Raw genomic sequence first — 288,358 nt, forward strand, 5'->3', positions numbered from 1 at the left:
TAAAAACGCACACCTCTAGATTCAGGGAGTTTCTTCCCAGCTGTTATCAGGCAACTGAACCGTCCTATCACCAACTGGAGTGTGGTCCTGACGTCCCATCGAACTATCTTTAATCAGACTTTACTGGACTGTACCTTGCACTAAACGTTATTCCCTTTATCCTGTATCTGTACACTGTGGAATGCTTGATTGTAATCCTGTATTGTCTTTCCACTGACTGGGTAGCACGCAACAAGAAAGTTTTACCCTGTACCTCGGTACACGTGACAATAAACTAAACTTAAAACTAACTTGTTTTTCCTTTCACTTCCACGACAAAGGTTTTCTGACCTGAAATGAAAACTATCGATCACCCGTTCACACTAGTTCCACGTTATCCCACTTTCTCATCCACTCCCCGCACACTAGGGGGCAACTTACAGAGGGACAATTGACCTGCAGACCCGCACGTCTTTGGGATGTGGGAGGAAGCCGGAGCACCCAGAGGACATCCACGCAATCACAGGGAGAACATGCAAACTCCACACAGACAGCACCCGACGTCAGGATCGAACCCGGGTCACTGGCGCTGTGAGGCAGCAGCTCTACCCGCTGCGCCACAGTGCCGGCCTTTCCTTCTCGTCTATCCCCTGCGATGGGACAAACATCATGAACAGAGTGATGCTGCATATGTTCATATTTTATTCAGTAACAGAAAGATACAAATTTATTATAATACAAAGCAAATGTTTCTTTCAAACCGTATTGGCCCATGACGTACAGTCTTCCCCAGGCATTGTGTAGATACCACACTCCAAGACAGATGCAAAAGGAAAATCATTTGAAACAAAGCTGCATTTTAAACGTTTTTTAAACTACAATATACCGGGTTCATACTCAACGTTGCACCAGACTAAACAACTTCTCATTGGTTTTATTTCAGCCACATTAACCTCATGCTAACTGGGGGAAGAGTATTAAATACAACATCTACTTGGATTTCCAAAAACCCATAAAAAGTAATGAATACAATACATACTTTAAAAATAAACTGGAGAAAGAAAAGTATTTTATATATTTTTAAGGCTTTTAAACATGTATAAAAAATAACTGACATTTTATCCCAAAAGTTTCAAAATGAAATTAGTATGTGATAGATGTAACTGACATAGGAAATTTAAAAACATTCATATGTACACAGGGGTCAAAAGTAACATTAAAATTATCTGTTGCCAAAGGTGCTGGACTTTGCTTAACGTGATCAATTTTAGAGGTGATATTCCAATTGCATATCTTGCATCCAGGAGGGTTAGAAAATGTCATCAGGCAACTGAAGCCATCCTACTGCACGCAACCAGAGAACAGTCCCAAACTACTAACGGACCATCTTTGATCAGACTTTCCTGGCTTTACCTAGCACTAAACGTTATTCCCTTATCGTGTATTTGTACACTGTGAAAGGCTCGATTGTAATCATGTATTGTCTTTCTGCTGACTGGTTAGCACGCAACAAAAGCTTTTCACTGTACCTCGGTACACGGGACAATAAACTGGCCTGAACTGATGTGGTGGAGGTGGGACTTGGAGCTCATGGGGGAAGGATCTACCTGCAGGGTTTATAACGACACGCTTGAACACCTGGGCAGGTACATGTGCAGTCAGAACATTGACCTGTGAAGCCCGAAAGGAGGAGCTTGAGTGTAACGGTGTACAGGTGACATGTTTTACAACCTATAGCAGTGTTTCCACAAAGACAGCCAATACCAGCTTGGATCGTGTTGTCAGCGTTTGTAAATCTTCAAAAGTCGAGAGTGTTTATTCATCGTACGCTCCGAAACGCAACAAAGAAATCCTTCAGCGTGTAAACCAGAAAATAGCAGTGTCATTGTGTCTTTTAAAAAGGTAATCTAGAAATACACATAGTTTGTAGTTGTGCCTTGTACGGAGCAGAAATCATCAGGTCTAGAGCCCTGGGAACCCAGTACTGACCTACATGAGCAGGCAGTGGTGAAGCTTCAAGTAGCCGCCAAGTGCAGAGGAGATCGCCCCTCTCTCTCTGCCACGCTTCTGCCAGTTACACCAGCTTCTGCCAGTTACACCAGCTTCTAAAGTAACACATCCATAGATAGACACAAAACGCTGGAGTAACTCAGTGGAACAGGCGGCAACTCTGGATGCAGGGAGACCCATTCCTTCTCTCCAGAGATGCTGCCTGTCCCACTGAGTTACTCCAGCGCTTTGTGTCTATCTTCGGTTTAAACCAGCATCTGCAGTTCCTTGCGACCCAACTGTAAACACATCCACCCTGGAGTCAAGGCAGCTCCATGACCCATGTTGAACCAAACAAAACGCGTGACATTAAACGCTTAAAGTTTCTAATGATGTAAAGTAATTTTGACAAACTGTAGTGTATCCAGAATAAGGCAAGATTGCACCAGTGGACTTGCAATGACCAGGAGTGGATTTAAACTTCATTTTCAATCTTTTCTTGTGTTGACCACGGGAATATTAGCTGGAATTAAAGTAATGAATGCACCAGTACTTGTATCCAAACAAGCAGAATGATCTAGCTCGAACTATACATGTTGTGGAGCTAAGATTCTAGCATGGACCTGCCGATCTATAGTCACCAGAGAACCAGCTAGCCGCTGTAGGCAGTGTCCCTGTCACAGAGTTGTTCCATCATATTAAACACACTCTGCTTCCCCCAATCCACCCACGACCATCAACACACAATGGCCGCAGTCGCCAGTAATTCTTTGGTTAAGCAGCACCTTCCACCTGTACTTTGGTTACACTTGCTTGCAGTAGTTGGCCAGATGTGGTTGGGTGGGGTGGGGTGGGGGGTCTCATCCTTGTCTTACGGGGGGGCTGGGGTCCTGGGTTAAAGGGTGGGTTTACTGAGCACTTTCACCCAGTCGTCTTCTACAGACAATAGCTGTGGCGCCTCCTTCCCTCCCGACCCGACCCCATCCTGCCTTCGACCAACAAGACCCTGCCCTCACACAGCAGGCATGGGTGGTCTGGCACTGAGTCCCTGCTGTGGGGACAAACACTGTGTGTGTGTGTGGGGGGGGGCGGGGGCTGTGTGGGGGTGTACATTGTGGGGGGGTGTACACTGTTGGCGGGGGTTTACTGTGGGGGGGGTCACAGGGGGTCTACACTGTGGGGGGTGGGGGTGACGTGCCAATGAATTCCCTCCCCAGGGGTCAGGCCAGGTGTGACAACCCTTCTGAAGAAGGGTTTCGGCCCGAAACGTTGCCTATTCCCTTCGCTCCATAGATGCTGCTGCACCCGCTGAGTTTCTCCAGCTTTTTTGTCTACCTGTGACAACACTAACACCACTTACACCACTAATCTATGTAATAAAAATAAGAATTCAGTAATACAGTAGCTATCAGACTGGTGTTTCATTGTCTAACATTAAATACCCTTCCTGGCTCAGTCCCACTGTTACTCCATGTTTAGTGCAGAGATACAGCAGGGAAACAACCCTTCGGCCCATCGAGTCCGTGCCGACCAGCGATCGCCCGTTCACACTAGTTCTGTGTTATCCAACTTTCTCATCTGCTCTCTGCACGCTAGGGGCAATTTACAGAAGCCAATTAAACCTACAAACCCGCACGTCTTTGGGATATAGGGGAACCTGGAGCACCCAGAGGAAACCCACGCTGTCCCAGGTCGAACGTGCAAACTCCATACAGACACACGAGGTCAGGATCGAACACAACTCTCTGGCGCTGTGAGGTTCCACCTCTAACATGTGACATCCAATCCAAGGCTCCACACAGCAACACCATAGAGATACACCATACATGGGACAGTACAAATGCTGCATATTGTACAAGGTAGACACTAAATGCTGGAGTAACTCAGCGGGACAGGCAGCATCTCTGGAGAGAAGGAATAGGTGACATTTCAGTCTGAAGAAGGGTCCCCACCCAAAATGTCACCTATTCCTTTTTCTCCAGAGATGCTGCCTGTCCCGCTGAGTTACTCCAGCACTTGGTGTCTAACTTCAGGGTAAACCAGCGTCTGCAGTTCCTTCAGAGTTGAGTGTTTGCATCGAGGCTGAGCAGACACAAACCCAGAGGCAGATTCACGCCACAACTGTGATGTCACCAATGTCGTCTGTCACCAACATTGCGATGTAGGGATAAAACTATGGTGACACCAGGACTCCCTTTGATCACCAGTCGCCCACACCAGCGCATATCCGATGCAGAGATTCTCACAGATCATTGTTTCTAGAACCTTCTCCGGCTATTCCTATTCAAACCTGCTTCTCTGGACAGGAAGTGATAATATCTAGCTGCTTCCTTTACCGAGATGCAACTGGCCAACAGCATTGGCCGTGGGTCAATCCCTCTCCCCCCCATGACCACGACACCAATGACCAGCTGGCGTTGGGGGTTGATGGAACTCCATTACTGGACGCCAGGCACCTCCACACTGGTCTAGCAGAGACCCCTGACCCCAAGGCATGAGGTCAACATCCAATCTCACCCATATCGCCACCTTGACCAGAACCCTCAACAGCTCCTTGACAAACATTCCTTCACGCGCGCACTGTTCCACACGAACATCCGCTTAGTGACTGTGCGGGCCAAGTCGACGATAAATCTACAATTACAGAGGTCTGCAAGGCCAAACTCAACTACATATTTATATATATATATATAATATATAAAAAATTAAAGGGAAGATGACTATCATTGACTGTGGTATAAATCTCTCTGAAGCATGTAGACAACACGTGAATCGTGATGAAGATAAACAAGACGGAACGTACTGGGACTAACAGTGTTGGGCTCTGGATGGCTGCGGGGGTCAGTGGGAAGTCCTACCATGTGGTGTTGCTGAGGCTCGCTCTGCCACAACCAAGTGCAGGCCATTCCGTTTCCGTGCTGCCCCTTGTCATTATCAAGCACGGACAGACCAGGGCGGAGGGTTGAATAACCGATCTACATCTCGGTCCCAACAACAGAGACAGTGCGGAACTTGTTCCAACATCGCCTCGCCTCGCCTCGCCCCCACACACACATACATCGACATTGGTGGCACGCTGACATCTTCACACCGGTCCAGCAGAGACGGGTTTCAAACCGCGATCACAATGGGACAGGTGCGAGTCAGAGGGCGGTGAATCTGTGGGATTCATGGCCACAGGTGGCGGTGGAGGCCAAGTCAGTGAGTATTTTTAAGGTGGAGATTAACAGATTCTTTGATTAGTACGGGTGTCAGGGGTTATGTGGAGAAGGCAGGAGAATGGGGTTGAGAGGGAGAGATAGATCAGCCATGATTGAATGGTGCAGTAGACTTGATGGGCCGAATGGCCTAATTCTGCTCCTATCACATAAACCCCAGCTGAGAAAACCCGCAAATTGAACACATGAATGGTACTGCCATGACATAGCATGTACATCACAGATAAGTAAGTGCTGGAGCAACTCTGCGGGACAGGCAGCATCTCTGGTGGAGAGAAGGAATGGGTGACGTTTCGGGTCGGGACCCTTCTTCAGACATCTGCCCAACACTGCCGCAGAAAACCAATGTCCTCCCCCCTCTGCTTTAACTCCAGCATTTCAGATGCGAGACCCTGGAGTGAGGTAGCAAGACTGGGTGGAGTGCGCCTGCGATCTGTGCACGCCTGCCATGCATGGGAACTCTAAAGTTGAGACAGATGTCATGTCAGAGGTTTATTCCTGCTCTTTCACAGCCACCTGTCTGTCCCCAGCAGCAGAGGCTGCTGTTGATGTTGTCCATGTTATCCCCATTCATCAGTGAGGCTGGACATTGGGGTGTATACTAAACAAGGCCTGTATATAGTGCCAGATATAAGTAGGGCTAAGACTTAACTAAACACATGAATATTTACCATACATTTAGTATAATAATTCATATTAGCTAATAACTGATAATTGAAAACTAGAATTGTCACACTATCACGGAACAACAGAATGAGATACTGTTTAGTAATTCTATATCTATTCAATTCTCTTAATTGTCTTGTCCTCCTTGGTCTTGCCATGTATCAGTAATGGATGGTAAAGATGGTGCTCATAGACACAGCGTATTGAGTTGCCGATCGTGCCGTTACCGTGGGGTTACCGGACTCTTGGGTACCTCAGCGCCTCAGCTGCCGTTGTCCAGCTCCATGGCCACCGCGCTGGCTGGCGGGCGCGCGCACGCACGTAGTCTTTGGCGGTCTCCGCTCCCGGTGCCAACGCCCGCTGCTCAGAAACCGAATAAACATCACTAGAGCACAAACTTGGGAAGGAAAAGCTGCTTGGCTGGTCTTGTTGTACAATGCACCTGGCCGCCATTGTCCACTTGTTCAAGTCCCAACACAGGCAGGGCTCGGGTTAGATTAGTGAGATGCGCACGGGACAACTGGGCGACTGCGTCCTGGCCGGTGAGTGGGAATCGATGGCGTGCTCCACTGCCGTGTGCTTGGACATGTGTTTGATGAGGTATGTCTCCTGCAACAGGTACAAACACTAGTGAGTACACCAGCAAACACAGCCCTTACACCCTGTTACAGCCCACCACCCTGACCTGTCCCCCCCCTCCCCACACCCCACCCCCACTGCTCCCCAACACCATCCATGGTCATGAGTGACAGGAGCAGACTGAGGCCATTCGGCCCATCAAGCCTACTATGCCATTCAATCGTGGCTGATCTCTCTCCGTCCTAATCCCATAACCCCGACGTCCATACTATCTATTTATCTCTGCGGTAAAAATATCCAGCAACAGGTCTATGCACAGCCTCAGAATTAAAGGACGTTCCTTAAGGAAGGAGTCGAGGAGGAATTTCTTTAGTCAGAGGGTGGTGAATTTGTAGAATTCATTGCCACAGACGGCTGTGGAGGCCAAGTCCATGGATATTTTTAAGGCAGAGAAAGATTCTTGATTAGTACGGGTGTCAGGGGTTATGGGGATTGGGCAGGAGAATGGGGTTAGGAGGGAGAGATAGATCAGCCATGATATACTGGCGAGTAGACTTGATGGGCCGAATGGCCTAATTCTGCTGCTACCACTAGTGAACATGAAGAGGGCAGCCCGGGCTGAGGGTCACATGGTCTAACGGTACGATCATGTTATCACATTACACGTGAAGCGTGGCTGAGGTCAGGCACGTACTGAGGTGTAGGCGCGTCCACACATGCTGCAGCAGTAGGCTTTAGTGTGTTTGACCGTGTGTGTGGACAGGTGGATCTGCAGCGAGGCCGAGTCAGAGTACGCACGGTAGCAGTTCGGACACTTGTACGGCTTGTCTTTGTTGTGCTGTCGCTGATGAGACTGGAAGAGACAAAGACATCATTGAAAGGCCCAGATACCTCAAAACACTTGTGCAGGAAGGAACTGAAGATGCTGGTTTCAACCAAAGGTAGACACAAAAAGCTGGAGTAACTCAGCGGGACAGGCAGCATCTCTGGAAAGAAGGAATGGGTGACGTTTCAGTCTCAAGAAGGGTCTTGACCCGAAACACCACCCATTCCTTCTCTCCAGAGATGCTGCCTGTCCCGCTGAGTTACTCCAACGTTTGGGAGTAACTCCTATCTTCAACTCAAAACCTTTCACAGTCTGTGAGATCTTATCAAAGCTCTTATAAAGGGCCGGCATGGTGGCGCAGCGGGTAGAACTGCTGCCTCACAACGCCAGACACTGGTTCAATCCTGACTACGGGTGCTGTCTGTACGGAGTTTGCACGTTCTCCCAGTGACCGTTCTCCGGGTGCTCCGGTTTCCTCCCACATTCCAAAGACGTGCGGGTTTGTAGGTTAATTGGCTTGTGTAAAATTGTAAATTGCCCCTAGCGTGTGTAGGATAGTGTTAGTGTGCGGGGATCACTGGTCGGCACGGACTCGGTGGGCCGAAGGGCCTGTTTCCGTGCTGTATCTCTAAACTAAACCAAACTGAAGGGTTTTTTCTTATCGTTTATTAAGTGGCCATTAATTTCAACACTGGAATAGTATCGAGCGATCTGTGCATCATATTTTCTCACCTGTGGACCTAATTGTATTTTGTGCATCTGTGAGAAGTGAAGCTGCTGCTACGTGAGGACGGCAGGTGAATCATCAACGCTGTACCTGTGAACACCTGGCCACAGCTGCATATACACACACCTGGCCACAGCTGCATATACACACACCTGGCCACAGCTGCATATACACACACCTGGCCACAACAGCATACACACACCTGGCCACAGTGGCTTACACACACCTGGCCAGTGGCATACACACACCTGGCCACAGCTGCATACACACACCTGGCCAGTGGCATACACACAGCGGCTTACACACACCTGGCCACAGCTGCATACACACACCTGGCCACAGTGGCTTACACACACCTGGCCACAGCAGCATACACACACCTGGCCACAGCAGCATACACACACCTGGCCACAACAGCATACACACACCTGGCCACAGCAGCATACACACACCTGGCCACAACAGCATACACACACCTGGCCACAGCTGCATACACACACCTGGCCACAGCAGCATACACACACCTGGTCACAACAGCATACACACACCTGGTCACAACAGCATACACACACCTGGCCACAGCTGCATACACACACCTGGCCACAGCAGCATACACACACCTGGCCACAGCAGCATACACACACCTGGTCACAACAGCATACACACACCTGGCCACAGCTGCATACACACACCTGGCCACAACAGCATACACACACCTGGCCACAGTGGCACACACACACTCACCTGCAGGTTGGATAACTGAGTGAAAGCCTTCTCACAGCCCGGGTGTGCGCACTTGTACGGTCTGTCACCAGTGTGGATCCTGTAGTGGAGACACAGTCACATCACATGGTCACGGTGAAGCACGCGTGTAACCAGAGACCACGGCAAGCACAACACGGGAACATGTCTCCCTGTCACACACCCCCTCGTCTACCAGGAGCCCAGACCATCACACAAACCAACCTCCCTTCCATTGACTCCATCTACACCTCACGCTGCCTCAGCAAGGCCAGCAGCAGCATCATCAAGGACCACTCACCCCCGGTCACTCCCTCTTCTCCCCTCTCCCAACAGGCGAGACGTTCACTTCAAGCCCTCCAGTTCGAGTTGTGTGCGGCTTGTTCAGTCAATTGGTCATAAGGAATAAGAGCAGAATTAGGCCATTCGGCCCATCAAGTCTACTCCGCCATTGAATCATGGCTGATCTATCTCTCCCTCCCAACCCCATTCTCCTGCCTTCTCCCCATAACCCCCACACCTGTACTAATCAAGAATCTATCCATCTCTTAAAAATATCCATTGCCTTGGTCTCTACAACCATCTGTGACAAAGAATTCCACAGATTCACCACCCTCTGACTAAATAAATTTCTCCTCATCTCCTTCCTAAAAGTACGTGCTTTAATTCTGAGGCTATGACCTCTAATCCTAGACTCTCCCACTAGTGGAAACATCCTCTCCACATCCACTCTATCCAAGCCTTTCACTATTCGGTAAGTTTCAATGAGGGACCCCCTCATCCTTCTAAACTCCAGCGAGTACAGGCCCAGTGCCGACAAACGCTCATCATAGATTAACCCACTCATTCCTGGGATCATTCTTGTAAACCTCCTCTGGACCCTCTCCAGAGCCAGCACATCCTTCCTCAGATACGGTGCCCAAAATCCCCTCTATCCAGAGATGCTGCCTGTCCTGATGAATCCCTCCAGCAATTTGTGTCTGTCTTTACTGGATGTGTTAATGAGGCTGAGATTCCCAGCACAATAGCCCAGCGGCCCAGGGACACACCTGGTGTGCTGCTGCAGGTGAGAGAGCTGGCGGAAGGACTTCTCGCAGTAGGAGCAGTGGTAGGGCTTGACGCCCAGGTGTATGCGCAGGTGTTGCGCCAGGTAGGAGGCGTTGGCAAACGACTTGGAGCAGTGCGGGCACTTGTGTGGCTTGGCCTCCGTGTGTGACTTGGAATGGATCTGCATCTCCGACTTGGAGAAAAACGTCAGGGGACAGATCTTACACCTGGAGAGAGGGGGGGGGGGGGGGGGAGAGGGAGAGGGAGTGAGAGAGAGAGAGAGATTACTTCACACAAAGCTCTTACAAACCCCATTGTCCCATATACTTTCCCAGCCTCCATTTACTCAACAGCTGCTCTCCAGACTCTGGTGCCAACTGTGATTAGTTCTGGTCTTCCCCTCCCAGGCAGGTTGCAGAGTCCACGCCCAGCTACACAGAGGGTGGTGGGTGTACGGAACGAGCTGCCGGAGGAGGTAGTCGAGGCAGAGACTATCGCAACGTTTAAAAAACATTTGGACCGGTGCATGGATAGGACAAGGTTAGAGGGATATAGGTCAAACACAGGCAGGTCATAAGGTCATAAGGGATAGGAGCAGAATTAGGCCATTTGGCCCATCAAGTCTCCACCGCCATTCAATCATGTCTGATCCATCTTTCCCTCCTAACCCCATTCTCCTGCCTTCACCCCATAACCCCGACGCCTGTACTAATGAGGTGGGACTAGTGTGGACGGGACATGTTGGTCGGCATGGGCAAGTTGGGCCGAAGGGCCTGTTTCCATGATGTATGACTCTTCAGAGACTTGAGTGAACTCCAATCCACTGACACCTCTTCGATGAGCTGGCTCGAAGGGCCGAATAGCCGACGTCTGCACCTATTGTCTATTGTCGCGAGCGATCTCAGGCGGATGACAAAGAACCCGTGGCTATTTCATGAAGGAGGCGGGAAGGATTATTTCTGGACAATATTTATCCCTGAACGACTTTTCCACAGAAACCCTGACTATCTGCTAGAGTTTGCTGCGGTGAGATCAGCTCGTGTGTGTCCGACATTAGACGCCCTTCACCCGTGCCCAGGTAGTGTGTTTGTGTATGTGTGTGTGTCCATGTCCGTGTGTGTGTGTGTGTGTGTGTGTACGTGTGTGTGTGTACGTGTGTTTGTGTGTGTGTGTGTACCTGTGTGTGTACGTGTGTGTGAGTGTGTGTGTGTACGTGTGTATGTGTGTGTGTGTGTGTGTGTACGTGTGTGTGTGTGTGTGGGTGCAGCGCTGCCTGCTTTGGCAACTCGAACACCCAGGAATGAAGGAGGTGACAGGGAGTGGTGACCACTGCCCACTCCATCACTGCTACTGTCCTCCCCACCATCTAAGGGATCTACAGGAGTCGCTGCCTCAGAAAGGCAGCCAGCATGGTCAGAGACCCACACACCACCCTGGCCACACTCTCATCACACCCCTGCCATCGGGAAGAAGGTACAGGAGCCTAAAACTGTAAAGTCCAGGCTCACGAACAGCTTCTTCCCAACAACCATCAGGCTATTAAACACAACAACCTCCAACTAAACTGTAAACTGTTGCTGCACGACGGATATTTGTTTTGTTTTCCACAAATATGTTTATTTTAATTAAACCCATGTTTATTTATTGTGATTTACAGGCCAGTTATGAAGCTGCAAGAATGTAATTGTTCCAGTTGGGGGGCATGAGACAATTAAACACGAAGGTAGACGCCAGAAGTTGCAGTAACTCAGTGGGACAGGCAGCAGCATCTCTGGGGAGAAGGAATGGGCGACGTTTGGGGTCAAGACCCGAATTCTCCGCTGATAGAATTCCTCATCGTGAAATGTCGGCCTTTCTATCTCCCGAGGGAATTCTCCGTTGTTTTTGTTGTGGCTGTATATGTTGGTCCAAGTGCAAATGTAAATTCTAAGGCCAACGAAGCACTGGGAGCTCTGCATGACGCCATCAGTGAGTTCCAGACCAAATATCCTGATAGCTTCATTGTGGTGGCTGGGGATTTTAACCACACCAGCCTTAAGACTGTGCTCCCAAAATTCAAGCAATATGTGGATTTTGAGACCAGGGGAGAGAACATCTTGGACTTGGTTTACACCAACACCCCAGAGGCTTACAAGGCAGCCCCACGCCCTCACCTGGGCCACTCGGACCACATTTCAGTGTTTTTAACACCAGCCTACAGACCTCTGCAAAAACAAGTCAGAGTAGAGAGAAAACACACCAGGGTCTGGCCAGAGGGAGCAGCCTCAGCACTGCAGGATTGCTTCCTGCACACTGACTGGGATGTGTTCAGGACAGCAGCATCCTATGATGACCTCATCAACATCGAGGAGTACGTAGAGACTGTAACCAGCTACATTGCCAAGTGCACCGAGGATGTCACTATCATGAAAACCTTCACTGCACGTGGAAACGAAAAGCCATGGATGACAGCAGAGGTGCGCTCGCTGCTGAGGGTCCGTGATGCAGCCTACAGAGCCGGTAACACAGCCGCTCTTCGATCTACCAGGACTGCACTGGAAAAAGGAATCAGGGCAGCGAAACGTGCCTACGCGGGGAAAATCCAGGGACACCTCCGTGACACAGGAGACACCAGGAGGATATGGAAGGGAATCCAAACACTGACGGGGTACAAGGCAAGGCAGCAGGTAACTGACACGGACACTTCTCTTCCAGATAAACTGAACAACTTCTTTGCACGTTTTGATGCAGCAAACACCACACCCAAGGGGAGAGCCAACCCCTGCTTACAAACCGACCAGCCAGTCCTGACCATAGACTCAATGGACACACGGAGAATCCTGTCTAAGGTCAACCCGTGGAAAGCAGTCGGACCCGACAACATCCCAGGACGTGTGCTCAAGGAATGTGCTGAGGAGTTAGCATATGTGCTAACAGACATCTTTAACATCTCCCTTAGTCAAGCCATTGTCCCCACATGCCTCAAAACTTCCACGATAATCCCCATAGCGAAGAAACCAGTGGTTGCCTGCCTAAATGACTACCGCCCTGTCGCCCTGACCCCAATAATAATGAAGTGTTTTGAACGCCTGGTGAAACCCCACATTACTGCCAGCCTCCCCTCATCGTTAGACCCCCTCCAGTTTGCCTATCGCCCCAACCGTTCTACAGAGGATGGCATCTCTACTACGCTGCACACAGTACTCACTCATCTAAAAACAAAAACACCTACGCCAGAATCCTGTACATTGACTTCAGCTCAGCTTTTAACACCATCATCCCACAGAGACTTGTGGAGAAACTAACCCTGCTGGGCCTCAACACCACCCTGTGTCACTGGATCTTGGACTTTCTGACAGAGACCGCAGTCAGTCCGTGTTGGCAAGAACACTTCAGGCTCGATCACGCTGAGCACCGGCTCCCCTCAAGGCTGTGTGCTCAGCCCACTGTTGTTCACACTGCTCACACATGACTGTGCTGCCAGATTCAGGGACAATAAGATCATAATATTCGCGGATGACACAACAGTGGTGGGACTCATCAGCGGAGATGACGAATCAATGTACAGGGAGGAAGTAAAACAACTAGTGGACTGGTGCAGCAAAAATAATCTAGAATTAAATGTCGACAAAACAAAGGAGATGGTTGTCGACTTCAGGAGGGCGTAGCCAAAACACACACCCCTCAACATCAGTGGCACCACAGTGGAGAGAGTGGAGAGCATAAAGTTCCTCGGAGTGCAAATTACAGACAGTCTCACCTGTTCCAGGAACAACACTGGGATTGTCAAACGGGCCCATCAGCGACTGCACTACCTGAGGAAACTCAAACAGGCCTCACTCCCCACCAACATCCTCAGGACTTTCTACAGGGGCACGGTGGAGTCTGTACTCACGTACTGCATAAATACGTGGTACTCCACCTGCAACTGCTCGGACAGGAAGGCTCTGCAGAGGGTAGTGAGGGGAGCAGAGAGGATCATTGGCGTCTCCCTACCCTCGGTACAAGAACTGTTCCAGAGCCGCTGTCTGAAAAAGGCTCAGAGAATTGCTAAGGACAAACTGCACCCCCTCCACATACACCTGGATCTCCTGCCATCAGGCAAGAGATATCGAAGCATCAAAGCCCGAACTACAAGACTGCTAAACAGCTTCCTGCCACAGGCTGTGAGGCTGCTAAACAGTCACTCTGTACTCACAGTCACCTGATTCTGCGGCTTTGCACTGACATTTTAATAACTCTGGCACTGGCCACTCAAATCAGCTGCCCCTGGACATTTTAATGACTGTTTTTACTGTATTTTAATGTTTTACCTGCTTTTAACTATTTATAGTTTCATCAGGGACTGGATTGTTTTTATTGTTATTATGTGTGAAATGTTTTAAGTTTCATGTGCGATGCTCCGGTATTCCCTGGGAAACGTCTTCTCATTTTGCACTGTACAACTGTTGCTTGCAAGATGACAATAAAGGTTGATTTGATTTGATTTGATTTGATTCTTCAGACAATTAAACATTCTTGCAAGTGGGCCAGGCTCAACACTGCCATCTCCTGTCAGCAAAGGGCAGTGCAGGGCAATCTGGAGCCCAGACCCGATCCCAGGGTCAAGTGGAAGTTATTGTCCAGAGAGAGAGGAGAGACTGTGTGAGGGGTTGTGGTCTCTGCCTGGTTCACTGGGATGGGAGTGGGGGGGTGGGGGGGGGAGTGGGGTGGGGGAGGCCGGAGAGTGGGGGGTGTGGGAGGAGAGTGGGGGGGGGAGTGGGGGAGAGAGACTGTGTAAGTGTTGTGCATGGCCACCACCTTCCCCCTGCTCTCCACGGCAGTCGCTCTAACCTGTAGGTTTTGCCATCTTTGACGGGCTCGTTGCCGGAGGCGAGGATGGGATAGGGCACCACCAGGACGGGCGGCCCGATGCAGTTCTCGCCTTTGATCTTCTTCCTGCCGCGCTCGATCTTCAGGGCGCTGGGCAGGCCGTTCTTGCTGGAGTGCGCGGGCTCCATGGCGTGGTGGCTGGCCAGGCCGGTGATCAGGCTGGGCGACGAGACCTCGCTGCGGCCCTGGCTGCCCAGGGAGGGGGTGGTCACACTGATGGTGTCACACGCGGACGTGGGCGAAGACAAACTGAGCCCTGGACAGGGGGAGAAACCAACACCATGGAAACATCCGGAATACCCGACCCATCCCGTTTATCCACCTGCCTCCACCTCCACCAGCCTCTGTGTAAAACACTTCACCCACACATCCATCTCCTTTAATATTTCCCCCTCTCCCCATATAGCTGTGCCCTGTGGTGTTGGACATGTCCACTCTGGGATAAAGGCTCAGGCTGTCTACCCTATCTGTCCCTCTCATCCTTTAATAAACTTCCATCAACCTCCAGAGACAACAGTCCAAGTCCAGCCAACCTTGTCCATTGGCCAACAGTGCCACCTGGTGAAGAGACCGCGGCACTGCAGGAACATCAGCCATGGCTTCCCATTGCTGGAGAAGATTCACTGAAATCCTAACCAGGGCCACAAGTGTTCTCTCCTCACGGGTCCTAGTGGGCTGAGACCTCTGAGGGACTCCCACTGGTTTCTGAAATTGGAAGGTGAGTGGAGGGGGGGGGGGGGGAGGGGCGCCGAGAACTAAGGGGGGCCACAAATGGAATGTGTTAAAAACGGCTTGTGTTACTGGTAACGTTGTCGGCGCCCTTTACGTAGCCCCCCTTTACGTAGCCCCCCCTTTAGGTGGCCCCCCCCTTACGTGGTTCCCCCTTTACGTGGCCCCCCTATACGTAGCCCCTCTTTACGTGGCCCCCCTATACGTAGCCCCTCTTTACGTAGCCCCCCTTTACGTGGCCCCCCCTTTACGTGGCCCCCCCTTTACGTGGCCCCCCTTTACGTAGCCCCCCTTTACGTAGGCCCCCCTTTAGGTGGCCCCCCCTTTACGTGGCCCCCCCTTTACGTGGCCCTCCTTACGTGGTTCCCCCTTTAGGTGGCCCCCCCTTTACGTGGTCCCTCTTTACGTAGGCCCCCCTTTAGGTGGCCCCCCCTTTACGTAGCCCCCCCTTTAGGTGGCCCCCCATTACGTAGCCCCCCCTTTAGGTGGCCCCCCCTATACGTGGCCCCCCTTTACGTGGCCCCCCTTTGCATACCTTGTGTACACAAAACAAAGAACCTCGCTATGACTTGTAACATGTAGCAACTTAGATTCATTCATTCATTCAGCGATGGAGGCTGAGCTATCCCAGCATCCAGAGCATGAGTGAAAGTCCTCTATCAAGACTATTGTTGTAACAAGGGCTTCCAGAGCTGTCTGCTGGACAGGCCGAACTCCACAAGGGGCCAGCGAGCCCAAACATAGGGACCTGGACCAGAAGGCTTTAGGATTCTCTCTCTAAAGACGATGCAGAGTTCCCCGTCACCAATCTACCACCCAGAGAGTTGTGGATCTGTGGAATTCTCTGCCAGAGGAGGCAGTGGAGGCCAATTCACTGGATGTCTTCAAGGGAGAGTTACATTTAGCTCTTAAGGCTAATGGAATCAAGGGATATGGGGAGAAAGCAGGAATGATCATATTGAGTGGCTGTGCTGGCAGGAAGGGCCGAATGGCCTACTCCTGCACCTATGTTTCTATGACTACTGCCTGTAACTACGTCACAATCCTTCCTCCTCTTTGGAGAGTTTAATAAACTAAACTAAAACACCTGCCCCAGTAACTCTCCAATTCCTGATCATCAGGGGCGGCATGGTGGCGCAGCGGTAGAGTTGCTGCCTCTCAGCGCCAGAGACCCGGGTTCGATCCTGACTACGGGTGCTGTCTGTACGGAGTTTGTACGTTCTCCCCGTGACCACGTGGGTTTTCTCCGGGTGCTCCGGTTTCCTCCCACACTCCAAAGACGTGCTGTACAGGTTTGTAGGTTAACTGGTTTGGTAACATTGTAAATCGATCCTAGTGTGTGTAGGATAGTGTTAGTGTGAGGGGATCACTGGTCAGCACGGATTCGGTGGGCCGAAGGGCCTGTTTCCACTCTGTATGACAATGGCTCCAGTATTAAGGTCATAAGGTCATGAGGTCATAAGGAATAGGAGCAGAATTAGGCCATTCTGCCCATCAAGTCTACTCCGCCATTCAATCATGGCTGATCTATCTCTCCCTCCTAACCCCATTCTCCTGCCTTCTCCCCATAACCTCTGACACCCGTACTAATCAAGAATCGATCTATCTCTGCCTTAAATATATCCACTGACTTGGCCTCCACAGCCTTCTGTGGCAAAGACTTCCACAGATTCACCACCCTCTGATTAAAGAAATTTCTCATCTCCTTCCTAAAAGAACATCCTTTAATTCTGAGGCTGTGCCCTCTAGTCCTAGACTCTCCACATCCACTCTATCCAAGCCTTTCACTATTCAGTACGTTTCAATGAGGTCCTCCTCTCATTCTTCCAAACTCCAGCGAGCACAGGCCCAGTGCCGACAAACGCTCATCATATGTTAACCCACTCATTCCTGGGATCATTCTTGTAAACCTCCTCTGGACCCTCTCCAGAGCCAGCTCATCCTTCCTTAAAGATATGTTGCCCAAAATTGCTCACAATATTCCAAATGCCTGACCAGTGCCTTATAGAGCATCAGCATTACATCCCTGCTCCTGTATACAAGCCCTCTGGAAATAAATGCTAGCATTGAGTTTACTACCGATGACTCCAGGCCTCTATAACCAGGACTAACAAACAACCGCTCCGCGAGGCACGACTCCCTAGGGAAGCAGCTCAGATAAAAATAACTTAACATTCAAAGATTGTGAATGAGCATGCGAGAAAAAATGATTCCTTACAGTTCAAGATACCTGTGACAGAGCTGGTGGCTGGGCGGGCGTGAAGGGCGATGTCCGGCTGACCGCTCTGGCCGTGGCCATCGGACACTTGCGGTTTCAGCATGGACAGTGGCGTTGGGCCACCCTGGGACGTGGACGGCAGCAACAACTGTTGCTGGGACTGGACACTGGAGCCGGCCATGTGTGGAGGACGGATCTTCTCTGCCATTAACTGCTCCTTGATCTTGTTGATGAGCATCAGGTTGTCCAACTACACGGGTGAATGGAGGGAGAGAGAGAGGGGGGGAGAGAGGGGGAGAGGGAGGAGGAAGGAGAGAGATGGAGGGAGAGGGAGCGGGGTTGGAGAGGGGGAGGGTGCAGAGACATCAAAGCAATGAGACACAGCGTAGAGCAAGGTTAGGCAGTGAGTGTGGAGTCCCAGTACATTCATGGGCCTGCTGCCCTGTGTCAGATGGGACAGACACCACACACCTCCTCCCACAGCAACTCCCCACTTGGTCCCGACTCCACACTCTTCACCTCTCCTTTCCGGAAGGTTCCTGGAGAAGCTCCGCCCCTCCCCCAGCCCCGGCCAATTAACGGAATCATGTTGGGCTCAGACACTGTGGGCCGAAGGGCCTGTTCCCGTGGCGTTCTACATTCCACCTTCTGGGCTGTCTTTGGGTCGGGGCCCTTGTTCAGACTGAGGGGGGAGCAAGCCTGGTGAGTGATAGGTGGATACAGGTGGAGGGGGATGGGATAGGATAGGCAGTTGGGTAGAGTGGCTGACAAATGGGAGCAAGAGGTGGCAGAGCAGGAGGGGTAGATGCACAGAGTCTCTTGCCCAGAGTAGGGGAATCGAGGACCAGAGGGCATGGGTTTAAGATGAAGGGGAAAAGATTTAATAGGAATCTGAGGGGTAACTTTTTCACACAAAGGGTGGTGGGTGTATAGAACGAGCTGCCAGAGCAGGTAGTTGAGGCTGGGACTATCCCATCATTTAAGAAACAGTTAGACAGGTACATGGATTGGACAGGTTTGGAGCGATATGGACCAAACGCAGGCAGGTGGGACTAGTATGGATGCGACATGTTGGCCGGTGTGGGCAAGTTGGGCCGAAGGGCCTGTCTGACCATGACCTGCTAGCCCATGTTACCCAGGGCAAGGTGTGAGGGGGGTGCTGTCACAAGCGACAGGAGTAGAATCAGGCCATTCGGCCCGTCAAATCAATTCCGTTATTCAATCATGGCTGATCTCTGCCTCCTAACCCCATTTTCTTGCCTTCTCCCCATAACCCTTGACACCCGTTTTAATCAAGAATCTGTCTTTCTCTGCCTTAAAAATATCCACTGACTTGGCCTCCAGAGTTCAGTGTAGTTCACAGTCAGCGTTATACAGTGTTCAATAGACAATAGGTGCAGGAGGAGGCAATCCGGCCCTTCGAGCCAGCACCGCCATTCAATGTGATCATGGCTGATCATCCCCAATCAGTACCACGTTCCTGCCTTATCCCCGTATCCCTTAACTCCGCTATCCCTAAGAGCTCTGTCTAAAGAGCCTGATGGTTGTTGGGTTGGGGTTTGGGTCAAGAATCTGTCTCCATCTCTGCCTTACAAATCTGCGCTGACACGCTGGGCGGAGGGGTGTGAGACGGGACATGTTCACTGGCACACGGCCTCGCGGTACACACACACGCACACGTATGATGGGGTGGCTGAGGGTCTGACCTACCTGGCTGGTCATGGTGGGAGGCGGGGGCCAGAAGTAGGGGTTGTTGAATCGAGGTTCAGCCATGGCAGCTGCACGGGAGAAACAGACACGACAAGTTGCAATGGTTGCACTGCAAGTAGATGGTGAATCACAGAGTCACACGTAGCGAACCCCGACCCCGACCCCACAGGTACAATCCCCCCCCACCACACGTAGCGGACCCCACCCCCACAGGTACAATCCCACCCCCCACCCCCCAGCGCCCACCCTCCACTCCCCCACCCCCCCAGCACCCACCCCCCCCACCCCCCCAGCACCCACCCCCCCCACCCCCCCAGCACCCACCCCCCCACCCCCCACCCCCCCACCCCCCCACCCCCCAGCGCCACACGTAAGTAAGTACATTTTATTTATATAGCACGTTTAAATCAACTCGCGTTGAAACCAAAGAAATTATTAAGTTTCCGTACATCCATAGAAAAATTAATAGAAATAAAAATGACACGACACATTATAGAATCCAACATGAATCAAAAATTTCCACTGTGGGGAATGGCATCAGAAAGTTAACTCCTCTTCCTCTGTGAATCACCCGAGGTCGGGGCCTAGTTGTGGTCTCCGCAGCCAGTCCAATATTTTCAGGGCCCTCTTGCCGGGAAACTGGAACTCCGGCGGCTTGGAAATGTCTGGAGCGGCCTCCACCCCCACAGGTACAACCCCCCCCCCACACGTAGCGGACCCCACCCCCACAGGTACAACCCCCCCCCCCACCACACGTAGCGGTCCCCACCCCCACAGGTACATTCCCCCCCCCACCACACGTAGCGGACCCCACCCCCACAGGTACAACCCCCCCCATCACATGTAGCGGACCCCACCCCCACAGGTACAACCCCCCCCATCACATGTAGCAGACCCCACCCCCACAGGTACAACCCCCCCCCCCCCGTCACACGTAGCGGACCCCACCCCCACAGATACAATCCCCTCACACAGCTGCCCAACACCAACTCCCCCTCCCATTCCCACACTGACCTCCACAGTCAGTGAGGCCCAGCACACATTATTGACCCGACCTGATATTTTGCTTGGGCAGCTTACAGCGAGCGGTATGAATGTTGACGTTGCTAACCTCTAATAAACCCTGCATCCTCTCTCCCCATCCCTCCCCCACCCTGGTCATGTTCTAGTTCCACTGTCCTGATTCATGGTACTGTTTGCCCACCTCGTTGTCCACCTCCCCTCAGCCAACACTGACCCTATTCTACATTTCCTTGAGCATCGTCAGCTTTGATCTGTAGTTCTCACACCCTACCCTTCTATAATTCTCGCTTTCCTCTCCCCGGGATCTCAGTCTGAAGAAGGGTCTTGACTCAAAACGTCACCCATTCCTTCTCCCCAGAGATGCTGCCTGTCCCGCTGAGTTACTCCAGCTTTTTGTGTCAATTATCTGTACCCTTTCCAGTTTGACAACATCTCTCCAATAACACGGTGCCCAGAACTGAACACAATACTCTGAATGCGGCCTCACCATAAAAACATAGAAAATTAGGTGCAGGAGTAGGCCATTCGGCCCTTCGAGCCAGCACCCCCATTCGATATGATCATGGCTGATCATCTAAAATCAGTACCTCGTTCCTGCTTTCTCCCCATATCCCTTGATTCCGTTATCCCTAAGAGCTAAATCTAACCAACGTCTTATACAACTGCAACATGACTTCCCAACCTCTATACTTAATACTCTTGACTGATGAAGGCCAAAGTGCCAAAAGCCTTTTTGATACCTTATCTACCTGCGACACGACCTTCAAGGAACCATGCACCTGTACTCCTAGATCCCTCTGCTCTACAACACTACCCCGAGGCCGACCATTTACTGTGTAGATCCTGCCCTTTTTCAACTTCCCAAAATGCAACAACTCACACTTCTCTGTATTAAATTCCATCAACCATTCCACTGCCCACCTGGCCAATCGATCCAGACCCTGCTGCAATCTTTCACAACCATCTTCACTATCTGCAAAACCACTCACTTTTGTATCATCAGCAAACTTGCTCATCTTGCCGTATATGTTCTCATCCAAATCATTGATGTAGATGACAAACAGTAATGGGCCCAGCACTGAACCCTGAGGCACACCACTAGTCACAGGCCTCCAGTCTGAGAAGCAACCTTCCACCATCACCCTCTGCTTTCTTCCAAGCAGCCAATTTTCTATCCATTCAGCTATCTCTCCAATCTCCATATCCCAAAGACATGCGGGTTTGTAGGTTAATTGGCCCTCTGTAAATTGCCCCAAATGTGTAGGGAGTGGATGAGAAAGTGTGAGCGGGTGATCGATGGTCAGCGCTGACTCGGTGGGCTCTCTAGTTGTGGTAGGATGGTTCAGTTGCCTGTTAACAGCTGGGAAGAAACTGTCCCTGAATCTGGAGGTTTGCGTTTTCACACTTCTGTACCTTTTGCACGATGGGAGAGGGGAGAAGAGGGAATGGCCGGGGGTGCGACTCGTCCTTGATTATGTTGCTGGCCTTGCTGAGGCAGCGTGAGGTGTAGATGGAGTCAATGGAAGGGAAGGTAGATAAAAATGCTGGAGAAACTCAGCGGGTGAGGCAGCATCTATGGAGAGAAGGAATAGGCAACCTTTTGGGGCGAGACTCTTCTTCAGACTGAATGGAAGGGAGGTTGGTTTGTCTGATGGTTTGGGCTGCGTCCACAATTGTCTGCAATTTCAGGTGGGGACCCTTCTTCTCCAGAGATGCTGCCTGACCCGCTGAGTTACTCCAGCACTCTGTGAAACGTCACTTATCCATGTTCTCCACAGATGCTGCCTGACCCGCTGAGTTACTCCAGCACTCTGTGAAACGTCACCTATCCATGTTCTCCACAGATGCTGCCTGACCCGCTGAGTTACTCCAGTACTTCAGCACTCTGTGTCTATCTGCAGGTCTTTGTTTCTACATGTTTTCCAGTTGCTCCAACTGTTCTAGAGATCGTGGCCCGAGACACTAAAGAAATCCGTGCTCCATTTCCAAACAGAAACCACAGCTTTACACTCAGCGAGAGGCTGTGGATTTGAAATGCAAGATATGGAATCTCATGACTTACTTTGCCACAAAACAGGCAGATGAACCTCACCCACCTGGGCCCAAGCAGGCCAGGTCTGGTTGGCCGGGCAAGCCCTCAGTCTTGATCCCACGAACCCTCGTGACCCCTCCCAACACCCACACATTGTCCAGGCGTGGACAGATACACACACGTTAGAACATTACCGCCCTTCAAACACAATGTCCACGCCCAACACAAGTTCACAAGTGATAGGAGCAGAATGAGGCCATTCCACACAGAGTCCACTCCGCCATTCAATCACGGCTGATCTATCTCTCCCTCCAAACCCCATTCTCCTGCCTTCTCCCCATAACCCCTGACACCCGTACTAATCACGAATCTGTCAATCTCTGCCTTAAAAATATCCATTGATGGTTTCCACAGATTCACCACCCTCTGACCAAAGAAATTCCTTCTCATCTCCTTTCTAAAGGTACATCCTTTTATTCTGAGGATGTGCCCTCTGGTCCTAGACTCTCCCACTAGTGGAAACAATGATGATAACTGTACATGCTCCATATCCCTCCATCCCCTGCGTATCCATGTACCTGTCTAAAAGCCTCTGAACCACCAGTAGGTTGTCGCCAGATGTCGTAAGTGAATTCCATTAAAACTGGTCCCTGGCAGTCGCCTAAAGAGTTGCCTTGAAGAGGCGTTTAGATAGACAGATGGGCGTGCAGGATTAGGAGGGATAAGGAGTATATGCAGGTGGATGAGGTTAGTTTAACTAGGAAGGTAGACAAAAAAGCTGGAGTAACTCAGCGGGACAGGCAGCTTCTCTGGAGAGAAGGAATGGGTGACGTTTCGGGTCGAGACCCTTCTTCAGGCTGGTTAGGGATAAAGGCAACGAGAGATATAGACGATGATGTGGACAGATAGGAAGCATCACAGAGCGGGCGAGGATGCTGCAGAACTCTCGTCGAAGAGAGAACATCTTCAACGTAGACAGACTGTACTTTGAGGAAGTATTGTCAATGGAGCAGATAAATGTGTAGGAAGGAACTGCAGATGCTGGTTTATACCAGAGATAGGCACACAACAACTTAATTGAGAAGTTTTTGTGCCTTAATCCTTGGTGGTTCTGACCATCGGGAGCAGTGATGATGAGCCTTGAACCTGCAGCACAGAGTAACTCGGGTCCAAACTGCTTTAGGAGCCATCTCCACAACGACTGCAGTCCTGGTCCCACCGTGAGCCGTACACCAGCCCTAGTGTGTGATGGTTCACTACCTGGAGAGTACAGGTAGCTCTGGAGAGACACACAAAATGCTGGAGTAACTCAGCGGGTCAGGCAGCATCTCTGGAGAGAAGGAATGGGTGACGTTTCGGGTCGAGACCCTTCTTCAGACAGGTAGCTCAGGTACAGCACAACTATAGGTTGTCTCCTGAAGGAATCTTCGTCTATAGAAAATGGTGTTGTAGAAACAATAGTCAACAGGGGAGGGGAATTTCTGACTCACAATAAGAAGATTCTTTTTCCAGTGGGATTTTCCAAAATTATCTTCTTTTTCTTAACAGCTTAAGTTTATTTTCATTACTGCAAGCTAAAAATACAGGAACACCACCGATTTTCTGGCACCGATGATTCTAGAGCCATGCCGTGTTATCCCTGTTGCCGGACCAACAGAGGTCACGGCCTCCGAGAGGAGACCAACGGTAACGGAACGTTCCGCCGTGACACCTGCCCGCAAAGTCCGGCCTCAGGAGTCGGCTATGGGACAGATCTGCCGGTTCTGGCCGGGACAGAGTTCCAGAGCCCTGGCCTTAGGGGACAGATTCGACCCGTGGAAGTCCCGATGAGGTCAAGATCGGCCGCATCACGCGGCCTAAGCGACACATTTACGGGGGAACTTGTCACAATTGTGTCTGGATTACAGGAGGGTGCCGAACCACTGTTACGGTTTTTGTACGCGTCAGGCAACCTGTTCTCAAGAGACAATGATGTCTGATTACTGCACGGAGGTTCCATGGGCACTTTTTCTTGGCCTAGGCTGTTTTTTCCCCCAAAGCAGCTTTTTTCCTACATGTTAATTTCCGTAATAACTTTAATGCGATTCTCTAGTTCCAGAACTAAACAGCTTTTTTTACCAATTTGACCCACAAAATACAAACTGTATTAGTTCATTCACCAGTCTTTATGGAAACACACAGTGGAAACATAGAAATTAGGTGCAGGAGTAGGCCATTCAGCCCTTCTAGGGAGCACTGCAGTTCAATATGATCATGGCTGATCATCCACAATCAGTACCCCGTTCCTGCTTTCTCCCCATATCCCTTGATTCCGTTTGCCCTGAGAGCTAAATCTAACTATGGTTACAGAGTAACTACCTGAATTGAAAACTCCATGAAGTTATCTTGAAGCCCAGTCAGAGTTAAATTCTGAGCTAACTCAGAAATGAGGAGTTACAATGGAGAAATAGCCAGTGCAATTCCCCCTTGGTGTTTTTAAACAAACTTTGAAGATGTGAACAGCTACAACTAGCAATTCTCGTGCCCAGAGGAGGGGAATCGAGAACCAGAGGACATAGGTTTAAGGTGAAGGGTTAAGATTTAATAAGAATTTGAGGGGTAACTTTTTCCACACAGAGGGTGGTGGGTGTATGGAACGAGCTGCCGGAGGAGGTAGTTGAGGCAGGTACTATCGCAACGTTTAAGAGACATTTAGACAGGTACATGGAGAAGACAGGTTCAGCTAAACGCAGGTAGGTGGGACTAGTGTAGATGGGACACATTGGTTTGTGTGTGTAAGTTGGTTCAAAGGGTCTTGTTTCCACACTGTATCACTCTAATTAATCATATTAACCAGCATATGTGTGGCCAGGAGGGTCAGAATTGGCGGGTAATTGTGCATCCACATGTGATCTGCGGAGAAACGAGGAACGGCAGGTGCTGGAGTACAAAAGAAAACACAAAGTGCTGGAGTAACTCAGCGGGTCAGGAAGTATCTCTGGAGGACGTGGAAACGTGATGTTTCGGGTCGAGACCCTTCTTCAGACAGAATGTAAGAGTGAGCAGAAAGTGGGAGAGAGGTGGGGTCAGGTCAAAGCCATGCAAGTGGTGGATGAGTCACATGGTCCACATCCCATCCTCTGGCTTCACATTTCACCACTCTTCTCTCTAATCTTCCACCCTCCCGTCTCCTTCTCTCCACCCATCTGCCTATCAAAACCCTCGCACCAGTATCCACATATCACTTAAAAAGATGATGGACACAAAATGGACACCTATCACCTTAGTTTAGTTTAGAGATACAGCACGGAAACAGGCCCTTCGGCCCTACGAGTCCACGCAGACCAGTGATCCTCGCACATTAACACTATCCTACACAATTTTTACATTTACCAAGCTAATTAACCTACAAACCTGAACGACTTTGGAGTGTGGGAGGAAACCAAAGATAATCGGAGAAAACCCACGCAGGTCACGGGGAGAACGTGCAAACTCCGTACAGACAGCACCCGTAATCGGGATGGAACCCGGGTCTCTGGGAGGTAACAACTCTACCGCTGCACCACCGAGGTACAGTGAAATGCTTTTGTTGCTAAGGTAGCGGAAAGACACAAAAGATTACAATCGATCCGTCCTCATTTTACAGATAGTGGATAAAGGGAACATTACAACATTTAGTCCAAGATAAAGTCTTATGAAGTCCGATAAAAGATAGTTCAAAGATCTACAAAGAGGTGGATGGGAGGTCAGGACCTCACTCCAGTTGGTGATAGGATGGTTCAGTTGCCTGATAACAGCTGGGAAGAAACTGTCCCTGAATCTGGAGGTGTGCGTTGGTTTTCACACTTCTGTACCTCTTGCCTGATGGGAGAGGGGAGAAGAGGGAGTGGCCGGGGTGAGTCTGGTCCTTGATGATGCTGCTGGCCTTGCCAAGGCAGCGTGAGGTGTAGATGGAGTCCACCCTAACGCAAGAAGGAGGTGTACCCGATTAGAGGGGCCCAGTAGCACAGTGGTAGAGTTGCTGCCTCACAGCACTAGAGACCAGCGTTTTATACTGATTATGGGTGCTGTCTGTACGGAGTTTGTACGCTCTCCACATGACCTGCGTGTGTTTTCTCCAGGTGCTCCGGTTTCCTACCACACTCCGAAGACGTGCAGGCTCGTAGGTTAATCAGCTTCAGTTTAAAAATGGTAAATTGTCCCTAGTGTGTAGGATAGTGCGCGTGTGATCGCTGGTCGGCACAGTCTCGGTGGGCCGAAGGGCCTGTTTCCGTGCTGTATCGCTTTTCCTTGCAGCCCTACGTAAGATATTTGCCACGCTACAACCTTCTGGCACCTCACTCGTATCTAATGAAGATTTGTGTATTTCAGTCAGCATGTTTCAGTGCAATCATTACTCATCTAAAACATTCACTGTGCTTTTCTTCACAGATGCTGCACGACCAGCTGGGTGTTTGCAGCATAGTCTGCATTTCCCTTGCACATGGATGGTTCCCTGGCTACTACAGGCTCTGTCATGAACCACAGGCTTGTTTCACAGTTCCCACGTGTGTGCTGCACCACCCTCTCTCACTTCTATTTACCGACTATATCTCCCGTTTCCCTTCCCCCGACTCACAGTCTGAAGACGGGTCTAGAGTTTGAGTTTAGTTTTAGTTTAGAGATACAGCACGGAAACAGGCCCTTCGGCCCACCCAGTCCGTGCCGACCAGCGATCCCCGCACACTAACACTATCCTACACACACTAGGGACAATTTACAATTTACAGAAGCCAATTAATCTACAAGCCCGCACGTCTTTGGAGTGTGGGAGGAAACCGGAGCTCCCGGAGAAAACCCTCGAGGTCACGGGGAGAACATACAAACTCTGTACAGACAGCACCTGTAGTTGGGATCGACCCCTGGTCTCTGGCGCTGTGAGGCAGCAGCTCTACCCGCTGCTCCACTCGAGCAGAAACGTCACCTTTTCCTTCTCTCCATAGATGCTGCCTGACCCACTGAGTTACTCCAGCATTTAGCGTTTATCTTCGGTTTAAACCAGCATCTACAGTTCCTTCCTACACATTTTGTGTATTATTTTGTTCTCGGATTTCTAAATTTGAATAATTTTAAATAGAGCCTTTGGTTTGCAGGAGTGACTTCAATAGGGGCACTCTTTAGAGTCTTATATCTTAAACACTATAAACATCTTATATCTTAATGTTATATTACATTTTTATAGCAAAGTATAAAATATAAACAGAAAATGGCAAAATATTCAGATCTGGGATGAAGGGGAATTGGAAAAACAGCGTTTGAACTCAATGACTTTTCATTTAAATGTGAAATATTAATATAATATGGATCATGTGCAGACAGATGAGATTAGCTTAAGATAGGCACAAAGAAGGGTCTCGACCCGAAACGTCACCTATAATTTTTCTCCAGAGATGCTGCCTGACCCGCTGGAGTAACTCTGCACGTCAGGCAGCCTCCCGGAGAGAAGGAATGGGTGACGTTTCGGGTCGAGACCCTTTTTCAGATTAGCGTATGTTGGCATCGTGTCTGGCACGGACATTGTGGGCCAAAGGCAATATAGTAATATTCTGGGCAGACAAATGATTCAACCATGCTGAAGAAATACAGTGTCTGGATGGAGAGGTTGTATCCTGTGTTACAACAGTGTTCTCTCCCATGTTCAGTCCACAGGAAGCCACCACACAAATAGTATCACAGTGAACATAAGTATTCGTAGACAGGGAAGATAGACACTAAATGCTGGAGTAACTCAGCGGGTCAGGCAGCATCTGTGGAGAAAAAGAATAGGTGACGTTTCGGGTCGAGACCCTTCTTTAGTCTGAAGATGGGTCTCAACCCGAAAAGTCATCTATCCCTTCTGTCCAGAGATGTTGCCTGTCCCGCTGAGTTACTCCAGCATTTTGTGTCTATCTTCGGTGTAAACCAGCATCTACAGTTCTTTGCTACACGTTTCGTAGACAGTGGCCCAGCCCGGCCAGACGCCCACCAACCGTTCAAACCAAAGACTGACCATTATCAATGGTCCACAAATGTCCGTCACACACGGAACCCAACGTCTGTGCAGCTACAACATCCCGACTAACTGCTGCCCAGAGTGGTCACCTCCGGCCATGGTGACCACCTAACCACCTGCCCTCCACCCAGACATCATGGAGCTGGGGACCTCCGTGTTCCCCGATGGTGGGCTCCATGGTCTTCTCCCCAAGGTTCAAGACCACCCAAGAGGGCCCATCACAGACATCATACCAACCATGTCATTCAACCCAAGGATAGACACCAAACGCTGGAGTAACTCAGCGGGACAGGCAACATCTCTGGAGAGAAGGAATGGGTGACAAATCAACCGAGACCCTTCTTCCGAAAAAGATGCTGCCTGTCCCGCTGAGTTACTCCAGGATTTTGTGTCTATCTTCGGTGTAAACCAGCATCTGCAGTTCCTTCCTACACATGGGATTCAACTGTAACACAAACTTTGCATATACAAACTAGAAAAGTGCATCTTTCCTTTTTTAAATAAAGTTCTGACACACATTATTTCCCCGACCACATACACAGCCTATTCTCGGTTTCCAAGTGCATTTTGCATAATTCTATTTTAATCCTAGCTGTTTCATTAATGCAAACCATTTCTTGTGTGTGGTTTTTCACAAAATATATGGGCACGATGCTGTTTAAAAGACACATCTTCTCTCTCCTCTTAACAATGTAAACATACAAGATGTATAAACCAGTGAAAAGCAATGCAAAACTTTCCAAAATGTAGATTGTTTTTAAAGGAAAACTTTAAAGAAAATCTTCCAGATCAAAAGCTTGAATTTCAATTTCAAAAACTTTAAAAAAAATAAATAAAACTTTAGGTGAAACTTAAAACCCCCCCATTCCAAAAGATGGATTTTTTTGTTGTTGTTATTTAAAAAAAAGATTGGTGCAAAGGCAACGATTTTGGTTTTTATTTCTGCAAAAATGGACATGCAATTTGCTAAAAGATTGGCCTCCCCCCCCCCCCCCCCAGTGTATTAAATGTGGTTTTTTTTAAGGGGGGTGGGTAGATTTTGCAGCAAACTTTTTTTGCAGAAACATTTAAAAATAAGGGGGGGGGGGGGACACAGTAGCTTGCAGCAATGTCGCCCCTGGACTGGCCATAATGTACTGCCCTCTGCAACGCCTCTCTCACTCTCTCTCCTACATTCTCAGACTGTCTGGAGTTTTTTTTAGAAAAAAAATAAATAAAAAAAAGCGACAAAAGAAAAAAAAACAAAAATGGCAGCCAGCGTTTAAAAAGGACATCGAGTCGCCATATTTTGCAGCTCTACTAGAGTAATGGAACAAAAAGCAGCCGGCGCTGTCTGCGCTGCTCTGCTCTGCTCTGCGCTGCGCTGCGCCCCGATATTTGCAGCCTGGTCATTTCCATTGTTTACTTGCCATTTAAGAATTGCCAGGGTTTTGAATCGCCCGGCACACACACACACACACTCACACTCACACACACACTCTCTCACACTCACACACACTCTCACACTCACACACACACTCTCTCACACTCACACACACACACACACACACAAACCCCCCCTCAATACTCCCTACAACACCCATGCCTTGCATAGCTGCATCTCAATGCAAAAAGGCAAAGATGTGGAAATACTGTCAGACTTTGCAGAAAACCCCCCCAGCCCAGCGCCGCGTCCACTGCAAGCTGGTCCCTGCAACGTGTGCCGCAAGCTCTCACCTTCCCACCCGCGCTCCTTGCATACAGACCTTGCTTGCAAAGGGTCTTTTATAAAAATATATATATATATATAAAGGGCTGCGATGATCTTCGGGCTTGTTTCAGGCAGATCTCATCTTCCGGGTCGTCTGCAATTCACTTCTGGTTACTACAGGCGATGAGGGGGTCTAGTGCGAGCGGCTCAGTCCATGAAAAGTCGTTCACTATCAGGATATTTCACTCACACGCTCAGGGCAACATTCCCCGCTCCCTAACTCCTCATAGTCTGCATATCGCCCAGATCCTTTAGTAATACAAGTTAAATATGTGCAATTGCATGGAAACACCATCACATCATATCATCTGCAGTATCATCTTCCAATATCTCTCTACAAAATAGATTTTCACCAGGCACAATATTTTGCATCCAGGATCGTTTCTGGAGATTTGACACCGATATTTCCCCAGTCCCCAAAAACAAATATTTGCGTTTGAAATGTTTATTATGTAACATTTAAGATCAGAGTATTCTGCTTCTTGTGAAGATTGCATCAACTTGGATTTAAATCGTGCTTCTGAAGTGTGGAAACACCAAGACAGTTTGTGGGCTTGGCATCAGTCAGATACTGGTCCCAAGCCAAAGAAGGAAATGTTAGCCAAAACACAAAGTGCTGGAAGAACTCGGTGGGTCGGGCAGCATCTGTGGAGAGAAGGGACCGGGGTCGGGAGACTTCCTCCATCAGAAGGAAGGGTTAAGATGGAAGGTGTGTAGGAAGGAACTGCAGTTTCTGGTTTACACCGAAGGTCGACACTAAAAGCTGGAGTAACTCAGGCTGCAGCATCTCTGGAGAGAAGGAATGGGTGACGTTTCGGGTCGAGACCCTTCTTCTGACCGAGTCAGGGGAGAGGGAAACGAGAGATATAGACGGTGATGGACAGAGATAGAGAGCAAATGAATGAAAAATAAGCAAAAATGTAACCATGATAAAGGAAACGGGCCATTGTTAGCTGTGGGCGAGGTGAAAATGAGTTATAGACAATGAGACTCAACAAAATGACTTTGAAACTAATACAACAACTTGGTTGGGGTGGGGGGGGGGGGGGGGGGGGGGGCGGAGATGGGCCTGGCTTTCAGGAGGTTTGCAACATTGGAGAGAAGGGGGTCGGAGGACCAAAAGTCAACGATGGCCTGAACTTATGAACAAAGAAACAGAAGCCGTCAGAGATCCATAGCTCCCTAGAGCCAACTTGGCCATGGGCTTCTAGAGCTGACTTGGCCATGGGCCTCTAGAAACATAGAAACATAGAAAATAGGTGCAGGAGTAGGCCATTCGGCCCTTCGAGCCTGCACCGCCATTCAATTTGATCATGGCTGATCATCCAACTCAGTATCCTGTACCTGCCTTCTCTCCATACCCCCTGATCCCTTTAGCCACAAGGGCCACATCTAACTCCCTCTTAAATATAGCCAATGAACCGGCCTCAACTACCTTCTGTGGCAGAGAATTCCAGAGATTCACCACTCTCTGTGTGAAAAATGTTTTCCTCATCTCGGTCCTAAAAGATTTCCCCCTTATCCTTAAACTGTGACCCCTTGTTCTGGACTTCCCCAACATCGGGAACAATCTTCCTGCATCTAGAGCTGACTTGGCCATAACCGAAGGACAGATATAGAAACATGGACAATAGGTGCAGGAGGAGGCCATTCGGCCCTTTGAGCCAGCGCCGCCATTCAATATAATCATGGCTGATCATCCAAAATCAGTACCCCGTTCCTGCTTTCTCCCCATATCCCTTAATTCCGTTATCCCTAATAGCTATATGTGTCAGAGGGTGGTACGATGGTGCAGTGTGTAGAGTTGCTGCCTCACAGCGCCAGAGATCTGGGTTCGATCCTAACTACGGGTGCTGTCTGTTCGGAGTTTGTATGTTCTCCCCGTGACTGTGTGGGTTTTCTCCGGGTGCTCCGGTTTCCTCCCACACTCCAAAGGCGTGCAGGTTTGTAGGGTAGCTGGCTTCTGCCAATTGTGCATTGTCCCTAGTGTGTGTGGGATAGAACTAGTGTGAACGGGTGATCGATGGTTGGTGTGGACTCAGTGAGTGGAACGGCCTGGTTCCGCGCTGTAAACTAACGCTAAACCTGGGGGAGAGTTGGACGAGGTGACGGAGAAAGGGAACGAGAGCCCACGGAGAGATGTGTGCATGCGGACTACAGACTTAAAGGAGGCGTCTGGGGACTGAACACCATGGCTGGTGGCTGATCAGGGCTGGGAGTGTTGGTACTTATGTACACACATGAAGCCAAACTCACACAGGAGGGACACACAAGAGCAGGATAAGGTTGGCATTGTTGCATCTGGTGAAAACCAAAACCAGAAGGAGCATGTTAAGAGGGAATGTGGAGTGGGAGGGTCAGAGATAGACATGGACCAAGTAAATGATGTTTATCTGGTGGTCACAGATTGCCAGCAGCTTGGTTATGCTTCAGAGTCCCTCATGGAGAGGGATGGTGTTGGCTTTGGTGGGGTGGGCTACAGTAGGGTGGGGTGGGCTAGGTTGGTGTGGGCTACAGTAGGGTGGGCTAGGGTGGGGTGGGCTGAGAGAGAAGATGGCAGGGTCACACCATTAACTTCCTCCAAGGACCTGATGTGTGAATATTGAAGTTGGGATGTGAAACTGCAGTTGGTGAGGCAACATTTGGAGTATCACGTTCAGTTATGGTCAGCAAAGATGTAATCAAGCTGGAAAGAATGCAAAGAAGATTGACGAGGATGTTGCCAGTGCTCGAGGGCCTGAGCTACAGGGAGAGGTTGAGCAAGTTAGGACTTAATTCCTTGGAGCGTAGGAGACCAAGAGGACATCTTGCAGAGGTGTTGAAATCATGAGAGGAATAGATCTTGTGAATGTACAGATAAGGACTACTGGAGGGCAAAGGTTAAAGGTGAGAGGGCACAGTGTAATAGGAACCTGAGGGGCAACGTTTCCACAGAGAGGGTGATGGGTATATAGAACCAGTCTGGAAGGCAAAATAACAATATTTAAAAGACAGTTGGACAGTACATGGATGAGAAAGATGCAAAGGGATTGTGAATGCAGGCAAATGGGCTGAGGTTAGATGGGGCCTCGACTAGACGGGGCCTGGAGTAGACGGGGCCTGGAGTAGACGGGGCCTGGAGTAGACGGGGCCTGGAGTAGACGGGGCCTGGAGTAGACGGGGCCTGGAGTAGACGGGGCCTGGAGTAGACGGGGCCTGGAGTAGACGGGGCCTGGAGTAGACGGGGCCTGGAGTAGACGGGGCCTGGAGTAGACGGGGCCTGGAGTAGACGGGGCCTGGAGTAGACGGGGCCTGGAGTAGATGGGGCCTGGAGTAGATGGGGCCTGGAGTAGATGGGGCCTGGAGTAGATGGGGCCTGGAGTAGATGGGGCCTGGGGTAGATGGGGCCTGGGGTAGATGGGGCCTGGGGTAGACGGGGCCTGGACTAGACGGGGCCTTGACTAGACGGGGCCTGGAGTAGACGGGGCCTGGAGAGACGGGGCCTGGAGTAGACGGGGCCTGGAGTAGACGGGGCCTGGAGTAGACGGGGCCTGGAGTAGACGGGGCCTGGAGTAGACGGGGCCTGGAGTAGATGGGGCCTCGGTTGATGGGGCCTCGGTTGATGGGCCCTCGACTAGATGGGGCCTGGACTAGATGGGGCCTCGACTAGATGGGGCCTGGAGTAGATGGGGCCTGGAGTAGATGGGGCCTGGACTAGATGGGGCCTGGAGTTGGGTTGAAGGGGCAGTTTCTGTGCACCATGCCCACTCTCCAGTAGGTTCAGTTGCCTGATAACGGAAGAAAATGTCCCTGAATCTGGAGGTGTGATGATAATGTGTAGGGAGGAACAGCAGATGCGGCTTTAAATCAAAGACAGACACAAAAGGCTGGAGTGACCCACATTTCCTTGTTTATCGTTGCTCTTTGCCTTTCTTAAATTCATTTTCCCTGAGTGCCGTGTATAATTCTCGTTCCCCTTTATCCTGACACTCAGTCTGAACCAGGGTCTCGATTCCTTCTCTCCAGAGATGCTGCCTGTCCCGCTGAGTTACTCCAGCGCTTGGTGCCTGTCTGCGGTGTGATGTGTGGTTGGGTTTCCTGCCCTCTATCAAGGCATCAGCTCTTGCTAAGTATTTCTACGGCTGGTAAGTGCTTTGAGACGTCGTGAGGCCATGAAAGCCATTTCCGTTCGTTCTTTATTTCTGGACTTGGTCTCAAGTAAGACATTAGCTGCCTGTGTGGCCCGAGGCACAGAGTTGTGAAGGAGCTAATAAGACAAAATACATCACTAAAACACATAATGCATCCACCAAATATTACTTATGTGATCGCAGCAAGGAAATGTAAAACTTAGATTAAGGTAGCAATTGTGGAAGGTTTGACGGCACTGGGCCTGTACTCGCTGGAGTTTAGAAGGTTGAGCGGGGACCTCATTGAAACTTACAGAATAATGAAAGGCCTGGATAGAGTGGATGTGGAGAGGGGCCTCGACTAGATGGGGCCTGGAGTAGATGGGGACTTGACTAGGCGGGCCCTGGAGTAGATGAGGCCTGAGGTGGGAGAGTCTAGGACCAGAGGTCACAGCCTCAGAATTAAAGGGCGCTCTTTTAGAAAGGAGGTGAGGAGGAACTTCTTTAGTCAGAGGGTGGTGAATCTGTGGAACTCATTGCCAGAGAGGGCTGTGGAGGCCAAGACAGTGGATATTTTTAGGCAGAGATAGACACATTCTTGATTAGAACGGGTGTCATGGGTTATTGAAACATAGAAAATAGGTGGAGTAGGCCATTCGGCCCTTCGAGCCATTAAATATGTTCATGGCTGATCAAACAAAATCCATACCCCGTTCCTGCTTTCTTCCCATATCCCTTGATTCAGTTAGCCTTCAGAGCTATGTCTAACTCTCTCTTGAATACATCCAGTGAATTGGCCTCCACTGCCTTCTGTGACAGAGAATTCCACAGATTCACAACTCTGGGTGAAAATGTTTTTCTTCATCTCAGTCCTAAATGGCCAACCCCTTATTCTTAAACAGTGACCCCTGGTTCTGGACTCCCCCAACATCAGGAACATTTTTCCTGCATCTACCCTGTCCAATCCTCTAAGAATTTCAGTGAATATATATTGTAAATAATTGGGGTCCCAGCAACGAGCCTTGCCGCACCCCCTCACATCACATCCACTGGCTCTCCCTTATCCATTCTACTTGTTACATCCTCAAAAAATTCCAGAAGATTAGTCAAGCATGATTTCCCCTTCATAAATCCATGCTAACTTTGACCGATCCTGTCACTGCTTTCCAAATGTGCTGATACAACATCTCTAACAATCGACTCCAGCATCTTCCCCACTACCGATGTAAGGCTAACTGATCTATAATTCCACGTTTTCTCTCTCCCTCCTTTCTTAAAAAGTGGAGCTACATTGGCTACCCTCCAGTCCACAGGAACTGATCCAGAGTCGAGAGAACATTGGAAATTATCACCAATGCATCCACAAATTCTAGGGCCACCTCCTTGAGTACTCTGGGATGCAGACCATCAGACACTGGGGATTTATCTGCCTTCAGTCCCAACAGTTTACCTAACACCATTTTCTGACGAATGTGGATTCCCTTCAGTTCCTCCCTCCCACTAGATCCTCGGTCCCCTAGTATTTCCGGGAGATAGTTTGTGTCTTCCTTAGTGAAGACAGAACCAAAGTACTCGTTTAACTGTTCTGCCATTCGTTATAAATTCACCCGTCTCTGACTGTACGGGACCTACATTTGTCTTCACTAATCTTTTCCTTTTTACATACCTAAACATAGAAACGTAGAAACATAGAAAATAGGTGCAGGAGTAGGCCATTCGGCCCTTCGAGCCTGCACCGCCATTCAATATGATCATGGCTGATCCAACTCAGTATCCTGTACCTGCCTTCTCTCCATACCCCCCGATCCTTTTAGCCACATGGGCCACATCTAACTCCCTCTTAAATATAGCCAATGAACTGGCCTCAACTACCTTCTGTGGCAGGGAGTTCCAGAGATTCACCACACTCTCTCTGTGTGAAAAATGTTTTACAATCAGTTTTATATTCCCTGCAAGCTTTCTTTCATGCTCTTTCCCCCCTCTCAATTAACCCCTTTGTCCTCCTCTGTTGAGTTCAACATTTCTCCCAGTCCTCTGATTTGCCGCTTCTGGCCACTTCCTTGGATTTAACACCATCCTTGACTTCCCTCGTCAGACATGGTTGAGCCGCCTTCCCAGTTTCATTTTTTCGCCAGACTTATTGGCTAGAAACTCTCTGGCTGACATGATGGGATGTATGGGATAAATGCCAGTAATTATTTTGACTTTGATGATGAAAACTAGTTGTATTCAAACAATTCCTCAGTGTGATAGGCACAAATGCTGGCGTAACTCAGCGGGACAAGCAGCAACTCTGGAGAGAAGGAATGGGTGATATTCCGGGTCGACCCGAAACGTCACCCCTTCTTTCTCTTCAGAGATGCTGCCTGTCCCGTTGTTACTCTGGCATTTTGTGCCTATCTTCGACTTAAACCAATACAATACGGTTTTATTTGTCACATTGCACATAAAGTGCAAGTGAAATGAATTTGCCAGCAGCGGTACAATGAGAAAGAACACACAATACACAATAAACATTGAACACAAACATCCACCACAGCATCCATCACTGTGGTGGATGGTACAACCAGCATCTGCAGTTGGTTCCTGCACATTTTGTGTAGGAAAGTGTGATGGTTGAATTTTAGCTTAGTTTAGAGATACAGTGCGGAAACAGGCCCTTCGACCCATCGAGTCCACGCTGACCAATGATCCCGCCACAATTCACAATTATACCAAAGCCAATTAGCCTACAAACCTGCAAGTCTGCGGAGTGTGGGAGGAAACCGGAGCACCCGGAGAAAACCCACGCAGGTCACAGGGAAAACGTACAAACTCCGTACAGACAGCGCCCGTAGTAGGGTTTGAACCCGGGTCTCTGGCGCTGAGAGGCAACGACTCTACCGTTGTTATTGATTTCAATAATTCAATTACACCACATGGGAAACTTAAATATAACAGCACATCCCAACTCAAATTGCTACAATACTTTATTTGTCAGGATACTTGGAAGAGAAACAGGTTACAGAATTTAAGGAATACCGTGCATGTTTGCTGACTTCAGTTGACGGGGCGTGTGGGCTGGCAGCTTCTTTACATTTAGATCATGGAGAAATTGTACACAGCTCCAATAATGGCTGAAGTTAGTGATTAATCCTGGGCCAGTCCACCAATCTATTTGTTCGATCTGAAGTCCACGAGAGGTTGATAGTATCTCTGGCACGAACAGCTAACCATGCACATGTATCATCATTGACAATATAATGGAAACCTGCAGATAAAATATAAATGTAAATGCCAATTAAGACAAAATTACCCCAGACAAAGAGCTGGCACAATGCACTTAAATATTATAGATGCCAGCTCCCTGTCATTTACATATTTGTTCAGTTACAATCAGTACGTCTGAATGGTAATTAAAGTCTAGGACAGAAGGCGGGCACTTGTTACTTTTTACATTAGTTTAGTTTAGTTTAGAGATCAGATCCGGAACAGGACCCCCCCGGCCCACCGAGTCCGCACCGACCAGCGATCCCGCACACTAACACTATCCCACACACTCTAGAGACAATTTATAATTTAACCAAAGCCAATTAACCTACAAACCTGTACGTCTTTGGAGTGTGGGAGGAAAGCGGAGCAGCTGGAGTAAAAGATTGGACAGGTACATGGATAGGACATGTTTAGAGGGTTATGGGCCAAGCATGGGCAGGTGGGACTAGTGTAGATGGGACATGTTGGTCAGCATGGGCAAGTTGGGCCGAAGGGTTTGTTTCCGTGGTGTTTGACTCCATGGCTCTAAAATGCTTCATCAGTTAGCACCACTTCCCAAGAGGCAATTTGGGATAAGGGGGGGGAGGGGGGGGGGGGGGGGGTAAACATTGACGTGCAGGTGAGCCCACATCCTGAAACGTTAATTGAAAACAACAATGCTCACCTGGTGAAATCCTGCACCTTAATTGTGGGGTTGGCAGTAGCCTGGAACACCATCTCATTTATTGCATTACACAGACACAAAGTGCTGGAGTAACTCAGCGGGTCAGCCTGAAGATGTGTCAACCCGAAACGTCGCACATCCTTATCTCCCACAGATGCTGCCTGACCCGCTGAGTTACTCCAGCACTCTGTGAAACGTCACCTATCCATGTTCTCCACAGATGCTGCCTGATCCGCTGAGTTACTCCAGCACTCTGTGAAACGTCACCTATCCATGTTCTCCACAGATGCTGCCTGACCCGCTGAGTTACTCCAGCACTCTGTGAAACGTCATCTATCCATGTTCGCCACAGATGCTGCCTGACCCGCTGAGTTACTCCAGCACTCTGTGTCTATCTTTAGTGTAAACCAGCATCTGCAGTTCCTTCCTACACATTGTTTGATTGCTAATCAGCTTCCATTAGCGAACCGTTCTCCAGTGAAGTTATGAGAAACAGCAGGACTCCCACTCTGTTTCAGTTTTAATGTGAGCTCGAATCTTACACTGCCTGTAATATCCCTTAGGCAGATGTTCAATGTCCCATTTTATGTGAGGCTAGCTACTCAATCATGGGAATTAATCAATTGTCCTGCTGAGTATTAATCCTCCTGCAGGCATGACATTAGTTAAACCACTCCTCCAGAAGGTCTTTCTGCAGCACTAAAATATTCACAGTTTATTTTTGGGGTCTCTTTATGTTCCTAGTGCCAGACTCGCATCCTTTCCTGAAGGTGGTGGTATTTGCTGGGAGAATATTTTATTAACAGTGGCAGCTTTAATAATAATAATAATAACTTTATTAGTTTCGCACTTTTCATACAATAAATAATAGACAATAGACAATAGGTGCAGGAGTAGGTCATTCAGCCCTTCGAGCCAGCACCGCCATTCAATGTGATCATGGCTGATCATCCACAATCAGTACCCCGTTCCTGCCTTCTCCCCATATCCCTTGACTCCGCTATCTTTAAGAGAATGCAACCCAAAGTGCTTTCCATAAAAACACGTCTAAACAAAAATACAATTTAAATCCTTACGACATAGGCGTTAACGGCATAAAGAGCACAGATTTATATAAATATTGAAAATATAACATTGAGAATGTGAAAGAACAAAAAGCAAAGACACTGATGCCAAATACAGAGTCCCGTGTACTATATTGAGTACACAAGCTGCTGCTGAAGGCTACGCTGAGATAAACACAAGAGAATAAAGGTCATTTTTACAATGTCATCAGAAGAAGTAGTCAGTTAAAAGCTTGATTGAAAATATAGGTTTTTAGCTGCCGTTTAAAAAAGAGTGTCCCGCAGTTTGGGGGCCTCATTGTAAGATGCTGCTTCACCAATGTTCTTATAGCTGCGGTATTGAGAGGCTAACAGGCCGGCGTCAGAAGACCTGAGCTCTCGAGTAGGGGCATCGGGAAGGAGGGACTCTGTAAAATATGCCACTCCTAAGCCATTTATGGCTTTATAGACAAGAAGGAGGACTTTATAGTCTATCCTGGATCTCACAGGGAGCCAATGAAGGGAGTATATTTAATACTGGGGTGATATGTCCCCTTTTCTTGGTATTTGTTAAAAGCCGGGCTGCGGCATTTTGAATGAGAATGTTCCGTACACCAGCTATGCAACAAGCTGCCAGAGGAGGTACAGTCCTTGAGGCAGGGACTATTGCAATGTTTAAGCAACAGTTAGACGGGTACAAGGATAGGACAGGTTTGGAGAGATATGGACCAAATGAACGCAGGTGGGACTAGTGTAGATGGGGCAGGTTGGGATGAAGGGCCTGTTTCTAAGTTGTGTGATAGAAAGAAATAGGCAAGATACTGCCCCACAAAGTTGGCCCCGGAAGTCGGCTATGCGATACGATAGTTTTATTTATCCCAGGAGGGAAATTGGTCTGCCAACAAGTCATAAAACACAGCAAGGTAAATGAAACATGAAAGTCCGGGATTGGGATGTGCAAAGATTTGGGGCTGGGGAGGGTGAAGAGGAGTCAGTCTCAGTCCACCCCACGACAGAAGGGGGAGGAGTTGTACAGTTTGATAGCCACAGGGAAGAAAGATCTCCTGTGGCGTTCTGTGCTGCATCTTGGTGGAACCAGTCTGTTGCTGAAGGTGCTCCTCAGGTTGACCAGTGGGTCACAGAGTTCCAGAGCCCCGGCCGCAGGGGGCAAATTCAACCCGCTGATCGGCCGCAGAAGTCCCGATGAGGTCGACGTTGTCCACCTCACCCAGCCTAGGCACCACATTTTCGGGGGGACTTCCGGGGGGAACTTTCAAGAGCGCTCTCGTGATTTTGTCCGGATTAAAGGACGTGCCAGACCACCACTTGCCGGAAAATCTGTGGTGGATCTGAACCATTCTTCACCCTTCCTGGAGTAGATCTGTGGGATGTTTCAAATCTCCTCGAGAGAGAGCGCATACGTGGCTCCAGTCTAATGTTTCATCCATAAGTCAGGAGAACATTCACTAAAGCAGCTAACAATTCCTCAGGCACAAGTCTACACCATGGGAATCTTCTGCCTCACTAGGAAAAGTGTAATCCACTCAGCAATGAATGTAATAAATATCGAAACAGCAGATTCACAGCATTTTCCGTTCCTACTTCAGATGTTGACCATTTGCAGATTGGTCTTTAATTTCCGTTTACTGTTGAGCCGCGACTATGGTGAGGGTGATAGATATTCTCCATGGTCGCTCTGTTTTGGGCTTGCCAGTGAAGAAGGCCCAAGCCTGTGCGAGTGAAGGTGATGCCCTCATGGTACAAGGCATACTTACCCCATCTACACCACACCAACATAATCAAAGACCCATCCCACCCCGCTCATTCCCTCTCCTCCCCACTCCCATTGGGTGGAAGGTACTGAAACATGAGAGTGCCTATCCCAAGCAGAAGAATGTAAGCTACTGGTTTAGTCTTACCAAAGTACAGGTGGGTGGCATTTTCCAAAGGATCTTGAAGAACTTTCCCAAGGTAAAATAATGACACTGAAGATAAACACAAAAAGCTGGAGTTACTCAGCGGGACAGGCAGCATCTCTGGAGAGAAGGAATGGGTGATGTTTTGGGACGAGAGACAAAGATCCTGATGAGTTACTCCAGCATGTTGTGTGTATTTTCGGTGTAAACCAGCATCTGCAGTTCCTTCCTACACAACACTAGCATGAGATTGTACAATTACACATAGGCCTTGGACCTATCTTAGAGTTGGCTATCCTAGTCATAGATTCATCGTGTCATACACCAACCAATGTCCATCTACACTCGTTCCACCTGCCCGCGTTTGCCCCATAAACCTATCCTATCCACGTAACTGTCAAAATGTTTCTTTAACATGGCAATAGTCGACTGGGAACAAGAACTAGCTATAAAAATTTCAAAAGAGAGCTGGGATAAACACTTACTATATGTGCATAAATGCTCGATCAACGTACGACATACTCTAATTCAATATAAAACATTACATAGACTATATTATTCAAAAACTAAAATAAATAAACTTTTCCCCAATGTCTCACCCATTTGTGATAAATGTCAGTCACAAGAAGCTACCATAGCGCACTCTTTTGTTTTTTGTATAAAAATCCAAAAATTTTGGAACGAAATATTTGAAATCTTCACAAAATCATTTAAAATAAAACTTGTACCAAAAGCAGAATGGATCATTTTTGGAATATCAGAAGGTAACCCCGAATTAAACGTGTTTCAAAAGAACTTACTTAATTACGGGCTAATAATGGGGAAAAAGCTTATACTCAAATTTTGGAAAAATGCTCCAATACCAACAATAAAAATGTGGATTTCAAACATGTTCGAAACACTACACTTGGAAGAGATGAGACTCCTCCTAGCAGGCAAAGCAGACCACGTCCAAAAGACGTGGTCTGCATTTATGGAACTATTACAAGCATAAGGTGCAATAGTAATTTAAAATATAAATGGTACCAGGATCTGGTAACGGGGGGTATAGAATAATTTTTTTTTTAAAACACGGTTGGTATATCCTTTTTTGCGGGTTTTGTGTTACAATAGAGCGATTGTTTTTCCTTTTTTTTCTTTTCTTTCTAGGGTCTTATTTCCTTTCTTTATTTCCTTCTCTAACTTCCTCCCTAAGGGGCTTTCTTCTCCCAACACTTTCCTGCACCTTCACGATTCTTGCTCACTTTCCTTACTTCTTTTATTTCTATCTTTTTTAAAGCTCGAAAAACGAAGTGGTACAACAAATGTAATAAGATAACTGATGTGTATTATTGTAATTTACTGTACTTCCAATAAAAAAAAATAACATGGCGATAGTCCCTGCCTCTACTACCTCCTCTGGCAGCTCGTTCCATACACCCACTATCCTTTGTGTGAAAAACCTTACCCCTCAAGTTCCTATGAACATTACCCCCCTCATCTTAAACCTTTGAGCATGTTATTATGCACAAGATGGACAAATATGTTACTGTATGTATTCTGAGGTCAGGCCTCATCTATCAGCTCAGTGCAAGAAATGTGATTTATTCATAAGACTTTAATCCTTGACGGTATTCGACTGCATTTGATCCCGTAACGAGCTTTCTTCAGAATATTTGCCGATTTATCCCAGAATCTCAGAATTTAATCTAAACTCTCAATAGATTTCATCCCCGAGTGACAGGTTGGAATGTAATTGAAGAGCTTCTAGAGATGCAATAATGGGCACCTGGGAGACAGAAACAGGCCACAAATTAAATAAAATATTTATATGTGGAATAATAAGTATCTGGAATTGTAGGTATCTGGAATTGGATGATGTGAGTGTTGGGGGTGGGTGAGGAGAGTTGATAATGGCCTCCTCAGTGGACCAGGGAGTAAATGATGTCTGGGGTTTAATCCAGAAGTCCTGATGCATGATGTACAAGACACAGATTCATTGCCACAGACGGCTGTGGAGGCCAAGTCAATGGATATTTTTAAGGCAGAGATAGATAGATTCTTGATTAGTACAGGTGTCAGGGGTTATGGGGAGAAGGCAGGAGAATGTGGTTAGGAGGGAGAGATAGATCAGCCATGATTGAATGGCGGAGTAGGCTTGATGGGTCGAATTGCCTAATTCTGCTCCTGTCCCTTATGAACATACTAAGAACCAATGAATAACCAGAATCGGTCTGAGGAAGGGTTCTGACACAAAAAGTCACCTATTCATGTTCTCCTGAGATACTGCCTGACCTGTTGAGTTACTCCAGCACTTTGTCTTTTTTTGTCAACTAGCATCTGCAGTTCTTTGCATCAACAATGAGCAACTCTAATTTAAATCTCGGCCACAATAGCTACTGTACATGTTTCTAACCTGCATCGTACCTGTTCTGCATGTTTTTTAAATTAATTTTCAGGATCAGTGGGTCAGACAGCATCTCTGGAGAAAAGGAATGGGTGACGCTTTGGGTGGAGACCCTTCTCTAGGGGGGTTGCACGTAAGGCCATCGGGTCAAAGGGCGTGACACACAGAGCAGCTCAATCCATGCGGAGGACAAGGCGGCTTCAGCATACACTGTTAACACACGAAATGCGGACTTTCTTACCTGTAATAAAACCGCCGAAAGGATAATTTTTTGTGCTGTAAATAATTGTGGGTGCTGTCATTGAATGCGGGAAGGTTTAAACTGGTGTTATCTCATGGTGTGGCGTCTTTTACAATCCGCGACTAATAGCCGCATTCATTGTCGTGCCCAGAGACACAGCACCATCTTGATAAGCCTTCGCTAAATAAAGCACACTCAAAGTCAGAGCAGTTTGATTGCAATATCGTGGGGTTATTATTTTGGGTACTGAGCGCTCAGAACCAAATTCTCTAATATCTTTGCTCTGAACCCGAGCACCAAGGTGTAAGCGAGCGCATCCCTCGGGACAGCCCCCACTCTCCTCCACCCTCCCCCCGGGGTCAGCGCTGTCCGGCCACAGCCGCCCATCTCCACCTATGGGCTGCACTGTCACGGGGCTGGGTGGAGCGGGGCGGCAGCTCTGGGCAACGTCAGCTGCAGCAGAGTTGGGGACGGTCTGCTCCCTCCGCCCACCCAGAGTCATTGACCGCACTGCACCGACACCCCGAACTCTTCCTCTCCCCCCCCCCCACCCCCACCACTGACCTCCCCCCAGACCCCTCTTCCCCCCCGGGATAGACAGCCCGGGGTCCACAAGTGTGCAACCAATCCGGATGCTGGGCCAGAAGAAGGGCCCGCTGTGCCGGCAGCCATAGTAAATGCTGACCTGCAGTTCACCGCGTGTACTCCAGTTGGCGTTGCGTGTACTCCAGTTGGCATTGCGTGGCAACAGTACGGGTCACGGGTCGTGACCTCGACTGCGTGCAACCTCCCTACATTGTCATAGGTTCAGCACAGTCTGAAGAAGGGTCTCGACCCCAAATGTCACCCAGTCCTTCTCTCCAGAGATGCTGCCCGTCCCGCTGAATTACTCCAGCATTTTGTGTCCATCTTCAGTGTTAATATTTCACCTACATTGATAATACATTTGACTAAAACAGATTACATTTTCCCTGCTTGGGGCAGGCAATGCCTAATATTTTAGGTTTCGATTTTATTACTGTGATGTGTACGGAGGTACAGTGAAAAGCTTCTACTGCGTGGCCAGGGACAGAACAATGGCATTGCTACTTGCAGCGGCACAGCACAACACAAGATGTAAACCTCGTACTCAATATAAAACGCGAGGAACAATACTGACCTCTGATGACACGAACAAGGGCAAGACACAGATTAAAGACATGATGAGTTGTTGGAATTACAAGCAGGATATTGTCGGGACGGGAGGGGGTCGCCCTTGGCCAGTGGATGGGGTAGCCGGTGGGCCGAGTGGCCGCTGGTGCTAGCCCTTGCTGTAACCACTTTGTAGCAACGTGAGTGTGACAGATCGCGGCGCTACCACTGCGGGAGGGGGGGGGGGGGGGTTGTGGTCGGAGTGAGTGGCGGCCGGCGGTCGTGTCCCGGCCTGTGGGGCGGGGGGGGGGGTTCACTGCCCGATGCCGGGCTCCAGTGTGGGAGGGGTGAGGGGTAGAGGGGAGGGGGGCGATCCTGGGGGCGGGGAACGGCGCGGCGCTCCCTCCTCCCCCCCTCCTCCCCTCCTGCACGGCATGGTGCGGTCCGCGGGGACACTTCCTGGAACCGAATAGAGGAGAGGAGACAAGGGGAGAGGAGGGGAAGGAGAGAGAGGGAGAAGAGAGAGGAGAGGGAGAAGAGGAGAGGAAGGGAGAGGGAGAGGGAGAAGGAGAAGGAGGTGGAGGAAACGAAACGAGAGGGAGAGGAGGAGGAGAAGGGGAGGAAGAGAAGGAGGGGAGAGGGAGAGGAAGAGAAGGGGAGGCGGAGAGGGAGAGGAGGAGAGGGAGAGAAGGAGAGAAGGAGGAGGAGAGGAGAGGGAGAGAAGGAGGAGGAGAGGAGAGGGAGAGGAGAGGGAGAGGACGCCATGGCGGGCAGCCTGAAGGACGAGCTGCTCTGCTCCATCTGCCTGAGCATCTACCAGGAGCCGGTGAGTTTCGGCTGTGAGCATCACTTCTGCCGGCGATGCATCACTGAGCACTGGAGCCGCCAACAGCGCGGCTGCCGCGACTGCCCCGAGTGCCGGCGATCGTTCAGCGAGCCGCTGCTGTCTCCCAGCCTGAAGCTGGCCAACATTGTGGAGAGGTACAGCGCCTTCCCACTACACGCTCTGCTCCACCCGCAGCGCGGCCCACACGCCTGCAAGGACCACGATAGAGCCAAACTCTTCTGCCTCAGCGACAAGTGTCTGCTCTGCTTCTTCTGCGACCAGCCGGCCCTCCACCAACACCATCACGTCACTAACATCGACGAGTCCTACGAGGAAATCCAGGTAAAGTCACCTGAACCCTCACCTGACCTCCCCACAACACCCACACCTGTGGCCTGTAACGGAGACCAGGTCGCACTTTGTACCTTCCGCAGGTATCATGTTCCCCAAAGATCCTCAACCACACGGCGTAGAAGGAACTGCGTGCGTGCGTGTGTGTACGATATGATATGTGTATATGTCTATGTATACGTGTGTCTGTATATATATACACATATATTATCTGTGTCTGTGGAAATGTATGACTGTGTATCTGTGTGTGTGTGAATATACATATATAATGTATGTGTGCATATATATAGTTTACAGTGTACTATGTCCACATATCGTGTTGTGCTGCTGCCGGTAACAATGTCATTGTTGTATGTGGGCCACATGACAACAAGCACCCTTCACTGGGGTGACCGTGTGTGGGGGGGACAGTAGCTCCTCACAAGCCATGTTTAGCCTGACATGTTTATTCGGTGTAAAGCCGGTGATTCCAGCTAACTAACCCCGTGTAGGGGGAGTGGAGGGGAGAGGAGGGAGAGGGGAGGGGAGGGGTGTGTGGACGGGGCCAGCTAAACACGACATGTGAGCTGACGTTACATGGCCGGGTTTTAGAAGCGTGGGCCCACGTTCCAACACAAAGACCGACATGTTTGGTCACCGCGCAACCTGACCCAAATGTTCACAATTAAACGCTGCCGGGAGAGTGGTGGCACCTTCCTGCTGAGACCACGGGGAAGAGCTGTGTGTATATCTGTGTGTGTGGGGGGGGCTGTGTGTATCTGTGTGTGTGTGTGTGTGTGTGTGTGTGTGGGGTGGGGTGGGGGGCGGGGGGGCTGTATGGGTGTGTATATATATGTGTGTGTGGGGGGGTTGTGTGTCTAGCTGTGTGTGTGTGTGGGGGGGGGGTTGTGTGTATGGGTGTGTGGGGGGGGGGGTTGTGTGTATGGCTGTGTGTGTGTGTGGGGGGGGGTTGTGTGTGTGTGTGTGTGGGGGGGGGGGTTGTGTGTGTGTGTGTGTGTGGGGGGGGGGGGGGTTGTGTGTATGGGTATGTGTGGGGGGGGGTTGTGTGTCTGGCTGTGTGTGTGTGGGGGGGGGGGGTTGTGTGTATGGGTGTGTGTGTGTGGGGGGGGGGGGGTTGTGTGTATGGGTGTGTGTGGGGGGGGGTTGTGTGTCTGGCTGTGTATGTGTGGGGGGGGGGGGGTTGTGTGTATGGCTCTGTGTGTGGGGGGGGGCCTCTGTGTGTGTGTGTGTGTGGGGCTGTGTGTGTGTGTGGGGAGGGGTTGTGTGTATGGCTGTGTGTGCGTGCGGGGGGGGGCTGTGTGTGTGTGTGGGGGGGCTGTGTGTGTGTGTGTGGGGGGGGGCTGTGTGTGTGTGGGGGGGGCTGTGTGTGTGTGTGTGGGGGTGTGTGTGTGTGGGGGGGGTGGGGGGCTGTGTGTGTGTGGCTGTGGTGGGTTGAACACACAAACCCGTGGACTCAGCGATCAGGCCGCGTCTGAAACGGGATCCGTACATGTCCAGACACAGGATGCTGGATTAACTCAGCGGGACGGGCAGCATCTCTGGAGAGAAGGACTGGGTGACGTTTTGGGACGAGAGTGTTTTATTGTCACATGTTCCAGGTAGACCAATGAAACAATAAAGGGTCCAGACTTCTCTTCAGACGGCCTTAGACCGACATCTATAGTGGATGTATACATGAGGCTGTGTCGGACCTTGCGCTAAATGTTATTCCCTTATCATGTATCTGTACAACTGTAAATGGCTCGATTGTAATCATGTATTGTCTCTCCACTGACTGGTTACCACACAACAAAAGCTTTTCACTGTAGCTCGGTTTATGTGGTACTAAACTGAACTAGGGAGCTGGGCATTGTAGATGAACCTTGATCTTGGACTTGGGCTTGATTCCAATCCAAACACGAGACACCCCACGCTGAAGTGGTGAGTCCTTGAACCTTTCCCTAAACTAGTTTTGGCAGCATTCTACAGTTTTATTTTGACTGCGTCAGCACATTGCAACCAGCAAAAGGCTGGAGTAACTCAGTGGGTCATGCAGCATCAATGGAGAACATGGATCTGGACACTTCTTCAGTCTGAAGCCTATCCACGTTCTCCACAGATGCTGCCTGACCCGCTGAGTTACTCCAGCACTCTGTGAAACGTCACCTATCCGTGTTCCCCACAGATGCTGCCTGACCCGCTGAGTTACTCCAGCACTCTGTGAAACGTCACCTATCCGTGTTCCCCACAGATGCTGCCTGACCCGCTGAGTTACTCCAGCACTCTGTGAAACGTCACCTATCCATGTTCTCCACAGATGCTGCCTGACCCGCTGAGTTACTCCAGCACTCTGTGAAACGTCACCTATCCATGTTCTTCACAGATGCTGCCTGACCCGCTGAGTTATGGTGCAGCAGCATCTGTGGAGCTAAGGAAATAGGCAACGTTTCGGGCCGAAACCCTTCTGGAAATAGGCAACGTTTCGGGCCGAAACCCAGAAGGGTTTCAGCCTGAAACGTTGCCTATTTCCTTAGCTCCATAGATGCTGCTGCACCCGCTGAGTTACTCCAGCACTCTGTGAAACGTCACCTATCCATGTTCTCCACAGATGCTGCCTGACCCGCTGAGTTACTCCAGCACTCTGTGTTCTAAGCAACCCAGGGAGCTGGGTTACAGGAAAGAACTGCAGATGCTGACTTAAACCGAAGACAGACACAAAAAGCTGGAGTAACTTGGTGGATCAGGCAGCATCTCTGGACAAAAGGGATGTTAGCCCCTTCACCTTAAAGCTATGTCCCTGTTCCTCGATTCCCCTACTCTGGGCAAGAGACTTTGTGGGTCTCAGAGGAGATTCTGTGCGTCTGTGTCAGTGCGGTGGAATGTGCTGCCTGTTACTACCTGCATCAGAAGGAAGGCTGATCTAACGTAAGCATTGTCTGTATTTCACCCGGAACATGATTGAAGGTATAGAGATTACCAGCTCATCTCCTGAAGAGGTTCACTCATGCAGTGGAGATGTCACCCCTCTCTGTCTGTTCTTGGAAAGAACCACCCAGTTGTTGAGTGGGTTAACATATGATGAGCGTTTGTCGACACTGGGCTTGTCCTCACTGGAGTTTAGAAGAATGAGGGGGGAACCTCATAGAAACGTACAGAATAGTGAGAGGCTTGGATAGAGTGGGTGTGGAGAGGATGTTTCCACTTGTGGGAGAGTCTAGGACCAGAGGTCACAGACTCAGAATAAAAGGACGTACTTTTAGCAAAGGAGATGAGGAATTAATTTATTCATGGGGTGGTGAATCTGTGGAATTCTTTGCCACTGAAGGCTGTGGAGGCCAAGTCATGGATATATTCAAGGCAGACATTGATCGATTTTTGATTAGTATTGGTGTCAGATTATGGGGAGAAGGCAGGAGAATGGGGTTAGGAGGGAGAGATAGATCAGCCATGATTGAATGGGGGTGTAGACTTGATGGACCAAATGGCTTAATTCTGCTGCTACCACTGATTAACGTGAACTTATGATAACGGAACAATGAAATTCCTACTTGCTGCAGCTTCACCGCCTGTAATTCATAAATTTGTAAGTGATTCATAAACATGTCAAAGCATGGAAGATGCTTGGTGCAGCCAAGGGAGTTTCCAGCCGTAACATCTACTGTGCCGTTACAGCCCACCTCCTGTGGCCCAGAGGAGGGGGGCTTGCTTGTGTGGAACAGCCTCTCCACCTTCATTCACCTTATAGAAACATATATGTGAAACTCTTAAAGGATTGGACACGCTAGATGCAGGAAAAATGTTCCCCATGTTGGTGGAGTCCAGAAGCAGGGATCACAATTTAACAATAAGGGGTCGGCCATTTAGGACTGAGATGAGGAAAAACTACTTCACCCAGAGAGTTGTGAATCTGTGGAATTCTCTGCCACAGAAGGCAATGGAGGCCGATTCACTGGATGTTTTCAAGAGAGAGTTGGATTTAGCTCTTCGGGCTAACGGAATCAAGGGATATGGGGAGAAAGCAGGAACGGGGTACTGATTTTGGATGATCAGCCATGATCATATTGAATGGTGGTGCTGGCTCGAAGGGCCGAATGGCCTACTCCTGCACCAATTCTCTATGTTTCATCTCTCCCACGCGCTGAATTTTGGATGCTATCCTCGTCTACGATGGTGCTGTGACTATTGTTTTCTGGAATGACACGGTGCTGGAGTAACTCAGCGGGTCAGGCAGCATCTGTGGAGAACATGGACAGGTGACGTTTCACAGAGTGCTGGAGTAACTCAGCGGGTCAGGCAGCATCTGTGGAGAACATGGATAGGTGACGTTTCACAGAGTGCTGGAATAACTCAGCGGGTCAGGCAGCATCTGTGGAGAACATGGATAGGTGACGTTTCACAGAGTGCTGGAGTAACTCAGCAGGTCAGGCAGCATCTCTGGAGAACATGGATAGGTGACGTTTCACAGAGTGCTGGAGTAACTCAGCAGGTCAGGCAGCATCTCTGGAGAACATGGATAGGTGACATTCCACCACCAGCCCTGGCAGCACGTTCCAGTCACCCACCAGTCCGTGTTAGAAACCTGACATCTCCTGTGGAAAGGCGGACTTGTCTTTGTCAAGCCAAGTCTGCAGGAACAGATTGAAGCAGTCATTGCCAAATCCAACATCTGTTTCTCTCTGGCTGAAATATTCAACTATTGAGAATCTTTGGCAGCCAACTATCCCCATATCTATTTTGATTTCCTGTGACCTTAATATAACTATTATTTGCTGCTAAACCCGTTCTTTGTCCAACTACAATGCATACTTGAGGCTGATACTTCAAAGAATTCAAGGCGGCATGGTGGTGCAGCGGGTAGAGCTGCTGCATCACAGCCCCAGAAACCGGGCTTTGATCCTGACCATAGGTGCTGTCTGTACGGCGTTTGTGTTTTTTCTCCGTGACTTGCGTGGGTTTTCTCCGGGTGCTCCAGTTTCCTCCCACAGTCCAAATATGTACAGGTTGCTGGGTGAATTGGCTTGGTATAAATGTAATTTGTCCCTAATGTGTGTAGGATAGTGTAAGTGTGCGGGGATCGCTGGTCAGCATGGATTCGGTGGGCCAAAGGGCCTGTTTCCACGCTGTATCTCTAAACTAAACTAAGCCTGGTACCTGTTTGTTAGTGTCTGACTGTGGCAACTGACTATTTTTGCTGTCCATTAATATGTTGGGACCTGTCTATATTGAGCAGCTGCTTACCAATGCTCACCGCAGGGAAATGTCTATTTTTGATTGGAGTCAGGAACTTTGTGGGGTGCATATATCATTAGTGGTCACATTAACTTGCCTGTGCTAATGTTTTAATTATTCGTGCTGACGACATGGGAAGTGCAATCAAGTGAATGCAACAAAAATTCCAGCTGCCAAATTTGTTGTGGGATCTTGACCCGAAACGTCACCTATCCATGTTCTCCACAGATGCTGCCTGACTCACCCGCTGAGTTACTCCAGCACTCTGTGAAACGTCACCTAAATGTTCTGACTGTCGACCCAAATCTTTGCCCCTCATGATTTTATAATTTTATCGGGTCTCCCCTCAGCCTCTGCTCGAGAGACAACAAGCCAAGTGTGTCCAGCCCCTCGGTCCAACTAATACCCTGTAGCCCAGGCAGCATTCTGGCAACCCTCCTCTGCAGCCTCTGCCGAGCTTCCACATCCTGTAATGGGGCGAGCACACCTGCACACAATGCTCCAAATGTGGCTTGGTGTGTTTCTCCAGGTACAGGTGAGTGTGTACCTTTAGGGTGTGATGTTAGATTGCTGGTTTGTATTGCTTCGGCTGGACTAAGCATGAGGGGAGCGTGAATGTGTTGAGTTTATGGTTACGTGTATCGAGGTACAGTGTAAACGCTCCCGTGGCCAAGGTGAGCTCACCAACCTCCTTGTCCAACGGTGCCAGCCGTAGAACCCTCGGGCACAGCTGTAGTTCAAGAAGGCGGCTCCCCTACAGCTTCTCGTGGCTAATGGGGATCAGTGTGTGGCACCCCAACTCCCCCTGTAACTGTGAGTTGAGGCAGGGACTATCCCAACGTTTAAGAAACAGTTGGACAGGCACATGGATAGGACAGGTGTGGAGGGATATGGACCAAGCGCAGGTAGGTGGGACTAGTGTAGCTGGCACATGTTGGCCGGTGTGGGCAAGTTGGGCCGAAGGGCCTGTTCTGTGCCTGCGATTCACTGACCCTCACTAGTATTCACTGCCGGGATTGGGTGGACAGTATGATTTGAGCAACGTGCCAGTGGGGGGGTCAAGGAAACCCCGCTGGAGATGGTGTTATTGGGAGCGGTGAAGGGAGAGAACCAAAAGGCAAAAAGCCTCTGAATCTCTGCCTGGGTCTGGGAACACTGACCTCTTTATTGATCAGACAAGTGTTTTGTAAATTTTGTTCAAGTAAGGTAACCGTTTTAGCATTTACAGATTTATTTAGTGTGTTTTGCAAGCTGTGTCTTGTCTACATTCTGATGAATCTATGCAGCAGGAGTGATCACACAGAGAGGTTCTCCAAGGATGGCCTTGCCTTTCATAGCTCGTTGTTTGTTGTGCTTCACAGCTGCCTTTATTCAGGGACATGAAGACAGTTCAGAATTTTCTTGAGAGAGTTAAACTGCCAGTTCTATTGTTGTTTAATTTGTGCGGCCACAATATAAACGGCCACACTATAAAATGCCTCATGAGCCGCCGTAGATTTAAATAAAGAAAAGACTCTCATATTTCAGATAGCTCGCACTGCTCTGTACACACCGGGCTTTGCAGAGCGGGTTTGTAGGTTAATTAGCCTCTGTAAATTAGCCCCTAGAACAGAAACAGGCCCACATTGTCTGTGGCGATCTTAGTACTGAGTTAAACTGATATCCCTCCATTCCCTGTTCACCCACATGTCTATCTAAAAGCCTCTTAAACACCACTATCGTATCTGCCTCCACCACCACCCCTGGCAGCGCGTTCCAGGCACCCATCACCCTCTCTTGCCCCCCCCCCCCCCCACCCGCACATTTCCATTAAACATTAACCCTCTCACCTTAAAGCTACACCCTCGAATCTATTGACATTTCCACCGTGGACAAAAGATTCCAGAAACATAGAAACATAGAACATAGGTGCAGGAGTAGGCCATTCGGCCCTTCGAGCCTGCACCGCCATTCAATATGATCATGGCTGATCATCCAACTCAGTATCCTGTACCTGCCTTCACTCCATACTCCCTGATCCCTTTAGCCACAAGGGCCACATCTAACTCCCTCTTAAATGTAGCCAAGGAACTTCACAGAACCTTCCCCATTTATGGTTCTGATGATTTTATTATGTGGGGGGGGTAGGAAAGCAGCTTGCATTTATTGTAGACTCTCAGCTGGCATTTAATGAAGAGATTCCTTTCCCATGAGAGTTATTTCTGTTATGTAAGGAAGCGTGGCATCAAAAGTGCTTGCGGCCATGTACAGGAATGTGAAGACTGACTGACCTGGAGTGATGACAACTGAGGGCAATAGCTCACAGCCCAGTGGTTTGAATATTGATTTCTCGAACTTCAGATTTTCTCTAAAGGGCCTGTCCCACGTGGCGATTTGTTTTTGGCGATTGCTGGCATCATTGACTGACGTATCTGGCACTGAGAAATTCGTGACGTGTTGACGCGCGGTGTTTTGTTTTTCCAAGTGTCGCAACATTTTTTTTGTCGCAGCTGGATTTTGAAATGTTGAAAATGTTTTGGTGACCCCGATATGATGCCGGCAGCCACCGAAAAAATCACCAAGTGAGACAGGCCCTTTACTTCCTTTATCATCGGTACTTTTTTGCATATCTTTCATTCACATCACCCACACCAAATCCTGGCATCACATCACTCCAGTCCTCAAAAATCTTCACTGGCTTCCCATCTCCCACCGGATCACCTACAAAATCCTGGTCCTCACCTACAAAGCCCTCCACCATCTGGACCCCCCATATCTCGCTGATCTCCTCTCCCCCTACCAACCCTCACGGTCCCTCAGATCCACATCTACGGGCAAAAAAGATAATCTCGGACAACTCCCATCCAGCAAATCACCTTTTTCAGTCTCTCCCTTCGGGGAGGCGCCTCAGGTCACTTGCTACTAAAACCACCCGCTTTAAAAACAGTTTCTTCCCCTCAGCAATAAGAACTCTCAATTCCGTCCAATAATCAGACAATAATATGACTTTTGATGTATACAGTGTCTTGTCTATGGTCTTTGTTTGTTCTTTTGCACTATGTATTGTTGGTGAGATTTGTGATTTGTGATGTGGTATGGATGCACTTTATTACAGTGATCTGTGTTATTAGTGGTATGTAACAAAAGCAGTGTACCATCATGTACCGAACCCAAATACCACCAACCCTGGTTGCGTGGCAATTAAAGATTCTATTCTATTCTATTCTATCAGCCGGTCTCCTCTCCATCCACAAGTCCAACCTCCGCAGTTTTGGGGACAGAGCCTTCTCCAGGGCAGCTCCCAGGCTCTGGAACTCCCTCCCCCAACTGATCCGCAATTCCGTGTCCCTCACAATCTTCCAGTCCCGCCTCAAGACCCATCTCTTCAACTCTGCCTATCCTTAGCCCCACGTCCCCGTCCCTTTTCATCTGTGCATTAATTGCCTCATACTGTGTTTTGTATTGAATTCTGTCTTTACTTTGTGTACTAGTCATGTCTCTACTATTTATTTCATTCCCCTTACATGTTTTTCCTCTACATGCTCAATTTTTGTAAGGTGTCCTTGAGACTCTTGAAAGGCGCCCATAAATAAAATTTATTATTATTATTATTGTTCTTTATCTCACCACATCACCGTCTATATCTCGTTTCCCTTATCCATGTCTGAAGAAGGTTCTGGACCCGAAACGTCACCAATTCCTTCTCTCCAGAGATGCTGCCTGTCCCGCTGAGTTACTCCAGCATTTTGCGTCTATCTTCGGGAGTTGTTCTATGAAGGAAGACACCGGCTGATGTTTAAAGGTGGTCGTTTATTGACCAGAGGTTGATGGGAAATCCGACAGACATACATCTATTTATGGGAGGCATAGATGAGGTAGACAGTCTGAACCTTTTTCCCAGCATGGAAATATCAAAGACTAAAGGACATGGCTTCAAGGTGAGAGGGGCAAAGTTTAATGGAGACTAGACTAAGTAGGACCCGTGAAATTCCATTTCAAGCAGAGTGCAGGCCACCAAATTCAATTTCATAACATTTCAAGCAGAGTGCAGGCCACCAAATTGCCAAACAACTCATTGCATTGTCAGTAAAGGCTAACAAATCATTTATTGCAAGTACATTGCAGACTCAGTTCAGTTGAGTCACAGCTTAGAATCACAGTTGTGACCTCTCCCTCGCGATCTTCCAGAGTGACTGACTCGCGTCCAGGCATCCGGGGTTTTATAGTCCTGCCCCACCCCTCCGGGAAGGGGCTTTACCTTCATCGTGGTGATTGACAGGTGAGAGGACAAATCAGCTGATCTCAAGATTTTTAAACAGTCATAACTTTTTTATTTTTCATCGATCGGAAAAATCCTCAGGGTTGCCTCAGCGGAGGAGGACTGTGAGTAAGATGGCCAAAAAATCATAGCGATATATGGTAGCGTTTTTTCTAAAATCAATATACAGCGCAGACAGGAAGTGGTCAAGATGGGACATTTAGTTATATAGATAGATAGATGTGTGGGGCAAGATGTGGGTGCCTGGAACGCGCTGCCACGGGTGCTGGTGGAGGCAGATACGATAGTGGTGTATAAGAGGCTTTTAGATAGGCACGTGGATTTGCAGGGAATAGAAGGATATGGATCACGTGCAGAGATGATGGCAAAATAAACGATGGTATAGGTAGGAACTGCAGATGCTGGTTTACACTGAAGATAGACACACAGAGTAACTTAGCGGGTCAGGCAACTTCTCTGGAGAGAAGGAATAGGTGAGGTTTCGGGTCGAGACCCCTGTTTGATTTGGCACAGACCCTGTGTTGTTCCATGATACCTCCAGCACTCTCATTATAATCCTTCTGCTCCAGTTATTCGGGGTGTTCTGGCTTCAATCCATCTTGCTTTACGGGAAAATTGTTTTTTCTGGTGTATGAGGCTTTTCTTTAATGAATTCCTTTGTTGGAGTAATTTAAAATGTTGGTTGCTAAGCCCAGCTGCAAAGCTGAGAACGTGTCACTGTGTCAGTATAATATTTACATAAGGATGAGGGGGAGAGAGAGGGAGAGAAATTAAAAATGAGCGAGTCATGGATAAACCATGATCATGCTGCAGCTTGAATAGAATAATGGCTGCCTTGCACCTCTGGGGTTTATATTAGGACCTAGTCTCTACTCGGGCGGGCATTTGCTTGTGTGCTGTGTTAATGCTCAGTGGATCACGTTACTGAACAGCACACATTCCTGGTGTGGGGAGGAATGAAGAAATAAATTGCTGTTGAAATATTATTCTGTGGAGGGAGTGTTGGGATTTGCATTCTTTCTTTCTTTCTCTCCATCGCGGCAGACCATGCAGAAACGAGGAGCTGCAGATGCTGGTTCAACAACAGACGGCCACAGAGTGCTGGAGTAACTCAGCGGGTCAGGCAACATCTGTGGAGAACATGGATAGGTGATGTTTCACAGAGTGCTGGAGTAACTCAGCAGCTCAGGCAGCATCTCTGGAGAGAAGGAATGGGAGACGTTTCGGGTCGAGACCCTTCTTCAGACAGAGCAATACAACTGATCTTATCCTAGAAACATAGAAACATAGAAATTAGGTGCAGGAGTAGGCCATTCGGCCCTTCGAGCCTGCACCGCCATTCAATATGACCATGGCTGATCATCCAACTCAGTATCCGGTACCTGCCTTCTCTCCATACCCTCTGATCCCCTTAGCCACAAGGGCCACATCTAACTCCCTCTTAAATATAGCCAATGAACTGGCCTCGACTACCCTCTGTGGCAGAGAGTTCCAGAGATTCACCACTCTCTGTGTGAAAAAAGTTCTTCTCATCTCGGTTTTAAAGGATTTCCCCCTTATCTTTAAGCTGTGACCCCTTGTCCTGGACTTCCCCAACATCGGGAGCAATCTTCCTGCATCTAGCCTGTCCAACCCCTTAAGAATTTTGTAAGTTTCTATAAGATCCCCTCTCAATCTCCTAAATTCTAGTGAGTATAAACCAAGTCTATCCAGTCTTTCTTCATAAGACAGTCCTGACATCCCAGGAATCAGTCTGGTGAACCTTCTCTGCACTCCCTCTATGGCAATAATGTCCTTCCTCAGATTTGGAGACCAAAATTGTACGCAATACTCCAGGTGTGGTCTCACCAAGACCCTGTACAACTGCAGTAGAACCTCCCTGCTCCTATACTCAAATCCTTTTGCTATGAAAGCTAACATACCATTCGCTTTCTTCACTGCCTGCTGCACCTGCATGCCCACTTTCAATGACTGGTGTACCATGACACCCAGGTCTCGCTGCATCTCCCCTTTTCCTAGTCGGCCACCATTTAGATAATAGTCTGCTTTCCTGTTTTTGCCACCAAAATGGATAACCTCACATTTATCCACATTATACTGCATCTGCCAAACATTTGCCCACTCACCCAGCCTATCCAAGTCACCTTGCAGTCTCCTAGCATCCTCCTCACAGCTAACACTGCCCCCCAGCTTAGTGTCATCCGCAAACTTGGAGATATTGCCTTCAATTCCCTCATCCAGATCATTAATATATATTGTAAATAGCTGGGGTCCCAGCACTGAGCCTTGCGGTACCCCACTAGTCACTGCCTGCCATTGTGAAAAGGACCCGTTTACTCCTACTCTTTGCTTCCTGTTTGCCAGCCAGTTCTCTATCCACATCAATACTGAACCCCCAATGCCGTGTGCTTTAAGTTTGTATACTAATCTCTTATGTGGGACCTTGTCGAAAGCCTTCTGGAAGTCCAGATACACCACATCCACTGGTTCTCCCCTATGTTGTGTTGGTGGAACTATTAATCCCTGTGTTAGGACCACTCTCTGTAACAAGTGCTTTGGAGAGGTTGTGGATTCCAATGTGCTCTAATGGCAGGGCTCCACCAAGCTGTCAGTGATGGCTGCACTCTGCCACCAAGCACTAGGGAATCATTGAGAGATACAGCATGGATAACAGCCCCTTCGGCCCATCGAGTCCGTGCCGACCATCGATCACCCGTTCACACTAGTTCTATGTTATTCTGCTTTCTCATCCACTCCCTACATACTAGGAACAATTTACAGAGACCAATTAATCTACAAACCTGCACGTCTTTGGGATGTGGGAGGAAACCGGACCACCCGGTAGAAACCCGTACACTCACAGGGAGAACGTGCAAACTCCACACATTCAGCATCTGAGGTTGGGATCAAACCTGGGTCTCTGGTGCTGTGAGGCAGTGACTAGCAGCTGCATCACTGTGCTGCCCTCTAGTTTGAAGTTTCCTATTCTCTCTAGCCCCCTTCCTACTCTACGCTGCTCCTCCTCCTAACATGACACTCTTCAGTTGCTCTGCAGCGGGTAGAGCTGCTGCCTCACAGCGCTAGAGACCCGGGTTCAATCCTGACCACAGGTGCCGTCTGTACGGAGTTTGCACGTTCTCCCTGTGTCTGTGCGTTTGCTCCAGTTTCCTCCCACACTCCAAAGACATGCAGGTTTAAAGGTTTATTGGCTTCGGTAAAAGATTGTAAATTGTCCCTAGTGTGCAGGATAGTGCCAGTGTGGAGGATAGTGCCAGTGTGCAGGATAGTGCCAGTGTGCAGGATAGTGCCAGTGTGCAGGATAGTGCCAGTGTGCAGGATAGTGCCAGTGTGCAGGATAGTGCCAGTGTGCAGGATAGTGCCAGTGTGCAGGATAGTGCCAGTGTGCAGGATAGTGCCAGTGTGCAGGATAGTGCCAGTGTGCAGGATAGTGCCAGTGTGCAGGATAGTGCCAGTGTGCGGGATAGTGCCAGTGTGCGGGACAGTGCCAGTGTGCGGGACAGTGCCAGTGTGCGGGACAGTGCCAGTGTGCGGGACAGTGCCAGTGTGCGGGACAGTGCCAGTGTGCGGGACAGTGCCAGTGTGCGGGACAGTGCCAGTGTGCGGGACAGTGCCAGTGTGCGGGACAGTGCCAGTGTGCGGGATAGTGCCAGTGTGCGGGGATCGCTGGATGGCGCAGACTCGGTGGGCTGAAGGGCCTGATTCTGTGCTGTATCTCTAAAGACCCCTAGCCCCACACCCTTAGTGTACAGAGATGGAAGGTGTTTGCCAATGCTAGCCGCCTGGGGTCAGATACACAGACCCAGCCGGGGCTTGTAGGGCAGGGCAGCACAGTCTATATTAGTAAACACCAACACCTCCCAGACTGGAGGGTCGAGAGTGGCTTTGGCAGCCTTGCTGGGCGGAAGTGTTGCACCTGTCTAGATGTCTGGAACTGTGCAGTGAAATAGGAAACCAGAGTCAAACAGGATTATTTCTGCATATTTTAATTTAGAAAGGCAGGACAAGTTGTGAAGGAATGTAAATGGAATGAGAGAATTCCCATTGAAACTGGACATTTTCCAAATGTGCAGGAAGGAACTGCAGATGCCGATTTAGACGCAAACTGCTGGAGTAACTCAGCAGGACAGGCAGCATCTCTGGAGAGAAGGAATGGGTGACGTTTCGGGTTGAGACCGTTCTGCAGACAAAGGGTCTCGACCCGAAACGTCAGCCATTCCTTCACTCCAGAGATGCTGCCTGTCCCGCTGAGTTACTCCAGCTTTTTGTGTCTATCTTTGGCCATTTTCCAAGCTTTGTTATATATATATTTTATGCAAAGAACACGGTAAAGGGTGTGTTGTGTGTGATTTGACTTTGCGGTTTTGCAAGTTTTTCTCGATTAGGTAAAAAATGCCAGATATGTTGGTATTTTATACTGAAGACGTAATGCATTAAAAGTCATTCCCGAGTCGGGGAGGGTGGTGTGGTGAATGTATAATTACTGCAGGAACGGTGAGTGTATGGGGTAGATGCAGAGATGCGAGATGATTCTCTCGGTTACCTGTCTGACAGGTGACTCACCACAGCACCTGGCCTTCCAGTTTTTGTTTCCACTCCTGCACTGTGTTTGGCAGAAGGAGAGCCCAATCATGTCTTGGCTGGGAGCTTCATTTATCCCAGTCCTAATCCTCATCTCATTTAGTTCTCTTTCCCCATACGCTGCCCCTTGAGTTCGCCGGGTCTCTGAAGCTAATTGCAGTATCTGCGCAACCAAGTTATACTTTAGTTTAAGGATACAGCACAAACAGTCCCTTCGGCCCATCGAGTGATCGATGCCAAGTGATAATTTGCATGCACACCAGGGGCAATATACAGAAGCCAATTAACCTACAAACCTGCACGTCTTTGGGGTGGGTGGAGCTGCTGCACTGGAGGCCCAGGTTCAATCCTGACTATGGGTGCTGTCTGTGCGGAGTTTGCATGTTCTCCCTGTGACCCTGTGGGTTTTTTCCGGGTCATCTGCATTGGGGTATTTGCTTTGTCCATTTCACCTCCTTGTTTATACACGTATTTGCTGCTGATTCTTCTGTACATCACACAGAGTGTTGGAGTAACTCAGCGGGTCAGGCAGCATCTGTGGAGAACATGGATAGGTGACGTTTCACAGAGTGTTGGAGTAACTCAGCGGGTCAGGCAGCATCTGTGGAGAACATGGATAGGTGACGTTTCACAGAGTGCTGGAGTAACTCAGCGGGTCAGGCAGCATCTGTGGAGAACATGGATAGGTGACGTTTTGGGTCGGGTTGAGTCTGAAGAAGGGCCCCAACCTGAAACGTTACCTATCCATGATCTCCACAGATGCTGCTTGACCCGCTGAGTTACTCCAGCACTCTGTGAAACGTCACCAATCCATGTTCTCCACAGATGCTGCCTGACCCGCTGAGTTACTCCAGCACTCTGTGAAACGTCACCAATCCATGTTCTCCACAGATGCTGCCTGACCCGCTGAGTTACTCCAGCACTCTGTGAAACGTCAGCTATCCATGTTCTCCACAGATGCTGCCTGACCCGCTGAGTTACTCTGGGCTTTTGTTTCTGTCTTTCCTTGAAGAACCTGATGGTTTTTTAGGGAAGTATCTGTTTGTGGGACTTCAGGCTCCTCCACCTCCCGCAGTGGTGTTTGCGAATCCTGGGCTGGCAGCTTCTCCGCCTCCTGTGGTGGTCCCATCATCCCTTTACGCACGGTGTCAGATCCTCCACTGCGCTTTTTAGAGAAGGATTAATTTTCAAAAGAAAGCGTGCAGTCTCTTTCCTGATGACAAAGTTACTGTGATAAATAGTTGCTAATGAGCCTGCAGAACATTTGCATCACTCCCAATCCAATGATTTGTACGGGTAGATAGGTAGGTGGTTATAGAAACATTGAATGTGCAGGAGTAGGCTGTGGAGGCCAAGTCAATGGATATTTTTAAGGCCGAGATTGGTCGGTTCTTGATTAGTACAGGTGTCCAGGGTAATGATGAGAATGGGGTTAAGAGGGAAAGATAGATCAGCCATGATAGAATGGCAGTGTAGACTTGATGGGCAAATGGCCTCATTCTGCCCCTATCACATGAACTAATGAATTGAAATGTGAGTGAATGTTGTGCTATTTAGCTAATGGTGTGCCTGGCATTTTCTGTTCTATTTTGGTTCAGCCACCAGTCTGTTGCGGTGGCAGTGCCTGGCACATGATCGCTGATGCTGCCAATAAAGGTATTTCTTTCATTTGTTTCTCGTTAAAGCAAGGTGAAGTTGTCAGTCAATGGATATGGTTGGTCAGGTTTGGTTAGTTCCTGGAACTCTGTGGCCGAGTGTAAAACAGGTGTGGATTTGTGACGGAGATGGAGGACTCAGTATCGCATTCCTGCCTCTCCAACTTCAATCCCAAATCAGTTCCGTTTAGTGTGACGTGTACCAAGGTACAGTGAAAAGCTTTTGTTGCGTGCTAACCAGTCAGTGGAAAGACAATACATGATTACAGTCGTGCCGTTCACGATGTCATAGAGTGACAGTGTGGAAACGGCCCTTCCGCCCAACTTGCCCACACCGGCCAACATGTCCCAGCTACACTAGTCCCACACGGCCAACATGTCCCTGCTACACTAGTCCCACACGGCCAACATGTCCCAGCTACACTAGTCCCACACTGGCCAACATGTCCCAGCTACACTAGTCCCACACCGGCCAACATGTCCCAGCTACCCTAGTCCCACACCGGCCAACATGTCCCAGCTACATGTCCCACACCGGCCAACATGTCCCAGCTACACTAGTCCCACACCGGCCAACATGTCTCAGCTACACTAGTCCCACACCGGCCAACATGTCCCAGCTACACTAGTCCCACCTGCCTGCGTTTGGCCCATATCCCTACAAACCTGTCCTATCCATGTACCTGTCTATGTGTGCTTAAACATTGGGATAGTCCCAGCCTCAACTACCCCCTCTGGAAGCTCGTTCCATAAACCCACCACCCTTTGTGTGAAAACGTTGCCCCTCAGATTCCTATTAAAAAAATGTCCCCTTCACCTTGAACCTATGTCCTCTGACCTGGTGTACATTTCACAAAGTGCTGGAGTAACTCAGCGGGTCAGGCAGCATCTGTGGAGAACATGGATAGGTGACGTTTTGGGTTGGGTTGAGTCTGAAGAAGGGCCCCAACCTGAAACGTTACCTATCCATGATCTCCACAGATGCTGCCTGACCCGCTGAGTTACTCCAGCACTCTGTGAAACGTCAGCTATCCATGTTCTCCACAGATGCTGCCTGACCCGCTGAGTTACTCTGGGCTTTTGTTTCTGTCTTTCCTTGAAGAACCTGATGGTTTTTTAGGGAAGTATCTGTTTGTGGGACTTCAGGCTCCTCCACCTCCCGCAGTGGTGTTTGCGAATCCTGGGCTGGCAGCTTCTCCGCCTCCTGTGGTGGTCCCATCATCCCTTTACGCACGGTGTCAGATCCTCCACTGCGCTTTTTAGAGAAGGATTAATTTTCAAAAGAAAGCGTGCAGTCTCTTTCCTGATGACAAAGTTACTGTGATAAATAGTTGCTAATGAGCCTGCAGAACATTTGCATCACTCCCAATCCAATGATTTGTACGGGTAGATAGGTAGGTGGTTATAGAAACATTGAATGTGCAGGAGTAGGCTGTGGAGGCCAAGTCAATGGATATTTTTAAGGCCGAGATTGGTCGGTTCTTGATTAGTACAGGTGTCCAGGGTAATGATGAGAATGGGGTTAAGAGGGAAAGATAGATCAGCCATGATAGAATGGCAGTGTAGACTTGATGGGCAAATGGCCTCATTCTGCCTCTATCACATGAACTAATGAATTGAAATGTGAGTGAATGTTGTGCTATTTAGCTAATGGTGTGCCTGGCATTTTCTGTTCTATTTTGGTTCAGCCTGGCATATGATCGCTGATGCTGCCAATAAAGGTATTTCTTTAATTTGTTCTCGTTAAAGCAAGGTGAAGTTCTCAGTCAATGGATATGGTTGGTCCGGTTTGGTTAGTTCCTGGAACTCTGTGGCCGAGTGTAAAACAGGTGTGGATTTGTGACGGAGATGGAGGACTCAGTATCGCATTCCTGCCTCTCCAACTTCAATCCCAAATCAGTTCCGTTTAGTGCCACGTGTACCAAGGTACAGTGAAAAGCTTTTGTTGCGTGCTAACCAGTCAGTGGAAAGACAATACATGATTACAGTCGAGCCGTTCACGATGTCATAGAGTGACAGTGTGGAAACAGCCCTTCCGCCCAACTTGCCCACACCGGCCAACATGTCCCAGCTACACTAGTCCCACACCGGCCAACATGTCCCAGCTACACTAGTCCCACACCGGCCAACATGTCCCAGCTACACTAGTCCCACACCGGCCAACATGTCCCAGCTACACTAGTCCCACACCGGCCAACATGTCCCAGCTACACTAGTCCCACACCGGCCAACATGTCCCAGCTACACTAGTCCCACACTGGCCAACATGTCCCAGCTACACTAGTCCCACACTGGCCAACATGTCCCAGCTACACTAGTCCCACACCGGCCAACATGTCCCAGCTACACTAGTCCCACACGGCCAACATGTCCCAGCTACATGTCCCACACCGGCCAACATGTCCCAGCTACATGTCCCACACTGGCCAACATGTCCCAGCTACATGTCCCACACTGGCCAACATGTCCCAGCTACACTAGTCCCACACCGGCCAACATGTCCCATCTACATGTCCCACACCGGCCAACATGTCCCAGCTACACTAGTCCCACACCGGCCAACATGTCCCAGCTACACTAGTCCCACACCGGCCAACATGTCCCAGCTACATGTCCCACACGGCCAACATGTCCCAGCTACACTAGTCCCACACCGGCCAACATGTCCCAGCTACACTAGTCCCACACGGCCAACATGTCCCAGCTACACTAGTCCCACACCGGCCAACATGTCCCAGCTACACTAGTCCCACACCGGCCAACATGTCCCAGCTACACTAGTCCCACACCGGCCAACATGTCCCAGCTACACTAGTCCCACACCGGCCAACATGTCCCAGCTACACTAGTCCCACACGGCCAACATGTCCCAGCTACACTAGTCCCACACCGGCCAACATGTCCCAGCTACACTAGTCCCACACAACCAACATGTCCCAGCTACACTAGTCCCACACCGGCCAACATGTCCCAGCTACATGTCCCACACTGGCCAACATGTCCCAGCTACACTAGTCCCACACAACCAACATGTCCCAGCTACACTAGTCCCACACCGGCCAACATGTCCCAGCTACACTAGTCCCACACAACCAACATGTCCCAGCTACTCTAGTCCCACACTGGCCAACATGTTCCAGCTACACTAGTCCCACACCGGCCAACATGTCCCAGCTACACTAGTCCCACACCGGCCAACATGTCCCAGCTACATGTCCCACACCGGCCAACATGTCCCAGCTACACTAGTCCCACACCGGCCAACATGTCCCAGCTACACTAGTCCCACACAACCAACATGTCCCAGCTACACTAGTCCCACACTGGCCAACATGTTCCAGCTACACTAGTCCCACACCGGCCAACATGCCCCAGCTACACGTCCCACACTGGCCAACATGTCCCAGCTACACTAGTCCCACACGGGCCAACACGTCCCAACTACACTAGTCCCACACCGGCCAACATGTCCCAGCTACACTAGTCCCACCTGCCTGCGTTTGGCCCATATCCCTACAAACCTGTCCTATCCATGTACCTGTCTATGTGTGCTTAAACATTGGGATAGCCCCAGCCTCAACTACCCCCTCTGGAAGCTCGTTCCATAAACCCACCACCCTTTGTGTGAAAACGTTGCCCCTCAGATTCCTATTAAAAAAATGTCCCCTTCACCTTGAACCTATGTCCTCTGACCTGGTGTACAGGACAAAGGGAATGACATGATTAATGTTTAGTGCAAGCCAGCAAAGTCCAATCGAAGATAGTCTGAGGCTGTCCAATGAGAGATGATAGTTCAGGACTGCTCTCTAGTTGTGGAATCATTGGTAAGGTTCTAGTTCACAAGTTATAGGAGTAGAATTAGGCCATTCGGCCCATCGAGTCTACTCCACCATTCAATCATGGCTGATCTCTGCCTCCTAATCCCATTTTCCTGCCGTCTCTCCATAACCCTTGACACCCGTTCTAATCAAGAATTTGTTTATCTCTGCCTCAAACTGACTTGGCCTCCACAGCCCTCTGTGGCAATGAGTTCCACAGATTCACTACCCTCTGACTAAAGAAGTTCCTCCTCACCTCCTTTCTAAAAGAGCGCCCTTTAATTCTGAGACTGTGACCTCTGGTCCTAGACTCTCCCACCAGTGGAAACATCCTCTCCACATCCACTCTATCCAGGCCTATCATTATTCTGTAAGTTTCAACGAGGTACCCGCTCAACCTTCTAAACTCCAGCGAGTACAGGCCCAGTGCCGACAAACGCTCACCATACGTGGCTCATTATATATTTTTCACCAGATCTTGATACACGTGACAATGAACTGAACTGATGACGCACCAGCAGTGAATGTGGTTTCTATGTCAGGTGACCTATTACAAATATGTTTGCTCTCATCTGTAAACGTGTCTTTGTTAGTGTTCCGGGTCCCCGCCTCGACTCTCATCACTGGTCTTCACTCCCATAGCCATACCTACTGCAGTTCTTCTGCTTTGCCACCATCCTATGCAATGCTGCCTGTTCTGTGGTTCGATACCCAGGGCTTTTCTATTCCAAGTACCAAGTGCTCCCTCCTGTTCCGTGGCCAAAACTCATTTGTTGTTTCTGATATCTGGTATGTCTCCTTCAACTATTTCGCCACCCATATGAAGGCAGAATCTTGGCTGGGTGAACATTGCCCTTGGCTCTAGCTGGGCAAGGGTCCAGATATTGCCATTGTTTCCACTGCCTTCCTGTACTTCATCAAAGACCAGGCAAATATATATGGAGCGTTTGTGTCATGAACTGGACTGAATTTGCATCATGTCAGCATGTGAGCTGGAAGAGGAATAAACTTAATAAACACCAAACTAAATGTAAATGGCTTCATTGAAGATTATTCTCTCTTATTGAATGAATGGCCTGAACTTTCATCTGTTCTGGGAGCATCTTTAAGACTGGAAATAAAGGCAAATGGTTGTACGTTTGTGTGATGCGTGTAAAATAAACGCATGGCTTGTGTGGAGATTTGGTTCACGAAAGGAAAGCAGTAGAGTGTACAAGTTCACCGTTACTATCTCGGTGTATCATTGACATCACCAGAGGGTGGTGAATCTGGGATTCGTTGCCTTTTGCTTCTCTTCTTCTGCCATGATTATTCTCCAGAACCTTTCAGAAAAGGGCGGCACAGTGGCGCAGCGGGTAGAGCTGCTGCCGCACCGCGCCCGAGACCCGGGTTCGATCCTGACTAACGGTGCTGTCCGTACGGAGTTTGCACGTTCTCCCTGTGACCTGCGTAGGTTTTCTCTGGGTTCCTCCCACACTCCAAAGACGTGCAGGTTTGTAGGTTCTGCTGTAAATTGTCTAGGTTAGAACAAGTGTATGGGGATCGCTGGTCAGCAGGGACTTGATGGGCCAAACGGCCTGTTTCCACGCTGTGTCTGAACTAAACTACAAGGATCTCCTCCGTTGTCTCTCTGCGAGTGGGTATCATCCATCTGTGGGTGGGGGTTGAAGCTGGGGCGAGTGGGTATCATCCATCTGTGGGTGGGGGTTGAAGCTGGGTCTATTTAAACCTGCTCCTGCCTTGTCAGTGCATACTTGATCGATATCAATGTCAAAGGCCTTTGTTGCTAGAATCTGAGCAGCAGCATGCCGGAATATTCTGCAGGTCAATGTTGCAACTGTTGGGAAAATCCCTGTTAGCAGGAAACGCTCAAGTCATTTGTTAATGTCAAATATAGACACAAAACGTTGGAGTAACTCAGCGGGTCAGGTGGCATCTCTGGAGAGAAAGAATGGGTGACGTTCTTCAGAAGCATAAGGTCGGCACCTTGGTCATCTGGGCTGCAGTGATGATCCACTCTCACAGGGTGAGGTCGTGGCAGAAACGTCTCATGGCTGCTTATCTTTAGATTCCTTGAGATAACTCTAGAAATGCAGTGTGGAAACAGGCCCTTCGGCCCACCGAGTCTGTGCTGTACCGGCAATCACCCATCCATACTAGTTCTATCCTCATTTACAGAAGCCAATTAACCTACAAACCCGCACGGCCTTGAGTTGTGGGCCGGTACAAGACCCAGACCAGATGCCGGTGTTAAGCCCCATAGCCCACATCACCGGTCCAGTTTGTAGTTCCACCAGGTGTGAGGAGTTCAGCCTGTGACGGACATTCTCCCGTTGGGTATGTGTAGTGTTGGCTGCCTGCATTGGAGCTGGCCACATCACTGTTGTTGCCGACCTGTATCTGCACTCCATGTGGCATCAATCGGCAGCAAGAGAGACTCGCACTTTTCCAGAACCATTGGATCCGCTGAGACCTGCTGCAACACAGAATACCTGGCCAGCCTTGAATTAGTAGTCGTTGTAGCTCTTGGCTCCAAACTCAAGCAGCTACTAAAGCCAGAATTAACCAAGTGTTGCAGGTTCAATTCTATTTGAATAAGTTGTGGGGCAAGTGAGCTGACAATGGCAGAAGATTCACTTCAGGCCATCTTCCCCTTTCACTCTTTGTGTAGGAAGGAACTGCTGAAGGTTCTATATCTATCTACATCACCATCTATATCTCTCGTTTCCCATTCCCCGACTCTCGGTCTGAAGAAGGGACTCGACCCAAAACGTCATCTTTTCTCCAGAGATGCTGCCTGATCCGCCGAGTTGCTCCAGATTTTCTTTTGTCTAAAAATCAGTAGTTTTGAGGAGTGGTAATTCATGGCAAACGTGTGGCCCTGTTGGTTGGGGCACCTGTGGGTCTAATGGTCTGGAGTGTTAGCCCAGAGAGGCAGCTATGTACCGAGCCCAGTAACACCTGCTGGAGCCTCAGCTTCTCACCTTGTTCATCATCCTTGCTGCCAGACCGTTGCCTCATAAACATGCTCTGATTGGCAACGTTGTCGTCTCTGCCTTTCACTTCAGACTTCAGTTGGATTCTCTCAGTTCGGAGAAGGGTGGGCTAAATCATCGCTGTTAGTTTAGAGATACAGAACCCTCAGCCCACCGAGTCCGCGCCGACCAGCGATCCCCACACACTAACACTATCCTAGGGACAATTTACATTTATACCAAAGCCAATTAGCCTACAAACCCGCACGTCTTTGTAGTTTGGGAGGAAACCGGAGCACCCGGAGAAAACCCACGCGGGCCACAGAGGGAACGTACAAACTCCGTACAGACAGGGCTTGTCATGTGCCCAGAGACCACTTGAATTAGAAGAAATATTAATCAAGAATTCGGCGGGCTTTCCAAACCGGTGTTTGTTGTTTTACTGGATGTGGGAATGAGTCAGAGTTTGCACGCAAAAAAAGATGTTAATATTGGCCATGGAAATGTACAGGTGTGAACTAGCAGGAGGTTAATGAGTCAAGATGCCAATGGGGTGTGTTAGTCACACTGAGTACCAGATATATCAGCTCAGTCTTCTGGTGCTGGGGGTGGGGGGTGGGGGGGGTGGGGGGGGGGGGGGGGGGATTCCTGAACCTCACCCTCAACGAGGTACCGTGAAAAGCTTTTGTTGCGAGCTAACCAGTCAGCGGAAAGACAATATATGATTACAATCGAGCCATTTACAGTGTACAGTGTCCCCCCTCGACTCCATTCAAGGGCCCAAGCAGTCGTTCCAGGTGCGACAAAGGTTCACCTATATCTCCTCCAACCTCATCTACTGCATCCGCTGCTCTAGATGTCAGCTGATTTACATCGGTGAGACTAAGCGAAGGTTGGGCGATCGTTTTGCCGAACACCTCCGCTCAGTCCGCAATAACCTACCTGAACTCCCGGTGGCTCAGCACTTCAACTCCCCCTCCCATTCCCAATCCGACCTCTCTGTCCTGGGTCTCCTCCATTGCCAGAGTGAGCAACAGCGGAAATTGGAGGAACAGCACCTCATATTCCGTCTGGGGACCTTGCGTCCGGATGGCATTAACATTGAATTCTCCCAATTTTGCTAGCCCTTGCTGTCTCCTCCCCTTCCTTAACCCTCTAGCTGTCTCCTCCCACCCTCCCATCCGCCCGCCCTCGGGCTCCTCCTCCTCCTCCCCTTTTCCTTCCTTCTCCCCCCCCCCACCCCCCATCAGTCTGAAGAAGGGTTTCGGCCCGAAACGTCGCCTATTTCCTTCGCTCCATAGATGCTGCTGCACCCGCTGAGTTTCCCCAGCAATTTTGTGTACCTACAGTGTACAGATACATGATAAGGGAATAACGTTTGGTGCAAGGTAAAGTCCGATCAAAGATAGTCCGATACTAGTTCAGGACCGCTGTGTGGTTGCGGCACGATGTGAAGGCAGTGATGTTGGTCTCGAGGAGTCAATGCAAGGACTGGAGTCGGAGAGAGACGGCGTTAGCCATCTCTGCCAATTGTGGACCTGCCGTGGTCTTTGACCTGCGGGCACCATCTCAAGCAGTGGTTTGTACGAGGAAGGAACTGCAGATGCTGCTTTACAATGAAGATGGACACAGAGTGCTGGAGTAACTCAGCGGGTCAGGCAGCATCTGTGGAGAACATGGATAGGTGACGTTTCACAGAGTGCTGGAGTAACTCAGCGGGTCAGGCAGCATCTGTGGAGAACATGGATAGGTGACGTTTCACAGAGTGCTGGAGTAACTCAGCGGGTCAGGCAGCATCTGTGGAGAACATGGATAGGTGACGTTTCACAGAGTGCTGGAGTAACTCAGCGGGTCAGGCAGCATCTGTGGAGAACATGGATAGGTGACGTTTCACAGAGTGCTGGAGTAACTCAGCGGGTCAGGCAGCATCTTTGTAGGAAAAGGATGGGTGACGTTTCAGGTCGGGAACCGGTCTTTAATAATAATGGATGGGATTTATATAGCGCCTTTCTAATACTCAAGGCGCTTAGGAGGGTCAAGATCCAAAACATCAGCTATACTTTTCTTCCAGAGACGCTCCCTGACCCACTGAGTTACTCCAGCACTCTGTCAGTCTCTGTCTCTGGTGTAAACCAGCATCTGCAGTTCCTTGTATCTACATGCTACTTTCCCCTCCTTCGGACATCTAATCTTCGTGTTTGTGTAAGTTGACCCCTGCAGCCAGGGAGTGAGAAGCTTTGTTTCAGTCAAGGTGCTGGAGGAGATGGAGAGGGAGGCTGGTGAGATGTACTTGGACCTTGGAAGGAAGGAAGGATGAAACGTGGCTGATCCCCACAGATCAGCGGTGGAGACTCCAAACTCAATTAGCCGGTGTAATTGTTCCCAGCTGCCGGCCAGTTGGCGTGTCTTACTTGGCTGGAAGTACTGGTGATGCAGAGTCTTGTGGGAGGTCAGGACCATTAGACATGTCAGCTGGAGGCATCAAACTGGTGAACAAGCTGCCTTGCAATGTTTGTCTTGGCTGAAGGCAGCCTGAGGTGAAGCAACTTCACAAAACACTGGCCGCATCGAGTGTGGACAGGGGCGTAACTCAGTGGGACGGGCAGCACCTGTGGACAGGTGGAAGGTGGAGGAAGGAACTGCAGATGCTGGTTTACAACAAAGGTAGACACAAAGTGCTGGAGTAACTCAGTGTGACAGTTCTAGCTGTGACACGATCGGAAGCATCCATGGACCTTCTATAGTTAGGAAGGATGTGAGTGCACAGGAGATGATGTTGAGATTCACCAGGATTCACAAGGATCGGAGGATAGATTGGCTAGGCCCTGGAACAAAGGAAGCTGAAGGATTTCCTGACAGTAATGTACTGTTGTGTCGAGGCATAGGTTGGGTAGATAGCCAGAATCTTTTAATCATTTACTTCAGAGATACAGCATGGGAACAGGCCCTTTGGCCCACTGAATCCATGCTGACCACCAGTCACCCGTTCACACTAGATCTACATAAATAATATTCTCATCTTTCTACACATATTGCAGGTAATTTTTTAAGCGACCAATGAACCCACAAACCTGCACGTTTTTGGGATGTGGGAGGAAACTGGAGCAGCTGGGGAAAACCCACGCAGGTCACGGGGAGAACGTGCAAACTCCAAACAGACAGTACCTTGGGTCAGGATCGAACCCACTGTGAGGCAGCAGCTCTACCCGCTGCACCACTGGGGTATCAAAAACAAGGGCACAGGGTTGTGAATCTGTGGAATTCTCTGCCACAGGAGGCAGTGGAGGCCAATTCACTGGATGTTCAAGAGAGAAGAGAGTTAGATTTAACTCTTGGGGCGAATGGAATCAAGGGATATGAGGAGAAAGCAGGAATGGGGTACTGATTTTGGATGATCAGCCATGATCATATTGAATGACGGGGCTGGCTCGAGGGGCCGAATGGCCTACTCGTGCTCCTATGTTTCTATGTTTAAGGTGTGAAGAAGGAGTGTTTTAGAGGAAGACTTGGATAGAGAATGACTGACAGCCAGATCTGTGGTGGGATCACATGGTCCCAGTACATTTAAAAGGCACTTAGACAGGGATTAGAGTGGACAGGAAGACACAGAAGATGCAGACCTAATGGCATTAGTGTAGGTGGGCATAGAGTGGGTGCAGTAAGTTGAAGGGCCCTTCTCCACGCTGCATGCCCTGATGGGATGATTTACACAATTCTATCCCAGCATAATACAATTCACTGGAGGATTCTTGGATGAAAGATTTTTAAATCCCAAAATAAAGTGGGCAGAATTCCAACCTTCCCTCAGTGGGAACGTGCGGAGAGTGAGTAAATGAGGGGCCTGCCTTGTGGGAGGCAGCTCGTGTGCAGGTGTGTGCCTCTGGAATAGCTCTCTCATTGTTCCTGCATGGAGGGGTCGGCTTGGAGCAACTAGCAAGGAGCAGTCAGCTGTGACCACAGTTACAATGCTGGGCTTGTTGCTAATGCCAAGAACTAGTCGGTAGCTTTATTTTTCTAGCTGCTTCTCTCCTGCTCACTTATTATGCTCTCATCTGTGCTCTCTCTCTCTTTCACGCTTTCTTTTCCACTATTTTTCTTTTTCTCTCTCTCTTTCTCTCTTTCACTCTCTCTCTCTTTCACTCTTTTTCATTTTCTCTCTTTCCCTCTCTGTTCACCTCGCTCTCTTGCTTTTTATTTTTGTTTGAGCAACCCCTCCCTCCCTCCCTCCCTCCCTCCCTCTCTCTCTCACACAAACGCACACGGGCACGCGCACACACACACACGCACACGCACACACACACGCACACGCACACGCACACACAAAGTATAACGTTGACCTTCAAAAGTACTTTGTTGACTTTGGATCCTGCACCCAAGGTGCCACAGAATGAGCTGCAGAGTTGCTCCAGCAGGAGAGGAGGCCATTCGGCCCAGGCTTCTCCTACTGGAACTATTCCCACTCTAATTCCCTCCATCCATCTGCACAGGTCTCCTTGGGTATCTGTTCAATTCCCCTTAAGAGCAACATTTGAATCTAATTCTATCAGGCAGAAAATTTAGGATCATAAATTATTTTCTTCTCAGCTGTCTTTTTAAAATTTGCTTCTTTTTCCATTCCTAACAAAGCCAACTGGAAGAAAGTGTAAATTCTGTTTAAACCAATGTTCAATGAGAATTGCCTTTTTTAGTTTAGTTTGGAGATATGGCGCGGAAACGGGGCCTTTGTAATTATACCGAGCCACTTAACCTACAAACCTGCACGTCTTTGGGATGTGGGAGGAAACCGGAGCACCCGGAGAAAACCCACGTGGTCACGGGGAGAACGTACAAACTCTGTACAGACAGCGCCCGTAGTCAGGATCGAACCCGGGTCTCTGGCGCTGTGAGGCAGCAGCTCTACCCGTTTTCTCTGTGACGTGGAAAACAAATGGTATCATGTTGAGTAGAATCAATTCCTCAGCATTCAGTGTTTAGGATGGAGCTGGTATAGAAACATAGACATAGAAATTAGGTGCAGGAGTAGGCCATTCGGCCCTTCGAGCCTGCACCGCCATTCAATATGATCATGGCTGATCATCCAACTCAGTATCCCGTACCTGCCTTCTCTCCATACCCTCTGATCCCCTTAGCCACAAGGGCCACATCTAACTCCCTCTTAAATATAGCCAATGAACTGGCTTCGACTACCATCTGTGGCAGAGAGTTCCAGAGATTCACCACTCTCTGTGTGAAAAAAGTTCTTCTCATCTCGGTTTTAAAGGATTTCCCCCTTATCCTTAAGCTGTGACCCCTTGTCCTGGACTTCCCCAACATCGGGAGCAATCTTCCTGCATCTAGCCTGTCCAACCCCTTAAGAATGTTGTAAGTGTCTATAAGATCCCCTCTCAATCTCCTAAATTCTAGAGCGTATAAACCAAGTCTTTCCAGTCTTTCTTCATAAGACAGTCCTGACATCCCAGGAATCAGTCTGGTGAACCTTCTCTGCACTCCCTCTATGGCAATAATGTCCTTCCTCAGATTTGGAGACCAAAACTGTACGCAATACTCCAGGTGTGGTCTCACCAAGACCCTGTACAACTGCAGTAGAACCTCCCTGCTCCTAGACTCAACTCCTTTTGCTATGAAATTGTGGGTGGGGGGGGAGAATGGAGTCTGGACACTTCAGTAATTAGTATTAATGTGCATCTCACTGACAGACTCAGAACCACCCTGTTACCCCCCTCCCCCCACATCCGCACCGCCAACCTAATTCCCCAGTGATCGACTGACCAACTGCTACATGTCTGGTCTGTTTGTGTTACAGAGAGAGTTGAAGGAGCAGTATGAAGCCTTGCAGGACAGCGAGCTCGGCCATAATCAAGCCCTGAAGCTTCTCGAGCGCCAACTCTCCGAGACCCAGGTAAGCATCGACTCATGAATGAGCTTTCTCCCATGAACTGGAGGTTCCAGCTTCCTGCCCACACCACCATTCCTAAATACAATGAAGGGTCCCGACCCAAAACCACATTTGTCCATTCCTTCCACAGATGCTGCCGGACCCACTGAGTTCCTCCAGCACTTTGTGTTTTGATGTCATTGTTGGGATGATAGTTGAAATTCCACAATGGATCTTGGGCATTACAGGGCTTTAGCACCTAGCATGATCAAAGGGCGTGCGTGCGTGTGTGCCTGCCTGCGTGCGAGCGTGTGTGCCTGCCTGCCTGCCTAGTGGATAAAGAGAGACACGGGCTCCTCGTATAGTATAACCTTCCCCTCCCGGAGCTCTCCTACCAGGAGTCTCGTTCGCTGTTGTTCCAGATGCCTCGGCATCTCTGGACACAGGAATTGGCCACAAGTCGGGAATCAAACGACCAGCAAGATATTTAAGTGTTGAGAAGGTTCTTCGATCAGTTTTGCTCCAGTGAAAACATACTTATTAGAAACATAGAACAATAGGTGCAGGAGTAGAGGCCATTCAGCCCTTCGAGCCAGCACCTCCATTCAATATGATTATGGCTGATCATCCACAATCAGTACCCCGTTCCTGCTTTCTCGCCATACCCCTTGATTCCGTTAGCCCTAAGAGCTAAATCTAACTCTCTCTTGAAACCATCCAGTGAATCGGCCTCCACTGCCTTCTGTGGCAGAGAATTCCACAGATCCGCAACGCTCAGGGTGTAATTTGAGCCTGGATGTGAATGATTGTGAACTCTGTGCTTGTGATGGGGGTCGTGATTGATTCCCACACCAGGCGTGCAAGATTCTGCGTGCAGGCCTCAACAAAACATTCCATGCACCTTCTCACCCTGCCACCACATGTAGTGCCAGCTGCGGTCTAGTGATACAGCACCAGGCCATCTGTTGTGAGAGGTCACCGGCCTTACACGTTAGCGCTGGTTAGTTCCCGGCAAAGTCTGTCTGATCTTCTCGCCATTCTCTGTTTTTATCACACATACTCTGTAGAAAGGTTTCACTGTACCTTCGTTGACATCGCGTGCGTGTGTGTGTGCGTGTGTGTGCGTGTGTGCGTGTGCGTGCGTGCGTGTGTGTGCGTGCGTGTTGCGTGCGTGCGTGTGTGTGCGTGCGTGTGTTGCGTGCTTGCGTGTGTGCGTGCGTTGTGCGTGCGTGTGTGCGTGCATGCGTGTGTGCGCGTGTGCGTGCGTGCGTGTGTGTGTGCGTGCGTGATGGCCATACTTTGTGGCTTAACCCAGAAAATAAACATTGGTAGAAACAAAGAACTGCAGATGCTGGTTTAAAGATAGACACAAAGTGCTGGAGTAACTCAGCGGGACAGGCAGCATCTGTGGAGAGAAGGAATGGGTGACGGTTCGGGTCGAGACCCTTCTTCAGTCTGAAGAAATGTTGATCTGAAATGATAAACCAGCAAAATGCTGGTGAAACCAGTAACATTAGTCAGGATTGAACCCGGGTCTCTGCCGCTGCAAGGCAGCAGTTCAGTTTAGTTTATTGTCCCGTGTACCGAGGTACAGTGAAAAGCTTTTGTTGCGTGCTAAGCAGTCAGCGGAAAGACAATACATGATTACAATCGATCCATTTACAGTGTACAGATACATGATAAGGGAATAATGTTTGGTGCAAAGTCTGATCAAGGATAGTCCGAGGGTCACCAAAGAGGTAGATGCTAGTTCAGCACCGCTCTCTGGTTGTGGCAGGATGGTTCAGTTGCCTGATAACAGCTGTGAAGAAACTGTCCCCGAATCTGGAGGTTTGCATTTTCACACTTCTGTACCTCTTTGCCCAATGGGAGAGGGGAGAAGAGGGAGTGGCTGGGGTGCGACTGGCCCTTGATGATGCTGCTGGCCTTGCCGAGGCAATGCGAGGTATGGATGGTCAATGGAAGGGAGTTTGGTTTGTGTGATGGTCTGGGCTGCGACCACAATTCTGCCCACTGCTCCACCGTGCCGCCCTAGCTGGTGGGTCATGGGGTTGAGGATGGACCTTCTCACACACGCACTGACCAGGGACAAACGTAGGCGCAGCCCAGTCTGCTCGTGTGCACAACCCCGCCTGTAAGAAACTGGAACTCTATGGCCTGGCGAGGAACAGATGTGGCACATGAAACGCCTCAACATCTGCCAACAGCTGTCGTTGGTGGAGGTGTTCCAGAGGTGAGCCATGTGTAAACAAACCAGGCTAGTTCAACCTATTCCTTCGCTCCATAGATGCTGCCTCACCCGCTGAGTTCTCCAGCATTCGATTTTTCCAGCATCTGCAGTTCCTTCTTAAACATTCCATTCCCACTGGTCGTTGGAAAGGTTTTTAAAGGCTTTTTGTTTAATTTAAATTTAAAAAAGGCTTCTATTCTTAGCTTGTTCTGGCTGTGTTTTCCTGGCCTCTGGCAGCTGGTTAAAGGAGAAGTTGCTGCCTCACAGCGCCAGAAACCCAGGTTTGATCCTGACTACGGGTGCTGTCTGTGTGGAGTTTGCACATTCTCTCCGTGACCTGCGTGGGTTTTCTCCGGGTGCTCCGGTTTCCTCCCACACTCCAAAGACGTGCTGGTTGGGAGGTTAATTGGCTTGGATAAAAATTGTGAATTGTTCCTCGTGTGTGTATTGGTTAATGTGCGGGGATCGCTGGTCGGCGCAGACTCGATGGGCCGAAGGGCCTGTTTCCGCGCTGTATCTCTAAACTAAACTGAATGACTAATTGAGAGTTTTGTGTTTCTGCATCTTTGTCAGTCCTCGGCCAAGAGCCTGCGGGCCACCATCGCCGAGGCCTTTGACTGTCTCCACCGCTTCCTGAAGGAGAAGCAGAAGTCGATGTTGGAGGAACTGGAGATGGACACAGAGCGGACACTGACTGACATCGAACAGAAGATCCAACGCTACAGCCTGCAGCTGCGGGAGGTGCAGGAAGGCATGCAGATCCTGCAGGAGAAACTGGTGGAGACAGACAAGCTGCTCTTCCTGCAGGGTATCAACACCACCCTGGACAGGTAGGCAACTCCTCATCACTGGACACACAGGCCATTCAGCCCTTCGAATCCATGCCAGCTCTCTGCAAGCCGTGAAGCCCTTTCCCCGAGCTACTTCTTTCAGTCTTTGAGTTGAGTTTAGTTTCAAACTGAACCATCCTACCACAGCTAGTCAGCAGTCCTGAACTACTGTCATTGGTGACCCTCAGTCTATCTTTAATCAGACTTTACCTTGCACTAAATGTTATTCCCTTATCATGTATCTGTACACTGTGGACGGCTCGATTGTAATCATGTATAGTCTTTCCGCTGACTGGTTAGCACGCAACAAAAAGCTTTTCACTGTACCTCGGTACACGTGACAATAAACTAAACTCAACCGAGTTTGGAGATACAGTGCGGAAACAGGCCCCTTGACCGACCGAGTCCGCACTGACCAGGAATCCCCGTCCACACTGATTAACCTACAAACCTGTACATCTTTGGGGTGTGGTGAAACCGGAGCACCCGGAGAAAACCCACGCGGTCAATGGGGAAAATGTACAAACTCCATACAGACAGCACCCGTGGTCACGATCTGAGGCAGCAGCTCTACCCGCTGCTCCACCGTGCCACCCTTATAGAGCAAGCAGTTATACAGAGCAGACACCCAGCCTGTACCACTGTACCCCTCCTCCAAGTACCAACCTCCAACATGGACAAGCAAACACTGCAACCTCCAACGTGGCTCCAAACTCTATAGCCTTGCGAACATGTGTTTGCACTGTTATTGTCTATTTGTGTATGTGTGTGTGTGTGTGTATATATATATATATGTATGTGTGTGTGTGTGTATATGTGTGTGTATATGTACGTGTGTGTATATATATATGTGTGTGTATATTGTGTGTATATGTACGTGTGTGTGTATATATGTATGTGTGTGTATATGTACGTGTGTGTATATATGTATGTGTGTGCATATGTACGCACACACACACACCCACCCACCCATCCGTCCGTCCATCCAAATTTCATTTGTCCAAACATGCCACGTCTGATCTAGCAGGTAGGCGGGACCTTCATCCCAACGTGGACACGTCAGCCAATGTGTCCCGTCTCCACGAGTCCCACACATCTACATTTGGCCCATTCCCTTCTAAGCCTTTGTTATCCATGTGCCTGCCAATGTGGATTCAGAAACTATTATCCAAGTGTGTGTCTGGATTTAAGAGAACTGGTGAGATTGGAAGAAACATGAATGTGATTGGATTGTTGATCAGATGATGCCTGTTACTGGAGACTGAGGAGTGAAGTTTTGAACTCTGGGGTCCAGGATGGGTTCCAGTGTTCATTTCCCATGGGTTAAATTCTGATTTCTCTCCATCTCATTCCTGCAGGTTAAAGGGGAAGATCCATGAAACCAACCTGACGTATGAAGACTTTCCCACCTCCAAGTACATGGGTCCACTGCAGTACACCATCTGGAAGTCCTTGCTACAAGACATCCAACCAGGTGAGCCCTGGGCAATGGTCTTAGTGTGTGACAGGGACTGGAGCCATGGGTGGCTGTGCTTTACATTACAGATACAGCACGGAAACAGGCCCTTCAGCCCACTGACCACATACTAGCATCATACACACAGTAGGGACATGGCCTACGTCTCTCTGATCTTTATAATTGGATGTCCTTCACAGATCCTCCTTCTGCTCTCTCCCTCTCCCTCCCCCTCTCCCTCCCCCTCTCCCTCTCCCTCCCCCTCCCCCTCCCCCTCTCCCTCTCCCTCCCCCTCTCCCTCTCCCTCTCCCTCTCCCTCTCCCTCTCCCTCTCCCTCTCCCTCTCCCTCTCCCTCTCCCTCTCCCTCTCCCTCTCCCTCTCCCTCTGGAGAGCTCTAGAGTTGCTTGGCCTCATGTTCCCTCGAGTGGGAATGTGTTTGGATTGTTCCCAAACCATCCTCCGTTAGGCTGCCCTTTGTTCAAGAACACTTCTGACTGCCAAGCTTAGATTCGACTTTAGACTGGCCAGATCTATTTTCTACCCAACTGAAATTGGCACTCTTCCAATTATGTATTTTTACTTCATATTTTTTTGTAGTTAATCCAAGCCAGATGTTACTAAGTTCGCTCTTCCCTGTAGACTCTGACTCTGCCTGATCCACTTTGTTCTCCAGCATCAGATTCACCACATATCTATATTCCGTTACAATTAACATTTCATCCAAGTTCTATTTCCACTTGTGGAGTTTCCAAGTTTCTATCAGCTGCAGTGTGAAGATATGATTGCTAACTTTATTGGACGGGGATAGTTTGGATCAGTTAAATCAGCCAGACCTGGAATGATCTGAAGAATTGTAAGTTGAATTGGACAGTTCTGTGGAGTTGCTGGCAGTTGCTGTCCACACTCCTAGACTGGCAGAGTTGTAGAGCATAGACCACAATGTCCATGCTGACTGCTTGCAATCGACACTACTGCCACTTTCCCCAGACACCAGTCATCCCTCACCTGCAACCACACAACTTTGATGGAGCAGCAGCAGGTGTTGCATAGTCCTACGCACAAGGGGTGAAAAATAACTGGCTGTAAACAGCTCGATTGTAATCATGTACTGTCTTTCTGCTGACTGGATAGCACGCAACAAAAGCTTTTCACTGTACCTCGGTACACGTGACAATAAACTGAACCATACATGTCACGTGGGGCTCTTGCCTAATGCAGCCACAAATCTGATGAAGGGTCTCAATCCGAAACGTCACCCATTCCTTCTCTCCAGAGATGCTGCCTGTCTCGCTGAGTTACTCCAGCTTTTTGTGTCTATCTTCAGTTTAAACCAGCATCTGCAGTTCCAGTCTACACAGCCCACGTTGATGTTCTCTGCTTGGATACAACTCCGCCCAACATCTTTGATAATGACAAAACATTTCAGATATCAACCATTGTCTGTGCAAACAATCTCAGTTTCCTTTAAACCTTTTGCTATTCACGTCACTACAGTAAAAAGATATTGAATATTTTTCATGGCTTAGCTGTCTATCACAGCTACCAAGCTAATGGCCTGTCCCTGCTGGTCAAACATTATTACAATTCACCTTATTTAGAAAAAGACTTAATTTCCAAAATATTTTCTTTCCAAATTGTCCTATTCGTGTACCTGTCTGACTGTTTCTTAAACGTTGTGATAGTCCCAGCCTCAACTACCTCCTCTGGCAGCTCGTTCCATACACTCACCACCCTTTGTGTGGAAAAGTTACCCCTCAGATTCCTATTAAACCGTTTCCCCTTCACCTTAAATCAATGTCCTCTGGTCCTCGATTCCCCATACTCTGGGCAAGAGCCTCTGTGCATCTTCCCAGTCTATTCCTCTCATGACTTTATACATCTTCTGAAGAAGCCAATCTTTGCCAGTTGCCAAGTCTGGACCCCATGGATCTCATCAATACCATGGTGAAGTGTCACCTAGTGGCAACGTTCTAATACAGTTCCTTCCCATCTGTGGGGCCAAAAGAATGGTAGAGACCCTGCCTTCACACATGCTGTTTGACCCTCTGGGTTCCTTTAGTTTCTACGATGCAGGGTCCTGACCCAAAACATTGAGCACCCCGCAGATGATACTGGACCTGCTGAGTTCCTCCAGCTGTGTTCAAGAAGGAACTGCAGATGCTGGAAGATCGAAGGTACACAAAAATGCTGGAGAAACTCAGCGGGTGCAGCAGCATCTATGGAGCGAAGGAAATAGGCGACGTTTCGGGCCGAAACCCTTCTTCAGACTGATGGGGGGGGGGGGGGGGGAAAGAAAGAAGGAAAGGGGGAGGAGGAGGAGGAGCCCGAGGGCGGGCGGATGGGAGGGTGGGAGGAGACAGCTAGAGGGTTAAGGAAGGGGAGGAGACAGCAAGGGCTAGCCAAATTGGGAGAATTCAATGTTAATGCCATAAGGACGCAAGGTCCCCAGACGGAATATGAGGTGCTGTTCCTCCAATTTCCGCTGTTGCTCACTCTGGCAATGGAGGAGACCCAGGACAGAGAGGTCGGATTGGGAATGGGAGGGGGAGTTGAAGTGCTGAGCCACCGGGAGGTCAGGTAGGTTATTGCGGACTGAGCGGAGGTGTTCGGCGAAACGATCGCCCAACCTACGCTTGGTCTCACCGATGTAGATCAGCTGACATCTAGAGCAGCGGATGCAGTAGATGAGGTTGGAGGAGATACAGGTGAACCTTTGTCGCACCTGGAACGACTGCTTGGGACCTTGAATGGAGTCGAGGGGGGAGGTGAAGGGACAGGTGTTGCATTTCTTGCGGTATGATGATGATTGTACGGTTGTACATTGATGATGATGCTTGTACTGCTGTACCAGTGTGAGGCTTGACTATATTCATGTATAGTATTATCTGATTTAATTGTGTAGCACATAAAGGGTTTTCACTGCGTTTGTACACGTGATAATAATCTGCCGCTATGTTTGCAACATGTTGGTTGGTATACACAGTGATGTCTCTGTCTCTTTGCCTGCAGTGCCAGCCGCGCTGACCCTGGACCCCATCACGGCACACCAGCGCCTGATCCTCTCTGATGACTGCACCATTGTGGCATATGGCAACCTCCATCCTCAGCCCATGCAGGACTCCCCAAAGCGCTTTGATGTGGAGGTCTCCGTCCTGGGCTCGGGCGGCTTTGACAGCGGCGTCCACTACTGGGAGGTGATGGTGTCGGAGAAGACTCAGTGGATGATCGGCGTGGCGCTGGAATCGGTCAGCAGGAAGGGAAATATCCAGATCCAGCCATCGCGAGGCTTCCATTGTATTGTGATGCACGACGGCAATCAGTACAGTGCGTGCACCGAGCCCTGGACCCATCTCAACGTCAAGTCCAAACTGGAGAAGGTTGGCGTGTACTTTGACTGTGACAAAGGCCTCCTCATCTTCTACAATGCAGATGACATGTCCTGGCTCTACACCTTCCGTGAGAAGTTCAATGGGAAATACGTCCCCTACTTCAGCCCGGGACAGAGCCACGCCAACGGCAAGAATGTCCAACCTCTGCGCATCAACACTGTCCGCATCTAAACAAAACCAGAACCCCTCCCGGTCCATTACACTTAGTTAAGGTGAAGCCCACTTTAACTGGTGTAGGAGCTGCAGCAGTGACCAGCATTACTAACCCATCACAACCCTCTGGTAAACTGCCTGGTGGCACCTCTTCCACAGTTGTCCCCCCCCCACATTCCTGCCTCAGCCCCCCCCTACTCTCTCACCCTGTGGGGTTGATGAGGCCATCTCCATCCACTGGATTTTGCAGCCTCCTTGGTTTTATATTTGGGGTTGGTATAGTTATTTTTCTCTGTCTTTTTTTGCTGCTGTGGTGGCCCATCGATGACCTCAATCAAACGACCCATGACCCAGCAGGAGGTGAGGGTTTGGGGTTTGTAGAAAGTGCCCCGGGCCTGCGTTTGCCTTCCTTTCTCTGCAGCGCAGTGTATTCTCTCAGTCTGTGACTCCCTCTGTTGGAAAGGGCAAGTGGGTTTTACAAATGGGTGGTGGGATATGGACATCTACTCTCAGATATTCCAACCCAACCCAATAACAGACTGCAAAATCCCTACAGACCTGACTGTGACAACCTGCGCCCCTTGTTGTTGGGACCGGACCTGCGTCTATCATCTGTGATTTGGGAACCTCTCTATTAGATTTAGATTTTCTAGTTTGGATTTTGTTTGCATGCAATCGTGGATGATCACGGGCTTCAGAGTCGCCGATGATATCACTTCTAATTTGTTTTGGTTTATGGATTGGGTGGTGAACACAAACCTTATTTCTAATCGGATGAGATGCACTCATGATACAGTTAAACGTTTATCTCAGGACGGGGCGAAGGGCCCGACACTGGATCTACACTGTGTGTAGGAAGGAACTGCAGATGCACCGAAGATCGACACAAAACGCTGGAGTCACTCAGTGGGTCAGGCTGCAATTCTGGAGAGAAGGACAGGGTGACGTTTTGGGTCGAGACCCTTCTTCAGACACTACACTGTGTGTCGGTGTGAACTGTCAGCTGCACATCTATGCTAAAGTCACAGCGTACAAGTGAACGGACTCGGTTCAACCTGGACTTTTGCAGAATGAAGCTTTTCTCTCTGATCACTGGCCACTATCTGGGATCCCAACCTAGCTGGACATGGACAATTCACCAATGTGGCGTACGTGTGTGTGTGTGTGAGAGTGAGTGTGCACTGAGTGTGTGTGTGAGAGTGAGTGTGCAGTGGGTGTGTGAGTGCTGTGTGAGTGAGTGTGCAGTGGGTGTGTGAGTGTGCAGTGTGTGTGAGTGAGTGTGCACTGAGTGTGTGTGAGTGTGTGCACTGAGTGTGTGTGTGTGAGAGTGAGTGTGCACTGAGTGTGTGTGCTGTGAGAGTGAGTGTGTGTGAGAGTGAGTGTGCACTGAATGTGTGTGTGTGTGAGAGTGAGTGTGCACTGAGTGTGTGTGCTGTGTAAGTGTGTGTGCTGTGTGAGTGAGTGTGCAGTGTGTGTGTGTGTGAGAGGGAGTGTGCACTGTTCAGAAAGGCCAAGCCACATTCACTAACACCCAGGTGACAATTATTGGCTCCTGTTCATCTCACCCAATGCTTGTTCTTGTAAAGGTTCAGCCGTGGACATGTTTTGTAACGTGGGCACCCTATTCCTTAACTCTTCCAATGCTACATGGCTCCGTGGGCCCTGGGTTCCGTGACCTTTGCTGTAACAGGTTTGGCTGCAGAACCTTTCCCAACCGACCTGTCCCAATCCTGACAGAACATTGCCACATTCAGCAAGGGTGACGAGTCGAGTCTGATAAACATTTTATTCCGTTTCTGTGGCACTGAGTTCTGTTGTGGTCAACCACTCCACAAATGGAGAGATCGGACATGAGAGCCCTCTGGCCTGTATAGCTAAGCTACTCATTGGACATATTGACAGCAACTGGCGGGGAATTTGTGGCTACGGTTCACTATTTAGTATTTAGACAAGGCCTAGTAGCCTGGGGCTGCTGAGAATCATTATCCCCCCCCCCCTCCCCCCCCCCCCCCCTCTTTCTTGAGTATTTATTTTAGTTCTAATAATTAGTTTTACTACTTTGACGTTATTTGTTGGTGCAAGATAAGTCAACAGCGGCTGCTATTTGATGTAAAAGTGATTTATTTTTTGTTTATTTGTTTCTGGAGTTAGGGTGAAATACTATTTACGAAAATGACTGTAATCCCCATTCTTTCCCTTTCCCCCATCAAAATATAATGAAGGCCACACTGAGAGGAGAGAGGCACAAGTAACGATTTGGACATGGTGGTTCTGGCCTGGTACACAAGCCCTGAGGTTGTTGTGTGGTATGTAGAGCCTGCCTTTGTTCACCAACCTGTCAGAGACGACCACACTGTGAACAGTGGAAGAGATACACCTTGTGTAGGAAGGAACACTCAGCGGGACAGGCAGCATCTGTGGAGAGAAGGAATGGGCGACGTTTCAGGTCGAGACCATTCTCCAGACGGAATGAAGTTGTGATTCTTGAAGCAAGGCAGAAGAGAGAGGGTGAGAACTCCAGTGACCGTCATTGTGTTTGTCCTCTCTCCCTCTGCCGGCTGGGCAATGCTTTACTCTGCCGATGAGCCAGTGTGCTCACTGTCAGATGCTGCTCCTGTTAGGATGTTTCGACCCGAAACATCACCCGTTCCTTCTCTCCAGAGATGCTGCCTGTCCCGCTGAGTTACTCCAGCATTTTGTGACTGGAGATACAGCTTGCCGTCGCCTTGCATCGCTGGGTGGTGAGGACAGCTTGGTACTGGTTACCTGCAATATCTTCATTGTTCCCCACAAAGCTGCATCAACAACTCAACATGTAGCTGTCTACCTGCTGAAGCTTTGTTCATGTTAAGCACCATTTCCTGCTCGTGTTCACACGAGCCTCTTTATTTTGACTGCAGTTCAGGAACACAAATACCGTGGAACGTGAACATTTTTCCAGCAGTGACTGTAATTTCCTTTAAGTCCACTGAATAATCAATCAATCTGGTAACCCTAACCCTAATGTGTGCACCTCAGTATCTCACAGGTTCCTCACATCCTGTTGTATCTGGCGACTTGTTATAATTCACTGTTTCATCCAATGACTCTTCTACCCTTTCAGTGCTTCATACCGTCTAGGAGCAGAATTAGTCCATTCGGCCCATCAAGTCTACTCCGCCATTCAATCACGGCTGATCTATCTTTCCCTCTCAACCACATTCTCCTGCCTTCTCCCCGTAACCCCCGACACCTGTACTAATCAAAGTATAGATTTTATTGCAAGTTACTTGGCTGTTGGGGGTATGATATTTGATACATTGGTCCCATTCTCACTGTAGACCCGTTTGCACACTTTGCAGATGCTGCAGTGTCTTAGTTATTGCAAGGAAGGTCTCCTCTTTGTTCCTGACTGGGTTACACTGGGCAGTGCCACTTATTAAATGGTCACTGACAAGGAGATGCTGCTGGAGTCTGTCGCCGATCAGAACAACTCCACAATTAATTCAAGAAGCCACGATCTGATACGCTGCTGTCAAAGACTGAGTACACACCAGCTTCATTACCCATGAACCTAAATGGAAGCCATATATTTATCAATGACCACAGCACAACATTTAATATGTCATCTCTTTAATTAGGATGCAAGAATTTCTTAAATTAATATTTATTTTGACAACTGCATCACATTTGTATTCTAATTTACTATCCTGCCCCGACTGGTTTGTGAAAGTTCTACTTGAATTAATGTTCTAGTTGTGCTGGGGTTGTTGGTCTGGGCGATCGCTGGTAACTGTGACCTAGGCAAGTGTTCAGGGCTACAGTGCTGGCTTCACCGTGTGGGGATAGGGATGAGTTTGCACTGTCCTTCCACAGCCGAGATCCCGATGGGAGGACTCGTCTCTCTCTCTGTCTCTCTGCTGGCATTCTCAGAACCAGCATTTTACAAGCTGCAAGAAAGACCAGAAGATGAAGAGTGCGTGCACCTGTGTTGAGGGTGCGTGCGACAGGTAACTGCAGGTTGCATTCATGTCAAGCTGAGTACAACCTGGCCATAGAACCAGCTGTTCCACGATGTAGACTTTGTCACACACCAGGTCAGAAGTCACAAACACCGAATGTGAAGGTACCACCCAGACCACTGCGTATGGTGAGATTGTGTTTGTGTGAGACATGCATGATGACATTCCTGCCCATGTCGGTTTTAGACCTCCACAATGTACAATGATAGTTTTGTTTTTTCCTTGATTATGCCCTAAATAAAATTACGGGATGCTGCTTACAAGTCTGGCTGACTGTTTTATTTTACTTCAGATTCTTGAAGCTGCTACTTGGTCTGGTTCAGTTTCAGAGGTGGGCTAGTGTGTCTGGATAAACCATTTGTAGTAAATTTTAGCAGGCTGGGTCATCTGTCACTCAAGGGATAGGAGCAGAATTATGCCATTTGGCCCATCAAGTCTATTCTGCCATTCAATCCTGGCTGATCTATCTCTCCCTCTCAACTCCATTTTCCTGCCTTCTCCCCATAACCCCGTACTAATCATGAATCTCTCTTTCTCTGCCTCAACTACCTGCCTCTGCTCTCTGGTTGGAACATTGTAACTGACCTGTTGCTCAGAGCAAGGGGACATCTGTCCCCAACTCCTCACCCCAGCACTCATTAACCAGGTTAAAAACTCTCACCTTTGTGTGTAGCGAGCAGCATTTGTGGATATGAGGTGCTCTTTCAAAATTCAAAAGTGGTCATTTAGATTGCTGCATGCATGGCGTGCATGTCTCCCTGCCTGGGTGACATATGCAGGTAGATGCATGCATGGCATGCATGTCTCCCTGCCTGGGTGACGTAAGCAGGTAGATGGAGACAGAGAGAGAGATACATTGAAAAGCATTCGTGCAGAAGGAGTGATGCGCATTGGCTAATATGCATAGTTGCAAAGTTGCAGACACTTGCAGAGACATGGTGAGCACAGGGTCCAGAACTCAGCTCATGGTCAGAGAACAAACTGAAGGTTAAGTCCCTTTCCAGCCAATGACCATGGAACTGAGCTTGTAGCAGAGTGGGAGGAAAGCAACACTAAAGTAGCTCTGCAGCCCGCATTACACATCTTTGTCCCCCAGCTGGTGCTACCATCCCCCCCCCCCCCCCCACACAAACATTGTGGCCCCTACTCCCCTCTAACCTGGTTCAGTTTCACCCCCCCCTTCATCACCTTCCTTATCAGATTCCAGCAATGGAAGACACAAGGGTCTTTTTGTCCAGAGATACTACCTGTCCTGCTGAGTTACTCCAGCACTTTGTGTCTGCCTCTGGTATTAACCAGCATCTGCAGTTCCTTGTTTTTACAAGTAACATCACACTGCCTTTTACCAAAAAAGACACAATGCTGGAGTAACTCAACGGGTCAGGCAGGCAGCGTCTGGGGAGAAAATGGACAGATGATGTTTTGGGTCTGGTCCCTCCTTCAACTGATCTGATGAGGCCCAACCTGAAGTCTCCAATCCATGTGTTCCAGAGATGCTGCCTGACCTGAGTTACTCCAGCACTGTGTATGCAGTACAGGTAGCCCATGTTCCTGGTTACCACCTTGCCCAGCCCCCACCTGACTACATCTATCTACCTTTTTATTGTTTTGTCTGCTTCCACCCAACACCCACTTGCTTCTGCCCTCCCACTGCATCCCACCCTCTCCCCCACCCCATTCCATCTGCCTATCACCATCTGGCCCATTCACCCCCTCCTCTTTACACTGGCTATTTACCCTCTTCAGACGAGATGCAGGGACTAGACCGGAAATATCAACACTTCCTCTCCACCCTCAACAGATGCTGTTTGACCGGCTAAACTCCGCCAGCAGTTTGTGTTTTGCTCCAGATGACAGCATCTTGTGCCTCCATCACATTGTAACTGTTCAACAGAAATTGCTTTGCATACTTCACACATTTGCTGAACCCTTAATGCTGGAGTAACTCAGCGGGACAGGCAGCATCTCTGGAGAGAAGGAAGGAGTGACGCTTTGAGTCGAGACCCTTCTTCAGTCTGACCCATTCCTTCTCAACAGAGATGCTGCCTGTCCTGCTGAGTTGCTCCAACATTTTGTGTCAACCTTCGATTTAAACCGGAATCTGCAGATCTATCCTACACAATATTGGACCCATTTGTGGGTATGTTAGTGTCTTTGACACAGAGCTCTGCAGCAATGGAACTTTGGCCCAACTTGACCACACTGACCTAACTGACTCATCCCATTGCCTGGACCTGGCACATATCAAAATGTGCTTTAAATGTCATTGTACCTCCCTCCGGCAGCTCAATCCAGAGACGCACCACCCTCTTGTAGCTCCCTCTTCCCTCCCCAATAACGTAAACTACATGGAAACACTTCCATACAATTTTTATTTAGTATTGTTTACATCAATGAGGGGTTATTGATTGACATCAGCTTCAGACTGGGTATCTAGCAACAATACAGGTAAACAGTCACTCATCTTGCTCGCGTTAACATTCACAAATACAATACATGCTACCTTGCTGAATGTGGCTGAAGTCTCAGCAATTGGCTACAATACCTGCTGAAGGATTCTACACACTATCTTGATTGGATGCATGATTTTGCACAAAACTCAATGAAAGTAAAATGGGACAGGAACAGCAAGATTTAAAAAACAATGACATTCACATTTCACAGGGAAAAAAGCCTTACAGTGGACCATGTATGGGTGTCCCCCTTGACTCAAGGGTTATGTCTTCATCTCCAAGTCAGGTTCATGGGTTCTCACTGACATCACGGGTGGGAGATTGCAACCTTCACATGGTCCGCCCTGTTTCGACGAAAGCAATCAACCCGGCGTGCACAATCAAATAAGATCAAATAGAACAAGTTGTCCTACAACTTTAGGCTGTGCACGCCATACGCAAGAAGAAGAAGACTGACATTAGACACTTCATATGGACACAAAATGCTGGACTAAGTCAGCGGGTCAGACAACTTCTCTGGAGAAAAGGAATAGGTGACGTTTCGGGTCGAGACCCTTCTTCAGACCTGGGCTGACATCCCACTGGGGGAGATGCTGACTTTCAAATGGGAAGCTGAATGAAGGCTCTGTCTTATTACAACACTGTAAGTAGAAACACAACAAGGATCATCTTCCCTTCTGTCGTATCCAACATCACAAAATATGATTCAATATCTGTGGAAATCAAGGTCAACTCTGAGGTGAGAACATTTCAGTAAGTGTGTGAAACGCTACCTGCAGTGGAAGCTTTGACTAATTGCCAACAAGTAAGCATCCGGCATTTAGCGCTGAAATAGTTGCTCCACGAGTGAGCTGTAGATGTTTGATGACAGAGAACTGAAGAAACACAATTTGTGGGAACAGGGTGTAATGGAGGGGACATAATTCAGCCATGATCTTATTGAATAATGAATCAGCCTTGAGGAGCTGTGGGATAATCTTGATTCCATTTTCCTTATAATTCCCAAATAATTCATTCCTAAAAAGAATAATTCCTGAATAATTCACCTTCAGGAAGAATCAAGCTAATTTGACCCAGGTTGAGAAGAGGACGTGATAACCATGGTGAATCAGGGAGAGAGTCTGGCCTCAGCTTGGAGCAAACAGCCATGATCATGTTCAACATTAGTGTGCTTCTGAGGACCATTCAACCCCAGACCAAATTCCTCTTGTGCAAAGGTGATCCACTTTGATATTTGTAACGGAATGGCAAACGAGTCAATGGGAACGAACCAAATCAGTTTTTGATTTGATAGCACACCATCAACATGATAGCACCTTTAAAATGTCTTTACAATTCCTGAATATGTTTGACCATAACCAAAGTCACCAAAATGCTGTCTGACCTGCTGAGTATTTCTAGCATTTTCTAATTTATCTAGTGGTATCTTGTCTACAACATTTGCCATTAATATATACTATACAAACTCCTTATACATAATGTTAGGAACCATGATAACATTTAAACAATCAATCTTCATGATTAAGGGTAATGACTGAAGGAGACGAGCTTTGTTTTTGCTCTTTGTGTTAAAAAGCAACATTACAATTCATCTCTCCAGTGCCGACATCAAGGGAAGGGGCTTGCGTTTATAATACACTGATCACGTTCGTGCTTTCTGTCAATTCACCTAATGAAGGAATTTAGAACTGTCGAGTTTAAAACTTCCAATTTGAGAGCAGAGGCTAGTTCTTCCTTCAGATTAATATTTTTTGAAATGTTTAAAATAAACAGGATGAAATTTGCAACATTCTTAAAAAGTGAGACTCAGGGTAGAAGACATCACTGAATATTCAGTGTCTACCTCCACCAGCGATTCTGATGATACTCACAGTTGAAGCATTGAGTGCCGTGGAGTCACCTTGGCTGACAACTGGTTTCACTGTTGACTTCGACCCCAGTGCTTTTCTGCAGGAGTAGGTATCTGCTGTGCCAGTACAATGCTCTGAGATGCAGACTGTTTGTTCCTACTTCTAACTTCAATGCACGACTCCAGAACACAGCACAAGGCTGGTTTCCTTTGGAGCAAGACGTCTTTACATCAAGTTCTTCCAAGATGGCGGCAAACACAGGCGACTATTTGTGTGCTAGCCACAGAATCATATCTACAAACTCACATTAGAATCGCTCTACACTCTTAAATCTCTATTCCTAGCGCAACATTTTTTACTTTGTATCTGTACACTGTCAATGGATCGATTGTAATCATAATTGTCTTTCCACTGACTGGTTAGCACACAACAAAAGCTTTCCACTGTAATCGGTACACGTGACAATAAACTGAACTAAACCAACCTTTTTATGGTATACTACAACCTCACAGCCATTCATAGCCACAGTCACCTTGCTTCACCTGGGTGGCACTTGTGGGGATTCTGGACCAATACAAGGCACAAACTAAAGGTATAACAGTAAATAATTAAACATATAACGGCAGGTTTCTAAACACACAAAAAGCTTAGTGGGAGAATACTTCATTTTGGAAAATGAGGACCTGTCAAAGTACGTGACCCAACTTGCACCAGTTTACATTTCAGTTTTGAACACTCCCTTTGCAAAGGATTCAAGCTTTAAAGAGTTTACATGCTCCCAGATGTAGCCAAGAAAATGTCAGGTTATTTATCCTGACCTTAACTCTCGTGATGATGGAACTCAATATTGTGCCTTGGGTGGATTGATGGTATTTTATCTTCCACAACTGGAGATGAAGTGATGCATCGTCATTCCCAGAGACCTGCGTGGTATAGATGGAGCTTGTGAATTGTAAATACAGAACACAAAAGTAAACAGTCATATTAGTGAGTTTAGTTTAGTTTAGATACAGCGCAGAAACAGGCCCATCGAGTCTGCACCGGCCAGCGATCCCTGCACTATCCTACACACACATGGAACAATTTTACAATTATACCAAGCCAATTAACCCACAAATCTGTACGTCTTTGGAGTGTGGGAGGAAACCAAAGAACTCGTAGCAAACCCACGCAGGTCACGGGGAGAACGTGCAAACTCCGTACAGACAGCACCCGTAGTCGGCATTGAACCCGGGTCTCTGGCGCTGTGAGGCAGCAACTCTACCGCTGCGCCACCGTGCCACATTTTGGGAAAGCAAGATTGTTTTAAAGATTCTTTGAAAGTTGTGTTAATGAACCCAACGTTTACAAGCAACTGCATGAGGCCTGCAAGGCTAGAGACAGGAATCTCACTCTCACTCTCTGGTGTCAGCCATCAGCTCCAGGTGTTTCCAGCTTCTTTGCACTGGGTGAAAAGTGAAGCTTTCTAATAGTTCTGGGTTCATGAAAACAAAAAGGTAGAATGACGGCACGGCTTGCAGAATAAAAGTAATGCAATTCCAGACTTCGCACGGTGAGAAGTCTGGAAATACAACTTTTCTCCGAAAGATATGAGCACATTTGGAACAAATTCCTGGAGAATTCACAAATCAACTTCAAAAGGGAGAAGTGCGGGCTGCAGATGTAACATTAGGGTTGCTTGCTATTTTTCAGGGAATGTTGAAAAAATGTGTTACTCATTGGATGGATGACTGGAGATGATGAAATGTGGTCCTTTTGCAGGACTCCAGGACTCCAGCTTTGATGGTTTGTTCCAGACTTCCTTATATAAGATGAAATGTAAATATACTGTAAATTCACGAGAGAATTGGTCTTCTTAGCTCACTTCATTATATGGCAGAGGTCCAGCATCCTTGGCATAAGGTAAGAGAAAGTGAGTCAACATGATTCTGGGTTTCAACATCTAGTTCCAAGCAATAGGCCCTTCACTCAATTCTTCACTGAGCTTGGACAATAAGCAGTGGCTGGCTGTTCCATGGCAAAGCAATTGAAGCCCCTTCTGGTCTTCAGCCTTTTGGCACATGTATTGAAATCTAAAGGGGAAAGAGATGGCAATGCAGAATGGCAATTAGACTAGATTTCTGGCCTGGCTTTACAGTAACTCAAACTAAAGCACATCACTAAAAGTGGTTCTATTCTGCCGGAGAGAAGTGGGAGTCGATCCGAGGTCAGGGCCATTTTGCAAGATGAGACGGACTATTGGACGAGAGCAGGGTGACGTTATTTGTAATGCATCTTGTCTCAGGTACATCTGGAGTTAAAACAACAAAGCTGCCTGTTCCGGGGCTGCAGGGCTCCTGCTCGCCCCTGCTGTCCTCATTCACTCTGTGACTGCATCTGCTTGCAGAAAGCCTCAAACTGTTGCTGCTCCAGTTCTGTCATCACTTTGTTCAAAGCGTAGATCTGTTGGGGGTGGATGCAAAGACAGTAAAGTTCAGCGTTGCACCAGTGAAAATGTGTAAACAATAAAATTACAGATGCAAAAAAATGAAAATGGTCAAATATGAAGATATTCTGCAATTATGGTGGAGATGAGAGATGAAGCGGATTCTCCAAAGCATGCTTGCAACACCAGGATTCACATTGGGAGCTAAAGATTGTTTCGTTTAATTTAACGAGACAGCGTGGATACAGGCCCTTCGGCCCACTGAATCCACGCCAATGATTGATCATCTGTTCCCACTAGTTCGATGTAACCCCACTTTCTCATCCACTCCCTACAGGCCAGGGGCAATTTAGAGGACCAATTAACCTGCAAACCCATATGTCTTTGGGATCTAGAAGCACCCAGAGGAAACCACCACGGTCCCAGAGAGAACGTGCAAACTCCACACAGACAGCATCCGAGGTTAGGATTGAATCTGGTTGTTTGGTGCTGTGAGGAGGCAGCTCTATCAAATGTGCCACTGTGCTGCCCTCAATGAACAAACAAATTATTTGTGGATTTAGGTATGCAAGTTTTTCCAACTTAAAAAAAAAAGGAATTAGGATCGATCTGGATGGAGTTTCCAAACTGATTTTGCAACCACATTCTGGATGTCAGGAGACGAGAGACTCCCTTCTTTGGAGCGATGATAATGGCAATCGATATTCTGAAAAAATGCTGATTTCAAGGAGATAAAAAGAAATGTGAATTTTAAGGTAGTTAAATATATGGCACACTTTAGTATATTCAATATTGCATTCACATTAATACTTTCGCAGTTTTAATCAGCTTCCAAAGCAACTCAAAGTGACAGTGAAGTCATGATCAGACTCAGAAAGTTGCAGTTCACAATGCACTGTTTCAAAGTGACTGAGAACAGTGAAACTTTTTATTCTAAATTTTAATCTCCTTTTTCATATTCTGTCAAAATAGAGCACCTGTCCATACAGGAAAATCCTTCAATAGTTATTAACTGGGAAGGTAGCTCTCACCATCTATGCTACAATTCTGAGATTCTGCATTCTGCATCTTCCCCTTTGCGCTACCAATTGTACTGAGTTTGACATGATTGTATTTAAGTATGGTATATCTGATCTGTTTGGACAGCATGCAAAATAAGTTTTTCACTGTAGTTTAGTTGATACAGCGTAGAAGCAGGCCTTTTGGCCCACCGAGTCCGCGCTGACCAGCGATCCCCACACATTTACACTATCCTACACTAGGAACAATTTACATTTATATCAAGCCAATTAACCGACAAACTTGTACGTCTTTGGAATGTGGGAGGTAACTGGAGCTCCCAGAGAAAACCCATGTGGTCACAGGGAGAACGTACAAACTCAGTACAGACAGCACCCGTAGTCAGGATCAAACCCAGGTCTCTGGCGCTGTAAGGCAGCAACTCTACCGCTGCGCCACCGTGCCGTCCTGTACTTCGGTATATCTGACAATAATAAACATATACTTAATCTATTAGGGCAGCATAAACCAGGTAGTCTGTAGCTATCAACTGCAGACCAATGGTACAGGATAACACTGCTGCAGTTACATTTCAATCTTCGAACTATGAACATAAAGTGCTTGAAATCTATTCTTATGGGGTCATCACCAGATCTGTTGACCACCTGCTTTGTAATTTTATGGAACAATGCATCAGTCTTGCGTATACCTCGGCTCGCTGTCTCTGTTTGAGTTCTTGCAAGGCAGATTTCTGTTTGGTTTTGTCAGCTCGGTAGGCTGCCTCTTTTGGCCTAGGTTTCTCCTTACGACAAGATGATTCCATCTCCTGCAAAATATATCATTTGACATTGAAGGTAGATGTTTATTAAAGCAGTTTTTCAATGGGCAAACTTTATCAACAATTCGTTAAATATCCAATAAAACATGGGGGTGAAGTCCAAATAAAACCATCCAATCGTGCAATGGCGACATAGCTCCTTGTCACCATTATTGGTCTCCTACAAGTGCCGTTATGGGCAGCTGTGAAGTTGTGAGATTAACACAAAGCTTTAGTTGCTGTGAGGGAAGGAACTGCAGATGCTGGTTCAAACCGAAGATAAACACAAGATGTGAAGTAACTCACCGCTGACAGGCAGCATCTCTGGAGAGAAGGAATGGGTGACGTTTTGGGTCTGAGTCTGAAGAAGGATTGTGACCCGAAAGGTCACCTGTTCCTTTTCTCCAGCGATGCTGCCTGAGCCGCTGAGTTACTCCAGCACTTTGTGTCCATCATATATGGTCTACGATGCAATACTATCTTTCTCAACAGTATAAAGTATACATTCATAGAAACATAGAAAATAGGAGCCAGCACTGCCATTCAATATGATCATGGCTGATCATCCAAAATCAGTACCCCGTTCCTGCTTTTTCCCCATATCCCTTGATTCCGTTACCCCTAAGAGCTAAATCTAACTCCCTCTTGAAAACATCCAGTGAATCGGCCTCCACTGCCTTCTGTGGCAGAGAATTCCACAGATTCACAACTCTCTGGGTGAAAAAGTTTTTCCTCATCTCAGTCCTAAATAATCTACCCCATATTCTTAAACTGTGTGACCACTGGTTCTGGACTCCCCCAACATGGGCAACATTTTCCCTGTATCTATGCTGTCCAATCCTCTAAGAATTGTATATGTTTCTATAAGATAACCTCTCATCCCTCTAAATACGAGCAAATACAAGCCCAGTCGATCCATTCTATCAGATCTTAACCTCTTGAAATACAGAATATACAGACTATTACACTGGAAACACAGGTGGCTGAAGCAAGGCTTGAACTCCCCACTGACAAGGCCAGGTGAAGGGCTAGTAGTTACATGGCATCATCCTCAGACCTGTCAACATTTCAGCAACAAAATAGACATTGTTCACAACCAATACTGAGATAAAAGAGACAATAGAGGAGGAGAATGTGGTGAGTTGCTGCCCCATTGCTCACACACGCACACACTCACACACATATACACACACACACTCACACACAGGGACACACACACTCACACACATATACACTCACACACACACACACACACACACACACACACACACACACACACACACAGGGACACACTCACACACACACACACACACACACAGGGACACACACACACACACTCACACACATATACACACACACTCACACACACAGGGACACACACTCACACACACACAGGGACACACACACACACACAGGGACACACACTCACACACACACAGGGACACACACACACACAGGGACACACACTCACACACACACAGGGACACACACTCACACACACACACAGGGACACACACTCACACACACACAGGGACACACACTCACACACACACAGGGACACACACACACACACAGGGACACACACTCACACACACACAGGGACACACACACACACACACAGGGACACACACTCACACACACACAGGGACACACACACATTCACACACACACAGGGACACACACACACACAGGGACACACACTCACTCACACACACACAGGGACACACACACACACAGGGACACACACACACAGGGACACACACACACTCACACACACAGGGACACACCCACACACACACACACACAGGGACACACACACACACAGGGACACACCCACACACACACACACACAGGGACACACACACACACAGGGACACACACTCACACACACACACACACACAGGGACACACACTCACACACACACAGGGACACACACTCACACACACACAGGGACACACACACACACACACAGGGACACACACTCACACACACACAGGGACACACACACACACACACAGGGACACACACTCACACACACACAGGGACACACACTCACACACACACAGGGACACACACACACACACACAGGGACACACACTCACACACACACAGGGACACACATTCACACACACACAGGGACACACACACACAGGGACACACACTCACTCACACACACACACACACAGGGACACACACTCACTCACACACACACAGGGACACACACACACACAGGGACACACACTCACTCACACACACACAGGGACACACACACACACAGGGACACACACACATTCACACACACACAGGGACACACTCACACACAGGGACACACACTCACAGGGACACACACACACAGTGGACGATGCTGCAACCTCTGCCCGTCCCTGACCGCTTGACCACTGCAGTGTCCGGCCAGCAGGAGGGGAATGTCCCCGGCTGCGACCTCGCTGACCACAGCACCAGGCCGCACTGCTCGCTGCGCTGACCACCCGGGGTCCGGCTCTGGGCCGGGCTGTCCACACGGTGCCCCCTCCCCTCCCCCTCCCGCCCCCCGGCCCCCCGGCCCAGACCCTCACCACAGGCCCGGGCACCGCCCCGCCCGCCTCGCCGCCCGGAACCTTCGTCGCCGCCGCCGCTGGAGCGCGGACCCGACCCGGCGCACGGTCCGTCCCTACAGCGCTCCGGGTGTTGCCGTGGAGACGGCGCCGCGGCCTGGCCTGGGGAGAGAAGCCTGAACCCCGGGGACAGGTGGAGACAGAGTGGGGTAAAGGGGGACACACTGGGGTAAAGGGGGACACACTGGGGTAAAGGGGGACACACTGGGGTAAAGGGGGAGACACACTGGGGTAAAGGGGGAGACACTGGGGTAAAGGGGGAGACACACTGGGGTAAAGGGGGACACACTGGGGTAAAGGGGGACACACTGGGGTAAAGGGGGAGACACACTGGGGTAAAGGGGGAGACAGTGGGGTAAAGGGGGAGACACTGGGGTAAAGGGGGACACACTGGGGTAAAGGGGGAGACAGTGGGGTAAAGGGGGAGACACACTGGGGTAAAGGGGGAGACAGTGGGGTAAAGGGGGAGACACTGGGGTAAAGGGGGAGACAGTGGGGTAAAGGGGGAGACACACTGGGGTAAAGGGGGAGACAGTGGGGTAAAGGGGGAGACAGTGGGGTAAAGGGGGAGACACACTGGGGTAAAGGGGGAGACACACTGGGGTAAAGGGGGAGACAGTGGGGTAAAGGGGGAGACACACTGGGGTAAAGGGGGAGACAGTGGGGTAAAGGGGGAGACACTGGGGTAAAGGGGGAGACAGTGGGGTAAAGGGGGAAACACTGGGGTAAAGGGGGAGACAGTGGGGTAAAGGGGGAGACAGTGGGGTAAAGGGGGAAACACTGGGGTAAAGGGGGAGACACTGGGGTAAAGGGGGAGACACTGGGGTAAAGGGAGAGACACTGGGGTAAAGGGGGAGACACACTGGGGTAAAGGGGGAGACACACTGGGGTAAAGGGGGAGACAGTGGGGTAAAGGGGGAGACAGTGGGGTAAAGGGGGACACACTGGGGTAAAGGGGGAGACACACTGGGGTAAAGGGGGAGACACACTGGGGTAAAGGGGGAGACACTGGGGTAAAGGGGGAGACACTGGGGTAAAGGGGGAGACAGTGGGGTAAAGGGGGAGACACTGGGGTAAAGGGGGAGACAGTGGGGTAAAGGGAGAGACACTGGGGTAAAGGGGGAGACACTGGGGTAAAGGGGGACACACTGGGGTAAAGGGGGAGACACTGGGGTAAAGGGGGAGACACTGGGGTAAAGGGGGAGACACACTGGGGTAAAGGGGGAGACAGTGGGGTAAAGGGGGAGACAGTGGGGTAAAGGGGGAGACAGAGTGGGGTAAAGGGGGAGACAGTGGGGTAAAGGGGGAGACACGGGTAAAGGGGGAGACTCACTGGGGTAAAGGGGGAGACACGGGTAAAGGGGGAGACTCACTGGGGTAAAGGGGGAGACACACTGGGATAAAGGGGGAGACACAGTGGGGTAAAGGGGGAGACACGGGTAAAGGGGGAAACACACTGGGGTAAAGGGGGAGACAGTGGGGTAAAGGGGGAGACACTGGGGTAAAGGGGGAGACACACTGGGGTAAAGGGGAGACACACTGGGGTAAAGGGGGAGACACTGGGGTAAAGGGGGAGACACACTGGGGTAAAGGGGGAGACACACTGGGGTAAAGGGGTAGACAGAGTGGGGTAAAGGGGGAGGCACACCCTTACAACTGCGGGCAATGGAAGAGAGGTGATGGCAAGGCCGGAAGGGACAAAGAGGGCAGGTATGTGTAGGGTGATGGGGTATCTCGCAGTTGTTGCTCCTTCCCCATCACGGAGCGTGTGAAGCAGAAACAATGGGTCTGCCAGGACAGTTCTGTTTGTGGATTTTGGGGAGAAGATAAAATCGGGCCATGCGGGGCTGGGGAACGATAAGATTGGAGGCTATAAGGGGCAGAGAGCCAGAAGTGATGAAGTCAGTAATGGTGCTTGAGATTAAGCTCTGGTGCTCGTCTGTAGGGTCATGGTACAAGGATAAGTAGGAGGAGGTGTCTGAGAGTTGCAGCCTGGCCTCAGAGGTCAGCGCGCCAGACTACCACAGCACCTCCCTTGTCGGTGGATTCGATTACCAAGTCGAGGTTGCTGCAGAGTGAGCGGAGGGCTATACGTTCAGGGGGAGAGAGGTCAGAGTAGGTAAGGGGAGTGGAAAATTTGAGGCGGTTGATGTACACTGTACACAATAGAATAAGCCAGAAAAAAGTGTTTGTGTGTATGTATATATACGGTATAGATAAAAGATGAACCCAAAATGCTGGAGTAACTCAGCGGGACAGGCAGCATCTCTGGAGAGAAGGAATGGGTGATGTTTCGGGTCGAGAAATGTCACCCATTCCTTCTCTCCAGAGATGCTACCTGTCCCGCTGAGTTACTCCAGCATTTTGGGTCTATCTTTAGTTTAAACCAGCATCTGCAGTTCCAATATATATATATATATATATATATATATATGTGTGTGTGTATATATATATATATACACACGCACACACATATACACATAAAAGATTTTCATGACAACACTCCTTAATGAGATTTGGTTTATGTGGAGATTTCATATGACCTACATGCAGTAATGGAAGAAATTGAAGATGGAAATTAATTTCTGTGGTCAATTTGCACGAGGGGTTCAAAGGCTTTAATTAGGCTAAATGTGGTCAGGTACAATGGCTGGTGCAGCTCCTACCATTTGTCTTGGAGTTGTCTGATGGACATCATGTTCACTGCTGCCCTTGGCCACTGGGAGGGGCAATTGAGGACAAATCTAGGAATGACTTTTCCTGTGGCAAAGAACAGTGTTCTCTTTGTGGTTACTACAGTTACATTGGTCTCCTTTCCTGAAGATGTTTGTATGGTGTACTTTGTAGCGTGTGCTTGGGATGAATTTTGCCAATGTCAATTGGACCATTCTGGCAATTGGCACGAATGGATTCTGAGCAAGGCTAGTTGTAAAAGCGGCAAGCATTGAAATATGGTAAGGTAGTAAACGTTGCAACAACATCTTTCTTTATTATTGAGTACTTCACTTTCTAAAGTTTCTAAAGTGATCCAGGGCAAGGTGCCCTTCAATAACACATTGGATAAAGAACTACTCTTATATGTATCCAAATCAAATTGCTTCAGATCACGAGACATTGAGTTTACCAATACCAGGTAATTCACACACCTGTATTCTTCTCCCACATACACTCACTTGTCCATCTAATGTTCTTCTTTTTTCACATACCCCATCCTCTTCCCCACACCTAGTTCCATCTGCTTATTCTCTCTTCCCCTAGCCCTGGGTGCAATTGCTGTGCATCTTCCTTCTCAGTCGTGATGCAGGGTCTCAACCTGAAACATTGACTAACCCCTTGTGCCTTCAATGTTGCTGCCTGACCTGCCAAGCTCATCTAATATTCTATTTTTTGTTTTCGATCAATCTTCTTGTACTCCAGAATTTACAGAGCGTGCATTTATATTTAATGGTCTGCTGACTACTGCACCTGGCAATGTACTTCATTATTACAGTTTATCATCATCAATCACCTCTCTATTTTACCATTCCGACTGTCCACCTTTCTGTGTCCTGTATTTCTCAAGATCTTGCATGATTAAAACCCATCCTCTAACATCCGCCAACTTGTGATGAAAGCTCTTGAACCTGGAACTAACTTTGTTCCTTTTGGCATTGATACTGTGTGTACTTGCAGTACGTACCATTTTTATATCAGGCTTGCCATATCTGTATATCAGTAAAACTCTGATAATCTGGCACCTTTGGGAATTTGCTGTTGCCAGACAAGTAGATTTGCCAAAATATTGTATGTTAGTCCATTCAACATGCTTTTTTTCACTTAGAGGTTATTGTAGAGGTGTATAAAATCATGAGAGGAATAGATCGGGTAGATGCGCAGAGTCTCTTGCCCAGAGTTGGGGAATTGAAGACCAGAGGATATAGATTTAAGTTAAAGGGGAAAAGATTTAAGAGGAATCCGATGGGTAACTTTTTCACACAAAGAGTGGGTGGGTGTATGGAACAAGCTGCCAGTGGAGGTAGTTGAGGCTGGTACTATCCCACGTTTAAGAAACAGTTAGGCAGGTACATGGATAGGACAAGTTTGGAGGGATATGGGCCAAGCGCAGGCAGGTGGGACTAGTGTAGCTGGGACATGTTGGCCTGTGTGGTTAAGTTGGGCCGAACGGCCTGTTTTCACACTGTATCACCCTCTGACACATTGTTTTACATGTACCACAGTGGTATATTATATTTTTCAGTGAATCCAGTGAGGTTAATGAAAGGGGGAAATGTCTGCAGGCACATCCCTGCCCATGCTGACCTGGGGTTCCAGACCCTGACCCTGGCTCCAGCTGTACACCCAGTCCACACTGCAGATCACGATTCTGCCTGCACACCTGCTCACACTCCAGACCCTGCCTCATATTCTCAACTCATGAGTGAGTCAAATGCCACACAAAAAAATGGGTGCTAGATTATTGGATGTTGACTGTATTTGGCGTTGTTAAATGTATATTTACTTGGATGGATGTAGAGTTGGCTGAATTATCTACTTACTGTAATGTACTGGAAGTAAGTGTTTTTTCTCCTAATGGAACGATTTAATATTTGACTAACGTTTTGCACAGTGAAGTTCTTTTTTGGCTGATGCTACAGTTTTTGCTGCAATATTATCTGCCACCAGCATATGGCAGTGTTGTACCACAGACTAGTAAATCTTGTTTGCTTAGTATAATTAGGGTTATAATGTCTTAAGAAACCGCAGCAGTGTAACCCAGAGTGGCAGACTGGTATGGATCAATTGGGCACAAATGCAGTTATCTGCCTGCACCCAATGAAGTCAAAATATTTAAGAAGGAACTGCAGATGCTGGAAAATCGAAGGTAGACAAAAATGCTGGAGAAACTCAGCGGGTGCAGCAGCATCTATGGAGCAAAGGAAATAGGCAACGTTTTGGAAACATTGCCCATCTCCTTTGCTCCTTAGATGCTGCTGCACCCGCTAAGTCAAAATATCTGTTGTCAGCCTGTTAACTCCAGCAATACTTTTCAGTGTTTCATTTCTGCGTCTCCTTAGCTGGATCAGATAAATAGGGTCACTGTCATCTGTCCACAGACCAGTCCATCTCAATCTAGTCTATCATCTGTCCACAGACTAGTCCATCTGTTGTCACCCCTGTTTACTTCTGGCCTTCTCTATCTTTCAGTCTGAAGGGTTCTGACCCGATACGTCACCCATTTCTTTTCTCCAGAGATGCTGCCTGACCCGCTGAGTTACTCCAGCATTTTGTGTCTTCTCATTTTCCCCTTCCCAAACCAAACATGGACTACACACTAGTAAGATATGTCCCCGTCTGTAGAATGCACCTGCAGCTGGAGGAGATCCACAATATCTTAGCTCCACTGTATCCAAACATAACTAAGATGGCTAGAGTAAAATGAGGAATGTTAATAACCCAATAAATTGATGTTTACTGCACAAACCTCAGGCACGAGACACAACACAAACCTTATCTCCACATACTTTGGGCTTATGGCAGCCTATGTGCCGTGCCATTTAAATATACACAATGGTTTTAATACCTCAACTGAACATCAACAGCAGGCTTATGAGAATCAGAGAAGACAGGTTAACAATTTGGGTGATAACTTTTTGTCAAAACTGCACGTTGAAAATGAACAAAGCTGTTGAGGACTATTTCAAGCTAAAAGTATTTTCAGTTTTACCTCCCTTAATGCTGTGTGATTTGTACAATACCGTGTCTCAACAAGTTACCTGATTTTATGAAGAAAGAGTTTTAGATTCTTGTAGGGTTTTTTTAAACCAAATGGAAACTGGTTATATCTGCTTTTGATTCCACAGTGAATTTATTAGTTTTGTAAGTAGGATGAAATTGCACCACAAATGCCACAGGTTTCTACATTCACCACTAGCTGTCCAAACATTGCAATGAAAATGCCAGTTTTGAATGAGTCTTAAAGATCCCCAATAGGTCCAATAAAGTAGAATTAAATCAAAGAACTCTCTCACAGTTTTTATGACTATCAAAGCCCTTTAGTTTGATTCCTGGCCAATATCTTTTTGCCAACATTCACATTCTGTACCAAAATTATTCATTGTATTCCACAACCTAAACTTCCTGTTAATTCATTCACACCTTGTTTTTCAGCTTTTTTAGAATTTTGAAAACAAAATCATAACATTGACACAGTAATTCACAAGCATAATGAGTTAGAATTTGGTACTGGTGGGATACTTGGTTATTCTGGCTGTTGAAGTTTGGAAAATGTCCCAAACAAACACAGTTTCCCCAATGGTCCGGTGGGCGTATGTGCTGTGTGGTGCGCTACTAGGTTGTACCATAGATCAGGAATAGTTTATAGTTGGGACCGATGTATTTGCTGGTCTAAGCCAAGGAACTAAATTTGCCCTCCGGTCCTTTTGGCTGTGGAGCAGATATCTCAGGAATTATTCCGGCTTCTGATTGCAAAGCAATTGACAAAACCAAAAGGCAAACTGGAATGGGAGGGTCTTCTGCAGATCTTCTGGAATTGAACATTGGAATTAACATGCGTGAAGTAACAGAGGGCAGTGGTGGCAGAGTGTACAGCAGTAACAGCAACTTAAGCTTACAGCACAATTCTTGATTATTATGGGTGTCAGGGTTTATGGGGAGAAGGCAGGAAAAAGGGATTGAGAGGAAAAGATAGATCAGCCATGATTGAACGGCAGGGTAGACTTGATGGGCTGATTGGCCTAATTCTGTTCCCATGACTTATTAACATTAACAAGAAATAATGCTTTGCATTAGTTCATAAGACATCTGTAAATCATGTCTTTGAGAGAGAATATTGATGAGAGAACCACTCTCATTTTTTACACAGAGGGTGGTGAATCTCTGGAATTCTCTGCCACAGAAGGTAGTTGAGGCTAGTTCATTGGCTATATTTAAGAGGGAGTTAGATGTGGCCCTTGTGGCTAAGGGGATCAGGGGGTATGGAGAGAAGGCAGGTACGGGATACTGAGTTGGATGATCAACCATGATCATATTGAATGGCGGTGCAGGCTCGAAGGGCCGAATGGCCTACTCCTGCACCTAATTTCTATGTTTCTATGTAACATCTATGGGAATATTAAGATGGTATTTCAAGGAGACTGAGAAGTGCCATGTCTCTGTTATTGATGATAATATCCAGTATGCTGCCTACTTGTCCCATAAACTAATAATAATAATAATGGATGGGATTTATATAGCGCCTTTCTAATACTCAAGGCGCTTGAAACTGCTTCTGCATCAGAACAACAATAGTGAGACTCCTCAGAAAGCAAGTGGTCATCCTCCTCATGCTGTATGAGCTAGGTGACCACTCCTCTGTTGACCACAGGGATGGCCAAAGGGTCTTCCTTGTAGACCTGGTGTGCTTATTCCAATGGATGGCTTCTATCCCGCCAGTGAAATCTGTGAAGCCAGGGGGCAACATCATGAATAGTCTATGTTTCTGAATTCTATGACTGCTTTAGACACTGCTTTAGCCATGAGGCCACGTAAGCTTGATTTACAGTTTGTTTATGAGACACTATTCAATTCTGAATCACCTTGTCAGTTTTGTGTCTCGCTGAGTGGAGACTGCAGTAGAATACCTAACCCCCATGCAAATCCTGACATGCTGCATTACCCACGAGTATCACTTGTCAACAAGTACTTGTAGTAAATAGCTGCTGAAAGCTGTTAATTCTACAAATTGTAAAATTGTTGAAATTCTTTCACCCACCTGGAAACCCAGAGTGTGCAGTACATACTGTCACAACAGTGTCAAATAATACTAACATTTTCATACTTAATAACCCTGAAGAATGCAAGCAACAGCAAGCAAGGGGAATTAAAAACATTCCAACTTTTCTCACTGTCTTCATTAGATCAATTTCCTTGTCAGACCCCTAGATAGTTTTATGGGCTGAGAGTTTAAATCTCAGTCACCCTGGCTAAACAAATCCTAGAGTAACTTGCATATCAATCCATTGTATTTTTTACATCTCTGAGTGATGTGGCTGCTAGATTGATAAGCTAACTTGTGTGTTACATGATGGCAAGTTCCACGATTTCCCTGAAGTAACCTTGGTCTTGTCTGGTTCAGGGGGAATATTGACAGAGGCCTTCATACAGGTTCAAATTCAGTGTGAAGTTCATCTTCCAGTTTAATGTGTTGTCTCTTGCAGTGCATAAGGAAATAGCAGCCACATAACCCTTAATCAAGTGGCTGTCCTTCAAGTATGTGCGTCCATAGCAAGTGTCGTCAGGCTGTCCACCCCTGTGAAGAATCATTGCTGAACTGGAATCTGATCTAGTACATGCACACATTCCTGCTTGGATAACCAGTCAATAATTAGAATTGAGAAAGGTTCCCTTGATTCGGGGACTGGAACAGCTGCAGCTCTAGGTGAGGTCAGCTAACTGTACACAAATCAGGTTTTAAGAGAGAAGGCTACGCCAGGCAGTGCTGTTACCCCCTTGGTGGAATTAGAAGGGAAGAAATGGCCATTGAAACTTTGCTAATTGTTAACTTCATTCTTGGAGATGTCTCAAAATTAAAATCCTGGATAGAGTGGGTGTGGAGAGGATGTTTCCACTAGTGGGAGAGTCTCGGAGCAGAGGCCATAGCCTCAGAATTAAAGGAAGTTCCTTTCGGAAGGAGATGAGGAGAAATGTATTTTGTCAAAGAGTGGTGAATCTGTGGAATTCATTGCCACAATAGGCTGTGGAGTCCGTTAATGGATATTTTTAAGGCAGTGATAGATAGATTCTTGATTGGAGGACTGGCCAAAATTTGTGCCTTCCACCACAGTGATGAATGCTGTGGTGGATGTTTGTGTTACATTTTTATTGTGGTTGTGTGTTCTTTATTATTGTATCGCTGCTGACAACCCAAATTCCACCGACCCTGGTTGTGTGGTAATAAATTCTATCTAAAACTCTAAATTAGTGCGGGTGTCAGGGGTTATGGGGAGGAGGCAGGAGAATGGGGTGAGGAGGGAGAGATAGATCAGCCATGATTGAATGACGGAGTAGACTTGATGGGCCGAATGGCCTAATTCAGCTCCTACCACATACGACCATATGAGAATGCTTCCTGTCTGGTAGGAGGAGGTGCCGTGCTGGAATGAGGCTAGCATTGATGACCAACAGGGTGATTGAAGAGATGGACTTTGAAGAGTTTTTCTGAGGATAATTCTGAGCTGGTGAGGCAGAGGGGTTTAGGGAAGGAATTCCAGGGCATAAGACCTGGGGTACTGAAAGTTTGCCCACCATCGGAGAGGAAGGTTCCTAAAATATTGGGAGCATTTTTTGTTTAGGAACAACTGTCCTCCACTGGCCTCTTTAAAACTGAGCGCAATGGTAAGTAAATATTTCCTCATATACGCATCATCTTCATGTACTACTGTATATCTGACAAGGCGTTGCCTCACATCCTCTAAACAGATTACCAGGCACTGCCAGACTGTCCACCTGCTGCCATGAAAATGATTGCCTTCCTATTTAGGACACTGTCATAACAAGGTTGTGATGGATTGCTATGGTGCCTGTCCCTCGTGCTGGTGACAAGGTAACATACATTCCTCTTGTCAAGCTTCCCCTATGCTGTCAGCAGGGCCTGTGTTCACAGTGTGGTCACAATCACTTTACATCTGCGCTTCAGACTTGCTGCTAGAGCCATCTTGTCTTCACTGGCAACAAAACTTCATGTCTGATTTGCAAATTTATTGAATACATGTGCAGTTACAGTAAAAACAGCAGAAATCTCCGAGGATATGGTAGCAATCATTGATTTGTACTTTATTACAAAGCTCGCATTATTTATCTTTATGAGACCATTAGATTTTGGCTTGCAAACATTAGAGTTTTACATTTTTGATAAACTCAGCTAAATAGCAGTCTGTCCGGCACACTCTATGAAATTTGGAATATGGTTCGCTCAGGGGCCATTTACATAAAATCAGTCACTTTCATTTCCTTGTTATAACCAGACAGCAAAAGTTGTTATTTTAGCAAATGTTTGCGTGTGTGCGCGTGCGTGTGCGTGTATGTGTGCGCGTGTGCATGTGTGCGTGTATGTGTGTGTGTGTGTGCGTGTGCGTGTGTGTGTGCGTGTGTCTGTGTGTGTTTCTGTGTGTGTGTGTCTCTGTGTGTGTGTGTGTGTGTGTGTGTGTGTGTGTGTGTGTGTGTGTGTGTGTGTGTGTGTGTGTGTGTGTTTCTGTGTGTGTGTGTCTGTGTGTGCGTGTGTGTGTGGGTGTGTGTGTGTTTCTGTGTTTCTGTGTGTGTGTGTGCGTGTGCGTGTGCGTGTGCGTGTGCGTGTGTGTGCGTGTGTGTCTGTGTGTGGGTGTGTGCGTGCGTTTCTGTGTGTGTTTCTGTGTGTGTGTGCGTGTGTCTGCGTGTGTGTGTGTGTGTGTGTGTGTGTGTGTCTGTGTGTGTGTGTTTCTGTGTGTGTGTGTGTGTGTGTGTGTGTGTGTGTGTGTGTGTGTGTGTGTGTGTGTGTGTGTGTGTGAGAGAGAGAGAGAGAGAGGGTGAGCGTGAGAGAGAGCGTGTGTGTATATTGGCACATATTTCGCTGCCGGTGGTTGCGAATGGAATTGCTGGCACTTGTCCTTTTAAACACATGCATAGTCAAACCTGGAAGTCATAAACCTACTCTTCAGTAGTTGGCATTTTCTGCGTCAACACAATCTGCTCCCAGTGCAGGAGGAGGGTTGAATTTTACTGATTATGTCCCAACACTTGGAATGAAAAGCTGCCTGTCAGATCCTGCATCGGCTGTAACCCAGGGCCTCATAACCTCCAGGAAAGAAAATTCAGGAGATAAGTTGCTTCTTTGCTATTTGTTTCATTTGTTTTTCCAGGTCTGTTTTTAATTTTAATTTTCATTTTTTTAAATAGTTTTTTAAAGATATCTAAATGTCAGAGACCCTCAGTAACACTGAATGTTTCTGACAGTCATGTCTCCAGCTTTGCCAACAGCCAAGGCCTTCATGTTCTGGGGCCAGTGCTTCAAAGCACCATTGTTAGCCCTGCTACTGTTCTGATCTGTTGTTGGAGTCTGGCATTCTTGAGACCCTCTGCATTCAAATACAGTATGTTTGGGTATGGGCGAATTGTGTGCAATGGGCCCAGGCCAGTAAAATCTGGGACATCATAGATCTTTTTGCAAAGACAAAATCATTTCCAACCATCTCCTCGAACCACCTGTGGGGATATTTTGCAGAGTCAAGATTGCCATTGTAACCTTGCAGGTTAGGTAGACTTGTCCTTTCACATTTAACTAATCTGCATCAGGCATTGGTCACCGGCTGCTTGACATATCAGTCTTCATCGCCAGGCTATCCCTGGCTATTCACCGTGGAGAAAGAGCGTTTGGAACGGCACTGAAAATCTCAAAGATAGACACAAAACACTGGAGTAACTCAGCGGGACGGGCAGCATCTCTGGAGAGAAGGAATGGGTGACATTTTGGGTTGAGGCCCTTCTTCAGATTGAGAGTCAGGGGAGAGGGAAACTGGAGGTATGAAAGGGTAAAAAGAGCATGTAAGGTGTCAAAAGGACGTCTGAAATTGGGTTATTTGGGAGCGGTGTAAAGGACATGAGGAGAAGATCCGTTCCCAAATTGTCCACCCACCTTCCCCAGTGGCACCTCCTGCCCTGCCTATGCCTCCACAACACTCACCTCACATCCCTAGAAATGGAGTGGAAGTAAGTCATTCTTGACCCTAAGCAACTACCTAAGTGAGAAGATATGTCCACACTGATTCTGTCTCAGTTATAAGTAGAATGGAACAAATGCCCCCCTCATTCTGCTCTGCTGTGATACTGTGCATGTTTGGTTTGCTGTGGTACTCTCTGAAGGTCTGTGGTATACACACAGTAGCCTCCCCATTCACACATACACATATTTTGGTCCATACAGCATGCCATCCCTCCTTGCAGTTGTCATTTTCTTTTAACAAATATTGTTAAACCCCTTACCCCTTTCACCCCCCATTCTACTTTGTCTACAACTCTGTAGCCAGGAGTTTAGAATGGCCATGCCTGCCATTTCATAAGCACTAATGTTATACATCCATGTGTCTGGTACCATCAATTCATCTGCCTTACTTAACTGCAAGGACTCGAGGGAATATGGACCATTAAGTGCTGCCAAACTCCTTTGTTTTCTTTTTTCTAACCTTTGGTTCCTTTGCCTTCCAAACTCGCTGACTAATCCCCCCGCCATCCATTTCCAACTTAACCTCTCTTATTACAGAATGTGTGCTTCAGTTCCCATCCCCCTTCCAAGCTAGTTCAACTCCTCCCAGAGGTCATTTGTAGCAATCTCACTGCTTCAACAAGTTATAATTCTCTTCTACGCATGATGTATTGGATAATAAGTAGTTAAGTATACTACAAGTTACTAATGGATATGCATTATAATAAATAATAGCGAGCTGGGAATTTCTTACAAGGTAGTAAAACAAAAAGGAACGTATGGGGTTACTTTAAACTGAGAAATATTGGGATTCAGGTGGTTTATATTCTGTGCAAGGGTATAAATAGTTGAACAAATCAGTAACAAACCAAGAATGCAAAAGTTTATATATTTAAGATAATTAAAGCAATGAGTTCTGCCCAGTGTTCATTGGTATGTTCACATGTATTTCTTCATTTCAGTCTAATTTAAATCTACCTCTTAACCCTTTTACAATTTTTCTTCCATTACTTTCCAGCATCAAAGGTTTCTCTTTGAGCTCCAGATGTTGCTTCCCACTTGACCCGAATTCACTTTCTGTTCTTGCCCTGACCTGTGATTCTTGCTGAGACTCAGCTACACACACTGTGACTAGCATGAGAAACAAGTGGCAGAACCACAGTCAGCTTCGAGTTGTGGCAGGCTGATTGATGCTGGAACCGTCTCTCTGACATTCTTCTCATTATTCAAAATAAATACTCAGCACCAACCTGATCTCCCGGTGGCTCAGCACTTCAACTCCCCCTCCCATTCCCAATCCGACCTTTCTGTCCTGGGCCTCCTCCATGGCCAGAGTGAGGACCACCCTAAATTGGAGGAGCAGCACCTCATATTTCGCTTGGGCAGTTTGCACCCCAGCGGTATGAACATTGACCTCTAATTTCAGGTAGTCCTTACTTTCTCCTCCCCTTCTCAGCTCTCCCTCAGCCCTCTGGCTCCACCTCTTCCTTTCTTCCTCCTGCCCCCCCCCCCCCCACCCTCACCCTCACATCAGTCTGAAGAAGGGTTTCGACCCGAAACGTTGCCTATTTCCTACGCTCCATAGATGCTGCCTCACCCGCTGAGTTTCTCCACCATTTTTGTCTACACTCAGTTTCTTAAAATTATTTTCAGAGATAAGCTCTAGAAAAAAATAGTGGTAAAAAGTGACTATCATTGGGACTTTACAGAGCAAAATTCATTTATTTTAAATGAGGCCTAATATATAATGCTAGTTGCCTATATCTATATATTACACTCATTAGATTGGGCATGTAGAATATCCTGTCCAGGAATTACCAGAATATGTTTTGCTTAATCAAGTACGTGACCAGCATTAACATCGATCACTGTCTTAACCAAGTTGTGTGTCTAGAATACCTGGTGTTATTCTGATATTATAGAGGTATACCTTCCTTGCTTGCAAACAACATACAAAACCACAATTTGGTAGAAACATAGAAACATAGAAAATAGGTGCAGGAGTAGGCCATTCGGCCCTTCGAGCCTGCACCGCCATTCGATATGATCATGGCTGATCATCCAACTCAGTATCCCATCCCTGCCTTCTCTCCATACCCCCTGATCCCTTTAGCCACAAGGGCTACATCTAACTCCCTCGTAACTATAGCCAATGAACTGGCATCAACTACCTTCTGTGGCAGAGAATTCCACAGATTCACCACTCTCTGTGTAAAAAATGATTTTCTCATCTCGGTCCTAAAAGACTTCCCCCTTATCCTTAAACTGTGACCCCTTGTTCTGGACTTCCCCAACATCGGGAATAATCTTCCTGCATCTAGCCTGTCCAACCCCTTAAGAATTTTGTAGGTTTCTATAAGATCCCCCCTCAATCTTCTACATTCTAGCGTGTACAAGCTAAGTCTATCCAGTCTTTCTTCATATGAAAGTCCTGCCATCCCAGTAGAAGCAAGGTATTGGGAATGCTAAATGAGGGCAGGGGCTTTAATCAATAAAACGTTACCGCCTGGATTGCAACAAACTGGCAGAATATTTGTGGGTTTCTTCAGTAATGAAGGATAATCCCTGCTTCAATGACTGACTGACCTACCTGTTTGCTTTCATGACTGTGGAATAATGCGGATAGTCCACGTGAAGAGGTGTATCACTGAGCCCGAGGTGGAGGTTCAGATTTCTAGAAGGGTCTCGACCTGAAACTTCACCTATTCTTTTTCTCCAGAGATGACCCGCTGAGTTACTCCAGCTTTTTTGTGTCTATCTTCAGCATACAGGGTACCTCAGAACTACTTCAAACCTGATGAGCATTTACTTCCCTCTGCACAAAGAGCAGTCATTGATCATGAAAAGTGTTAACTGCAACTTGCATTCTTTTTGACTGTATTTTATAGTTCTGATGAAGTAGCAGCTGTGTGTGAGGTTGTGGAATATTTGTGTGTAAGATGGCACTTTAAGTTTACAGTGTAAATTAGAATGAATTGGAATCGTACTTGAACTTCATATTGCAGCAACTTTATGCCAAGTGGCGCTGATCCACTTGACTATCACCATCCTTACTGGAAAGCACCATGGCTCAGTGATATAGCTGCTGCTTCAGCGCCAGAGACCCAGGTTCGATCCTGACTACAGGCGCTGTCTGTGCGGAGTTTGTACGTTCTCCATGTGACCACGTGGGTTTCCTCCAGCTGTTCCCGTTTCCTCCCACACTCCAAAGATGTGCAGGTTTGTAGATTAATTGTCTTCTGTAAATTGCCCCTAGTGTGTAGGATGAAAAAGTGGGATTACATAGAATTAGTGTACGGGTGATCGATGGGCTGAAGGGGCTGTATCCACGCTGTATCTCTAAATTAAAAGAAAGATTGATGGTGCTTGGGCATTCCCAACACCCCCAGAAGGCCCTTGATTGAACATTTTAATAGAGCACCAACCGGTTTGGCAGTGAGCTATCAATCAAGCTGTAGTTACAGGTACAGAGAAAGGTACACTGATGATGCCTTCATATGTCTCACTTTCCATCCATAGTAACATTGCACCACATGACTCCAACTGCACTTATACTAATTTTATTTGAATGATACAAGGAAGTAACATACCTGATAATTTGCTTGTCAAACATAAATGCAATTAATGCTTTATTTTTTTTGTTCGGCAGTGGGACCTCAAAATACCAGGAGCTGGTAATACTTTATATTCATTGTGTATAACATAGATGCATCTGAATAAGGCTGATTTCATAAGGGAGTGCAAATATCACATTTATTCATTCTGTATTAAGAATGTGGTAGACTGAAAATCACATAGAATCTGTCTAAACAAATATATTAGGATTTGTACATTTAGATTACACTGGCATTCCTATACAAATCTATTTTCAACTTTTTTTCCAGTGTTTCATTGGTCTATTCATAGCAGAACAGAACTATTACTAATACATGTTCTGTTCAGTTTTCTCTCTCGCCTCCCAGTAGAGGTTCCAGGCTCCCAATTGTAGGCAGAAAAACAGTCCTTTGATGTTCTGTCGCATTGCTGCAGGGTTACAACAATCACCACTTGCCAACTGCCTCCTCCCTCGTCCCCACCATGCCCATACATCTCTGCTCTTTGCAGTCTTTGCACAAGCCAACACGATGTCTAACATTTGTGCTGGGGTGTCCAGCATCCTTCAGAATTAGAATCTGTTCTGTTTATCTCCTTTCCATCTCTCCGAGAAATACTGACTGATTTTGGAGTAAAGTATCATAGCTGCTCCTTGTCTTTGGTACCTGCCCTAATGTCTTGGTTTATTAAAGACACTTCATATGCACGATGACATTTGTTGATTTGGGAGATGGAGGGCGTAACATTGGGGCCTGACCCTGTCCTACCTGGCCATCTTTCATGCATTCAATTGGAAAGCAAGTAGGTGGGAGAACCAAGCCTAATTTTAACCTTCACCTTATTGCCAATAAGGCCAAGTTTAGTGTCCATTTGATAACAACTATTCTTATATAAATATAGAGGTTTTTTCCCTTCTGAGTATTGTGGCGTATTTCATTTAGTACTCCATTATTTATGATTAGGTTAAAGATGGCTTACAGAGCTATGTTGGCAAAAATATTCTATGTAACCAGTTGGTACCATGTAAGATATCTTTGCCATGAGGTCTCATCATGACTCCTAGCAACCTGCTAAACTAACAGCACAGGCGCTGTTTTGCAAAAGAATATGTGGATCCGACTAATGAACACTTGGGCAGGAAGAAGAGGTGCCTTGTGTAGTGGTGGGAATTATTTATTACCCTTAATGGACAAGGGAGGGCAGGCAGGCAGAAGCGAAAATGATGGGGTGGGGCATATAGGAGAAAAACATTCTTAGGAACAGGAAAGAGGCCATTTATTTCAGTAATCCATAACTTCATCTAATTGCCTTTTGAAACTTTTATATACTGCCGGGCTGGATTCAGCAGCCTTTCATGGTAAATTATTCCACAACTTTATTAGTCTTTTAATAAAGTGATTCCACTTGATATTCCTAACTTTCTGATTTTTAATTTGTATTCCCTGTATTTGTGTTGCTGTAAAGTTATGTACCAAAGTTAATAATTTTGCAGCATCAGCGTTTTGATCGCAGGGCGAATTGTCAGTGCTCTTCACAAGTGTGAAAATGTCAAAGAAGGCCCCTCAAAGGTTTCTCTTCTCCAAGTGAAACTAGCTCAGCTTCCTCGAAAGAGACAGAGGTTATTCAACTTCCATGCTGTATGAGTCTATAATAACACTTGCCACAACTGATCCTGTGTTCTCTAGATTCTGCAACGAAATCTGAATCCAATTGCGCAGGTGTTAGACCACGTGATGAATGGAATTTTTCTTTACAATAGTCAGGGTTTTGTATTTGCCTGCATTGATTGGTTCTTCCTCCTTGCTGCTGCTGAAGGATGGCTGTTCATTTAATGACCACGTGCAAAATTGCATCTCCCACTCTTACCGTGAAATAACATTTGAAATGTGAGGTGAGCCAATATATGATTAACATAATAGCGTAGTCTATACACGACAAAATAATGTTCCAGAATCTTGGGCAAAAAAATATATAGTTCAAGGCAGCAGCATCAAAATCCGAACTTTGATGATTTTATCAGCTTGTCCCCCACAACATCATCTACAACAAGTATATTAATGAGGAATGGAGCACATTTTCTACTTTAATTATTGAGCATCAGCATCAAGCACTAGGGGTTTTCATCTCGAATTAGCCACCTGTGGTTTTCATGAAATGAAATATCCAATTTTGTTATGTGTCAGATGAGGGCAGTTTTGGGCCAAGTGCTATGCCCACCAACAACTCGGTTAGCAGTTACCCAACGCATTTAAAGAAGGGTCTCAACTTGAACCGTCACCCATTCCTTCTCTCCAGAGATGCTGCCTGTCCTGCTGAGTTACTCCAGCTTTTTGTGTCAGTCTTCGCATTTTACAAATTCCTGTCAGAACTTAACCTGGACTAAATTTAAACTAATTCCTGGCATCATTGAGTCCCTTTAGATGTTAGTCTCTTGCTGGTCTGTCGTGATGTGCATGTATATACAACACAAGAACAACTGCAAACATTCAAATTAGGATTCTAGATCTTTAACATCTGTAGCACAAGTTTCTGTCCAGATAACATGATCATCATTACATGAACACTAGGATCATTGTACAGGCTAAACTGGACTGTGCGTTACATTATACTAGAAGCAGTATTTCAGATAGAATCTTCTAGGATTCATTTCTTCTTGATGTAGTCTCTTTTGTAACTGCAGTATTCAGAACACTGTTATAATACATTCTGTTAGTCTGCCCAGCGTGCATATTCAGCACATAAAGGGTATTTTCTCTGTATTTGGTCTTTTACTGTTTCAACATCCCTATACATTATGTTACAATTGGTACCATCTATAATGTATAGTGCTGTCTTCTCTGTTACAAGAAAAAAATCACACACACACGCACTCATATTGTGGGGGAAGTCATGATATGCCAGTCACTGCAAGCTTTAAGGACCATATAAAAGCTTACATGGACATAGAGTTTGGAATGTATACGATTTGGAGGTAATGATATTCTGAGTAATCTGGAGACCGCTGCAGCTCAGAGAGATGTCTTTCTTTAATGGTTGACAATCGATAGGATGGTTAATAAATGGAAGGGTTTCAGTTTGAATCAGGTTATGCTGGGCGATCAATGAGAGGCACTGCTGGCAGCTGTAGATAAGGGTAACGTGTATGATCAGAGAACGGAAGGCTGCAATGGAGATTTGGAGAGGTATTGACGAGTTCTATGCCAGATATGCCCTAACTAAAGAGAGCACTATAGAACTGTAGAGGTATCCATACCAGAACCAGTCTGTGCAATATACCAATGTCAAACCAGACCATCTTCTGCCCCCTTGTTCCACTTAAGCAGCATCAGTAACAGAGAGGCATGTTCAACCGGAGGACAAACAGTCGATGGGGAAGTACCTCCAGATCTTTGTTAGTCAGCAATAAATAAAAATAATAAAACAAGGATCCGTTGGGACTGTTTAAATAATGTTTTCTCTCTATCTGTCTTCTTGGAATCGCTGTAGTGTTCTAGTCCCCGTGTTAGCGGGCACCGAGCTGGGTTTGCCTGGGCTGATCTGGGACAGGCCTCATCACCGGCATGTATGCATCTCCACCACTTTGCGGCACTGCTTACACTTGACAAAACAGCACCAGTGGAATTTACAACTGCATCTTTCCACAATCTCCACCTCCTCTGTGTTGAAGCTACGGCCACAACACATGAGCTCACAACCGTCAATTGCCTTGGACGTCTTATTGCACTGACGTCCAGAGGTCCCGAGAACCCCGTTCTTAAGGTCATGGTCACAGAAATCTGGGCTTGAGTCGAGATACACAAGGTCCTCATCTGTGTGCGGCTTAAACTGTGAATTCTTGGGGACTAAGACTTTTGTGGAACCGATTTTCCTCTGCTCGACCTCTGTGGCTCCATCAAACTTCTCCTTAAGCACATTGCCCACTTTCCTGAACGGAGGCATGGCTTTCCAGCAAGTCTTCACTTCACACGATCCAGAAACTCCGTGACATTTACATTCCACCCTCATGTTGTTCAAAATGGCCTGAAAAGAGGAATGTGTAGTTAGACATTGTAGAAAAATAACTGAGGCTAAACATTTTCAGTGCTTGATGTGGTACAGCATACAATATTGTTAATGTGTCACAGTTGATTTTGAACAGATCAGGCTTTAGTTGTTTGTTTGAACAGCAGAACCATGACCGAGTCTGGAAACAGCTGCATCCTTGAAGGGATGGTGTCTCTTTGATGGGGAGTTTTTAATGCTACTTAATTCTTTGCACATTCTGCTGTCGGGGAACGTTTACACGATACCAACTCGAAATGTGTTTTCAATCATGGACTTTTCCAAACTTGACATAAGGTGGGAAATAAGTTCTGTGGCTGTTCTTACAAATGTTAGAATGTTCTGAACGACATAAGTGAAATGAAATAATCATTGCGGGGGAAGGACTTGGATAGTGGGTGCAGCTTTGGGAAGGACTTACCAAGTAAGGAGGCAGGTTCAGAAGAAACTTTGCAATCGAGTTGAGAGGGGATTCTTTGGAATCAATGTAGTTACCATGGGGGAAATCAGAGAGTATGGAGAGAGTAAGGGAACAAAGTGGGTAGCATTCAGAAGGAAAGGGAATGACTGAATGAGACTTGGAGGAAGCAGTAATTGTGAATAAAAATAGTAGTAGACCATGGGGAACCTACTGGGAATGATGAAGAGAAATGGCATTTCAATCTTGGTTCATAATACTTTAGTACATGTACTACAGTTTAATTTTATCAGGAAATTGATGGCCAAATCCAATTGGATACCAGTGCCTTGTGCTTAAAAACAAAAAGCAGTGAAATTGCTTCACCTTCCTTGTATCTGATGTGCTTATCCACAGAAGCACCTAGATGTGACAGTGGTGTCCAGTGTCTGAATGCCATTGCATACGTTCAGAACACTGCTTCCAGCAAATTCCGTAGTGGACACTCAAGCATAAGGTAGCTTTAATTATGATTATGAAGCTTGTTTTGGTAATACTTAATGGGGCCTGTGTGATCAGGTCTGAACCATGGTACGTCATTTGGAATCTCCTGTGGGTAAGTGCCTTTAATTTAAGAATTCCCCTCACTGTAGTTCTGTATTAGGGTGCTCATCTTACTTTGGCCCAGCTGCCATCTCAGCATTACTCCATCAATGTCACCTCAACGAGAACTGAATGTCCTCACCATCAACCCTCAGCAGGTGATCACCAGTTCAATTCAGTTTAGTTTATGGTCACGTGTACCGAGGTACAGTGAAAAGCTTTTGTTGCGTGCTAACCTGTCAGCGGGAAGACAATACATGATTACAATCCAGCCATTTACATTGTACAGATACATGATAAGTGAACAACGTTTAGTGCAAGGTAAAGAAATGTAGGAGTAGAGATTTAAGAGTGTGGAGCGATTGTAATGTGTGATTGCGGATCTGCTTCTGTGGCGAGCATGATAGGCGCCTGGGTTGGACGCCATCTTGGAAAGGGGGTGATCAGGTTGGAAAGATCAGGATCCTGCCACCAATTACTCATATTGACCCTCAAGATACCAATCCTCCCTGTACTTACACTTGTCCCATGCCCTAGCTTTCCCCACTCCCATGGAGATATAGTCACATCTCCACCATAAACCCACTCTCTCTTCCGGAAATCACTATCTGTGGCCAGGATCTCCTTATTTCCTCTGTTTGGAACAGCAATATGAAGATAGCTGGAAATTAATCCACTGAACATGACATCTGAGTTGATCTTACCCTTTATCCTGTATCCATACACTGGACTGTAATCATGTATATTTTTTCCGCTGACTGGATGGCACGCAACAAAAAGCTTCTCACTGTACCTTGGTACACGGGACAATAATAAAACTGAACTGGACTAAACTAAAAAATGTGTCCTACAGTTCTGTCATGCAGGCCCTTGTGAATCGTTGATTCAGTAGAAGGGAATCTTTGTACCAGACTCATGTTCTGCAGGTTAAATCAAATTGGGAAAAGACTACAGTTGAACTGACTGTCATATTTCATTTGGGGGGTGGGGGGGGGGGGGGGGTTCAGTCACAATGAATGTCTGGCAATACCACAGTAACTTCTTATTCAAGATGATCATTAATCTTGCAATTGACCACTGAAAGTTGCCCCTAGTACGTAGATGAACTGTAGAATCTGAGTGAAGGTGGGTGGGGGACGGTGAGGTGCAAGGGAGGTTGAAAGAAATTTGGGGTGAATGAAATGAGATTAGTGTGGATAGGGTAGTGTGGACGGGGATTTAGTCTAGGGCAGTGTGGTCTCAGAGTTTGTCTCCATGTTGTCTGAAGCTATTACTCTATTACTCCAGAGTTTGTCTTCATGTTGTCTGAAACTATTACTCTATAACGCTTATCTAAAACAAAGATTGCTTGAAAACAAAACTCAGACATTTTCAAGTTGAAAATGTGGAGTACCTTGTTGAAACAAAGGAGTTGAGGCAGAATCATATTTTGTCAAAAATATCTTATTTTAACATAATAAACATCACACGAATAATATCAGCAAATATTAAACCAGCGATGAACATTTTGAAGAGGGATAATGTAACTAAATATTAGGCAATCAACACATTGTTTACAGAATTTCTTGGATAATAAAAATTAAATGATATCCGATTACTCCACTGATTTAGAATGTTATCTACATTTAATAATTCAGCCGTTGTTTGTACTGGAAATATTGAATGATTCAACAGTTCCAACAGAACTATGTAAACAACACAGCAAAGTGAGAATTTGGTGTCGTAATGGTTAGATAATTTGAGCTATGTGACATTGAAGTAATGGAAGCAGACTACATAAAACTAGATATTATGACTTTGTCTGTAGATTATATGTCAAAATTCCACAATAACGTTATAATCATAATTTAGATGCACCTCCTCTCCAATATGTGGCCATGGGCCATTACGTGCAATCATGTCGTTGTGATTCCAACATTAGTCTTGCTTGAGGAGATGGGAGAAGGTAATGTGGGGGAGGTTACCTCAGTATTCATGCCTTGAGTGAAAGCCTTTCTATTAAAACAGAGCCCAATACCTCAGCAAGCTTATCCAGCAATAAATGTCCTGGGCTTGCATTAGCACCTTGCATTCCATCACTAGTCTCCATGCATTTAGAAACATAGAAACATAGAAATTAGGTGCAGGAGTAGGCCATTCGGCCCTTCGAGCCTGCACCGCCATTCAATATGATCATGGCTGATCATCCAACTCAGTATCCCGTACCTGCCTTCTCTCCATACCCTCTGATCCCCTTAGCCACAAGGGCCACATCTAACTCCCTCTTAAATATAGCCAATGAACTGGCCTCGACTACCCTCTGTGGCAGAGAGTTCCAGAGATTCACCACTCTCTGTGTGAAAAAAGTTCTTCTCATCTCGGTTTTAAAGGATTTCCCCCTTATCCTTAAGCTGTGACCTCTTGTCCTGGACTTCCCCAACATCGGGAGCAATCTTCCTGCATCTAGCCTGTCCAACCCCTTAAGAATTTTGTAAGTTTCTATAAGATCCCCTCTCAATCTCCTAAATTCTAGAGAGTATAAACCAAGTCTATCCAGTCTTTCTTCATAAGACAGTCCTGACATCCCAGGAATCAGTCTGGTGAACCTTCTCTGCACTCCCTCTATGGCATTTAGATGAGGAGAGAGAAAAAACACAGGCATGCTTCTCCTGATTTTTAAAACAGAAATATCTCATCAATATCTGAGAACAGCTCCATCCAAGACCGCAAGAAATTGCAGAGTTGTTGACGTAGCCCACACAACCAACCTCCCTTCCATTTACTCCATCTACACTTCACTCTGCCTCAGCGAGGCCAGCAACATAATCATGGACCAGTCTCACCCCGGTCACTTCCTCTTCTCCCTCTGGCATCAGGCAAGAAGTACAGAAGTTTGAATACGCACACCTCCAGATTCAGGGTCAGTTTCTTCCCAGCTGCTGCCAGGCAACTGAACCATCCTATCACCAACTAGAAAGTGGTCGTGAGCTACCACCTACCTCAATGGAGACCCTCGAATTATATTTAATCAGGCCTTACTGGGCTTTATCTTGCACTAAATGTCATTCTCTTTATCCTGTATCTATACACTGTGGACTACTCAATTGTAATCTTATATAGTCTTTTCTTTGACTGGATAGCATGCAACAAAAAAGCTTTTCACTGAACCTCGGTAAACGTGACAATGATAAACTAAATAATAAACCAAACAATAAACAATATTTTGCACGACCAAGAGCCAGGCAAGTTGAAGCAGGGGGGGTGGGGGTGGGGGACGAAGAGCCAGGCAAGTTGAAGCAGGGGGGGTGGGGGTGGGGGACGAAGAGCCGGGCAAGTTGAAGCAGGTGGGGGGGGGGGGGGCAAGAGCCAGGCATGTTGAAGCGGGGGGGGGGGGGGGGGGGGGGGGGGCAAGAGCCAGGCATGTTGAAGCGGGGGGGGGGGGGGGGGGGGAAGGGGAAGGGGAATAGAAGAAACAATTTACTCAAATTAAATTGAGGATGAATCTCCAACGCCACAATATTCCTCTAACACGTTTAGCTCATGGCTGCTCCACATCTCAAGCATATGGTTGAAAATCATGTAATTTATGCAAGGTTAAGCAATTATGCCTTGATCTACGAAAATGTCTTAGTCTTAAGGATTACAAGTTGGAGCTTCGTTATTACTCTAACTAATAACTATTGTCAGAAATTGGCAACTTAATACCACAGTATTAATTAGCCAGCTATATCACCCTTATTTTCCTGGAAATTATCTATATTTTCCCAAAGTCAAATTGTTATACAATACGATACAATATAACTTTATTTATCCCAGGAGGGACATTGGTCCGCCAACAGTCATAAAACACAAGTTGCATGAAACATGAAACTAGAGTGGGAAGTACGAAAAGAGTGGAAGAGTACGAAAATAATAGAAAAAGAATAATTAATTCAATAAAGTGACAGATGTCTAATCTGAAGAAGGGTCTTGACCTGAAACGTCACCTATTGCTTTTCTCCAGAGATGCTGTCTGACCCGCTAAAGTGGCAAAGTTGAAGCTTGTTGGTATTTGCGTTGGAGTTGGGGGTTTGGGATCGTAGATCACGTACCTTCCTTCCTGCCTCGTTGTTGTGCAGGTTCATCAGTGGCCTGCTGGAAGAAGCTCCTTTGCTTCGTTCCCGTACATCCACAAAAGACTGGGAAAAGGCCACGCCATAAGCGATGTTATCAGAACAGCCCGACCATTGAAAACCTACGTACAACAGTAATAAAAAAAATAATTGGAATGAAAGTTCATCTAATTCATAGAGAGTAATCCAGATATTTTCAAGGCTGAGTTATGCAAGGAAAAAAAAATCAAAATCTAAGAGTCACAATATATTCTTTCTCAGATTGGCTAATTAATAGTTTCACATTAATTTTTATGATCAATGTTTTCCAGATTTTCAGTTCATGAGAACATTGATATGTTGTGCAGTATACATGACATACCAGAATTCCTCCAAGTTTATCAAGTTCTCCCCATCCAAAATACTTTTTAACCTCGTGCCATTCTCTGAAGTCCTGGTTATGTTGCCATGTGGGGTGCAAAAGGAATATAAACTAAAACTAGCCACCTTGAGAAAAACAGTTGGAAATTCCTCACTGAGTTCTCAAGGAACAAGCTTTGGAACAAAATGTAAATTGTAGCTATGTATCCTCCACAAAAATCCTTCGCTCCACCCCTCTCATCATTACTCCTGTCCTTACTGCAGTGGAAAATGGTTCAAATCGTACATTGTGCTATTCTCATCGTGGCCTTGAAGCCAAATAAAATCAATTCCCTAACAGTGACGGTAAACGGCAGACTCCCATATATAGCCGCCTGTTTCAAAATGCTGCAGTGACGTTTGTTTAATTTCCTGGGCTCTTTTTACAGCATGCACAACAAAATGAACAAACATGTTTACACTTCCTGGTTCCTGATGTACCGAGGAGTCAAATTACTGATCAATTGCCTTTTCACACAACTTCAGCAAAGCAAAAAACAATGATACATTTTATTTGGTTCCTTTAACTTTTTTTTAATAGCTCTCCATTTGCAAGAGGGAATGTTTTTATTTGATTAATCAACTAAGTAGATTTATAGCATGCCTGGAGTTTACTTCAGCTGCTGGTTTTAATCACACGGTCCACGAGCTGCCCCTCATCCTGACTTTGACTTGGGTTTTAAGTGATAAACATTTACTTCTTTCTCCTCACCATCCTTAGCCGTCTAGCCTAACTATCTCTCTGAACAGACTCCAAGCAGCTGACCTGAATTAAACCCGATAGATTAATACCACTCTCTGGAAAAAAAAACACGATCAAAACTGCACATTTTTGGATAATTGTAATATACAAAAGAGACGCCAATCAAATACACATTTTCACAAATACCGCAAGATGTTTGTACTTGCATTAAATGGCTTGTTCATTCCCTAAAACAGGCAGAAAGTACTGATTTTAGTCTAAAGCAGTTGTTTCAAGTTACAGTTGCTCATGATTTCTAGGAGTAAGCTGGTCTTATAAAACGTAGCTGGTGAGTTGTCCCGTACATTCATAGGGCATGGAGGAATGAAGAGGAAGAGGATATGTTTGAACCTCCCTCTTCAAGCATTTAATAATGTCCCCAAATGCATGGTAAACACTCAGACTCCTAAGTGGAGAGTAACAATGGAAGAAAGTTGCATCTCAGAGACTTTGGGTTGGAAAGAGGGGGAATATACCTTGGTGTTTACTGTAAGTCATGCATTATTCCTTCCTCTACCTGTTTCAAACACAAAATACTTATATGATGATAAAACACAAGGAAGGGAATTTTCCTGGGTGTTCATTCACAATGAATATTAGCATTGGAAAATGGACTGTTTTCTCTCTCATGCTCTGAGTATCGTCATCAAATACTTGGCCAGACCAAAAGTTAGAAAATGAGTTGTTCCAAACCCTTGCTTCTAACAACTGGTCTCGCTCCAACCTGAGGAAAGGGTGTACTACGCGTGATTTTGTTCATACCAGCCATTCCACTGCCTCAATCAATACCAGATTATGATCACAAAACAAAATACGACAGATGCTGGAAATCTTAAATTCAACACAGAAAATCCACAACTGCTGTTAGACCTGTGAAATTTTTCCTGATTATAGTTAATTTGAAATGCGCACCTGGATTGAAACTGGTGAAACTTATTTTGTAGCCGACTTTTGAAAGCAAATGCGACCCTCCCCTTCTCCAGTCATAGTCGTAGAGTCATACAATGTGGAAACAAGCCCTTTGCCCCAACTGCCCCACACCAACCAACATGTCCCATCTACACTAGTCCCACTTGCCTGCTTTTGGCCCATATCCTCCTAAACCTATCCTATCCACGTACCTATCTAATTACTTTTAAATATTGCGATAGTCCTTGCCGTAATTACCTCCTCTGGCTGCTCGTTCCATACACCCACCACCTTTTGTGTGAAAACGTTACTCTTCAGATTCCTTTTAAATCATTCCCCCTTTACCTTAAACTAATGCCCTTTGATTCTTGATTCCCTTACTCTAGGCAAGAGACTCTGTGCGTCTACCTGATCTATTCCTCTCATGATTTTTGCACCTCTATAAGATCACCCCTCACCCCCCTGCGCTCCAAGGAATAAAGTCAATTTCCCCAGTTCAGAACACAGGTCTTTACAGGTGAATGGTGTGTAGTGTCTCTACCCAGCCAGGTCCCCACGTGAAGCAACATGTTTGGAATTACCATCAGGGCTCACTCCATGGACTGTCCGATCACAGCCACACTTCTCCAGCTCTCCGCTGCTACAGGCACGAGTAACTGCAAAGGCCACTCCAGCGGAGGAGATTGCATACACAAAGGCTGCTTCTCTTGTTCCTGCGTTCAAAGATATGACACTGGTTATTTAACTGCATTGTAGACACACACAGGATGTAGCAGTGCCTGCACAGAGCGGAGAAACATAGGCAGAACTAAGTAACACGACTGGCTTCTGTTTCATAGTCACCCCAGAAGTGTTGTAGATTTATGCTGGTGCACGATGTCCAGTTAGATTTCCGTTTAGGAGCAAGCTAAGTGTATGGGTCCTGCCATTTAATGGGAAATTCACCCAATTTCCCCATCTCTATTATATTTGAATAGTGAAACGCCTGGATGGAGTAGGTGTGGAGAGGATGTTTCCATTAGTGGGAGAGTCTAGGACTAAACTTTCCCTCAGAATAAAAGACGTACCTTTAGAAAGGAGAAGAGGAGGAATTTCTTTAGTCAGTGGGTGATGAATCTGTGAAATTAATCGCCACAGACGGCTATGGAGGCCAAGCCAATACATATTTTTAAGGCAGAGTTAGATAGATTCTTGTTTAGTACAGGTGTCAGGAGTTGTGGGGAGAAGGCAGGGGAATGGGGTTGAGAGAGGGAGAGATAGATCAGCCATGATTGAATGGCAGAGTAGACTTGATGGGCCGAATGGCCTAATTCTGCTCCTGGAACCTATGACTATGTGTTCCGACGATATTCCTTCCCACACCAGTGTTTCTGAGATGTCTCTTTTACCCTTTAATCTTGATTTCCCTCTTTCTTGTTGGACAGATCTCTCGACGACATCCCCCTCTTTCCTCCACTTCAACCCTTACCCCCCCTCTTCCCAGTCAAAACAAGCACAAGGTTCCCAATGTCCCCACCTTCTACTTCCAAAAGCCTCCACAATGAATAGACTATTCATCCTCACCCCCTCTGCAATTTAAAACACACCTGCTTGCTACCTTTTCCAGTCGATGGATCATCCTTACTTTTATTTCTCTCTCCACAGTCACTGCTTGAACTGTTGTATCTACAGAAATTGTTGTCCTTGTTTCTGACGTTTACACACACTGTTTGAGAGCTATCTTGTTGTTAAATAATATTTTTTTCTCAGTTCTAGTGGTCTATTTATTTGTATTAAGGCAAGGTGGTTTTGGATGCATAATTGACACAATAGAATACATGTGATGGGAGCTTTAAAACTCCACTCAAAATCTGAGACTCATCATACAAGACTGCTGCAGGAAATAATTGTCTAGTGTTTGCTTGCAACTATTTATATCAACCCTGTTTAGAAAGCAGAATTATTCAGAGTTCTCCTGATGCTGTGATGGCTTCAATGACCCCAGCCTCACTCCCCCCCCCCCACCCCCCAACATCCCCACTAACCCCCTGCCACCCGATTCCCTCCAAACTGGTCGAAGACCATAACCGACTGCAAAATGAACCCCATAAATAAAGCCATCTACTCTTTTACTGCTCGGTAACTGAGGGGCCAACAAAGATCACCACTGTTTCAGATCATGTTACTTAATGGCTGGTGGGTAAGAACGTGAAGCTGATTAAGCCACGAGATGATAGCTAAGAACGAACCAGTTCCATGCTAATAACAGAACTGTAATCTTATTAAACCAGAACTGAGGTTTCTTATTATCAAATTTCAGACTGTTTATCTGCTTTGAACATTGCAAATAGATTTATTTTAATCCTTATATTTCCTTTCCTTCCCTCTGATAAGGGCTGGGTTTGCTGGGTTCAAAGAGCTTCCTTTGCCTTGTAATCACTGTAGGCCTGAGAGGAGTGGGCATGTAGGCACCACACGGCTGGTTGTCACCAACCCTGCCCTCATGTGAAATCCATACACACACAAATTTCCCACCAAGGCTCAGTGGAAATCCTGGCTCATTTTCCCTTCTCACACCCAGAGCTGCTGAAGCCAACTAGAGCAGTTGGATGACCATCAGAGCTGAGGTCAACGCCTTCATTTCAGAGCCAGATCCGTGGGTGATAGTTTTTAACCTCTATCTTTTTCAAGAGCTTCATATCAGGAACAAAGATCTTACAATGATGAGCCTTTTAAATATTTCAGCATGTAAACTATATTCTACAAACTCTCCAACATGATGTATGGCCAATTGGATGCACCAGTTGGATTGCTCCATTTTAATTAAAGCTTTTTCCAACAAAAAGTATTATTTATTCCCAGAGGGAATTTATCTCTTTTTAACATTGGTCTGGCCTCACTCAGTTAATACTAGTGATTTTTAACCAGAGCAATAAACTGTTACAGATATAACCATTTCTCTTAATAAGTATTGTTCCAGAAGAAAATAAAACACACCAATGTTATGAATAATAATGTATAACAGGAATATGAGGCAACTTTTCAATGTGGAATTCAACCCCTGCCACCAATGTTTTCTCTCGTGTTTTCCTCTCTCTCTCTTGAAATCTGTTTCATGGATACTGGCCGTCATTTATTTCCATTGCTAAACTGGCCATTCTCAATCAAGAGTTGAAGGTATTTGTATCAGTTTAGTTTATTGTCACATGTACCGAGGTACAGTGAAAAGCTTTTGTTGCGCGCTAACCAGTCAGCGGAAAGACAATACATGATTACAATCGAGCCGTCTGCAATGTACAGATACATGATACTAATGTTTAGTGCTAGATAAAGTCCAGTAAGGTCTGATTGGAGGTAGACTGAGGGTCTCGGATGAGGTAGATAGTAGCTCAGGACTGCTCCCTAGTTGTTGATAGAATATTTCAGTTGCCTGATCTACACAGTGAGTGAATGGTAGGGCTCTGGGGAGTATTATAGAGCAGAGGGATCTAGGAATGCAGGTACATGGTTCCTTGAAGGTGGAGCTGCACGTAGATAAGGTGGTCAAAAAGCCTTTTGGCACATTGGCCTTCATCAGTCAGGGTATTGAGTATAAAAGTTATGAGGTCATGTTGCAGTTATATAAGATGTTTGCGAAGCTGCATTTAGAGTATTGTGTTCAGTTCTGGACACCATGTTAAAGGAAAGATGCTGCCAAGCTGGAAAGGGTACAGAGAAGATTGATGAGGATGCTGCCAGGACTAGAGGGTGTGAGCTACAGGTCGAGTAGGCTGGGACTCTATTCCTTGGAGCGCCGGAGGATGAGGGGCGATTTTATAGAGGTGTATAAAACTATGAGAGGAATAGATCGGGTAGATGCACAGACTCTCTTGCCCAGAGTAGGGATATTGTGGACCAGAGGACATAGGTTTAGGTTGAAAAGATTCAATAGGAATCTGAGGGGAAACCTTTCCATACAGATGGTGGTGGGTGTATGGAACAAGATAGTTCAGGCAGGGACTATCCCAATGGTTAAGAAACAGTTAGACAGCTGCATGGTTAGGACAGGTTTGGAGCGATATGGACCAAACGCAGGCAGGTGGGATTAGTGTAGCTGGGATATGTTGGCTGGTATGGGCAAGTTGGGCTGAAGGGCCTGTTTCCACACTGTATGACTGTATGACTCTAAACCTCAGCAAAATGAGCAGGAATGTGAAGGAGATGTCTCTGTTACTTCTGACTGTTCAGAGCTCCACCAAAACACGCCTTACTGATGGGCAGCGCTGGGATGGACAGCAGCTATTCAGAGGCACAGACCTCACTACTGGATGTCAACAAACATGGACAGCAGCTATTCAGAGGCACAGACCTCACTACTGGATGTCAACAAACATGGACAGCAGCTAGTCAGAGGCACAGACCTCACTACTGGATGTCAACAAACATGTTGTCAGATTAATTAACTGAATGAAAACCCTACAAAGACCAGCAAAGTGGTATGCCTTCTCTGCCCCGAGTAGACCTTCCGTGGTCCCTGGAGAACACACAGCAGCCAGAAATCCACTCCATGATAGACCAGTACATACTTCAGCAATAATGGGACTTTGAGTATTATTAGAGAAAGTTCTCGGGGGTCTCTGCTAAAGCAAAGATATATTTCTTCAGGATTTGCCTTATTTTTTCAACTCAAGTGAAACGTTAATTGAAGCAATTTCTTACATGACAGCCACAGTAACTGAGCTGTTACATTTTCCATCACACCTTTTTTTATTGGGAACTTTTGTTCCTATTTCATTTCAAGCACCCACAGAAATATCGAGACTCTCGGGTCAATTATATACTGAACAAAACTGCCTCCACCCTGACCCCGAAATGTACCTGGCTCCCATTTGCAATAAATGTGCCATTCTTCCATGTACAACACTCACCCTAACACCTCTGGATATGATTAGCCCATGGACTGAATTAGTGTTGAATATGAACATCTTCATACTTTCTAGGATCTGAAAATCAAACCTCATTTTACACAGCACCCTAAATGCTAGCCGACAAAAGCAATGCTCATTCATCTATCTGCTTACGCCAGATTCAAAGCAAGTGTACACCCACTGCATCATTCTGTGGTACTTAGAAATATTCTTTCAGTGATGGGCATAAATTTAAAGCGTAAATGGAGTGCGGTGCACAAAATAGTGTTAAAATATTATTTTTTTGCCAGCAATATGAGTTTGCAGAGTGGATTTAGAGTGGCTAGTCTAGATGATGATTAATGAAGTGAAAAAGTGTCGCATATACAACTAATTAACAAATTAGCATTTGGAAATATGAGACAGGAAATAAGAACTCTACTGTTAAGTGGGTACTGTGAATATAAATTACAGCACAATTTGCCACTATGACTGTTATTATTCAGTTAGATATGAATAAGAACCCTCAATGGTTTGGCTGGTAAATTCCCAGCCAGGTGTTGTACATATCAGGGTATATCAATCTGCACTTAGTTAGCTTAATTGTGAGGGATGACAATAATAGTGTTACATATGTGCTCAGCGCCCCAAACTGTAGAGGGAAATAGAACAGTCACAGTTTTATTCATCACTCCAATACAGCTAGTCTGGTGAAGAAAAGCACTTTGTAGAGATTGGGGAACCTCAGCAGTGATCCCTCTCCTGACACCATTGTCCAATAGATTGGTGACGCACGTGGGCACCAGAACGTGTAATATGTCTGAGTCAGCCATCTAAGATGCTGGAAAGAATGAAAGTTGTGGATCTACAAAGATTGAACAGAGACAAATCAAAAATGATGCACAATAGTAGCAATGACCAGGCGTTTGGATAAGTTGCTCATTTGGGTGGGATGATGTAAGGATCATCCGTACAACTGGAGAGGAATGAATATCCAGAGGGAATCAGCCAAGGTTATGATGACGCCACCTTAAAGCCATGTGGTTAAAAAATCCCATCTCGCTCTCAACCTCTTTCAACATTTGTGCATGTGACTGATGCATTCTTTATCTTTTATTTAGTGGGTTAGGCCTAACCCTAATCCACGCCTCCCTGAACTCAAGGAAAGTTGCACATAAATGATTCTGTTGACTCGAAGAGGGATGCTTAAAGTTGAACCCCCCTGTCCTCTCACAGCAGGTGAGACTAGTGTAGATGGGACATGTTGGCTGGTGTGGGCAAGTTGGGCCGAAGGGCCTGTTTCCATGCTGTATGACTCTGTAACATGGCTATTTGCTGCTGTTGTATTTGTTCACTTGAAGAAGGTACTTCCTGAAGCCAGGAATGAGGCCATCTCCTTACGTGCTGGAACACGATTTATTTGCATGTCATTGTGTGGTATCTAGATTGAACAATCTTCAGCTCATCACCAAAAGAATGAAGGAAGGATAGAATGCAGTGCTGGAGTAACTCAGTGGGTCAGGCAGCATCTGTGGAGAACATGGATAGGTGACGTTTCACAGAGTGCTGGAGTAACTCAGCGGGTCAGGCAGCATCTGTGGAGAACATGGATAGGTGATGTTTCACAGAGTGCTGGAGTAACTCAGCGGGTCAGGCAGCATCTGTGGAGAACATGGATAGGTGACGTTTCACAGAGTGCTGGAGTAACTCAGCGGGTCAGGCAGCATCTGTGGAGAACATGGATAGGTGATGTTTCACAGAGTGCTGGAGTAACTCAGCGGGTGCAGCAGCATCTGTGGAGAACATGGATAGATGACATTTCGGGTCTGGACCCTTCTTCAGAATGACAGAAGTGGAGGGGTACAGTGTATTATTGACAGAGAATATACAATAATAATGGTGAAAATCCATGACAGCTTTTTAAAACGAATATGCATGAAATATGGCAAGGAACGTTTGGATATGGAGAGACGGCACGAGACTAAAAGTTCGTTGAAATCTCTTTCAGAAAGCCAACACAAGTATTGAGGGCCAATAATGTGAAGTTCAAACAAATGAATGAATACTGTAATGAAAATGACTCACTAAAAGCTTGCTAACGTGGGTACTTATGTCAGGAGATTGTGACATTGGGATAACATGAAATGCCAGCAGGTGGTTTTATAACTCATTCTGTAAAAGGAGAGTGAATGATTAGTGTCCCATAATAACTTCTATAGCCTGAGATCGTGGTTAAAGCCGGGTCATCAGCAGCGTCTATGAAGTGTCCAGATGAATACTTGAATCACTTTGACATAAGTTCATAAGTGATGGGAGCAGAATTAGGCCATTCAGCCCATCAAGTCTACTCCGCCATTCAATCATGGCTGATGTATCTCTCCTCCTTAACTCCATTCTCCTGCCTTATCCTTATAACCCTTGACACCCTTAAAAATTGAGAATCTGTCTATCTCTGCCTTAAAAATATCCATTGATGGCCTCCACAGCCTTCTGTGACAATGAATTCCACCCTCTGACTAAAAACATTCATCCTCATCTCATAGATACATAGACAATAGGTGCAGGAGTAGGCCATTCGGCCCTTCAAGTCAGCACCGTCATTCAATGTGATCATAGCTGATCATCCACAATCAGGACCCTGTTCCTGCCTTCTCCCAAACCTCTTGATTCTGCTAGTCCTAAGAGCTTTATCTAACTCTCTTTGAATGCATCCAGTGAATCGGCCTCCACTGCCTTCTGAGGCAGAGAATTGCACAAATTCATAACTCTATGTGTGAAAAAGTTTTTCTCATCTCAGTTCTAAATGACCTACCCCTTATTCTTAAACTGTGGCCGCTGGTTCTGGATTCCCCCAACATCGGGAACATGTTTCCTGCATCTAGCGTGTCCAATCCCTTAATACTTTTATATGTTTCTATAATATCCCCTCTCATCCATCTAAATTCCAGAGTATACAAACCCAGTTGCTCCATTCTTTCATCATTTGACAGTCCCGCCAACCCGGGAATTAACCTCGTGCACCTCTGCTGCACTCCCTCAATAGCAAGAATATCCTTCCTCAAATTAGGAGACCAAAACTGCACACGATACTCCAGGTGTGGTCTCACCAGGGCTCTGTACAACTGCAGCAGGACCTCTTTGCTCCTATACTCAAATCCTCTCGTTATGAAGGCCAACATGCCATTAGCTTTCTTCACTGCCTGCTGTACCTGCATGCTTACTTTCAGTGACTGATGTACTAGGACACCCAGGTCTCGGTGTACTTCCCCTTTGCCTAACCTGACACCATTCAGATAATATCTGCCTTCCTGTTCTTGCCTCCAAAGGGGATTACCTCACATTTATCTACGTTAAACCTCATCTGCCATGCATCTGCCCACTCCCCCAACCTGTCCAAGTCACCCTGCATCGTCATAGCATCCTCCTCACAGTTCACACTGCCACCCAGCTTTGTGTCATCTGCAAATTTGCTAATGTTACTTTTAATTCCTTCATCTAAATCATTAATGTATATTGTAAATAGCTGCGGTCCCAGCACCGAGCCTTGCGGCACCCCACTAGTCACTGCCTGTCATTCTGAAAGGGACCCGTTAATCCCGACTCTTTGTTTCCTGTCTGCCAACCACTTCTCTATCCATGTCAGCACTCTACCCCCAATACCATGTGCTCTAATTTTGCTCAATAATCTCCTATGTGGAACCTTATCAAAGGCTTTCTGAAAGTCCAGGTACACTATGTCTACTGGCTCTCCCTTGTCCATTTTTCTTGTTACATCCTCAAAAAATGTGTCAAGCATGATTTCCCCTTCGTAAATCTATGCTGACTTGGACCAATCCTGTTACTGCTATCCAAATGTGCCGCTATTACATCTTTGATAATCAACTCCAGCGTTTTCCCCACCCCTGATGTCAGGCTAACTGGTCTATAATTCCCTGTATTCTCTCTCCCTCCTTTCTTGAAAAGTGGGATAACATTAGCTACCCTCCAATCCACAGGAACTGATCCAGAATCTATAGAACATTGGAAAATGATCACCAATGCATCCACGATTTCTAGAGCCACCTCCTTGAGTACCCTGGGATGCAGATCACCATGCTCTGGGGATTTAATGACCTTTAATTCTGAGGCTATGACCTCCGGTCCTAGACTCTCCCACTAGTGGAAACACCCTCTCCACATCCACTCTATCCAAGCCTTTCACTATTCGGTAAGTTTCAATGAGGTACCCACTCATCCTTTTAAACTCCAGCGAGTACAGGCCCAGTGCCGTCAAACACTCATCATATGTTAACCCACTCATTCCTGGGATCATTCTTGTAAACCTCCTCTGGACCCTGTCCAGAGCCAGCACATCCTTCCTCAGATATGGTGCCCAAAATTGCTCACAACACTCCAAATGCTGCCTGACCAGCGCCTTATAGAGCATCAGCATTACATCCCTGTTTATTTATTCTATCTCTCTTGAAATAAATGCTAGCATTGCGTTTGCCATCCTTACTACCTATTCGACTTGGAAATAACTTTTTGGGAATCCTGCTCCAGCACTCCACCTCTGATTTCTGGATTTTCACCCCATTGAGAAAATAGTCTAAGCCTTTTATTCCTATGACCAAAATGCATGACTCCACAGTTTGCTGCACTATATTCCATTTGCTTCTTCTCTGCCCACTCTCCCATATTGCAATGTCACCACAGAAGGCAGTGTAGACCAATTCACTGGATGTTTTCAAGAGGGAGTTAGATATAGCTCTTAGGGCTAATGGAATCAAAGGATATGGGGAGAAAGCAGGAACGGGATACTGATTTGGATGATCAGCCATGATCATATTGAATGTTGGTGTTGGCTCGAAGGGCTGAATGGCCTACTCCTGCACCTATTTTGAGTAAAAGAGAAACAGTAGGAAGAGGAAACACCAAAGATAGACACAAAATGCTGGAGTAACTCAGCAGGTCAGGCAGTATCTCTGGAGAAAAGGAATAGGTGACGTTTCGAGTCGAGACACCATCAGACACAAGAGGAAACACATTTAGTCGGCAGGTTGTTAGCAAAAGTACCAGCAGTAACATGAGAAATGAAAGACTCTAGTTGCAATGATACGGAATAGTCTTGATGGGCTGAATGGCCTACTTCTGCTCCTATGACCTATGAACTTATGATATGGATATGAAATGCACTGTCTTAAAGTGTGGTGAAAGTGGATTTAATAGAATTTCTATGTTTCTATGTTTCATAAAAGGTTGTGGATCAAGTGGTGGATGATAGAATGAACTAGAAGGGAGGACAGTGGTGGTGTGGTTGAATGGGCCGACAGGCCATGCTGAAGATTCTAGTACCCTGTGACTAATTGTCCAAAGGAATGGGAATGAATATTTTTATAAATGCTATCATATTTATGTTTAATGGAGGATTATGGTTGAAAATCTAGTGGGAGCTACTCAACATCTCATTCACATCATGGCAATAAGAGATTTTCTACAACAACAAATGTATTTAGCAACCTTTAGAGAAGCTTTCAAGTCATTGCAAAACTCTTTTCAACTGATGAAGTACTTTTGAAGTATAGTCACTGGTGTAATATAGGAATATTTTGATATAAATATTTTAGTTAAAAAATGCAATCCAATTGAATGCCATTTATGAAGTCAAACAGTGCCCAGTTACCTGGGTTTGGCATGCGAGGGGTCTGGCTGGTGCCAAAATAGTCCAAGCTGTTCTAAAAACAAAGAGCAAGTGTTCTCTTCACCTTCATTTTTGTTCTAATGTTGCACAGCAATGTTAGGATTCTAGGGACGTCTTAATAGAGGTTGTGTGACTTTTGTTTTGCAGTTAAGTGCCCTTAAGTTGTAAATAAACTAATTTCGTCTGTCCGATCTTAGTGGGTGGATGATGTAGTGGAAGTAACAGTGGTAATCTGAAATATTAATTAAAAGTATCACACATCTGTTGGCAGAAGTATAAGTGCAGAAAGAACAACAACATTATGTTAAAACCATGTAGAATATTGGTTTGCCTGCCAGTGGAAGATTATGGTCATTTCTGGGCATTGCACATATCAAGGTCTAAAGAAAGAATGCAGGCTAGGTTTACTGGAACAGTGTCTGTGATGAAAGACTATTTACACGGTGAAATTAGACACATGAGAATTACTCTGCTGGGAGCAGAGGGAAAGATAGGATAAATAGGTGATTAAAACGGTGAAATCTGTAGGAAGAGGAAACACTGAAGATAGACACAAAATGCTGGAGTAACTCAGCGGGACAGGCAGCATCTCTGGAGAGAAGGAATGGGTGACTGGGATAGAAGTCTCCTCAGTCTGAAGAAGAGTCTCGATCCAAAACATCACCCATTCCTCCTATCTAGAGATGCTGCCTGTCCCACTGAGTTACTCCAGCATTTTGTGTCTATCTTCAAGATTCTGTTGGCTCTTTATTAGTTTGAGTTTAGTTTCAGAAGACCTGCTGCCAACCCAGCGACTACTTGCACGCTAGCCACAGATGTGCTAGCCACTACAAGCACAATTACATCGCTTAAATCTCTACTCTGACAACAATATTTCTTACTTCAACAATGATTCACTGTAAATGGATCGATTGTAATCATGTATTGCCTTTCTGCTGACTAGATAGCACGCAACAAAAGCTTTTCACTGTACCTCGGTACGTGACTATAAACTACACTGAAACTGAAACTGATTGTCACGTGTACTGAGGTACAGTGAAAAGCTTTTGTTGCGTGCTAACCTGTTGACGGTCATGATTACAATCGAGCCGTCCACAGTGTACAGATACAGGATAAAGGGGATAATGTGAATGACGTTTAATGCAAGATAAAGCCAGTGAAACCAATCAAAGACAAAGAACAAAGGACATTTATTGTCACACACACCAATTAGTGCCGTGAAATTTGAAGCACACAAATAAGATAAACACAACACTATAGAATTTAACATAAAACATAAAAAACATCCCCCCACAGCGGAATCAATGTTTCCCACTGTGAGGGAAGGCACCAAAGTTCAGTCCTCTTCCTCTGTTCACCCGTGGTCGGGGCCTATTGAGGCCTCCGCAGTCGCCGCCTCGAGCCCGATGTTTCAGGCCCACGAACGGAAGAACACTCTCAGCGGCCTGGAGCCTCCGAATCAGCCGCTTCCTACCTGAGACCGCGGCTTCCGAAGTCCACAGGCCGAGCTGGGCGGAGATTCAACATCGGCGACCTTGTCGAGAGATCCCAGGGCTCCGCGATGTTAAAGTCAGCGCCGCCCACAGCTGGAAGTCAGCGGCGCCCGTGGCTGGAAGCTCCGCTGACCACAGCTCCACGATGTTCAAAGTCGGCAGTCCCAGCACTCCGGAGCTCCAACACAGCGACCCCAGTAAGGCATCGCTCGCTCCGCCATGGAATCCAGTGCCGCGCTGCTGCTGAAGCTGAGGCTCTACCGGTCTCCGGCAGGAAAGGCCCGCCAATCCAGGCGTTAGGCCGCGAGGAGGGGGGGGGGCGAAGATATGGCTCGGAGAATAGTCGCATCCTCGACCAGGAAGTGACTGAGAAAACAGTTTCCCCCTACCCCCACATAAAAAAGGCTAAAAGGCCTCCAAAAACAAACTTTAAAACAGACTAAAAATAACAAAAAGAATGAAAGGACAGACAGCTGCAGGCGAGGCAGCCACACCTGATGGCGCCACCACTCAGAAACCGAGGGTCCGAGGGTCACCAATGAGGTAGATGGAAAGTCAGGACCGCTCTCTAGTTGTGGTAGGATGGTTCAGTTGCCTGATAACAGCTGGGAAGAAACTATCCCTGAATCTGGAGGTGTGCGTTTTCACACTTCTGTACCTTTTGTCCCGATGGGAGAGGGGAGAACATGGAGTGGCCAGGGTGCGACTCGTCCTTGATGATGCTGCTGGCCTTGCCGAGGCAGCGTGAGGTATAAATGGAGTCAATGGAAGGGAAGCTGGTTTGTGTGATGGTCTGGGCTGAGCCCATTATTCTCTGCAGTTTCTTGCGGTCTTGGATGGAGCTGTTCCCAAACCATGCTGCGATGCCTCGTGAGAAACTGCTTTCTACAGCACATTTGTAGCAGTTGGTGGGAGTTGTTGGGGGCATGCCAAACTTCCTAAGCCTTCTAAGGAAATAGGCTTTCATTCAAGGAGTCTCAACGTGGAGTTAATGTGGAAGTACTGGGAGTGGTACTACAGATGACCATTGATCTGTGGATGTCAGAGAAGTACAAGCCCTTACCGCCAGTAACCACCCTCTTATCAGCCTGAAGAAGTGTCCCGACCCAAAACACTGCTTGTCCGTTCCCTCCACAGATGCTGCCTGACCCGCCGAGTTCCTCCAGCACTTTGTGTTTTGCTCAAGGGCCCAGCATCTGCAGTTCTTGTGTCTCACATTTCTCCAGTTGCACAGAAACATAGAAACATAGAAAATAGGTGCAGGAGTAGGCCATTCGGCCCTTCGAGCCAGCACCACCATTCAATATGATCATGGCTGATCATATTGAACTTCAGACTTCACACATTTAACACAAATTAAATTCAACCCGTGAGGATATGTGACATATTTTGGTTTATTGGCTTCTGTAAATTGCCCCTAATGTGCAGGGAGTGAGTGGATGAACTTTGAACTATTGTGAACGGGTGATCGCTGGTCAGCGTGGACTCAGTGGGCCGAAGGGCCTGTTTCCGTGCTGTACCTCTAAACTAAACATGCCACCGAGCCTAAGGCGGACACAAAGTCCTGGCGGGACAGGCAACATCTCTGGAGAGAAGGAATAGGTGACGTTTTGGGTGGAGACAGTCAATGTCATCGAGCCTTGCTCGTAAGTCAATGCGGTGGGACCCAATATGATAGGGTGCAGGCGCTGGGCGATTGGCTCCCGCCGCCTGGTGTCTAGATACTGGAGTAACTCAGCGGGTCAGTCAGTATCTGTGGAGAACATGGATAGGTGACCTTTCACAGAGTGCTGGAGTAACTCAGCGGGTCAGGCAGCATCTGTGGAGAACATGGATAGGTGACGTTTCACAGAGTGCTGGAGTAACTCAGCGGGTACAGCAGCATCTATGGAGCTAAGGAAATAGGCAACGTTTCGGCCCGAAACGTTGCCTATTTCCAGAAGGGTTTCGGCCCGAAACGTTGCCTATTTCCTTAGCTCCATAGATGCTGCTGCACCATAACTCAGCGGGTCAGGCAGCATCTGTGGAGAACATGGATAGGTGACGCTTCGGGTCGAGACTGAAGAAGGGTCTCGACCCGGAACATCACCCATTCCTTCTCTCCACAGAGGCTGCCTGACCCGCTGAGTTACTCCAGCACTTTCTGTCTATCCTCGGTGTAAACCAGTGTCTGCAGTTCCGCGCTGCACATGCTGTCTGGGAGTGTTGTGTTTAAGAGTCAGTATTTGGCGGAGCTCCATTGACGGAAGCGGTGGAGGATGGCAGGGTGGTTGTCCACGCCATTGCCGGGCGGGCGGGGAGGGAGGGAGGGAGGGAGCAGGGATCCAGGGATCCAGGGAGCAGTCGTCACCTTGCAGCGCTGAGCGGTGACACCGGAGGTCGCTCTAATCCACCCATCCCCACACTGATCGCCAGCCACTCACTCACTCACTCACTGACTGATACAGCCCCCGAGTCAGGCAGCGCTGTTCACCTTCTCGCCGCGGCCCCATCTACAGCTGCCCGCCCCCCACACAGGCTCCAAGCCCTCTGTGCTTCAAGTAGGGTGGGTCACCGTAAAGTGTCTCTAGTGTGCAGGGAGGGTAGACACAAAAAGCTGGAGTAACTCAGCGGGTCAGGCAGCATCTGTGGGGAGAAGGAATGGGTGGGGGGGGGGGCTTGGAGGGGAAGCCCCAATTTGTATTTAGTGGACATTTAGTTTAGTTTATTGTCACGCGTACTGAGGCACAATAAAATGCTTTAGTTGCGTGCTATCCACTACATGATTAAGTATTCAGTATTCCCGTACACTTAATGCGACAGTGCTTCTGGATGATAAAGACTCTCCCAAATCTTCCCAATAAAATGTGTATGAGGTTGTGTTAGGGATATACTGGGTGTAGACGGCACACGTTGCAACTGGGGTGCGTCACTGATGGGGCGAGTGAATGATTCGGGTGACAATTCATTGGTTCATTACTTCAGGGTTTCTTAGTCAGACTCATACAGCAGCTAATCAGGCCCTTCAGGCCCTTCAGGTCCCCTATCCCACACCGATCAACATACCCCATCTACTAGTCCCACCTGCCTGCGTTTGGCCCATATCTCTAGTAGTTGAGGTTATTGTTGCCGCTTACCCAAACAAGTGGACAATATTCCATCACAATCCTGACCTTATAAGTTCATAAGTGATAGGAGCAGAATTAGGCCATTTGGCCCAAAAGGCTGCTCCGCCATTCAATCATGGCTGATCTATCTCTCCCTCCTAACCCCATTCTCCTGCCTTCTCTCCATAACCCCTGACACCCGTACTAATCAAGAATCTTTCTCTGTATTTACTGACTTGGCCATTTGATGGTTTGGATGTCGGGATGCACAGCCTTTGACCTGTCCTGTGGTCATTGTATTTATGAGGCTGCCCCAGTTGAGTTTCAGGTCAGTGGGAACTATTTCAATGGGACCAACAGAGTAACATTTCCTTTGCTATTGCCATTTATGTTCAGGCCAAGTGAAAAAGTTAAAGATTTGGTTTCAAGGGACTCCTAGGAGGCACAGTTTTACGGTGAAAGGGGCGGTTTAACAGAGATGTGCGGGTGAATTATTTTTACACAGATGGTGGTGGGTGCCTGGAATGCGCTGCCAGGAGTGTTAGTGGAGATTGATATGACAGTGGCATTCAGAGGCTTTTAGACAGGCACGTGGATATATAGGGAATGGAGGGATATGGATCGTGCCGGCAGATGAGATCAGTTTTGGCACAGGCATTGTGGGCTGAAGGGCCTGTCCCTGTACTGTACTTTCCATTGTTCTATGTTCCTGCACCAGAGTTTGGGATACATTCACATTCTATTTCCATTGCAAGGCATTTGAGCTACAAAGTAAAAGCCCAGCTTAAGGTCGGCTGACAGAGCAGTAAATATGGAAGGGAACATCAACCTGCCACCAGTACACTGGCTGGGTAGAGGAGGTGAGGGAGTAGAGGTGGTTCCGATTATCATCCTGGTCAGTACAGCTCAGTCGTGTACTGATCACTATCTTTACACCGGTTATGAAGGAGTCATGAAAGCATCCAAAGCTGAGATGTGAGGATGGAACAAACTGGAAAATTGCAATTTGACAGAGTCATAGAGTCATTCAGCATGGAAACAGGCGCTCTGGCCCAACTTGCCCACAATGGCCAACATGTCCCATCTACACTAGTCCCACATGCCTGCATTTGGCCCAAATCCCTCCAAACCTGTCCTATCCATGTACCTGTTTAAATATTTCTTAAATGATGGTCCCTGCCTCAACTACCTCCTCCGGCAGCTCATTCCATACACCTACCACCATTTGCATGAAAAAGTTACCTCTCAGGTTCCTATTAAATTGTTCCCCCTCACCTTAAACCAATGTCATCTGGTTCTCGATTCATCCTACCCTGGGCAAGAGAATCTGTGTGTTTACTCGATCTATTCCTCATGTTCACATATTAAATATTCAAAGAGATCTGCCCATCAGAATTAGTCTGATCAAGTATTCTGTATTAGTGAAGGACAGATGGAGCTAAATAATATATTATATCAGTGTTAAACTGTTAAGTTGGTACTAAAGACCATCTGGTATATATTAAATTATCACTTGTAGCATGTGCGTTGTAGGATGTGGAACTACCTCCTCAAGAAAGTCTCAGACTTTCACATAAAAATTCAGATGTTCCCTATATTGGGATTTCAAACCAGAGTTAAAAGATTCTTCATCAAGACTATGCTGTAGCATTGCAACATCATAACCTGATTTGTCTATACTTTAATACCAATAAAATACTGACAAAGTGTCACATATTCTATTAGCAATTTTAAGTTTTGTATTTGTACCAAGACAGAATAACTCTGTACATCTCTGCTCAAGCTGAGCACTTTGTTAGCCTGAAGTTTAATGTAAAATAACCTAACACTCCAGGAATTTCACGACTCTGTTTCTCTGATGTGTTCAGTGCATAATTGACATGGTCTCCTATCCAATATCTACACTCGTTTATTTACCTCTACGAGTTCTATATTATTCTCATATCTCCATCTCCAACATTAAGCCATCACAAAGCCCAGGATTCCACTGTAAATCCAATTACAGTAACTGCAAGATGCTATATTTTCTCAACTATTTCTTTTGATATCTGCAATTTCCTTCAGATCCCAAGTCCTCACTATCAATGCTATCTTTGCAATGCTTTCTGTTTTAATTTACTCGGAATGCTTTAAAGGTCTTACTAGACATCTGTCCCTGATTTACCTACATTATCTTTGTAAATCAATCAAGACTTTCCTTTTATTAATATCAACTTAATTCTGACTGTAACCTTTTTTCCAATTATAAGAATTCTTGATCTTCAGTCTTTAATTCCATTTTTATTATTTCACGTGATCAATATTTGACTCATATTAAATCTGTGCTGTCTTAAAGTGGCACATCTATACGTGCCTTTTGCCGTGTTACTGCTGCTGCACTGTTTATAGCTAGCTGCTCAATTCTCCACACAGCTCTCTCTACCACATTTATATAAATTCTTTAGAAAAAAATCCCAAAGCTCTTCTCAGGAATATAATGAGTCAAATTTTGGCTTCGAGATCTGGAAGTAGCTATTATGACAGGTGAATAAACATGAGACTTGAACCATGGTTATGTTTAAGGAGGATTTAAAAAAGGAAAGATGGCGAGGAGAAACAGAGGGGTTTAGGAATAAAAATCCAGACCAAAGGGCAAGATGGTTGATACAACATTTGCCAGTGACGGGGAGCAAGGAGCGGCAAATGCATGAGTCATGTCTCGCAGAAGTTGCTAAACAGTCAGAGGGCTGCAGGAGGCACAGAAGCAGGGTTCTGGTTGGTTTAAAGATGAGACTCTGTGTTTTAAAACAGAGTCTCTGATGGACTGAGAGCCAATAGAGGTAAGTGGACACAAGAGACATCGATGAACAGGGCTTGGTACGAATAAGATAAAGGTAGCAGAATTTCAGATAGGCTCACTTTTACTATGCAAGATGCACATTTATCAATGAGGTTTAAAATGGCAGATAAATTACATTAAAGCATGGGCAAGGTAACGTCCCAGTGAAAATGGCCATTCCTAGAGAAGGGGTTGGACTGTTCATTACTATCCCAATAATATTGTTCTGACCACCGCTCAGTCCACCGAGGCCAATGCGATCACCCAGTTGCTAAACACTTCAACTCCCCCCCCCATTCCCACACTGACCTTTCTGGCCTGGGCCTCCTCCACTGTTAGTGAGGCCCAGCACAAATTGGAGGAACAGCACCTCATATTTCGCTTGGGCAGCTCACAGCCCAGTGGTATGAACGTTGATTTCTCTAACTTCAAGTCTCTCTCTTTCCCTCTTTCTCCATCCCTCCCCCGACAAGTTCTCTGACGTTTCATTGTCCCTCTGACTAATTTTACTGTTTGTATCCCTTGTCACCTTCCCCTCAGCTAACAATGAACCATTCATTCTCCATTTCCTACTCAATGGGCTGCTTTGATCTGTCATTTTCACATCTTACTCTTCCACATCTCGAGACTCCTTCGCCCCTGACTCTTGAGTCTGAAGAAGGGTCTCGACCTGAAACATCACAAATTCTTTCTCTCCAGAGATGCTGCCTGTCCCACTGTGTTACTCCAGCACTTTGTGTCTATCTTCAGTGAATATCAGCATCTGCGGTCCCTTCCTACACAACATGGTTCTTGTTTTGTGTGACTGTTCTGGGGTTACAGTAATTGGGTTGTACATGATACTCCTGGAATTATGAATCACACTGGTTAGGGATGGCATTATGGTATTTCTGATCCATGTGCAAGGCCGCTGGCATTTATGTTGGCCACATGTGTGTTTACTTCTTGTACTATGCATCATGGCTTCTCCAATCTAATATACGTTAGTTGTCAGTGTACAAGTTACCAAAGATAAGAAGCATAAAAAGAGAACAATATGAATAAGAAGGAGATAGGTCAGGATTTGTAGTAAAACGATGGGACAGAATGATCAAGTTCATTGATGCCAAATTGGCAGCAGACTGGCTCTGCATCAACCTACTGGTGTACATTTCCATTGACTTTGATGTCAGTGGAGATCATGGCAGCAACTTATACCAGAGATTTGATCTAATGACCATCTGATTTCAGCCCTGACAGAAATTCAATGAACCTAACCAGGGATTTTTCCTTATTGCTTAAATAACCAATAGTGAGCATTTTATTCCATTATTTTTCAATGTTAGTAACTGTCATCTTTAGTGTTACTAATTATTTATCTTCCTCAATTTCTCCTGAATTTGTCAGGTTATTGATTTGTATCAGGTTCAATGATCAGAAAGTTTTTTTGTCACAGAAAGACATCGCCTTTAAATCCAATTCTGCCTTCACCTACTGCCCACTGTCGACAGTGGGGTATTCAAGTGGACTGCACCTGTTTACATACCTCCTCAAACTGCCATCTCACAGATTTTCTCCATCTCTGTGGCTCAAATATTTGCTGAATAAATTCACAGAGCCACCTGGGAACATGCGAATATGACCGGGTGCAGAAACATTCCCAGTGTTGCTAGTGTACCTATCCTGTGCATCTACGTCATGAGTATTTTATTGGCAGAACCTGTGTGTTTTCGCTGATCTCGATTGAAAATGTATCTTATGATTACTCTCACTGATCTACCATCCACAGTTCTAGAATACAGTAACAATATTTTCCCTCGCTGTTGACATTTGTTTTTTCCACGAGTAGAATTCTGATTTCTCTGGACTTTTATTGGTGTCTCTTCTACTGTTTATTGCTCTATCTAAATCGGCCGAAGAGCAGAAGTTCTCAAACATCCTCAAGGCTCTGAAGAATTGAGGAGAAACCAAATTATCTCATGGAACGATAGTTCCTTCCTTGGCTTCTTTACCCAATGGGTAGAGGGATAATACCATAAGACATAAGAGCAGAATGAGGCCACTCGGCCCATCGAGTCTACTCCGCCATTCAATCATGGCTGATCTATTTTTCCTTCTCAACCCCAATCTCCTGCCTATTACCTGTAACCTTGATGCCCTTACTAATCAATAACCTATCAATCTCCGCTTTAAAAAATACTCAATCTTGGCCTCCACAGCCGCCTGTGGCAATGGATTCCATAGGTTCACCGTCGTCTGGCTAAAGGAATTCCTCCTCATCTCCATTCTAACGTAGGAAAACTGAGGGGGATGAAGAATGCCACAGGTTTCAAGTCTGGCAAAAGAATGGGTTGGACTAGGTGAGACTGTAAACATATGGGTATTTTAAACAGTGACGATAAGAACATAAACACAAGAGAAGCAAGCTATGGTGTTTTGACAGCTAGTAATAGTCAAGAGATCAAAATTGAAGTTTAACTTATTTTGATTTTCCCACTAATACTTTTTGCTGGGATTGGGGTCAGAGTGGATTCCTGTCCTCTCTCTCTGTTCCATCCCAGGGCTGCTGGTACAGGCATGTATTCATTTCCCTGTGCTTCAGTGTGATCAATTTATGGGCAATAATTACTCCCATCTGAAAATCTGTTGTCCTCAATCACCAGGTCATTATTTTTGATCTGCGCAGATTAGATCTGGCAATGAGTCTTGGGGAGAGGCAGCAGAGAAACAGATTACCAAAGATAAGAAGCACAAAAAACGCAATATGATAAGAGGCATGAGACAGATGAGGCAGATGCTGGAGCTGATCGCCACGATGCGGAGGGCCCAACCGCTAGCTATGGGGGTCAAGATCGTCCCGTCAACAGAGGGCTCGAGGCCCCCAGCCATGGGAGAGCAAAGAAGGGAAGAGATTTGAACTTTTTTTTGCCTTCCACCACAGTGAGGAATGTGGAGGAGTCACTGTGGTGGATGTTTACGTTAAAATGTATTTTGTGTGTTCTGTTGCTTTTTATTTGTGTGACTGACTTGGCAAATGTAATTCCTCGTATGTTGCAAAACATACTTGGCTAATGAAGTATTATTGTGTTTGTGATTTGTAGTAGAACGATGGGACCGAATTTTCAAATTTAATAATGACAAGTAGGAGCTGTTGGTCGCAGACCAGCTCTCCATTGTTCATTCCCATTGACTGATGTCCTGTCCACAGACTTATACCAGATAGCTGATCTGCTGACCACATGATTGCAGCCCTGACAGAAATTGACCGAACCAACCAGGGATTTTTTCCCTGGTTCTGAAGAAGGGTTTCGACCCGAAACGTTACCTAGTTCCTTCGCTCCATAGATGCTGCCTCACCCGCTGAGTTTCTCCAGCATTTTTGTCTACCAGGGATTTTTTCTTATGGCTTGAATAACTATTAGTGGACATTTAATTTCATTATTTTCCAATGTTAGTAGCTATGTCATCTTTGTTGTTAATAATTATTTTTCTTCCCCATCATTCTCGTGAATCTGTAGGCCATTGTTGATTTGTATCAGGCTGAACGGTAACACATCCAATGACATTGCCATCTTCTTCACCACGCCATAACCATCCATCCCACCACCATATTCCTGGATTACATGAAGATATATCAACTTTCAACGAGAAGGCAGCTATTCCCCTTCCTAGGGACTAATCCAGCAATTTTCCAACCCCTTTCTTCAGAAAGACATTCGATTGTCAGTGGAAGCCGAGACTGCCAGACTCGGCGTTTGATTTGCCTTGCTGTGCCAGTATTGCAACTGTGCTCCGTTCTAGATTTATGTCCTTCCATCTCTTGCCTCTGATCTGAGTAGTTTGTGTGCTGGATCAGTGGCCCATGGGTATGGTGTATCCTTTACCCTGGGATTTGCGGCTCTGGTCTAAATACCTTGTGTGCAATAACCCGGGGTTAGCTGCCTCCGATCTAATTACTGTGTGCGTTTTATCCCGGGATAAGGGGCTCTAAAAACCGTGTGTGTGCTGTAGCCCGGGTTGGTGGCTCTGTCCCTGTGTGTGTGTGTGTGTGTGTGTGTGTGTGTGTGTGTGTGTGTGTGTGTGTGTGTGTGTGTGTGTGTGTGTGTGTGTGTGTGTGTGTGTGTGACCATGTGTGTGTGTGACCATGTGTGTGTGTGACCATGTGTGTGAGAGAGTGCTGTAGCCCGGGTGAGCGGCTCTGTCTGTACCTTGTGTCACCACTTTGCCGAAGACGGGCAGCGTGTCCACGGTGGAGCAGTTCCAGCGGCGGTTACGGAATTGGTGTTGACATTCCTCAATGGCCAACTCTGCCCCTCTCCTCACCGAGTCCATCACCTCCACGTTGCGTTTACAGATCTGGATCTGTCGGTTTATCAAACCCTTCAGGCGCTCGCACGTCTCCTCGTCCTGGATGCTGGCGATTGACGATAGCTTGGCCAGAAACCTGTGGACAAGGGATCAAATACAGGCAGTGTGTAAGAAGCAACTGCAGATGCTGCTGTACACCGGAGATAAGCACAACGTGCTGGAGTAACTCAGCGGCACAGGCATCATCTCTGAAGCAGTGGTCTGACCCGCAGAGTTATTCCAGCTCTGTGCCAAACACAGAGGCAGGCGGGCTGGTGAGTGGGAACCGGCTCACCGGGAAACTGCCGGTGCACAATGACGGGGCGTAACGCACCCGGGGCGCAGAGAGAAAGCAGGAGGCAGCCCCACATGGTACACCCCCACATGGTACACCCCACATGGTACACTCCACATGGTACACCCCACATGGTACACCCCACACGGTACACCCCACATGGTACACTCCACACGGTACACCACACATGGTACACTCCACACGGTACACCCCACACGGTACACCCCACACGGTACACTCCACATGGTACACCCCACTTGGCAGCCACACAACCTCCACCACAGTGGTCCTGGGCCGCTGCCAACTAGTTTACAGATACAGCGCGGAAACAGGCCCTTCGGCCCACCGAGTCCGCACCGACCAGCGATCCCCGCACATTAACACTATCCTACACACACTAGGGACAATTTACATTTCCACCAAGCCAATTTAACCTACAAACCTGCACGTCTTTGTGGTCTTTAGCGCTACGATTAGCCTGGGGACTCGTGGTATAAAGTGTAGTGTTTCACACTTTAATAAATACTGGTAAATACATTACACTACAGGGATTCAATCTAGAAATTGCGTAACGCGAGATAGTTGCAAATCCCAGTTTCCCCATTGTGTGTGTGTGCGTTATAACACAGCGCTACATCGTCGTGTCCGCTTGAACGCAGGAGACGGGAGAGCGAGGCGCATACAACTGACCAGCCTGAATTACCCTCCAAACTTCCCTCTAGTGTAGTGTCTAACTTCATTTGTACAGTTTTATAGATGTTTTTATTTTGGTAACGAGGCAGATTTAATAAAAGGCAGACACAAAATGCTGGAGTAACTCAGCGGGACAGGCAGCATCTTATCTCTGGAGATCCCGCGGAGTTACTCCAGCACTTTGTGTCTATCTTCGATATAAACCAGCATCTGCAGTTCTTTCCGACACACATTAAATAAAACCCCGATACATTTGGGGGGTTTGCGCTCGTGTTTGCAGAGACACATAAAATAAAATGTGTAAGAAGGAACTGCAGATGCTGGTTTAAACCAAAGATAGACACAAAATGCTGGAGTAACTCAGCGGGACAGGCAGCATCTCTGGAGAGAAGGAATGGCTCCAGAGATGCAGAATGGTTCACTGAGTTAGTTACTCCAACTTTGTCTGCCTATCTTACGTAAATAGAACCATTGTTTGAATCTTCGGAAATAACTATTCTCAGTTTGAATTTGAACAAATGCTGGACATTGGTTGAGGTAATTGTGGAAGTTACACAATGTGTTTCACGTCATATTCCAGGATTTATACCCCAGAATTAATATATATGGTTGAACGAATCCGAAGTTTCTATGTGTTCCGCCAATAAAGATTTAGGGTTGAAAATGAATCCTTAAAATAACACAGAGGAAATGAGACAGTATTATGGGCCGCAAATGGCAACAGAAATACAGGGAAAACTATAAATACAAAGGTACAAATTATCTTCTTCCCCTCGCTGTGGTTTTATAGTTTATGGGGAATTATAGTTCTGAGTTTCACTGCGGGAAAGGGCCCTGCGGTGAATCGCGGACACCCACCTTGCGGTTAATGAGTGTTCTCTCTATAAAGTAGCGTGCAGCCTGCCAGCTGAGTGAGTATAATATTGGTCACATTCACAATGGATATTCCCGTTCTGTTCAAAACTATTCAGGATGCAGAGTTCTCCGATTCTAAAAGTTATTGAACAGCGGCCCGCGTCTGCATTTAAATGGTGCAGCTTTGACTTGTGACTAAAGGGTTAATGGTAACTGGGTTTCGCCTTCTGGAGTTTGGTGCTCTTTCATTTAACCTTTTCAACTCCCGGTTCCTGGAGTAACCAAAGTTTAGAAGCGTCTGCCCCGACCAGGCGCGTTGTGCGAGCGCCCTGCCCGGTAAATGCAGCACAGATTAGGTTGTCGTGGCGGCGGCGATGCCAGTGTAGCTGCCAGTGTAGCACTGTGGCGATGCCAGTGTCGCTGCCAGTGTTGGGGACGGCTCGCACTGTATCGATGCCAGTGTAGCACTGTGTCGCTGCCAGTGTTGGGGACGGCTCGCACTGTATCGATGCCAGTGTAGCACTGTGGCGATGTCAGTGTCGCTGCCAGTGTTGGGGACGGCTGGCACAGTGTTGCTGCCAGTGTGCGAGGCCGTTGTTGTGCAAAGATGACCTTCAACTCCCCCAATCAGCTCCCCCTCCTCCGAGTTGCCAGCATCGTCCGCAAAACAAATATCTTCTGGAATAAGACATGGGCAATGGACAAAGACACCTCTCTCTCTCACATACCCCCTCTCTCCGGCTCGTCCCTTCTCACATTTGCTTTCTTGCTTCTAAATACGCGGCCAAATGCGCGTTGCACAATAGCCGCGAAGGACAGGACAATCGCACTTAATTCCAGCGGCCCATAAATCACACAACTGGCAAGTGGCGCAGATCCACCACGTCCTTCTATAAAGTCGCGGGTTCTCTAAGACACGCACTGTGTCTAAATACATCACAATTCCTGGTGTACTAAACTGCACAAACCCACACCTACCTCCCGCAAACACCTGGCGGATGGGGGTCGCTGACAAGCATCTTATCTTTTACAAAAAGTTAGAGAATTGGTGGCATTTCATATCGAGGGGGCATCAGTACAACAGAGAGGCAGACAGAGAGAGAGGGGGGGGGAGAGAGACAGAGTGAGTGGGGGAGAGAGAGACAGAGAGAGAGGGGGAGAGAGACAGAGAGAGAGAGGGGGAGAGAGACAGAGTGGGGGAGAGAGACAGATAGGCAGGCAGAGAGAGGGTGGGAGAGAGAGTGAGTGGGGGAGAGAGAGACAGAGAGGCAGGCAGAGAGAGGGGGGGAGAGAGAGACAGAGAGTGGGTGGGGGAGAGAGACACAGAGAGGCAGAGAGTGAGTGGGGGAGATACAGGCAGATATAGAGATACAGAGATAGACAAGAGAGGAAGAGAGAGAGTTAGAGGGGGGGAGGGGGTCACCACGGGTACCACTCGCTATTACCATTCTAACATTTAATTCACTAGGAACATCTATATTGGCGCGTTTCGTAAATAAAAATAAAGCGATTGTAATCGATTAGCCTGGTGGGGGCCTTGCATAAAACGCGTTAGATTTAAAGTTAGATATAGCTCTTAGGGTTAAGGGATATATGGGGGGGGGGGGAGCAGGAACGGGGTACTGATTTTAGATGATCAGCCATGATCATATTGAATGGCTCGAAGGGCCGAGTGGCCTCCTCCTGCACCTATGTTATCTATGTGTCTATGTATCAGCAGCCCGCAGCTCCTGGCAGTTTGAATGAACAAACGAGGCCGGGTTGCAAGCCCATCTTTGCCGAAGTGGCGAACAGGTCGGGGCAGGTCTCACCCCACATAACTCATCACAAATCATTGCGTTTCAATCAATAAATAACAGCGCCGTTCCCCGCCCCGGGTGGACGCCGATCGCGGGCAGGCGGGCGGGCGGGACGTGGAGAACACATTTGCTAATTGTACTAACAGTGAAGGCGACTTGATCAGCGGCACAATGACATTAGGACCATTTGAAATCGCCTCGTATGTTTAGTGTAGTTTGGAAGACGGTTGTGTTTTATTGGGAAGTTTTCAGAGTCTCTGTGACAGCTTGCAACACATTGTCCAGATGGATCTGCAGACCTGTTGCTTCTTTATAGACATATATTTTTATATATATATAATCCAGACACAATACCAAGACAAGACAAGATGTGATGCTTGTTTTTTTTGGGTGGGCAAAAACTGCTCGCCACACGAACACTTCCAGCGGCACCTCGGATGTGGGAATGAAACGCTCGCTTTTGCAATTATAACATAAAGACAAGAATGTCATAATTTTCAACACTTACAGCCAGTTACTAGCATTGGCGGACACCAGCGCCAGGGCGAGGAGAAGAAGCGAGCGCAAGGAGCAGAGCGGAGACATGCCGCCGATGACAATCCGGGCAAGAGGGTTTAAAGAACTGGTTCCGATTTCTCCCCCATACAAAAGTCACAAAGTGAAACTTCCTTAAAGACGTTTTCCACCTTGTCCTGCTGACAGGCTGACAGAGATCTTCGCTCAAAATCCACTCACTTTCTGTCAAAGTTGTAACCAGGGATGCGGTCGATATGTGCAGCTATTTACGCACGGAGCGAGTCTGTCCGAGTGCGGGTTTGAAGTGTCTTCTCGCCGGTGGCACGTTGCTGTCTGTGTGTGTGTGTAGCGGAGTTGCCGTGGATCTGCAGGCCGGTTCCAAGCGACGTGTGCTGGGGTGGGAGAGGCGGAGAGGCGGCGGGGAGCGGCGGGTATCGGCGGCTGCTGGAGCCCAGGCTGAGTGAACAGCAGAATGCAGGGAGGCGAGGCGAGCGCCGCTCGGATCCCCGCTCCGGCACGGAGCCTCCCCCGGGGGCGGGGAGACAAGCACTCGGTTGGACCGGCCACCGCGTCAATCAGCCTCTCGGGCCGCTTCCATTCGCCGCTGTGTGTGGTTTTTTAGATGAGTCACTGATAGACTAACAGGAGCAGCATCTGACAGAGAGCACACTGGCTCATCGGCTGCGAAAAGCGCTGGCCAGCCGGTAGAGGGAGAGAGGACAAACACAATGACGGTCACTGGAGTTCTCACCCTCTCTCTTCTGCCTTGCTTCAAGAATCACAACTTCATTCCGTCTGAAGAAGGGTCTCGACCTGAAACGTCGCCCATACCTTCTCTCCACAGATGCTGCCTGTCCCGCTGAGTTACTCCAGCTTTGTGTGTGTGTGTGTCTGTCTTCGGTGTAAACCAGCATCTGCAGTTCTCTCCTCCTCCACACTGGCCCATTCTGTCTGCGTCGCCTTTGCTCGCTTGCAGGCGGTTTGCAAACGGACCCAGGCGTTGATGGCAGCCTGGGTCATCGAGTGTGGACGCGCTACTTGTGATTCAAAGCCAAGCCCCAACCTGTCCACATTGATTCTAGAGCTCGGGTCATCAATTAGGACCATGAACCGAGAGAGGTGCGACGGAAAGACACAAAGTGCTGGAGTAACTCAGCGGGACAGGCAGCATCTCTAGAGAGAAGGAATGGCTGATGTTTCGGTTCATTAGTTCATGCATGCTAAGAACAGTATTAGGCCATTCGGCCCATCAAGTCTACTCCACCATTTAATCATGGCTGATCTATCTTTCCCTCCTAACCCCATTCACAGACCCTTCTTCCCTCTAGAAAGGTCCCAACCCCAAACATCGCCTGTCCATTCCCTCCACAGAAGCTGCCCGACCCGCTGAGTTCCTCCAGCGCTTTGTGATTTGATCAAGATTCCAGCAGCTGCAGTTTCTCCTATCTCCACAAGGCACCCAGCTGTGCAAACATCTGTCTACAAAACCTTGCTGCTCAAGATAGGAGATGGGTCAGAGGGAAAGCTTCGCCGATGTGGTCCACATCTTCTTTGAAGACCTGCAGCAACTCACTGATTGCTGGTGACCCCTGGCCATAAGACCTCTAGCTCCATGATCCCTGGCCACATGACCCCTGGCACCATGACCCCTGGCCCCATGACCCCTGCCACCATGACCCCTGGCCCCATGACCCCTGGCCCCATGACTTGGCCCCATGACCCCTGGCACCATGACCCCTGGCCCCATGACTTGGCCCCATGACCCTTGGCCCCATGACCCCTGGCTCCATGACCCCTGGCTCCATGACCCCTGGCACCATGACCCCTGGCCCCATGACCCCTGCCACCATGACCCCTGGCCCCATGACTTGACCCCATAACCCTTGGCCCCATGACCCCTGGCTCCATGACCCCTGGAAGTGAGCAAGGAGAGTCCAGGCGGAGAGCGGGAACATGCTGGCCCTAGAGAAGCAGTGGGAGGTGTGCATCTCCTCACACATTGTGCATCCTCTGCCCCATCTGAGGAAACATTTGCTTCCTACTTCAGTCTTATTAGTCACCAGCGTTCTACTCCAGCTTTTTGTGTCCATCTTCTTATTAGTCACCTTAATTGAGTTTAGTTTAGTTTAATGTCACGTGTACCGAGGTACAGAGAAAAGCTTGTTGTTGCGTGCTATCCAGTCACCAGAAGACTATCCACGGTGAAGACTATCACCAGAACTGTCCACGGTGAAGACTATCACCAGAAGAAGTGTCCACAGTGTACAGATACAGGATGAAGTGAATAACGTTTAGTTCAAGGTAAAGTCAGTATAGTCTGATTAAAGATAGTCCGAGGGTCTCCCATGAGGTAGATGGGAGGTCAGGACCGCTCTCGAGTTGGTGAGAGGACGGTTCAGTTGCCTGATGACAGCCGGGATGAACCTGTCCCTGAATCTGGAGGCGTGCGTTCGTTTTCACACTTCTGTACCTCTTGCCCGATGGGTAAGGGGAGAGAAGGCAGTGACCGGGGTGAGACTGGTCCTTGATGATGCTGCTGGCTTCAGTGTCCACAAGAGTGAAGTAAGGCATTCTTCATCCAAAGGGACCGCAGAAGAAGAGGAAATGTGTGTTTTCTGTAGAGTGCTCAGAGGTTCCCACCTGCTTTAAAAGGGCATCAATAATACCGGTGCCCAAAAAGAGCAAGGTGACGTGCCTCAATGACTATCGACCAGTGGCACTAACGTCTGTGGTGATGAAGTGTTTTGAGAGGTTGATTATGACGCATATGAGCTCCTACCTCAACAAGAACCTGGACCCACTGCAGCTCGCTTACCGCCACAACAGATTAACGGTGGATGTGATCTCACTGTCTCTCCACTCCGCTCTGGACCACTTGGACAACAAAAACTCATATGTCAGGCTGTTATTCATTGATTACAACTCAGCATTTAATACCATCATCTCCTCCAAGTTGGTTACCAAACTCTCAGATATGGGTCTGCGCATCCCTCTGCAATTGGATCCTCGACTTCCTCATCCACAGACTGTCCTTATTGGTGGAAATGTGGCATTCTCGATAACAATGAGCACGGGAGCACCTCAAGGCTGCGTGCTCAGCCCCCTGCTGTACTCACTCTATACTCATGATTGCATAGCCGGTCATAGTGCGAACTCCATCATCAAGTTCGCCGACGACATCACTGTTGTTGGACTTATCACTGATGGAGATGAGTCAGAGTATAGAAGTGAGATCGACCGACTGACCAAATGGTGCCAGCACAATAACCTGGCTCTCAACACCAGCAAAACCAAGGAACTGATTGTGGACTTCGGAAGGAGTAGGATGGGGACCCACAGTCCCGTTTATATCAACGGGTCGATTGGGGAAAGGGTCAAGAGCTTCAAATTCCTGGGCGTACACATCTCTGAAGATCTCTCCTGGTCCCAGCACACCGATGCTATTATAAAGAAAGCACATCAGCGCCTCTACTTCCTGAGAAGGTTACGGAGAGTCGGTTTGTCAAAGAGGACTCTCTCGAACTTCTACAGGTGCACAGTAGAGAGCATGCTGACTGGTTGCATCGTGGCTTGGTTCGGCAACTTGAGCATCCAGGAGCGGAAAAGACTACAGAAAGTTGTGACCACTGCCCAGTCCATCATCAGCTCTGACCTCCATACCATCGAGGGGATGGCTGCCAACATCATCAAGGACCCACACCATCCTGGACACACACTCATCTCTCCGCTACCATCGGGCAGAAGGTACAGGAGCCTGAAATCTGGTACATCCAGGTTCAGGAACATCTTCTTCCCCACAGCCATTAGGCTATTAAACACAACATCAAACCGACTCTGAACTATAACAGCCTATTGCACTTTATCTGTTTATTTATGTGTATATATATATATGGTCTATGTTATATAGACACACTGAACTATTCTGTATTTATGCTTACAATATTCTGTTGTGCTGCAGCAAGCAAGAATTTCATTGTCCTATCTGGGACACATGACAATACATGACACACACATGACACACACATAAATTCTCTTGACTTGACTTGACTTGAGAATGTACCAGTGTCTGGGCACTTGCACTGATTGCTGTGTATAAGCCAGGTGGGTGTGTGATCTGTGCACCAAGCAAGCGGTTAGTGCCTGCAGTGAATTGTTGTACAACAAGGCTGCCAATAGTGAAAAGACCAGCAGTGATGCAGTTTTATCAATCTGAAAACAGAGGCTGTTACCATACAAAGCCTTTATTGCCATCTCGTTAATGCTCTCTGCACCATACACTGTAAAACAGATTAAACAAAACAGCTCCAACACTTGTGTAGGAAGGAACTGCAGATGCTGGTTAAAACCAAAGATAGACACAAAAAAACTGGAGTAACTCAGCGGGTCAGGCAGCATCTCTGGTGAAAAGGTAGTCTGAAGAAGAGTCTTGACCCAAAGCGTCACCCATTCCTTTTTCTCTAGAGATGCTTCCTAACTCGCTGAGTTGCTCCAGCATTTTGTGTTTAAGCGATACGATACCATACGATACCATAGAACTTTATTTATCCCTGGAGGGAAATTAATCTGCCAACAGTCATAAAACACAAGATACCTGGAACATGAAATTAAAGTGACAAGTGGAAAGGATTGGGGATGTGCATAGATGGGGGAGATCAAGTTCAAGTTCAAGTGAGTTTATTGTCATGTGTCCCTGTATAGGACAATGAAATTCTTGCTTTGCTTAAGCACACTTTTTGCAATTGGGGAATACTTGCCGGCTATTGAGGAAGCATGAGCTGCATGAAGTGTTCAGGTGCTTAACTCACACTGGGAAAACATCTCCTCCCCTTCCTTCACCCTCTAGCTGTCTCCTCCCACCCTCCCATCCGCCCGCCCTCGGGCTCCTCCTCCTCCTCCCTTTTTCCTTCTTTCTTTCCCCACCCCCCATCAGTCTGAAGAAGGGTTTCGGCCCGAAACGTCGCCTATTTCCTTCGCTCCATAGATGCTGCTGCACCCGCTGAGTTCCTCCAGCAATTTTGTGTACCTGGGAAAACATTGGTTGTGTTAAGTTGAATCTCACACAAGAGACCAGGTCAGTTTACCAATGGGGCCGTGGAAATGATCACGCATTGGATCTAACCCTGGCTAAATTACTTTGATGCACTGTATGCCAGTGAGAATTGTGCACACATTAATCCACATTCTAGGCTAATCTTTTGAAATCACATTTTGCTTATTTCATGAGACAATGGACAGTTAATTGCAGTCTATAGAATATTTTCCGTCGTGCAAATTTAATCACAATCATTACATGGGGCAATGGTCACATGTATCCCATCGAGAACAATGTAGTATTTTTGTAAACACATTTATGACTTAACATCACACCTTTGCCTGGGGTTAGTCAGGATGTGAAGTATGGGAGAGAGAGGATGAGGATGGATCAATGTTTTGTGCAGTGGATTACTGATGTCTTTAACAAGTTGGTCACAAACCATATGAAGCAGTCAATGTGATGGGCAGAATGAATCTCAGTCAGGACCCAGGCTCGCACAGCCCCAGGGGGTAACACTGCTCCTGACAGTTAGTATCAGTAGGGGAGAGTGAAGGAACACAAAGCCAGCTGATTCCCACAAACGGCTGTTCATGGAGGAAGGAAGTGCAGTCGGTATTTTGAATTGCAAAATGCTGGGGAAACTTAACAGGTCAAGCAGCATCTGTGGAGAGAACCTACTGAGTTCCTCCAGCACTTTGTGTTTTGCTCAATATTCCAGCATCTGCAGTTCCTTGCACCTCCAGGTATTTTGAATTGCAAAATAAATTGCTTTTCATGCTATTTATATTCACCATTGTGACACACGATAATGTGGCGATATCATGTCAAGTTAAACTTTGTAAAAACATTTTAGCTAGTAAAGGAACCTCACTCAAAGCCTACAGAGACATTTCCGGAACTTTGTTCCAATTCAAGCCAGATATACTGTTGAATGAATATTCACTCTCCAATAACGCTCAACAATTCTGGGTGAAAAGTTTGTAGTAATTTGCAATGTTCTCATGATGTGGAAGGTGCTGCATAAATTGAATCTTTTTTATCAATCATCTCCTTCAAGTAATTCCTCATTTGTCATAATTGAGTGCTCCTTAATAATGGTTGGCATGCAACATGGAAATGCATTCAGCAGCTGATAATGTTCTGAAGTTGCTTTTGAGAAGTATTGATGGCATGAAAAGGACCAGGTTTACCTGGGTTACGTGCTCCAGAAAACCATTTATAGATTGTAATATGGAACAAAAAAGTATAGAAATTATCTAATAAGCATTTGAAAATATTGGAGTATAAAAAAGAACTTGCATCTTGCAGTGGTTGCTTCATCAAGGCAGCCAAGCTTGGAGGAATTCTTCAAAGTGAATGACAGATTTCCTTTAATCAGATCACAGAATCATTGTGGGATAGAACATGGCCATTCGACACCATACTACCCCTTTGCAGAGGAATCCAATCAGTCACATTCTCCTATTCTTTTCCTCAATGGTCTACATAAGTCCTAGGAGCAGAATTAGACCATTCAGCCCATCAAGTCTACTCTGCCATTCGGCCATGGCTGATCTATCTTTCTCTCTCAACTCTATTCTCCTGCCTTCAACCCAAAACCTTTGACACCTTTACTAATCAAGAACCTGTCAATCACCACTTTAAAAAATATCCAAAGACTTGGTCTCCATAGCCGTCTGTGGCAATTAATCCCACAGATTCACCACCATTTGGGAACTTTGAATGACTTTATTTTCATCATCCTTACAGGCAGTGGGTTGAAGATCAAAAACATCTCTTCAGATCATTTCCAAATTGATGGGATTACAATCTTCCTGGCCTCTAGACATCAGCTTAGTTTGAGTAGTTGTATTTCACATGTTTAGCTGTAGTCTGGTCCCAATGCCAGCCTCGTGCCAACTACCAAACTTGAGTGGTTAGTTTCCCAATGGATTTTCCTTCAGATGTCCTACCCCTTGGCGGGTTGTAACATCCAACACCAGGAAGGGTTGGAGTAGCTGCATCCATCAGGGGCAGTGGCCCAGTCGGTGGACAGTAAGCAACTCTCATCATCGTGATTCACTCTGGCCGTAAGGATTGGAATTCAGACCCAATCCTTCTGACTCATAGATAGATAAGAAACGCTGGAGTAACTCAGCGGGACAGGCAGCATCTCTGGAGAGAAGGAATGGGTGACGTTTTGGGTCGAGACCCTTCTTCAGACTGATGTCAGGGAAGTGGGCGGTGCATAGATAAGGAAGTGTAAGGTGTGAAAACAGGACAAAGGGAATGGAGATCAAAGATCATTGTTAGCTGGGAGAAGGTAACAACAAAGCAAACAGAGATAAAATGTGGTCGGAGACAGTCTGACCGGTCAGAGAACTGGGAGGGGGGAGGGGATGGAGAGAGAGGGAAAGCAAGGGTTACTTGAAGTTAGAGATGTCAATGTTCATACCGCTGATTACCCAACCTTCTGACTCATAGTACCAAACCAAAATCTGATTTTGAAAAACCTTTAGCTAGCCGAGAGTAAGCATTCTTCTGAGGTGTGGGATGAGAAACACGAGGCTGGACACTGGAATCCATTGTGAAGATTCCTCAAAGTGATATCGTGGTTTGCTACATGATAAATTAGCAATAACATGGCCTCAATATAAAACATCAAGGGTTTCACAGATTGTTATCAAATAAAATTGGGTATGATGTTATAACTAACAATGTTGTAACTATGATTAACAACAGAAATGCTGGTAATGTTGGCCAGGGCAGCAGTATCAGTTAGCTCGTGTTTCAGACAGTTGATTTAAAAACCATCAGAAATGGAGAAAGTGAGTGATACAAGACTTTAATGCAAGTTCAAAGGCAGAGGAGGAAATTAGGGAGGGAAGAGAGAATGAAGTGGGAGATAGGTGTATGATAAGATGGACAGCAGAGTGGTTAATGACACAAGGAGCGATGGATGGGCAGGGGAGGGAGGGAGGGAGGGATGGAGGGGAAGCGAGTGCTGATGGCAGGAATGGAAAAAAAAAATCTTATAGAATGAAATGAAATGTGTTATCCAGTCATGTTATAACATAGAATGCTATTTTTGACCAGGGAGTGTTTGAAATGAGGCTGTTCCATTTCCAGCACCAAATTCTTCACCTTTATAGAATGACAAATATCATAGTCTATGTTTATATTGCAATGAGCCCCAAAACAATGTCCTTGAATTAAATCGACCAAACGGACCATGGGTTTTAAAGTCAGCAGGTTGAATGAGTCGTGTGAAGGCGAGAGGGTGGGTGATGAGTGTGAAAGGACATTTGTCCTGAAATAGGTGAGACATTTAGCAAAAGTAGTGAAAATATCAATGGTTAGGAAGCCAACAGGAGTAAGCTGTGTGGGAATTAAAAACTTCACACTGGTCAAATATGGGAAAGGTTGTGAGCTAGTGAGACGGACATACTGGCGGTCGGGGGTGAAACGCTCCTGCTGTTACAAGTTTCGCTACTTTAACAGTACTTTCAGCCTGTTTATTTTCAATGAGTTAAGAACTACATTAAAATAGTGCAGACGGGAATTTAACACAAATGCATTAATCATTATACTAAAAATAAATAGCACACATGCGATTAAACTTGTGCTCAGATGTTTGATATTGGTTAATGGCAGTGTTGACATTGATCTGCTTTGGAATGAGGACATAGTTATTTAGAATATAATATTCCTGTTAGTGCCATGCTCAGACAGACCTCAGTGCTTTTTAAATCATGTTTTTGACAATTGTATCTCTATTTAACTCATTTGGTCAGAACACTCCTATGAATTGACCAACACAAATGATGGAAAGTTATTCCAATACATTAAACTTTCTCCCTCAGAACTCCAGCATTGTTTGTGCCAGACTTACACTACTGATAGTTTTATCTTTTATCTCGAGTACGATGAGTTTTAAATGTTTCCTTATTAAACCTCATTGCGTTTACTTTATAATCATCCAAACGGCGTATGAGTAGAATACAAGATAGATATAAGGTGTGAAGAATCAACTTGTTGATGCAACTATTTACTGTGTGTGAAAACATTCCTTGTTTACTGGTTTAACTGGAATGCTAATATGCTGATCAGCATGTAATCATGCATTGACAATTCAAAATGAGATATTAATTGAGTAAAAATAAATTATTGCCTATATTAATACACTCGGCAGATAATGTAATACAGAATAGTTCACAAACGATTACATTGTGTGTGTTATCCCTCATTGTAGATGTCTTCAGCATTCTATTAATCAAATGCACAACACATGATGTTACTGATTCAGTTTTAACAGAAACTCGATTTTAAATAAAGCCTGATCTTTGCGGAAGTGATACCTCTACATATTTAATGCCTAGATTTACCATGTTCTTGCCTCAAGGTATAAGTAAAGATGAGTACTGACCTTGTGGTTCGCTGTAAGACATGACTTATTTCTCGGAGAAACCAGTCAACTTTTACCAGAAACCACTTTCCAAATTTCATTTGTCTTAATCGTTTGTGCTGTCCTCTCCCAGTGCCTAATCTGAGGAAGTGCAGGGCTCTTGTTATCACTTTATAAAAAGCTAGCTTGGCACCCAAATTAATCAAGTCTACAGAAATGGAAAAGCCACTGATTCACCACCAAGCTCTGGGCCACTTGCCAAACACATTGTGCTGAAGTAAAACAAAGAAAGTCTCAATTTTCAATCATTAAATTAAAAATCTCTTACAAAATCTGTGATTGCAAAGACTGTTTTGTAGAGATGCCCAATTACATATTAGGTACTTGTAGGAGAGAATCTGTTTATGTTATTAGCATCTGTACTTCTGAAAGTTTGAGGTTGTGGATATTCCAGTGCATTGGCATGAATATAGTCCTATAGTCATGTTAGGAGACCTGCTTGTTGTCACTCCAGACTGGTGCTGCTTTATGAATAGCAGCGCAAGTATCTGAGTCACTCCATACATGTACAAGCTCACATTGGCTGGCTTCATGCAGAACAGTGCATGAGAAAGAGCAGCCTTCAAGATCTCTCACTCTCCTCGCTAAATGCTGAGAACCTGTCCAGGTTCCTGTTGTGGACTACTTGTAGATTGCAATATGGATATATAGATTTGTTAAGCACGGTGTCAAATGTTGCTTCTGATGACACTGCAAATTAATTTCTGTGTCACTGTTTTCGTTCAAGTAGCATAGGAGACATTTGGCCACACAGAGGAAATGGCAGGCAAGAAAACTAGCTACAATTTATATGTTTTTGTTGGACTTAGCAGTTTAATGTGCTAGCACCCTCATTTATTGTCTCGGCTCAGACATAAAGAATATTTCTTCAACAGCAGACTGAAGATCATTTGATACTCCTGAAACCACATGTAGGTAGGATTAACACATTCTGGGGAGGGGAGGCAGAAGGGACAGGCATAGTCATTGTATCTAAGTAGATTATATAAGAACACGATCATAGAATCATTGTGGGAGTGAAGGAGACCTGTTGATTCATCAAGTGCCCTGGATTAGAGGGTATTAACTACAAGCAGAGGTTGGACAAGCCTGGACTGTTTTCGCTGGAACAACAGAGGTTGAGGGGAGACCTGAGAGAGGTTTATAAAATCATGAGAGGCAAAGATAGGGTAGACAATCTGAACCTTGTTCCCTGGGTGGAAACCAAAAGCTCCGCTATAAGATCTTTGGTGGAAACATCAAAGAATAGAGGATATAGCTTGAAGGTGAGAAAAGCAAAGTTTAAAGGGGATGTGCGGGGCTTATTTTTTTTTTTACACAGAGAGTAGTGAGTGCCAGGAATGTGCTGCCAAGGTGGTGGTGAAGGCGGGTACAACAGTGGCTTTTCAGAGGCTTTTTACTGTGCATGAATAAGCAGGAATGGAGGGATATGGATCACATGCAGAGGAGAGTTTAACCTGGTATCATGTTTGGCACAGATGTTGTGGGCTGAAGGGCATGTTCTATGTTCTATGTTTAAAAGGCTTCACTATTTAATAAGATTATTGTTGATCTGGTCAACTTTAATGTGCTACCTTTATCTCATATCCCTTAATTCTCCTATTATCCCAAAATGTGTCTGTTTCAGTTTAGTTTAGAAAGACAGTGAGGAAAGAGGCCCTTTGGCCCATCGAGTCCATACTGCCCAATGACCACCCTTTACATTAGTGTTATCCTACACACTAGGAACAATTTACAGAAGTGAATTAACCTCGAAACCTTCACGAATGTGGACGGCAATGAGAGGCCAGAGGGTGATAAACAGTCATGGTGGATGCAGGATCACTGGAAGTGAACGTTAGGTATTGGATGATAGTTCATTTCTGTCAAAACATTTTATTCAAAGAGTATGTGCTTCATTAGCAAGAACATTAGTCACTGCCGATCCCTAACTTCAGCTGAGAAGGTGCTGGTAAGCCCCACATGAGTTGGTGCAGTTCTGTGGCTAGGAGGTCCAGTTTAGATGTTCCTTCAACTCACTAAAGGAACCTGTGGCTTAGTCCTTCTTGGTATGATTGACAGGTGTAACCTGATCCAGAGAGTGCCCACTGGTGGATCAGTGTAGAGTAGATTAATTATCGTGAATTTGATGCCAATTAAGCTGCTCACGCTTCCTGGATTACCACAGGAATCTATTTGTTAACAATATATTTTTGACATTGTTAAAATATTACTGCGTTTAATACTCTTTTAAAAAAAAAAATAACTGAAATATGAAAAATGTTAGTGGAAAGTATCATCCACAAGGTGAAAGGTAGACAACTAGATTCAGTCGGACAACTGAAACTCACTGTAAGTTATACACCAGTTGGTCAGTATTGCAACATTTCAACAATTATTAATCAGAAGTTATTCATCCTAGCTCGCCCCTATTCCTGGTACCAGAAACTTCATTCCATTGTAAACTCTGGTGACAAGACAAACCAACTTGCTGAATTCATGTTGGAGCTTGATGGATTTTCATTTGAAGGAATATAACTCCAAGTGTCGGTTAGATCAATTCACATATAAATCCAGATTGCTTCATAAACAGATGCCCATGAGAAAAGGATTCTGACTTGTGGGTCAGTTTTAACTTGCATTACATTTATTAACTTACATTTATATTGCTTCTTCTTGGTTGGCGTTAGGTTAGTTGGGTTAGGTCGTCATGATGCCAAATCCCCATCTGTAAAAGGGGATATCGGTGTTTTTCTGGGAATGAAATGCACATTCGAATGACATTGCAATATTTTTGTGTAGGAAGGAACTGCAGATGCTGGTCTAAACCGAAGATAGACAGAAAAAGCTGGAGTAACTCAGCGGGACAGGCAGCATCTCTGGAGAAAAGGAATGGGTGCGTTTTGCGTCCGAAGAAGGGTCGCTGGGTGGGTGTTGGGTGCTGGGTGTTGGGTGGGTGCTGGGTGGGTGCTGGGTGGGTGTTGGGTGGGTGTTGGGTGCTGGGTGGGTGTTGGGTGTTGGGTGCTGGGTGGGTGCTGAGTGCTGGGTGTTGGGTGGGTGCTGGGTGCGGTTCTGAGAGGAATGTGGATGTTGACGCCACAGTTGGTGCTGAGAAGCAGCTCCCAACCTCTGGAAGTGAACTTACCTTGAAGCACCGTTTAGTTTAGTTTAGAGATACAGCACAGACACACAGGCCCTTTGGCCGCACTGACCAGTGATCCCCGCACACTAACACTACCCTACACACACCAGGGACAATTTACATTGACACCAAGCCAATTAGCCGACCAAACTGTGGGAGGAAACCAGAGATCCCGGAGAAAACCCATGCAGGTCACATGGAGAACGTAAACACTCCACAAAGACAGTACATGTAGTCAGGATGGAACCCGGGTGTCTGGCACTGCGCCACCATGCCACCATAGGTTCAAGTTGAAGGCTCTTTTTCCCTGTGTTACTACATTGTCATCTTGCTTTTGATTGGTTCTACATTGCTGTGCTAATTTGTTCTTACTGGTTGCTTCTGATTGAGACAAGGTTCGTTCCATATAAGCTCATCACAGGACAGGTTCTGGGCAAGCATTAGGAAGAGCTCCATTGGAAGCCAGCCTCATTGTAAATCACAAGCAGTGTCTAGTAACTGTAAGCAGGGGGGAGAGTGGTCCTGACCTCCCATCTACCTCATTGGAGACCCTTGGACTATCTTTGATCGGACTGCACTGGACTTTATCTTATGTTGAATGTTATTGACCTTATTCCCTTTATCCTGTATCTGTACACTGTAAATGGCTGGATTGTAATCATGTAATGTCTTTCCGCTGACTGGATAGCACGCAACAAAAGCCTTTCACTGTACCTCAGTACACGTGACAATAAACTGAACTCAACTAAACTGAAACAGTGGCAACTGGCAGAGCTCCGTGATGTGGTATTACCAAAACTGCTTTCTCCAGATGAGGAATTTACTTCTGTGACATCGCAATATCAATGGTCAAAATCACCAAGACACTCAAGTCTGTTACCGTGGGGATACTTACTGTTGTAATTTAGGGGACATTTGTAACATGGGTCAATTGGCAGTCCACAGCAAGCAGGTATTGTCCAGAGAGTTGACCAATTCACATTGTTCCGACCACAACAATGTGATGATACAGTTATATAGTGTTTCAAAGTCTGCTAAGGACCTGATCCTGTACAGTACTCAGCGTCAGCAACTTACCTGGACCTCCCCGATGAACAATGCATTCATTGAGTTGTTGCAAGAAGACCGATCAATACTCTCTTGTGTCTCGCCGGCTCGCTCCGTGGAGGTCAAGGTGACTTTCATTTTCAACCTCCTCACTGCAGGATCTGTAAAAGCAGCTGCAACAGATTTCTGTCATATCTCCCACTTTGCTGCTTGTTGCTGCATCAGCCAGGCTCTGGGTGTGCAGACAGGGATGAGTTCTGCGGCTTTGATCTCAATGACAATCAGGTGGCCTTGTGTACATAGGGATTTGCAGGCATTAATGGCTTCATGCAACAACCAGTCGGATTTCAAACTGTTCAACTGCTCATATACCCTTGATCTGTAAAAAAAATTACATATTTATAAAGTAGAATCATTTTTGGAATATTAACATATCAAAAAGGAAATGTTGGGACAAAAGGTGGCTGAAATTGTGCAGGAATGTTGCCCGGATGGAGTAATCCTGGCGGGAGCCTCCATGAAACAATTCATTGCTGTAGATTCTTTCTCTAATGCATTCTCTATAGGTTTACATCCCAGGAATATATCCTTGAACACAATGTCAAAGTTACAGCTGCAGTTCACTCAAGAGTTCCTCTTCTTCCTTTGACATCTTCTTGTATTCTCACTCTATCACTGCAGGTAATAAAGGCAACATTAATATCGACAGCATTAGCTTGCAAGGAACAACCAGGAAGCAGAGGTGGTTATTTATATTGTGTACAATATTTATACACGCAGGCATCCTGAAACCCGAATGATCATCTGTTGGTTACATACAGACTCTTCTAAAGTGCCTGCGGGCTTTACAGTCCAATAAAGAGCATGATGTTGCTGTTGTTGTGACAAGTCTTTCTTCCTTTTTTAATTCCAGTAAGGTTTTCTAAAACCCCAAATGATTTTTAATATAGTATGTGTATATATATACACACACACACAAATATATACACACACACACTGAACTTTTTATCTCATTTATTATATTGTTTACAGAGTACTATGTCTACATATTCTGTTGTGCTGCTGCAAGTAAGAATTTCATTGTTCTATCTGAGACACAGGACACTCTGGACTCTTATTTTTATGTTGTTAAATGCTAGTTTATTCATGTGTAATGTTGATATTCTTTATCTACTAGAATGAAGTATTTGACAAGGTGCTTCTAAAGATCTAATTTTACAAACTGGAACATTGCAAGTGAAAGATGTGAGTGTGCAACAGTGTGCAATGTGTACAGAAACTGTAACCAGTTAAATAGTCCATACAGGTAATGACAAGAATCCTTCAACACTTTATCTCTTGCATTAAGGAGCAGAACATAGCTTCCAAGACAAGCTCAATATTAAACAAAACTGGCATGCAGCATGCTGGAGCAATAACATCTGTGGAATGTTGGACAGAGAAAACTCAGCAGGTTTATTGCAAAGAATGTTGGACACATAGAAGCTTTTACCTGAACTGTACAGTCTGTCCAACGGATAAATGATTGTAGGACTCTCAATCAAAGCTTCTTAGCTCAAAGACTGAAGGTGGGCAAGCTGCAATTACTAGAAATTTAAAGTAGAAACAGAAATATTTGGAAAGGCATCTGAAGGGGATGGTGAGATGAATCTTTCAATGTTAGACTGTCATTCCCACGCAGACATTGATCAATGGTTTGTGAAGAAACTGCTCATGTCCTGTCCTGTACTTGGGTTTGTGCGTTCATTATCACTGTAACCTCCAATATTACCCTCTGAAATATTGCTTGGATCCCCATGAGACAGTTCTGCTGTATTTTAGCGGGATCATTCCCTATCATCTCCGCCAACCTCTATGGACCACAAGAAGGATTTCTTGATTAGGTTATGGGGAGAAGGCCGGAAAATTGGATTCGAAGGCAGAGATCAGCCACGCTTGAATGGCGGTGTGGACTCGATGGGCCGAATGGCCTAATTCTATTCCAATGACGTGAATGTGACTGCAGCAGTTCAAGGCATCTTCTTGTGGATAATTAGGATGGGCTATAAATGCCGGCTTAGTTTAGTTTAGAGATACAGCGAGGAAACAGGCCCTTCGGCCCACCGAGTCCGTGTCAACCAGCGATCCCTGCACACTGAGGCTATCCTACACATACTAGGGAGAATTTACATTTATACCAAGCCAATTAACCTACAAACCTGTACCTCTTTGGAGTGTGGGAGGAAACCGGAGCACTCGGAGAAAACCCACGCGGGTCACGGAGAGAACGTGCAAACTCCGTAAAGGACATTTTGTGTCTAGCATCAGCCCCATCCCCCGTACGTTGACCCTGGATATTTCCACCACATGAACAGGGACAGGGCCAGCTTCAGCGGCAGTTTCTTCCCAGCTGTTATCAGGCAATGAATCATCCTACCACAACTAGAGAGTTGGAGACTCTCAAGCTATCTTTGATCAGACTTTAGGTACACAAAATTGCTGGGGAAACTCAGCGGGTGCAGCAGCATCTATGGAGCGAAGGAAATAGGCAACGTTTCGGACCGAAACCCTGCTTCAGACTCATATGCCTACTTTGATCAGACTTTATTGGCTTTACCTTGCATTAAATGTTATTCTCTTACACACTGTAAATGACTCAATTATAATCATGTATTGTCTTTCCGTTGACTGGTTAACACGCAACAAAAGCTTTTCACTGTACCTCGGTACACGTGACAATAAACTACACTGAACTGAACTGAATTTACAAGCATTTTCATGCTTTCCTCCTTCAGCAAGTTTGCTGTGATATATTGAACCGTGTTGTTGCCACTACACATGTGCATTTAATGCTGGATACTGTGTGGGTATTGAATAGATTCATCAGTGTGATTCAGCCATGAACTCCAATGATGGGTGAAGACTCTCTAAGTCAAGTCAAGAGAGTTTATTGTCATGTGTCCCAGATAGGCATAGCATATATAGGCATATATATATAGCATAGACCATATATATACACACATAAATAAACAGATAAAGTGCAATAGGCTGTTATAGTTCAGAGTTTGTTTGATGGTGAGTTTAATAGCCTGATGGCTGTGGGGAAGCAGCTGTTCCTGAACCTGGATGTACCAGATTTCAGGCTCCTGTACCTTCTACCTGATGGCAGCGGAGAGATGATTGATGAGAGAGAGCGGGGGTTGGCGTCGCGACCGACGTCGCAGCGGCCTCTGCAGTCCGTCTGTCTTTATTTTATTTTATTGTCCTGTTGAGTGTATAGTTTGTGGTGGGTTTTTGACTGTGTATGTGTGGGAGGCGGGGGGTGGGTGGGGGAAACTTTTAGATCTCTTCCCTGTACGGGGACCCGACCTTTTCCCTGCGGACTTACCATCGTGGAGCTGGCCGGCTTAGGAGCGTGGAGAGCTGCGGTGGAGAGCTGCTGCGACCCGACTCCGGTGGATGGTGACACCGGGAGCCCGCGGGTCCCCGGTGGGAGACCGCTTTGCAGGGCACCAGCAACGACGACTTCTCCCGCTCGAATTGCGGGGTTGAGAGTGACCTGGAGCGGGGCCTTACATTGCCCGGCGCGGCTTTAAATGGCCGCGGACTTGCTAGTGCCCGCCGGGGGCTCCAACATCAAGACCCGGGGCAGGGCCTTGCATCGCCCGGCGCGGCTTTAAGTGGCCGCGGGAGTTGCTAGTGCCCGCCGGGGGCTTTGACTTTGACTTCGGGAGAGGAATGGAGAGCAGGGGAGAGACAAGACTTTGCCTTCCATCACAGTGAGGAGGAGATTCACTGTGATGGATGTTTGTGTGAGTTGTGTTGGTGTGTGTCTTGGTTCTTTTCTTGTATGACTGCAGAAACCAAATTTCGTTTGAACTTCATGTGAGGTTCGAATGACAAATAAACGGTATCGTATTGTATCGTATTGTATTGTATTGTATTGTATTGTATTGTATTGTATTGTATTGTATTGTATTGTATCGTATTGTTTTGTATTGTATTGTATTGTATTGTATTGTATTGTATTGTATTGTATTGTATTGTATTGTATTGCATGAGTGTGTTTCCAGGATGGATTTGTGTTGGATTCGTGTTGTTCTTGTGAGTAAGGGTGTGGCCTTATAATTTAACAGATACTTCTGAACATTATTGAGATAGTTGAAGCAAACATATCCCCCCCAAAATAGACGCAAACATCAAAGTTGTGAAAGTGTTGGTTTAGATTCTGAGGTTGATATCACGCTAACATCGTTCTCCATTTACAATCAATAAAAAAACACAATTGATAAAAATCTGTACTCAAATAGTGGAAACATAAATGTTGTTCAAATCTATTAACATGTGTTACTAATATTACACAGCATGGTTCAACCACATTGGACTTAAAACTGGTGGAAACTGTTTGAGGGGGAGAGGGATCAGACATTCTTTAGCTTTCTTTGGATTGGAATAGGGATTTCATGACATGCCGTTCACAGAGAATGCCTCTGGGGACTTCATTTGTCCTTTAAAGTGAAGAGCAGAAGATGTCACGTTGGTGGCTGTACTGATCCTAGTAATATCTGTCTAGTGTGGACTACGCTTTCACCATTGTGATGTAAGTGTAATGTCCAAACGTGTGCAATTACACTCCAATCATACGTTAGAAATGAATCAATTGTTCTGCGTCCAGCCATAATTATTGGCTAAAAATACTCAAATAAATAAAACACCGCAGTCCTTCTATAACAAGATGGCTATTTAGTTGTTTTTCATTTTATATGAACATAAATTGGTTGGCATGGTGATGTGACGGTAGAGTTGCTGCCTTACAGCACTTGCAGCGCCAGAGACCCTGTTTTGATCCCGACTACGGGTGCTGTCTGTACGGAGTTTGTACGTTCTCCCTGTGACCGCGTGGGTTTTCTCCGAGAACTTTGGCTTCCTCCCTCTGGTTTGTAGGTTAATTTGCTTGGTGTAAATGAAAATTGTTCCTAGTCTGTGGGGGACAGTGTTAATGTGCGGGGATCGCTGGTCGGCACGGACTCCGTGGGCCGAAGGGCCTGTTTCCGAGCTGTATCTCTAAACTAAAAAAAAGAAATTAGGAGTTGGGGTAGGCTACTCAGCCCCTTAATCAGATTGTAGGAGATTTGATTTTATCTTTAATTCTACATTTCAATCTACCCCAGAGTAATCTTTCACCTTTTGTTTATCATCCTCCATCTTAAACACCTCTAGAAACTGCTCTTTCACTGGTGCTTGAGGACCTCTAACCCTGTGAGGGAAAGAAATAACACCTCATTGAGTCTTAATTAATGATTCTCCCACTAAAGGACATTTTCTCTCTACATTCACCCTGTTAAAAGTCCCCAGGATAAAAACGCTGGAACTCACAACATCATTGAAAAGCAAGTTTGATAACCAGGCCATTAAACCTGCTGATTGTGGGATCAGGCTAAGTACAAATTTACTGCCATATTTTTCATATTAATATGGGCGGCACGGTGGTGCAGCGGGTAGAGCTGCTGCCTCACAGCGCTAGAGACTCGGGTTTGATCCTGACTACAGGTGCTGTCTACATGGAGTTTGTACATTCTCCCTGTGACCACGTGGGTTTTCTCTGGGTGCTCTGGTTTCCTCCCACACTCTAAAGACATGCGAGTTTGTAGGTTAATTAGCTTTGATAAAAATTGTGTGTTGTCCCTAGTGTGTAGGATTGTGTTTGTGTATGGGGTGATTGCTAGTCAGTGTGGACTCGGTGGGCTGAAGGGCCTGTTTCTACACTGTATCTCTAAAGTCTAAAGTGTTCATTTGACCGCACAAGAATTCTAATTCAGGCACATGAATTGGAATAAGTTATTCATAATGAGTTAATTTACCCATCAAACACAGACAAAATAACGAGCAGAGGAATTAGTTGATGACAGAAATGCTGAAGAATTGCTCCACCTGTTCCATATCACAGTGACAGGTGCACTATGTGTGTGGTAGGACACCACTCATCACTCACCTACAAGAGAACGCAAGCTCCACCCTATGTTGTGCATTTCCTTAACTTGCATTTGGTCATGAACTTCAGAAGAGTTGCAAGACCAACTAATTCAGCAAATGGCAAAGACTGGTCAAGGGACTTGCTGAGTGAAATAGCCAGTGTGAATTTCCCCATGAAGTGGACAGTCATTCCCAGCAATGATCAATGCAGTATTGGCATGTGGGCGCCTTAATGCCATAGAGTGGTTGGGCTATTTCTTGAGATACTCTCTGCAGTGGGGCAGAGCAGACAAGGAACGCGCATTTCTCAAAGTGAGAGACGTTTTGTGTTTTTTTACACAGCTTTTGGGCTTTTATCTGTTTCAATTGAAAGAGTGGCTAGAGTGATAAATGGCAGGTTATACACTTGACAAAGGAGCATGTTTCTTAGTTTAAACCTCCTCTGATGTATGGTCGTACACACAAAGCCACATTCAGTCTAAAATTCTGGGCCATGGCAACTTAGACTAATAAATAAATCTTGCAACAATGGTGTTCCTGATGGATCCTGATCCCGTAACTAGCTCTTTTATTTATTGATGGTGGAACTAGCAGCTCTGTAAAGCTGCAGTAAACGCTGAGTCTGTGAGACATCAACTTGTACATTTTCGCATCAACTATCAGGGTATCATATCCCAAAAGGCTAAGTAATGCATTGACCTCTTTCTGCTTCTCTCCTCCCTGGCTCTCTACTTAAAACGGAAATTGCCTAATTTCTTTCCTAATTGCCTCGTGGCTTTTTGTGCCGCCTGGTGTGAATTTACTCGATTATTCTCCTGTCAAACACTTGGGACATTTAACAAGGTCAAAAGTGATAAGAAAATGAAGATTGTCGCTGAACTTGTGTGTGAGGAAGGTGAGTGGTGTCACTGGCAACATCGTACCAAAGTCCTAGATTTACAACGAGCTTAGACTGCAGCTGACAGTAAATTGTAAGGACCAATTATAAAAGGCATTTCTTAGGCAGCATAAAATCAGTCATGTTAATTGCCACAGACGGCTGTGGAGGCCAAGTCAATGGATATTTTTAAGGCAGAGATTGATAGATTCTTGATTACTACGGGTGTCAGGGGTTATGGGGAGAAGGCAGGAGAATGGGGTTGAGAGGGGAAGATAGATCAGCCACGATTGAATGGTGGAGTAGACCTGATGGGCTGAGTGGCCTCATTCTGCTCCTGTCACTTATGAACTTATGAAGTTTATACAAAGAAGATGATACCGGCGTCGAAGGGTCTTAGTGTGAAGTTGGGGCATGTTGTTGGCTTGGAGTAGTTGGATTTTTATTCCACAACTAACCTGCTTAAAGAAAAAGCCCAGCCAGGAATGCCTCTTTTTCCCTGACAGGAAAATGTTCCTCAGCTCCATCACACCGCACCTTGCTGAGAACAAGATTCCTGTGAAGAGGTCATTTTAAATGCATGCGCTGGGCTGGCATATTAATAGCAATGGAATCACAATATTACCAATTGCACTCGCTCCAGCACCAAATGAAGTCACTAATTCCTTTAAATACTGAGCAGGAAACCCTTACACAGCACAGCACATGTGGTTAGGGAATTGCAAAGTTTATTTTCTTTTATTAGATTTTTTCCATTGCTTGGTTACTGTCCAGAAATTACTGTACAAATATTGATTTCTGTTAAGGTGAAAATGAGGTGAAACTGGCCCTGTGTCGTTTCAGCTGGAGAAGAAGACTGCGTTTTCTTGCAGTTGTATTTTACTGTATCGGTTTTTCCAGCACGCTTCCTCGTGTTGGAATACTGCTCCACTGCTACTGGTAAACCTGTGCTACACTACCCCAAGTGACCACTCTGCTTGTGTGATCCTGGCCTCTATGAATGTTAACAAGTCATTCCATCAGTGTGGCGTTTGGAGCGGAATCCTCCTCTTGCCCTTACACACTCATTTCCAGCGTTGATGTTGGTTAGTCGGTCGTGGGGATTGGACGTAGTCGTGGGATGTGTTGGAGGTCGTGACCTAACAATAGCAATGGGATTTTCGCAATATTCCATGCCTTAATGTCGGCCTATTGCAATCTCCCCGTCCACTGGTGCATTTGTACACACATTACCAGCCTTGCTGTCATTTCCTCTTTTCTCTCCTCGTTGCTTTAGGTTCCCAGGTCAGTACATTACAGGAAAGCAGACCTAATCTTTCCAAAAGCACGAATGCTACCACAAAATGAATATGTTTCTCCCCAGACACAGCTCCACCATTGTGGGTCGTGTAATAAGCTGCATTCGGTGGGCGACTGTCACTCTTCTACTGATGTCCTGAATGGACCTGTCCCGTCCAGCAGGGGTGTCCATCACGTCACAACCACAGAGACATCAAGAAAACGTTGCACATGGATCTATTGCCATGAAATGACATCATGGGGGATTTGAGTTGCGACCCTTAACTTGTTCCCATTAAATTCATCACCACAATATTATTGTCGATTACTGGCACCGACCCATGTCAAATAAACAGCAGCCCGCCACAGTACGTTACTGCAGAAATGTTAAGCATTTATCCATTGGTTCATGGCAAGGTTAGGATTTACCAATGTAACTAGATCTTAGTATCAAGATCTAGTCACACGTCTCGTCAGAGAAGACGTTGCATTTGCTCACCATGAAGGCTGTTTCTCAGGGTTCCTAAATCAAAAGAAGAATAGTCACTGTAGTCACACAGGTAGACCCCATCCAACATCACTCTTTGGTGTTACTGGGACACAAGGAACATTCGTTTTAGAGTCACACTGTTTAATTTTTATATATCAACATGATTGTTCCCCAGGTGATCATTGTATCTGAAAGATGGCTATGTAGCACACTCTAGCTGTTTTTGTTGGGTTTGAATGATGTGCTCATGTTTAAAGCAGGCTGGACCCTACCATCTTCAAAGTAGTCTGAAGAAGGGCTTCGGCCCGAAACGTCGCCTATTTCCTTCGCTCCATAGATGCTGCTGCACCCGCTGAGTTCCTCCAGCAATTTTGTGTACCTTGGACCCTACCATCTACTGACCCCAAACACAGTGCTTGCTACAAAGCCATGGTGAACTAAAACAGAAATTGCTGTAAACACTCAGGCAATGTATATGGAGAGAGAAACAGAGTTAGCAATTCTCCTACGTGAGTGACCTCCCCCCACCCCCCCATTAGGCAAGCAGCTACAAAGTATTGAAATTGTCATTTGAAAGAAACAGTTAACTCTCAATAATGTGTCGGGAGGAACTGCAGATGCTGGTTTAAACAGAACATAGACACTAAAAGCTGGAGTAACTCAGCGGAACAGGCAGCATCTCTGGAGAGATGGGTCTGAAGAAGGGTCTCGACACGAAACGTCACCTATTCCTTTTCTCCAGAGATGCTGCCTGGCCCACTGAGTTACTCCGGCACTCTGTGGCTGCTTTAACTCTCAATAATGGTTTTTGATTCATGGATGAAGATTCAAGGTTTGACTGAGGTGTGTTGTCATTAGTTATAATCTACGTATCAGGGAGGATGTCATCCACAGTCCTGTTGTCCAAGGAAAGTCAGAACAACTCTGCTATGGAAGGACAGGTGGTGGCATCGAATATGAAGGGACGTTCTGCCCAAGAGCAGTTAATTATGTCTGAGACTCAGTTAAATAGTGTACTCATAAAATACATTTAAAAGGCCATTAACTTCACAGTAAAAGTATTGGCTCTTGTGATTGCAAATTGATTTTAAATTAGGGGAAATTAAGTGTGTTACTGGAACAGAACGTGCCAATGGAAGTGGTCTGAAACTAATCTACTTTCTCCACAGTCCCCTAACACAATTGAGCAAAAGATAGACACAAAGTGCTGGAGTAACTCAACAGGTCAGGCACCATCTCTGGAGAAAAGGAATAGATGATGTTTCGGGTCGAGACCCTTCTTCATTCTGAGTCCTTTGAGTTGTTTGAGTCCCTAAGTTCTTTGAGTCTGAAGAAGTGTCTCAATCTGAAACGTCACCCATTTCTTCTCTCCAGAGATGCTGTCTGATCCGCTGAGCTACTGCAGCTTTTTGTGTCTATCTTCAGTTGAAGTCAGCATCTGCAGTTCCTTCCAACACAGAGTAGAGCAAATATAATTTATGTTGGTGTGACTTTTTGCTATAACAGTTAAAGTTTAAAACAACAGTTAATGGACAAACAGCTAATAATTGGAAATCTTATGTTTTGTGAGAAACACAATGTTTAGGTGGAAATGGTTGGCACGTTGTTATATAAAGTCCCAATTAAAAGAACCTTTTTATTTGTTTCTCTGTTTCCTTTTAATTTGTGTATTTTCATCTCTCATTCAATGGTGAAGATAGACACAAAATGCCGGAGTAACTCAGCGGGTCAGGCAGCATCTCTGGAGAGAAGGAATGGGTGACGTTTCGGGTCCTTCATCAAACTTCTTATTCTATATTTGCAGGTGTCACGACCTTTCTCCTCATCTCTTTCTGTCACGTTACTTCCATCTATTTTTTCTTTTCTTTTATCATCTAACTTTCTTCTACTGTTTCACTAACATTATCTCTCCTTTCACTAACATTATCTCTCCTTCCTTTCCTATCCATCATTGTGTTCCTTCTAGTTTGTTCTCTATTTTCTCTCCTTTCTGATTGTCCCCAGAACTTGCACTGACATTTCCACAATGTGACCTGAAAGTGCTAGTGCCTCCAGTGAATCATTCCTGGTATTCTGCCTCACACCCCCTGCTAGCACCAGTTATTCACTAACTCAAAATGCTGCTCACTCTATAATTTGACTCCCAATTATGACCTTAAGTTGCCCTCTCAGCTGATCTCTTACACACGTGGACTGAGATGATTTATATTGACCTTTGCTTTAGTTTGTGTGTTGTGGAGAGTGTGTCAAACCATGAATATCTAAACTCCAGCAACTGTGGTGCGGTCCAAAGCCGAGCTCACTGCTGTTATTCTGATATGTTTAACGGTGCCAGAAAGTACATATAACTTTGTGTGCTTTTATTTTAACAGTTCTTGGACCATTCTCCATCTCTCCCAAAGATGCTGACCCAAGCTCAAAGACGTTTTTTGGTGCATTCCTGCATGTCGCCAGAGCTGCCTGTGAGTGGACAGTCATTTGGGCAGCCAATGCAGCTGTGAAGGGCAAATGCAATCGCGCAGGATAGACACAGAGTGCTGGAGTAACTCAGCGGGTCAGGCAGCATCTGTGGAGAACATGGATAGGTGACGTTTCACAGAGTGCTGGAGTAACTCAGCGGGTCAGGCAGCATCTGTGGAGAACATGGATAGGTGACGTTTCACAGAGTGCTGGAGTAACTCAGCGGGCCAGGCAGCATCTGTGGAGAACATGGATAGGTGACGTTTCACAGAGTGCTGGAGTAACTCAGCGGGTCAGGCAGCATCTGTGGAGTACATGGATAGGTGACGTTTCACAGAGTGCTGGAGTAACTCAGCGGGTCAGGCAGCATCTGTGGAGAACATGGATAGGTGACGTTTCACAGAGTGCTGGAGTAACTCAGCGGGTACAGCAGCATCTATGGAGCTAAGGAAATAGGCAACGTTTCGGGCCGAAACCCTTCCGGGTTTCAGCCCGAAACGTTGCCTATTTCCAGAAGGGTTTCGGCCCGAAACGTTGCCTATTTCCTTAGCTCCATAGATGCTGCTGCACCATAACTCAGCGGGTCAACCAGCATCTGTGGAGAACATGGATAGGTGACGTTTCACAGAGTGCTGGAGTAACTCAGCGGGTCAGGCAGCATCTGTGGAGAACATGGATAGGTGACGTTTCACAGAGTGCTGGAGTAACTCAGCGGGCCAGGCAGCATCTGTGTCTCTAAATAGTATAAACGGAATAAAGAGACAATAAAAAGGTTAGTGTAGAAGCAGATGCCTCACAAGAGATATAGTGAGAAAGTAGAGAATGGGATGAGATTGGTTAGAAATCTGCATGGACCATACAGGCCTCAAAGATCATTCCACTGTAATTAACCTGATAATTCCAGCCAATCTGTGGCAGCGTTGAATCATTAGGCTCAATGAAAAATGGTGATAAATTTGACTGATCCCTACAAAATGATTAATATATTCTGGCTGAGGTTAATTTCAGTAAAAAGTCACAGCCAAAATGATTATTGTTAATGACTGGGATTATGAAATATGACAAAACTAATGACTGGCTGCTCATGTCTGTGGCTCAGACTAAAACAATCAGATTCTGTTGGAAATCGTTCAAATAATCTTTTCTCTCCACTGCTCGATGAGCACGATCATTAATCAGGAGCCTAATAGAATTTTAATTGTCTTAAAGAGCCGACAGTTTTGCTTTTTATGGTCATTAGGGCATGCCGTGTGCTTCAGAACTCAGCTATGCATGCAACGGGTCCTAGCAAGCAACGACACTGCAACTGCAGTCTTTATATAACAATCATGAAGTGTACACACAATTCCTTTATGAAAACAATCTGAATATGAATGTTATAAATCATTAACAGGATAGTGTATGTAGTGGAATATTTTCCTCCTATCCTTCACAATGGCAGTGTTAGGACTTCACAATCACTGCTCATGCACTTCACACCCTGCATTTATACCATGTACCACCACCAAGACACACTGCACGGCACTGTCTATCATTGGAGCCCAGTCAGTCCAGGACAACCAAAGGCAATGGTCTGACCTCCACCTCCAGTGTCACCATTGCCTCACCTCCACTGCTCACCTGGATGAGGAAACCAAACTCCTACACGATCACCCATTCTTTTTCTCCACAGATGCTGCCTGACCCGCTGAGTTACTCCAGCACTCTGTGAAACGTCACCTATCCATGTTCTCCACAGATGCTGCCTGACCTGCTGAGTTACTCCAGCACTCTGTGAAACGTCACCTATCCATGTTCTCCACAGATGCTGCCTGACCTGCTGAGTTATGGTGCAGCAGCATCTATGGAGCTAAGGAAATAGGCAACGTTTCGGGCCGAAACCCTTCTGGAAATAGGAAACGTTGCCTATTTCCTTAGCTTCATAGATGCTGCTGTACCCGCTGAGTTACTCCAGCACTCTGTGAAACGTCACCTATCCATGTTCCCCACAGATGCTGCCTGACCCGCTGAGTTACTCCAGCATTTTTTGTCTACTTTTGACTTTTCCAGCATCTGCAGTTCTTTTTTAAACAGTTACTCATGATCCTTGTCTGCTTTCACTGGGACTTTAACAGTATGAAATATTTCACATCACACTTCTTCGCTGTAAAACTCTGGAGGGAGGAGGATAAGTCCGTGAAAACATTCTGTACATCACTTACACTGACAGGCTGCGTATGTGCGATGTGCGATCAGCATTTCCAGCAAGTGATATTTCCGGCTGTGAGCATGGAGGGGAGAGAATGTGTAGGAAGGAACTGCAGATGCTGGTTTAAATCGAAGGTAGACGCAAAATGCTGGAGTAACTCAGCGGGACAGGCAGCATCTCTGGAGAGAAGGAATGGGCGACATTTCGGGTCAAGACCCTTCTTCAGGGGAGAGATATCATTTGAATTGTATTCCTATGTAATAGTTACGGGATACCAAAGCCATTTCGTTGGATTAACATTCCGAGGTTTTCTTCATGTGGCTGTAATAAACTGACAAATGTCAGACTGGAACAGCACTCTGATGGCAGAACTATTCATCAAGTATTTGCAGCAACACCATAAATATCTGAAAAGATCTCTTCTGCTGCAAACCTCCTGCCTCCTCGTGTGGAAGAATGCATTCTGCTTTCATAAATATTGGACACAGGAGAGGTCCCACTTTCACCCCTGTTCTCATTGGAGCTATCATCATTGATCACTACCTTTTATTTCCTACTTAAAGAATTCATTGCTCAGTTTAGAACTTCCTGCATTACCCCCAGGGCATTTTATTAAATACCTCATTAACCTTATCAAAAGGCTTCTGAAAGTCCAGATTTGAGATAATTTTACAAATTTGCTCTGTGGGAGCACAAATCAAGAACATGGGCATGGAGGTAAAAGGATCCCATTGGATTTATCATCTACAATAAGTGGGAAACCTTAGTCTCCCAATAGTGCATCTGTTTTGTGGATTTGTGTTTCTATTGGGCAAAGTTCTATGCCAAAAGTCACTGCTATAATGTCCTTCATATTACTGTCAAACTCGTATCCAATCTCTCAGACTTTTTCCCCCCAGTAATTCTGGCTTCTTTTCTGAAGGGGCTGAAGTTACATATTTATAGTTGCAGAGCTGGTGGAGATTGTTCCGCGTGCGAGGACTTGGTTAAGTTAGTGTTGAGGATAACTACAAAGCTTCCCCACTTGTAGTCAGTCAATGTCTGCAATTCCTCAAAGCGGTTCTGGATTCACATCTAACATCTTTAGACTTTAGATTTTTAACATACAGCATGGAAACAGGCCCTTCGGCCCATCGAGCCTGCGCCAATCAGCAATCCCTATACACTAGCACCATCCTACACACTAGGGATAATTTACAAATTTACAGAAGCTAATTAACCTACAAATTTGCATGCCTTTGGAGCGAGGTAATAAACCGGAGCTCCTGGAGCAAACTCATGCAGTCACAGGGAAAATGTACAAACTTCATATAGATGGCACCCGTAGTTGGGATTGAACCTGTGTCTCTGGCGCTGTGAGGCAGCAATATTGCTGCACCACCGTGCCACCTCATATCAATGTCCAAACCAGTATCCTGGTTTATTTACCCTCCACAACCTGTGGCATCCCCTGGAGAAGAGGAAGAGAGAACCCTAAAGCCTTGAATCTTACAGACCATGTGGAACTGCTTCACATATAATGTGTTCTTTATTCGTCCCATAATGGATGCCAGAATAATAGCTCTATCATTTCTAGTATCACAATTCTGACTGGATGGAAATAAAATTCCAATCATTTGACATTACCCCGATGACCTGTGGAATATTTCTGTAACAGCTAGCTCCCTGCCTCAGCACTCATTTCCTTCAGTCTTTTTGGATTCATTCCATTGCATGATGCTTTATGAATATTCAGGAACCAGACGTTTACTGACAGCTTCATTAGTAACCTCTTTTCATCACTTGGATGCTTTTCTCATTTCATGTACCAGCCAGTAACACACCAATGTTTACAAAGTAAACATTCTCACATAGAAATAATTTATTTTAAAACTTTTGCCCTATTTCCCTTGAAGGCAACTCACCTGCTGTAAGCAGTCTCCAAAGTTCCTCTGTAATTTTACAGTGAAGAACATGTTAGCTATATATGTGGCTGGATCTGCTTACCACCACCCATTCCTCGATCCCACTACCCACTCTTCAGTCTGAAGAAAGACCTTGACACAAAACGTCATCCGTCCATTCCCTTCTCAGATGCTGACTGACCCGATGAGTTCCTCCAGTTGCATTTGGTTCAAGATTGTACGGCAGGGTGGTGCAGCGGTAGAGTTGCTGCCTTGCAGCGCCAGAGACCCAGGTTCGATCCTGACTAAGTCTGTGCAGAGTTTGTACGTTCTCCCCGTGACCTGCGTGGGTTTTCTTTTGGTGTTCCGGTTTCCTCCCACACTCCAAAAACATACAGGTTTGTCCCTAGGGTGTGTAGGATAGTGCTAATTTATAGGGATCGCTGGTCGGCGTGGACCCGGTGGGCTGAAGGGTCTATTTCCGCGCTGTATCTCAAAACTAAACTAAGCTAAATGTAGCACCAGGATTTCTTGTGTGTCCATGCTTTTATTTACTAGGTCTGGTTATCTTTTCCTCTGCATCCCTGTGTTAGTGGTGCTGTGGTAGTGGTTGTAGAACCATCTAGCGTGTAGTGAGGGTACACTGCGGAGAAACCACCCTGGTCTTTGACAAAGTGTTTGAGCATCACTAATATTCTAGACATTTAAGAACAATTAAAGCTGAGGTAAAGAATTGAACATAAATTATGTTAAGTTTGATTTTAAAACAATTCTGTAACTAGAAGAACCTCCTGGACGTGTGGAGAATTTACAGTCTAGGTCGTAGCTCTGAATTCACAGCTGTACATGTGATGACTGCTTACAGTGTAACCACCTTTACAGCAGTGAAGCTCAGATTATTTCTACTCTTTGACTAAAAATATGTCCTCGTCTCCTCTCGAAATCTTTTCCCTGTTACTACAAATTCATGCCCCATGGACTCACCCCCAGCCAAGGGAAATAGTTGCTGTTGACTTCCTCTTGCTTTCTCCTCATTATTTTATACACATCAGTTGCACTCCACTCAGTAATCTATGTTTTTACGAAAACAATCTAGTTTATTCAATCTTTCCTCAAAGTTATAACTTCCCAGTCCTGGAAACATCCTTGTAAATCTTCAGTCCACTCTCCACAGTATAACCACACCATTTCTGTAATTTAATGATCAGATTGCTGTTATGGTCTTATTTATGCTGTAAACACATCTAACATGATCTCCTTGATCTTGTACCTTGGCTAACAAAAGGAAAACTTTTTTATGCTTTTTGTCAACTTTATAGATGCGTCCTGTTGCCGTATGTGAGATGCAGGTGAACCAACCAAGACCCCTCAATGTCCTCCTTGTCTTGTCTACACCCTAGCCATCCTCCAACGCATCCTTTGTCCCTTCTCTGGTTTAAGCTACATTGGTCAGCTGTCCGTACGACTCTCCACACCATCTCTTTCAGTGATCTACACCTTTTCTTCTCATTGCCAATCATAGTCAGATTTTGTATCATCTGCAAACTCCTTCATCATGCCCCTGCATTCAGATTTCAATGCTGTAATATTGCACAAAGCTCGGGACTGAAGACGGATGCCTGTTCAATCCCCCTGGTAACTCATAGTTACAAAAACACCTGTCACTCATTACCCTTAGCTTCCTGCCATTGACTGAATTGATTCCCGCGTGTGTTTGCGTTTGACTCGGCTGTCATTCGGGATCTTGTCAAGAGTCTTGCTCAAATCTGTGTGGACTACAACAAACACTCTGCCCTTATTGGCCCTTCTTGATCCCTTCTCCAAACATTCAACAAACTTACTCAGCCAGAACCAACTCTTAAATAGGTGCAGGAGGAGGCCATTTGGCCCTTCGAGCCAGCACCATCAAACAAATCCACTCTGACAGTCATGTTTAATTTGTGCTTTTCCACCTCACATTGATTACAGTATCCCAGCGCTGAAGGTGAATTCAAGGGCAATTATTACTGAGTTGAGTTTCTATATCCTCATTTGTTGATCCATTTACTGCATCATCCATTCTTACAGCTGAGGTTGTAATATTGTCAGGTTGGTACACAAAAATGCTGGAGAAACTCAGCGGGTGCAGCAGCATCTATGGAGCGAAGGAAATAGGCAACGTTTCGGGCCGAAACCCTTCTTCAGTAATATTGTCATCTGTCGACCTGCTCCGTCTCAACTGAAAATCCTGTCAGTAGGAATGTGCAACTTTTTCTGACCTGCTTTGGGCCACATTTCAAGTTGTAAATAAAATATTATACCTCCATGTCCCTGTTTGTGCTGTCACTAACCTCCTTACGGTTAGCTATTTAGCATTAAGCACAAGCAGATCCCTATTCTTGTCTATTTTCTAGTGTTTGTTCTGGTTCCCAGCTCTCTAACTTTCTGTCATATCCAGCGAGCTTTTATCTTTGCCTAGCTTCTCATTCGACCCCAAGGTAGTGAGAATAATTAACACATTAAAGTAAAACAAATCTTCTTTATCTTCTAATTCTTTGCTCGACTTTGGAACAGCGGACTCTCAAATTCTGCATCATCATCTTTGACTGAAATGTTCACTCTGTTTCTCTCTCCGCAGGTGCTGCCTGACCATATCATTCCCAGCATTTTCTGTGTCTCGTTCTGATTTCCTGGCCTCATGTTGGGGCACCGTATCGTAACCGGGCTTCACCATGTGTAGATGCAGTGGAGGCACGAGAGATCAATTCCAAATCTGTCCATATCTTCTGGACTCCTGTGTCTGACCACACTTGCATCAATGTCTGAGGCTTGCTGCCTTTAACACAGGCACATGCCCATTGTTCCTATTGAAACCATCAGCAATAGCCAGCCAGATCAGCCCCATCTACAGTACCTCTCCTCCACATTCTCCACCTCTCTGGACTCTATATCTGTCCACTCTACAGACTTTTGTTTTATTGTTATCTAGTATTATTGTTATTAATTTATCGTATTATTAATTATTATATTTATTGGTGCGTTATTGTGTTAATGGGCCTGTAAGATGCAGCGTTTAAGAATGTCATTGTTCCATTGCCAGTACATGTGGCAATGAAACACTCATCACTTTAATATTTTTCATAGTCACATTTTCTAAATCATCAGCCACCTCTTTGTTCCAGGAAATGATCTAAAACCCCATGATCAGGTAATTTTATTCACATCGTCTTTTCCACCCAAACAGGAAGCAGGGTTCATGAATCCTAGGTATTTACCAGGATCATGATTTATATTTTTTGATGGGGCGAAGGTTAAATGACCAGACGTTGGTCAAAGAGTGACGTTTCAAGGAACATCTTAAAGAAGTAGATAGAAGTGGAAGTGTGGAGCAGTGGAGGGAGGGAATTGCAGAGCCTCAGGCCAAGGTAGTGACAAACACTACTCCCAATGGCAGAGCAATTGAAAGCAGGAATGTGAAGGAATCCAGAGTCGGAGCCCTGCCAAGATTTCCAATTGTTGCCACTCTACAGAGAGCAATTACTAAGGCTAATAGGATGTAGAACACCATAGCCATAACCGTCGAATATTAATCAAAGGCAGTTAGCACCAAGATATACAAGATGCCAGTCAGGCAGCACAGTGAATATTGCTCCTATTTCTGGTCAGGAGACGTTCTGAAACTTATAGTGAGAGGTGGAAAAGTGAGAACCCTGAATTGCAACCAATGCAACATTTCAAGTGCACTTCACTGACTGCAAGATTTCTTGCGGTTCTGTAAGGCCCTATATAAAGCAACTAGTTCACTCTTTACTAATAAAGAAAGATTACATAGGTTTGCAAAGAAAGGTAATGCAATAATCATGTAATTGTCACACAGACCAAGCATGACATTGGCAAGGATAGTATTTACAATGTATTTGGATGTACATCATAAAGTCATTTGATTGCATTCTTATTCAAGATAATTTCATAGAAAAATATATTAGAGATCCACTTAGAGAACAGGTTATTTTAGATCCAGTCACCTTTTACTTATTGAGATTAATTAATAATTGCAAATCAAAGGAGCTTTGAGGGAAAGTGATCATAATGTGATAGGATTTCACATACAGTTTGGGAATGTCAAGCTAAACCTCAATTAGAGACTTCAATGTAAATAAAATTAATTGTATGGACACAAGAGGAGAGTTGGTCAACTTTGGTCATTTTTATCTTGTACCCAATAGATCAATGATATAGTAAATCAGTAAGTAGATAAACAATGGCAAACATTTCATTAAATAAAGACAGATTATATTGGAAACACCAGGGATGGGAAGGTGAAATTCCTCGTATGTTGCAAAACATACTTAGCGAATAAAGTGTGATTCTGATTTAATGTTTCAGATCAAAGAAACCTGATCTTCAAACTGAAATGTTAACTCTGTTCCTCTTTCCGCAGATGCTACCTGACTTGCTGAGTGTTTCCTGCAATTTCTGTATTTCTGCTTGATTTTCAGGTATTTAAAGACATTTGTATTTGTAAATGTCAAGTTTTATTCTGCTGTAAAGTAATATCTCCACGGGAAAAGTCATTCATCTGTTGCTAAAGAAACAAGATATGACGATTCTGAGTGAATGGCGACATGGACGCTGGGAGGATGTTGTCCTGACTGGGAAAGCTGGAACTACAAGTAAGCAGCTGGGAATGAGGGTCAGTTCTTTGGATGGGAGAGTGATGAAGATGAATTTCTTCTCTGTGGATCTTTGGAATTTTCTACACCAGAATATTGTGCTTGCTGAGTCAATGAAGATAATTGTGGCCCTGATATATAGGTTTCAGTACTATGGAGGAATTAAGGGTAAGGAGATCAGGATTGAAGGTAGATGGTTGGAGTTGCGAGGCAGCTAAGCGACTGTGTTATTGTGCTACTGTGTTCTGCTGCTGTGACAATCTGTTGCTTCTTTGATGAAGAGCTGAATACATGGAAACCGTGGATGCTGAGAGAGAGACTGGATTGGGTGACACATCGACTGGTAAATGAGATGGAAGCAGCAGAGATGAGCTTGATGGTTCCAGTCCCATTCCCCACACAGGACTTGCCCAGTATTGTTTTAGAAAATAACCATGCACATTCTGACGGAAGCAACATCATCAGCTGCTGTCTTAACGCCAGGAAAAGCTAGAAGGTGCTGTGGATCCCTGAAAAAAAAATGGAAGCTCACTAATAAATTTGCCATGAAAGAACTGGAGCACTTGAATATTCATAAGACAACAGGAACAGATGGAATGCATCCAAAAATACTTGTAGAAGTGGAGGAGCTGTGACTGAAATAATTTACACCTCATTAAGTAATGGGACAGAAGCAGGGAATTAGAAAATACCTACTCTTGTTCTAATAACTTTTAAAAGGGTCAAACGCATGATCGTGGAAGAATTTCTAAATGTGTTTATTTTAAGATACTTGGGTGAGTGGGCAAGACCTGTGGTACAGACAGCAGCAAGCCTGTAAAGAGTAGGAGGGGAAATGATATAAATCGTGCACTGGTTCGGTAATGCTGTGCTTCTATTTAATGCCTTGACTTGAAGAGGAAAGAAACACTCGGTAATGTGACATTTTACTCTGACTGTGTGGTAGCCAGGATTATGACAGCATTCAGATGCAGGTTTATGTAGCTTAAATCATTTTCCATCTTTAAAAAATATATATCAATGTCCACAGCTAATTTTCTGATATATATGCTCTATGGTGATGCAGTGATTATGTTATTCATCAGTGTGAAGAAGGGTCTCGGCCAGAAACGTCACCCATTCCTTCCCTCCAGAGATGCTGCCTGCCTGTCCCGCTGACTTACTCCAGGAGTTTGTGTCTATATTAAGTTATTAGACATGTAAACACACAAAGGCCTGCACTAACATTTCACAGATCTGTTTTCAAATCCCATCAGGAAAATGTTCAATTTAAATTCTATTAATTAAGCATTCTGGAATATAAAAGAACATAATTGCTGTAATGACCTGGGTGAAAGTGTTGGGTTGGGTTAAAACCCACAAGTAGCTAATACCAGTAGGACTACTCTCACATTTCCCATGATCTATGTTCGTTACCTTTGATTTCATTCTTTTATCTCAGATTTTCTCACTTCATTCCTTTTAATGCAAATCTGGAACACGTATCAATGCATCCCTACCACATAGTTCACCAAAACCCTTCTCTCTAACACCTTACTTGCAATGATTGGGACAATCTCAACTACTTTCCAGTGGGTGTGGAAGCTAACTGTATTAACAACTCACTGGGCCTGTTGCTGCTGGGATGTTCTGTGTTCTTGTTGATGCTGAATGTTTGATACAAACATGCCTAGAGACATGGTGGAGGGAACTCTAAGCCTGAAGTGAAGACCATATTTACAGTAATATTCATTGTTTTGCCACGACTGATCGAGGGCGCTTGATATAATTTCATTGTGTGTGAATAAGTGAAAGAGTTCAATTCTTCGATATCACACAGGTAGATATACAAATACACACGCACATAAATGCAATGATAGTAATATATATAGTTCTACTTCAGCACTTGGAATGCCAACTAACTGGATATGTTCCGTAACACACTCACCTATAAGGACCCCAGAGGCTACAGAGTACCTGTGATATTATTACCGTAGACTCTAACCTGATTATATATTTTTATCCTAAGTCTATATTTTGATCCACCTTTGGAATCTATCTGTGCCTTCTCCAATCGAACAAGTTCTCTTTAGAAAGGTTCCAGAATCCATACACACTGCACTAGGTGGCAGCTTATTCCACAAGTTAACAAACTTGGAGAAGTTTCTTCCAAACTCTCAGCTGACTCATGATATGCTCAAGAGTAATCTCACATCCTGATTCAATTCAACACCTTCTTCAGCTTTCACTCCCCCTCTTCCTCTCGCTATTTTCAGGAACCTGACCCGTGTTTCCTCTCTGCATTCAGTGAGAAACCCCTCACTGGTGGTCGCACCAGGATCTGAAGATGATCCCAGTGTAATGCTGTGCCTGGTGAAAGCCAGGCGCTGAGCTGGGCAGCTGCAATACTAGCGTTGTATTGCTGCTCTCACTGCTGCCTGAGCAGGCAGCCATGGAGGTAGGTCTCTGAGAGGGTATTTCTTCCTCTCTCCTGTGGCCACACTGTGGCCCCTCTTCTCTCCTCTCCCATTGGGCAAAAGGTACAGAAGTGTGAAAACGCACACCTCCAGATTCAGGGACAGTTTCTTCCCGGCTGTTGTCAGGCAACTGAATCATCCTACCACAACCAGTGTGCAGTCCTGAACTACTATCTACCTCATTGGTGACCCTCGGACTATCTTTGATGGCTTTATCTTGTACTAAACATTATTCCCTTATCATCTATCTGTACTCTGTGGATGGCTCGATTGTAATCATGTATTGTCTTTCCGTTGACTGGGTAGGACGTAACAAAAGCTCTTTACTATACCTCGGTACACTGGACAATAAACTAAACAGTTCGCTACTTACCCTTTCCCCACTAGTGTAGGTAGCGACATGTTTGGCACAATCCCCTCAGCCCAGAATCTCAATCTCCAAACTGCTGAGTTGTGTGTAGTTTCCACAGATATTGGCCAGCTATTGCAGTCAGCATCCACCAGATGCGGGAGTGTGGTCAATGCTGGCACATAATGAAATTTAACTAATTGGCCCACCGTTTCTGATCCAGCACCCATGAAAACTGTCAGAAAATGGTAAAAAGCGCAAATGATCATGAATGTCCCTTGGAGATGGTCGGCAGACATCCCTGCCGCATGGCTCCGTCCACAGCACATGCTTGGCTGCTGAAGTTGGCTGCAAAGATGCTTTGTCGTGCACAACAAATGCTCAGTAGAAAACCACCAGAATGTCTCAGGAAAACTGGGAATGAAGAATGAATACCAAGAGCCAAGAGAAACTGTCGGGAAAAACGTGAATGACTGTCTTTGTAAAGGCAGTTAATTCTGTGAAATCTCCTGAACGAGGCCTTTGGGATGTAACTGGTCCAGTCGCATTGGAAGCAGATTTACAGATTAAATTGAACATTGTACTTGACATCATCTCTGTAGTAACGACAACATTCTAGGTGTTGTTTTGCTTCTACATTGATCCTCATCTCATATTACAGTTGGGGAATAATTCCTGGATAACATTGTGGGCTATAATGGACCGTTCAGAAGCCTGATAACAGAGAGGAAGAAACTCTTCTTGAATTTGGTGGTGCGCGCTTTCAAGCTTCTGTACCTTCTGTCAGATGCCAACAGGGAGAAGAAAGAATGACCAGGGTGGGACAAGTCTTTGATTATGTTTGCTGTTATTCTGAGGCAGCGTGAAGTGTAGATGGAGTCAATGTTGGGAGATCTGGTCTCTGTGACGGACTGGACAACATCTACACACTCTGCAATGATGAATGTCTTGGGCAGAGCAGTTCACAAACCAAGCAGTGACACAACCCAACACGATGGGTTCTATGCTGCTTCTTTAGACATTTATAAGAGTCATTGAAGATAGGCTGAAGATAGTCTCCTCAGGAAGTAAAGGCAAGGTCACGCCAAAGTGGTTGGTCCACGACACGTCTTTGGTAATATCACCAGCAAGGACCTAGAACTATTTCCACATTGGCACCATTGATACTGATTGGTACAAATACTTCTCCATGTTTGCTGGAGTCGATCACTAGCTCCTTTGCCTTGTTGATATTGAGTGAGAGGTTAATGTACTATGCCATATGATGTTCTAATTGTCGCCTTATGACATAGGAGGAGGCTATGTCAACTAGGTTAATAGGTTCATACGTTCTTGGAGCAGAATTAGGCCATTCGGCCCATCAAGTCTAGGCTGATCTATCTTTCCCTCTCAACCCCATTCTCCTGCCTTTGCCCATTAACCCCTGACACGCTTTCATCAACAATCTGTCAATCTCCCCCTTAAATACACAGTATCCATTGACTTGACCTCCACAGCCGTCTGTGGCAATGAATTCCACAGATTCACCACCCTCTGACTGAAGAAATTCCTCCTCATCTCCTTTATAGAGGAACATCCTTTTATTCTGAGGCTGTGACCTCTGGTCCTAGACTCTCCCACTGGTGGAAACATCCTCTCCCCACTCACTCTATCCAGGCCTTTCACTGTTCGGTAGGTTTCAATGAGGTCCCCTCATCCTTCTAAACTTCAGCGAGTACAGGCCCAGTGTCGACAAACGCTCATCATATGTCAACCCAATAATTCCCAATCAACCCAATCTCATTGTCCTCTACATTTCCCTGTAACTGATTGTTGCCACACTCCTATCAACCTCCACTAGCAGCAGCACTTGTGGCAATATACAGTGGCAAATGAATCTGTCAACCCGAACGTCCTTGGGAGGTGGGGGCAAACTGGAGCAGGGTAGAGACATGAGAAACGTGCAAACTCCACACAGATAGCACCAGAGATCAGCATTGAATTGAGTCGCTCGAGCTGTGAGGCAGCAGCTCGACACGCTGCACCACTGTGCCACCCATTTTGGTCAATAAAAAGTTAATGGAACAGAATTGTACTCGTTGTATCTGAGGAGCATAGAGGGGAAAAAAGCTCAAATATATTTCCATAAAACAATTTGTGTTCGTGCCTGGTTGCACGCAATCCCGGAAAACAATCAACATTGCCGCCAATGATATGATTAACCGCTGCTGCTAATAGTTTGTGGGTTTCATCCTCGGCACCTACTGACTCTGGAACAAAAGGTGAACATTCTTTTCAGCCAAAGAGGAATTCAGCACATAATATCTTTTCCAAGACGTCTTCCAAACTCAAATTTCACGCATAGCTGAAATCTAACGGCAGGAAAGTGTACCAAGAGACCAGATATGTGTGTAAGTGTATAGTGTTAGTTTAGTTTAGACATACAGCGTGGAAAGCAGCATTTCAGCACAGACCAACAATCGCCCTGCACACTTGTTCTATCCGACACTCTGGGGACTTTACAGAAACCCATTAACCTACAAACCCGCATGTCTTTGGAATGAGGGAAGAAATTGGTGCACCTGGAGAAAGGGAGAACGTACAATCTCCGTACCGACACACCTTGGTTATTTTCTGTGTGAAGTTAACATGTTCTGGGTATTTTGGGTTTCTGCCAGATGTTCCAGCTTCCAGCCTCATTCCAGTGTAGGTAAGTGACAGTGGAATCAAAGGCAAGTTGTTGGGCATGTGAGTGAGCACTGGGCTGCAGGGAACCGAGGAAGAGAAATGGGACTGATGGGAGTCAACGTAGAGTTAGAGTTAGAGCTTAGTTTATTGTCACGTGTACCGAGGTACAGTGAAACGCTTTTGTTGCGTGCTAACCAGTCAGCAGAAAGACAATACATATTCATATGTTCATAAGTGATTGGAGCGGAATTAGGCCATTCGACCCATCAAGTATATTCCGCCATTCACTTATGGCTGATCTATCTCTCCCTCCTAACCCCATTCTCCTGCTTTCTCCCCATAACCCTATGACACCCGTACTAATCAAGAATCTAGCTATCTCCGCCTTAAAAATACCCATTGACTTGGCTTCCACAGCCGTCTGTGGCAATGAATTCCACAGATTCACCACCCTCTGACTAAATAAATTCCTCCTCATCGCCTACCTAAAGGGGCATCCTTTATTCTGAGGCTGTGACCTCTGGTCTCTCACTAGTAGATACATCCTCCCCATACCCACTGTATCGAGGCCAAACATGGTTACAATCAGGCCTTACACAATGTACGGAGATTTAAAAGAGTGGAGCTATTGTAATGTGTGATAGCAGATCTACTTCTGTGGCTAGCACACAAAGAGTTACCTGGGTTGGGTGCCATCTTGGATCTCTATTTTAAAGAGGGGCCAAATGGCCTTCCTCAGTGATACCATGAGCAACTGTGGAAAGCAGCAGCTTGATCTGAGCGTGTCGCAGTATCCCAGCAGTGTTAACAGTGTAGTTTCACTGTTCCCTCTCTGTATGAATGAATGAATACGTTTATTGGCCATGTATTCACATACAAGGAATTTGCCTTGGTGCTCTGCCCGCAAGTGACAACATGACATACAGTGACAGTTAGGAATGACACATAAAACATTAAACATTAATAATAAAACATTATTGATTAAACATGTGAATTAAATATTTTGAGTAGTTATCTGTTATACCCATTATACATTGGGATAATGCTAGTGTTGAGGCTAGCTCTGGAGGATGAGTATCCAGAGGTCTGATCAATTGCTCCTGAGATATGAGTTTGAATCCCACTGAGGCAGCTGGTGGAATTCAATTCAGGTGATTAAATACATTTAGAATAAGTAGTTAGCATCATAAACAGGATCTATGAAGCAGTTGGATCAACAATGGTTGTATTTGGTTCACTAATGGTCTTCAAGGTAAGGAATCTGTTGTCCTTAGTGAAATCTGTATGGTTTGTGTGTCATACTAGACCCACAATTGTGGTTGTCATGTTACTGCCCTCTGAACTAGTCTACCAACACTCTCCATTCAAGGACAGTTCATCATTAACCATAACTGTTGGCCACCCTTTTGCCATTAGTGAAAACATGTACAAACGTTGGAACAGTAGAAGGCTGCTTAGCCTCTGATCCAGTTCCATAAATTAATTCAATCTAAAGCTGATAGCATTGACCCGCATTCCATTCATAACCTTCAATAACTTTGGCTATCAACCTCAATTTTGAAGTTTTTTCATTTGACCCACTATAAGATTTCAAGGGAACTTCATCTGTCCATTCCCTCCACAGATGCTGCCTGATCTGCAGAGTTACCCCAGCACTTTGAGTTGTAATCAAGCCTCCAGCATGTGCAGTGCCTCGACTCTCCAGTGTTTTATACAATTGTGTTTACATTGCCAGTGCCGTGAGATAATGGCATGCTTTTAGCATTTTTCACATTGTTTGTACCTTGCCACTGTAATATCTCCTACTTTGAATGAGTTCTCCCCCTCTATCTGACAAGAGTTCTGCAACACACTCTCTCGTTGCCCCCCCCCTTTGTGATCATTGTTACTTTCTGAATATCTTTCATTCATTTGTTCTATATCTCTCTACATCACCGTCTATATCTCTCGTCTCCCTTGCCCCTGACTCTCAGTCTGGAGAAGGGTCTCGACCCGAAACCTCACCTTTTTCTTTCCTCTATAGATGCTGCCTGACCCGGTGAGTTACTCCATCATTTTGTGAATATCTTTGGTTTAAACCTGCGTCTGCAGTTCCTTCCTACACCGATCTTTAGTATCTATCTGCAGTACCAGAGTTCAGGTTTCTCACCATTTACTAAAAAATATGGGCCTGTTCTTCCTTTGAAAGAGCTTCAAAACACCATCTGCCATCGTGTTCCTTTGCAATCTTCTGCTCCCCCTGCACTATTTACTCTGACACTCAATTCCTAAATCATCCTGAATGATGATAAAACCTGAAGCCAGATCTCCCATTTACTTCCTGCCATTTTGAGTAGATATCTCTTCTACCCATTCACTATAAACTCTCTCCTAACACATCTCCTACCTTTGCCAACCGTCTGCTTTCAATTTCATGTACGTTTATTGTTGTCAACATGGACATAGCTTTATCGAGATGAATTGCCCAAAGATTCCATTAGGACCAATCTTCATCCGCTTTTCAGGCATTTTTGGTATTCACGACTTTGATGAAAGCTTTGGCAGTGATTTTTTTTATTACACTTCAATGAAATCTATCAGATCATTTTTTATGTTAAAAGCACTATTTAGTGCCAGGTAATCTTTGTATTAACCCATTGGCATTATCACGGCCTGGGTTGTTTACATGGAGGCAGGCAGGCCAAATGATGCTGATCCTGACACATGACAGACATTGATACAGCCAAATAAGTCACCTCACGCTGACTGACATTCTAGTTGTGAAGCACCATTGTACATGTATTGTCTTTCTGCTGACTGGATAGACAATAGACAATAGACAATAGGTGCAGGAGTAGGCCTTTCGGCCCTTCGAGCCAGCACCGCCATTCAATGGCTGATCATCCCCAATCAGTACCGCTTTCCTGCCTACTCCTCATATTCCCTGACCCCGCCATCTTTAAGATAGCACGCAAAAAATGCTTTCCACTGTAGCTCGGTACACATGATTATAAACTAGACTGAACTAAATTTACGGGGAACACGAAAACAGCGAGTGGGTGGAGGAGGAGAAGGCATCATGAACATCCTTCAGCTCAATGATGATAGAGTTTGGCGTTGGTAGGCAACATGCAACCTGATTCAGCCAGAAACGCTGCCTATCTTAGCCTCCTCCTGGGGTCTTAAACAAGCAGAAGCTAGGTTTCTGATCCATGATCCACCAGGAGTAATCTAAACAACCAAGGTGGTGCTAGAGCACGGCGACTCATTGCTGCTGGTCCCCTGCAAGGATCTGCTTCCAAACATTCTGTTTCCATGTTGTAATTCCATTCCATGATGTCTTCAAGAGAGAGTTAGATTTAGCTCTTAGTGCTAAAGGAATCAAGGGATATGGGGAGAAGGCAGGAAAGGGGTACTGATTTTAGATGATCAGCCATGATCATATTGAATGGCGGTGCTAGCTCAAAGGGCCGAATAGCCTACTCCTGCACCTATTTTCTATGTTTCCATGTTACTCCACTCTTTTGAATCTTTACTTCAACAGCAGCATTTCTTACTTTGTCAGGCATTATCTTCCACTAAACATTATACCATTATCCTGAAGCCTGAAGAAGTCTGAAGCCTGAAGATAGGTCTCGACCCAAAACGTCACCTATCCATGTTCTCCACAGATGCTGCCTGACCCGCTGAGTTACTCCAGCACTCTGTGAAACGTCACCTATCCATGTTCTCCACAGATGCTGCCTGACCCACTGAGTTACTCCAGCACTCTGTGAAACGTCACCTATCCATGTTCTCCACAGATGCTGCCTGACCCACTGAGTTATTCCAGCACTCTGTGAAACGTCACCTATCCATGTTCTCCACAGATGCTGCCTGACCCGCTGAGTTACTCCAGCACTCTGTGTCTATCGTTGAGAACATCGTGCCGTTGCTCCATGGGGGATTGAACTCCTTTGTCTCTTTAGCCACCAACATCGTGAGAACGTCTTCACCACAAGGATAAGCGAGTTTCAGCACCAACTTCCCAAAGCCAATTAGAGATGGACTTTGTTATCAAGTGAAGGAATTGCCTCAGAAATACGCAGAGCCTGGCAGATAGTGAAGGGAAAGAGGAGAAGTTTAATAATGAATGTATTCATTCAGGGAGGGTTACAAGTATTGGCCGGCACTGGGTGAAGCCCTGCAGCAGTCAGTTTACCATTTTAAACTATGTATATGTTTTGCATCTGAGGCAACACCTCATGTATGTGTCTTTCAACGGAACGTCTCACACCTGGAGTTTGTCCAGTGTTGACAGATTTTTATATACTTTCCATACTTACACCCTAATGCAGCTGGAAATCCAACAAGCAAGGCTTTAACAGTTGACTTGCCACATGCATCACTATAAAATTGATTTGGAGTACTGATGATGTAGTCATCCATGAGAGCTAAGTCTGAATTGTTTAAGGCAGGAATCACGACTTTTTACTTTCATTACACGACTAATTTCTGTTTCCCCACACTAAATTACTTCCTACGTTACCAGAAGTGAGTGTCCGTGCTGTTTGGTGTCGACCTCATGGTGGACATCTGAAACCAAGTGTTCTCACAATGATTGATTTTGTTTTATTTGAAGCGTTTTGTTGATGGAACCACCTTTGAAGTTTAACAACAAGAGTGTTTTGAATCTATTCCATTCATGAAAGGAAGTACATGCCACCTGTTAGAAGATTGTTCATTTAATGTCCTTAGCCACATGACTGAATTGGAAAAGGAGGAAAAGTTTCATACTGGACCATTGTTGCACACCAATCCAAGAAGGATGTTGGCTCCTGAAGGCATAGTCTGGACAACAGCCAAACAAGCCAACACATGCAACATTCTGCCATGGAAACATTCCGCTTGGTACAGAGGAGAACGGCCCAGGTTACATTCAACGGGACGTGGGAAAACTCATGAGAGGGATGCGTGACAGGAATGATGACCCATGCGTTGAGTGCCCAGGAGATGTGCCAAGGCAACTGTAGAAGGAACCTGGCAGAAGATGGCCCAGCTGACAATCTCTACTCATTTGATCAATGCAGGAACAAGTTGGATGTTCTTACAAGATAGATCAGTGTCAGATCCCCAATGTGGAAAACTAGTGATCCATGTTGGTGAATGGATGAGGAGCTCATTCATTGAGATGTTAATATTAGTGCCTGTCTGAGAGAGGATGATGCCATCACTGTGTGTCATCTAGGCTTTCAATGGATTATGTTGGCGTTAAGGATGGAAGTGTGGAGAAGGCCACATTGTCTGCCTTGAGCAACATTATTTCACAGGTTCCTTATAAACAGTATCTCCCTAGGAGGGTTGTCGTTCAGGCCTTTGTTCACTGCTCTGCTGGGTTTGAGTCTGTGGTTCACTGCTCTGCTGGGTTTGAGTCTGTGGTTCACTGCTCTGCTGGGGATGAGTCTGTGGTTCACTGCTCTGCTGGGTTTGAGTCTGTGGTTCACTGCTCTGCTGGGGTTGAACCTGGTGGTTCACTGCTCTGCTGGGTTTGAACCTGGTGGGTCACTGCTCTGCTGGGTTTGAACCTGGTGGGTCACTGCTCTGCTGGGGATGAGCCTGGTGGGTCACTGCTCTGCTGGGTTTGGGCCTGGTGGGTCACTGCTCTGCTGGGTTTGAACCTGGTGGGTCACTGCTCTGCTGGGTTTGAACCTGGTGGGTCACTGCTCTGCTGGGTTTGAACCTGGTGGGTCACTGCTCTGCTGGGGATGAGTCTGGTGGCTTTCGTGGGTAGGTTCTCTCATAACAATAGTTTCCCAGCCCTGATAAAATACCCATAAATCTCCGCTGCATCCTGCCCATTGTTGTCAATGCAGTGATGAAATAGTGGTTAAATTATCCAGCTGTGAGCTGACTGAATTTTTGTTGTACAATTCCAGTGTGATTCCTCTGCTCTTATATTCTATGCATGGCACCAATAAAATAAATATTCTGTTCTCCCTTTGGCTAAAGGTCCTCGGAGTAGATGAGAGATATTTCTCTCCAGACCAGGTTGAAGCTCAATTTTGGCATTTTCTTCCCATTAATGGAAAAAAGAACTTTATGTGTAACAAGGAACTGCAGATGCTAGTTTATACTGAAAATAGACACAAAATGCTGGAGTAACTCAGTGGGTCAGGCAGCATCCTCGGAGAAAAGGAATAGGTGATGTTTCGTGTCGAGATCCTTCATTAGATGGGTCATGAAGGATTCCAACCCGAAACGTCACCTATTCCTTTTCTCCAGAGATGCTGCCTGACCCGCTGGGTAACTCCAGCATTTAGTGTCCATTTTCCTTCATTATGTTCCTAAGCATAGATTTGAGCTGCAGAGATGCTTCAGGCCTGCGTGGCCTGTTGGTGTTCTTGTTGCAGCTCATCTTTCAACAATCCCACAGAGTCATTGACCAGAGAGCAATGCAACCTTCCTGCTTTAAATAGTCCCGATAGAAGGCACCTGCTGTGTTGGCCAAGCCTCCTGCTCCTGGCGTGACTGGGTGGCATGTACACCAGGCACACCGCGCGTGACTTTGCAGTCTAAATACCTCAACACTGTGGCCCGGTGATGCATTTTGTTGTTAGCCCACAACGGCTGAGTGATCAGACTGCAGAAGAAGCTGCTGGCATGGGTGGCTGGATCTGCAACACCTCAGCTGAGCTCTCCAGAGCTTCAATTGGTTTAATTTAATTCAGCTTATTATTGTCACGTGTACCAAAGTCCAGTGGAAAGCATTTGTTTGTGTTCCATCCAGTAAAACAAAGACCATTTATGATCACAATCAAGCCGTCCGCAGTGCAAAGACAAAGGATAACTGGTTCTACATACTGTGCAAGATATTCATTTCTAGTCCGTTAAAGTCTGATTAAAGGATGTTCAAAGGTTTCCAATGAGGTAGATGGGAGGTCAGGACCACACTCTAGCTGGTGAGAGGACCATTCAGTTGCCTGATTACAGCGAGTAAGAAACTGCCCCTTAATCTAATGTTTAAGAAGGATCTGCAGATGCTGGAAAAATCGAAGGTAGATAAAAATGCTGAAGAAACTCAGCGGGTGAGGCAGCACGCTTATCGCGTTACCTCCCGCCTTGACTCCAGTCAAGGACCTAAGCAGTCTTTGCACCTGCTCCTCCTCCATTGCATCCGCTGCTCTAGGTGTCAGCTGCTCTACATCGGTGAGTCCAAGCGGAGGCTTGGCGATCGCTTCGCCCAACACCTCCGCTCAGTTCGCAATAACCAACCTGATCTCCCGGTGGCTCAGCACTTCAACTCCCCCTCCCATTCCGAATCCAACCTTTCTGTCCTGGGCCTCCTCCATGGCTAGAGTGAGTCCCACCGGAAATTGGAGGAGCAGCACCTCATATTCCGCTTGGGTAGTTTACACCCCAGCGGTATGAACATTGACTTCTCCAATTTCAGGTAGTCCCTGCTTTCTCCCTCTTTCCCCTCTCCTTCCCAGCTCTCCCACAGCCCACTGTCTCCGCCTCTTCCTATCTTCTTCCCGCCCCCACATCAGTTTGAAGAAGTGTCTCGACCTGAAACGTCACCTATTCCTTCGCTCCATAGATGCTGCCTCACCCGCTGAGTTTCTCCAGCATTTTTATCTACCTCTGAATCTGGAGGTGTGCTTTTTCAAACTTCCGTACCTCTTGCCTGATGGGAGAGAGGAGAAGAGGAAGTGACCGAGGTGAGACTTGTCCTTGATTATGCTGCTGGCCTTGCCGAGGCAGCGTGAGGTGTTGATGGGTTTTCCTATGGTCTTGGATAGATGTGTTCCCAAACTAAGCTGTGATGCATTGCGATAAAATGCTTTCTATGGCGCATCTGTAGAGGTTGGTGAGGGTTCTTGGAGACATGTCGAACTTCATAAGCAAACCAAGGAAGTACTGTAGAGGAGTTAGCTTGCTTTTCTTGCCATAGCTTCGATGTTGCTGGCCCAGGACAAATTGCGGGTGATATTTATCTTGAAGTTTTGAAGGAAGTTGAAGTTTTTGACCATCCCTATTTCCGTGCCAACCCTGTAGACTGGGATGTGTGTACTGTTTGGGATGTGGTTAAAACCGGATCACCCGGAGAAAACCCACGCATCACAGGGAGAACATACAAACTCCATACAGACAGCACCCGAGGTCAGGATCAAACCTGGATCTCTGGCGCTGTAAGGCAGCAACTCTACCGCTGGGCCACCGTGCTGGCCTGTGGCTTCTGTGATAATGTGAGGAATTTGGAAGGAAGTCGGGATGGTTCATCTTCTTCACACTCGGATTTGTACTTAGTATTCACGTGCTAAACCTGGCCATCATTTGGGGTGAAGATGTTACCTCATCCTTCCATTGGTCACCACCATCCAGGATGTACGAGGACTGATTCATAGGAGGACAAGTGAACGTTGACCTGTCCACTGCATGATGCTTTGTTGTTTAGCATGCATACCACCCTGTAACTTCACCAAGCCTCTCACCTTGAAGGAAGACACAAAGTGCTGGAGTAGCTCAGCGGGTCAGGCAGCATAACCTAAGTTACTCCAGCACTTTGTGTCTAACTTCAGTGACATGTGTTCTGCTAGTAAAGAACTTATATACGAAGCTGAACGACTCAGTGTTTATATATCTCCGTACAGGCAGCACCCGTAGTCAGGATCGAACCCGGGTCTCTGGCGCTGTGAGGCAGCAACTCTACCGCTGCGCCACCGTGCCGCCCCAGTTGCGGAGGTATAAAATAATTTTCAGCTAAGCAAACTCTTCATTGTTTAACCTGTCACACACCCATTAAGATAGTATAACATCCTCTGACTGTGTCTATATGGGTTCAGTCAGGGGAATGGCAAAGGGATGAATTCCTCCGCTTTAAAACAGATTCTTATTTCCCTTCATTATTCCACAATCTATAGGCTCGGTGACCCAGGCTGACAAATAACTGCGTCACTCATTTCCCCCATTTTAAAATACATTTTAAAGTTTCTTTTCTTCTTTAGAAGTCCTTTCTCTATTGTCTGAATCTACTCCATTCTAACAAAAATAATTTTGATATAAAACACATAACTTGATCTGTTTTTTAACCAACCCATAGTAATTCTTGTGAAATTCTGTTGTGGATAACTAACCATTTGCCTTGCTTTCTGTGACAGCCCAGTAGAGAAAGGGCTTCTAAAGAAGCAACAAATATTCAACAACTATTTTCTCAGCACACTGTTCCCATTTTAATGTCAATGGTTTGGTTGGCAAGGAAGGTAAGGAGCACGAGTTCTGAGGGTGAATGGCATGGATTTTTTATCCCCGCAGTAGGTTAGGAGATGCCAATGGATGATTAGTGAAAGGACTGGGGAATACAAGACATAGAATTGAGCAGCTGAAATATGGTATTTAGCAGACACAAAGCAAGCCAACTGGTGGTATTTGAATTGCACAAGACAAAGAGGGAGTCCAAGTGAGCTAAGAGCAACAGAGATGGCTTCACAATGGCCTGCACAGGGAGTCTATTCAATGTTGCTTTTTTTATTGTTCAACTTCAGAAAAGGATCTCAGACTGGGAACTTCACATCCAAAATCAACTAATCTCCATCTCGCCACATGCTCCCAGGATACATTTCTACTTAAAGAGGGTGCTGCTGTGAGTTCTGCCGATTCCCAGTCTCAATGGTGCCTCCAAAGGTATTAAAATGCTTCCACCTTTTGAAATCTCTGTTGATTGTTTTGAATTGAAATCCCATTAGCTTTGAATTAATTGGCTTTTATCAAACTGCAACTGGATGGAAATAGAGGATTAGGCTTGTAATAATTAGCACCAAAAGACAGCATTGATGTGGTGTCTGCCTCACACTGGGCTATAGTCTGGGGATTCACAGGCACCATTCAGCTCTCTCCTCACACAGGCAACTGATGATTTATTTATCCAGAGCAGAGAGGAGAAGACAGAAATGCTCACAGCCCTTTGTGCTACAAGCCGCGAATAAAACACAATTTAATCTGAAGGGGAGCAGAGGTTTGGGATCTCAAAGCTTAGTAAAGAGGGTTAAATGGACTTTGTCCCTGATTGTGGTTTTCCAGAGGGTTATGACTTGGAGACGGCCAAAAGACCTCTGGGGTAGGGTTGCTCAAGAGGCAGTGATGCTTGCCATTTGATGAAATAATTTCCCTCACTTTTCTTTCTGTTTTACCCATCACTCACCACCCACCTTGCGGTGATGTGACCAGAACTTTGTTATTAAAAAAATATTATTTGCAGAATATTGGGGGATAGGTTTTCTCTGATCTTAGGAATGTTCTACGTGTAATGGAAAAATTGCAAACATGTTTCTCAGAATATTCTTAGCAAAAATAAACAGAGCAGAGAAATCTTCCACCGACAGGTGACAAGACCACTTCTACCTGAAGACCAGAGGAAGTCGAGCCTGTGGTGCATTAAAGACCAGTGTATAGTTCTAGGTTTATCACTAAAGGTTTCTACCACATCAGAAATCAAAGTTTACTTTGCTGATAAAGTCATACTTGGTTAAAAGTTATGTAATCTTTAGAACTTTGAGACACTGAGAATCAGACTCCAAGTGGATTTGTTAGAATATATATGTAAACAATATAAATCTTATTTGCCTATTAATTTCTTTAGTTCGCTGTCCATTATTGAATGTCTATAATATTTCTATTTTACAAATATCTAGTCCTTCTATATTTGAAATTAAAAATTGAGAAAAGTGGAATGAAAGTAGTGTTTTGCCTCAATCTCAATATTACGATTATTTATGTACAAATACAGCCTTTGTTAGTTCTGGAAATTCTGATATGTGTTGAAAATATCGGCTCGGATAAGGCAGATCTAGACATTGTCACCACAGCGTTTATCTGATTGTGTTTCACAAACACCCATGCTTACATACATAAGTGTTACCAGCGGGTTGAGTTCTACACCGCGCTGTGGAAGGATGTGCCAAATTCCCAGTCTTGGTTTGACAGAAGCAAGTCATGTTTGTGGTTTAGTTTAATCCAAATACCCATTCTTAGACTGAGCATCGCACTGGAAATACCTTCTTCATTACTGTTTCCCCCGGGACAATGTCCCAAAAGCACCTGGATTGTTTCACAAAACTACTAAAATATCCTGAAGATGTTACCGCATGCCAAGGGACCCAATTGCAAATTCACTAAAGAATTAAACCGAGTGATTACATTAGTTAGCTGGGACAGTCCAAATGTTATATATTGTATGCTTCACCACATAGTTAAAGCATTCTTATATTAGAAGAGCAAATCGCCACCCACAATATTGGCGGGCTCATGTTGATTTCTGTTGGGCGGAGTAGATAAGTGAAAGTATGCTTTGCTTGCGATGGCTGTGTGAACGAGCCTCGCTGTCGAAGGGGAACAGTGGTGTGTACCTATAAGGGATTGTATGTTTTATGTTGGTGGTCTGCTTTAAATATATAGGTGAGTCAGCGATTGTCGTACCATTCTGAATATAGTTCGTGTTAGACTGTGATTCTATACGGACTGTTCAGAGTTATATTAGGCGAGGTTAGTAAAGTCTATTTCTGCAGCCTGACCTCAGAACATGGAAAAAAGTATACGAAAAAAATCAATTGGCTTTGCTGACAAAAGCCCCATCCAACTATAGCAGGATTTACGCCCTAATCCTGATTTAAAATTAGAAAACATTGGCCTGCTGTTTCACGTAGATAGTATGGCGCTAAATGGATGGTAACGGCCCTGGCGACGTGGTTAGGCTGATGCCGGTTCCCCGGATAATCCTCACATGCTGGGAGTCTCTGAAAAACATCGTGCTCGAGCTGACCTGATCATTGTGGCAGCACAATACATATTCTTATTAGGAATTATATTCACAATCGCAGCCCAAACCTGTTTCATGGGAAATTTCATTGTCACTCCACTTTTTTTTCTCTTGCAGAATGTGAAGCCAAGGCAAAGAAAAACCTAAAAGCAAAATAGTTGCCGACTTCAGGGTGGTTTGTTTATAAAATAAATGGATACCTGGCAGGGAACAGCAGGATGGAATACAACTGTGAGGTTTGAGTCATTTATCTTTTAAATTCTACACAGCAGGTGTGAGTTATTTCATCCTGAGGTTTGGTGCTTCAGTACGGATAAAATAAAGGTTGCTTCTTATAATTACCGTGTGAATGTCAGTATAAAGAAGAATAAAAATATACTTGGTAGTGAAGAATTGAATGGTTTAGTATTATATCCAATGTACTGTATGCCATAGTCAGACAAATAGTATCTATTACATCTACATGTATTAGGTTGTGTAAGGTGCACAGGGATTGCACGATAGTTCATTCATCATTATGGTGAGAATGAAGAGTGGTTATGTGTATCACATCGGAGATTTCAAGTCGGAATGAGCATCTTTACCTCACAACATATGTTTTGCGTGGAAGAACTGAACACAGAGTGCATGTACATACTCAGTGAAGACTAAACAGTGTAATGGGGAAACCCTGAGCAACCTCACAGTCTCATCTTATTCTCGGTATTTTTGTGAATGATACGATATTGCGTGCTGTAGAAAGTTGATAACAAATAATTAAATGACCCAATTATGTCTGGTTTATGGTGAGCAAGTTGTAACATGCAGGGAAGATCAATGGCTTTATTCTTCTTATCTAAATATATTTTATGATCTTAAAATTAATGTAGGTATGGTATACTGCATGGGTTTACATAGTCCAAGATGCCTTCTTCCTTTAAGCCTGTCGAATAGTCAATTAATAACATTCAGGCTGCTACCAGTACTTTTAAATCATACATTTGTAATTGTGGATATGAACAATAGAAAATTAAATATAAGATGCTAATTGTAGTGTTATAAGCACACGATATGGTACAAGAATTTAGCATTTATACTTGGCTGAGTTAGAAATTAGTAATATCATTCCTTGTGTATATTCATTCCCTTCGCAGACGTTGTACTGGAGAGTTGTCTATTTAATACCTCAGCCCAAGATGGGAGAAAGGAGGTAAACTAAAAACTCCACACCTGATAACTTAGCATTGGACACAAAGAGCTGGTGTAACTCAGCTGGTCAGACAGCATCTCTGGAGAATAGGTGATGTTGATATTGGTATCAGATAAGCTGACTGCAGCCATGATATAGGATGAAAATATTACTCATTAGAATGGACACTAATTAATTAAAGAGAGTCAACATGGACATGTAAAATCACATCACATCTGATTAAATTTAATTAGAAATGTTCAAAATAAAATGACAAAGTTTCAATTAAAGAAACATAAAAATGTTTGTTAAGATGCTGACAGAATGGGGCCACAAGATGATAAAGTGAGCCCAGCATCACCGGCAGCAATTTGGAGAAGGTGTGGGGAGAGAGAGCATTGGTTTACGAGGGCGTGGTGACAAGGAGCAGGTGCCCGGGGTCATGAGGGGTCAGTATTGGGAACCGCGTTTGTCACTAGACTTGGGGCAAGGGGGCACAAGATTCCGATTGCAAGAAAATAGAGACCCCCAACAATTGGGGAAAGAACTGTGTCTGAGGATGTGGTGGAATGAAAAGCTGCCGGCATCTGGGAAAGGTTTTGGAAACATATATTTGATGATAAATCTTAACAGGGATTAAGGCAGAAACTATGTATGAATTGATTAGTATGGATCTCTAAACACTGCAGAATAAACTGACTAAATGATAAGTGAATAGAATCTTCATTTTAATAAGGAGTTGAATGAGGTAATTCTGAAAATACAAATTTCTGCCTGGACCAGAGTAGCATAAGGTCATAAGTGATAGGTGTAGAATTAGGCCATTCGGCCCATCAAGTCTAGTCCGCCATTCAATCATGGCTGATCTATCTCTCCCTCCTAACCCCACTCTCCAACCTTTTCCCCATAACCTCTGACACCCGTACTAATCAAAAATCTATCTTTGCCTTAAAAATATCCACTGAATATATATATGTGAATATATCAAAACATATAATATGTGCTTTTCAGATTCAGATTCAATTTTAATTGTCATTGTCAGTGTACAGTACAGAGACAACGAAATGCATTTAGCAAGGTTTTGAGTGCCCTACTTTGTAGATGATGTCAAATAGGGTGAAAAGACTGGTGTGATGACTGTATCCACTAATTCTAACCACTGAGATGGTATCAAGTATTTATTAAATTCAAGAGCATGTTTTTGTGAACGTGAACTTTGCTGTTAGGTGAATTGGAGTCAAAATCCAAGATAGATTAAGCAGAACGACGGTGAATATAGTTTAGGTGTGGCCGAGGGAAGGAAGGGCAGGTGGACACAAACACATTGAGTCTTGTCTTCATCTGTGCTGTAACAGTTTATGACTGCTCATAATTAATGGCAGTGAATGTCAAAGTCCAAGTCAAGACTCACCCCTGATGATGATATATATCTGTGTAGGAATGAATGTCGGAGAGAGGAGGAGAAAAACAGTCTGAAGAAGGGTCTCGACCCGAAACGTCACCCATTCCTTCTCTCCAGAGATGCTGCCTGTCCCGCTGAGTTACTCCAGCACTTTGTGTCAACCTTCAATGATATATAACTACAGTATTGGGACAGGGAACTCGCTAACTTCAAAGTGCACAGCTAAAAATTTAGAGAAACTACAAAAATAAGCCGATCCTGGACTGACTCTGGACTCTGGTCCGGACCACAGGGGGGAAATGGAGGAGGACTGGCCAAATGTTGTGCCTTCCACCACAGTGATGAATGCTGTGGTGGATGTTTGTGTTACAGTTTTATAGTGGTTGTGTGTTCTTTATTATTGTATCGCTGCAGACAACCCAAATTTCCACCAGCCTGGCTGTGTGGCAATAAATTATATCTAATCTAATCTAATAATTATGTGAATGGAACGATCTTTCCTGTGACTTTTGCTTTAACTAATGAAGTACCCAATTGTAGACTGTTTGTGGTGGATGAAATATATTGTGTCTCTCGGTAATAATAAGTTCTCTCGGAATATTGTTGTGTGTGTCTTCATTGTTGATAGATAGTACCTGAAGGTTCTTGCATAAAGATATTGCATCACAAGCAGTAACTGTTAAGCTGGCAGTATATTGGGAAAAGTTAGTTATCTGGAATTAATCAATGGCACCGAGAAATCAATGATTGGAAGAATAAATCTTGTTGTATATAAATATGATTCAGATAGCAACCCAGGATATTTAAAACAGTGGGACGTGAAATGTCAATGTGACTTTGTATCAAATTGTCTGCAAAGCTGTGTAGTAATATTGCACAAATATATGCAGATATATCCCACACTAACTCCACAGTAAATCAGTGAGACTTCTGCGGTTTTTCACTCAGGTCCTGAGTTTGATTTTCTTCTATATATATAGGAAATGCAGCTGCAGGTTTACACACTGAAGATTGGAGTAACTCAGCGGAACAGGCTGAGATAGAAAGAATGGGTGACGTTTCTGGTCGAGACCCTACGTGAGGACAATCTGTATTTGTACTGTGATGCACGAGGGTCTCTTGATTTACATTCTTGCCTGACTATCAGCAGAAGCTGTGGTAATGCATGCATGTTCACTCAGTGACATTGTCCCTCATTCATGTATCAGACGTATACACAACTGTAATTACTGGCATCTGTGGACCACCACTAATTGCCCAGGAGTGAGGAGCAAGTTAGGAATCAACCACATTGTCCCTATTGTGTCCCTCCAGCCCCCAGCTGAAGCGTCTCCGCGGAAAACAGTCATTAACTAAATTGTAAGAGGACACTAAAATGCATCGTTGTCCTTTTTTGATGATAATTTTTGGAATAGGGTTATTGAGTTGAGATATGTTTATTCATATGGATAACCCTCTGCTAGTTCAACAGTGATGTTAATCTGTTCATTTCAAAATGCGTTAAAACAGAAGATAAAGAAACTTGGAATGCGCATACTTTGAGAATTTGTTCACTTGTAACCAATGCGTGATAGTAAATGCCTTGCTCATACACTGAATAGCCTGACAATCCATTCTGTGGAAGGCAATTGAAGGGAGAATCTGACAGGGCTAAGTGGCAACCTTTTAAAAAAAATCAAAATCAACCTTATTCAGGACGAAAAATATACGCAAAACATGAACTGTGCAAAATTCCTCCGATATTCTCTGTGGTTTATATGTACATTCGTTAGCAGTATATTAGGTAATGTTCCCAAAAACCTGTAAGTATACCCCCCACCCTGGGGTGATATCCCTTCCCTCATTTGAGGTGTGTCCCCCATGTCCAGCAGCGGAAGGACCCTAGACTGTGGTCCTCCCCCACAGAGCCTTGGCGTTGGCTGCACCGAGCTTCAGTGTGTCCCTCAGCACGTACTCCTGCAGTGGGGAGCAGGCCAGTCGGCAACATTCCCCCACGAACATCTGGCTCTGCTGGGAGACCAACAAGATTTGGGCCAACCACAGAATGTCTTTGTCCTGCCCCGTCCAATTCTGTGAGTGGCTGCCATGCTCAGCAAGGTCCGAGTGTGGTCCCCAAAATTCTCATCATAAGATCAAAAGATCGTAAGTGATAGTAGAATTAGGCCATTCGGCCCATCAAGTCTACACCATTAAATCATGGCTGATCTATCTCTCCCTCCTAACCCCATTTTCCTGCTTTCTCCCCATAACCTCAGACACCTGTACTAATTAAGAATCTATTAAAAATGTCCACCGACTTGGCCTCTACAGCCTTCTGTGACAAAGAATTCCACCGATTCTGAAAAGAACATCCTTTAATTCTGAAGCTATGACCTCTAGTCCCAGACTCTCCCACTAGTAGAAACATCTTCTCCACATCCTCTCTATCCAGCCTTTCACTATTGTGTACGTTTCAACGAGGTCCACCCTCATTCTTCTAAACTCCAACGAATATAAGCCCAATGCTGTTAAAAGCTCATCATATGTTAACCTAGTTATTCCTGGGATCATTCTTGTAAACCTCCTCTGGACCTCTCCAGAGCCAGAACATCCTTCCTCAGATATGCTGCTCAAAATTGCTCACAATTTATGATTTATGATGTAAAAATAAAAAATACTGAACACTCTCAGCAGTTCAGATACATCTGTGAGAAAATAAATATTGATGAACCTTCTGCCTGAAACGTTCATACTGTTTGTCTTCACACAAATGCAGCCTGACCTGCTGAGCTTCTCAAGCATTTTCTGTTTTCATTTCACATTTCCAGCATCTGCTGTTCTTTTGATTTGAGTTTACCTTATGATGATGTTTTATTAAAATGAAATAACAGAGTGCACAAAACATCCAGTATCAAAGCAAAGTCTTTCAAAGTGCACGCCGTTTAACTTTAAGTAGCAAAACAGAACAAAAAAACTTTATTCTAGAACAAAACTGAGAACTGATGAAAGAGGTGAATTGCAACTAGTTCAGCTAAATTAATTTAGCTAGATCAGCTGTATTAATTTAACTAGTTCAGTTGCATTAATTGAATGAGTTCAGTTGTATTAATTGAATGAGTTCAGTTGCATTAATTGAATGAGTTCAGTTGCATTAATTGAATGCTCCTTTTTCCCCATTCGTCAGGTTGGGTTTTTGTTTATTTGTCCCACACTGGAATTACTTTTCTAAGTTCTTTATCTCCTTCTAATGACTTGTGTCGAGGAAGCGGCTTAGAGCTTCAAAGCTCAGGCAACAAGGATGTTTTGCCATCAGTCTGAAGAAGGGTTTCGGCCCGAAACTGCCTATTTCCTTCGCTCCATAGATGCTGCTGCACCCGCTGAGTTTCTCCAGCATTTTTGTATACCTAGGATGTTTTGCTATGTCGGCTGGCTTGCTTGAATCCTATTTGTGATTGTTGGCTGAGTGTAGTTTGCTTGGCAGATTAACTGTGCTGTCAGTGTGCTGAGTATACTAGTGTGCTACCTGCCAACACTCTGTGTGTGACGTACAAGCAGTCTACCAGACCCTCTGTCAATCAGTGAGCTGGGTCTAAGGTAGCCTGGAGCATCAGCTACTCCACAGAGTGGCTCAATCTGGGGACCGTCGCAGTGTTATAAGGTCTTCCTCAAGCTATACTTAGCAGTTTCCATGAATACATAGAATTACGGTAGATTTTCAGCATGTCATGTAAGCATTTGTTTAAAAATGTATTGTGTGAGATTAATATAATTTTCTGTAGATCAAACATTACTTGTTGATGATAGCAGGCGTGGGGATTAAAGGCCCAACATTGGATAGTGGTGGGAAAAGGGGACTGACAGTGTTGATGCATTTAATCCTTGCCTTTGTGATCCATTGTCAGCCACCAGCCTTTACTAACCATGATCCTATCATCAAAAGCTGCAGGTGCTGCAATTCCAAAATTAAATCGGACAATACAGGAAGCTGTCAGTAGGCCAAGCAGCCACTGGGGAGAGAGAGACAGAGTTGGAGTTTCAGGTGGTTATCTTTACATCCGCTTTGGCATTTTCCCTTTGTTTGTTACGGTGTAACTATTGTGACCAGTGTACATGAGGACATGGGGCTGGTCCCAGTGGAAGCTGAGTCTCCTGGGTAATCATCCCCTGCTTCTTCATGGGAGAGGACATCACTGATGGAATAGGTCATGGTGTCGTTCCAAATGTTCTTGTTAAACGAGAGACGAGAGAGGGCAGCGAGTTGGGAAGGGTTACTGGAGGAGTTGGTAGGTGAGGGGGCGGGGGGCGGGGGCGAGGGGGGGGGGGGACAGAGGCCTTTGACCCACTGGCATGCAGGAAGTTTTCCAGACATCCACTGCTGCAGCGATGGGAAGAGACAACTGTTGCACGTCAGTGGGGTTGGACCTGACGCAGGGTTGGGAGTTAAATGACCTCATGGTCAATATCTGTTCATGCTTTTCTCTACACATTCTCCCACCAACTAGTCTCACATATTTAAGGTGAGGGGGGGGGATTAAAATAGGAACCTTAGAGGTAACTTTTTTCACACAAAGGGTGGTAGATGTATGGAACAAGCTGCCGGAGGAGGTAGGTGAGGCCGGGACTATCACAACATTTAAGATACATTTAGACAGGTACATGGATAGGACAGGTTTAGAAATATTTGAGCCAAATGCAGGCAGGTAGGACTAGTGTAGATGGGACATGTTGGCCAGTGTGGGCAAGTTGGGCCAAAGGGACACTCTCCATAAATCTCCATTAACATGACTACACTTTACTCTGGCACCAGGAACAACCTTTCACTTCTAGTCAAGACAAAAAGAAATGCAGATTCTGGAATGTTGAGCATTACAAACCATATTAGAGGAACTCAGTAGGTCAGGGAGTGGTCTGCAAAAGGGTGCCAACCCAAAACGTCACCTGTCCACCCCTCCACAGGGGCTGCCCGTCCCACTGAGTTCCTCCAGCACTTTGTGTTTCACTACTGGTCTATTTTCTGTTACCCAGACAATGTACTACTTCAGCCCCTTTTATCCCAGCCCTTCAGTCTTATTTGGAACAGCACAGTGCCGCAGCTGTAGAGTTGTCGCCTTAAAGCACCAGATTCAATCCTGGTTATGGCTGCTGTCTGTACGGAGTTTGCATGTTCTCCCTGTGACCGCGTGGGTTTTCTCCGGGTGCTCCAGTTTCCTCTTGCATTCCAAACACTTGCAGGTTTGTAGGTTAATTGGCTTCTGTAAATTAATGTGTAGGATAGAACTAGTGTATGGGATGATCGCTGGTCAGCATGGGCTCGGTGGGCCGAAGGGCTTGTTTCCACATTGTTTCTCCAAACTAAAGTAGATGCTGGAAATACTCAGCAGGTTCGTTTACATCTGTGGGAAGAGAAACATTTTGATGTCCACTTTCACCAAATGAATTTCATTTCTCTCAGCAACCCCTACTGATTCTTCGTCAAATAATCCTCTCAGTGAGAGTTGCTGAAGGAAATGAGGTGATTTGCCTTTAATAAATCCATGCCAGCCTTCTCCAGTCACTTTGCATCTGTCCAAGCGACAACTAATGATCACTCATTTTGCTTCTGATTTTTGTTTGTAGAATGTTTGCCGGCACCAAGATTACACAGATTCATGCATCTTATTATCCCTGCTCATTATCATTCGCAAACATTTGTAGTTTTCCAGTTCCCCGGCATCTCCGGATGTTCAGGAGATTATTGGTCGACTCCTCTGCAAGTTAGTTCTCACCATCTCTGTGGCATCCCCTCTGCACCAGCTGATGTATCCACATACGGAGCTGTGTTCTGTAGCCATAAAGATTCGCAACCAGCCCTTCCTCAGCTGAGACTCCTCCAACAACGTCATCTTTCATGCAGACTGAAATAAAGAACTCCATTTCTCCATGCCTCCTTACTCCCTGTTCGACTGCGATTGGGCCCCTTCCTCATAGCCTTTATTCTTGCTCATATATCCTTGGGATTCATTTGGATTCTCTTTTATGTTTCCTGTCAGTTTTCCTTGTTCCTGCCTCCTTAGCTTTCTGTTTACTTTCTTAACTTCCTCTCTGAACTTTCTATAATCAGTCTGGTTCTCGTCCGTTATATGTTCCTCTTGTACTCTCTGTCTGTTTGGTCATACAGGAGGTTCTGCCTTTAATCCCTAAACCTTCTCCCACACTTACAGTGTAGTTGAGACAACTCCAACTCCTGTGATATTTTACATTTCTGACATCCAAGCTTTGATTCATGTTCACCCTAACTCTCATCCGAATGAAAATGATCAACTGACTATGTTCCTCTCAGAATAGACTACATACTCTTCCATACCTATCATACAGCGTGGAAACAGGCCCTTTGGTCTAACTTGCCCACACCCACCAACATGCCCCATCTACACATCCCACTTGTCTGCATTTGGCCTATTTCCCCATAAGCCTGCCCTATCCATGTACCTGTCTAATTGCTTCTTCATTAATTCTCATCATGATATTGATACATAAACCTGATGTTTCTGAGACATTCCCCCACTTCCCCGCTGCAATAGGTTTGACTCATTCTCCAGAACCGAGTCCACCTTCCTAGATAGGTTGGAGACATTCTGACCAAATAGGTTCTCCTGAAAACACTTGATAGACTGCTCCCCCTTCTTGGCCATTATGCAATTGCTTTCCTCATCTATGTATATGTGTCTACTTGAAGTTCTCCATTATCATTGCTCTCTGTTTTCAAGATGCTCGCGGGCTGCCCATGAAGAGACTGCTCCCTCCGCTGTAATTACATCTCTAATGTTTCTTAACTCTTTTCATTACTTTCTTCTTCTCTTCAACACCATTCTCCTTAATCAGCACAGCCATTCAGTCTAGTAGCTTCTTGTCACGAGGTACAGTGGAAAGCTTTTGTTGCGTGCTAACCAGCAGCAAAATATCCTCACGTCCACTCTTGGCCTTGAGCAGGTTGTTCTCAGATATTTTTGAGATGCATCTGTCCTTATTTAGCAGGTCCCTGTTATTGGCACATGGTGACCCCACATGGTGTACAGTACCACCCCTCCCAGCCATGCTTAATACAACCTGTGCATACATTGTAGACTGTAGAGCTGGCAATGATTTGATGCGTTCCTTCAGCTATCTTTGTGCAAAAAATCCACACCACAAAAGACAAATGAAAGTAATGAACGGTAATAGAATGAATCCAGATAAAGGCACCCTGAGAAGATTGACTTTCATCTATGTCACCATGCTGTCTTCTACACCACCAGGTTCTGTGAGATTTAAATTGTGAATGAGATAAATCTGGAGATTTTATTAAGTGTGTTATATTGTGAGGATGCGTCTACAGGGTGATTGTGAAAACTCACATAGTTGCTTCCTTCAGAATAGGAGCTGTACATCTTTACCCATCCAGTCGAACTTCCCTGTAACTCCAAACCTCCAGCAACGCGATTAAATCATAACCGCATTCCAAACACCTGGCTGTACATGTTGTGGTGAAGTGGTGTACAGGAAACATCTGGATCGATTGGCCAGGTGGGCAGAGGAATGGTTGATGGAATTTAATACAGAAAAGTGTGAGGTGTTGCATTTTGGGACGTCGAACAAGGGCAGGACCTACACAGTGAATGGTCGGCCTCTAGGTAGTGTTGTAGAGCAGAGGGATCTAGGAGTACAGGTGCATGGTTCCTTGAAGGTCTAGTCGCAGGTAGATAAGGTGGTCAAAAAATATGTTATTACCAAGTTCCTTTTATCATCCGGCCATCCTGACTTTAAAGACCTATTTCTTGAGATATTTGTGGATCCCAATGAACAGAATTCCTGTTCCCCCGCTTTGCCTGGGAATAATAATTAAATGTCAAAGAAAATAGAGAAAGGAACTTCAAAATGAAATCAATGGAACTGTGGAAAGTATGAGAGAAGGAAGGAGAAATGCAGAAGTGACACTAATCACATTTAGAAAGAGCATCGTGAGTGAATCTTGAATGTAACACAGAGAATGTGGAGTGGAGGAAGAGGGAGGAGAATGGAATATTTTGTACATAGGAGGGAGAAGAATGGGAAGATTGAAGAAGCACTGACAATGTGAATGGTCATTCACAGACTCGGTTAATAGCGAGTTAGTTCAAAGCTAGGGGTCAGTGGATAGTCTGTTAGCTTCTATATTAATGTGTTGGAGGTTTGGTTCCATGAATCAGTTGTATTTACCAGAATTGCACTGTGTACAGACCAGATGTCTGACAATGTGGTTGACAGCTGTAACACTATCTTGAGTTAGTGAAGAGTGTGTAAAGCATCTTCGTTTTGTGGTCCTGACATCTTACAGTTGATTGTACAACAGACCCACCCATCTGTTATTCTCTAATTATGATTTTAAAAATGTTATACTTCAACAGGAAGATGAAGGCCAGTTGTCTGAATCCAGATGTTTTGGCTGCTCCCAGATGAGCTGTTTTTGTAACTAAGCCTGGCATTTAGAATAAGCTGCTGTGATGGGAAGGCTTTCAGCAACAAATTCCACATAGGTCACTTTTCTCCTGAATTGTATTTTCGCACCACTCAAAGTTGAAGCTATATTGAGCAGATCTATGAGCTGTAAGTAGTATCGTCCTGTCTGCAATGTAATACTAGTTTCTCCAGTTTCTCCTTAGGAGTAGCTTAGTGAATTACAGCTGGGCCCCTGAAGTCATAGATATTGAGGGCAGAAATGACTGTCTGTTGCTGGTAAATCATAGCGCTGAACAGCTTTCAGTTTTTAAAAACATATAAATAAGAATTATGAATGAATAATTCTGTTCCAGACCTGGTGGCTTCATTCCAAAAGCATCCTAAACAAGAACTGGCCTTCAATTCTCAACGCTCTCTCATTCAACCAATAGATTCTTGCAAGTCATCCTTCGTTTCCTTGGTCCTGGAGACACAAGGAACTGCAGACGCTGGAATCTTGAGCAAAACACAAAGTGCTGGAGGAACTCAGCTGGTCAGGCAGCGTCTGTGGAGGGAATGGACGGGCGAGGTTTTGGATCAGGGACCTTCTTCAGACTGATTGTAACAGGCGGAGGGGATGGGGGGAGAAAGCTGGAAAAGAGAGGTGGGGGTAGAACAAAGCCTGACAAGTGATAGGTGGATACGGATGAGGTTGGGTAGAGTATGTGACGAAGGATAGACAAAAGGGTGTCAGCTCAGGAGAGAAGAGGCAGAGAGAAATGTCGAGCCAGAGGGAGATGCTCTTGGTCTTGTTATTCATGATGAAGCTCTATGGGACTTTGGGCAGGCGGTTGCATTTGGAGTATTGCAGGTCTGGTCACCACATTACAGGTAGAGACTTGGAGAGAGTGCAGAGGTTTACCACAATGCTGCCTGGATTAGAGGGTTTCAGCTGCAAGGAAAGCTTGGGCAAACTTAGTTTGTTTGGTGATGGAGGAGAGCCCTGATGGAAGTCAATGAATTTATGAGGCATAGATAGGTTCGACACAGAATCTTTTCTCCAGGAACTTTATTGCCTTCCATGACACTGAGCACTATGGTGGATGTTTATGTTAAATTCTATTGGTCCTTTTAATTGTGTTGAGTTCTTTTAATCGTATGGCTGGATGGTAACTCAAATATCACTCTACCTTAATGGATGCACGTGACACTAAATCTGAATGTGAATGTGAATGTGAATGTCCAACACTAGAGTGCATGGCTATAAGGTGAGAGGGGGAAATGTTCAACAAGATGTGTGGGATAAGTGTTTTACACAGAGAGTGGTGATCAGCCATGATCACATTGAATGGCGCTGCTGGCTCGAAGGGCCGAACGGCCTACTTCTGCACCTATTGTCTATTGTCTATTGGTGGGGGCCTGGAATGTTTTGCCAGGGGTGGTGGAGGTGGCAGATGTGATCGTGGCATTTAAATGGCGTTTGGAAGAGGAGGGAATCGAAGGAGATGAATCATGTGATCAGTTGATCTTGGCATCATGTTTGGCATCAGACGTTGTGGGCCCATGGGTAAGTTCATGTTCTAGGTAGAAGCATCTGAGAATGAAGTGCCCAAGTCCACGTCTGTCTGTTGTCAGGTCTGGTCAAGTGGGAAGAAATGTACCATGTACTGGACCTTGCTAACAGAGTTTAGGAACAGATTAACAAATTGAAGTGAGAACACAAAGGATTTTGTTTTACATCAGAATGAATTATATTGCTCAGAATGGGACTATGCGTACATTTCTTTAACCTTGGCCACAGGGAAAGGGGAATGAGCTGGTGACGTAGGGCAGTGGTAGCCTCTGAATTGTGTCAAGATGATGGGTTAATTACTAGAAAAGAGTGAGGTAATGCTTGGGTGTTGAAGATAGAGAAGCCAACATGGCCTGCTTCATGTAACACCGCAAATACGTTCTTTTATCCTTACTGATTTTTGCACGTTTTTAACTCTAGATTTTAATATTTAATTTTTACCATAACATTTCTGAATTAGTGCTGGACCTGTGGGATTGAAAATGTGGTCACAATAAATTACTCAACTTGATCTGCAGAAAGTCAGGTCTACTTGAGCCCATGTCTACAGTTTTAAGTTTTCGATCATTCCAGGTGTAAATATCAGGGCGGGGAGACTATAGGTGCAGGAGTAGGCCATTCGGCCCTTCGACCCAGCACCGCCATTCAATGTGATCATGGCTGATCATCCAGAATCAGTACCCCGTTCCTGCCTTCTCCCCATATCCCCTGACTCAGCTATCTTTAAGAGCCCTATCCAGCTCTCTCTTGAAAGCATCCAGAGAACCTGCCTCCACCGCCCTCTGAGGCAGAGAATTCCACAGACTCACAACTCTCTGTGAGAAAAAGTGTTTCCTCGTCTCCGTTCTAAATGGCTTACCCCTTATTCTTAAACTGTGGCCTCTGGTTCTGGACTCCCCCAACATCGGGAACATGTTTCCTGCCTCTAGCGTGTCCAAACCCTTAACAATCTTATCTGTTTCAATACGTTACCCTCTCATCCTTCTAAACTCCAGAGTGTACAAGCCCAGCTGCTTCATTCTCTCAGCATATGACAGTCCCGCCATCCCGGGAATTAACCTGGTGAACCTACGCTGGGCTCCCTCAATAGCAAGAATGTCCTTCCTCAAATTAGGGGACCAAAACTGCACACAATACTCCAGGTATGGTCTCACTAGGGCTCTGTATAACTGCAGAAGGACCTCTTTGTTCCTATACTCAACTCCTCTTGTTATAAAGGCCAACATGCCATTCGCTTTCTTCACTGCCTGCTGTACCTGCATGCTTACTTTCATAGACTGATGAACAAGAATTCCTAGATCCCTAACCCTAACCCTAACCATAACCCAACTTGACGCCATTTAGATAGTAATCTGCCTTCCTGTTTTTGCTACCAAAGTGGATAACCTCACATTTAACCGCATTAAACATCATCTGCCATGCATCTACCCACTCCCCCAACCTGTCCAAGTCACCCTGCATTCTCATAGCATCCTCCTCACACAGTTCACACTGCCACCCAGCTTTGTGTCATCTGCAAATTTGCTAATATTACTTTGAATCCCTTCATCCAAATCATTGATGTATATTGTAAATAGCTGCGGTCCCAGCACCGAGCCTTGCGGTACCCCACTAGTCACTGCCTGCCATTCTGAAAGGGGCCCGTTAATCCCTACTCTTTGTTTCCTGTCTGCCAACCACTTCTCTATCCATGTCAGCACTCTACCCCTAATACCATGTGCCCTAATTTTGCCCACTAATCTCCTATGTGGGACCTTATCAAATGCTTTCTGAAAGTCCAGGTACACTACATCCACTGGCTCTCCCTTGTCCATTTACCTAGTTACATCTTCAAAAAATTCCAGAAGATTAGTCAAGCATGATTTCCCCTTCGTAAATCCATGCTGACTCGGACCAATCCAGCTACTGCTATCCAAATGTGCGGCTATTTCATCTTTTATAATTGACTCCAGCATCTTCCCCACCACCGATGTCAGGCTAACTGGTCTATAATTCCCTGTTTTCTCTCTCCCGCCTTTCTTAAAAAGTGGGATAACGTTAGCTACCCTCCAATCCACAGGAACTGATCCTGAGTCTATAGAACATTGGAAAATTATCACCAATGCATCCACGATTTCTAGAGCCACTTCCTTAAGTACCCTGGGATGCAGACCATCAGGCCCTGGGGATTTATCAGCCTTCAATCCCATCAGTCTATCCAACACCATTTGCCTGCCTAATGTGGATTTCCTTCAGTTCCTCCATCACCCCAGATCCTCTGGCCACTAGTACATCAGGAAGATTGTTTGTGTCCTCCTTAGTGAAGACAGATCCAAAGTACCTGTTCAACTCATCTGCCATTTCCTTGTCCCCATAATACATTCACCTTTTTCGGTCTTCAAGGGTCCAACTTTGGTCTTAACTAATTTTTTCCTCTTCACATACCTAACGAAGCTTTTACTATCCTGCTTTATAATCTTGGCTAGCTTACCTTCGTACCTCATCTTGTCTCCCCGTATTGTCTTTTTGGTTATCTTCTGTTGCTCTTTAAACATTACCCAATCCTCTTGCTTCCCGCTCATCTTTGCTACGTTGTACTTCTTCTCTTTTATTTTTATACTGTCCCTGACGTCCCTTGTCAGCCACGGTCGCCCCTTACTCCCCTTGGAATCTTTCTTCCTCCTAGGAATGAACTGATCCTGCACCTTCTGTATTATTCCTAGAAATACCTGCCATTGTTGTTCCACTGTCATCCCTGCTAGTGTATCTTTCCAGTCAACTTTAGCCAGCTCCTCCCTCATAGTCCCCTTTATTTAACTGTAACACTGACACCTCCGATCCACCCTTCTCCCTCTCCAATTGTAAATTAAACTTGACCATGTTATGGTCACTACCTCCTAATGGCTCATTAACCTCGAGGTCCTTTATCAAATCCGGTTCATTACATAACAGAGTTGATTAGAGATTCCAACAGAGCGAGGGTGTAGAGTGCAGTAGAATGCATGAAGATGGATTCATTTCCATCATTGATTACAGATTTATTTTACAACATTCTGGCAAAGAGACAAGCTGACAAGCAGCAATAGGAAGTGGGGTGGAGTACGTCCCAGTCTACATCAATGGTGCTGAAGTGGAGATGGTCCTCGATGTAAATAACACCAACAATTTATCCTGGCCCAGTCACCTTGACAAAGCTCACCAACATCTACACTTCCTTAAAAGTAAGGAAATCCGTACTAATGCCGTACTAATCTCTACAGATGCAGCAGGGAGCATCCGATCAGAATACATCACAGTAAACTGCTCTGCCCAAGACCGCAAGAAATTGCAAAGGCTTGTGGTTGCAGTCCATCAATTAAACCAGTCTTCACCCCACCCCCCCCCGTCTGAAGAACTGTCTAGACCCGAAACGTCACCTATTCCTTTTCTCCAGCGATGCTGCTTGACCCGCTGAGTTACTCCAGCTTTTTGTGTCTATCTTTGGTGTAAACCAGCATCTGCAGTTCCTTCCCACACCTTTCCCCCATCGACTCTAATTATACTTCACAGTGCCTTGTAATCGAGGTGTACTGATACCACAGTCGTTCTCTCTCCTCCCCACTTCCACCGGGAAAGCAACAGATTTAAGGCAGCCTCTTCCCCGCTATTATTCAACTCTTCAATGGGCCTCTCAAATGCTAAGGATGGATTTCTGATCTCCCAATCTACCTCATGGTCATGCTTGTCTTCAAGCATGGTATTATTTGCCTGGAAATTATTTGCACGCAAAGCAAAGCTTTCACTGTACCTCAGCACATGTAACCAGAATAAACCAATGCCAACGCCAATATAGCACTCCGTCCAAAGAGTAGTGTGTCTATAATCCAAACATCAAGTGATGACCAAACTCAAATACTTTCATTAATTGATCATTGGTAATACTAGCATCAATAATCTACAAGTCATGATGGGGGAAAACTATCAGGATGCACCCTATGTTTGTATAGGGGGTTGGCTGACATGTCCCTTGCATTCCAAACCCTTCCCAATGTGATGATAGGAAGGAACTGTTGTTTGGTGACGATGACCTTCTGCACGTCCCACTCTGGTTCCTAGTGTGTGCTGACTCAAGGCTTGTTACGCTACAGGTTGAGTGTTGAGGTAGGAGGGACGTGGACATGGTTGAGGCACAAAAGAGGTAGCGTTACTTTGCATCTAATGGTGCTATTCATGGCTGGGAGTGATTGATGGTGGCAGACGGTGCCCAAAGTGGAAAGTATTCCATTGACATCTTTCATCTGGATGAGCACATAAAAGGCCATAAAACATAAGAGGATTCCACGTCAGTGAATCATGGAACAGTATTGACAGGAGTAACAGAGAAGACAATGCCAAGGGACTTTTGCCAAAAGCAGGTAGGTTATGTGTGTGTTGTGTGTTCGCACTCCTGAACATGCATTTGGGGAGAGAACTGGACAAATTTGCCAAATTATATTGCAGGTCAATTATTTCCTTGCAAACTTGGTGCTGTGGTATATGTTTTGTATGTCAGTTTTAGAATTCCCAAAGAAATTAACATGAACTAACAATTCCTAGCATGAAAGAATAAATAAGAATAAGATTACCTATTTATTAAATAACAGACCAGCTCCAATCATTCCCCACAGTCAGGATGGGAATGTTCCCAGAATTACATAACTGCTTGCTAACGTTAGTTCCTGCCTCATATTTTCCAACAATGGGTTGTCGTGGACAGAGTTGTGGAACGATATTGTTAAAACAGGCAGATCTACATCAGTCGGAGTAAAGCAATATCCAGGATAGAGTAGGTCAGCACCTGGGCACATTCCTGTGTTTACTGCAAGGTGACAACTTGCACGCTTGGTGGTCTTGGATACCAACATCACCATGCCTGGTCACTGGGCTGTCAACATCTCCAATCCTCTGGAGAGGTCAACGGCAGAGCTTGAGCACATGGTTTTGTAATTGTTTGGACTACCACATATTTTATGAAAGGCACTGCAGGAATACGGATCCATTTTTACATAAGCCACATATTATGTTCTGGTGTGTTTCATACCCGCAAGGATCAGATATTAGTGACCACTTTATTACCATCATATGGAACATCTGGATGTACTTCATTGCTCTTTTAACACTGCCAAAGACGATTCCAGGAGGAGAATAAAGTGCCAGAACCTCACCGTATGCAAGACGTAACAAAATGATTGCCCACCTCCCCCTTCATATATAACAGCTAATGTGAGAAATGATGAGCACTTTTACCAGTTAAAGTAGTCATTAGATTTTGCGTCTGAACAGTCGAGTGATCTGTATTCAGAATTAAAATTAACATAAAATCTTGGTGTTACTTCAAGATTCATTTTAAAGTCTATTCATAATAGTCATAGAGCCATGCAGCATGGGACGAGGCCCTTCGGCCCAACTTGTCCATGCCAACCAAGATGGCATATCAAAATTAGTCCCATTTGTCTGCGTTTGGCCAATGTCTCTCTAAACCTTTCCTATCCATGTGCCAGTCAACAGTTCAAGGAAGCCTAACACCAATTCTCACAGAGCAATTAGGAACAGGTATTAAATCCCATGTCAAAGAATTTGGGACATAAGCTAGCTAGCTGTTTCCTATCTCAGAGAGCATACATGACAGGGAGACAGGCCTTTCAGTATTATGAAGATAAGTTAATTCCTTTTGCACAATCCCCTTGAAGAATATGTATTCCAGTTATAATTGGTACATGTTTAGTTTCTGTCTGTGGTACAAGATGCCGCAACAATATTGAGACCGATTAAGCTACATAATGCCAATGAGTTCTAATGGTAAATATGAAGTGACATCTTGGCATATCCTTAAATTAAGTTATGTCATTGTTTTTAACAATGCAATATCTGTTCCATAATTAAGATTTATTGGGGAAATTGTGAGTATAAGGAGACAAATTTTTTTGCTGCCATTTTTATATATTTTACCTTTTCTTCCCTGTTTTGCTCATTGTATTTATTATCTTATTTCCTTTCCTCCTTCCTTCCCTTCTTCCCTCTCTCTCCCTCTCCCTCTCTCTCCCTCCCTTTCTCCCTCTCTTCCTCTCTCCCTCTGTCTCCCTCTCGGCCTGAATTAACACAGTATTTTATTGGTTGTGTCTAATACTGAATCAGAACCATGTTATCATATGAGATGATACAAAATCAGACATCAGCTGTTCAAATAAACTAAGATTCTGTGCAAGGATCAAAGGGAGTAGAATTCTCCCGAGTGTCTTGGTCAATATTCATCCCTCTCTCTGCTGACTCAGCGATTCTCTGCTCCACATGGGATTTTGCAGAGTGGAAATTGGCCAATGCCTTGACTCACAAACAGTGTGAATGAACTCTCGATGTTTGCAGCATAATAATAATAATAATAATACATTTTATTTATGGGCGCCTTTCAAGAGTCTCAAGGACACCTTACAAAGATTTAGCAGGTAGAGGAAAAACATGTAATGGGAATGAAATAAGTAGTAGAGACATGACTTGTACACAAAGTAAAGACAGAATTCAATTAAAAACACAATATGAGGCAATTAATGCACAGATGAAAAGGGAGGGGGACGTGGGGCTAAGGATAGGCAGAGGTGAAGAGATGGGTCTTGAGGCGGGACTGGAAGATGGTGAGGGACACGGAATTGCGGATCAGTTGGGGGAGGGAGTTCCAGAGCCTGGGAGCTGCCCTGGAGAAGGCTCTGTCCCCAAAACTGCGGAGGTTGGACTTGTGGATGGAGAGGAGACCGGCTGATGTGGATCTGAGGGACCATGAGGGTTGGTAGGGGGAGAGGAGTCCATTGTATTTAATACAGTCCATTGTATTTAAGACCTATTCTGATCTACTCTGATTGGAGTGGCCATTGGACTAATTTAAAGGGCGAGTCAGTCTCTGGAGTCAGTGTTCTGGATTTGCCCAGGGTAGCAAGGCTGAGTGTATGTTCTCTGGAGAACATCAGAGATTGTTACAACAGTGGAATGTTTCATGGTTATCATTAGGGGCAAATCCTTCACACTCAGAGGGTGGTGCGTACATTGATAGAGCTGCCAGAGGAAGTTGTAGAAGCAGGTGCAATCACAAGGTGTATAGGTACGTGGGCAGGTGCATGGGTTGGAGAGGTTGAGAGGGATACGGGCCAGACACAGGCAGGTGGGACTGGTTCGGGAAGGCAACTTGATCGACATGGACAAGTTGGACAATGGCTTGTTTCCATGTTGTGTAACTATGACTATGGCATATTTTCATCAATATCCCCCCAGATTCTGCTACTCACTTTCACACTAGGGCCACTTTATGATGGCGACTTAAACTACCAACTTGCACATGTTTAGGATGTGAGAGGAAACAATAATACATTTTATTTATTGGCGCCTTTCAAGACACTCAAGGTCACCTGACATCACATAATAACATTAATAAACATACAATAAGCAACAAAGCATAACACAACGAGTTAAGATTGATATAAAATAAGATGCAGTTAAAATGAGTAAGCTAGTTTAAAAAGATGGGTTTTAAGAGCGGTTTTGAATTCTGTCATGGAGTCCAGTGTGCGGATGTGAGGGGGTTTAAGGTGCAGCGTGGGACAAGGCCCTGGCACCCATTGTGCTGAGGTAGATGGGTGATAGTGCCAGTAGACCTGCTGATGAAGGCCGCAGGGAGCGGGAGGGGGTGTAAGTCTGAAGGAGATAAACTGGGGAAAGGTTATGAAGCGCTTTAAATGTTAATAATACAAGAACATTAACACGGTCACAGACAGAGCTGGAAGTCAGGGCTGAACTTGGACCCTTGGCACTGTGAGGCAGGAATTGTGCCACATTGCCAACTCCACTGCTATCATCATCCTGGAGGTCACCATTGACATGGGTCAACTGGACACCTCACAAGATTCTGCTGCTACACGAGAAGGCCAACAGGCTGGACATCCAATGGCAAGTGACTTACTTCCTCACGCAGTTAAACTTTTCCGCCACCTATGTAAGAATGAATGAAAGTTTATTGTTACCAACGAGGCTCGAGTCCAGAGTTCTCTCCACTTGCCGGAATAACTCCAGCTTCAACACCATTGATGAAGCTCAACACCATACAGAATAACGGAGCACACACTCATTATGCCCATCACCACTGCAGTGGGTTCCTCCTTGTTGCTACTTGCCTCATCTACTCTGGTCGTCCATCAAGAAGACAAAGCTTCAATGCAAACGGGAACTCTTTCACCTGCAAGTTGTCTCCAAGGATCCTGCCTGGGAAATATAGCTCTGTCATCTCATCGCTACTGGGACTAGATACCAGAATCCCAGACCCAGTAGCACAGCAGCTGTAATGGTGTCTCATCTCCATCATCTCAAGCAGCTAGACACAGGCAAGAAATGCTGGTTCTGCCAGCAATGGCCACATTGTGGAACACTGATGCATGAAATAAATGATCATCTGTTTAAAATAGGTTAAATATGCATGAGGTTTCACCATGACTTCTTGGAGCTGACTTGCTTTGTTTCTTAAAAAGGCTGCGCTGATGATTATAGAAAACTGTCTTTCCTGCCACTTATGCAAAATGAATGAAAGTTTAAAGTTTTAGGCAAACTTAACAATTGTAAAGTTGACAGATAAAATAAATTAAGAAGTACCATAATGACAATTGATAAAATTAAAAGTGATGCAGAACAATTATTGAAGTGATGAACAATGTCGTGGCGAGGCTGAATGTAATGTTTTAAGGTGCACGGAGGAGGCAGGAAAATGAATGAAAAAGAACCACTGAAGATCAAAGGGAGAGAGAATGTTAAATCTGGAGAAAACAGGGGAGATTTGGCAGCAAATTAGACCATAAAACAGCAGTATCCCAGTGTGTCCTTGCTATCTGCATAAGGTTAATGCTGATCATGATTTGGGATGTGCACTGTTTCCACGATGATCAAGTATCTGCTTTTTATTCTGAACATTACGAAGACTAAGATTATTTTAGTAACAATTAGGGCAAGTGTTACCTGGTTATTGGGAATGATGCATACTGTAACATCAAGGATCACCCGACTGTGCCTCTAACTTTGAGGATCCAAAATGAAAGAGCATACTTCAAAGCTACTTGCCTGATTTCATTTGCAAGATCTACTTCACAATATCGTGTAGTTGGTAAAAGTACTTAATCTTGTTAACTACGGAGGAATACCTGTTTAGAGTCAAACATGCTGTATCTAATTGAAATCATATGGCCTTTTATTCTGTAGACCAACATCACTCAGCAACCATCTTGGCTACTACAGTAAATCCTATTATAAGATTCCGTCAGTAAGCTCACATTCTCACGAGAGTTTAAGAGTTGTGTTGCACACAACTGCATTCCCAGTAAGACACTTGAATGGTTGAAATCCTCGCAAACTGTATTTGTGGCCCATTTCCCGATTACAGTGAAAAATGACCGAAGATGCACCAAGGTCCACATTGTGACCAAGGACAATATGACCAAGTGCTGAACTGGGATGACTCTGATCTCATGATGCACTTTTTCATGTTTCATTTCTGCTTCTTGTGCAGTTTTCTGCTTGTTCATAATTGGAAACATCTTTGAGATCCATTTCATATTTTTGGGCTTTGCTAACATTCTTTCATATTGTTTTTGTTATGCAAAAAGTAAAAGTAATTTCCCCTTGAGTTTCATGTGTTTCCTATCTAGTTATCTGTGCAGTCTGGTCATCATGCCCCCTTTGATTTCTTTTTTTAGGAGAGAGTTATGTTGAATGTTGATTTCAATGCCAGTGTCGAGCTCGGCAACAAACACAAAACCTGAAATGACAAAGATATACACATAACCTAACTAGTTGTGGAGGAAGGAACTGCAGATGCTGGTTTAAACCGAAGATAGACATAAAATGCTGGAGTAAATCAGCTGGACAGGCAGTATCTCTGGAGATAAGGAATGGTTGACGTTTCGGGTCGAGACCCTTCATCAGACATACTCAGATTCAGATTCAGAAGGGTCTCTACCTGAAACATCACCGATTCCTTCTCTCTAGAGATGCTGCTTGTCCCGCAGAGTTACTCCGGCATTTTGTGTCTATCTTCGATGCAAACCAGCATCTGCAGTTAACTTTCTACACAGACAGTCTGCCTTATTGTGTAGGAAGGAGTTGCAGATGCTGGTTTAAACTGAAGATAATCAGTCTGAAGAAGGGTCTCGACCCGAAACATCACCCATTCTTTCTCTCCAGAGATGCTGCCTGTCCCGCTGAGTTACTCCAGCACTTTGTATCTAACCTTCCTAGTCCCTCTTTTTGTGATTTGTTCTTCGTATCAGAGTGGCTTGCTCCAGTCCATCTGTCCCCAGAGATCTCTGCACCCCTATGGGCATCTCTGGGCATCCACCATGTTCTTCAGTCAACTTTCAAAGAAGTACAAGAGAGAATGGGCCTTACATTTAACATCTGCAATAATGAAGGTCCTCCACCTCGCTTGTCTAACACTTCCCTCAGACAATAAAGATCCCGCTAAGATCCTGGCAAATGTGGCCTGCCTCCCAATCCTCAGCAAACACCACTTCATGAAAGTAGACATCAAGATAACTGTCATCATTGGCAGCATACGCTTGTTTGAGGTCAGAACATCTCAAATCCAGCAGGACGGTTCATGGGTTGCAGGATAACTGTAGTGTTCTTATTGTGTCTGAGAATGGACTAGCTACAGAAAGCACTTCAAAGCACTGGACCACTGAGACCACCAATACTTTTCCTGCAAACCTCTCCAAATACATCACCACAAACAGCAAACCAACTTGAATGTGTAGGAAGGAACTGCAGATGCTGGTTCACATCAAAGATAGAAACAAATTGCTGGGGTAACTCAACGGGTCAGGCAGTATCTCTAGAGAAAAGGAATAGGTAACGTTTCAGGTCGAGACCCTTCTTCAGACTCAACCAACTCAAGTGCTCTCTTCCAGCAAGCATCAACAGCATTGAGGCCAGTGATTCCCCTCAACTCTGATACCTAATTTCCCCTCATGATACCTCATTGCCCTGGGCTTAACATTGGACCTCTGAAAATGAAGGCCAATCCAAAGTATTAACAATATTCGCTGGCCCCATTAGACTGGCCTGACTGACACAATTAGCCAGGGTGAGCTGGACCATGCTTGGGGGAATAAAATCATCCTCCCTCTGAATTAATTGAGCAACCATGTCTCAATGCAAGTACAGGTACAATAATTACCTGGCTTACCATAATCTTCATGAAATGCTGATGGCCACGGAATGATATCATGCAAATCAAATATAAAAGTAGGCCATTTAGTCAAGGCTGATCCAAAACCTCAAATCCATTTATTCTGCTGAACAAACAAAAATATACTCATCTCAATCTTGAATTAACACGACCAGGAGAAAGAAAATTGGAAAAAAATGATTCCAACTTGAAATAATCAAAAGCACACATTCATTTTTTCTCAGTATTGTGAAGTTTTTGATAACTTAAGGACTTCTGAATAAGCTGCTATACAAATGTAACAACTTCGAAGATCAAGAACAGCCCATGTCAATGTTAACAATTCTGTATGTAATTGTAGCTCAGTGCAGATAAACCTTGTTCAAATTGTGGTGACATCTGCATTGTCAGCCACAGCTCTGACAAAGTGCAACATGTCACCAGGCCATGGATGACAGATCCCCCTCTGAAGACCACATTACTGCTGCATATTCGATCTAGTGGGGCTGAACATGAGGACTCAATGTTTCCTGTGGTAATGTTGTTTTGGAAGTTACAGCACTTGGCCAGGGTTTTCCTTCTCTCACAGGTAATATTTCTTGGGCAATTGTCCAACAACCATTACCAGACCCTACAAAATTAGTCATTTCAGTTCAAGAAAGGGGCCATGTCATTAAGTAAGGGAATCCTGTGAGATGCAGCTTTAAGTGTAAAGAAGTAAGGAAGAAGTCGACTTTACAAAGTATCAGATACTGTAATGTCTGGTGTATGTGTTATGAATCTTTCAGTTCAATAATAATACGGTTAAATTTGATAGGACCGGTAAAGAGACATAATGATGTATCAGCTTTCTGTTGTCATTGATTTCATTGAGAAAGCACAATATTTTACTGGTGTTCTTTACAATAAGTTAAAAGTCCAGGTGACAATGAGTGCATAATGTTGATGGGCTGGCTGTATCAATAGTGAGCCAATATTGGTGGCCAAAATCCATTGACATGAGTCTGCATGACAATGCCAGCCTGCCCCGTTTACAAGAGAGAAACAGGAACTGCAGATGCTGGTTTAAAAAAGAAAGACAAGAAATGCTGGAGTAACTCAACGGGTCAGGCAGCAGCATCCTAGGAGAAAAAGCTGGTGTATATTCATGGTGATCCCAAACTACTGTATTGGCCTAAAACTTATATCCTTTGTGGATGGAAATCTTTCATCATCACCAACATGGCCTCATGATGTGTTTAGTTTAGTTTAATTTAGTTTAGTTTAGAGATACAGCACGGAAACAGGACCTTTGGCCCACCGAGTCCATGCTGACCAGCGATCCCTGCACATTAACACTATAATACACACACTAGGGACAATTTACATTTATACCAAGCCAATTAACCTACAAACCTGCACGTCTTTAGAGTGTGGGATGATAAAACCCCCGGATAAAACCCACGCAGGTCACGGGGAGACCATGCAAACTCCGTACAGACAGCACCCATAGTCAGGATCGAACCCGGGTCTCTGGCACTGTGAGGCAGCAGCTCTACCCGCTGTGCCACCCTGACGCTCTAGATCCAGCATCGATTGACTCATATCTGCCCTCTAATAGGATGGATAAATCATGTAGTCTTAGCGATCATTGTTGTCGTGACCACAATGTTAAAATGCTACAAATGAAACATTCATGGCAGGAAGGTTTAACGAAGCTACACGAGCAGCCAACGTTACTTTACCAGCTACACACCAACTCATTCATCACACGTCTAATAACAATCTATGAATAGAGACTCATGTCTAACCTTCATATGGTCCGCCATTGCTCATACACTTGGAGCTGGAGCAAATCTCACACCCATATTTCACTGTTTCCACATACCAACAGCTATTCAATCATGACATTATATAGCATGCAATGAATCACTTTCCTCTCTCTTTCAGGATAAGATGTTGTGCCATATGAGGCAACAGATGCTAATGAGAGGGAGCACATCTAACCCCAAAGGAAGATATGGAGCTGGCCTGAACTGAGGTGGCTGTGGCTATGGTGGAATTGAAACTTACACCTCACACTCAATGTTTCTATTTGCATCATATTTTCTCTCTCATTCAGACTCTTGTCACAGTTACTGTAAGTATGCGATTCCAACTTCTCTCATCCCAACGGCAGAGCATGTCCTTGCACCACTACCCTCAGGAAGCCAAACAACCGAGTCACTATTAATCCCATGCATCTTAATCTGCTGCATCAGCCCACCATGGCGGACTTCATCAAATGCCTTCAAATCCACGTAGACAACATCCACTGCCCTACCCTCATCGATCACACTTGTCATCTCCTCAAAAACCTCGATTAAGTTGATAAAATATGACCTGGTGTGTACAGAGCCATGCTAACTGCACTAATTAATCCATTCTTTCCCAAATGGGAGTGAAGACTATCTCAAAGAATCATCTCCAATGAGTCTGAGGAAGGGTCTCGACCTGAAGCGCCACCGATTCCTTCTCTCCAGAGATACCGCCTGTCCCGCTGAGTCCAGCTTTTTGTGTCTACCTCCAATAGTTCCCCTCCCACTGGCATGAGGCTCACTGGCCAATAGTTCCTTGGATTCTCTCTAATCCCCTCCTGAACTATAGGTACACCATTCGTTCCTCTCCAGTCCTCTGGACCTTACCTGTGGCTGGAGAAGACACAAAGGTCTTCATCTAGGTTTCCGCAATCTCCTCTCATGCCTCTCTCAATATCCTGGGATAAATCACTTCACTTGAAAGAGGTTTGTTTGTTTGTTTGAAAAGGTGTTGGAGTTGGTGAGGAGGTGTCCAGGGGCGTCCCACCTACATTTGAGTAAAGTAAAGTCAGGACATTAGCTGAAGCACGGAGCTGCAGAATGGTGGCGCTGATGGCAATCAGCTTTGTTGCTGATTAATGTCACCTTCTGGTTTCTGTACAAATCTTTGTCAGGCACCAACTGTTCACACATTAACGCCTTTGCCAGTGTGACTCTTGCCAGAAATGCATACATCTCAGACCATATCGGAACCAGCTTAGCTCCTGAAGTGTCAAAGAACCCAGACTACGGGATCATATTTTACAGCCATTAACTGGTTCATTTAGTTTAACTTTGGCATTTTGCAGTGTGCAATTAACCTGCTGCGTTTGACTACATAAATTAAGTTTAGTTTAGTTTATTGTCACTTGTACCGAGGTGCAGTGAAAAGCTTTTGTTGTGTGCTAACCAGTCAGCAGAAAGGCAATACATGATTACAATCGAGCCATTTACAGTGTACAGATACATGATAAGGGAATAACGTTTAGTGCAAGGTAAAGCCAGCAAAGTCCGATCAAAGATAGTCCGACAGTAATAACTGACTATACTTTAAAGATTCATTGAAATATTTGAGACTTCCTGAGGACATGCGAGAATGTAAAATCAGTTTGTGCTTCCTCTGCTCATAACCTGCTAGTGATTTTACTGGTGTGAAAGTGACCTCCCAGGCAGATCCGTATCTAGTGATATAGCAGGAAATTGTTGAAATTGTGTTCCATAAAAGTCACGGGCTGTCCCACTTGGTGATTTTTTCGGCGACTGCCGGCATCATATCAGTGTTGCCGAAAAGATTTTGAACATTTCAAAATCCAGCGGCAACAAAAAAAATGTTGCGACACTTGAAAAAACACCGCGCGTCATACATCATCATACATCATACACGCGTCATACATCATCACGCCAGATCATGCACGCGTCATACATCATCACGCCACATCATACACGCATCATACATCATCACGCCACATCATGCCCAACACGTCAGCCAATGATGCCGCAGTCGCCGAAAAAATCGCCAAGTGGGACAGGCCCTTAAGACTTTAAAAGAATTGTACTCGGGAATGTAGACAACATTACGGCAGAGTTACAGCAGAGTTACAGCAGAGTTACGGCAGAGTTACAGCAGAGTTACGGCAGAGTTACAGCAGAGTTACAGCAGAGTTACAGCAGAGTAACAGCAGAGTTACAGCAGAGTTACACCAGAGTAAATACTTCATTCCATACTAAAAAATAGCTATACCTATATCCTTGATAAATAGAAAAATGAAAAATAAATATGCAGTAAAGATAAATCATTATGTCCTCCAATAATTTGCCAAGACAACAGAGTAGTCAGATTATGTTTTATCACCCTAATCTGTTCTGTCGCCTTTCTTACGTTATATATGAGATTCACAATAAGCTTTTATTTTAAATGAAGAGGAAAGAGTAGGATTTATTTCTTTCTGCAGATAATCCTTTGGTCTTATCATAAGAAATAGGAGCAGAATTAGGCCATTCGGCCCATTAAGTTCACTCCACCATTCAATCATGGCCGATCTTTCTCTCCCTCCTAACCCCATTCTCCTGCCTTCTCCCCATAACCCCTGACACCCGTACTAATCAAGAATCGATCTATCTCTGCCTTAAAAATATCCACTGACTTGTGGCCTCCACAGCCTTCTGTGGCAAAGAATCCCACAGATTCACCACCCTCTGACTAAAGAAATTCTTCCTCATCTCCTTCCTAAAGGAACATCCTTTAATTCTGAGGCTATGACCTCTAGTCCTAGACTCTCCCACCAGTGGAAACCTCCACATCTACTCTATCCAAGCCTTTCACTGTACGGTAAGTTTCAATGAGGTCCCACCTCATTCTTCTAAATTCCAACTCCAAGGCCCAGTGCCGACAAACGCTCATCATATGTTAACCCACTCTGTCCTGGGATCATTCTTGTAAACCTCCTCTGGACCCTGTCCGGAGCCAGCACATCCTTCCTTAAAGATATGTTGCCCAAAATTGCTCACAATATTCCAAATGCCTGACCAGTGCCTTATAGAGCCTCAGCATTACATCCTTGGTATGCCTTGAACTCTGTGGTGGTGGGAAGGTTGGCTGGTTGAGTACTCTGATCAAAGCACGTTGATATTCACTTCAGGAATCAATTTATTGAGTAAAGTGTAACCAATAACAGGAATGGTAGGTCGTGGGATAAAATAACAATTCTGGAGGGAAGTAAAGAACGTAGAATTATTACTATAGAAAGATGGCCTGAATAAGCAAAATGATTCCTTTTCCCAATATTTCATGCCCACATGCCTTCTATTGCTTTCTCTGTAACTTCCTCAGCTCTATGGTCCTTCAGATGTTCTGGCCTTTTCCAATAATGACCTCTTATGTATCTGTTATACTTTGCCTCACGATCATCACTGTTTAGCCTGTCCATTCGAGCTCAATCCTTCTTTCCATCTCTCTCTCGGCGTTCCATATAGCACTCCACCCTGGACCATAGATGTGAACCATCTATTAACTTGGGCTGTTTGTGTTTTGCCTTCAAGATGCCCTCTGCCCACAAGTGTTTCTGCTCCCCATGGTTAACGGTTGCAGGCTGACATTAGTAACTGGACAGAAAGTGTTACAAGAATATCCTTGCAGAATGTTTGAATACATCCACATTGTATCTTGGACATGTAACATTTGCTGAAATGTAGCAGTAAAGCCAGTACATTATGAGTTTATGATTTACAGCCACTTCTTTTATCTCCAACATGGTTGACCAGTTAATCATTTTGTCCTTTTGATAATTTAGGGCTGCAACTAAAAACAGTACTAACTAGTTTGAGGAAAGTTCAAAACAAAATTCTGATATTCATCCCAGTAAATGTTCTGGCCGAGCACATTCTACACTTGGTGATCTTTGATCCAGTGTACTCCCAAATGATACATGGCTTCCTTTGCTTGTTTAGAACTGTTTGAGATGCAGGTACTGCTGTATCAAAGGCACAAGAGTAACAACATAAATACTCCTCAACTGTCTTGAGAAAAGTGACCAGGGTCATCTCCCTGCCAGAGCTCCCTGGATTGATGCTGTTCCAAACCAACTCCACAAATGGATATTCTCATGCAGAGACACAGATCTAAGGACAGAGATAAAATATAGTGTCAACGTCTGGTACAGAGATCCAGCTGACATAACTAAAGAAAAGCAACGCAAGGTTTCTGCAGAAATCAGATTGATTTTCAGTTTTATGATTGACCTCCATCTCTGCAAACTTTCCCCTCCCAGTTTTACTTATTACAAACTTGTGTAAGTGAATCAGAGAACATCATGGCTGTGACTGTGACTCTGTGAGTCTGTGACACTGTGACACTGTGACACTGTGACACTGTGACTCTGTGACTCGGTGACTCGGTGACTCTGTGACTCTATCCTGATGTTGCATGTGGCCATGTAGACCATGTTGGCTCCACAAATGTAAACCTATGGGTCTGGGTCTCCTCCATTGCCAGAGTGAGCAACAGCGGAAATTGGAGGAACAGCACCTCATATTCCGTCTGGGGACCTTGCGTCCGGATGGCATTAACATTGAATTCTCCCAATTTTGCTAGTCCTTACTGTCTCCTCCCCTTCCTCAACCCTCTAGCTGTCTCCTCCCACCCTCCCATCCGCCCGCCCTCGGGATCCTCCTCCTCCCCTTTTCCTTCCTTCTCCCCCCCCCCCCACCCCCCATCAGTCTGAAGAAGGGTTTCGGCCCGAAACGTCGCCTATTTCCTTCGCTCCATAGATGCTGCTGCACCCGCTGAGTTTCTCCAGCAATTTTGTGTACCTTCGATCTTCCAGCATCTGCAATTCCTTCTTGAACACCTATGTAGGTTGACTCAACAGAATGCTGTGTGCCTGTGGGACAACATCCATCTTCAGGAGAGGATGAGAGCAGAGGCTGCCATTCATCTAATCAATGACCCTCGGACTATCTTTGATCGGACTTTGCTATCTTTACCTTGCACTAAACGTTATTCCCTTATCATGTATGTGTACACTGTAAATGGCTGGATTGTAATCATGTATTGTCTTCCTGCTGACTGGTTAGCACGCAACAAAAAGTGTTTGACTGTACCTCGGTACACGTGAAGATAATGATAAACTAAACTAAACTAAAGCCATACAAATGTACCAGCGTCGGCAGTATGAAATCCTGGGCAATAATTCAAAAGAATGTTATAAAAAATCTTGTTAATCTCAGGTTTTACTGCTTCTAAACATTTAATTAACAGTGTCTCATCAAGTTGCAAGGGCGGTCTCTGAATGGTGTAGACACTTCTGTGAGTAAGTGAAGGTGACCCTGATCGATGGAACATGTGTGCGGCTTTAATAGATGTAAGAGATGGAACTGATTGCTGATATCACTGTAATCCTTTACTCCAATGTTTCTTGAATGCTGCAGACATTAACTCATGCAGGGATACAGTCCCTGTTCCCCTCAAGTATCTCACGCTAGAAACATAGAATAATAGGTGCAGGAATAGGCCATTCGGCCCTTCCTGCCAGCACCGACATTCAATATGATCATGGTTGATCATCCTCAATCAGTACCCCTGTTCCTGCTTTCTCCCCATATCCCTTGATTCTATTAGCCCTAAGAGATAAATCTAACTCTCTCTTAAGAACATCCAGTGAATTGGCCTCCACTGCCTTCTGTGGCAGAGAATTCCACAGATTCACAACTCTCTGGGTGAAAAAGATTTTCCTCATCTCAGTCCTGAATGGCCGACCCCTTATTCTTAAACTGTGACCCTACCCTACCACTATTTACAATGAAACATGAGAGCTACCTTATCTTGTGGAGGGGATGTGTCCACTAGTGGGAGAGTCAAGGACTAGAGGTCACAGCTTCAGGATTAAAGGAACTTCTTTTAGGAAGGAGATGCGGAGAAATTTATTTAGTCAGAGGGTGGTGAATCTGTGGAATTCTTTTCCACAGAAGGCTGTGGAGGACAGTGAATATTTTTAAGGCAGAGATAGATAGATTCTTGATTAGTACGGGTGTCAGAGGTTATTGGGAGAAGGCAGGAGAATGGGGTTAGGAGGGAGACATAGATCAGCCATGATTGAATGGTGGAGTGGACGATGGGCCGAATGGCCTAATTCTACTATTCCTTATGACGATATGACCTTAAGCCCTTGTCTAATTCCATCTTTACAATGTCAGTGACCATGCAACTGTACACATCCATACACATAATTTCTAAAATGTCAGTAGTGGGGATTAGGCCAATTCTACTGCTCCAATTATTACTCCATTCTCTAAACATCAAAGCATGAAAGACACATTGGTCTAATATTTAATCTTACAATATGATAATAAATCAGTCCTGATATACAGTATACTGCTCTTCCTTGGAAATGGCCTGGTTCAGTATTGATTCAGTATTGATTCAGTATTGATTCAGTATTGATTCAGTATTGATTCAGTATTGATTCAGTATTGATTCAGTATTGATCCCCATTATCAGACCAATATTGATCAAGAGCCGCACCTTGGCAGTTGCCATTTTGGAGATAAAATGTTAAACTAGACCTCAAGTGAATATAAAATGTGCAATTCACCATCCCCCCCCGCCCCCACAACGATTCCACCCCCCCCACACCCCCCCCCCCACCCCACAACGATTCCACCCCCCCACACCCCCCCCACCCCACAACGATTCCACCCCCCCACACCCCCCCCCCTCCCCCCCCACCCCCTACCGCTAACATTGCAGTCCTGATCAATATTTACTCTGCTGCTAACATCTTGCGAAATGTCCGCTGGGTTAAGATGTGCACCAAACTTGGTTGTGGAGCAGCAACAGGGCTGCCATTGAAGAATTGGGCCAAAGGCCCCTCTCTCAGTACAGAAGCATGAAAGCACGCACCACCAGACTCACGACCAGCTTCATGAACATGTCAGTGGATTTCTGAACGGTCCTTCCATAAGCTAGGGTACTGTCCGATTCACCTCTACCCCATTGTGGACATTGGACTTTGTCTGTGGAACTGATGCGCTACAATGCTGAGAACTCTGTATATTCTGTACTCTGCATCTTCCCCTTTGCTCCACCTGTTGTAGTTTAACGATTGGAGTTATGTATAATAGTATCTGATCTGATTGGATAGCATGCACAACGAAGCTTTTCACTGTACCTCGGTACACATGGCAATGATAAACCTGAATCTAAATGACTCTAAAGCCCCTGTCCCAGTTAGGAAACCTGAACGGAAACCTCTGGAGTCTTTGCGCCCCACCCATGGTTTCCGTGCGGTTCACGGAGGTTTTTGTCAGTCTCCCTACCTGCTTCCACTACCTGCAACCTCCGGCAACCACCTGCAACCTCCAGGAACCACACGGAAACCATGGGTGGGGCGCAAAGTCTCCAGAGGTTTCCGTTCAGGTTTCCTAAGTGGGACAGAGGCATAAGACTCTCACCCATGGGACTTCTCTATTTCTTGCTCTGCTGTGGCCCTATAACAGATAAACCAACCGCAGTGGACACATATAGAACCTGGGCTTTGTTCATGCTAGGCAGTACTATTTGTTATTTACTGAGCATGGTTTTGTAGCCAAACACATAAACATGTTGGACAGGCACGCATTGTAAATTGTCCATAGTTGGTGCTGCCTTCTTCTTTCACTGGGGCTTTGAACTTTCTGATGCCTCATCTGCTGGTGAAAGCACCATTCGAACCTCCCAGTGAACTTGTAAAAACTTCCTCAGAAGATTTGATTTGTTGATGAACAGTCTGAACTCATGTTAAACATCCCACAAAACAGTCGGCTCCACAGTGAGGGGAAGTAGAGGGCTGTTTTACACTGGTCACAACATTCCAGCACTTCCTCTGGTTATTACATTCTTCTAACTAACCCATTATAGCACTTATATACCGAAGAAGGGTCCCGACCCAAAACGTCACCTATCCACGTTCTCCACAGATGCTGCCTGACCCGCTGAGTTACTCCAGCACTCTGTGAAACGTCACCTATCCATGTTCTCCACAGATGCTGCCTGACCCACTGAGTTACTCCAGCACTCTGTGAAACGTCACCTATCCACGTTCTCCACAGATGCTGCCTGACCCACTGAGTTACTCCAGCACTCTGTGAAACGTCACCTATCCATGTTCTCCACAGATGCTGCCTGATCCACTGAGTTACTCCAGCACTTTATGCCTTTTTCTTTTACCAATAAATTGTTTATTCAGATAAAAGATGACTTTCTGTGGCCACATCCAATCAAGGCCTGATCTGAACACAGGATTCTTATATAATTTCTATTCTTTTTACAATTGACGTTACCATATTTTACCCTCACACCAAAGTCACGCACACGTGTCCTCCATGAGAGGACAGTCAGGCTCGTTTCGAGTGGCCGCCGTCGATGATGATGAGTAGTGGAGTAACTGAATGAGGTGGAGTTAGGAGGGAGTGAACGACTGCACTCCTGGGATGCAAGAGGAAAGGAGGGTTCGAGAGTTGGATAGCAATGGAGAAGTAGCTGTTCATCTGCAGGGACTCTGAGGGATAAGTTATACATGCATTTGGAAAGATGTAGGGATAGTCAGCATGGCATTGGGGGCATTGGGGGCATTGGGGGCATTGTGGGGCATTGGGGGCATTGGGGGCATGGGAGATCATGCCTCACCAATTTGATTGAGTTTTTGAAGAAGTCACAAAGATGACCATTGGGCACGGCCGTAGGCGTAGTTTGTCGAGTTCAGCAAAGCCTTCGGTAAGTTGCTGCCTGCTAGGCTGCTCTGGAAGGATAGACCGCATGGGATCCAGAGAGGACTAGCTAACTGGACACAGAATTGTCTTCATGGTAGGAAGCAGAGGGCAGTAGTGGACTTTCGGACTGGAGGCCTGTGACTAGTGGCGGGCCTCAGGCAGGAATCAATGCTGGGCCCATTGCTGTTTGCCGTTTATAGAGAATCTACAAGCTATGATATTCTTGCCATAGAGGGAGTACAGAGAAGGTTCACCAGACTGATTCCTGGGATGGCAGGACTTTCATATGAAGAAAGACTGGATAGACTCGGCTTGTACTCGCTAGAATTTAGAAGATTGAGGGGGGATCTTATAGAAACATACAAAATTCTTAAGGGGTTTGACAGGCTAGATGCAGGAAGATTGTTCCCGATGTTGGGGAAGTCCAGAACAAGGGGTCACAGTTTAAGGATAAGGGGGAAATCTTTTAGGACCGAGATGAGAAAAACATTTTTCACACAGAGAGTGGTGAATCTGTGGAATTCTCTGCCACAGAAGGAAGTTGAGGCCAGTTCATTGGCTATATTTAAGAGGGAGTTAGATGTGGCCCTTGTGGCTAAAGGGATCAGGGGGTATGGAGAGAAGGCAGATACGGGATACTGAGTTGGATGATCAGCCATGATCATATTGAATGGCGGTGCAGGCTCGAAGGGCCGAATGGCCTACTCCTGCACCTATTGTTTATGTTTCTATGGTCATTAAGTTTACAGATGATACCAAAACGAAGATTGTTTTCAAAAGGTCACGGCAGAATCATGATCAACTGGGCAAGTGAGCCGAGGATTTTAATTCCAATCAGTGTGACGGGTTGCATTTGGAAAAGTCAAACTAGGGTGGGCCTTCACAGTGAATGGGAGGCCCTGGGGAGTGCTGAGGAGCATCGGGATCTAGGAATACAAAGTAGGTGGATATGGTGGTGAATATGGCTTTTGCATGATGGCCATCAGCAATTAAGGAAATGAGTATCAAGGTTTGGACTTCATGTTACATTTATACAAGATGTCGGTGTGGTCGTACTTGGAGCTTTGTGCCATCCTGCCATAGGAAAGATGCCACTCAGCTGGAAAGAGTACAGAAAGGTTTGACTAGGACTCGAGGGCCTGAGCTACAGTGAGAGGTTGGGCAGGCTGGGATTTTATTCCCTGTAGCACAGGAGGATGAGGTGTGATCTCACAGAGTGGGTAAATGCACACTCTTTGTCCCAGGACATGGGGATTACATGTCCACTCCAACCCATTCATATTAATGTTATGAACATGAATCGCCTATTATATACATGTAAGATACCCATGAGAACTAGTTTGTTCACATGGTATAACCTTTACTACATTCTGTACGCAGGCACTGAAGTTGTATTGGCTATTACTGCCTTAGTCATGCATCACGGAACAGGCCTTGTTGACCCAACTTGTCCATGTTGACCAAGAGCCCCATCTAAACTCATCCTATTTACCCACATTTGCCCAATACCCCTCCAATCCTATCCATGTACCTGTCCAAGTGTTTTTCACAAAAGCCCATTTTGATGATTGCTCTGCTCGATAACAAACAGCTAGCTACAGACAGTAACATCGCGACATTTCTTTCACACTCATCATACATAGTTTTTTGCTCCTTACTCCGCAACTATTTCACATCTTTTTCAACAAGTGATAAAAAGGTCAGTTGAAAGACTTGAAAAGAATTTTATGCAATAATTCACCTTCCACAGCTCTGCGATATTTTCAGGGTTTGGCACTTTGATGAAATCCTTTATTTTCTCCTTCACGAGTTGTAAATCATGAGCAGTAATTTTCAAACCGAGTGCAATACTTCTTGATGCAAGAATGTGCATTTCATCTAATTCACATACATATTATGCTCCAGAATGCTTTGTCCGAAACTACAACTGTGTTGTCAATACAGTACAATAGAGCGGGTTGGAGGTGGTCTTGGTTCTGTCAATCATGTACATCTAGGGGGGATGTAAATGCTGCCTGAGCCGCTGAGTTTCTCCGACACATTGTGTGTTGCTCACGACTCCAGCATCTTCACTTTCTTATGCCTCTACATTTGCAAGTTGCTTGTGGACGGGCTCGAAGCTTTGATTGCATGTAGATTGGATTCTTTGGTGGTTTTTATTGTATTTGCTTTCAGGAACTTGCCTGCGTTTGGTCCATATCCCTCCAAACCCGTCCTGTCAATGTACCTGTCTAAATGTTTTAAAACCTTGCGATAATCCCTGCCTCAACAACCTCCTCCGGCGGCTCGTTCCACGCACCCACCACCCTTTGCTTGAAAAAGCTACCCGTCGGGTTCCTATTAAATCTTTTGTCCTTCACCTTAAACCTATGTCCTCTGGTTCTCAACGCCACTACTCTGGGAAAGAGACTCTGTGCGTCTACCCGATCTATTCCAATTTATAATCATTTCAATTGGCTATTTTGACAGTTCAGATTAAAATGTGGTGCTTATCTCTTTATTCAGTGTTTGGCCCAATTCTCGGATTTATAGTCTGACAGCAGTAACTGGACCTGACACCAGCTCCAATGTGAATCTTCCAATCGCGGCCACAATGACAAGTTAATAAATTGGAGCATCCAGGTGCCCTAAACAATGTGAAAGCACAACAAAGATATTGCAGCACCAGTGTAAGGCAGCACATCAACAATGAGGCACCACATACCAGTCATCTCCTAATGGACCGCACCTAGCTTGCTCAGGAGCCTAGCCTCAGGATAGATCTGATCAGTAGGTACAAGTTAGCAGAAACTAATTCTCAACCACGACCCCCCAGCAGGAAACTCTCCATTGCACCACACCCCCCCCCCCGCCTCTCCTCCACCGCACTTTGAGAGTCGACTTCTCAGCTGCAGAAACTGGCCACATTGTTCCCTTGTTCACAGGGATTGGCTTCACCATAAATGATTTGGTATTTATTCCACATATTGGGAATAAACTTCACCTGATGAAATGAAGAATTTATCCTTTGTTTATAAGCAACAATTTCATTTATTTGTGCTCCCAGACCAGAACTTTCTGGGGACATATTAAAACAAAATTGAGTTCACATTCCCCATTAATTTTCTGCCTAGTTATTTTAATGGAATGAAATTTCACCCAAGGGCCAATAGTTGTGAAAGTCAAGTTCAGTAACTATATTTTACACACAATCATCTTGTTAGCATGGACATTAAACACTGGCCTTGCCATCGACTCGAACCGCCCATGAATGAATCAAGAAAAACATACCCAGCACATAACTTTCTGCAATAAAATCACGTCTTGGGGATTTGGACATGGATCTCAGTGAATTTAATTTACTGTTGATACAGTTTTCCATTTATTCCATGTGTGTTCTCAATCTCTCAGCAACATCTTGAATCTGACCCCATGGACTTAATTAGATGAAGGTGTTTCCACATACTTCACACAGCAAATTGCTTTTTTTGCAGAGCAGTAGATGTTTTATGAAGCTGACACTGGTCACGTTTACCTTGGACATGATCCTCATTTTATTCATCTGGATGAAGTAAGGAACGGGGGGACATCTGTGCCACAGGTCTCCAGAAATCAGATGCCCCAGTCCTAGCGTTGTGAACCACTGCATCTCTCCAGTCCAGGCCTCACAGAGTCATAGAGACGTCTGGCATAGAAACATGCCCTTTGGCCCATCATGGCCACGCAAGATGGTCCATTCCCATGGTCCAAACCACTACATGCCCTGGCAATTAACAAACTCATCTAGATGATTTTCACATTTTACAAGAATTCTTGAAGATCCCTGATGAATTTCACTCGATCATGGACTTGAGCTTTGGAATGCCCTCCTAGTGACTTTCTACTCTGCTACCTCCTGTCCAATGTAGGTTGGCACTTTGTACAGGCTTCAGCCTGCTACTGGTAACTCTGGCCTTACATCAAGGGACTGTCAGCAGAGAGTGGCTGCAGACCACACTGCTCCTGGTGGGATGGCGACTGGACACGCCAGGATCCAGTGGGACTACATGTCCAAGGTGGGAATGTGACTGTCTGCCCTGGACTGAGCAAGGAGTCATCTCCTGCCCATTGCTCAAGCAGGGAGACCAACTGGTCTCCAGATGTAGATTCCCAGTATCCACATCTTTTGATTTTCATTTACTATTCCCGACTGTCAGTTTAGATTAGTTTTGAGATATAGTGCGGAAACAGGCCCTGCAGCCCACCGAATCCGCTCTGACCAGCGATCCCCACACATTAACACTATCCTCAGGACAACTTTACACTAATACCAACCCAATTAATCTATAAGCCGCTACGTCTTTGGAGTGTGGGAGGAAACCGAAGATTTTGGAGAAAACCAACGCTGGTCACGGGGAGAGCGTACAAACTCCACGGAGACAGCACCAGTAGTCGGGGGTGGGACCCGGGTCTCTGGCGCTGTAAATGCCGTAAGGCAGCAACTCTACCGCTGGATGCTCTGGGTTTAAAGTACCTCCAGTAAAGTGGGACATTACAGTTCACCTTCTACCACTGAAAAATTATTATAAAGGACATGTGGGTGTTCATAAGTGCAAAGAAAAGAAATGCTTCCTGTCTACAAGCCCCTTCAATTGTACTTTAATGATAGATGATATTTTAAATATTTGAAATAAGCTCTCTGTGCTCACCACAGTTTGACTTTTGCTTTCAACCAGCTTGTTAATCCTCCAGTTCTGTGTGGGAAATCCAGCGAGCTCATGTTGTACACCAGAGCAGGATGACTTATAGCCTAATAATGAGGGTGGAACATAACAAACTGTGGCTGAGACAGGGTGCAATGGATTGTAGACTGGTTCAAGGTATTGCAGTCTGCTCCAGAAGCAGAGATTGAGTAGATTGCGAATGTATACTTTGGAGTTTCGAAGGATGAAGGGAGATCTCATTGCAAGTTACAACATTCTTAAAGGGTTGACAGGTTGGATGCAGGGAGGATGTTATTCCTGCCGGAGAAGTCTCAGAGCAGGAGGCACTGTTTGAGAATAAGGGGGAGCCTGTTTAGGAGAAATTATTTCATTCAGAAGATGCATAATCTGTGGAACGTCCACCGTGGACGTCTATGAAAGCAGTCGTTTAAGGCAGAGGTTGGTGGATTACAGGGTATGGCATGGTGTGGCACTTTACCTGCCACATGTACCGAGGTGCAGTGAACTTCAAGAGTCAAGAGTCCAGAGTGTTTTATTGTCATATGTCCCAGATAGGACAATGACATTCTTGCTTGCTGCAGCACAACAGAATATGTAAACCTAGTACATAATGGGAGAAACAAAAGTTCAGTGTGTGTATATACACATGCACACACATACTCAATAAATAAACAAATATAGTGCAATTATAATAAGTCTGTTGTAATTCAGAGCTTATTTGTTGTCGTGTTTAATAGCCTGATGGTTGTCGGGAAGTAGTTGTTCCTGTACCTGGATGTTACAGTTTTCAGGCTCCTGTACCTTCTTCCCAATGGCAATGGTGAGATGATTGTGTGGCCAGGATGGTGTGGGTCCTTGATGATTTTGGCTGTCTTTTTGAGGCAGTGACTACGATAGATCCCTTCGACAGTGGGGAGGTCAAAGTCGGTGATGGACTGGGCAGTGGTCATTTTTGTATAGAGTTCAGTACAAGTATCATTATACTGAAGCACTCAGATATGTCTTAGATAAGCACCTCATATACAGTGCAGGAAGGGAATCATGGAATGGTGGATTGGGCTGCAACACGGAACATGGAACATGGAACACAGAACACAGAACATGGAACACGGAACGTGGAACACGGAACATGGAACACGGAACACAGAACATGGAACATGGAACATGGAACACGGAACGTGGAACACGGAACATGGAACACGGAACATGGAACATGGAACATGGAATGTGGAACATGGAACACGGAACATGGAACATGGAACATGGAATGTGGAACATGGAACACGGAACATGGAACACGGAACACGGAACTTGGAACACGAGGTAGAAGATCAGCCATGATCTTTAGTAATAGTGGAGCAGTTAGAGGGTTCTTCATGTTCCAATGCTCTCAGAGTTTTAATAAGGGCAAGGTATGGCAGTGTGCTAAAACTAATGTGCATAATGTATGTGATATAAAATAATTCCTTATAATTCTTTATTTCAAACACGATCACCTGATAATGTAATAATGTTATAACAAATAGTGTAATTGGGAATAATACAATGAGGTTTGCAGTGAGATACAACTGAGTATTATAAGAGTAATAAGAAGCACATTTTAACCCCATTCTGGGTACATTTCCTCTGTTACACCCCATCCTAATTATGCAACCCTGAGTGACAACACCCTCTCCAACATTAGGCTTTTCATCTCTCCCCATCTTTGAAATACAGATGACATCCACACATTGCACCAATGCACAGCAATAAAGGATTTAGCCCTGGGCTTACGAGAGGAGTAAGCTGTTCTCTATCTGAAATCTGTAAGGTTTCACAACAAACTGATCGCAAGTCTTGAACAACTAAACAGTGCAGCATTCCGGTGGGTGAGTTAAAAGGGAGGGTTAGGGTGTGTGGGCATGACAAGAGACCACTTTATGTTGACAGCTTGCAGAAACTGCTATGATCAAGAGTTAAGAGACAGGAGGAAATGGCAAAGGAAGAGGAGGATAAAAGCCAAGCCACATATTGTGGAGTGAAAAGCAGAGATTCACTGGGTCACCAATCCTGCATGTTTGTTTACACCATAAACACATTATGTTGGACCAGTGAGAAAGCTGCTTCCATATTAAACTTCATCACAACAGTTAAAATAAGAAACAGTCCCATTAAATTATACTACATTGCTTTTATTTTTGTTGTGAACTGATATCATGTTCTTTGATACCCTCTTATTCTCCGCTTTCACGGAGAATTAAATCAGCAGTCGAGATGTTGCAGAAAGTCTCTAGCAGTGGGTCCCACACAGATGCAGTCAGGAGAGGGGAGGAAGTGAGACAACTCTGATCGTAGATCAATGTGATGGGGACTTAGCACGTAAGTTTAGCACAACCTCGATACCAGTGAATGGGAGCATTTCAACAGTGCAATGATTTTACATCTGTAAATATGGAATGGACACTCGGATATGTCAGGAGAAGTCTAACATTCGTAGCATCACGGGACGTAAACCATGGAAGCCCGAAGAATTGCCATCATTGGCACTTGGTGCTTTATTGACGACAAAGGGCGGCACGGTGGCACAGCGGTAGAGTTGCTGCCTTACAGCGCTTGCCGCGCTGGAGACCCGGGTTCGATCCCGACTACGGGTGCCGTCTGTACGGAGTTTGTACGTTCTCCTCGTGATCTGCGTGAGTTTTCTCAGAGATCTTCGGTTTCCTCCCACACTCCAAAGACGTACAGGTTTGTAAGTTAATTGGCTTAGTTATAAATGTAAATTGTCCCTAGTGTGTGTAGGATGGTGTTAATGGGCAGGGATCGCTGGTTGGTGCGGACATGGTGGGCTGAAGGGCCTGTTTCCATGCTATACCTCTAGGCTAAACTAAACTAAACAAACTACTTGGGCATTGCGCATCTAGCTCCTCTATACCACCCCTCCCTTGCTCCTTCTCAACATGAAAGCTCCTTGAATCTCCTCAGCCCTAGAACGTCTCAAAAGATCCGATGCCCCTTGTCTCCTCTGTTATCTGGCAGGCCCATCCCTTCCGCCACCTGCAGTACCAAATGATATAAAGGGATGAGAACTTCATTGGATTAAAGGTAGATGCGTCATCACCTTGCTACGTAAACCAGATCAGCAATTGGAAGTTTTATAATCGCTTTGATTTATTGATTGACAGGCTCATCATGGAAACAGGCCCTTCGGCCCATCGAGTCCATGCTGACCATCGATCACCCATTCACACTAGTTGTAAGTTATCCCACTTTATCATACACTCCCTACACACTGGGGGCAATTTTCTGGGGTCTCTGGCGTTGTGAAGTAGTGGCTCTACCAGCTGTACACGTGGAGGTGAGGACACCACAGAACAAGGGTGCCGTGATAGAGGGGGGAGAACAATAGGGACCTAGTGTGGGGGGACCAATGTGAGGGGGGAGGAAGAACAATGGGGACACTTTGTAACTTTGTAAGTGCCCTTTGTGTGGTGACTATTTGCATACCTTGCATATGCAAGCAAAGAATTTCACTGTCACCTGTCACCTGTGACAATAAAGTATTCATTCATTCACTACTAAAGATCAGACATTTGCCTTGTGAGTAGATTGTGTTTCAGCATGTGTATGCCTTTGTTTCTGAATGCCTCCTCCTTGCCCCAGTCCAGCGGACCAGTTGCTGTCCTCCACACCTGTCCCCATGTTGATTCACTTTGAGCCAATTTTGGGAGGGTTTGCTACATTTCCCGGTTGTTTCAGCTCCACAGTAAAATTCCTTGAAAACTCAGCAGTAATTTATTACAGAGGAGGCTTTGGGTGACATTTTTATTTCACGATCGTCTGTGAGAAGAATACATTGGTATATTAAAGTTTCTCGGTATGGTCGTGCGTGTCCTGAGAGAAATGTAAGGCAGTAATAATCCCCGATTCTACCTGAAATGAGAGAGGCTTCAGAGCTGTCTGAACCCTGCTTTTGGAGGCTGCTTCTTCAACTCAGCCCCTGTCACCTCTCAAGGGAAGAGGACAGACTAGAACGTGAAACTCTTCCATCAGCAGGCCCACCCCTCATGCCCAAACCATCCTTAAACACAATATCTGATGCCAAATGCTTCCAAAGATAGATACAAAAAGCTGGAGTAACTCAGCGGGACAGGCAGCATCTCTGGAGATTTGGGTAACGTCATCCATTCCTTCACTCCAGAGATGCTGCCTGTCCCGCTGAGTTATTCCAGCTTTTTGTGTCTATCTTCGATTTAAACCAGCATCTGCAGTTCCTTCCTACACCTAATGCTTCCCAAGATGGCGCCCAGCCCAGGCTGGGCTAGCCACAGACGCAGATCTACAGTCACATATTACAATCGCTCCACACGCTTAAATCTCCACTCCTACAGGAACGTCTCTTGCTTTACCTTGCACTAAACGTTATTCCCTTTATCCCCTATCTGCAAACTGTGAATAGCTCGATTGTAATCATGTATTGTCTTTCCGCTCACCAGATAGCACGCAACAAAAGCTTTTCACTGTACCTCGGTACACGTGACATTAAACTGAACTAATGTGGAAGGACTAAACAGAGTGAATAAACTGGAGGCTCGGCAGTGTGAACACAGACATTGAGGCAGAGCAAACCCTCTGCTTTCTCTGTGACTCTCGGAGGTAGCTGCAGCTCATATCATTCAGACCTGACCACTTACATTCCACAGCGTACATTCCCCCCACGATGGGACTGCAACGAGAGTGTTCTGTAGACTGTTTGATCACCTAAATCTCTTTATAACCTTCAATCCTACTGGAAACCCCCGGAGTGTTCTAATAAATATAAATAGACCTGAACCGTGCAATTGGGCAATGCATTGGGCATTGGGCCTCCGCCTGCGTTTAATTTCATTATTCTCGCAGCAGTTTATTCTGATTTATAATGTTGTTTTGTGTGTTTTTCCAGTGGCGAGGATGAGAATAATTTTCTGTTTGACACGACATGGTCGGGAGTGTAAATCCAAAGTGCTGCCATTCTAATTTAATATTCAGCGTATGCTTTGGAATGTGAGTGATGGGGACTTTCCCAGGGAAGGGGTTCTGTATTTAGTATGGCGCTGCAGGATTTAAAGGCTTGGATCAGCTTAAAGGTGAAAGTATCCAGGAAAACCAATTAGCAGAAGAGCTAAAAGTTTATTGATAAAAATAAATATGAGCGCGCAGAAGGACCATGAGAGCTGTAGTTCGACAACGCAGCTGTAAATATGTTGCAGGACAGGGTCAGGTCAGGGAGGATGGCTCTATTGTGAGCAGGTTTAAGCAAGTCCAAGGGCAGTGTAATCAGGACCACCACCAACTCCCAGCAAAGAGACAGCAGGCAGCAGAAAACATGAAGCCACCGCGTTGGATCGGCTGAATTAACAGGAACGTGACTTATTCCCCCAGAATATATCATGGCTACTTAGAACGATTACTGATCACCTCCACAAAACTAGCTGAGTTGACGATAGACACAAAATGCTGGAGTAACTCAGCGGGACAGGCAGCATCTCTGGAGAGAAGGAATGGGCGACGTTTCTGGTCGAGACCCTTCTTCAGACTTCAAGTCGAATTGATCACTTTCAATGTTCAGAAAGTGTGGAATTCACTCCGAATAATCCTTTAGATTCATTGAGTCTGAAGAAGGGTCTCGACTCGAAACATCGCTCATCCCTTCTCTCCAGAGATGCTGCCTGTCCCGCTGAGTTACTCCAGCTTTGGGATACATCCATTTGTTTAACACTTGATGCAATCCGCTACTAAAAGTCTAACGGTCTGCTACTTGCACCTGTTGCAGGTACGTCATTGGTGGCTGGAAGTTCTTGAAAACCTGCAGATAATTGAGGATTAACCAAGTGTGCAGGACGGAACTGCAGATGCTGGTTTACACCGAAGATAGACACAAACTGCTGGAGTAACTCTGCCAAATGTCACCCATTCCTTCTCTCCAGATTTGCTGCCTGAGCCCCATCGGTCTGAAGAAGGGTTTCGGCCCGAAACGTTGCCTATTTCCTTCGCTCCATAGATGCTGCTGCACCCGCTGAGTTTCTCCAGCATTTTTGTGTACATTTGCTGCCTGAGCCGCTGAGTTACTCCAGCATTTAGTGTCTATCTTCAGGATGAACAAAGGCCTGGTGACTCTAAATTATCCTGGCAACTCTTGCCCCAGTATGAGTGCAGGCTACATTGACACGGGCGTTGAAGGCGAGAATGGGGCATGATGTTGCCATTGGCTATCTTGTCACCCTGAATCTTCCCAGCTCATCTTATATGAGACTGATGCCAAATATACTCTCACATAATGGTAATGTTTTCATTTGATCTAATTAATCTAATTTCCTTCACATCAGTAGCAAAGCTGAGGAGATGCCATTGAGGGAGTGGCAAGCATGGTGACATCTTTAGGTATATTTAGTGCTGTTCCAGGAACAACATTCTAACTTCACATTGCACCAGTGTCAATCCTCGACAAGATGCAGTGAGACTGAAACTAAACCATCCTAGCAGACCAAGTCCACGGACTGTGGTAGTGAACAATGCTTGCTTGTTTCTTGGCTGTATAACTTTGTGACTCCAATGTCGGGCATGAAACATGGAATTGTCAGCTTGTATTGAGCTGGAACAGAATAATACATAACACGGACAGGCCTCATGCAGACGCACATGGAACAAACTCCCTCACGTACAAGTGTGCCTTAAATGAGTGGTCTGTCCTGGAGAGGAGACGAGCGATAGCCTGTCACGGCCGTGCTCCCAGAGCCCCGGGTTCCCATCAATGGCCCAGACATCTCCAGTATCAGCACCACCTGGGCAGAGTACACTCTCTCAGGCAGTACATTGTGGCAATGGGTGGCATCTCTGACTTGGAATCCCATGGAGTGTAATGTCATCACACCCAGCACACGGCAGGAAACCTCCCTCTGATTGAGAACATCTCTCATCTCATGAATTGGTTTCAAATATGACATTGGAGGTTTGGGACTGGTTGATGAATGTGTCATAAAATCAGGGCCATACAGCGTGGAAACAAGCCCTTCGGCCCAACTTACCCACACTGGCCAGCGTGCCCCAACTACATGAGTCCTACCTACCTGCGATTGGCCCATATGCCTCTAAACCTGTCCTATCCATGTACTTGTCTAATTGTTTCTTAAACGTTGCCATAACCTCTGCAATGTGCAATGATGTGAGGTGATGGAACATCGAGACACATCTGGAAACATCAATAACTCCCTGAAAGGCAGAGTAACCTTACATTGTTTTTGATAATCCTGACACATGAAAACTCACCGACCCTAAACAATATTGCCCTGCATGTCAATAATTCAACCTTTGAACCTTGATGCAGTCATTAGTTTAATAACCATCATGTAGGCAGGAACTGCAGATGCTGGTTTAACCAAAGATAGACACAAAATGCTGGAGCAACTCAGCAGGTCAGGCAGCATCTTTGGAGAGAAGGAATGGGTGACGTTTCTGGTCGAGACCCTTCTTCAGTCACTTTCTGAAGCAGTTTGAAGAAGGGTCTTGAAGCGAAACTTCAGCTAATAATAACCATTGTTGTATTATTTACATCAACAAGAAGGAGAATACTGTGTGAGTTTGACCTTATTCCTCACAGAGATATCTGATAGATGTTCATGCAGAATAATTCAGCGCATTATGAACAGCAGACTATTCAGACAGACAAGTCCTCTGGGGGACGTCAGCTCGATGGGTCCGCTGGTTTAACAGCCAAGTGTTCCACCTAGGTGATGAGCCGGGTGGGGGGCTTTGAAGTCTCTTCAAGCTAAATCAATCAGGTAGACTTGGCAGCTGCCCCGCGGCTCCACAACAAGCCTCAGCCAAAAGGAATTTGGATCATTTATCAGGAGGAATTCCTGGCCCAGAAGGAATTTACCTGGAGCTGACCAGTCCATGGCGAAGCCGTCAGAAGCAGGCATACAGCAACATTCAGGCAGTCTTTAGCTCTGGCAAATACTCACAGATTGAAGCACATCTCCTCTCCCTCTATCTTCTCCTCTTGCTGTATTTCAGCTGTATTACTTCAGATATAACTTGGAATTATTGACGTGTTTTGGGACTTGCTGTCTGTGAATTACTGCAGCAGCTCCAGTGTTGATTTGAAGTGAAGGTTCCGTGCTCAGATTCACGGCCCAGAGTTGGGAGACATTTCAACAGCTGAACTGATTGGTAGAATGATTTAGCTTCAGTCTCACTGCATCATCTACGAGCTGCAGATGCGTTGGCATTAAGAGCGACAGTCTCAAACGTTTGTGCGTTTGACAAATCTGTTCATTCAGATATGAGTTCAGTCTGTCTGTTGTTGATGAGATATTGCAGGGAGTACAGCCTGTAGCGCTGGTCCAGCAAGCAGTAGCCCCCAAGGTTCTGACATCAAGTCTCCCTTTAACCTCCCACATTACAAGAAAAAATCCAAAGTCTATCCAACCTCTCCCTGCCGCCAAAGCCCTCTTATCCCGGCAGCATTCTGGTAATCCTCCTCTGCACCCTCTCCAAAGCCTCCACATCTTTCCTGTAATGGGCGCAAGACTCCAAATGCAGCCTATCCAAAGTCCTATAGAGCTGTAGTTCTCAAGTGCCTAAACTAGGCTTGAACATAAGGAGATAGTCACATGAAGTTGGAGTAACTCTGCGGGTCAGGCAGCATCTGTGGAGAACATGGATAGGTGACGTTTCACAGAGTGCTGGAGTAACTCAGTGGGTCAGGCAGCATCTCTGGAGAACATGGATAGGTGACGTTTCACAGAGTGCTGGAGTAACTCAGCGGGTACATCAGCATCTATGGAGCTAAGGAAATAGGCAACGTTTCGGGCCGAAACCCTTCCGGGTTTCGGCCCGAAACTTTGCCTATTTCCAGAAGGGTTTCGGCCCGAAACGTTGCCTATTTCCTTAGCTCCATAGATGCTGCTGCACCATAACTCAGCGGGTCAGGCAGCATCTGTGGAGAACATGGATAGGTGACGTTTCACAGAGTGCTGGAGTAACACAGCGGGTCAGGCAGCATCTGTGGAGAACATGGATAGGTGACGTTTCACAGAGTGCTGGAGTAACTCAGTGGGTCAGGCAGCATCTCTGGAGAACATGGATAGGTGACGTTTCACAGAGTGCTGGAGTAACACAGTGGGTCAGGCAGCATCTCTGGAGAACATGGATAGGTGATGTCTCAGGTCGGGACCCTTCCTCAGACCCATCGAGGGCTTTGGCCACATTTTACTTCCTTGGTTGTTGCTTGACGTCACAAGAGAGATGGGGTCTTGGTGACACCCATGATCCTCAGCAACTCGGACTTGTTTCTCATAGTTTCTGATTGTTGTCTCTCTTGCTGGAATATTTCCAATTGAAAACGATCCAATGAGCCAGTGAATTACAGGTCACGACTATACCTAGTGTCAACTGTTTATTTCTTTATTCATCCCCGTTCCTATAGTCACTGCCCGAACGTTCTTATTGAATGTCAAATACAGGGAGAGCACAAAGCCTGTGTGGTGGGTGGGTGTGTAGAACGAGCTGCCGGAGGAGGTAGTTGAATCCAAGCTGTAATCAAGGCTATCTTTGATAAAAGAAAGCCACCAGTGTATTGTCAGAAGTGGGGGAAAAGGGCACAGGTGTTCTTATCTAAGTACTTCTAACTTTGACCTTTGAACATGAAGAGTAAAGATGAAAGCTTTCCCTTTTGCAGAACTGCTCATTGAAGTGTAACTTTGGGGGGATTTTTGCTTCCCAGATGAGATGTTGTTGTAGAGGGTCTGTTCCCAGATGCAATGCCGACCTCCCAGAATCTGCCTGCAGTAACGTTCACATAGCAGCTTAAATATTTGTTGTTATGAGTTCCACTCTCCCAAAGATAGGTGTACAATACAACACTAACAGGCCACAGAGGAAGGGAGGGGGGGAGCAATGTAAGATCAGGGGGGCACCATCACATGTGGACTGAGAATCAGAGATGTAAAAGATCACACAGAATGAGATAAGTATAGACAGAGAGACAGGATCAGTTAACTAGATAAACAGAAACCTCAGTGTGACTTTGTAGTCTAAGTCTCGCAATGAGTTCCCAGGACATGGCCAATATATGTCCATATGTGTACAAAATCATGAGAGGAATAGATCGGGTAGACGCACAGAGTCTCTTGCCCAGAGTAGGGGAATCGTGGACCAGAGGACATTGGTTTAAGGTGAAGGGGGAAAGATTTAATAGGAACCTAAAGGGTAACTTTTTCACACTACGGGTGGTGGGTGTGTGGAACGAGCTGCCGGAGGAGGTAGTTGAGGCTGGGACTATCCCAATGCATAAGAAACAATAAACAGGTACATGGATAGGACAGACAAGTGGGACTACTGTAGATGGGACATGTTGGCCAGTATAGGCAAGTTGGGCCGAAGGGCCTGTTTCCACACTGTATCACTCTATGACTCTCTGTATATGCCATAACCCAGCATGAAGCAGCACCCTTTACTCCAGTGCAGGTGAGTGGCTTTACCTGAGAATCAGTTACCTGCCAATGTCAGAGCAATTTTGTGAATCTATTACACTGCATTTTGTGTTCACAGTTTGGTCTCCACTGCACTGGAGAAGCCACATGATTGTGAGACTACTTTGTGGAACATTTATATTCAGGTACAGAGACAAAGGTGACCTTCCCATTGCCTTGTACTTTAATCACAAGTGTTTTCCCAGCATATATCAGTGGCCATTATAGAGCAGGGAAGACTACAGCGCAGGAACAGTGCTTTTGCCCACAATATCTGTGCCAAACATGATGCGAAGAGAATCTAATCTCCTCTGCCTGCAAGTAATCCATATCCCTCCATTCCCTGCATATCCACGGGCCTGTCTAAAAGCCTCTGAAACACCACTATCGTATCTGCCTCCACCACCAACCCTGTGCCCCACAAGTCTGCTATAAATGTTGCCACTCTTATCTTAAAGCAATGCCCTCTAGTCTTGGACTAGAACCAGTTGTGAATCAGAAAGCCAGTGTGTGTAGGGAGGAACAGCTGGAGTAGAACACCGGAGATAGACACAAAATGCTGGAGTAGCTCAGCAGCACAGACAGCATCTCTGGAGAGAAGGAATGGGTGACGTTTTGGGTTGAGACCCTTCTTCAGAATGCCTTCTCTCCAGAGATGCTGCCTGTCCCGCTGAGTTACTCCAACATTTTGTGTCTATCTTCGTAAAGTCAGTGTCCATTAACAATACCAATATCCTATAACCCAGCACAGGAGATTAATAATGCATGGTTCACCTTGATAAATTCTTATCTCACCCACCCCCTCTTCCCTTATTCCCTGTACCTATGCAACTTATTCTCCCTCATGTCCTTTGATTCTTTTTGCCTTTAAACTGTATTCATTTACAGTAGACTGAGGAAACTCATGCAGTCACAGGGAAATTGTACAAACTCCGCACATACAGTTCCCAAGGTCAGGATTGAACTCTGGTCACTGGTCCCGCCAGGCAGCAGCACTACCAGATGCTGGAGTCTTGAGGATTCATTGCCAGAGATGTCATACCTCCCATTACTTTGTTCAGGAGTCTGTGCTTTAGACTGTGTACCCTGAGTCCATGGTATTGTTGTCCTGACGCAGTTCCTGTGAGTTTGTCTCAATATCACGCTCCTGGTACCTGTGCTCTATTACCTGTACCTGTCATTACCTGTACCTGTCATTACCTGTACCTGTCATTACCTGTACCTGTCATTACCTGTACCTGTGTCCAGTGTTGATTGTCTCAATGCTGCCTTCCTCGCCCCTGTGCCACTAGACTATACCCTGAGATGACTTCCCTGGGTCGACCGTCCTGACCCCCTGCATTGAGACTGCACCCCAATGTCTGAGTGCTGAGACTGAGCCCACACGATTGTCCCCACGATACTGTGTCACCTTACTCTGCACCTTATCACACAGACCAGACCTCCCACCACTGACTGCACCTAAACCAGCAGCCAATATAATCAAAGACTTGTCCCATCCCGGCCATTCCTGCTTCTCCCTGTACCTGTCCGGCAGAAGGTACAGAAGCTTGAAAGCGCGCACCACTAGACTCAGGAACAGTTTCTTCCCCTCTGTAATCAGGCTTCTGAACAGCCCTTCCACAAGCTAGGGTACTGTCCGATTCACCTCTACCTCATTATGGACATTGGACTTTGTCTGTGGAACTGATGCGCTACAATGCTGAGAACTATATTCTGTACTCTGTATCTTCCCCTTTGCTCTACCTGTTGTATCTGAGTTTGACGCATGTACAGTATATCTGATCTGATTGGACAGCATGCAGAACAAATCTCTTCACCATACCATGGTACACGTGACAATAATGAACCTAAACTCCTTATTCTGTGTCTGTGAGTCAGTGTTTACATTGTACCAGTGAGGCCATCAACCCAATGCTGACCCTCACCCCAGAACAATGGATCTTAACTGCACCCAGGAGAACCTGGCCCAAAAGCTGCCACTCTGCCCATCCCCTCAATACTGTGAACATACACCCATTACAATGTGCAGGAAGGAACTGCAGATGCTGGTTTAAACCAAAGATAGACACAAAATGCTGGAGTAACTCAGCGGGACAGGCAGCATCTGTGGAGAGAAGGAATGGGTGACGTTTCGGGTCGAGACCCTCCTTCAGACAGATGTCAGGGGAGAGGGAGATACATAGATAAGGAAGTGTAAGGTGTGAAAATAGGACAAAGGGAATGGAGATCAAGGAAATTGTAGAACAGATCAGTGTTAGTGGGAGAAGGTGACAACAAAGCAAACAGATAAAATGTGGTCGGAGACAGTCAGACTGGTTGGAGAACTGGGAAAGGGGAGGGATGGAGAGAGAGGGAAAGCAAGGGTTACTTGAAGTTAGAGAAGTCAATGTTGATACCACTGGTGTGTAAGTTGCCTCTAGAGTGAGTCTCCGCATGCTGCCACCATGAGTCTTTGCCACCTGCCTACTCCCTCGATACTGTGAACCTCTGCCCATGACCATACTCCCCACTCTGCAACCCAAGACTTTGCCCTTGACCATACCCCAAGATCACGATCTTCTGACCTTGTGACCTTCCTCCCGAGTGTGACCTCTGACCTTGTGACCTTCCTCCCGAGTCTGTGACCTCCAACAATGTTCTGTTCTCCTGAGCCGGCGCCCCGAGACTGTATCACAATCTGTGACCCCTGAGATTGTAGACGCTTCAGGGACAATGAATGGAACCATGAATCTATGTCCTGATATTTGCCCCTGTGTCCCCTAGGGCTGAGAATGAGCCTGCCATAAACTACAGCCAGAGCTAGCACTGTAATGTCCAATAATGTGTGTCTGAAATGTGTGCCAATTATGCTTTTAATGTCAGAGGGTGGTGAATCTGTGGACCTCATTGCCACAGGAGGCTGTGGAGGCCAAGTCAGTGGATATTTTTAAGGCGTAGATAGACAAAATCTTGATTAGGACGGGTGTCAAGGGTTATGGGGAGAAGGCAGGAAGATGGGATTAGGAGGCAGAGATCAGTCATGAATGAATGGCAGAGTGGACTCGATGGGCCGAATGGCCTAGTTCTACTCCTATAACTTGTGAACTTGTCACATGTGCGATGCGAAAAGTTAGAGTGGAATTATTTTCTTACAAACAGTCCAGTAGATTATTGCCGTTCCCAAGCACATCCCCGATTAGCAAAGTGGACAGAAATAGTCCACTGAGCCTGAGTGTAAGAGGTGCCTTTTTACAAGATGAGTCCATGCTGTAGTTGTTGAGAGACTTCCCCATTCCAGGTGAACCCCAGGCTGGCGTGGGCCTCCGGCCATTGCCATGCTTGGACACATGGGTCGGCCACAGAGATTGGCCCAGGAGCTGTTGGCCACGTTGACTCTTGCCCTGACATCAGCCCCGTGCCCCAGATACATGTGTACAGTTTGTGTGTACATGGCATGGAATGGCGCCTGCAGGAGACCACAAAGAACTCCACTTCACCTCTGCTGGCTGCGATAAGAGCAACCAGAGAAAGCGGCAAAGGGTTGAACAACATCCTAAACCACTCGGCAGTGCAGAGGCACAAACCACAAACACCCCACAACAATGAGGAGGAAACCCAAGCCCTCCTGTGAGCTACCTGCAGATCAGCTCAGTAACAGTTCAGGTATTTGCTTGCCATCAAACAGTCGCACACACACCAGGGGGTTAAATTCTTTCCTGTCAGCTCTTCTTATCATTTGGCAAGTCTCTGCATTAATCTGATGGAGGATTAAATCTGAAGGGGAAAAATTGAAAGATAAATTCTTCAGCAACGATTTGAAGCTTTCTGTGGGCAATTAAGCCGATCGTACAATATAATTATGGATTTTCTCATTGTATGCGTATAAAAATAAAATAAAAACCATTGGCAAAGCCCGGTCAAGTTGCTGCAGGCTCACCGAAAGATCAACTGGAACTTTCTGGAACTGTTGGGTAACTGGGACAAGTGGAATGTGATGTGTTGTCTTCATTCATGGTCGGCCTGGCAAACGTTTCGCACTTTTAATCTTTGGTTTCTGGTCGTTGGTGAACTCACAACTTTGTGTGGATCTGAGAAACCTTCACATTTTCTGAAGAAGGATCTCGACCTGAAACGTCACCTATTCCTTATCTCCAGAGATGCTGCCTGACCCGCTGAGTTACTCCAGCACTCTGTGAAACGTCACCTATCCATGTTCTCCACAGATGCTGCCTGACCCACTGAGTTACTCCAGCATTCTGTGAAATGTCACCTATCCATGTTCTCCACAGATGCTGCCTGACCCGCTGAGTTACTCCAGCACTCTGTGAAACGTCACCTATCCATGTTCTCCACAGATGCTGCCTGACCCACTGAGTTACTCCATCTTTTTGTGTCTAAATTGAGGATGTAGGTACTTTGGAGTGACATAAAGTGGAAGGGGAGGGATACGAGTCTCGGGAGCAGGTGGATGGGCGGGGGCGGGGGTGGCGGGCGGGGGGTAGTGCCGATTCTGGAGCTGGGAGATAGGCTCTAGCAGCTGTAACAGGAGTACAGGGCACAATCTGTGTCAACTACAAGAGGCCAGAATTGAATGAACCTCTTGAACATTAAGTGTCTATTTCCTGTAATGAGTGAGTGGGAGCCAGCTGTTAACTCAGCCTAGACCAACGTGCCAAGAGTCTTCAGCATCAGCTGTGTGTGTTCAATGCAGGTTGGATCTGGCACAGGTTCCCATCACGATAGTGCTTCACCTGTGGCACGAATTGGCTGCAAATGTCCTCCTCACCCTCGGGCTAGGAAGAAGCAAAGAACCTGCCATGGTTTCTGGTCCTGATCACTATCAGGTGTCTGTAGGTATGTGTTTGTTTGAGCAGCAAGGAAGAGCATTGTGTAACATGATTACATTCCAACATCCTGCAGACTTACTTACAAAGCCGAGACTGCCAGAGGCAGAGACTGACCTTTAGTGGGTGGACAAGGCTTGCAGGGGCATTTTGCCCCAGCCCTTGGATTGGCTGGGGCATGTAGCATTACCTGTGACATCCCGCATCATTCTCTTCCCGAATAATGAAAGGCCCGGATGGCATGGATGTGGAGAGGATGTTTCCACTAGTGGGAGAGTCTAGGACCAGAGGTCACAGCCTCAGAATTAAAGGATGTTCCTTTAGGAAGGAGATGAGGAGAAATGTCTTTAGTCAGAGGGTAGTGAATCTGTGGAATTCATTGCCACAAAAGGCTGTGGAGGCCAAGGTTTTTAAGGCAGAGATTGATAGAATCTTGATTAGTAAGGGTGTCAGGGGTTATGGGGAGAAAGCAGGAGACTGGGGTTGAGTGATAGATCAACCATGATTGAATGGTGGAGTAGACTTGATGGGCCGAATGGCCTAATTCTGCTCCTATCACATGAACTCATCAGTACCTGATATTCACTTAAATGAACATGTGACGTGGCTAAGCGTTGAGTAGAGGTTGCTGGCAAGACCAGGACCCGTAACGGAGCAAGAGTCTGTGTTGGTGAACCCAATGGGAACACATGTGTCTTTGCTTCTGCTCCTAACCATTGGTTTGTGGGCAATGGCTGCCAATGATAAATGTTACCCCAAAGAGGCTGAGCTAGCTGTGGAAAGGATAATTTTACTAATGGTCCCTAAACATCCCTTTGGGGTGGGCAGTGGTCCCCTGCTGTGTTTCTGGAAACATGAGAGGATGAGGAACAGGAAAATGGCCGGGATACAGAATAATTGACTAATTGTCTATTCCCCATTGATCTTCAATGATATTTGAGCCCCTCTCACCTACACCACCCACCCACTAACCCCCACCGCACATAAAACATCTCCATTCAAAACATTAATTGTTATCTTGGAACTTTTACTTCTCAATTAATTTTGTTGCTCATTTCCCCCATTCCCACAGACCAGATGTCACAGATCTTTCACTGGATGGAAACAGGATTGTTAAGAGTAGTCCCAGAGGTCAGATTACAGGACCAAGAGGCAAGGGCTGAATTGTATGGATGTGAGGATGGATGCAGCATGATTGCTGAGGGGCCAGGGGATACGCAAGCAGAATATTCCCTCCGTAGGTGGATGGGTGGAGTGCTGTCAAGGCAGGAGCATGTGTGCTGAGTTTTCTCTGGTTTCCATCTTGCTTTGCATGCAAAGTGAGCAGTTTGATTCACACAAATTGTCCACAATTACCATTCCAATCAATTACAACACAATGGATGGAAAATGTCAAATCTGGCACACAGCCCATGGCATAGAACGAGGACCACATTTGTGCCCTTGGTGTGGGCACCCACATCATGTTCCAGGATGTAAAGGTCCTGCTCCACTGATAGTCCACAGGTCTAACCACAGGAGATATAAAACCTTGTGGAGGCACCTGGGAGGCCCTCCCACAAGGCCTATGACCACCTTATTCTGTTCACCAGTGTGGACTCTGGTGAGTCTATTCACTGCCTCCTCTTCTTAATGAACAGTGATTCATGGTTAGGGAAATGTGCAATTGTGCCCAATTGGGCTATAAGTAGGTACAGCTCACTTATAATGGGGGCCAATTAGTCTTGACGGAGGCCCAATTTGGAGCCTGCATACTGTGAATGACATCAGTGACTGAGTTCACGTCTGATTCACATATCGTGCAGTGAGAGAGCTGACTGATTGATACGGTCCCGCTAGAGCTAAGGTACCAGTGTTAGAGTCGTAGCATTAACATAAATTTACAGTGATTACAGACTATAAATAAATAGAGAATGCTGCCATTGTTGTCCATGAAAGTGACACTGCAGTAATGCTACTGTACGCCAATGCACAGAGCACGCCTACAGCATTTCTCATCAAACCCTTCTATTGACAACTCTCTCCTATAAATATTTGCATTGCCGCTGTTGGTTATGGTGTGTCAGTGGTTTGTTTTCATTCTGTTTTGCTTTGGGTTGCAGCAAGGGGTTGTAAAAGAACGACGTGTCTTTTATTGATAGAACGCAGTGGGAAATGCGATGAATATTCACCCATTCTCTCTTGATTCATTGGAGTCAAGTATTAAAGATCCCAGGAACTGTTGGCATGACAGACTATACTAAGCAAATCATGCTTCATTATGGTTCTCCACAAAGATTTTAAGTTGCACTAAGCTGAAACTAATTCCCTTAACATCTTCAAAACAGAACTACACTAAGAATGAGAAGAAGCAGGAATAAATATACAAATAATAAATCAAATCCAGTTTTTTTCCCATGGAGTCATTTGGGTGTTTTTTGTCAAACTCCTCAAATCTGTGTGGTCTGGGTCTTTGAGGCTTCCCTCCTTCAACTCTGGCCTGATCCTCAACACTTTCATCAACGCTCCTGTCTGATCCAAGGAGGAAAATCCCATCCCCTCCCTCCAGCCAGTAGTGACAGGTGGGGAATCAAAGTGGTGGACACATTTAACAACTAACTGTCCAAAGCCACATGTTCCTACAAGTATGTTATACACATGTTCCTACAAGTATGTTATACACATGTTCCTACAAGTATGTTACACACATGTTCCTACCAAGTATGTTATACGTTCTCCATAAGCCTCACTCCAAACGCATCCCAAAATGCTATTTCCCGAAGGAATTGGATGTATCTGAGTGTACTCTCTGATCATTATGGAGTAGGCAGCAACTCTTCCACTGTGCCACCGTGCAGCCCTATTTCAAGTTCAAGTTCAAGTGAGTTTATTGTCATGTGTCCCTGTATAGGACAATGACATTCTTGCTTTGCTTAGCACACAGAACATAGTAGGCATTTACTACAAAACAGATCAGTGTGTCCATATACCACAATATAAATATATACACACAGAAAGGTAGAGAAATAAATCAGAAGGCAATGGGGTTGACTCCTGGAGCCATGTGAGTGGGTGAATGTTCCAAAGGTTCAGACTGCCAATCCTATCTTTGCCTCACTTAATTTTATAACAGGTATGGACTGCCCGCAACCTCTGGTCCAGAAAATGCAATCCAAGTTTGCTACAGGAAAGACAAGTCCTTCATAGACTGGCAGGCTGTGGCTATTCCAGTACTGCAGCAATCAGTGCTCAGCCCCAACTATGTACTGCCATTATTGGCTGAGGAGGTTAGTGCATCCTTTCCTGTGCTGCTGGCAGAGTGCGGCACAGTGGCACAGCAGGTAGAGCTGATGTCTTATGGCTCAGCAGCACATGTCTCATCATCAAAGGGCAGGCCATTTAGGACTGAGATGCAGAGAAGTGTCTTCACTTAGTACGGTGAATCTTTGAACTTCTTTACACTGGAGTGCTGTGGAGACTCGATTACTGAGGACATTCAAAATAGCAATGGACTGATCCCTGGAGTTTAGAAGAACCAAGGAAAATGAGAATAGGGCAGGAAAATGGTGTTGAGGTTGTGAACAAGCGCTGATATTGTTAGCAGGTGGAGCAACCTTGTAGCCAACTGGTCTACTCTAACTACTCAATCTTCCAGTTCCTATGGCAGCAAAGGCACTGCTGTTCTACAGTATATGCACAGACGTGGAAAGTGGTGGAAGAATAATTCATTATTTTGGTAGATTTGTAGGCTGGCTTGACAGCAGCGGGCAGCTTTGTGAAGGCCAGGCTGTTGCTGTTGTACTGCTCTATGTACTATCTAGAGGAGGGCTGTGCCCGTGAGCTTGCTCTGTAAAGTGACAACGGAGGAGTTATAGCAACACGGGCAAGGCTGTCCTTCAGAGGGACAAGGCTCTGTCAGCCTGATGATTTATTGAAGGTCCCACAGCATTAGTGGAAAGTGAGCAAGGGGCTTTCCCAGTGACCAGGCCAAATTCCTGCGGCAATACAAAACAGATAGACTGGATTCCTCTGGCTGCTATTTGGGGAATGTTGCAGGCATGGAATGGCGACCACATATATCAGCCCAGCTACAATCACCACACTTCAAAAGTAATTCTTTGTATGAAGTGCTGCAAGGATGTTTAAACATGATAAAGCATTATATAAATGCAAGCATATTACAAGTATTTGATTGCTCAAGTCATGTTAAACATATGTCAACACAATTCAGTCCTCTGCTCTCCGCAGGAGTGTGAAGGTTCATAAACTAGTGATGATCTCCAGATTGTAGGGAAAGGACAGATTGTGAGATAACAGTTACCAGAAATCTACCCCGGACAGGCACTTACTCAGTTTGAGATTAAAACCGATCCTTGCCTCAGTCCATCTGTTCCAGATAAACTGACCCATTGACGTGCCACCTGAGAGCCAACTAATCTAATGGTCTCTTGACAGGTTGCAGAGTCTACAAAGACTGCTGAACTCTCATGATGTTGAGGTCTGGGCACATTCAATGCCTTGTAACATCTGCACCTCAAAGTGCCAAGGAATGACCGTACCAACAAGAGAGAGCCCAACCATCCGCTCCCAACATTCAGTGGGGTCCATCACCAGGTCCCCCACCATCAACACCTGGTCCCCAACATCATCACCTGGACCATCACCGGGTCCCCCATCATCAACATCTGGACCATCACCATCAACACCTGGACCATCACTGGGTCCCAATCATCATCACCTTGACCATCACCAGGTTCCCCCACCATCAACACCTGGTCCCCAACATCATCACCTGGACCATCACCATCAACACCTGGTCCCCATCATCAACACCAGGACCATCACCATCATCACCTTGACCATCACCAGGTTCCCCCACCATCAACACCTGGACCCCAACATCATCACCTTGACCATCACCATCAACACCTGGTCCCCCACCATCAACACCGGATCTCCTGCCAACCCAAGCCCTTTCCACATCTACAAGGCATGTCCAAAGCATGATGGAGCAATCTCCATTTGGTTGGATAAACACACTGCCAACAACTCTCAAGAAGCTCAACAGCATCCAGAATACATCAGCTTTGCTCATTGGCACGCCATCCACAAGCTACTGCTGTAGTGTGTAGCACAGTATCTAGTGCGTTCTCCAACAGTTGTCCCCAGTAGACCCAATGATTCCCAGGGTCCTGAACAGTAGCCAGAGGCCATCTTCCACTGGTGTTGGCTCCATTGCGATGATGTTCATATTAGGGAGTCCTGTACTGGTAACCCAGCCTAGAGTGCCCAGTACCCAGACACCAGCCCACCTCTGCATAGAACATGGACGATACAACACAGGAACAATGTTTGTGGCGGACACAAGGCCAAGATACAAGCAAGATGAGAGGGGAAAGATTCAATAGTCTTGCCACAGAAGGCTGTGTAGGCCAAGTCAATGGGTATTGTTTAGGTGGAGATCGACAGATTCTTGCTTAGTAAAGGTGTCAGGGCTTACGGGGAGAAGGCAGGACAATGGGGTTAGGAGGGATAGATCAGGTATGATTGAATGGTGGAGTAGACAATGGGCCGAATGGCATTGTTTTGCTCCTATAACTAATGAATAGGAACCGGAGTGGCCATTTTTTCACATAGAGGGGGGTGGGTTATATGGAACGAGCTGCCAGAGGAGGTAATTGAGGCAGGGACTATTATAACGTTTAAAAGACATTTGGACAGGTACATGGATAGGAAATATTTAGAGAGATGTGGGCCAAACGCGGGCAGGTGAGACTAGCGTAGATGGAGCCTTGTGGTCGGCATAGGCATGTTGGGCCGAAGGGCTCTGCTGTATATCCTTCCATTCACTGCATATCAACGTGTAAAAAATTGGGAGAACCTGATTTTATTTTTAGACTCAAGACAAACCTTACAAAAGAGGAGAGAGAAAAATATATTTAAAATCAGACCACGGTTCCAGAAGGAGTTAACGACATTTTTATTTTAACACAGTTTGGGTTCTTTAAGCAAGCTGTTGTTGCACTTCTGGGAAAGTGGCAGAGAAGAACTGAATTACATTCATTTAATGTTGCTCTGACCCTTCCCAAAGGCTGGCTATTCAGCTTGCATAAGACATAACTCACATTGTACATTTAAAAGTGCCTCAAGTCAGTAGGAAAATAGAAGGCCATTCACAATGTGGGTAACACGATCACTTGCACTCAAGGGCTGGGATTAAGGAAAATATTTAGATTTTTGCTCAGGCTACAGGTAGGACATGGGTCAGGCTGATGGCTTCTGGCCGACAGATCTAAACGATTCACAGCATGAAAAGGCCGTCATACACTCAGTGGTCAAAGCAGCTCTATCATAGCGGCAGACACCGAATGTTGCATCGTGTGCTGTAAGTCTCAAATACTTCCCCTGCCCAAAATTAGAGCCAGCCCTTGGCTTCTTCTAATATAAATCCCGTCACCCATCAATGCACTCTCACACGATACGATACGATAGAACTTTATTTATCCCAGGAGGGAAACCGATCTGCCAACATTCATAAAAACACAAAGTACACAAAACAGGAAATTAAAGTGACCAGTGGAAAGGATTGGGGTTTGCAAAGATTGGGGATGGTGGGGGTGGGGGGGGGGGGGGGGGGGGGGGGTAATGCATCTAATGAAGGCATTCAGCATCAATGAAGCTGATCTCAAAGTGAAACCAAGTCATGGAAAGCCAGGTTTCTGGCCACATAACTCAGTTTAGTCACGTGTACCGAGGTACAGTGAAAAGCTTTTGTCAGCAGAAAGACTATACATGATTAAATCGAGCTCCTAAGGAACTAACTCCTTAGTGGTGGTGAGTTTTCATACCTCCACTCGGTAACATAAGGTAATATTCCAGAAGAATGACTGCGTACGATACAATAGAACTTTATTTATCCCAGGAGGGAAATTAATCTGCCAACATCCATAAAAACACAAAACACATGAAACATGAAATTAAAGTGACCAGTGGAAAGTATTGGGGATGTGCAAAGATTGAGGGGGGGGGGGGGGGGGGGGGGGGGGAGAGAAAAAGGAGAGTCAGTCTCAGTCTGCCCCACGACAGAAGGGGGAGGAGTTGTACAGTTTGATAGCCACAGGGAAGAAGGATCTCCTGTGACGTTCTGTGCTGCATCTTGGTGGAACCAGCCTGTTGCTGAAGGTGCTCCTCAGGTTGACCAGTGGGTCATGGAGGGGGTGAGGAGCTGTATTGTCCAGGATGCTCCGCAGTTTGAGGAGCATCCTCCCCTCCAAGACCATCTCCAGTGAATCCAACTCTGGCCCCCTGGACGGAGCCGGCCTTCCTGATGAGTTTGTTGATCCTATTGGTGTCGGCGGTCTTCTCCCTGCTGTGCCAGAACACGGACTTCCCTTGGAAGGGAAATACTTTTCTTGCCCAAAATTAAAGCTAGCCTTTGGCTTCTTCTAATGTAAATCCCGTCACCTCTGACACTTATATCAATGCACTCTCACACACACTTCCAAAAAACCGATGGCCTCAGAAACAACCCAAATAAACAGCCTACCAATGGAGACTTCTGATACTTTTAATGAAAGGAAATGAAGTCCCTGCATTTCTATTGCACCCTCATGTTCATGACATCACATGGTGCTTTGGTGGAAGTGATTTGCAGAAGGATCTGCCCTAACACAGGAATCTTGGCAGCTTATTTATGCAAAGGAATCTTCCTCAAACAGCAAGGTAAACATTTACTAGGTCATCCCATTTTTGAGAATTTGTACAAGTATTGAATTGTTACAGAGTTGAATGAGGCCATTTGACCCATTGAATCTATGCTGGATCCTCAAGGAGAAGACAGAGTCATTCTGCATGGATACAGGACCTTTGGCCAATATGTCCCATCTACACTAGTCTCTCCTGCCTGTGTTTGGCCCATGTCCCTCTAAACCTGTCTTATCCATGTACATGACTAAATGTCTTTAAACTCTTGAAACAAGTTTATTCATGGATACCCCCTTGAGATGGACAGTCATCTCGTTTTCGAGGGAGTCCAACATAGAACATACAGCACAAGACATAACATACATAGAGGCTCTCATTGACCCACCTACCCACACACCAATCCCAAAACCCCTCCATCCCCACTTGTTATAGTTTATAACAATTGTTAATTGGCTTTACATATCCAATAATAATAATAGTTATGTGTTACAGTATAATGTTGATGCATAATACCATATACCACCTATCATACATCGTACGTTAATACATACAATCAACTCTTGCCATAATCTCTGCGTCAATAGTCTAATTCCTCCCATTACCCTAGCCTTTTCTCCACAGCCCGATGCAAATCATCTTCACTCACAAGTTGGTTGGGAGACACATTTGGGTGAAGATGCCCCACCTGTGAGCAGGTGAGAGGTGAGAGGAGGTAGGTGCGATGGTCTGGCACTCCCTCAGTGTAACACAGGAATGTCAGCCTGGACTACCTGCCCAGATCACTGGATTCAGACTTTCCAAACTTCCTGCCTCAGAGGTGAGTTTGTTACCAAGTGTGACTCGGTCCTGAGCAACCTCTCAGAGTTTACAGATCTTGTTAATAATTTACAAATCATAAGGAAGATAAGGATTCCTGTTCATCACAGGCACTTTCCCACCCACATACACCTCCCCAAATTCTTGCAAGTGTTATCTTGTCCATGTCCAATCATCTCCATTCATGCTGAAATCCTCTTCATCATCTCGGTTAGTAAATGCATCTTTCACATGTGTTTAACTCACATAACACCCACTGTTTAGAGGTAGGTGTCCAAAGGGAAAATGTCCTTGTTGGTGTAACTGATATTGGTGTTGCGCGGGATATAGAGAGATACAGCATGGAAGCAGGCCCTTCAGCCCACTCAGTTCATGCTGACCATCAACCACCCATTTATGCTAATTCTACATTCATCTAATCCCTTTATTATGTTACTGATTGCTCCCCGATTCCACCACGACCCACACGCCAGGGATCATTTATAGATATCATTGTGCGGCACGGTGGCACAGCGTTGGAGACCCCGGTTCAATCCTGACTACGGGTGCTGTCTGTATGGAGTTTGTACATTCTCCCTGTGACCACGTGGGTTTTCTCTGGATGCTCCGGTTTCCTCCCACACTCTAAAGTCCTACAGGTTTGTAGGCAATTGGCTTCTATAAATTGTATGTGTAGGATAGTGTTATGGTATGAGGTGATCGCTGGTCCGCGCTAACTCGGTGAGTGAAGGGCCTGTTATTCGCTGTATCTCTACACTAAACTACATTGAAGAGGCTTTTGGATAGGCACATGGATATGGAGGGAAATGGATAATTTACAGGCAGGGATTAGTTTAACGGCATCATGTTTAAGAAGGAACTGCAGATGCTGGAAATATCGAAGGTAGACAAAAATGCTGGAGAAACTCAGCGGGTGAGGCAGCATCTATGGAGCGAAGGAATAGGTGACGTGTCGGGTCGAGACCCTTCTCCAGCATTTTTGTCTAACTTGGCATCATGTTCAGCATGGACATTGTGGGCCGAAGGGCCTGTTCCTGTGCTGTACTTTACGATGTTGTATTTACTGTTGAGTTATAGCCCGCTGATGAATGGATCCTTGGTTAGAATACACGGTGCTAATATCAATTACCCATTGATACGGGACAGTTACCAGTGACTTCCAACTAGGTTCATTTGCTTGCCTTTTAGCTCGAGACCAGCCAAGGCTGGCAGATATTCCCGGAGCCTCTCTCTCCCAGACTAAGGCAGCATGTTTGAGTGCCAGGATTCATCATTTTATCGCTGTGAAAAGTATTCCCACAAGATGTCACGACTTTGAATATTGACACATTCTGTAAGTAGTCAGGTTTCCTGCCATGCATGCGGGGCTGCTGGGAATCAGCTGTGCCAAACACTAAATGGAGTTGTTACTACACTTCACCTCAATCAAGTGTCTTACATTAAAAAAAACGCTACTATAGGAAAGAGAAGCAGAAGTAGGCAGTTTGGGCCTTTATATCCTGATTAGTACGGGTGTCAGAGGTTACGGGGAGAAGGCAAAACAATGGGAATTGAGATCAGCCATGATTGGCTGACGTGGACTTGATGGGCCAAATGGCCTCATTCTGCTCCTAGACCTTATGAACATGAATAACTGCTCAACCATTCAATAAGACCATGGTTTATCATTTACCAGGGGACTAGTTTCCATATCCCTTGATTTCTTGAAAGAATAAAAACCCATTTTCTTAAACGTCAGGGACTCAGGGACTTTCGGATAAAGGATTCCATTGTCCTCTGGGTGAAGGAAGTTCATCTCAATCCTACATGGACATTCCCTTATTTGAAAAGTCAAACTCTAGTTCTAGACATCCCACGCAAGACAAATACCAACTTTGTATGTCTGAAGAAGGGTCTTGACCTGAAACGTCACCCATTCCTTCTCTCCAGAGATGCTGCCTGTCCCACTGAGTTACTCCAGCACTTTGTGTCTACTTTGCAGACACCCTAGCAGTTTATGGAACAGATATAATGGTGGAGAATGAAGGTGATTCAGACATCCAGGGACAGAAGGTTAGATCACTTTGGATCCAGGGTGAGCTAGCTATTTGGAGACAAGAGACAGAGGCTGGCGGTGAAGGAATGTTTCTCAGACCAGAGGCCTGTAGCCAGTGGTTTGTCACAGGGATCAGCAGCATTGGTGTTCATTATTATTTGCGCTATTATTGTTTGTTTGTTTTTTATGTGTGTGTGTGTGTGTGTGTGTGTGTGTGTGTGTGCGTGCGTGCGTGCGTGCGTGCGTGTGTGTGTGTGTGTGTGCGTGTGTGTGTGTGTGCGTGTGTGTGCGCGTGCGTGTGTGTGTGCGTGTGTGTGTACGTATGCGCGTGTACGTATACGTGTGTGCGTGTGTGTGTATGTGTGTATGTGTGTGTGTGTGTGTTTATGCGTGTGTGTGTGTGTGTGTGTTTGTACGTGTGCGCTTGTGTGTGTAAGTGTGTGTATACACAAGTATACACACACAGCCTTTTTTCTTGTTTATCATACTGTTTACAGTGTACTATGTTCACATATTGTGTTGTGCTGCTGCAAGTAAGAATGTCGTTGTTCTATCTGGGACAATGACAATAAAACACTCTTGACTCCCGTTTGTTGGTGGATTTGTTAGTAACTTTGCGGATGTCACCAGCGTCAGTGGCTCTCTGTACAGTGAAGAAAGTTATCTAAGACTACAACGAGATCTTACTGGCAGAAAAATGGCAAATGGAGGTCAAGTTCCATAAATGTGAAGCTGCAGTTTGGGAAGACAAACCAGGACAGGACTTGCCTGGTGATTGGTTGGGTTGTGGGGAGTGTTATAGAACAGGGAGATCTAGGTGCACAGTGGTGACACTGGTAGACAAGGTGGTGAAGAGGCATCTGGCAGGCTTGTCTTCATGGGTTAGTGTATGAGTAGAAGAGTTGTGACTTTATACTACAGCTGTACAAGATGTACAAGGGGCGGATAAATAGGCTGGGGCTTTCTTCTCTGGAGTGTCGGAGGCTGAGGGATATCATTATAGAGGTGTATAAACCCCACAAGGCACAGAGATAATGTGAGTAGCCACAGCCTTTCCCCAGTGTGGGACTAAAACTACAGAGTAGAGGCTTAAGACAAGAGGGAAAAAGTTTAAAAGGGACCTGAGGGGCAACTTTGTCACACAGGAAGATAAGGAGACCAACTTTAGGTTGTTCACAAGACCAGATTTCTAGACCAAAGCTCCAGATGTGGTCTCTCTGTGTTAAGGACCTTGTGTAGGTGTATTTGAGGCCAACACACCATGTGAATATTTGGCCATGGCCTGGATGGATCCTTTCAGAGAATCAATTATCTTGCATGTTTTCATCTCCAACATTCCTCATTATCCCGGCCATATCATTGTGGTGCTGAACACAATCTCTACACTTGCCCCATTATCATCCAACTGCATCTATCAAGCTGTCAACACCATGGTTGTTATTCAATATATTCCAGCTATTTATGATGTTCTTCAACCGGGAAGGAATTCTGCATTTCCCCACTCCAAATAACATAAACATCCAGCAGCCATGTGATGTAAACAGTGGAGGAGCTGAGACGTGGAGCAGGTCTGATCTTGTTACATAGCAGACCAAGTTGGAGCTCACTCCTCAGCCCCTGTTTGTTCCTTCATTGTGTTTCACATCTCAAAGATTGGAGCTTCCACGGAGGTAAGGACCAACAAACCTGCACAGTCATAGAGTTATAGAGCATGGAAACAGGACTACCCATCCATGCCAACCAATATGCCTCATCCAAGCAGGTCCCATCTTCCCACGTTTGGTCCATATCCCTGCAAACCTTTCCTGTCCGTGTACTTGTCCAAATGTACCTGTCTCAACTATTTCATCAGGCATAGACACAAGATGCTGGAGTAACTTGATGGGTCAGGCAGCACCTCTGAAAAACTGGAATACGTGACATTCAGAGATGCTGCCTGACCCGTTGAGTTACTCCAGCATTTTGTGTCTTTCATTGGTGTAAACCAGCATCTGCCGTTCCTTGATGGACACAAAGTGCTGGAGTAACTCAGCGGGACAGGCAGCATCTCTGGAGAGAAGGAATGGGTGAGGTTTCGGGTCAAGACGCTTCTTCAGACCTTTGCTTCTATCACAGCATCTGCCCGCGTTTGACCCTCCAAACTTGTCCAATCCATGTACCTGTCCAAATGTTTCTTAAACATTGTGATAAATATATTAAAGCAATAGCTGATGGGGTCATTAAGAAAATAATAAAGGCAACAAACAGGTGAAAGGTCCTCCTGATCATCCTGCACTTTCAACAGGTTGCTGGTCTGCAGGTATTAGTGGTTCCTTACCTGTTGGCTCACCTGTCTGTTCCTTTAACTATGCCTCTCTGTCACAAGCTGGTTCATGAAACATCATACTGTAAGCCGTTAAGTGGCTCTAAGCTGTGCTATTGTTGTGAATATAGAGCCGCATTTTTTCCCATAAATTAATTTATTATTGCATCTGGCAGGACAGGCTAGCTTGCTCATGGGGTAACGCTGGAAGAAATTACATCCTTTCTTTGTTTTCAGCTCACTCTCCCTTCCTTATCCGTGTCCCCTGGTTTGTCTCCAAGAATCTGCGTTAATGGGCAGGAATCAGTATGATTCTTCAGGGACCTTCACACATGCGGATATATCGAACAAACTTCCAGATGAAATATGTACGAATCACGTATGAAACAGGTATGTGATTCCATGTGAAACAGGTACCGTTGGGTCCCAGCTTCACACGGGAGGGCTGGTCCCCCAACACAATATTCCACCTCTCCACCAATTCCAATATTGGTGGCCAGTGGTGGGGGGGGGGGGGGGGGGGGGGGGCTTTCTGGAGCGCTAGTATGGACATTGTGGGCCGAATGGATTCTTGGGCTGCCAGCTCACTCACTCATGGTTGGTGGGCTGGCAGTTGATTCACGGCTATTCCTTGAAATTCCATTTCAAACAGGGTGCAAGGCCACCAAATTCAAGTGCAATTTCATACCATTTCAAGCAGTGTGCAAGGCCACCAAATTCAAGTGCAATTTCATGTCACTTCAAGCAGAGTGCAAGGCCACCAAACTCAAGTGCAGTTTCAAACCATTAGAAGCATGGTGCAAGGCCACCAAACTCGTGCAGTTTCATGCCATTTCAAGCAGGGTGCAAAGCCACCAAACTCAAATGCAGTTTCATACCATTTCAAGCAGTGCAAGGCCACCAATGACCGAGAGCCGTGACCTCACACGCCCACACTTCTGGGTTTTATAGTCCCTCCCCCTCCCACTGGAAGGGGCGTGGCCTTCATGGCATGATTGACAGGTGAGAGAATCTCAACATTTTTATCGATGAGAAAAGTCCTCGGCACCTGATAAGCGGAGGGGGACTGAGTAAGATGGCTAAAAATCACAGCCGTACGTGGTAGCATTTTTTTCATAAATCAATATACAGCGCAAACAGGAAGTGGTCAAGATTATACTTTTAATTATATAGAAGGGAACACCACTTTTCAATAAGGCAACCCCACTTTTCAATAAGGCAAAGGCAATACCACTTTTCCATTTTCAAACCAACCCACTTTTGCATTTTCAAACCAAACCACTTTTGCATTTTCAAGCCAATTTTCAAACCACATTTTCAAACTACATTTTCAAACTACATTTTCAAACCACATTTTCAAACCACATAAAGGGCACTCACAGGTCAGTAAAACCACTCACAGTTTAGTAGACACGTGTTCAGTGTTATTCACAGCTCAGACTGAGAGTTGTGACCTCTCACTCCCCCATCTTGCAGAGACTGAGGCAGTCCACACTTCTGGGTTTTATAGGCCCCCCCCCCCTCCCACTGGAAGGGGCGTGGCCTTCATGGCATGATTGACAGGAGAGATAATCTCAACATTTAAAAAACATTAATAAGTCTTTTATTTTTCATCAATGGGAAAAATCCTCTTGTCCTGCGCAGCAGAGGGGGACTCTGAGTAAGATGGCCAAAAATCACAGCCGTACGTGGTAGCGTTTTTTCTAAAATCAATATGCAGTGCAAACAGGAAGTGGTCAAGATTTGAGTTTTAATCATATAGATGCAGCATTAATTAATAACATTAGATGAATAACATCTATTATTTGGTCATTTATTACTCTGTTGCTGTTTTGACGACTCTTGTGATGGTTCATTTGACAGCCATGTTCCCACTCTGACTATAAATGAATAGTAAAATATTGACTGTAAATTCCTTACGTTACAAAAGTTGTTGAATGAATACTAATCTTTCCATAATTCTAATAATATCCTGACATCAAACAAGAGCCAGAAACTTTGCTTAAAACTGGCAGTATTATAATGTTGTATTTTCACCCTTTTGTATCCTCCGACGGTTAGTCTATTTCCCTAAGATACAAACCGTTATCTTGGTGGGACATTTTATCATGCTGGTGTCAGTAGAATGGGATTAATAGGCTTTGATCATCCAATGGATATTGTGGACAATAAAAGTAATATTTTCCCACAATGGATGGAATGACCTGATAATTGGAAATATGACGATCCAGAGCTTTAGAGCCCAGATCTCTCTCTTTAATACCTTATCCCATTGGATGTTTCTAAGCCTTGGTGTAAGGCATGTTATCTGCACGAATTGATCATTCTAGTTGAATTTAAGCACTTGTTGGTCTAAATGAAGGTTCGTGGTGGGGGCCACCTTAGGCTCAGGGCTGCGGAAGAAATGGATCAATTCCTTGTGAATTATTAAGGTGTTTTTTTATGCAACTTAATTCAAAAGTGAGGAAAGATATCCGTCCCCCAGTTGAGACATTATTTTACAACTAGTATTAAACTTCTGCCTCTACATTTCAACTCACTTTTTTGAACAACATCCTGATAATCACACCATGATCGATGGTCTTAGGCAACTGCTACAAGAGTATACCCTTCTCTTTCACTACAGTGGCGCCGTGGTAGAGTTGCTGCCTAACAGCGCAGACACCTGGGTTCTATCCTGACCTTGAGTGCTGTCTGTAGAGAGTTTCTCCCCATGACCTGCGTGGGTTTTCTCCGGGTGCTCTAGGTTTCTCCCACACTCCAAGACGTGCAGGATTGTAAGTTGATTAGCTTCAGTAAAAAAATTGTAAATTGTCCCTAGTGTGTAGGATAGTGTTCGGGGAGATCGCTGGTCATCGGACTTGGTGGGCCAAAGGGCCTGTTTCCACGCAGTTTCTCTGTAGTCAAAGGTCTAATGTCTAAGGGAAACAACAACATGCCACTCGGATTAAATTATAGGAAACACTAAAATGCTCCTCCCATTAATTTACAGCAAACACCAATGTGGCCCCCCATTACATTACTGACCTACAGGTAGCACGGTAGGCCACAAGATAGTAGCGTGGAGCAGCTGGTGGAGCAGCTGGTGGAGCTGCTGCCTCACGGCTCCTGTGGCGCAGGTTCCATCCTGACCACTGACGCTCCCTGTGTGAAGTTTACACGTTCTCCCTGTGACCATTGGGTTTGCTCCGTGTGATCTGGCATCCTCCCTCAGACTACCCAGCCAACTGGCCGCTGTACATTGTGGCAAGTGTGTGGATGAATGATAGCATCAGGAGGGCAGTTCATGGAAGAGTGGAGATTGTAGAATGAGTTGGGGTACAATTAGTGTAAAACAATGTGTCGGTGATGAGTGCGTGCGTGAGACCGAGTGGAGGATCCGTTACCATGCTGTGTCGCTCACAGTCTATGACTTTATCGCCAATGTTCCCTCTCCGTTAAATTATAGAAAGCAACAATTTGATCTCTCATTAAATTACTAGACAATAATAATAGTACGTCACTAACGTGACTTCACAATCAATCACAATCACAATCACAATAATACTTTATTAACCAAGTATGTTTTGCAACATACGAGGAAGTTCATTTGCCATCTTCAGCTGATGTCTTCTATTAGATCATGGGGAAGATCAATATGTAGGTATGTTGCAAAGCCTACCTGAAGCGTCGTTGAATATCTGCCGCTGAGGTTGTGCGCGATTTTGGCGCCGTTTAGAGGGGGCGGGTTTAAAACGCGATTTTCTCTAGGCTGTTCAAATCGAAGATGTTCAGCCTAGTTAATTATTAACGCAAAATCGCTGAAAGACCCCGTCGCAAAAGCTATTATTAGTTTTAAAGGCCTCGTAAAATAGTTATAGTAGTTTAAAAATCAATCTCTGAACCCGCGACCACCCGCACCCGCAGGGTCTCATAAAGCAGACAGCTGAAGGTAGACTGTATATATTTACATTAAAAAGGGCTTCTAAAGATCCCTTTATACAAAGTTTAATATTGCGAGTAGCTCAATTTGGCCCCATTATATCCCGCAGTATTTTTCTGGGCATTTGGGGCACAAATCTACCGCAATGTGAACGTTCTAAACCAGCGCGTTCCACAGGGACCCACTGGAAAGCTGATTTAAAATGGACTTTAATTTACAGCAATTGAACACTAAATTCCTTCCATTTGGTCTATAAATTAATGTAAATGAGATTTTAAAATCATGTTTTATTGTGAATTATTTGTGAATATTATTTGGACATTTAGGCTATTTAAAAATGTTAATCATTTATTAAGAAATGGATAGATGTTTAGATCTAGTAATTGAAGTCTGAAATTAGCTACAATTAGGTAACTAACTAATTATATGCTTTAATTTCAGGTCATCCAAGTAAGATTATTTTATATTTGTTTCAGAATGCTTCAATCTATGATAACTGAAAATTTCATTCAGTTCTCTTAATTTTTAAGAAAGTTATGGGCTTTTGACTGTTCACGATCACAGCTTTTTTGTTATGTCCATAGAAAATCAATAGGGAACAAGATGCTCATTTCCCAGTATGAAAATGGCCATAACTTTTTTAATACTTGAGATATGAAAGTGAATTAGGTGTCAAATTAAACTTATTTTTATGCTTTATCTGATGGGATAAATTGCAGACTTGATTTTTAAAATCTCAAAATTTTGTAACATTGCTACAATATGTCCCTATCATTTGATTACAAGAACTCTAATGCACTCCTTCCATTAAATTACAGGTTTAATCAGACATTTTATCACCAATTTATGCTATTGCACATTTCTACTGAAGTTTCTACTGAAGTCAAAGCTGCCACAGCCAGACATAAAAACAGTTTTTATCCACGAGTAGTTGCTCTACTCAACAGCCAAAAATCTGTAGCCTCCCTTTGATCTGGTATTTTGTTGGTTCACATGCTTGATCAATGGTGTTTTATCATTAATGTTTTATTATTATTAATGTTTAGTGTTTTCTGAGTCATTCGGAACTGTCACTGTATGTCATGTTGTTACGTGGGCGGAGCACCAAGGCAAATTCCTTGTATGTGAATACTTGGCCAATAAACTTACTTACTTACTTTTTACGTCTTATGTTGACTAGCTCGTCATCAGACCATTGAATTGGACGAGAGGACAATCCCTGTATCACTGTGGTGGGTGACAATTATTCATGTATTATTGTTGTGAGGATTAACTCACGTTCTCAAAGCCTCCAATGATTCAGTGAATAATGGATCCTGGGATTCCACAATGGCAAGTGTCTCAATGACCTTGGACCTGTGGCAATGCTGTTCTACTCTGCCCACCAAGGGGCCTGCTACTTTTATCCAGCTTCACTTCCAGTATTGCAACTAGTTCTTTTACTTTCATAGAAGAGGGCAGAAGGGTCTCTGTTTAATTTTAGTTTAGTTTGGTGTTACAGCGCAATAACAGGCCCTTCGGCCCACCGAGTCAGTGCCAACCAACGACCCCCACACACTAATACTATCCCACACACACACTAGTGTCAATTTACAATTTTCCCAAAGCCAATTAGCTTACAAACCTGCACGTCTTTGGAGTGTGGGAGGAAAGCAGAGCACCCGGAGAAAACCCCACGCAGGTCACAGGGAGAACGTACAAACTCCGTACAGACAGCGCCCATGGTCAGGATCGAACCCGGGTCTCTGGCGCTGTGAGGCAGCAACTCTACCGCAGCACCACCATGCTGTCCAATCACCATGGGAGAGTAAGGTCCCTACGTTGAGGTTGGTTCTATTCCAGTCCGTTGCCATCAGTGGCTGGTCAGTGATGGATGAACACAAACTGTACTGGTGTAGAGGCAATGCTGGAAGGCAATGTTTCAGTCTGGGCCGCCCGCTATCTGTACCCATGATGCCGGTTCTCTTGAAACGCTCACAGAGTTCAGTAATAGTAAATCCATCACTCCCCGTGAGTGGAAAAACTATCCGGCATCTGGCAATATCTCAACTAAAATTGAGAGCTATAAATGAACACGGGAGAGGAGGAGAAGGCAATGGAAAGCACAAGACATGTCCGACTAATGACTAATGCAAGAATAAACACACTGACTTCCATCTCTCTGTGTCTATCATTGTTTAATGAGGCTCTAAGCATTTTACAACCAAAATCCTGATCCCAAACATTCCTTTATTCCTTTGTTGATAAAGTTGACCTCGGTGTGCCCTTTATTTTCGTAGAATGTTTGGACCAATTTGAGAAGATAAAGCATGGCCAGAGTGTCCTGATGACCATTTTGTAACGTGCTGAAGGAGGTGAGCATGTGATGATGATACGCCACAATGCTGGGGGAGTTTCGATTCATTCCTGTAATGCAGGATAATGGTGTAATTGGGTAATGGTGCTGCCTAATCTAGTGTGTGACTTTGTAGGTCAAAGAGGTCATAGGTTAAATCCCCAATGTGTCCAGAAAGACCTTCTTTCAGAAGTGTCACAGGTTTACAAAGCTTGAGGCTTTTGGAGAGAGAGAGAGAGCAACAGTGTCAGACAGGTTTGTGTGCTGGCTAGTGAGTGACCTCTGCTGGGAGGGACTGTGGCTCTGGATATAGCAACACCTTCCTACACAAAGGCACAGCAATGCCCCTGTTGCAATACCTAAAGGGGTTGCTCCTTGCCTTCTGGCTGCACTTCACACCCACCATCCTCATCTTTGGACACCTTGTGTGTAGGGGAGAGGGTTTGGGGCCAAGGATGTCCTGGTTGGGGTTGCTCCTGGGCCTGGCCAAGCTGGCCATCCGCGAGTCACGGCGCCAGGCGGTGGAGGGCTCTGCACGAGCCGGGTGCCTGCCCCTTGTCCGGGGTTACGTCCGTGCCCAGGTGGTGTTAGAGAGGGAATACGCCCTGTCCACGGGCACCCTGGGGGAGTTCCAGGACCACTGGGCACCGCAGGGGGTGGAATGTATCCTCAATAAGGATGGGGAAATAGTAATTTAATAATATATTTGATATTGAAGAATATTTGTTTGACTTGTACTATAGTGGTTGGTTTGTTTTTAATCGTTTAGTATTGTAAATTATTGAATCAATTATTTTTGGTAAAGGCATGACAATAGATTTCACCGAGGCCACAGCTAACAATTGTTACTTTCTTGCATATCTTTCATTCATTTGTTCTATATCTACATCACCGTCTATATCTCTCATTTCCCACGCCCTGACTCTCAGTCTGAAGAAGGGTCTCGACCACAAGCGTCATCTATTTCTTTTCTCCAGAGATGCTGCCTGTCCCGTTGAATTACTCCAGCTTTTTGTGTCTATCTTGGGTTTAAACCAACATCTGCAGTTCCTTCCTACACAACAGTTACTGACCTGGTCTTTCCATCTGATATCTGCTGCCTGTTGTAACCACAAACTCCTTTAGTCAAGGAAATAAAACTCAGTGTTCAATCTGAAGAAGGGTCTCGAACCAAAACGCCAACTCTTCCATTCTCCAGAGATACTGAAAATCTGGCGGGCCACATAATAACCAACAATTGGAGGATGTAAAAATAAGTATCTCCCCTAGAACGGTAGATATTTGTGAACCCGTGGAGTTTGTTCCTTTACATCACAGTGAATATATGGACCGAAGGGTTTGTTTATCCTGTGGTGGTGATTGAAGCAGGAGATATTTACTGTACTTATCCACAAAGATCCTGAAACCTGGATCAGTCCCCTTGTCCCATCAAGCAGCTTTCTACAGTGAGAAGGAATGGGATCAGAGTACAGAGAAGATTTACCAGCATGTTGCCAGGACTCGAGGGTCCAGAACAAGGGGTCACAGTTTAAGGATAAAGGGGAAATATTTTAGGACCGAGATGAGAAAAACAAAGAGTGGTGAATCTCTGAATTCTCTGCCACAGAAGGTAGTTGAGGCCAGTTCATTGGCTGTATTTAAGAGGGAGTTAGATGTGGCCCTTGTGGCTAAAGGGATCAGGGGGTATGGAGAGAAGGCAGGTACGGGATACTGAGTTGGATGATCAGTCATGATCATATTGAATGGCGGTGCAGGCTCGAAGGGTCGAATGGCCTACTCCTGCACCTAATTTTTATGTTTCTATGTTTCTATGTCTGAGCTGCAGGGAGAGGTTGTACAGGCTTGGACTCAGGAGGCTAAAGGGTAATCTGGGGAAAGCCCTCGAAGGTCATGGGGAGAACGTACAAACTCCGTACAGACAGCACCCGTGGTCGGGAATGAACCTGGGTCGCCGGCGCTGTGAGGCAGCAACTCTACCACTGCGCCACCATGTTGCTCTCAATGACCTAGAGTGAACTCTCTGTCGCCTCACCCATGAGTGCTTTGCATTTACATCCTATACAGTCAAAGATTAAAGAATTCATCAGGAATAAATCTGGTCCTTCCTGCCTGAACACTTGTGATAAGGCGTTGATTCACTGTCTGGGCCATCAGGCGTGTTCTTGGAATGAGAACATCAAGTGTAGAGTGTGCCTCGGCAGGTAACTGTGCCAAAAATCATGCACCAGGGTGGTTAATCATTCAGCTGGGCAAGTCAGATAAGTCTGCTGTTATCAACTATTCATTGTCTGCTCTCCTTGATCTGCCTAACTCTGACTAGCCCCCAGGTGATAGACACACCTGATCAAATTCCTGGAGGACATGTTGGGAAATCTGATGTCTGGTGTTCCTGTCTCCACCAAAAGGAGGTTGATGACGTCAGCCTGGTAAGCTATGATGATCCCAAGGGCATTGGTTGATGTATTTTTAAATGGGCTTCAACGACCCACTCTGTCACAGGGAGAACATGCAAACTCCACCCAGCATCACCCGAGGTCAGGATCGAACCTAGACCACTGGAGCTGACAGACAGCTGTGGTCCTGTGCTGCACCAAATGATGGCACTCTCCCTCATTGAGCCTTCCCCACTGAACTCCTTGCCCACCAAGTCCACGTCTGTACGGAGTTTGTAACTTCTCCCCGTGACCTGCGTGGGTTTTCTCCAGATCACCCTTTAGCCTCCTGAGTCCTAAACTGCCCAACCTACTCGCTAGAATTTAGAAGATTGAGGGGGGATCTTATAGAAACTTACAACATTCTTAAGGGGTTGGACAGGCTAGATGCAGGAAGATTGTTCCCGATGTTGGGGAAGTCCAGAACAAGGGGTCACAGTTTAAGGATAAGGGGGAAATCCTTTAGGACCGAGATGAGGAAAACATTTTTCACACAGAGAGTGGTGAATCTCTGGAATTCTCTGCCACAGAAGGTAGTTGAGGCCAGTTTGTTGGCTATATTTAAGAGGGAGTTAGATGTGGCCCTTGTGGCTAAAGGGATCAGGGGGTATGGAGAGAAGGCAGGTACAGGATACTGAGTTGGACGATCAGCCATGATCATATTGAATGGCGGTGCAGGCTCGAAGGGCCGAATGCCCTACTCCTGCACCTATTTTCTATGTTTCTATGTTTCCTGCAGTTCAGGCCCTCGAGTCCTGGCAACATCCTGGCAGTGGTGTGCACTGCCCAGTCAGTGCTCAGTCAGGCTGTGATTTATTGCCATGTGGCTGCTTCGAATCTTGACCTTGTTAAAAGTGATCTTCAAATGCAGTTCAGTTTAGTTTATTGTCACATGTACCGAGGTACAGTGAAAGACTTTGGTTGCGTGCTTGCTAACCTGTTAGCAATACCCTGTTGTTCCTGCAGTAGTTTCTCACAGTCCACTGCTGGTGACTGCTATTTAAACATGTCCTTGATTCCAGTTCCCCAGCAAATACCCACGGGAGGAACGTGCAGGAAGTAACTGCAGATGCCGGTTTAAACCAAAGATAGACACAAAATGCTGGAGTAACTCAGCGGGACAGACAGCATCTCTGAAGAGAAGGAATGGGTGACATTTCAGAACTGAAGAAGTGTCTCAAGCTGAAACGTCACCCGTTCCTTCTCTCCAGAGATGCTGCCTGTCCCGCTGAGTTACCCCAGCACTTAGTGTCAGCCTGAGGAAGGCAGGCGTTTAATGCCAGCTGCCATTTCTGGGGGATAATTTATTATTATTTATGTGTTCATTCTCTGCTGGCTGCAACTGGCTGAACCTGGCAAAATCCACGATGGAATGAGCAGATTAGATCAGCTTTCAATTACTTAATGTGAGAGCTGAACGTTCTTCTTGATATAAAAGAATCGGAGCTGCTGGGTGATGCGGTTGACTGCATACTGCACAGTTCCATATTGCTGGCCCTATTGTCATTTTCTTCAAGCTATTTAGCAGAGTAATGAAAAGAGACATATACATAGCTGACATACCATGAGACAAGCCTGGCGCTTGCCAACTTGCAGTCTTATGCTTTTTTTTCGTCTTGCACAATGTATGTTCTATGCAATGGTTCCAAATAATTAATTCAAAAGCATTGAGGTTATTCTTGCAAGGCTTATCTTGGCTGGATTTCAAAACTATCACATATTAAAAGCACATAATACTCTATTTACCATACTTGAGCAAGTTGCCTCGTGCAGGTTTCTAGTCTTCATTGTCACTTGATGTGCAAATTGTCAAAGGGTGGCTGGGCCAACTAGTTACAACTCAAGCGCTCCATGTTGTGCTTTTAACCCTTTTTGATGTCCAGAGCTTTTGTGAAGATCAGTCCCATCCTGGCTGATCTGAGCTGCAACATAGATGGTGCAGATGCTGGTTTAAACCGAAGATAGACACAATAAAGGAACAGGCCATTGTTAGCTGTGGGCTAGGTGAGACTCAGACCAGCATTATCATCCCTGCACCTAAGGTCATAAGTTCCAGGAGCAGAATTAGGCCATTCGACCAATCGAGTCTACTCCACCATCCAATCATGGCTGTTCTATCTTTGCCTCTCAACCCCCATTTCCCTGCTTTCTCCCCATAACCCCTGACACCCGTCCTAATCCACCTCACTCCCAGCCCTTGTGCGTTGACCCTCATCAGCTCCTCCACCCACGCCTCATCGGTCTCTGCCCATGAGTGGGCCAGGATCTACTCAGGGGATGATACTGTCCGTGGAGTAATAACCTGTCCCTTTCACATGGAAAGAATGGTCTCTTGTTCAACAGCAGCTTCTTAGGATTCACCGGCCATTGGGAACGGTGCAATAACGTGTACAGATCCTGACTACCACTCCAACCTAAGAAGCTGTCCTGGAACAAGGGTCATGTCTGTAAAGGGAGCAACAATGACTGATGATGGCTCTTAAATAGATTGAAGTAATTCATCTCCACTGCACTAGTAATTGATCTTCAGTGGGAAAACGTAAAGAACTCCATACAGACCAGCACATTTCATGCACAACATTTCAGTTTCAAATGGCTGATTAGACCAATCTGGGTTGGGCATTTTTTCAGATGGCAGAGGTGTAGGTGTTGCTGATGCATTTTTACCAGATGTGGGGAAATATGAAGTAAAACAGTTGGTCAGGTTAGCAAGGACACCTGTTTATTGACCATAGCTCTGCCTTCAGCACATAATTCTGTGGATATTCAGGCAGTGGTTCAATATATGAAGTGTTAATGTTACAGATATACAGATTTGAAGGAATGCCCCTTTGAAAGACAAATTTAAGATGAGGTTCTTTACATTGATTTGGCACAAGCTATGGTCCAAAGGGCAAAGGATGACTGTAGTGCGAGTGATCCTTGAATATATTTGGCTGCTTTCCCGAGGGAGCATGAAGTGTAGATGAAAGACACAAAATGCCGGAGTAACTCTGGGTCAGGCAGCATCTCTGGAGAGAAGGAATGGGTGACTTTTCGGCTCGAGACCTTTCTTCAGACTTGACCCGAAACGTCACCCATTCCTTCTCTCCAGAGATGCTGCCTGCCCCTCAGCATTTTGCGTCTATCTTCGATTTAAACCAGCACCTGCAGTTCCTTCCGACACATCTAATCAACAGAAGTCGGTTTGCACATGATATGAAAAGTAAGAGCTACTCATACAACAGATAACATTCAAGACATATCTTGTATAAACCAATTGCTTCCTGTTTACTATCCACCCATTTGAAGTATATGGCCCTGTTAATTATTACACAGGATACCTGTCCCAATGCATGTTGTATAAAGGAGTCTACCCTGGTTGTGATCACAGGATGATATCAGACAATATATTTTATTACAAAGAGCTGCAGCCGGTTTGTGAATGATAGGGCAGGAAATTGCCTGGAACTGAACCCAATCCATGAGGTTCCCTGAATGAGTGCAGAAACCATCGGCAATGGCTCAGAGGAAATTATTGGTCCCAGACAAAAGTAGCTCCTCTTTATAACATCTGAGGTGATCAACGTAGAAATAACCCGGGGAATAACAGACCCTGTACATTGTATACCAGTGTATGGGATCATGGACATACTCCATGTATATGGTATAGTAGACATTCTCCAACATACATGCGCTTAAAACAGCGTATGGTATAGTGCACATACTCCAATGCACATGCATATAGAATAATGTATGGTATAGCAGATATTCCCCAACATATAGAACAGCATATGGTATAGTGGAATACTAAAATGGACATGCATATAGAACAGTGGATGGCACAGTGCACACACTCCAATGGCCAGGCATATAGAGCAGTGTATGGTATAGTGGAATACTAAATGGACATGCATATAGAACAGTGTATGGTATAGTGGAATACTAAAATGGACATGCATATAGAACAGTGTATGGTATAGTGGAATACTAAAATGGACATGCATATAGAACAGTGTATGGTATAGTGGAATACTAAAATGGACATGCATATAGAACAGTGTATGGTATAGTGGAATACTAAAATGGACATGCATATAGAGCAGTGTATGGTACAGCAGATATTCCCCAATGTACTTCTGCGTTTGGAACAGCAGACTTTGTGAACAGTGTGCCTCTGTATGGAATAACAAATCCCAGACAACTAATAGACCTTCGAGTACATTGCCTGCTAACTCACATTTTATTTTAATTAGATGGTATGCATTGGTGCATTAGTGCCTATGTTCATGTTTGTATCTTGTGTTGTGTAAATTGTAAAAATGAATTCATTTTGTATATATTCCTTGGTTTATATACAGTGGCTTGCAAAAGTGTTCATACCCCTTGAACTTTTCCACATTTTGTCATGTTACAACCACAAACATAAATGTATTTTATTGGGATTTTATGTGATAGACCAACACAAAGTGGCGCATAATTGTGAAGTGGAAGGAAAATGATACATGGTTTTCAAATTTTTTTACAAATAAAAAACTGAAAAGTGTGGCGTGCAAAAGTATTCAGCCCCCTTTACTCTGATACCCCTAAATAAAATCCAGTGCAACCAATTGCCTTCAGAAGTTACATAATTAGTAGATAGAGTCCACTTGTGTGTAATCTAATCTCAGTATAAATACAGCTGTTCTGTGAAGGCCTCAGAGGTTTGTTAGAGAACATTAGTGAACAAACAGCATCATGAAGCCCAAGGAACACACCAGACAGGTCAGGGATAAAGTTGTGGAGAAGTTTAAAGCAGGGTTAGGTTATAAAAAAATATCCCAAGCTTTGAACATCTCACGGAGCACTGTTCAATCCATCATCCGAAAATGTATGGCACAACTGCAAACCTACCAAGACATGGCCGTCCACCTAAACTGACAGGCCGGGCAAGGAGAGCATTGATCAGAGAAGCAGCCAAGAGGCCCATGGTAACTCTGGAGGAGCTGCAGAGATCCACAGCTCAGGTGGGAGAATCTGTCCACAGGACAACTATTAGTCGTGCACTCCACAAATCGGGCCTTTATGGAAGAGTGGCAAGAAGAAAGCCATTGTTGAAAAAAAGCCATAAGAAGTCCCGTTTGCAGTTTGCCACAAGCCATGTGGGGGACACAGCAAACATGTGGAGGAAGGTGCTCTGGTCAGATGAGACCAAAGTTTTTGGCCTAAATGCAAAACGCTATGTGTGGCGGAAAACTAACACTGCACATCACCCTGAACACACCATCCCCACTGTGAAACATGGTGGTGGCAGCATCATGCTGTGGGGATGCTTTTCTTCAGCAGGGACAGGGAAGCTGGTCAGAGTTGATGGTAAGATGGATGGAGCCAAATACAGGGCAATCTTGGAAGAAAACCTGTTAGAGTCTGCAAAAGACTTGAGACTGGGGCGGAGGTTCACCTTCCAGCAGGACAACGACCCTAAACATACAGCCAGAGCTACAATGGAATGGTTTAGATCAAAGCATATTCATGTGTTAGAATGGCCCAGTCAAAGTCCAGACCTAAATCCAATTGAGAATCTCTGGCAAGACTTGAAAATTGCTGTTCACAGACGCTATCCATCCAATCTGACTGAGCTTGAGCTATTTTGCAAAGAAGAATGGGCAAAAATTTCAGTCTCTAGATGTGCAAAGCTGGTAGAGACATACCCCAAAAGACTTGCAGCTGTAATTGCAGCGAAAGGTGGTTCTACAAAGTATTGACTCAGGGGGGCTGAATACTTTTGCACGCCACACTTTTCAGTTTTTTATTTGTAAAAAATTTGAAAACCATGTATCATTTTCCTTCCACTTCACAATTATGCACCACTTTGTGTTGGTCTATCACATAAAATCCCAATAAAATACATTTACGTTTGTGGTTGTAACGTGACAAAATGTGGAAAAGTTCAAGGGGTATGAAAACTTTTGCAAGCCACTTTACAAATACATTTACAAAGCCACTGTACATACATTTACAAACTTAAGAACATGTTTCAACCCCCTTTCCTTGCTCTTGATGCATCTCTGAGCTTCCTTCAATGTCTCTGATTGCAATTACTTTCTTTGTCAGAACACCCTTCATCTCCATGGCCTTTCCTCTCCATCCTCTCTAATCTAACTGCTCCTCTTTGCTTCTAGACCTCTCCCATGGCTACACTAGTGGCAGCCGCTCAAGGCAACTCCGCTGCCATTGTTGTTCTCCTGTTCCAGTCTGTTTACCTTCTCCACTGTGACTGGTCACAGTCTCCTTTAGTGATCAGAGCTGCAACTCTTGTTCCACACTAGTCCCGTTGGCCATTCCTTGGGTCCCAGTTGTCCAACAGTTTCCCCTTCACAAATTATGATAATAGTCTCCTGTTTTCTGATCTCTGAAACAACGTCCATTTTCAGTGAAGCTTCCGTACTTTATCACGAATGCTCCGGCTCTCTCCTCCAGGATTACTGTTCCCCTTTCCTGTAGACCCCCCCCCCCCCCTCCCCTCCCTGTGGTCACACTGTGGCAGACTCAATCCTCCTCACCTCATGGGCACTACACTGCCATCACTGACTACTTTCTCCTGTGTTTCCACACCAACATCTACCAACTCCCACACATCAGCATGCTTCTGTGGCCATGTCTTATGTCACCTTGTTGGTGGCTTCAGCCTGTTGTGGCCACAGATGCGTGTTCCCATTTAGACCTCCCCTGTGCCTATATGTGGCAGCCTCTCTCCTCCTCGCCTCTCATGGCCACTCCACTGCCATGGCCGAGATATCTCTGTTCATCTGACCCTTCTTCTGACTCACCATGCCTTCAAACACCTGTGCTCTAAGCCCAGTGATTACTCCCCCTAGGTTCTCCTCTTTATTCTGTAAGTCTCCTCTTTGGATCATGAGATAGTGAATTCAAGGCCAACACGGAACCTGAGCAGAAAGTTGCAACCTTTCCTCATCAGGGCAGCATGTTAGAGCATGGTCGTGAAATGGCGCCCAGTTTACATTCTTGGGTTGCTATGAAAGTGTGTTCCAGTGCATTGTTACAAAGAGGAACAAAGAATTCTTCTTGTGTAGGAAGGAACTGCAGATGCTGCTGTCCTGTGCATGGCTGCCCTGCCAGCAGCTGTCTGTCTCTTCAACTTTTTATTTTTATTTTAAGTTAGTTAAAGTGCTTTGTTGGAGGTCTAGACTTTTTTTATGTGGGGGGGGGGGGAGGGGGAAACTGCCTTTCAGGGTCCCTACCTGGTCGGAGAGGCAGCTTTTCTCGGGCTGCAGCTTCGACCCGTCCTCGCGGCCTACCAGCGGGCCTGGAGCGGCGTTTCCTGTCGACGTACCGCCCAGAACCTCGGCTTCGGCGGCGGCGGCGGCACAGCGCTGGAGCGCTATCGCGGAGCAGGCGATGCCTTGCCTGGGTCGCCACGCTGGAGCTCCGGTGAGCTGAGACCGCCGGGAACAACATCGCGGAGCTGCGGGACTGTGGAGCGACCAGCTGTGGGCGGCGGCGCTGACTTTACACCGGGAGCCTGGGATCTCGCGACGAGATCGCCAGTTGTGGAGCTCCATCCGGCGCGGCCTTGTCGGCTTCGGAAGCCGCGGCCTCCAGTACGGAAGCGGCCATTCCTAGGGTTCCCAGGCCGCTGAGAGGACTCTCCCGACGCCGGAGCACCACCACCCAGCGAGAACGGCCAGGAACATCGGGCCTCCGTAGAGGCAACTGTGGAGGCCTCAATGGGCCCGACTATGGGTGAACTGGGGTTGAGGACTGGACTTTGTGCCTTCCCTCGTGGTGGGAGCCACTGTCGGGGGATGTATTGTGTTTAAGACTCTCATTGGTGTTATGTCTGTATTCTTTCTTTATGTGCTGCAAAATGGCAAAACGCATTTCACTTCACTACACCTAGGTGTATGTGAATGGGACTAATAAAAACCTTTGATACCTTTGAACCAAAGACAGACGCAAAATGCTGGAGTAACTCAGTGGGTCAGGCAGCATCTCCAGAGATCTACTGGATCACAGTGGTGCAGCGGTAGAGTTGCCGCCTTACAGTGAATGCAACGCCGGAGACCCTGGGTTCAATCCCGATTACGGGCGCTGTCTGTACGGAGTTTGAACGTTCTGCCCGTGACCTGCAGTGGGTTTTCTCCGAGATCTTCAGTTTCCTCCCACATTCCAAAGAAGTACAGGTTTGTAGGTTAATTGGCTTGGTAAATGTAAACATTGTCCCTGGTGTGTGTCGGATAGTGTTAATGTACGGGGATCGCTGGTCGGTGTGGACCCGGTGGGCCGAAGGGCCTGTTTCCGTGCTGTATCTCTAAACTAAACTAAAGACTGAGTTACTCCAGCTTTTTGTCTATCTTCGGTTTAAACCAGCATCTGCAGTTCCTTCTTACACACTAATTGATCATGTAGTATGTTGGGGGTTTCCTGTTGTCGTGGAAACCTTTCTAAACATAGAGGTTCTTCTAATGTCATTGCTGTAAGAAATAGAATCGCAGTGGGAAAGTGATTGGATAAGCAGGACTATGAGTTTTAGTGATGAGTTCAAATCGCATTGTGACAACTGTGAAAATTACTAATCTTGCAATGGTGGCAATGAAACAAACTAACTCCCACATCATATAAACAAACCCACCTTCCAGTCTGGCCTGGACAGATAATCAGGACCTAGAACAGTGACAAGGTGTTAACTGCCAGCCCTGTGCAGGGCAATTAGTGCAATTAACTTCTACATTGCTAATTATATCCACTTCCAGTGAATGAATTAAAATAAGTCTAATGAGATTAAAGTTATGAATGAAAACTGTTGGTGTTGCAAGTTAGATATCGATGACATTGAAACACAGATAAACACAAAAAGCTGGAGTAACTCAGCGGGACAGGCAGCATCTCTGGAGAGAAGGAATGGGCGATCCTTGGTCTCAACCCAAAACGTCGCCCATTCCTTCTCTCCAGAGATGCTGCTGTCCCACTGAGTTACTCCAGCTTTTTGTGTGCATCATCTGCAATTCCTTCCTACATATTGAAGCCACAGATTGGATGGTGGGAGAAGAGGTTAATTTACAGCCACCCTCAACTTGTTGCATGCTTGTTATTATGCTGCAGTAAAACCCTGCATTCCTAGAATGAGTGTTTGTGTCACAGCCTGACACTGAGGCTATGTTCTGCTGTGCCTGTAGCTGCAAGCCTAGTGGAAGGTGTTCAAGTAACTGTCAGCATCTTATCCTCTCTAGCCTCACTGGATGCATCCTCCCCTCTTCCAATATAAGACACGTAGCCATGGTAAACACACCACTAATCTAATTGATAAACCTAGGATCAATAATTTATTCGGGGCCACTGTAGACAATTCATTTACTGTTCCGTTTACCTGCTTTAGTTTAGTTTAGAGATACAGCCCGGAAACAGGCCCTTTGGGCCCACCGAGTCCGCACTGGCCAGCGATCCCCGCACATTAACACTATCCTACACACATTGGGAACAATTTTTGTTAAACATTTTGTACCAAACCAATTAACCTACAAACCTGTACGTCTTTGGAGTGTGGGAGGAAACCGGAGATCTCGGAGAACGTGCAAACTCCGTACAGACAGCACCCATAGTCAGGATCGAACCGGGGTGTCTGGAGCTGTGAGGTCGCAACTCTACCGCTGCGCCACCGTGCCCCCCCCCATGCTCCTACAGTCGCTCACTTTGCAGGTGAATTATTGGACCGGTTTGGTTCTGTTCCTCTCCTTAATACAAATCAATGCGGGACTACATTTATTATAATTAACTGTAGATAACTAGAGCCAAATCCTGCTCTAACTCACAAAATGCTGGAGTAATTCAAGCAGGTCAGGCAGCATCACACTGAAGAAGGTTCTGACCCCAATTGCCACCTATCCATTTTCTGCAGCGCTGCTGCCTGACCCGCTGAGTTATTCCAGCATTTTGTGTCTATATTTGCTATAAACCAACATCCGCAGTTCATGTTGATGCCATTTTCTGCTCCAACTCCATTTCAAGTTGGGAAATGACACCATGTTTAGGGTCTGAGCGAAATGGAGCACAGGATGGAGATGGAGAGCTGAGGAACATGTCAGCAAGCCAACCCCAACCCCACTCCCTCAATATCAGCAAAGTCAACAAGCTGGTTATTGGCTTTGGGAAGTGGAGTAGATGCCTGTGCCAGGCACACTCGGTGGAGAGTCCAGATCTTCAGGCTCCTCAGCATAAATATCACCAACAGCTTGACCTGGTGACCTGTGGTCAAGAGAGGAAGGTCAGTACCAACTCACAATAAGCCCACAGCTGCTGTCTAACAGCGCCAGAGACCCAGGTTCGATCCTGAACACAGGTGCTGTCTGTGTGGGGTTAGCACGTTCTCTCTGTGACCATGGGTCTTTCTCCGGGTGCTCCGGTTTTCTCCAACATCCCAAAGACGTGCAGGTTTGTAAGTTAATTGTCTTCTGGAAATTGCCCGTAATGTGTAGGATGCAAAACTGGGATAACATGGAACTAGTGTGCGGGTGGTGATCGGTCAGTGTGGACTCAGTGGGCCGAAGGGCCTGTTTCCATGCTATAACTCTAAACTCTATGAATATGGTAACTGCAATGCACAAAGTTCATGAATTGTAGTGTAACTGGTGAAATAGGAACCTACAATGATATAAATATTGTTGCTACATCAATTAGAATGTAATCAACTTCTTATCAGCTACTGCCTGGGAGAATAACAATATTATCTATTGGTTCTAAAGGCTTTGGCAGCAATCTGTTACACTTGATTTTTAACAATTCACCAGGATCTTCATTGACAGCGTGGGTTTTCTCCGAGATCTTCGGTTTGCTCCCACACTCCAGAGACGTACATGTTTTGTAGGTTAATTGGCTAGGTTTAAATGTAAATTATCCCTAGTGTGTGTCGGGTAGTGTTTGTGTGCGGGGATTGCTGGTCAGGTGTGGACTTGGTGGGCCGAAGGGCCTGTTTCTTGCGTTGTATCTCTAAACTAAAACATACAAGTTGGTGGAAGAACCCAAACATATTGTAGATGAACATGGGACTAGCTGACACAATGTCATACATGAACATGCGGTTGGTTCCAGCAAACACGCAGAACATAAACAGTGAACTGTATCCAGCACTCATGGGGTTAAGTGGCAAATCTCTCTCACACACACACACACACAGCCCTCAATCCATGTTGTGTCTTTTTTTAAATTCACACATTGTTCTCTAAGACATGTGAACAAGCATCTTGGTTGGTTTTCAGCGGTCACATATTTTCACTCAGGAATGTGCTGGTAAAATAATTAAAGATATTATCAAAGTGCAGGCTGTAGGTGTTGAAAAGCATATTGTGGATCAACAGG

At 45.8% G+C, this 288,358-nt stretch overlaps 4 protein-coding genes across 21 annotated transcripts; 1 reads left to right on the plus strand and 3 right to left on the minus strand.

The window, feature by feature from the left end:
• Positions 1-5,219: 5,219 nt before the first annotated feature.
• znf362 (zinc finger protein 362) lies at positions 5,220-45,783 on the minus strand. Of its 9 annotated transcripts, XM_033048459.1 has the most exons (11): positions 44,866-45,055; positions 43,707-43,886; positions 41,083-41,148; positions 37,226-37,454; positions 19,281-19,348; positions 17,571-17,820; positions 14,585-14,879; positions 9,775-9,999; positions 8,729-8,807; positions 7,126-7,284; positions 5,220-6,461 (listed from the first exon to the last, which is right to left on the minus strand). In XM_033048459.1, exons 4-11 carry the CDS (start codon positions 37,230-37,232, stop codon positions 6,345-6,347), a joined length of 1,200 nt encoding a protein of 399 aa, XP_032904350.1. In that variant the 5' UTR covers positions 37,233-37,454; positions 41,083-41,148; positions 43,707-43,886; positions 44,866-45,055; the 3' UTR covers positions 5,220-6,344. The 9 variants fall into 9 exon arrangements, with proteins under 9 accessions (XP_032904350.1, XP_032904351.1, XP_032904352.1 ...); XM_033048460.1 differs by lacking the exons at positions 41,083-41,148; positions 44,866-45,055 and adding an exon at positions 45,655-45,783; XM_033048461.1 differs by lacking the exon at positions 41,083-41,148 and having other exon boundaries at positions 43,707-43,881.
• trim62 (tripartite motif containing 62) lies at positions 45,505-110,909 on the plus strand. Of its 2 annotated transcripts, XM_033048456.1 has the most exons (6): positions 45,505-46,005; positions 74,331-74,426; positions 77,206-77,462; positions 78,821-78,936; positions 81,928-82,479; positions 110,863-110,909. In XM_033048456.1, the coding sequence occupies exons 1-5, from the start codon at positions 45,601-45,603 to the stop codon at positions 82,476-82,478; spliced, it is 1,425 nt and encodes a 474-aa protein (XP_032904347.1). In that variant the 5' UTR covers positions 45,505-45,600; the 3' UTR covers position 82,479; positions 110,863-110,909. The 2 variants fall into 2 exon arrangements, with proteins under 2 accessions (XP_032904347.1, XP_032904346.1); XM_033048455.1 differs by lacking the exon at positions 110,863-110,909 and having other exon boundaries at positions 81,928-83,153.
• On the minus strand, positions 88,815-97,684 carry LOC116990614 (small vasohibin binding protein). Of its 8 annotated transcripts, none has more exons than XM_033048469.1 (3): positions 97,583-97,684; positions 94,898-95,014; positions 88,815-93,206 (listed from the first exon to the last, which is right to left on the minus strand). In XM_033048469.1, the coding sequence occupies exons 2-3, from the start codon at positions 95,009-95,011 to the stop codon at positions 93,120-93,122; spliced, it is 201 nt and encodes a 66-aa protein (XP_032904360.1). In that variant the 5' UTR covers positions 95,012-95,014; positions 97,583-97,684; the 3' UTR covers positions 88,815-93,119. The 8 variants fall into 8 exon arrangements, with proteins under 8 accessions (XP_032904360.1, XP_032904367.1, XP_032904364.1 ...); XM_033048476.1 differs by having other exon boundaries at positions 97,625-97,655; XM_033048473.1 differs by lacking the exon at positions 97,583-97,684 and adding an exon at positions 97,459-97,529.
• Positions 110,910-112,875: 1,966 nt separating the features above from the next.
• wnt4 (Wnt family member 4) lies at positions 112,876-151,376 on the minus strand. Of its 2 annotated transcripts, none has more exons than XM_033048468.1 (5): positions 150,753-151,376; positions 146,237-146,472; positions 124,689-124,820; positions 122,037-122,179; positions 112,876-116,945 (listed from the first exon to the last, which is right to left on the minus strand). In XM_033048468.1, exons 2-5 carry the CDS (start codon positions 146,358-146,360, stop codon positions 116,478-116,480), a joined length of 867 nt encoding a protein of 288 aa, XP_032904359.1. In that variant the 5' UTR covers positions 146,361-146,472; positions 150,753-151,376; the 3' UTR covers positions 112,876-116,477. The 2 variants fall into 2 exon arrangements, with proteins under 2 accessions (XP_032904359.1, XP_032904358.1); XM_033048467.1 differs by having other exon boundaries at positions 150,526-151,376.
• Between the last annotated feature and the right edge of the window lie 136,982 nt (positions 151,377-288,358).

The sequence above is a fragment of the Amblyraja radiata genome, chromosome 31, assembly GCF_010909765.2.
Source record: "Amblyraja radiata isolate CabotCenter1 chromosome 31, sAmbRad1.1.pri, whole genome shotgun sequence".
Lineage (NCBI taxonomy): Eukaryota > Metazoa > Chordata > Chondrichthyes > Rajiformes > Rajidae > Amblyraja > Amblyraja radiata.

What these genes read in the sequence shown, in the direction of transcription:
- wnt4 (XM_033048467.1), bottom strand. Translation starts at nt 150,602, where the DNA reads ATGTCTCCGCTCTGCTCCTTGCGCTCGCTTCTTCTCCTCGCCCTGGCG. An exon ending in GCCAATGCTAGTAACTGGCT is followed by an intron (nt 146,473 to 150,525) that starts GTAAGTGTTGAA and finishes CCTTGTCCACAG; the next exon opens with GTTTCTGGCCAAGCTATCGT. An exon ending in CGGCAAAGTGGTGACACAAG is followed by an intron (nt 124,821 to 146,236) that starts GTACAGACAGAG and finishes CTTTGAACGCAG; the next exon opens with GAACAAGAGAAGCAGCCTTT.
- znf362 (XM_033048462.1), bottom strand. An exon ending in TGTCACAGGTATCTTGAACT is followed by an intron (nt 14,880 to 17,570) that starts GTAAGGAATCAT and finishes CCCCCTGTCCAG; the next exon opens with GGCTCAGTTTGTCTTCGCCC. An exon ending in AAAGATGGCAAAACCTACAG is followed by an intron (nt 10,000 to 14,584) that starts GTTAGAGCGACT and finishes CCCTCTCTCCAG; the next exon opens with GTGTAAGATCTGTCCCCTGA.
- trim62 (XM_033048456.1), top strand. Translation starts at nt 45,601, where the DNA reads ATGGCGGGCAGCCTGAAGGACGAGCTGCTCTGCTCCATCTGCCTGAGC. An exon ending in AGTCCTACGAGGAAATCCAG is followed by an intron (nt 46,006 to 74,330) that starts GTAAAGTCACCT and finishes TTTGTGTTACAG; the next exon opens with AGAGAGTTGAAGGAGCAGTA. An exon ending in ATCAACACCACCCTGGACAG is followed by an intron (nt 77,463 to 78,820) that starts GTAGGCAACTCC and finishes TCATTCCTGCAG; the next exon opens with GTTAAAGGGGAAGATCCATG.
- LOC116990614 (XM_033048469.1), bottom strand. Translation starts at nt 95,011, where the DNA reads ATGGAATCATCTTGTCGTAAGGAGAAACCTAGGCCAAAAGAGGCAGCC. An exon ending in AACAGAGACAGCGAGCCGAG is followed by an intron (nt 93,207 to 94,897) that starts GTATACGCAAGA and finishes CACCCCCAACAG; the next exon opens with ATCTACGCTTTGAACAAAGT.